This window comes from Podarcis gaigeae, assembly GCF_964106915.1.
Source record: "Podarcis gaigeae genome assembly, chromosome: W".
Lineage (NCBI taxonomy): Eukaryota > Metazoa > Chordata > Lepidosauria > Squamata > Lacertidae > Podarcis > Podarcis gaigeae.
Window position 1 is genome coordinate 8,692,009 of NC_139695.1, and position 288,358 is coordinate 8,980,366.

Consider the following 288,358-nt stretch of genomic DNA (forward strand, 5'->3'; position numbering starts at 1 on the left):
CCATAATCGAAACTGACATCAAGTCTTATGTCATCTGGAAGAGAATGAAGGAGAAGAGAGATGAATTTCTGCCACATTTACTGATTCACCAAATTGACCTGCCCCCCATTCCACCCTATTTACAAGGAGGCTTCCAGGGCTGGGGTTCTATTTATGGATCCTGTCCTTCCAAGCCTGCAGTTTGGCCATCTTTGTGCTGTGGCAGGATTTCACAGCCACATGACCCAGGAGGTCTGCATCAAGCAAGGATGCTGCAGCTACTGAGTGGGCTCTCCTTAGTCTGGAAAGTGCGACTGAGGGAATCGGCTGACTCAGGGGGCGTGACCAGCCCTATTTATCGCTGGCGCGGCCAGGGATCTCCCTCTTTTGCCGGACTTGGTTTTTCACCTGGGGGGGGGGGGGTTGCAAGTTGATGTGCATCAGCAGGACTCCCCTAATAATAATAATAATAATAATAATAATAATAATAATAATAATAATAATAATAATAATTTATTTGTACCCCGCCCATCTGGCTGGGTTTCCCAGCCACTCTGGGCGGCTTCCATAGAAACCAAAAATACACTAAAATATCACAGATTAAAAACTTCCCTGAACAGGGCTGCCTTAAGATGTCTTCTGAATGTCAGGTAGTTATTTATCGCTTTGACATCTGATGGGAGGGCGTTCCACAGGGCAGGCGCCACTACCGAGAAGGCCCTCTGCCTGGTACCCTGTAGCGTTGCTTCTCGCAATGAGGGAACCGCCAGAAGGCCCTCGGCGCTGGACCTCAGCGTTCGGGCAGAACAATGGGGGTGGAGACGCTCCTTCAGGTATACTGGGCCGAGGCCGTTTAGGGCTTTAAAGGTCAACACCAGCACTTTGAATTGTGCTTGGAAACGTACTGGGAGCCAATGTAGGTCTTTCAAGACCGGTGTTATGTGGTCTTGGCAGCCGCCCCCAGTCACCAGTCTAGCTGCCGCATTCTGGATTAGTTGTAGTTTCCGAGTCACCTTCAAAGGTAGCCCCACGTAGAGCGCATTGCAGTAGTCCAAGCGGGAGATAACCAGAGCATGCACCACTCTGGCGAGACAGTCCGCGGGCAGGTAGGGTCTCAGCCTGCGTACCAGGTGGAGTTGGTAGACAGCTGCCCTGGATACAGAATTGACCTGCGCCTCCATGGACAGCTGTGAGTCCAAAATGACTCCCCTACTGGTGGTTAACCCTTCCCGGACTTCAAGCAGACGGGCTGAAGCCGGATAGTCGGTTAGGACCAATGCCTAAGCCAATACCACCCATCACCTGTAACCAATAAAGTTGTGGCCATATTTAGCCCATTAACCTGAAATAATTGTGTCATGTGTCTTTATTTCCACTTGGGGGGGGGGCGGGAACACGCCACACAATAGGGCTCTTTTTGTTTTTTTATGCACCCACAGACCCCAAACGGCTCTCCACAGGAACACAGTGGTGCATCTCATGTATGTTGGGGGGGGGGGGTGGATTCCAACACTCCCCCCACCCCCATCCCCAGCAAAGCAAAGATAAAAGAAGCATTTCCAGCATTTAAAAGAGCCCTCAGCATAATGCTTTTAGGACAGCAGCCCTGCCTGGAGAGTGAAGGGGGCTGCTAGGAAGGTCGTCAAAGCATCAAGGCATAGATGAGCGAAAGAATGCAATGAAAACTCTCTTAGAGTCAGAGTGACTGACAGGAAGACTGACAGAATGCCTGTCTATTGCAGTTGATGGCTGAAGAGTTGAGAAACGGAGAAGGGGTAGGGGGGGGTGTATAGTGGCTAGAATTCTGGACTAGGAGGATCTGGGAGATCTGAGTGCAAATCCCCACTCAGTCATGAAGTGCACTGTTTGATGTTGGGTCCAGTCACTCTCATCCTAGCCTGCCTAACAGGTTTGTTGTGAGGGGGAAAACGGGGGGAAAGGCAAGCCATAAATGCCACCTTGAACTGCTTGGATGAAAAGTGGGCTATGAATGTAATAAAAAGCATCCCAAAATAATGATCATGGAAGGTACCCTGGGGATCATCTAGTCCAACCCCCTGCAATGCAGGAATATGCAGCTGTACCTTATGGGAATCGGGCCTGCAACCTTGGTGCTATTGTGAGGAGAACCTGAGCTTACAGGGTTAAACAGCTCAGAGTGTACGCACTGCCTATTGTTGGGAGGAGGGAGACCCTGCGTCATATCCGAGTGTCTCCAGCCTTTGTTCTTTCTCTCTACTTTCGCTTTTGAGGAGAGAGGACGTGTTTTCACGATGCTGTTTGCTGTGATAGATAATGGATAGTCTGCTGTAAATAAACTGATTTTAGCTGCTAAGATCCTGAGTGGCATCCCCGCAGCCACCAAAAATTAAGCCTCAATCCATGGCTGCTGCTGCTGCGGTAAGTGGTGTTTGGAAATTGCCGGGTAAGCAAGCTACAATTACTTCCTTCTTCCAGCCTATTGCCCCCCCTCACCGCACGCATTCCCAGGTGGATTCTGCCGTGCCGGTTCCGCAAGGCCCGGCATGACTCGAAGGGGTGACCAGGAGATCACTTACTTTCTTATCCTGGAATGTAGCTGGCATTAAACCTAAGCTGATGGACTCATCCTTCGTCGCCTACATAAAAGGCAGTCGTATTCTTTTACTGCAAGAGACCTGGGCTTGTGAGGGCTTCTCCTTATCAGGGTATAAGGGCTTCTACCTGAATGCACAACAGAATTCACTATCACCTGGTAGACCACAAGGTGGACTGGCTACCTTAGTTTCTTTGGCCTTAAATCTGCAGGTGGAACAAATCGACATCCAGTCGTCATCCATGCTGGGTGTAAAGCTACAAACAGCGGAGGAAGTGTTCGTGGTGATTAATGTTTATTTGCACCCAACCTACAAGAAAAACCTGGTGGACCAAAGCTGGAGGGGAATTCAACTGACTCTTGAAACTCTCCTAGAGAAATATCCTGAAGCCTCCTTCCTAGTTGCAGGAGATTTCAATGGCCAATTGTCTCACTCTGATAAATCATTATTTGCTAAATATAATAAATATCCCCCACTACCCATTTTAACCTCAGACCTTTTACCCAGGAATTTTAAAGACAGTGTTGCTACATACGCAGGTTTTAAATGTAGACAAACTTTGATGGCTCTTAATTTTCACCTTTTAAACGGAGCTCTCAGTTCTGATTACCCTGCCGAATTTACTTTCTGGTCAGGCTCCCGAGCCTCTACCATAGATTTTATTTGGACATCAGTAGACCTAATTCCCAAAATTTCTAACTTTAGGGTGGTAACGAGGCTGGAAAGTGACCATTTTCCATTAGAACTCTCTCTGACCCTGGATGGAGAATTGGCTACCTATTCCTGTGTGCCTATTACAAATAACCAGCTTCAGATGAGGCCTACTGCCCTAAAATGGACCGACAATTTGGCTCAACGGATAAATGAACTCCTTCAGTCTGACCAACTGCAAGAGACAAGGGACTCCCTTGTCCAGGCAGTTGAGCCACTGCCAATGTATGACAAATTAGTAGAACTGCTAAAACCATCGTTGACTAAGGCCTCGGTAATGAATAGTAACCATTTCTCTCATAAAAAGTGGTTTGACGAGGAATGTAGACACTTCAAGAACAAACTATATAATGAATTCTTGGCATATAGGGCATCAAATGACCCCGCACCTAGCAGTCACCTTATGAACCTCAAGAGAAGGTATAAAGCACTATTAAAGGAAAAGAAGCTTGCGGCAGAAAGAAATGATTGGAACAACCTTCTAAAAGCTGCAGAAAATAGAAATCCCTCCTCCTTTTGGCACCAAATTTCTCAATACCTGGGTAGACCGTGGTCAAGGATAGAACCCCAAATTTCAGCTGACACCTGGGAAAGCTACTTCTCCAATTTATATGCAGCTCACGCTGCCAGCGGCGGAAGGATAGAATTGGCCCCCTTGCCTGAGTGGGATCCTGTTACCTGCTCTGAAGTGGAAACACTTATAGGCCAATTTGAGGCGGGCAAGGCACCCGGAGACGATCTTATCTCCATAGATGTTATTAAAGCCAATAAGGATTGGTGGTGTCCACCCTTAGCAGCTCTTTTTACTTATATAAACAAAACAGCACAATTTCCTCCAAGCTGGAACTCGGCACTGATTGTGTTAATCCACAAGAAAGGGCCGCGCACAGACCCGGCCAATTTTAGACCAATTAGCCTGCTAAATGTTATCGGGAAGATCTATTCAAGATTTCTACTTAACAAATTAACGACCTGGATGGAAAGCAACAACATCATCGCAGAGGAACAGGCGGGTTTCCGCCCTGGAAGATCAACAACAGACCAAATCTTAATTCTAAATCACTTGGCCACCAAGTATGCTGACAATGGCCTAAAAGCCCTCCACGTCGCCTTTATAGACTTTAAGCAGGCCTTTGATCTAATTCCCAGGAACCAGCTATGGGCAAAATTGGCAGCGACATCTATCGACCGCCGCCTTCTCCTGCTGATTATTAATTTGCATACTAATACCTTCCTGAGGATTAGGCTAGATAGCAAGGGGCTAGTCTCCAATCCGGTTGCCACCACTAGGGGGGTAAGACAGGGCTGTTTGCTTGCCCCTGCCCTGTTTAATTTCTATATTAATTCGCTAGTGGTGCATATGGCAAATACTGATTTCCATCCACCAAAACTGGCAGGACGAGCCTTGAATGTCCTGCTGTATGCAGACGATGCCGCCCTATTAGCTACGTCCCCCATCGGATTAAGGAGGATGCTTCGAGCTCTTCATGAATATGTGACCCAACATGAGCTCCAACTAAATTATGCCAAGACCAAAATAATGGTCTTTGCCGCTCGACCGAAACCTAATTTATGGTCAATTAATGGTATTCCTTTAGAGCAGGTCATTTGCTTCAAATACCTGGGTCAGGTTGTTAGATCAAATAGGTCCTTCTTGGCGCACAGAGAATACATAGCCTCGAACGCATCGAAAGCAGCCTTGGTGATTAGAACCCTGTACTCTAAGAAACAGGCACAAACTGTCAAAGTTGCCTTGCGACTCTTTAAAATGAAAGTCCTCCCTCTTCTACTGGTGGGCATTGCCTTGGGCTCACGTAGGGACTTTGAAAAATTGGAATCTATCCAAACCCAATTCCTCAGGGCCATACTCAGGATCCCCCCCTCCGTGGCAGATGCGATCATGAGACTGGAAACCGGTTGCCAAGCCTTTAGGTATGTGGCCCTGAAAGCGAAGTTATGGCTTTGGCTTAAGCTTTGTTTCAGACCGGTAGGTTTGGCCCCCTTGATTCTGAGGAATAACTTTAAATCTCCATGGGAAGGGGAGATAGTGGAGGAAGTGCAGAAGTGCGGGTTGTCCTCCCTTTATATAGAGTCCATGACGTATAGCCACGCAAAGGCGGTGATCGCCCAAAGATTAAGGGATATTGCGAGACAGGAGGACATAGCCTGTGTGAAACCTGGGCTGTTTCTGGGGGAGCAGATGTACCGAGCTGCTCCAGCTCGCTACCTGGCGGATATCCACTACGTGGAATACCGCAGACTATTTACCGCGGCTAGGCTGAATGTTCTTGACTCGGCGGTTCTGAAGGGAAGATATGGAGGAGTCCCATATGACCAGAGATTATGCCATTGTGTGTTGGGTGAGGTAGAATCCACAGAGCACATTTTACTGAGCTGTCCCTTCTACAACGATTTAAGACAGTATCTTATAACCCCATACTTACCCCAGCTTAGTCCCCGACAAAGAGGAAAGCAGACAGCATATATGCTAAATAAGTCTTCTAGGAAAACAACTTTGTCAGTGGCTAAATTCCTTTTCCTGGCACTCAAGCATCGGAAACGTACAATTGAATGCCTTGATGTGGGTTATCTGTGAGAGGTTTAGTGCTGTGGCCCTACCTTATTCATGAACCCCTATGATGTTTTAGTTCATAATTCTGTATTGTGTTTTATTTCTGTGTTTTATTTCTGACTATCGGTCGAATAAAGGAAATTGATTGATTGATTGAAGATCCTGAGTGGACTTTGTTTGGGCACACTGAAGAAAGCTCTGAAGAAGCTTTTGCAGCTTTCTCTTTCTGCTGCGTAAACTCTGCGTGTTTGCTCAGAGCCTTTGGAATGTGGGCTGCGCAGCCAAAGCGGGCTGGACGCCAGGATTTATCTGAGCAATAAATCATTTCTCAAGAGGTTATGGACAGTTACTGCAATTAGAGGAAGCTGCTTTGATGTCCGTTGGAGAGCCTGTTTGGAATGCTGTGTGCTTAAAAGGCTGAAAAAGCTGAGAGGCTGCTGTTTTTGGTGCTGGAAGAAAAAGACCTGCTTTGAGGCTTTGCCTGGGAGAAAAGCAGAGAGGCTGGCTGCAAGCTGTGTGCTGCAAAGGGACGCCGGGAGCTTATCCTCGGAGCCGGTTTGGTACGTGTGAGTACTCCAAAGCCCCAAGAGGGGACCGGGGGAGGAGATGGCAGAACTCCAGGAGAGTTTCAACGTCCCCTTTGAAAGATTAAATCAGCAAAATTGGGAGGACTGGTCCAGGAGAGCACGGGCGTGGCTCACAGGGAAAGGCTTGTGGGGCTGTGTTGAACGTGAACCTACCCCAGCAGCTGCTGGTGCTGATGAGGCAGCCAGAGTGCAGGCAGCTACAGCACAGAGAAGGGACCAGAGGACTTATGGGCTTTTAATCCTTGCTCTGGATTCATCCCAGCTCCATACTACCAGGAGCCTTTTTGAGTTGAAGCTTCAGCCGGGGGGGGGGGGTCAATGCAGGAGCATATAACCCAGATGCTGGCAGCGTTCAACAGGCTCCGGCAGCTACAGGTCCCTCTCTCTGAGGAGCTCAAAGTGTACATTCTTTTGAGCTCATTGGACAGGAGCTATGAGACGTTGTGTTTGACCTTGGAAGCGATGCCGGCCGACCAATTAAATCTTGATTACGTGGCGGGCCGCCTCTGCGACGAAGAATCCCGCAGACAGAGAGCCGGGGGGAAAGCTCCAGGCCCAGGCTGTGCTCCCAGGAGTGGGGGTGCAGGGAATGCAGGAAGAGCCGGAGGGGAGACTGTGAGAGCTTTTGCTTCCAGTCACTGTTATCGCTGTGGCTCCCCCTCCCATCTGGTGAGAGACTGTCCAGTCGAGGCACAGGAACAGCCGAAGGCCATCTCCCGTAGCAACCAGATAAAGAGCTCTTCTTCAAAGCGTGGGAAAGGCAAGCCGAAGGCAGCTGGCAGAGACACTGAATGTAAACATTTGGCAGCCTCACTGGCTGCAGTCAAGAGTTGTCAACAGGATGCTGTGCTGGCTTTTGTAATAGACAGTGGAGCTTCGCATAATTTGGTTCCATCGGCAGAATTCCTGGAGAACTGCACCTCTGTAACTTCTGGGAAGACTGTGTGTTTAGCTGATGGGACTAAACACCCACTCACACAGACTGGCTCACTGTTTTGTTCTTTCTTACAGGATTCAATCCAGGCTTTTGTTGTTCCAGGACTGTCCTGCGCGTTGCTGTCTGTCAGCGCCCTTCTTGCTGAGAACTACAGAGTGTGTTTTGAGAACAATAAGTGTTCTATTTCTAAGAATGGACAGCACCTAGTCGGTGTTGAATGTAAAGACAGGTTGTTTGTGATAAATGCTTCTTTTGCAGGTACAGGTGACACGGAGGTAGCTCAAGCACAGTGTGCCAACGTCCCAGTTCATGATGCGTGTGCTCACTTATGGCATCGACGCATGGCTCACGTGTCCTGGGGGTCAGTGAAGAAGATCCCAGAGTGTACGCAAGGGTGCAAAATGAAACCTTGTGCTAAGTTTCTAGATTGCAGAGCGTGCAAGTCTGCAAAGGTAAAAACGTGCACATACCCAAGGTCTGAGAGGGTGAGCACTAGGGCTTTTCAATTAATTCATGCAGATTTGTCAGGTCCGATGTCTGTGACCAGTATGGGCGGAGCCAAATATGCGCTGGTTCTGATTGATGACCATACTCGGAACTCTTGGACCTTCACGATCCGACACAAAAGTGAGGCTGCACCGCTAATCAAAGACTGGATTGCGGCTGTGGAACTGCAGTTTTCCACACGGGTGCAAAGCTTTCAGAGCGATCGCGGTGGGGAGTTTACCGGGTCTGCACTGCAAAGGTTCTTCCGCAAAAAGGGGATTCAACACAGATTGTCCTCTCCGCACTCTCCCCAACAGAATGGGATTGCGGAAAGACGGAACAGGACTCTAGGGGAGATGTCCGCAACTCTTTTGTTTGATGCCGGACTCCCACAGTGTTTTTGGGGGGAGGCTTGGTGAACGGCCAACTTTATTCTGAACAGGTCGTTCAATTCAGTAGTAGGTGACACACCGTACTTCTTGCTGCATGGAAAGAAGCCGAAAGTGCACTACTTCCGCGTTTTTGGCTGTGAGGCTTGAGTCCTCATACCAAAGGCCAAACACAAGAAAGGTGAACCCAAGTCCCAAAAGATGATTTTCTGTGGGTATGAGCCAGGGACTAAGGGGTGGAGGTTTGCTTATCCGTCAGGTAATCAGTCCAGGATTCTGCTCAGCAACAGTGCTGAATTCTGTGAGCAGAGTGGTTGGGCTAGGATACATGGGAACCCTGACATCCTGTCAGAGAGTCTGTTTGACTCTGCCGATGAAGGTGAGGAAGAGGTTGAACCTGCAACTGAGGCTCAGAGTTCAGACCCAGTGCAGGCAGAGGGGAGAACTTCTCCCAAGGCTGTGAAGATTGAGCAACACAGTGCTCCATCTTCCCCCACAGGTTCGGCTGAGAAGTCCAGAAGGCGCACTAAGTCAGAGGGGGAGCTCTCTGATGCCAAGGACGTTCTGGCTGGCCCCAGTGGGTCAGAGGGGGTTCCTGAAGTGGTGCTGCGCCGTTCAGCTCGGACGACCAAGGGGAAACCTCCTGAAAGGTTTGCCGTCACTAGCGTGTGGGTCGGAATGGCACAGTGTGAACCCGAGAGTTTTGAAGATGTTCAGAAACTGCCTCAGGAAGAAGCCAGGAAATGGCATGAGGCGATGCAGAAGGAGATGAACTCAATGGAGTCTCTAGGTGTGTTCTCCCTCACGAAGTTGCCGATGGGCGAAAAAGCCGTGGGTAGCCGCTGGGTTTACCGTCTTAAGCCTACAGCGACAGGAGAACCGCAGTATAAGGCCAGATTAGTGGCGAGAGGATTCACGCAGCGCAGGGGGTTGCATTATACGGAAACTTATGCTCCCACCTGTAGGAGTGAATCTCTACGTTTGCTCTTGGCCATTGCTGCACAAAGAGGGTTGCTGGTGCATCATTTTGATGTGGACGTTGCTTACTTGAACTCAGACCTCCAAGAGGATTTGTACATGCTTCCTCCTCCAGGGTTTGAGAGCAATGAGCGAGGTACTGTGTGGAAACTTCACAAGTCAATTTACAGCCTGAAGCAGTCAGCCAGGAATTGGAACTTGTGCCTGAATGAGGCTTTGGAGAAGCTAAGTTTCAGGAAGAGTCTTGCTGACAGTTGCCTGTTCCTTAGAGGATCAGGAGACTCACAGGAACTGGTGTTATTTTTTGTTGATGACATCATCCATATTGGAAAGGCAGACAAACAGGTGCAGAAGTTTGCCAAAGAGCTTGGGAAGCGGTTTCAGCTCAAGAACCTGGGTGCAGTAAAGATCTACCTAGGCGTGCAGATAGCGAGAACTGAGGATGGTAGCTTCTTGCTCAGTCAGAAAGGCAAGATTGAACAGTTGCTTGAGAAGTTCAGAATGTCCGATTGTGCAGGAGTTCGGACACCTATGGAGACGAACTTTGTGAAAGATAGCCAGCAAGCAGAAAGTGCCGAGTTTGAGAATGCTGAGCTTTTTCAATCAGCTCTAGCTAGTCTGTTGTATCTGTCCCAATGGAGCAGACCAGACATTGCCTTTGCTACCAATCTGCTAAGTAGGAAAGCGTTAAAGCCCAGTGTGAGTGCTTGGCACGGTATCAAGCGGGTACTGCGCTACCTGCAGCATACCAAAGACTTCTGTCTTAAGCTGCCAGCTGAAGGTGAGGCGAAGCTCACATGCTATGCAGACAGTGACTGGGCGAATTCGCAGGACCGCAAGTCTGTGACTGGATTGGTGGTAAAGTTTGGGAAGTCACTAGTTGGGTGGAAGTCCCGGAAGCAAAGTCTCATTGCGCTGTCTTCTACTGAGGCTGAATTCAGGGCACTGTCTGATTTGTGCCGGGAACTAGAGTTCTACAGATGCTTGGTGCAAGAGATCTATGGGGATTGTAGCTTGCCCATCACGGTTTGGGAAGACAATCAACCTTGTTTGAAATTGGTTGAATCTGTGCAATTTAAGGCCAGAACCAAGCATCTGGACATACGTTTTCAAAATGTGTGTCAGTGTGTTCAGTCAGGTTTGATTCAGCTGAAGTATTTGTGAAGAGAATCAGAACTTACAGGGTTAAACAGTTCTGAGTGACGTCTCACATTCTGAGGCGTGGATATATTCACAGAGGGGAGTGTTTCTCTGTGTGTTTTTTCCTTTCGCTTTTGTGGCGAGGCAGCAAGATGTGCGCTCTCTCGCCGGGCTGATTTAAGATGTTTTTCTACACGATTAAAGACTATTGGAGTTAAGCAAGAACGCTTGCGTGCAGTCTGATTTATTACACACACATAGCAACAGTTTCTACCGCTGTGACGACTCTGCTACAGGAAGCTGACGGAGAGCTATCCACGGGAGTCCAGTGGGGCACAGGGAAGCCTGCCGGACCCCATCCAACAGCCACAGGTTATGGGAGGTCAGCCAAGCTTTGAAACTGTTGCCAAGTCGTGCAGGTGTGTGTGAAAGCCAGCTGAGAGGAGGCTGAAGCCAGTTGGAGTCCTGCCTAACGTTTTGAGGCAGAGGAGCTCGCTGGGAGGATCTCAGGACCGGGTGGCAGGAGGAGCTGCTGTTACGTGAGTAGGCTCAGCCCCGGGGGAGAAATGGCTCAGCCCCAAGAATATGGCTTTGGGCTTAAGCTGCCATGTCAGAAACTGAGTAGCCAAAGTTGGCTGGAGTGGAGTTTTCAAGCAGAGCTTTTCCTAGTCGGGGAGCAGCTGTGGGACATAGTCCAGCCACCACAGAAGGCAACTGGGAAAGCAGATGCTGAAAGGGCTGCAGAGCAAAGTGAAGTTGAGCAGCGTGTGCTTGCTTTTTTGGCAGAGAATGTGAATGCTCATCTAAGGCCAGTTGTCCTGGATGCTAAAAGGCCAGAGGCTGCTTGGCTAGCACTCCGTGAGGCTTGTGAAGCTGGGGTGGGAAGCAAAGGCCAAGATGTGGCTGCATCCGAAGGGGAGAGGCAAGATGGCGCTGGCCACATTCTTGAGAGCCGACACACAGCTGGGAGGAGCTGGGAGCCCCCACGGGGGGACGAAGGGACTGTTGCTTTTGCTGAGCCTGGCAACTGTATGGATGCTGCAACGTGTCTGTGTGAGGAGCCAGGAGAAAGGCCAAGAGTTGGGGGCCCTTTACCCACCAGAGGGGGTGCAGGAAAACGTCCTGGGAACCCTGGGAGTAGTGGGCGGGCAGTGAGCGGTGAAAGCTCAGAGACGCCTCATTTTCCAAAGGCTACGAAGAGTTGTTTACGTCGTGAGTCGGAGCCTGGGAAGCTGAAAAGAGTTAAAGGCTCCAAGGTCAGCCACCTGCAACAAAGACAGATAAGGGCTTCAGAGTTGTGTGGGAACGCTGAGACAATTCCGGTCTCCAAGGCAACTGAAAGAGTTGCATCTACGGAAGCTGTGAAGGTCGTGGGCAGGTCTTCCTACCGGGGGAAGTCTGTTGCCGTGACAACCAGAGATGACATCTGCAGAGGCCCCAAGGACGGGGGCAGCGCTGGGTCATAGACTCTGGAGCGAGTCATCACCTGATGCCAGCGACACCTGGTGTCGAAATGTGGAACCGCAGAGCTGTTTCAGCTGGGAAAACAGTTGTTTTTGCTGATGGGTCACAGAGGCCTTTGTCTAACGTGGCAAATGTTTTTGTTTCTTTCTTGCAGGCGGAGCTGGAGGTTTACGTTGTGCCTGAGATGAAACACTGTCTTTTATCTGTATCTTGTCTCTTAAAGGAGGGGTACAAGGTTTGCTTTGAAAATGATGTCTGTTCTATTTCTAGGGGTGGGACACAACTCGTCAGTGTTGCATGTCAGAACAATCTCTTCGTTTTGGAGACACCTCTGGAGGGTGAGGGAGCACAGGCGAAGTGTGCAAACGTTCCCACTCATGATTCATGTGCTCACTTGTGGCACAAAAGAATGTCACATGGCTCTTGGGAAGATATCCAAAGGTTGCCCCAGTACACAGTAGGGTGCAGGATAAAACCATGTGACCAATCCCTAGATTGTAGGGCATGCAGAAAGGCAAAGGTAAAAGGGTGCAGTTATCCCAGGTTGGAGAGGGTAACCACAAAACCTTTTGAGCTTGTGCACACAGACCTTTTTGGGCCCATGCCAAAGCCGAGTCTGGGCGGGGCCAGGTTTGTGCTGACACTGACAGATGATTTTAGCCAGAATGGCTGGTGCTTCTCGCTGAGAACGAAAGGCGAAGCAGCGCAACTGATCAAAGATTGGGTTGTGACAGTGGAACTACGGTTCTCCACCAAAGTGCAGGGGTTCAAGAGTGACCGCGGTGCAGAATTTACTGGGTCTGCTCTGCAGAGTTTCTTCCGTCAGAAGGGGATACGTCACAAGGTGACGGGTGCTACTTCTCCTCAGGAGAGGGGCGTGGCGGAGCTTAGGAGTAAAGCTCTGGCTCAAGCAACAGAGGTTCTACTGTGTGACTCCGGTTTGCCTCAGAGTTTTTGGAGCGAGGCCTGGAGGACGGCCAATTTCACGATGAACAGGTCCTACAATTCAGTGGTAGGTGACACCCCATATTTCATGCTCCACGGAATGAAGCTGAAGCTGCATTTCTTCCGTGTGTTTGGTTCACAGCCCTGGGTGCCTGTGCCAAAGGCTCAACGAAAGCAAGGTGGCCCGAGGTTCCAGAAAATGATCTTCTGTGGATATGAACCTGCGGCAAAGGGGTGGAGGTTTGCATATCCAGAAGGTGATCAGACCAAGCTTCTGATCAGTAAACATGCTGAGTTCTGTGAGCAGAATGGTTGGTCAAGGAATCCATGCGAATCCTGACGTTCTCTCAGAATGTCTGTCTGATTCTGAGGAGGAGGGAGAGCTAGAGGCTGAACCTGTTGCTGAGGACCAAGTCTCTGAACAGGGTCAAGAACAGGGTTGGGCATCTCCACAGGTTGTTAAAAGAGAGCCCAAGAGTGAGCCTTCGTCTCCTGTTAGCAAAGTACAGAAGGCGCGAAGACGCACTAGGTCAGAGGGGGAGTCTTCTGATGTTGAGGACACACTTGCTGGCCCCAGTGGGTCAGAAGGAGCACCTGGGTTTGTGCTCAGACGGTCCACTCGCACCACGAAGGGAGTTCCACCTGAGAGGTTTCAGGTCACCAGTGCGTGGATTGGTTTCGCACAGTGCGAACCTGGGAGTTTTGAGAAGGTTCAACGGTTGCCTGAGACAAATCCAGAAAGGGACGAGAGGCAATGGAAAGGGTGTTGAACTCTCAGAGGTCTGTAGATCTGTGTTCACAGTTTCCCTCAGGATGCGAGACGAGAGGGGTGTGAAGAGAATCAGAACTTACAGGGTTAAGCAGTTCTGAGTGACGTCTCACATTCTGAGGCGTGGCTATATTCACAGAGGGGAGTGTTTCTCTGTGTGTTTTTTCCTTTCGCTTTTGCGGCGAGGCAGCAAGATGTGCGCTCTCTCGCCGGGCTGATTTAAGATGTTTTTCTACACGATTAAAGACTATTGGAGTTAAGCAAGAACGCTTGCGTGCAGTCTGATTTATTACACACACATAGCAACAGTTTCTACCGCTGTGACGACTCTGCTACAGGAAGCTGACGGAGAGCTATCCACGGGAGTCCAGTGGGGCACAGGGAAGCCTGCCGGACCCCATCCAACAGCCACAGTATTGTGCCAGTCACAGTAACCTGGCCGATGGACTCACCAAACCTTTAAGCTTCCAGTGTCATGGGGAGTTTTGTGGTGGTTTGGAGTTGGGGGTAAGTTCTGTACTTACTTTCCCCACAGTAGTGCAGCGCGAGAGGGGTGTGAGGAGAACCTGAGCTTACAGGGTTAAACAGCTCAGAGTGTACGCACTGCCTATTGTTGGGAGGAGGGAGACCCTGCGTCATTTCCGAGTGTCTCCAGCCTTTGTTCTTTCTCTCTACTGTCGCTTTTGAGGAGAGAGGACGTGTTTTCACGATGCTGTTTGCTGTGATAGATAATGGATAGTCTGCTGTAAATAAACTGATTTTAGCTGCTAAGATCCTGAGTGGACTTTGTTTGGGCACACTGAAGAAAGCTCTGAAGAAGCTTTTGCAGCTTTCTCTTTCTGCTGCGTAAACTCTGCGTGTTTGCTCAGAGCCTTTGGAATGTGGGCTGTGCAGCCAAAGCGGTCTGGACGCCAGGATTTATCTGAGCAATAAATCATTTCTTAAGCGCTATCTGCAGCTCCCTCTAACCAGCTGAGCTGCAATAAGATTTGAGGGAGAATGGGAAGGCGGGGAAAGGGAGGGGGTGGGAAGAGAAGTTAAGCTGTTCAGGAAGGGGTTAAATTCCATGGGGATGCTGGCCGTGTGGGGGACCCCAAGCCCTCGCCCCAGAAGATTAAAAAAAAGAAGCAGAAGAAATCCTACTTACAGATTCACGATGCTGGCCATCTCTTCAGGTGAAATCCCCTCCTGTTTAAACTCAACTGCTTTAAAATGCTCACACAACACTAACTCTGAACCTTGCCTCTAACCCTATTGCTACTCCTCTCTGTCTAAAATATACAGGAAAATATGTGCACAAAATATACAGATGAAAATGAAATGATAAAGTGAAAGCATTTGTTGAAATACAGTAGAGAACTCACGCCTTCCGAGGTGAGGGAGGCCTTGCTTTGCATGCAGGAGATCCCAGGTTCAGTCCAGGATCTCCACCAGACAGGGATGGGCTTTCCTCCAAATATTACAAAGTAATGAAAGACTATTTAATTCAACCATTAATGGAGGTTTGCAATGAAATTATGGAGGGGAAAAGAGCGCCGGAGTCGTGGAAAGATGCTTAAAGGTAAAGGTAAAGGTACCCCTGCCCGTACGGGCCAGTCTTGACAGACAGATGGGTTGTGCGCCCATCTCACTCAAGAGGCCAGGGGCCAGCGCTGTCCGGAGACACTTCCGGGTCACGTGGCCAGCGTGACATCGCTGCTCTGGCGAGCCAGAGCCGCACACGGAAACGCCGTTTACCTTCCCGCTGGTAAGCGGTCCCTATTTATCTACTTGCACCTGGGGGTGCTTTCGAACTGCTAGGTTGGCAGGCGCTGGGACCGAGCAGCGGGAGCGCACCCCGCCGCAGGGATTCGAACCGCCGACCTTTCGATCGGCAAGTCCTAGGCACTGAGGCTTTAACCCACAGCGCCACCTGCGTCCCGGAAAGATGCTTACATCACGCTTATACCGAAAAATGAATTAGAAAAGACACAACTTAAGAACTACCGCCCCATATCCCTACTTAACGTGGATTACAAAATTTTTGCGGATATTTTAGCTAAAAGATTGAAAAAAGTTTTAGCAGGAATTATACATAAAGACCAAGCAGGCTTTCTCCCAGGCAGATATATGTTAAATAACACGAGGAACTTAATTGACATTTTGGAAAAATTACAAGTTAATATCAATACAAAAGCTGTTTTGATATTTATTGATGCAGAGAAAGCCTTTGATAATATTTCTTGGAGTTTTATGAAGAAAAATTTGCAAGGGATGGGGGTGGGAGAAAGGTTTGGAAACGGTATAGGGGCGATTTACTCGGAACAAAAGGCAAAATTAATAGTGAATAATGCAGTCACAGAAGAAGTTAAGATAGAGAAAGGGACACGACAAGGCTGCCCAATTTCCCCTTTGCTTTTTATCTCAGTCCTGGAGGTCTTGCTGAATATGATTAGAAGGGACCAACAGATTCAGGGTATACAGGTTGGAGCCAAACATTACAAACTGAAAGCCTATGCAGATGACCTGGTTCTGACATTACAGGAGCCAATCCCCAGTACTAAAAGAGCTTTGGAAATAATACAGGAATTTGGTCAGGTGGCAGGGTTTAAATTGAATAAATCAAAAACTATGGTTTTAGAGAAGAATTTAACACCAATTGAGAAGGAAAGGTTTCAGGGAGAAACAGGCCTAACAGTGGTGAAAAAAGTAAAATACCTAGGGGTGAATATGACTTCGAAGAATGTTAATTTATTTAAAGACAACTATGAAAAGTGCTGGTCTGAAGTGAAAAAAGATCTTGAAATTTGGACAAATTTAAAGCTTTCCTTATTGGGTAGAATTGCAGTCATCAAAATGAATGTATTGCCAAGATTGTTGTTTTTGTTTCAAACGTTACAGATTATTGACAAGATGGACTGTTTCAAGAAGTGGCAAAAAGAAATTTCTAGATTTGTCTGGCAGGGCAAAAAGCCCAGAATAAAATATAAAATTCTCACTGATGCAAAGGATAGAGGGGGGTTTGCCCTGCCGGACTTTAAACTATATTATGAGGCAGCAGCTTTTTGCTGGCTAAAGGAATGGCTACTTCTTGAGAATACAGACATTCTTGATTTGGAAGGATATGACAATGTTTTTGGATGGCATGCATGTTTGTGGTACGGTAAGGACAAAGCACATAAGGCGTTTAAAAATCATATTGTCAGGAAAGCACTGTTCAATGTCTGGGTCAGATATAAAGATTTCTTGGAGAATAAAACCCCAAGGTGGCTTTCACCTATGGAGGCTAAGGCCTTGAAAAAATCCAATATGGGATCGAACTGGCCAAAGTATTGGGAAATTCTGGAACAGGAGGGGGACAAACTGAAACTGCAGAGCTATGAGGAACTTAAAGATAAGGTGCATGACTGGTTACATTATTTTCAAGTAAGAGAGGCCTATAATTCGGACAGGAAAAATGGTTTCCAGGTGGAAAAATTGAAGTTGGAAACAGAATTGTTAGAACCCAGTGCTAAGGTATTGTCGAGAATGTATAATTTGCTGTTGAAATGGAATACTGAGGATGAAACGGTTAAATCTGCTATGATAAAATGGGCACAAGATATTGGTCATAACATTATGTTTGCTGACTGGGAACGGTTGTGGACCACCGGTATGAAATTTACGGCATGTAATGCCTTAAGAGAGAATATTATGAAAATGATTTACAGGTGGTACATGACCCCAGTCAAGCTAGCAAAAATATATCATTTGCCCAATAATAAATGTTGGAAATGTAAAGAAACAGAAGGAACATTCTTTCACCTTTGGTGGGCCTGCCCAAGGATTAAGGCATTCTGGGAAATGATCTATAATGAACTGAAAAAAGTATTTAAGTATACTTTCCTAAAGAAACCAGAGGCCTTTCTCCTGGGCATGGTCGGCCAATTGGTGCCAAAGAAGGATAGAACTTTCTTTATGTACGCCACAGCAGCAGCAAGAATACTCATCGCAAAGCACTGGAAGACACAAGATCTACCCACCTTGGAAGAATGGCAGATGCAAGTAATAGACTATATGGAACTGGCAGAAATGACTGGCAGAATCCGAGATCAAGGAGAAGAACAGGTGGAAGAGGATTGGAAGAAGTTTAAAGTTTATCTACAAAAATATTGTAAAATGTATGAATGCTAAGGGCATTGTAAATGAAATGAAGGGGTTCTGGTGATTAAGATAAATAAGAATATAAAGGGAAGGACAAAGGTTGAACTTGAATATTAAATGATTTTGCTGAATTAATTTATAAAGTGGAATACAAGAAAGGAAGGCGGGTGGAAGTAAGGAAAATAAGATTTGAAAGGGTATTGATTTGAAAGAGAGTGGGGTTTTTTTGCTAAATTTTCTCTTTTATGTTTTTTCTTTTTTTCTATTTCTCTGTGTGTATTTTTGATGTTTGTTGTTTGTTTGTTTTTGTGATTTTAGTTAGTCTTTTATTGGTTGTTAACTTTTGTAAAATTTAATAAAATATGTTTTTTTTTTTTTTTTAAAAAAAAGGATCTCCACCAGACAGGGCTGGGACTGTCCCCTGTTTGAAAACCCTGCAGCGCTGCTGCCAGTCAGTGTAGGCAGTGCTAGGCTAGATTGACTCTGTCAAGTGCAACTTCCTATGAATGCTCCTCTTATACGATTTCTCAAAACACAAGCAAGCTACCTTATCAACGAGTTGTGAGAGTTCATTCATGACTTTTAACAAACAGCAGAAACCATTTTATTATTTCTATGTGAGTACAGAAATCCTGAATATGAAAGGAAGGAAAGTTCCTGCCTCTGAAATAAAGGCAGCTGCTCTGCTAGGTGAGCTGTCCCGATGCCAACTGAAACAGACTCTCCAAAGATTCAAAGGTGAAAAGGGAATTTTGAGCATCTGGGCCGTCTTCTGCGTTAACGTGAAGTGCAGGAAGTGATTGCCTTGAGCAGGGGTAGGCAACCGAAGGCCCGGGGGCTGGATGTGGCCCAATCGTCCGGGAATCAATGTGTTTTTCCATGAGCAGAATGTGTCTTTTCATTTAAAATGCATCTCTGGGTTCTTGGTGGGGCATAGGAATTCGTTCATTTTCTCTCTCCAAAATATAGTCCGGCCCCCCACATGCTGTGAGGGACGGTGGACCAGCCCACGGCTGAAAAAGGTTGCTGACCCCTGGCCTTGAGCCTCCTCAGGACTGGCGCAGGGGCCGTGCATTTCAGGGTGCCAACCAAGGCCCGTGCCCCAGTATTGATAGCTGATTCTACTGAGTCCATCAGTATATTGTTGTGAAGTGACCTGGCATTTTTAATGAAGTGCAATATAGGCTTGTCTTACATCTTTAACAACAACAACACAGTAAATTGCACAGAAGAATTCCATGTTACCTGTGGGAGCGGCTGGGTAGACCTCTTTGCAGCTGCATGATCCATGCATTTGATCTATAAGCAACTGTTAAATCTTCATAATTGGCTCTGGCTTCGTGTAGGAGATTGAACACATTCTTCTATTTCTCAGCCCTGTATTCCACACCCACCCCCCTCCTCCTATACTCGGACGGTGCCGACTACTCATCTCTACAGAGTGAAATGTTTATGAGTCCTGCAGATCTAGTCTCAGACGTCAAAGCTCTACCCCAAAGACGGGGGAGCCTGTGACCTTCTAGAGCATACATTTCTTTGGACTGCTATATGCTGAAGTGGACAAATGTTTTGTCTGAAACCCTTGAGAGCTTCTGTGGGCCGCCCTAGAGAACACTGGGCTAGAGGGATCATGGGGATGACTTGTTCCACAGCAGCAGATGGCATGCAGAAATTTAAACTGTAACATTTGGAAAAGCTTGAAGTGAATATAAACACTAAAGCAGTTTTGATATTTGTGGACGCGGAGAAAGCCTTCGACAATATTTCTTGGAGTTTTATGAGGAAGAATCTCCGGGGGATGGGGGTAGGCCAAGGGTTTGAAAACGATAGGTGCAATATACTCTGAACAAAAAGCAAAGCTAATTGTAAACAATGTGGTTACGGAAGAATTTAAGATAGAAAAAGGGACATGTCAGGGGTGCCCAATCTCTCCATTACTTTTTATATCAGTCCTGGAGGTTTTGTTGAACATGATTAGAAGGGATCAGCTGGTTAAAGGGGTACAGGTCGGAGCTAAACAGTACAAATTGAGAGCATTTGCAGATGATCTGGTACTTACATTACAAGAGCCTGAATCTAGTACTAAAAGGGTCTTAGAATTAATTCAAGAGTTTGGTCAAGTAGCAGGATTTAAACTGAACAAGTTAAAAACTAAGGTATTGGAGAAAAACTTAACAGCTATTGAAAAATAGAGGTTTCAGAATGAGACAGGATTAACTGTGATTAAGAATGTGAAATATTTGGGGATTAATATGACAGCTAAAAATGTGAATTTATTTAAAGATAATTATGAGAAATCTTGGACAGAAGTGAAAAAAGTTTTAGAAATCTGGTCAAATTTGAAGCTTTCCTTGTCTGGTCGAATTGCGGTTATAAAGATGAATGTATTCCTAGAATGTTGTTTTTGTTCCAAACACTGCAAATTGTGGACAAGATGGCCTATTTCAAGAAGTGGCAGAAAGATATTTCGAAATTTGTCTGGCAGGGCAAGAAACCCAGAATTAAATTCAAGATTTTAACTGACGCAAAGGAAAGGGGGGGATTTGCCCTGCCAGACCTTAAACTATACTATGAATTGGCAGCTTTCTGCTGGTTGAAAGACTGGCTGCTTCTTGAGAACACAGACATTTTGGATTAAGAAGGTTTTAATAATACTTTCGGGTGGCATGCATATTTGTGGTATGACAAGGTTAAAGCACACAAAGCCTTTTAAAATCATATTGTCAGGAAAGCATTGTATAATGTCTGGATTAGATACAAATGGCCGAAATATTGGGAAATTTTGGAACAAGAAGGGGACAAACTGAAATTGCAGAGTTTTGAGAAATTAAAAGATAAAGTGCGAGATTGGCTTCATTATTATCAAATAATGGAGGTTTATAAGATGGACAGGAAAATTGGCTTCCAGGTGGAAAAATCAAAATTGGAAACAGAATTGTTAGACTCCAATACAAAAAAATTGTCAAAAGTGTATAACTTGCTGTTGAAGTGGAATACGCAGGATGAAACGGTGAAATCAGCCATGATTAAGTGGGTACAAGACATTGGTCATAACATTATGTTTGCTGACTGGGAAAAGTTGTGGACCACCGGGATGAAATTTACGGCATGTAATGCCCTAAGAGAGAATATTATGAAAATGATTTATAGGTGGTACATGACCCCAGTCAAGCTTGCACAAATTTACCACTTGCCTGATAATAAATATTGGAAATGTAAAGGAAATGAAGGTACCTTCTTCCACCTTTGGTGGACGTGCCCAAAGATTAAGGCGTTCTGGGAAATTATATATAATGAACTGAAAAAGTTACAGATAGGTAGCCGTGTTGGTCTGCCATAGTCAAAACAAAAAAAAAATTCCTTCCAGTAGCACCTTAAAGACCAACTAAGTCAGTTCTTGGTATGAGCTTTCGTGTGCATGCACACGAAAGCTCATACCAAGAACTGACTTAGTTGGTCTTTAAGGTGCTACTGGAAGGAACTGAAAAAGGTATTTAAATATACCTTTCTGAAGAAACCAGAGGCCTTTCTCTTGGGTATTGTCGGCCAATTGGTGCCAAAGAAGGATAGAACATTTTTTATGTATGCTACAACAGCAGCAAGAATACTCATTGCAAAGTATTGGAAGACACAAGATCTACCCACCTTTTAAGAATGGCAGATGAAGGTGATAGACTACATGGGACTGGCAGAAATGACTGGCAGAATCCGAGACCAGGGGAGAGAGACAGCGGAAGAAGATTGGAAGAAATTTAAGGACGATCTTAAGAAACATTGTAAAATTTATGAATGTTAGAATGACGTTGGTTTAAAAATTATGTGGCTTCCAGCTGTAATGGATAAGTAAAAAGAAAAGAAAGGCCAAAAATTAAATGAAAATTAAGGGAAAGGATTTGCTGAAATAATAAAATAGAAATTGGAATACAGAGAGGGGAGGTACGAGGAAGTCGGGAAAGTAAGTTATAAGAAAAAAAGGGATTGAAACTATACTTGTTGTGGTATGTGTTTTGTTTGTATTTTTTATTTTTGTCTGTTTTTTATTATTGTTTTGTTTTGTTTTATATAATTTTTGAAAAATTTAATAAAAATCTTTAAAAAGAAAAAGAAGATTGATGAGAGGTATGTGCTCATGCTCCGGGCAGCCTGCCAGCTCCTAATTAATGGCTTTAAGGCTGGACTTTGAGCTTTTAAAGCCGTTTGCCGTGCCACAGGCTCACAGACTTGGAAGGCTTGAAAACCGAAAGTACTTTTAGAAGTGCTTTTGGATGCAGCTGCTGTACACAGACGCAGCCTGCTAGAAAGCAGCTTGATTAAAGGAGCAGAGATGGCTAATGCAAGGCTAGCTGACGCTTTTGGGATTCCTAAGCTCAATAAGAAGAATTATGCGGAGTAGGTACTCTACGCAGAGGCTCTTCTGTGAAAAGAAGGTCTGTTTACAGTTATTACAGACAACCCCCCAGCTCCAATAACAGATGAATGGGCAACTAAGGATTCCAAAGCAAGGGGAACTCTTACATTGATAGTATCCCCAGAAGAGCTCTGTCTGTTGCGTGAAAAGACCTCAGCCAGAGAAATATGGGACACTTTGAGAGATGCTCATTTGAGGACAGAAGCTGGTGCTTCTTTGTTCTACTATGCCAAGCTGCATGATACATCTGATGGAGCTGCATGATACACATCTGATGGAGATGCAGAATCTGAGACATGAGCTGCAACAGAGAGGACTCAGCTTTTCAGAGGCTGTGTATTCCTTCATGATACTACATTCTTTGGGTTCAAGTTGGGAGTCCGTTGCCACTCAGATTGCTGTTCAGCCAACTGCTCAGCTCATAGTAGCCCATGTTACTGCCGTGATTCTGAATGAAGCAGACCGCCGAGGTGCTAGCTGCATGGGTAAGGGGGAGTCTTCACATACGTCATCCCAGAATGCAGTGGAACCACCAGATTACGCCAAAGCTTTGAAGGCAGTGAAATGCTACTCGTGTGGACGTCTAGGCCATATGAAGAGGGAATGCAGATTTCCCAGGACCGAGACAGAGCAGTGCAGCGAAAGCTCATCGCGTGGAAAAGGCAAAGGTCCGGTGTCCAGGACAACGCAGCACAAGGCAATGGTCTCACGCTTCACTCCAAAGGTTGCAAAGGTCCAGAAGACGTCTAGACCTTTCTTCGTGATTGATTCAGGAGCCACGAGACATTTATGCAACGACAAGCGACTGTTCTTGTCTTTTACACGGCAGGAAGGTGCGATTCACCAGGCGGATGACCACACGATCTCCAGTCAAGGCTACGGAACTGTTGTTCTTCACAGTTTGGACTTGTCGATACACAATGTGCTCTACGTTCCAGATGCTGCACACAATCTACTCAGCGTTGCGCAGCTGAATGAACGGGACATTGACGTTTCCTTCAAGAACAAGAAGTGCACCATCACAAAGAAAAACGATTATGTTTTGCATGCTGAATATGTTGATCGTTTGTTTGTTTTGTATTTTGATGATGATGTGCAGGATGAAACTTTTTGAGGCAGTATCTAAAATGCCTGCCTTGGTTGAAGGTATGACTATTAAACCCTTCAGGTACCACATGAAGTGCAAGGCATGCACAGCAGACAAGGTGAAAATGGCTGCAAAAGGTAAGGTGTCTAGTAGGCAAGCTACAGAACCATACCAGGTTGTTCATGCTGATTTAGTTGGTCCACTATCGCCCTCTTTGGGTGGAAACAGGTACTTCATGGTTCTCATTGATGCATTTTCCAGGTATATTTATGTGTACAATCTCGAGCAGAAATCAGAGGCTTTTCCAAGGTTCAAGGAATTCTGTGCTTGGTTGGAAAATGTGCATGGTAAGAAGATAAAGACCTTTTTCACTGGCCGCAGGGGGGAATTCACTTCTCAGCAGTTTGAAGCTTTTCTGACTGAGAAAGGAATTCATCACGATTTGTCTAGTCCTCGCTCGCCATGGCAGAATGGACTTTGCGAGAGGGCAAATCAGACATTGCTTCAGGGTATGAAAACCTTGCTGCATGATGCCAATCTTCCAGAGAGTTATTGGGCGGAATCTTTGGCCTGTTTTGTTTACAGTTATAATCACAGGTTATCTTCAGCGATTGGTTGTACCTCCAATGAGAAGATGTTTGGCAAGAAGCCATACATCAAACACATGAGAATTTTTGATTCTGACATGTGGGTTCACACACCACAAAGCTCCAAGTTAGGCAAGCGTGGATTGCATGGTATCTTTCTAGGCTATCAGAAAGGTTCTTACAGAATAATGATGACTGAATCTAAGACAATTAGGCTCACAAGAAGTGTTGAGTACAATGCCAAGTGGGGGGAGAATGTGGGAATTTTCCAATGCTATCCTGATGACAGTGATGAGACTGAGGATGGGCAACAGCAAAAGCAGCAGCAACAGCCACAGCTGCGGCGACTACCCACACCCACTGATGAAGGGCCTGATTCTGAGTCTGAGACTGAATCGGGTGATTCAGAGGATTTCAAGAGTGCGAAAGCCTCTATGCAACCCTCTGAAAGCTCTGATCAAGAATTGGAGGAACCTTTGTTCACAATAGGTCACTTTTCTCCTAAGAAAGAAGAGGAGAGTGTTGAAGACTTAAGACTAATTCGCAGGTCACAAAGAGCCACAAAAGGCAGACCTCCAAAGAGATTTGCTGATGAATTTGCTAAGACGGCAGTAGCAGCTGTTAAAAGCTCCAAGAAGGTATTTGAACCTTCAAGTTTCCAAGAAATCCAGGATTTGGATTCAAAGGATGCTGAGCCATGGTTAAATGCCATGAAGGCTGAGCTTGATTCCTTAGAGAGGAACAAAACATGGGAGCTAGTTCCAGTAGTTCCAGGAATGAAACTGCTTGGAAGCAAATGGGTCTTCAAAGCGAAGACAGATCAAAATGGCAAGATAGTCAGACACAAACCCAGATTGGTAGCCAGAGGTTTTCCACAGGTACCAGGTGAAGACTATCACAAGACCTACTCACCCACCGTGAGGTATGAGAGTACAGTGGTGCCCCGCAAGACGAATGCATCACAAAACGAAAAACGCGCAAGACAAAAGGGTTTTTCGGTTTTTGCGTCGCTTCGCAATACGAATTTCCCTATGGGCTTGCTTCGCAAGATGAAAACGTCTTGCGAGTTTGTTCGCTTTTTTCCTAAAGCCGCTTGAAGAGGCGCAGTTGCGACGGACCGTGCTTCACAAGACGAAAAACATAGCAAGACGAAAAGACTCGAGGAATGAATTAATTTCGTCTTGCGAGGCACCACTGTATTAGGCTTATGCTCAAGCTTGCTGCATAAGAGAATCTTCACGTTAGTCACCACGATGTGAATACAGCATTTTTGTACGGATCTCTAGGTGAATCTCTTCATATGCTTCCACCTGATGGCGTACAGGTAAAACAGGGATTTGTTTGTGCTCTGAAGAAATCTCTTTATGGTCTCAAACAAAGTGCACGGTGTTGGCAAACAAAACTCACTGAAGTATTGTTTTCTCTAGATTTTCAGCAAGGGAAAGCTGATCCATGTGTATTTGTCAAAGAGGAAGGGCAAAAGAAGCTGTATTGCTTGTTTTATGTTGATGATAGTCTTTTCTTTTGGAAAGATGTCACAATGTACAATAACGCCCTAGCTCAACTGAAAGAGCACTTTGACATGAAAGATCTTGGTGCGGTAAACAACTACCTATCTCTGGAAATAGAGAGAGATCAAGATGGTAACATTCTAGTACACCAGTCACGGAAAATTGCTGATGTGTTAAGCAAACTAAACCTGATGGATGCTAACCCTGTAGACACACCGATGACAACAGGTTATCAGGTAGATGACACTGAAGAAGCATTTTCTGACACTACACTGTACAGACGTGTGCTAGGCAAACTAAACTTCATTGCCAGATGTTCAAGACCTGACATTGCTGTTAGCTGTAATTTGCTAAGCAGACAAGTCAACAATCCTACTGTTAAGGATTGGAAAGCTCTGAAACGCATAGCACGCTATTTGAAAGGCACTATGCATTACAGACTAAGATTTAACAATCAGAAGTCTGGTGGTCTTGAGATATTTGCAGATGCAAGTTTTGGAAGTGACACTACAGACAGGAAAAGTACGTCTGGAGTTTGCTACATGTACAATCAGGGTCTATTTGAGTGGTCATGCAAGAAGCAAACAACAGTTAGCTTAAGTACTTGTGAAGTTGAACTGAATGCACTGTCTTATTCACTTAAAGATTGTGAATGGTTGTTACAATTGTGCAAAGACATGAAAATTCCTTACTGCGAGATCAAGAAGGCCCAAAAGACATTGAGAGACTATTTTGAAACCAATTTGAGAACTATGGTGGAAAAAAGAGTAATCTGGGACACAAGTAAAGCGGTCATGAGAGGGTTTCTAATTCAACAGAATGCTATAAAAAAGAGGACTCAAAATGAGAAAAAGGATAAAATTTTGGAAAAAATAATAGAAGGGGAGAGGAAATTAAGGTTGAAACCCAATTCAAAGGAGAGTCTGAGAGAAATCAAACTTTATCAAGTACAATATATGAAACTGATAAATCAAGAAGTAGAATGGAAAATAAAGCAGATGAGGCAAAAGACATTTGAATCGGCTAATAAATGTGGGAAGCTGTTAGCTTGGCAGTTGAAAAAAAGACAAAAGTTAAACACTATTACAAACCTCGAGATAGAAGGGAAAAACATTCAGAATCCCGTGGAGATTAGAAGGTGCTTCCAAAGATACTTTAAACAATTGTACACACAAGGGCCTCAGAAAGAGACTGATATAGACCAACTTTTGAGACTTAATGGACTACAAAAAATATCTCAAGAAAAAAGGACAATGTTGAATTACGCAATTACAGAACAGGAGATTGAAGGTGCCATTCAGAATATGCAGCGGGGCAAATCTCCAGGGCCAGACGGGTTAACCTCCAAGTATTACAAAGTTTTGAAAGATTGCTTAATTCAACCATTAAAGGAGGTTTGCAACGAAATTATGGAAGGAAAGAGGGCGCCGGAGTCGTGGAAAGAAGCTTTTATTACGCTTATACCTAAACTAGAGTCAGAAAAGACACAACTCAAGAACTACCGTTCCATCTCCCTGTTAAATGTGGATTATAAAATTTTTGCTGACATTTTAGCTAATAGACTAAAAAAAGTATTAGTAGAAGAGATTCACAAGGATCAGGCAGGCTTTCTCCCAGGTAGACACTTGTCTGATAATACAAGGAACATAACTGATATTTTGGAGATGTTACAAGTGAATATTAACACAAAAGCTGTTTTAATTTTTATTGATGCCTTTGACAATATTTCTTGGAATTTCATGAAGAAAAACCTTAAGGGAATGGGGGTGGGACAAGGGTTTGAAAATGGTATAAGTGCAATTTATTCAGAACAAAAAGCTAAACTGATTGTTAATAATGTGGTGACTGAAGAATTTAAGATAGAAAAAGGAACACGACAAGGTTGCCCTATCTCTCCATTGTTATTTATTTCAGTCCTGGAGGTGCTGTTGAATATGACTAGAAGGGACAGTCAGATTAAAGGAATTCAGGTCGGAGCCAAACAATACAAACTGAAAGCTTTTGCAGATGACCTAGTTTTGACATTACAGGAGCCAGAATCTAGTACGAAAAGGGTATTAGAACTGATTCAAGAATTTGGTCATGTGGCAGGTTTTAAACTGAACAAGTCAAAAACTAAAGTTCTAGAGAAAAACTTAACACAGATTGAAAAAGAAAGGTTCAGAATGAGATTGGTTTGACCTTAGTTAAGAAAGTGAAATATTTGGGGATCAATATGACAGCTAAAAATTCGAATTTGTTTAAAGAAAATTATGAGAAATGTTGGTCAGAAGTTAAAAAAGATTTAGAAATATGGTCTAAATTGAAGCTTTCCTTGTTGGGGCGAATTGCAGTTATAAAAATGAATGTATTGCCAAAAATGTTATTTTTGTTCCAAACCTTACAGATTGTGGACAGGATGGATTGTTTCAAGAAGTGGCAGAAGGATATTTCTAGATTTGTTTGGCAGGGCAAAAAGCCCAGAATAAAATTTAAAATATTAACAGATGCGAAAGAAAGAGGGGGGTTTGCCCTGCTGGACTTTAAACTCTACTACGAATCAGCAGCATTTTGCTGGTTGAGAGATTGGCTGCTTCTTGAGAACACTGATATTTTGGACTTAGGTTTTAACAATGCTTTTGGTTGGCATGCATATTTGTGGTATGACAAGGTTAAAGCGCACCAAGCTTTTAAATACCATATTGTCAGGAAAGCATTATTTAATGTCTGGATAAGGTACAAAGATTTATTGGAAAACAAGACCCCAAGGTGGTTGTCACCCATGGAAGCAAAGGCTCTGAAAAGACTCAATATGGAGGCCAAATGGCCGAAATATTGGGAGATATTAGAATTAGAAGGAGATAAACTGAAATTGCAGAGTTTTGAGAAATTAAAGGACAAAGTGTGAGATTGGCTTCATTATTATCAAGTAAGAGAGGCCTATAATTTGGACAAAAAGTTGGGTTTCCAGGTGGAAAAATCAAAATTGGAAACAGAACTGTTAGAACCTAAAACTAAGATCCTTTCAAGAATGTATAACTTGCTGTTGAAATGGAACACTCAGGATGAAACAGTCAAATCAGCCATGATTAAATGGGCACAGGACATAGGTCATAACATTTTGTTTGCTGACTGGGAAAAGTTATGGACCACCGGTATAAAATTCACGGCATGTAATGCCCTAAGAGAGAATATTATGAAAATGATTTATAGGTGGTACATGACCCCAGTCAAGCTTGCTAAAATTTATCACCTGCCTGATAATAAATGTTGGAAATGCAAAGAGTCTGAGGGTACATTCTTTCACCTATGGTGGACGTGCCCAAAGATTAAGGCTTTCTGGGAAATGATATATAATGAACGAAAAAGGTATTTAAATATACCTTCCTTAAGAAACCAGAGGCCTTTCTCTTGGGCATAGTCGGACAATTGGTGTTAAAGAAAGATAGAACGTTTTTTATGTACGCGACAACAGCAGCAAGAATACTCATCGCAAAGTATTGGAAGACACAAGATTTGCCCACCTTGGAAGAATGGCAGATGCAAGTGATGGACTATATGGAGTTGGCAGAAATGACTGGCAGAATCTGAGACCTGGGAGAAGAATCAGTGGAAGAGGACTGGAAGAAGTTTAAAGACTATCTGCAGAAACACTGCAAAGTTTATGAATGTTAAAATAATGTTGGATTTGGAAATAATAAGGCATTAGTTACATAGCTTAAAAAGTATGCAAAATGTAATAGAAAAGGAGGAAAGATTAAAGTGATATTATGTCGAAAGTAAATAATATTATAAAGGTAATTAAGTACGAGGAGAAAAGATTGGTGACATAATAGAATGAACTTAATAATTAGAAATGAGATCTGAAAGAGGGTAAGGATTTGCTGTATCTGATTGGGTAAAGAGGAACACAAAAAAGGGAGGCATGAGGAAGTCAAGAAAGGAAGTTAATTAAGTATGATCGAAAAAGTTGGAGGTTTTATGATTTTGTACTTGGTTGGGTGGAATTTTTCTTTACTGTATTTTATATTGTTGTGTTTTGATCTGTTCTATGTGTTACTTTTGATTATGCTTTATTTCTTTTTACATTTTCTTTATTTCTGTGGTGGTTATGTACTTTTATTTTTTGTAAAAACCTAATAAATATATTTTTTTTTTAAAAAAAGAAAATTCCTGTCAAATGTCCAATCCAGGTTTACCAGGACAACAAAGCATGTTTGGCTTTGCTGAATTCTGAAGGTTGTAAGCAAAGCACGAAGCATTTGCAATTGAAACTGCAACATGCTAGGGAATGTGTTCAGAAGGGACTCGTAACGCTGTCCTATATGCCAGGTAATGAAATTCCTGCTGATGTATTGTCCAAGATTGTATCAAGGGATCAACACTGTACCTATGTGCAGAAGTTGGGTTTGTACTGATATTGTACGAACACGCTGCCCAGTGATGTTCACAGAAAGGGGGAGGATGTTGGTTTCTATTTCTCTCACTGAGCAGCAACTGCAGTCACAAGACATTGTTTTGCATTCCACAGTCAGAGTTACTGTTGGATTCCCACGGGAATGGGAGACTGGATGTGACGTACACTGGTTTCCTGTTTTTCACTGTTCTCTCAGTGTTCTTTGTTTCCGAGAGGAGTTGCTTCTCTGCTCTCGCAGAGACAAGATGCACGTTTGTATTCTCTCAGCATAGAAGTGTAAATAAAGTTAAGAATGTGGCACATACTGCTTATCCTTCTGCTGTGTATGATGACGCTCTGCTTGGGCTCAAGATAAGACGAGCCTGTATCAGCTTCAGCTTCAGATGGGCCGAAGCTGGTCAAAATCTCACACTTTCCCTCTACCTTTTATTCCTATGAAAGTTTCACAGTGTCGCTGCTTGGGATTCTGGATAATCTATGGTGTTTTTCTTTTCAGTTTTTTAAATTAATTTTCCAAAAAATATTTAAGACAAACAAACAAACAAACAAACAAACATACATCCTAATTGTAATTAAACCAATCTTGATAACATTGTTAAGTGACTTCCTCAAATTCCCCTGGTTGAATTTCCTTGTATTTCATTTTAACAGTTTTCCAAAATCAATCTTCTCAAAAAAAAATTAAAAAAATTAACTTGATCACTTCACATCTTTCATTCTTTCTAATCTAGCTTGAAACATCTTAATTCCTATCCTTACATATTTAAATCCTAAGCCTATCTCATATTTGCAAGCTTTTCCAATTAGGTTAATCTTTGAATTTTGTCCATTCTTCCTGGTACTCCTCCTCCTTCTGTTCGCGGACTCTTCCCGTCAGGTGGGCTAGCCCCGGGACTCTGGAGAATCTATGTGACTAGATGCTTGTAATGTATGCCAGGCAATCTGGCACAAGTGGGTTGGGTTGCCATCCGCCGGGATTTGGCCATTGGAAACAAGTGTCCATGCGGGAAACGCTTGAATGTCCAGGAAAATCCAAAGGTATAGCAATTCTACACATGGGGAGTAGGGACGCAAGCGCAAATCAGAATAAAGCAAAGGCTGGGAAAGTTCAAACAGAAACACACACACACTATTCCTCAAGATTTGTGTTTAAGACACAGGATCATAGAATTGTGGAGTTGGAAGGGACACCGAGGACCATCTAGTTCCCTTATTCCCAATCAGGGGTCCGTGGCCCCATCCCTTGCCTCCCTCCAACTAATTTTCTCTCAATTTGGCATGGCAATAGCATACATTTTATGGGCGGTCTTGTTGTTTTTAGTATACCTAAAATCCTTTGCTTATTACCCCACATTTTGAACCCGCAGCCCTGAGATTAAGAGTGTCACGCTCTACCAACTGAGCCACCCCACTGTAATTATCCCACACCTCCCCTCTTGACGAAGCTGCCTGCAAAGCTGATCTGCGGAGGAAATGTCCTTCTGCAGGCATGGTTTCAATCCAAACAGCAAATACTAGTGGTCAACTCCAAAAGTGCGGTCAACAAACCCTGCTTGCCAAAGAACAATTGAACGCACCCTTGAAGCTCCTTTGCAGCCATGTCTTTACCTTGACACCACGTATGATGCTACATGTGGGGCCTGCGGGCCTGTCAAGATTCCCCACCTCTGCTCTATCTAGCCAGGCTGATGTTTTCAAATGGGGGTTAAAGCTGTGAAGCTGTTTGGATGCATGACTGGACTTGACTGTGGGCATTTCATTGTGCTGTGTCCCAGAGCCTTAAGGATGGGGTGGCCTAGGAACCTAAGCCACCAGGTATATAAAAGTGAGGTCCACTCCAGCCAAGAGCGAAAGAAAACCACCAAGCAGCCCTGCTCCCCAACAATGTCCCCCAAAGAGGATACGGATCGTCTGGGGAATGCTGGTGTCCAGGCACTCAATTCTCTCCTGCAGCTCGTCCTGCGTGCCCGGGGTCTGGAAGAGGTCCTCCTGAAGCAGAGTATCACCCATGCATTCGGAAGGGATGAGGTACATCCTGGATAGCATGCAGAACAATCCAGCCCTGGGGTGCATAATGTGAGGTCGAGGAATGCCACAATGGAGAGAAGCCCATCACCAAGAGAGCTGGCACAAGGGCTGAGAATTGTATCCCGCCTGCTTTCCACAGTAGCATTCCTACTACCCTTCTCCTGATTTGGGGCAATGGGAGAGTGAAATCATTCCCCGCTTCTTCCAGTGGCGAGTCTCAGAGAGCCGCTTTCCTAGGGATAGACAGACAATGGTTGTGAACACTTGGGTTCTTCTGAGCCACTCTAAGGAAGACCGCATGCTGGATGTCCCACCCGCTGCGCTCCACCAAGGTGCCACTATACTCACAGCAGGAGTTTGTAAGAGCGAGTCGGTAGCTAAGATATAAATCAATTGGGACGTTTGGAACCTGCACACCCCCAAACTGGTACTGGATTCCAGCCCACACCCATCCTTTCAATGGTACCGTCCCCCTCAGCTCACCTGGTGGCAGGCATTCTTGAAGAGGTGGTCCACCAAAAGCCAGATCTCCTTGGCCGCTCAGTGGAGTCATCACCATCCTGGGGTACGATATCCAGAAACTGCTTCTCCTGGAGGTCCAATGACAAGCGGGACTGGCATGAGAGCCTGACAGAATGTGTGCCAGTATGCATTCTTTCCTTGCTCGAGCTGGGTGGACAACTAGGGCTGGGCGATAGCTGGCTTTCAACACGGTGATATATCACTAGCGAAACATTGCAATACACCAATATATCACGATGTCTGAAATAAGATGGAGCTATGTAGAGGCATTGGCTGGCTTCACGGTTTCCCCCCACATGGTGTTTTTTGCATAGTACACACACACATCATGATTCGCAATATATTGCCAGGTCAGAAATTATGAAACCAGTCTCACTATCTAGACTTCAAGCTGATTTGAAAATATATCTATATTGACATATCGCCCGGCCCTAGCCACAGCAAGCATCTCAAGGGGGAAAACAAAAAACAAATTGCTCCCACCCAAAATCCAAGCTCCCCCTCCCCCTATTAATATGCAGCTAGTAATCCTCCCACTCTGGATGTGCAGTTCACCCAAAAGCTTACTGAATATGCAGCTGTGGACATGAGGGTTGGCTAACATTTTATTTAAATTGCTGGAACCTGCCCTGGGACCTTAGGGTGAAGGGCAGGAAATAAGTAAGAAAAAGAGCAACAGAACATGGATGGGCCTTCATAGGTTGATGGGCTGCAGCCCCAGCCAGCATGATGAGATGATGGGGTCACATGTTCACCACCCCTTGTCTAGAACACGTTGCAGAGGCAGTGGTAGAAACTGAACAACAGCTGGAGCCCCAGCCCACGACTTTGTCTGGGCAATGCAGCACACAGCAGCTGGTGAACCATGCCTCCGGCCTCCTTCCCATCTTCCTCTCCAGAAATGTTCAGGGTGGTTAGTTCTATCTCAAGCTACCACATTCAAGAGAAAGAGAAAGAGAGGAGGGGGGAGCAAGAGAGCTTTAGGAGCACAGCAATGGCAAGCAGCCCATCACTAAAAGGAGTTGGCAAGGATGGAGAATTTGATCCCCTCATCCCCAGGGCAGCTGTTGATTAGGACCCAGTTCATCCCCCCTCCCCTCCCCTCCCCTCCCCCGCCTCCAATACTCCCCGCCCCTGGAGAGAGAGAGAGAGAGAGAGAGAGAGAGAGAGAGAGAGAGAGAGAATTTGATCCCCTCATCCCCAGGGCAGCTGTTGATTAGGACCCAGTTCATCCCCCCTCCCCTCCCCTCCCCCGCCTCCAATACTCCCCGCCCCTGGAGAGAGAGAGAGAGAGAGAGAGAGAGAGAGAGAGAGAGAGAGAGAGAGAGAGAGTGTATTGGTGTGGGGAATGACACATGCTGTATCAGAGTCTTAGTGCAAGAGTAGCTGGTGCATGCTAAAGAACACAGGAGCCTTGCTGGGTTAGATCAGCATTTTGTTCCCACAATGGCCAACCACATGCCCTTGGGAGTCCATAGGGACACGGGGACAAGAGCACTCTGTCCATCATGTTCCACAGAAACTGGTAATCAAAAGCATGTGGTTTGTGATAATAGTGGCAAGAAATAGCCCTGACCGGTAGCCACTGACCAACATATCCTCCATGATTCTAAATGTCTACAGCTGTCCAAATTGCCAGTCATCACTGTCTCCTTGTGGCTAGGATAATACACCCAAGTCGATCTGATTCCGAGAGGAGTGACATTTCCCTGAGCCACCCCAAAGCAGCCACTACCGCTTCCCAAATGCCAGTGCTCAGGTGGTAAGAGTAAGCCAGAGTGGCATAGCCTGTGCAGCAGTTGCTGAGCACAGAGACAAGGAGAAAACTGGCTCTTGGGGCCAGAGGGGGCTGGTGCCTGCATCATGAAACTGGGCTTTCTGCCTCCCGTGCTGCCAATCGCAAGCGGACCCAGTGTCAAGCAGCGCAAAATCAGTGACAAGCAGTGATGGCAAATTCTGGTTTCGTCTCCGTTCTCCTCTGCCGAGTTCTACAAGGGCCACGTTGAGACTAGGGAAGAGAAAAACGCAGAGAGCTAGAGCCACCACCTGGACTGGATTTGAGTCAGAAGGCAGGCAGGTGCGGGTTGCCTGAGAGGAAAGTCCGGTTGGTGGGGTAGTGCCTGGTTTGCCCTAAGGGACCAGCTGCCACTGCATGGAGCAGCTGCTGATCGTTGACAAGGGCAACTCCATTTACGTGCCTTCGAGGCACATGCACACTGCCGCAAAGCTGGAAGGGGCACTTGAAGGGGCAAAAATGTCCCCCCCCCCCAAGAGCACAAAAGCGGCAAAGTGGCATGGAAACAGCATCTCGACTCCCTCCCAGGAGCTTTGGCACCGACCTTTCAGGCCTGTGGAGAGTTGGAGCAAGGAGTTTTGCAGGGAGGCTGCTGGTTTTCAAAAGGCCTTTCAAAAGGGCTTCCGGAAGTTTAGAGGGTGTTTGCAGGCTTTTCCAATGCTGTCCCCAATATACGCAATTTCATTTAAACGCACGGTATCTCGGAACGCAACCCCCGTGTAAACCTGATTTGAGCCCGCTACAAGAACATCTAGAGGATAGCAAACCAACTGTTACCTTTTCTAGGAAGCTGTCTTCTCCCTGAGATCAGAGGAGGAAGGCAAGAGCAAAAGACAACCAAGGGTGTTAATGGCACAGGCCCTGAGAAGAGAAAGAAACAGCCCGTTGGCTGAACAGTATCTGGGCAGATGGCAGGGAAATGCACACGGTTCAGTGGCCCTGCGAAAGGGCAGGTGGGAGGACCAGAACCTGGGATGACTCAGTCAAGGCAAACAAAGGGCATGAACAGCACACAGGAAGCGGATGCACAGCTACAGAAGCTGAATGCAGCGGAGGACCCCCAGCCCCCACATTGCTGAGTGGAAGAGCAGCTGTTTTTCAAGCAGGCAAGCAGAGTGGGAAGGGTAGACATCCAGCCAGGTAAATCAACCCCTTTCCCTACCAGGTCAATAAGTCTGGTGACGGGAACTTCGCCAAGCGGCTGCCTCATCCAGCACAAGGCTTCCAAGGAGGTCCCGAAGCAGCTTGGTAGGTAGCTCCCACTGATGGTGAGGAAATAGTCCTTGCCAGGGTCAAGGTGAAGGACAAAGATAGCCTCAATCTTCTCTTCCTTGCTGACGTACACATCCAGGGAAATGTCCACCGTCTCACCTAAAACGGGAGGAGGTCAGGTAGATACACTCTTTGGCACAGCCAAGTTGGCTTGTCTGTAAATTAAAAGTGAAGACAGTGAAGAACTGAACAGAAGGACACAATGCAAGCCTGCTGGATCAGGCCAATGGCCCATCTAGTACAGCATCCTGTTCTCACAGGTGTATGGGGGAAACCTTAACTTCAAGAATTAGGAGAAGAAGCGACTCAGTTCCCGCCCCACTTTCCTCTCTAGTCCTCCAAAGCAGCAGCTGCACAGAAGATGGTGACAGGATACTGGGGGGTGAGAGAAAGTGATCCTAACAAAAGAATATAAAAAGGGAAAGGATTTGTGCGCCCCCAATGTAACTTTCTTTTTTAGTTTACATTTCATTGAGTTTTTAAAAGTTTGGCTAGTTCTATATGATCCCCAAGATATTTTTGTGCCTCCACAACATAAAAATACACATTTTTTTAAAAAAGTAATTTTTGGACGGACTGCTCTCACTGGTTCCCTGTGATGCCAAAAGGTGTTTGGGGACCCTCCAGCATTGCTTGGCTTCAATTCATTTGTGTGTGTGTCTTTGTTTAAAGCTGGTCACACACACTTTTACACTTTGGGCTCAGCTGCTTTGACGTGTGGCCCTTGGAGGCTTGAGCATGGGGCAATGCAGCCCACAAATGTTAAGCCTCCCCTGCTCTACCAAACTCCCAAGGTTTGAGGGAGGAGGGTTGGGAAGAGGAGGAGAAAAGGAAGGCCTTCCCTAGATGAGCCTTGGGGTCCCTTTCCAACTCTACAGTTCTCTGATTCCAGAGAGAGACGCGCTGGGCTCCAAGTATCCCTCGCAGGGCTCAGCGCGAAGCCATGGCTTCCAATACTGGCTGTCACTGAGCTTGGGGATAAAGGAGAAGTGGAGGGTGACCTGCCCATTGTTTGTGATCTGGAACTTCTCCTTCTGCAGCTGCCGGAACTTCACATTCTCAAATGGAAACTGCAGAGCAAAACGGGGGGGGGGGGGGGGAGGAAAGAGAGTGTTTGCCTTCAGCAGAGGCAAGGAAACGTGCTCCAGGGGGAAGTTTGTCCTTGGCCCTGGCCTCTCATTTAGGGGACTGCACATGCAACAGGTCCACGTGGGGCTCTCCAGATATTGCTGCACTTGCCACTGGCCATGTTGGCTGGGGATTATGGGAGTTGTAGTCCAGCATCTGGAGGGCACCACGCTGGCTACCCCTGGAGTCTTTGCCTGCGAGGAAGAGGAAGAGGCTGCCGCTCAGTGGAAGGGCATCTGCCTTGCATGCAAAGGTCCCAGGTTCTATCCCCAGCCTCTCCAGGTAGGGCTGGGAGAGATCACCCGGAAATCCTGGGGAACTGCTCAAGACTGAGCTAGATGGGCCAAACCCTCTTTAAGGGGTTGGACAGGATCCTATTCGTCTTTACCTCCCTCCAGGGAGGGAAGGAATTCGTTCTCCATCCTGTCCATCAACTGAACAATATCCTCAAACACTTTCCGGTACCGTCGGTCATCCACAACATTCACCTATTGGGGGGGGGGCAGAGCACAGTTGTTGGAGCTATGGACTGAAAGGGGGGGTATGAGTTAAGAGCAGAAAGGCCTGATGCACCCCCTGTTCCCAGCCCTGAAAGAGGCAAGTACTTTAACTCTGAGAGCTTCCCCAGGGATGGCAGCGGCTGTGACTTCCAGAGCCAATGGGCTGAAGCCAAATGCTCCAAGCCAAGTACCACAGAAGCTCCATTGGATGAATGGAGCCAACGGTTAAGGTATACAGTTCAGCCCATGTGGTCTGCCATGCCTGCAGGAGCAGCGTGTACTCAGAACAGTGGAGAATGGAAGCCTAGGGATTTAACAGAGCCAAAACCTGCCCACTCCTTGCACCGGAAGTCATTGGCCAAGGAGGAGCTCTGTGGAAAGGGGCCTGGTTGTTGGTCAGGGCCTGCCCAGATTCAAGGAGGTGCCACATAGCAGGCAACTAAAAACCCTGAATAGACGACAGCCCTGGCCAGGGCAGATGTTACCCCTGTGAGGAAGAGGGAGCTGACGGGCTTGTGGTCGCTCCTTTTCAATTCCATGTGGCTTCGGTAGCTGAGCTGATTCACGCTGCCTCCTCTCCAGAGGATTGGCTCACACCATGCTGGCACATGGCACTTCCCACTGCAAGGAGACAGTTGGACTGGCTGAGGCAACACACAAGGCTCACACAGTCAAACTTTGGCTCCACACACGGCCTGTGATCTTGACCACGGTCAAGAGCTGGAGATGATGGGGCTTGGGAGTCCAACTTCTGAAGGGGCGGACCTTGCAGGTGTGCAGGCATTTTGCCTCATGGAGAGAGTTGTCAGGAAATCAAAAGCTGCCTTCTTTCTGACCTCCCCCAGTTTGGATTCCTACATTGCAGGGGGTTGGACTAGATGACCCTCGTGATCCCTTCCAACCCCACAATTCATTAATTAAGTCTCCTCTGGCTGGCAGCAGCTCTCTGTGGCCCAATCCTTTTTCAGGTGGAGGTGCCTTTCAACTTGAGACTCTGCATACAAAGCATATGGCACACCACCAAATGATGATCCTTCCCCAAAGCAAGGGGCCCCGTTATTCTTGTTCAGACACTATTTTTTCAGTGATCCAAAAGACCCTTTCTGGCACCTGAAATGCTGCCCAAAGGAGCCTGCCGTTTTCCGGCTTCGTCACTACCTGTTCCGCCTGTCCTTTTGATTTCCCCATTACCACAGCAAGAGCAATGAAACTAGCAGGCCTAGGTGGCTTCTGACAGTTGTCAAGAACCACAAGAATATGCCACATCCTGGATGGTGAGGCTCAATGGCTACTAGCCATAATGGCCAGAGAACATACTCCACCAAGAGAAGCAGTATGGCTTGGAGGAGGGGAGCGTGCTGTTGCACTCAGGTCCTGTTTGTGGGCTCCCCGAGAGGCATCTCATTGGCCAATGTGAGAACAGGATGCTGGGCCAGATGGACCAATGGCCTGATCCAGCAGGGCTGCTCTCATGCTCTTATGCCCTGGCAGACTCATCTTGAGAGAGCACCAAGTCTCATTCCCAGACTTCCTTGACACAAACAGGATTCTCTGCTTAAACACGCCATGAAACAGGATGCTGATTATCAGGACAAATGTGGGGGAAAGGCTGCTTGTGGAAAAGGAGCCAAAACATTTCCAGAGACTTTGAGCAGGGATGGCTTGAGGAAGACAACATATCACAGCCTTGCATTTCACAACTCGCCTAGCAGCCTTTGGCAACCCGGAATTCCATGCAAGCAAAGTGAGCAGGTGAAGGAGAGCTGGATCTCTCTCTTCCTCCATGGCTTGGTGTCCATTCTGGCTGCAGAGGAAAGGAAGTCCATCCAGCCCTCAACTCTAGCCCTCCTCCACCAGCTTGCTTAGCAGAAAGCCATGTTTAAAATATATTTTTTACTAGCCTGCTCAGGAGGATGGAAAGGCAGGACAGTGTGGTGTAGTGGTTAAGAGCGGTAGTCTTGTAATCTGGGGAACCAGGTTCAAGTCTCCGCTCCTCCACATGCAGCTGCTGGGTGACCTTGGGCCAGTCACACTTCTCTGAAGTCTCTCAGCCCCACTCACAGAGTGTTTGTTGTGGGGGAGGAAGGGAAAGGAGAATGTTAGCCGCTTTGAGACTCCTGAAGGGGAGTGAAAGGCGGGATATCAAATCCAAACTCTTCTTCTTCTACTACTACTAGCATCTCAGCAGACTAGGAAAAACAAACAAGCCTTGCAGAAGAATGTTTGAGAGGACTTACTTACAAAGGCTCAACTATCAAGCAGGCGCTTACCTGGAGTCCCAGCGATCTGTTTTAGAGTCAAATTTGTACCTCGAGATGAACTTGATCTCTCCCTCTGTGAAATCAGCAAAAGCTGTCTTTTGGGTACGCTGAATGTTTAGCTAAAGCCAAAAAGAAATCGCTTATCAGCAGAGAAGCAAAAGACCCCCTGTTGCCTGACAATGGAGTCTATTAACAGCCACTGTTGTGCTGGAAGACCAAGGTGAAGTACTAGTAGGTTAAAGGTAAAGGTAAAGGGACCCCTGGTTGGACAGTGTTCTCGAAGCTACAAACATGAGTCTGACCAAACTGCGGGAGGCAGTGGAAGACAGGAGTGCCTGGCGTGCTCTGGTCCATGGGGTCACGAAGAGGCGGACACGACTAAACGACTAAACAACAACAACAACAAAGGGACCCCTGACCATTAGGTCCAGTTGTGACCGACTCTGGGGTTGCGGCGCTCATCTCGCTTTATTGGCCAAGGGAGCTGGCGTACAGCTTCTGGGTCATGTGGCCAGCATGACTAAGCCGCTTCTGGTGAACCAGAGCAGCACACAGAAACGGCGTTTACCTTCCCGCCAGAAGGTACCTATTTATCTACTTGCACTTAGACGTGCTTTCGAACTGCTAGGTTGGCAGGAGCAGGGACCGAGCAAGGGAAGCTCACCCCGTCGCTTCTGAGTAGTGGCACCTGCCCTGTGGGACACCCTCCCGTCAGATGTCAAGGAGATAAGTAATTATACAGCCTTTAGGGAAGTTTTTAATGTTTTATGATGGTTTTGCATATGTTGGAAGTCTGAGGCTGCCCCCCCTTGCCTTCCTTGCAGCATCCTTCTCAAAGGGCTAAGGCATGACTACGCTCACAGAGTTTAAATCCACCAAAGGTGCAGCAATCAGGCCTCTGTTTCAACACAAAATACCAATGATCCTTATGCCAAGTGGGAGAAAGGTCGTCAACATGATGAACACACAAACCTTGGAGAGAAAAATGTAAAACAAAAAGCATCAGCAATTTAATTGGACTTAATGGAAGTCTCTGCTGATAAGAACATGTGAGCAACACAGATTTTCCAGACAGATGCAAAACCTAGAGCAGGAAACCTTAGACCTTTAGATATTGCTGGACAGCAGCTATGCTGGGGCTGATGGGAGTCCAACAACATCTGGAGCGTGTGCTGAGCTAGGAAAGCCCTCTAACTGGGAAACTGCAGAGCAGTCCTACTCATTCCAAGGCAACCCTCCAGCTTAATTGGGACTTGCTTCTAATTCAGGTTGCACAAACCTGCAACCTTAAAAAGCATTTGTAGAAGTCGCAGTCATCCTATGTTATAGCTACACTTTGCTCCTAACTGCCTGAAAGTGGTTTCTCTAGCCTAGGCTGGGGTATCCCAGACAAAGGAAATAAACAGGGCAATATCCTAAACCACCACATATAACACAAAGATGCCTCTCACCTGGTCGTAGGTCAGAAGTCTCTGAAGTTCATTTTTAGTGATCAGATGACAATGCTGGAAAAAAGCAAAGCAACCACAGCTACAGGCTAGCTCACGGGGTCGGGGGGCGGGGGGCAGCCTGCTGCCACTTCCTGCAATATGTAGTAAGACTGATAACTAGGATTGGGCAGTATGATCATATTAGGCTAGTGCTCTGTGAACTAGACTGGCTCTTGAACTGCTTCCAGGCCCAATTCAGAGCATCCCATTTGGCCTTTCAAGTGTTTCAAGGTTTGGGGAAAGGGTACCAGAAGAAGGCCCACTCATGTTTGCACTGCCTCTCCACTGACTAGAATCCCTTTCCCAGGGAACTCCTGCTCTTTCAAGCATGGCAGGGCCTTTTCAGTCATGGCACCCGACCTTTCAGAATAATCTCCCAAAGAGGTTCACCTGGCCCCTGCTTTGATGTCCTTTCAGCAAAGACTTTTAGAATTTCCCCTGGTTCTTGAATTCATGGGCAGGGCGCTTGTGGCCCTCCAAACCCTGCTGTAGTACACAGGAACATAGGAAGCGACCTTATATTGAGGCAGACCATTGACCCATCAAGCTCAGGACGGACTACATGGACTGGCAGCAGCTTTCAGGCAGAGATCATGCCCAGCCTGATCTGCACACACTGATGACTGAGCCGGGAACCCTCTCCATGCAAAATGGCTGCTCTGCTTTCAACATTTGGAGAACACTATGCTGCCTGCCATAAAGAAGGCTGATCACTGAAGAATTGATGCTTTTGAATTCTGGTGCTGGAGGAGACTCTTGAGAATCCCAAGGACTGCAAGAAGATCAAACCTCTCCATTCTGAAGGAAATCAGCCCTGAGTGCTCACTGGAAGGACAGATCGTGAAGCTGAGGCTCCAATACTTTGGCCACCTCATGAGAAGAGAAGACTCCCTGGAAAAGACTCTGATGTTGGGAAAGATTGAGGGCACAAGGAGAAGGGGACGACAGAGGACAAGATGGTTGGACCGTGTTCTCGGAGCTACCAGCATGAGTTTGACCAAACTGCAGGAGGCAGTGGAAGACAGGAGTGCCTGGCGTGCTCTGGTCTATGGGGTCACGAAGAGGCGAACACGACTAAACAACTAAACAACAACAAATGCTGCCTACCTTGAGCTACACACAGGCAGGAAAGTTACAGAAACATGACTCAATTTGTTTCTCCAGATAGCGGAGACCAACAAGTGACATCAGCCAAGGCTCTCTCCCTCCAAGCCCTCGAAACGCACTCGTGTTTCATGATTGTCAGCTGCGGCAGACCCTGGTCAGGGGGCAGGAAGCTCATCTGGGCACAGATATCCTTGTAATCCTGGTTTCGGCGCTCAAAGTCTTCTACGTGGGCAGCAAGGTGGGAATTAACTATGCAGAAGCTGGTATTGTTGCAGACAAGCCTCACGGCCACACACCCCTTGTTACCCTGCAGGGGCGGAGCAAAGATGGCTGTTAGTGAGCAAGCAGGAAAGAGGGGGGAACTGGTTGGCAGAGATTAGAAAAACAGATAGACAGACAGAAAGATCAACGTAGGGAATTCCGCTGTCAGGGTCCACTCCCCATCTTCCCCATGATGCCTGTGCCCACTGTCTCCCTCATCACTTCCTTGATGCGGCTGAGCTGGTCCTTCCTGACAAAGATGAGCACCAGCTGCACCTAGAAGATGCAAGGTACTGGGATGTCTACCAGCTCTGTTCATTGCTTGCTGTCCTGGGCCGGCTGGAAGCAGATAGGAGTGGCAGGTGGCACCAACTGGGGATCCCCCAAGGGAAGAAGGCTCAGAGCCAGGGAACTGGTGGGGGGTCGTCAGAGGGAGAAGAGGGAGCAGACTGTGAGCAAGAGGAGGTGTTGGAAACTGAAGAGGCAGGAGGGCAGGAAGATTCTGTGGCAAACAGCAGCCCAGAATCCGAGGCAGAAGTGGAGGCTGGAGGCGGGGGTCAAGAGGCAGAGATCAGGCAGGCTGCTGAAGACGCCAGGGGGTCTCCCCATCCTGCTGCAATCAGCTCCCCTCCCTGCTGGTCTCCCAAAACACAGAGAAATTAAGAGGAGGGAGCAAAGACAGGCAAGGTGTCAGAGTCTCAGGTTGTTTGGGAAGGACCAGGGGAGGAGGAGACTTCAGAGAGTGGTGGGAGGGTAGCAACCTTCAGCCTTCACAACTACCTCACTGGGGCAAGACCTGTTGGGAAAGGTTTCTGTGATCACGAGGCCTGCACGGTTTGGGTTTCTTTGAATAAAGAATGTTGGCTTCTTTTGAATAAAACACCACATACACCAGGTGTTTTTTCTTGCTGACCTCCTCCTCCTCCTCCTCCTCACTCCAGCTCCTGACAGCTGTCTGGCTGCTGAAGAAATGGGTGGGGTTGGACTTACTTTCTTGTACTTGGATTTGGAACACAAAGCCTTTTCCACAGCTGTCAGCCACTCTTGCTCCTTTGTCGAGTCCAAGTAGAAGAAAGCCTCTGTGCTCAGGTCCAGCTCCTGGAACCGAATGCCCAAGTGCCAAAGAGAAGGATGTGGAACTGCAGGAATAGGACTCCAATCGGAACAGACGTGCTGGTTAAATATGCAAAGACAACAGGAGTGTGCAAGGGCAGGCAAGATCAGGACCAAGAACAAACAAGTAATACCAGCCACTTCTTCCTCAGCTTAGCTATTCGGGGCCCCAAAGGAGCTTTGCTAATGAAAGAAAAAAAGCTTTTTCCTTGTATTTTTTAAGATGTGTCAGCCAGCCTGATATCTAAGCACTATCCCAGTAGCCACAGGCAACCAGAAATTATTTGAAGGCAAGTGAGTTGGTTGATCTCTCCATTCTTCCTTCACCTGGCAACCTGGTTTCCAGGCTGGCTTTTCGGGAGCAGAAAACCACCTCTCAGATCTGCTGTGCCAAGCTTGTTTGCTAGAAGATTACCCCGTAACACCCTTGTCCTCTTTGCAAACCTCCTAAAAGGCTAGCCTTCTGTGTTTCTTGCACCCCGGCAGAACTGTCCAGATTGCGCCCCCTAGCCACGGACAAGTTAGCACTTCTTTCCTCCGCTTGTCCAACCCCCCCTCCACCCATTCAATTCACCCTGGAAGTACAAATATCGAAAAGTAAAATGTTAGAGGTTCCCCCCACCCCATAGCAATATAATTGGATTCAGCTAGCTGGTCAGTCTACTTTCGGTTTCACTCCTGGCTCCTTGTTAAATTAATACTGCATCAGAAACCTCCCAAGCAGATATCCAAAGTTCTTTGGCATTTCTCCAGTTGTTAATAAGATGTCTCTTCTAGTCCAGGGGAGTCTTTTGATCTTCTTCCAGGAAACCAAGAGTCAAAAACCTTGATTTTCCCTTTTTTTCTTTTTAACAGTCATTTCCACACAGTTAGTCATTATTAGTTATTAAAACCTTATTATATGGTGTGTGTTTCAGCCAGTCATCCGGCTGCTGCAACTATTCCCTGGGTGCCACCACACTTTCCTGTCTGTGTGTTTGGAAGGGAATGGGAGCTATGCTCCCCTCGGAGACACGCCACTCCTTCTTCCTTAGCTGTGCTGCTCAACAGTTGAGGCAACCTTCACAGTTCTGGGATGCCGAGGAAGCGAACCAATAGTCACGTTCATCTGTACTGGCTCAGTATGCCCTATTCTGACAGATGCTGCCTTTCATCTGCTAGGCAGATATGAGGGCAAACCATATGAGTCACGTGTTTGCCCATGTGGCTCATCGGAAGTGGAAACAAGTCTGCATGTATTGCTGCACTGTAGTTACTACGAGGATCTACGCCTGACCTTTATTGCCCCAGTTCTACAAAAGCTTAAAAATGAACCAGAACTCCAACGTATGGGAGCCTTGGTATAAGATAAGGTTCCTGAAATTACGATCAATGTTGCCAAATTCTGTGTAGCCGCTATTAGGCGTAGGAAACAAGAGCTTTCCAATGTCAATATGCAGGGGAAGGCAAATACTTAATTTTATTTATGCTGTCTAATTTTAAATTGCTGTTATGGCCTAATCTGTATTGAAATTGTCCTTTGTTTTTTCCGGTGTTATGCTTCGCTGACTAGCTGTACGAGTTAATCTGGTCTGTGACCGTTTAATAAAATTTGATTTGATTCACACTCAACGCCCAAGAGCCTTTGCGCTCCAGAGATCTGGGGCTGAACCCGGGATCTGCACGCCAAGGCTGGAGTAAGAAAGAGCCCTTGCCAGGTGGCCACGTTGGGCACCTGCCTGGAGAGTGGAAGCCGGGGGTTGGAGGGACATCGTGCTGCTCCTGGCAACCCCCACCCAACCCGACGTCCTCCTCCGCCTGAATCCCGCTTCCCCCGGGACGCACTTCCCATCCTGGAGCGGCTGGGATGGGAGCGCTCCCCACCCTCCTTTCCAGACTCTCCTCGTTCTTCTTCTTCTTCATGCCTCGGGTGTTTTCCTGAGTGTATCTTCAGAACAACCCTCTGTGAGGGAGGCTAAGATGGCCCAAGGACTGGCCCAAAGTAGCTCAGCCAAGTTCCCAAGGCCAGCATTTAAGACCACATACCCTTTCCCCTCAGCCGGGATGAGTCATGCTAGCAGCCTGTGGCCTTGATGGGCTTTGTGGCAGCCCAGCCCAGGGCAGCCCAGCCCAGCTTTGTGGCAGCCCAGCCCAGCTGCTATAGTCCACCTCTGAACTGAGGAAGCGCAACTGGAGAGACAGAGCCCAGCACTTTTCTCACAGGACAGAAGCGCACAACTTCCCCCTCCCACTTGCCGCCCGCCCCAGTCTTTCTCCGGCGGCTCAGTTTAGTGCGCCAAGCGGCTCATCCCAGGTGGGAATTCGGGTGGCGCTGCTTGCAGAAGGAGAAGCGGCTGGCACTAGCGGAAACTCCCATTGTTCTTCTCAGGTAGGACTTCCGGGATCCAGACGAACGTTTTACCAAAAAGTATGGCTTGACTACTGATTTCCCATTTAAAGGAAGGCAAAACGACCCAAGTTTGGCAGACAGGTGAAAAAAACCACAAATTACATTTAAGGTTCTGTGAGATGCAAAGGAAAGCTTGCGTTTTAAACTTGCATTTGACAGCTTGTTGCTTGGTGCGGTTAACGGAATGGGGATATTGAGAAAGAAGAGACTTGGAACCAGAAGGTTAGGATGTAAGGTTAGGTTACCAGATTTTTTTCAAAGCATCTGGGGACACTGTTTTTTTTTTTTTTTCAAAAGAGAAACAAATGTTATTTTTAAAAAATCATATTTTTTTAAAAAAATGAAAAGTAATACCTTCTCTTCTGGGTCTCCTCTGTTGCGTGGCCTTCCTCTGGGCCCCAGCCTGATCTCTTGGAGTGCTATCTGCCCTGGAGTAGGCTCGGGTCGGGCCTGGGCTGGCCACGTGCCCTTGCCCTCCTGGTGCTCTCCTACCTTTCTTCCTCAGTGGCCGCAAGGTCGGGGCTCCCCTCTTTTTTCTCCTTCCTCTTTACTGGCCCTGGAGCGCAGCTGGGCAGTCGGCCACGTGGCCGGGCGCTCTCGCTCCCGCCTCGATTTGGGTCCTGGGGGGGTGTGTGTCAGCGGTTCCCCCAGTTGACGCGCCGGGCATCCCTGGTTCCCCCTCGGCAGTGGCAGCGCAGGGGGCAGTCTCAGCAGCCCGGAGCCAGCCTTGTAGTGCACTTGGCTCTGGCTGGCTTCAGGAGCTGCTCATGGCCGTGGCACCCGCCATTTTGCCTCACCGGAAGTCCCCATATGATGTGTCTTGGGCCGTTGAACCAATCACGCAACATTCCTTCCCTACTAATAAATCTACAACACTTAAAATATAAATCTTGGGGCCTTATATGAAATCCGGGGACGGATTTTGTTGGGGACAGATTTGTAAATCCGGGGACTGTCCCCGGGAGACGGGGACATCTGGTAATCATTCCGTAATAGGGCTTCTCCTGCCTTTGCCAGTATGTCAGCCTTCTCCACCTCCTTAAAGAAGATGTTCAGAAGCACTTGTACGTCTGGCCATATGGGATTGTGAGTGGAGAAGGTGGCGCAGTCTGGATGAGTCCCTCTGTCTTGCTCTTTGGTCACTGTGACCAAGCAACATTTTGGGCTGACCAGGATCTATGGGGAAGGGGATCCACCCAGACGTTGTGGAGGGAACGGGAAGAGAAGCTTGGTCAAGAGACTGGCTCATGTCAGAAGGAGGCCTGACTGCATCCTTGGCGAAGCCCAGGGCAGGGCAGGAAGGCAGCATTGCCCAGCGGGAAGGCATTCGGAGGCAAATCTTCAGCAAGGAGCAGAAAATCCCCTCCCCTTCCCTCAAGAAGACTGAAGAATCTCTAGTCGGCATTCAGGTGAGTTCAGCATCCCAGGTCTCTGGGGTGTTCCTGTCCATTACAAAGCTGACTCGAGGCTCCGTCAAGTGAGCCCCTACACTCCTTGCGTACATGGAAGGGGCACAGAAAGGATGGGAGGCAGCCTTTCCCTGGAGTCGTCTTACCTGCAGCAGTTCACTCGCTGGGTGCTGACCCTTTTCCTCCATCACCTGGATGATCCTCTCAAGAGAGGAGAGTTTCCTGCAGAGTCTGGCCAGCTGCTCATCCCTTCTCCCTGCAATCTCCTTCTCCACCTCCTCCACATGATTCAGCAGACACTTTTCTTCTTCTTCTTCCAGGAACTGGCACAGTTGTCTCAACTTCTCCACAGTCTTCAGCCTCTCCGGTTCTGAGGAGGTCTGAGTGAGGAAGATGGTCAGCCTTCAAAACATCAGCAAGAGAATTAGGATTTGAATTAAACTGCTTCCACCCTCTCAGCTCACAAGTCCTCAGGCTTCTCCTTGACTGCTTTTCACATAATAAACAATGGGAAATAAATTCCATTCAGCTGCATTCAAAGGTGAACTTACCTAATTCGCAATTCTTGGAAAAATATGGAGACCAAAACAGCAATCTTTTGAAATTCACACCTCTGAATTTCTCAAGGTTGACGCAGCCAGGTAATGTTCACAAAAAATGTATTTATGAGGGTAAAGCACGTATCAACATCTTTATACGAGAAGGTAGCCACCCTAGCATTTGATTCATTTTCAGAATAATAAATAAATAACAAACCGAGGCTTTCTGGGAAATGATATTGTAATGGCATAAGGGGTTGCTTGTGCGTAAGCGCTAAAACGCTCCCAGTTTTGTGGTTAGTTTTAAACTCTCTCTAGCCGGACAGCCATGAGTGCGTGGCTGCCTTAATCACTGGCAGAATCCGTCAGTGGGCGTTTCCTAAATTTCTTCCAACATAAAAGTTATTTGACAGAGAGTCTCCTCCTTGATTCTCTGCGCGACAGCTTTCTGCGCAGCGTGGGCGTCCCAAGGGGAGGCCCCGAGCTCTCACCACTGGTCTCGCTTGAAGCGTCTCTGTGCCTCACCTCCAACACTGTCTCCTCCTCCCCTCCTTCTTCAGCGGAAACTCTCCCTCTCCCCCTGCTGGTTCCCTCCTCAGCATCCGAGGTTCTCCTAGCATCCGAGAGCCTCTCCACCACCCTGTGCTCCGATGGCAGTTCCCTGACATCCACCTCCCCTCCAGGACCCCCCTCACCCCCTGTCCTCCCGTTTTCTTTGGGCGGTGAGGCTGGGAACCCCCGGAAAGAATCTCCCCCATCTTCTGATGACTCGAAAACTGCTCTCCGCCTACTACTATCCCGTCTTCCTGAAAAATCTTCCCAATCTGATTCCCCCTCTTCAGATTCTTCTTCCTCTTCCTGCCCAGAGTCCGGAAATCCCTCAAACTCCTCTTCATCGTCTGTGGTGCCAAATTGCTCCTCCCAGAACCTAGCTAAGGGTTTGGGCCTCCTTGGGAACCTATGGTGAAACTCCCCCAAGAGAAACTCATCCTTGATGGTTTCCGCTGGTACCCATGCATTTTCTGACTCCGGTTCCCCTTCCCACGCCACTAGGTACTCCACCTGTTTACCCTTCCACCTTGAATTGAGTATTTCTGCTACATGACTGCTGCGCTCCCTCTCTTCTACTGGTGGTGCCACGGGAACCTCTCCCTCCAGTCCCTGGAATTCCCGCCCTTCCCTGTATGGTGATAGTAAGGATCTATGAAATACTGGATGTAGTTTCATGTTGTCTGGCAGGTTGAGCCTAAAGGCCACCGGATTCACCTGTTGTGTAACCTCGAAGGGGCCCAGTCGTCTCGGTCTCAATTTCTTGCAACCTCCCTTGAACGGTAACCCTTGTGTTGACAACCACACCCAGTCCCCAACCCTTATGGTCTCTCCTTCCCTCCTGCTCCTATCTGCCTGCCTTTTGTACGCTTCCTTGGCCCTCTCTAAATTCAACTTCAGCTGTTGGTGTATTGCTTCCATTTCTTCTACAAAACGTTCTGCCGCCGGTACACTCCATCTTTCCTCCCCTCCCCCTGAAAAGGCCCTAGGGTGACAACCATAATTGGCCATAAATGGACTCATGCCCGTGGACACATGCTCGGCGTTATTGTAGGCAAATTCGGCCAGGGCTAATTTCTCCACCCAGTCACTCTCCCTCTCATTGACATAACACCTCAAGTATTGTTGCAAAATACTGTTTGCCCTTTCCGCTTGCCCGTTGGTTTCTGGGTGTCTGGCCGTCGAGAAATTGACCTCCACGTGCAGTAGGCTCATGAGCTTCCTCCAGAACCTGGACGTGAATTGTTTTCCTCTGTCAGAGACCACCCTCAAGGGGGCGCCATGCAACCTAAAAATGTGTTCTACAAACAGCCTGGCGGTTTCCTCCGCCGTCACCGCATGTGAGCAAGCTATAAAATGACACATCTTAGTTAACAAGTCGACTACCACCATGACCGCCGTTTCCCCCCTAGATTTGGGCAAATCTGTCATAAAATCTATAGACACTGCCTCCCATGGCCTTTCTGGTGTGGGTAATGGTTCCAGCAACCCCGCTGGTGCTGCCCTCTCCCCTTTGGCTCGCTGGCAGCGGTCGCACCCCCTGACATATTCCCGTACATCTTCCCTCACCTTTGGCCACCAGAACTGCCTGGTGACTAGCAACATGGTTTTGTGTTGACCAAAATGTCCTGCCGTGGGGCTGTCGTGTAATTGTTTGAGTACTCTACTCCTCAATTGCCCCTCTGGTATATACAACGCCCCCCTGTAGTACAGCGCCCCATTTTTTTCCTCAACCCCCCCCCCCCTGGGTTTTCCCCTGTTCCCCAGAGCTCTCTGAGTTTGTTTTGGGCGTACTCATCGCCCTCGGTCCCCTCTGCCAGTTCTCGTTGCCCAACCAATACTGCCCCACACACCCAGTGGTCCTTGGGTATCACATGTCTTTCTTCCGGCGCTCCCTCTCCCTCCATATATTCTGGCTTCCGGGAGAGAGCGTCCGCCCTTACGTTTTCTTCCCCCGGTACGTAGCGAATTTCAAAATGGAACTTGGAAAACTCCTGTGCCCATCGCACTTGTCTCTGGTTGAGTACCCTTGCCGTCCTCCAGTATTCCAGGTTCTTATGGTCTGTGCACACCTGGATCTTGTGTTGTGCCCCTATTAGTAGATGTCTCCAGCGTCGAAATGCTTCATAAATGGCCAGCAGTTCCCTGTCGTACACTGTGTAGTTCCGTTCCGACTTGTTCAACTTCCTGGAGAAGAAAGTACACGGTCTCCAGTCGGACGGATCTCTTCCCGGCTGGAGCAGTACTGCCCCTACCGCTCGGTCTGATGCACCCTCATTGGTTTCTGCAGATCCACGTGCAAGAGCTGTTCTTCCGAAGCGAACGCCTTCTTTAGTTGGTCAAAAGATTGCTGCGCCTCTTCCGTCCATACGAACTTCTTCTTGCTACTGAGGCAATCTGTGATGGGTGCAGTTAAGTGGGCAAAGTTTTTGATGAACTTCCGATAGAAATTTCCAAACCCCAGGAATCTCTGCACGTCCTTCCTGGTCTTAGGTGTCTTCCATTCCAGTACCGCTTGTACCTTGCCGGGATCCATGGATAATCCCTTGTCGGACAACCGGTACCCCAGGAATTCCACCTCTCTTGTATGGAACTGGCACTTCTCCAGTTTGACCCATAGCTGGTTCGCCTGTAACCTGCTTAGCACTTCCCGGACATCTCTGACATGCTGCTCCTCGTCCTCTGAGTAGATCAACACGTCATCTAAGAAGGCTACACAGTTCTTGTACAGCAAGGGTCCTAGAACGTGATGCATGAAAGATTGAAAGCATGCTGAACCCCCTTGTAATCCAAAAGGCATAACGAGGTACTCGAAGGCCCTCAGGGGGGTAAACATGGTGGTTTTCCATTCATCCCCCTCCCTCATTCTGATCAGGTTGTACGCCCCCCTTAGGTCCAGCTTGGTAAAAATCTTTCCCTTCCTAACCCTGGTCAAAATGTCGTCAACCCTGGGCATGGGGAAGGCTACTGGTTCTGACACCGAATTGACGGCCCGAAAGTCCACTACAAGCCTGGGCTTATTAGTGTCTTTTTTGTCTACAAAAAACACTGGACTGCCCCCCACCGCTCTCGACTCCCTTATGAAACCTCTCTTTAGGTTCTTGTCTATAAATTCCCTTAACTCCTGCATCTCCCTGTCCGACATGGCGTACAGTTTGCCCACTGGCAGCTGAGCTCCCGGGAGTAGGTTGATTTGACAGTCAAAGGGCCTATGAGGGGGTAGTCTATCTGCTTCCTTTTCACTGAAGACGTCACACAGGTTGGCGTATTGTGGTGGTATTTCTCCTTTTCCCCCCACCGCCAGTCCTGCCAAACTGGCCATTGCCATCCCCGGGTCCCCCCCCCCCCATGGCAGTGTTCCAAGCAGTGAGCTGACCCGAAAGAGACCGTCCGCTGGTGCCATCCCACTAACGGATCATGTAGCGCCAGCCAGCTCATTCCCAATATGATGGGTGGTCCCGCCAGGGTGGCTACGTGAAAGGCAATGACTTCCGTGTGCCTGGCCACCCTCATTCTCATGGGGACAGTCTGTTGGGTTACTTCTCCCCCCAGAAGTTCCCTCCCATCAATCGTGGTGACTTGCAAAGGACTACTTAGGGGCAGAGTCTGTATCTGATGCTCTGACGCGAATTCCTTACTCATGAAATTGCAAGAGCTGCCTGAGTCTAACAGCGCTTTTATCGTGAGTGGATGTCCGTTGGGTAGCTCTAGCACCACCCCTATGGCGATGGCTGCTCGGGGGGGTTCAGGCTTGGGCACGTTCACTGGTCCTTGGCCTGGCTGCTGTGCCCTGTCGTCGGCAGCCAGGCGTTGGCTTTTACCTGCTCCTTAACCCCCTCCTCCTCACTCCCAACAGCCCCCACCATTCCTTGCCATGCCTTTCTTTGAGGGCAGACCCTGGCAAAATGTCCTGGCTGTTGGCAGAGGAAACACTTTTTGGCGGCTTTCCCCTCCTTCTTCCGCCCTTTGTTTGAATTTGAAGCCCCACGCGCGCGCGCGCGCGCGCCTCCAATTTCCATTGGCTCCACTGGCTGGGAAGACTGTTCTGGCATCTCAGGAATGCGGAAATCATTCCAACGCTCTCCTCTGCCTTCCCGCTTCTCTAGAGCCCTTGCTTCCTGTCGCGCACCAATCGCAAGTGCAGCCTTGGTCAGCTGATCCATCGACTGCGGGCGGGGCGCGCGGGAAAGTTCATCTTTCACTGCAGGGGCTAGGCCTTCTTCGAATAACATCTGTATTGGGTCCGAAGCCAGATCCCAACCCAGTCTGTGTATGATCATAGCAAATCGCGCCCAGTACTCTCGGACTGATTGATTCCCCTGTTTGCACGCCATCAACTGCCTGCGTACAATGCCCTGCTCAATCTGGCTGGAAAACATCAAGTCCATAGCTAAAAAAAATTTCCTCAATTCTTTCAAGGCGTCATTATCCTTCCAGGTGTCCGATCACAAAGGCTACTCTCGCCCCCTCGTCGGCAAAGTCATCATACTGCAGGTCCAGAGCATACTGCATCTCTGTCTTAAAGGCTTGGTAGTCCTTTGGATCCCCCCCCCCCCGAATTTATGCACCAGTCCCGGTACCTTCCTTGCAATGGGGGTGGGTTTCCCCTGTGCATCCTGAGCTCGCCTTTCATCGAGTCGCGCTGTTAGCAGAGCCAGCTGGTGTTCCAAATCTCTGTTTCTCTCCTCCAGAGTTGGTCCGCCTCCGGCTCCCTCCGCTCCTCCGACTCCCGTCGGGTTGCTCATGATGCCCTTCCTTCGCACAAACAACGTCAAAGACTGACGGATTGCTGTAATGGCATAAGGGGTTGCTTGTGCGTAAGCGCTAAAACGCTCCCAGTTTTGTGGTTAGTTTTAAACTCTCTCTAGCCGGACAGCCATGAGTGCGTGGCTGCCTTAATCACTGGCAGAATCCGCCAACTGCGCTCCGATGGCAGTTCCCTGACAGATATATAATGAAATGAAAAAGGTATTTAAATATACCTTCCTGAAGAAACCAGAGGCCTTTCTCCTGGGCATGGTCGGCCAATTGGTGCCAAAGAAGGATAGAACATTCTTTATGTATGCTACAACAGCAGCAAGAATACTCATCGCAAAGTATTGGAAGACACAAGATCTACCCACCTTGGAAGAATGGCAGATGAAGGTGATAGACTATATGGGACTGGCAGAAATGACTGGCAGAATCCGAGACCAGGGAAGAGAGACGGCGGAAGAAGATTGGAAGAAATTTAAGGACTATCTTAGGAAACATTGCAAAATTAATGAATGTTAGAATGATGTTGGTTTAGAAATTAAGTGGTTTTCAGCTGTAATGATTAAGTAAAAAGAAAAGAAAGGTTAAAAATTAAATGAAAATTAAGGGAGGGGATTTGTTGAATTAATAATTAGAAATTGGAATACAGAAAGGGGAGGTATGAGGAGGTCGGGGAAGTAAGTTATAAGAAAATAAGGGATTGAAACTTTACTTGTTTTTAGATGGTTTTTAGTTTTGTATTTTGTTTTTTATATTTGTTATTTTCTGTGTTTGTGTTTTGTTTTTATTACTTTTTTTGTATAACTTTTGAAACTTCAATAAATATCTTTAAAAAAATAAAATAAAATAACAAACCGATATGGAAAAAGGAGAAATGGGGAGAAGTTGAAATGGGCAGATTTCCCCCTCCCTCCTCAGTCCGGACTTGCTTCTTGAAGTGCTTGTTCCCTCACTAGTAACAAGAGGGACACTTCCAAGGAGGTCTTTGCTTTCCTTGTCCAGGTCTGCTTGATAGGCCAGAATTTCCCCTCTCTCTTTCCTCCGAATCTCCAGGCGGCGACAAAGAGAGGAGATGAATATTATACTGGCTTCTTGGGTCCAGTGGCCTTGCTATAATAGGAAAGTAATTGACTGGAGGAAAGAAAAGTACAGAGGTTTTCAAACTTTTGGGGTCCACGGCTCCCTGGTCCAACTCCCTTCTTTCTGTGGCACCCCTGTGGGGCTCAGGAGACCAGTTAGGTCCCCCCTTGCTTGCCCCCCCTCCCCCTTTCTCCAACAGCCTCTCTTGCAGAGTGCTCTCTCAGCCTCCTCTCCTCTCCCCTCTCCTTAGGAGTCCTCCTCTTGATCTCTGAGCTGCCCCCGCTGCCCCCCCAGGGGCCTGGGACTTGCCTGTCCATTCCCAACAGCGAGGGCCCCTCGCCAGTTTGCTTGCTTACTCTGAGGCAGCCTCAGCTCCTGGCAGCCCACACCCCCTGGCCAGCCCCAGAGGCACCATTCTCTGGGGGAGAACAGCTGGACAAGCCTTGGGGAGGCAGAGATGGCATCCGAGGAGGGAGGGAAGGAAAGAGGGACAGAGGCCAGTGTCTCCCGCGGCACCCCTGACCATCATTCAAGGCACCCCAGCTGCCACAGCACACTGCTTGAAACCCACTGCAGAACTGGGATTGGAAAGTTTTTTAGTCCAACTAACTTGTCTGGAGAAGAGGAAAGGCAGCCATGCTTGCTCCTTTGTCTTCTCCGAGGAGACTTCCAGCCTGACCTCTCATCTTGAGGCCCCAGGGAGAAGTGGGAAGAGGAGGAGGAGGAGGAAGCATCCCCAGAAGAAGTGTTCTCCCCACCAGTAGGTGCTTCCACCCCCCACTCCTAAATCTGCTTCCAACAGATACTTTGGGGGGGGGGGCATCCTGCACCATCTGGTCAATTCCTGGTGTTAGGAGAATTAGAAGGTCTACGATATAAACACATACATAAATACCGTAAGTAGTTGTCATCACAAAAGAATATCCAGGTAAACCCATGAACAGCCAGGTAAACCCATCAACAGGTTTCCTGCCAGACAGGAGTCTGTTGTAGGCCGCCCCTTCTGTGATGTATGTATGATGTATGGAGGGGTGGTCTTGGGCTCCAGGGTGGGCAATTTCAAATGTCTATATAAGGACTTGGTTCGGGGTCTCCTCCTCCCTCCTGCGTGGGGGGGGGGTGAGCACCCTGTTGCAACAGGTAATAAAGATCTGGTTTACTAGCTGCTTTGCTTCTCAATATTCTCTGGTTGGCCTCTGTTATTTTCTTCTACCGATAGAGAAGCTACCAAAGGACTTTATATGGGCTCTGAGGTACCCCAGAAGGGAAAAGGAGCCGCTTTTTCCTTATAACACTGGCCACCAGTCCCCACCCCCTTGCAGCTGACCCCTTGCTGCTATCTGCTTCGCAGGGTATTGAGGAGGCATCCTGCTAGCCAAAGGAGACATGTGCAATTCACATTTGTAATGTTCTAAATATGTACAAAGCAACCTTGCTGGGGGATGTGGATGAGGTTAACCCTTTCTCTCCCTGCCATGGTCCCAACCCAAATCTTTGAAGCTGCTGTATTTCAAGGGAAGATCCCTTGGCCCCCCTGGCAGAGAGAAAGACTTTGACTCCCTCCTCCCAGCCATCCCAGCAGCCCTCAGGCTTCCCCTTGGCTGCTTCTAAGGTAATAAACAACCACCAATGAATACCATGCCTACTCTGGATCTGAGAATTAAGAAGATCACCTGCCAAGAAGAATACACAGCTATTTCTCCCCCTCAAGGTACCTTGTATTCCTCAACAGCCTCTCCCAGAGGAATCACCTTGTGGTGTTTGTGCTTCTTGGATCTGCCCCAAACCACACGGATGGGGGCTTCATCCTCCTTGCAAAAGAGTTTCAGGGGCTCCTGGTGCTTCTCACAGACTCCTCCTTTCCCTCTTGAAGACTGAGATTCTTGGCTACTTTGACAAAGGTAGCCAATTGCCGATTGCGGACGAGGCTCCTTCTCTGGACTCCAACTCGGCCTTGAGGACAGGAAGCCAGCCTCCTTTTTGCCCTGCTGCACTGGATCAGGCCGGACCGGCAGAAGTTGTGCCCACACGCTGGGATGGTCCCTGTGTCGTAAGAGAGTCAGGGTCAGAGAGGGGAATGAAGGAGAAGGACCCTACCAATATCAAATAGATCGTATTCTGCCTTCACACCCTACAAGAAGGTCAACGGTGCCTTGGGGAATGGATCCTTTTTCACTGTATCTTTCTCATTGACTTTAAGAATGGATCTGAATGTATTTTTCGACTCAAATGTATTTTTCCTCAACATGCTGTACTTTTCTAAATGTATCCAAATGTATCCGAATGGGTTTTTGTATTTCCCCCCAATCTCATCGCCTAGAGAATGTTCCCTAAATGTAACAATCACTTGTTCCAAATGTATTTGATTCAAATGTATTCGAGTGTATACTTTTATGGGGAAACGTAGCTAGGAAAATGTGGCAATATATATATATATATATATATATTGCTTATAGTGCCTTTGAACGGTCAACGTTCCACCCTCTATCCTTTCAGGAGCTGCCAAAAACACTCTCCACACCACACTGCCATCTACTGGGTCTACAAATAATACCATGAATACACACAAATACAAGCTCTAAAATAAATTAGTTTTATTTTCCCATAAGTATGCAAACATAGGACTATCACACCCAAATTGATAGCTATGCAGAACAGGATTTCCCCCCCCCCTCCCTCCATCGGATAGCTGCCTGTGCGGCTGTCTTTGAGGGGGGTGGAGGGAGGAACGGGCAGGATCAACATCCGATAGCTGCCTGCCTGCCTGCCTGCCTGCCTGCCTGAACATGCCGTGCCCCCGGGGGGCGCTGCGACCGGCACCCGTTGGGAAGAAACAAGACAGGAAAAGGAAGGAAATGGGAGAGGGATTTTTAAGGCCCCACTTTTCACATGGTGTCCTGTTGTGTGGTCGGAAACTACTCTTTATTGTTTGATTTGGGTTAATGTCAGAATAAAAGCGAGTTCCTTCAAAATAACACATTCCTTTTTATCTTACCAATTTCTCATATTGTACGAAGCGGAAGAAGAAACCATAGAGAGCATTCATATTTTCCTTCTGATCAATGAAGTCAAACGTTACAATTATCCATTTTAGAATGAGCACCTATAGGGAGAAGACAGATCTCAGTAAGCCAAAGCAAGACCAAGACAACAAACCCCTTCTGGAATATGCTCAGCGTGTACAACATCTAGCTGAATCATCACCAGGATAACTAAGTCAGACTGGGGGAAATATCATTCTTCAGAACCAAGACATCATTACCATGCTTTCCAAGTTACATGAAAGTCACTAGAACACTTGCGAGCACAGAGCCAAGACACAGCTGAAATAAGAGAATCCTCTGTTATTATGGAAATGAGAATCAGAGTCTTCAGTAGCCTAGTGCTTATCACTGTGCCTGCAAGACCTTGAAAGACACTGCTGAACATTCTGAACATCTTCACTCTTGATAATTTCTCACAAGCGCGAAGCAGCCCCGGTTCTTGTTAAGGGAGAAGGCAGGGCAATGCAGCTCCGTTGACATACTTTGCTGCCAAGGGGAAAGAGAAGCCAAAACATGTTTTCTTTACCAAGCTTGGCACTGAGTGTGATGTTCAGCAAGTTCTGAATTTCTTCTGGTGCCAAGCCTCTCTCTTGCACAATCTTTTCCACAGTCTCCAAAGGACTCTGCAAAGCTCCCTGCTTCCATGAGGCACTCAAATCAAATCAAATTTTATTAAACGGTCACAGACCAGATTACATGAGGCACTAACTTGAATTAGAAAAAAGTCAAAGTGTGATTCAAATCCATTCGAAAAACCGTCCTCATGCATGATGGCCTGTCCAATGGCTTGCTTTACCATCAATTGGCAAGGGAGCCCCACTGAGATGCCATGGCATCTGGAAAACTCTGGAATGCTGAACTTGCCTTTTGCTTTCTTGCTCCTTCGTTCAGTGGGTAGGTAGGTCTAGGTAGGGGCAAGTCTAAAGCTTCCTTGAAATTCCTCAGCCCCAGCCAGCATTGCCAATGGGCAGGATGATGAGAATTGTAGTTCAGCAACGTCTGGAGGGCCAGAGGTTACCCTCACCTGTTTTATCGGTTAGTGTGCTAAGATCTGGGCACAAGCCCAATTCAGCTGACGGTACTTAACAAGGGCTTGCTTTTCACAAAACATGAGAGCTAACACACTATTCTGCTCCAATATACAAAACAGCCCCTTCTCTAGAGAAAGCTCAAGAAAATACAAACTGGACCAAGGTTGATTTGTAACTGTTCCTGTCTGCCTGCTTGCCATCGTGCATATTTGTAAACCATTTCTGCCAAAATATATACATCTGCAATAGTGGTTTCTGGAAGCAGACCCTGCAAGAGTGCACACTCCATGAAGTCCATATGAAGAGTGTTACAGAATGGAGGGGGGGCATATGAACGAAGTCTTACTCCCGAGTAAGAGACGTAGAGCCCGAGGCGATGACCTCAAGGGAACGCTGCCACACTAGGACTCCCTGTTGCTATCAAAGGGTTAAAGGGTAGCAGAAACGCTCTAATCACTGAGCAGCTGGAGGTCATTAGGCTTCCAGGAACATGGTTTTGTATAAATAGTCTCCTGTGTGTTTGTTCTCCCCCCTTCTCCCCTTTTTGGGCGTGTTTGCTGAGATGTGTGGTTCTTCGCCAGGGTTGTTTTTTGTTTTGTAAATAAACCTTATCTTTGAGTTACAAACCGCATGCTCCAAGACTCCTCTTTGAAAAGATACTGCCTCTCCTGCCCTTCTTCAACTGCTGTGCGAAATACTCTGCTGTAGTGGGACTTGTGACGATGGAAGCGCACTGGGCATTTACATTAAACTAATTAAAGTTTAATGGGACACTCCCCCTGCCCCGTCACAACGTTGCACCAAGCACCACACAAAAGTCCAAAACCCCAAGAAGAAAGCGCCATTTCTGACCCCGTATCCCGATGCTATACACGATCAATGTATTTTATGAATGAACAATGTATTTGCATGAGGATGCGCTCTAGCCAATCAGATGGTGTTGAATGTAGCCCTTCAGCCAATCACAGCAATGCCATGACTCTGCAGAGGCAGCTGCAGAGGCACGCTCCACTGAGCCCTGACAAGGTGATGACAGCTCCCGCTGCGAGAACAACGGACTGAGTCAATCGAAACCGGTATGAAATTTATGGCATGTAATGCCTTAAAAGAAAATAATATGAAAATGATTTATAGATGGTACATGACCCCAGTCAAGCTTGCAAAAAATTTACCACTTGTCTGATAATAAATGCTGGAAATGTAAAGAGACTGAAGGTACATTCTTTCACCTCTGGTGGACATGCCCAAAGATTAAGGCTTTCTGGAAAATGATATATAATGAAATGAAAAAGGTATTTAAATATACCTTCCTGAAGAAACCAGAGGCCTTTCTCCTGGGTATGGTCGGCCAATTGGTGCCAAAGAAGGATAGAACATTCTTTATGTATGCTACAACAGCAGCAAGAATACTCATCGCAAAGTATTGGAAGACACAATATCTACCCACCTTGGAAGAATGGCAGATGAAGGTGATAGACTATATGGGACTGGCAGAAATGACTGGCAGAATCCGAGACCAGGGAAAAGAGTCGGCGGAAGAAGATTGGAGGAAATTTAAAGACTATTTACAGAAATATTGTAAAATTAATGAATGTTAGAATGATGTTGGATAGAAATTAAATGGTTACCAACTGTAATGTAAAGGTGGAATAATAATTCAAAATAAGCTATACTAAGTCGTAACAAGGATTTGTTGAATTAAGAAGTTGAATTGGAATACAAAAGGGGGAGGTGAGAGGAGGTCCGGGACATAAGGTGATGGAAATAAGAATTGGGAATTATATTTGTTTTGTTTTGTTTTAAATGTGTATTTTTGCTCTTTTGTTTGTTGTTTTTCCTTTCGTATTAAATTGGAAAATTTCAATAAATATCTATTAAAAAAAAAAGAGTCAATCGAAACCTCGTTACCCTGTTAATCCAATCAAAACTAGATGTTGTTTAGTCATTTAGTCGTGTCCGACTCTGCGTGACCCCCTGGACCAGAGCACGCCAGGCCCTACTGTCTTCCACTGCCTCCCGCAGTTTGGTCAAACTCATGCTGGTAGCTCCGAGAACACGGTCCAACCATCTCGTCCTCTGTCGTCCCCTTCTCCTTGCGCCCTCCATCTTTCCCAGCATCAAGGTCTTTTCCAGGGAGTCTTCTCTTCTCATGAGGTGGCCAAAGTATTGGAGTCTCAGCTTCAGGATCTGTCCTTCCAGTGAGCACTCAGGGCTGATTTCCTTAAGAATGGAGAGGTTTTGTGATGGCCTGGGAATCCGATTCAGAGGCTGAACCGGAGGAATCCCAGCCTGCACAGGAGTCTCCGCCTCCAGGGCCGGCTGAACTGGGGCAGGGCCTTGGACCCTTAGGTAGAAGCATGTTGAAATCTGCAGATGGCACAATGTTCAGCGGCAGTAAATCAGAAAGAGGGGCAGTCCTTAAACAGCTGAAGAGAAGGGGATAAGCCTCAACTGAGCACCCAAGTATTAACATCCTGACAGTAAGGACCTTACCCAACCCTAGTCACATGTAAACACCATTTTAAAGTATGGCTTGATGAGCTAAAAGATGAAGAGGAGTACCCATTCAGAAGCACATCATATTGGAAACAATGCAGTTCAGTACTAACACTCCGATATGCACCAGCTTTATTCCCAGTTCGTGATCCAGCAAGAGACAAACATATAAGAGCTGATTTACATGTCTTGTTCTTCTCTGCTGGATTGGGGCATAAGCACTGAACCCTATCTTTCTTCTTACCTTTATTCAAATGGGTCAAGGCTTCTTCAATGGAAAGTCGGTCATCTTCTGTCTCTTCTGGTTTGTTTACTACCAGTACCCAGCAAAGCTTGTTCTGGCACCTTAGAATTCTCGTGTCTCTTCATTTTTTTCTTATTCCAGGAAAGAAACACAAGACAAGGTCAGCTCCCCCCCCCCCTTTTGTTTTGCTAGTATTTTCCTGTCCTCCGATAATCAAGTTTGGTGCAGAAAAGGAATGGAGAGCTTTGTTGTTGTTGTTTAGTCGTGTCTGGCTCTGCGTGACCCCCTGGACCAGAGCACGCCAGGCACTCCTGTCTTCCACTGCCTCCCGCAGTTTGGTCAAACTCATGTTGGTAGCTTCGAGAACACTGTCCCACCATCTCGTCCTCTGTCGTCCCCTTCTCCTTGTGCCCTCCATCTTTCCCAGCATCAGGGTCTTTTATAATTCCTCATAGTAATCCCATCTGATCACTACATCTCTGGATATTTGCACTCCTACATAGGCTGAGCCTCTGACCTGGCTCAGGAACTAAGTCTTTGTCATTACAAAAGACTGGCCAGGCTCCCCAGGGTACCCAATCAAGTGAGCACTAACAGGTAACCTGCCAGACAGGAAGTAAACAACGCACTCAAATGTCTGTTGTAGACCACCCCTTCTGTGATGTAGGTACGATGTTTCTGGGGGTGGTCTTGGACTCCAGGGCGGGCAATTTAAAATGTCTCTATAAGGGCAGGCACATCTTTGTTGTGGGTCCTCCTCCTTCTCCTGCGTGTGGGGGGAGCACCCTGTTGCAACAGTTCAATAAAGATCAGGCTTACTAGCTGCTTTGCTTCTCAATCTTCTCTGCTTGGCCTCAGTTATCTTCTCCGACCGATGGAGAACCTACAAAGGACTCTAGAGGGGCTCTTGTGTTCCCCATAAGGGAATAAGGGCAGATTTTTGTTTATTACAATATGCAGCAGTGGGCTGCAAAAGACAGAGTTTGGCTTCGTTAGGTCCCCTACCATGAACTCCTTAGGTGGGCCACCCTGCGTCCGCCTCGGCATCGCGCCTCGCTATTCTGCAACTCAAGATAACACTGAACTGCTCTGCAGGGTTGTTGTAAGGATTGCAAGTCAAGGCATCCAAAGTGCCTTTGAACATTGAAAAGCCCCTAGTCAATGCTTTGAACTACTGTCGCTTTAAAAAGGAAACTCTGATTAGTAAGAGTTTGGGGAATTAAAAATTGGTTTGTCCTGGGGGCGCTGAAGCTGTGTTCTGGCTTGAAAAGCCAGTGAGACCACTGGGCCATCTAGTTCTGTATGGTCTGCCACAGCCAGCAGCTGCTCTCCAGGATTTCAGAGCTCTCTTTCCCATGAATGGGTTGAAACTGCCGCTTTTTGCATCATGTGCCTCTCCCAGTCGGCCACCCCGAGCCATTTCCTGTATAGCGTTCTACATCCCATGTAGTCCTGCTTCTTCCAGCTCAGTTCAGTTCATTCTGCAACTGTGCAAGTTAGGCCGCATCTGCTTTATGCGTTCAAAGCACCATCATGCCCCTTGACATGCTAACAGTTGCATCTTTGTATTCAATCCCTTCAGCACCTTGGACAGCAGTCTCTCAAGGCTCAGCCACAGGTTCCTGGTGCCCCATGCTTCCTAGGCCCAGGTCCGTGCTTTAAAGGCACTGTGCCCGAGTGTTTTGTTGTCCCAGGGCTTTCTAATTCTTTTTTTTAAATTTATTTATTCAAAGTTATAACAAAACATATTTTCCAAAAACATATCATCCTTGTTTCCCCCCCCCCATTTTTCCCCCTCCCCCCCACAAAACCCATCCTCCCCCCCCCCCACTTCCCTCAGTTCCAGTCTTTGGTTTCTCCAATAACGCTATTTTCTGCATGTTACAGAATTGTGTAGATCTTCAAACTGTTTAGCTAATTATTATCAGTAAAAAAATAATGTGAATGTTTATTCAAAACCTGCCAAGGAGTCCAGTTCGCTTTGTTGCGTCTTCAAATACTTTGTAAAAGGTTCCCATTCATCCTTAAAGTCACAGCTATCCTTGTCCTGTAACCTATATGTCAATTTTGCCAGTTCTGCATAATCCATCAATTTTTCTTGCCATGATTCTTTAGTTGGGGTTTCTTCAGTCTTCCATCCTTGTGCTACCAGAACTCTCGCGGCCGTTGTCGCATACATGAAAATGTTTTTCAACTTTTTTGGCAGATCATTCCCTACAATCCCCAACAAAAAAGCCTCAGGTTTTTTTAACAAATGTTAAATGGAACATTTTCTTCAATTCATTGTATATCATTTCCCAAATTTTTTAAATTACTTTACAATCCCACCACATATGATAAAATGTTCCCTCCTTTTCCTTACACTTCCAACATATATTTGAACTAGTTTTGTACATTTTCCCTAACTGCACTGGTGTTGTGTATCATCTGTACATCATCTTCATGTAATTCTCCTTCAATAGGGAACAATCTGTAAATTTTAAGTCAGTTTTCCATAATTTAACCCAATCTCCCATCATAATGTTGTGACCTACATCTTGTGCCCATTTAATCATAACTGATTGTACCTCTTCATCTTTCGTCTCCCATTCTAATAATATGCTATATGCGGCCTTCAGTAGTTTCACTTTCCCTTCAATCACTTCCGTTTGAAACCTAGATCTAGTATAACTAAATCCTTTCTTACTGTCTTCTTTATATGTTTCATGTAGTTGTCGATAATGCAACCAACTCTGAAAGTGGTCTTTGATCGGACTTCCGGGTTGGCGCCTCCAGCAATGGCGGAGCTCCTCCGATTGGGAGGAACTTGCTCCGTGAAAAGCAGGGTCTGACCGCCACGGCGAAGGCGGAGACCCATAGAAATCACAGGTGGGAGAAGCCTGTGAACTTGGGATTCGGCTGGCACCTCTTGCGCCTCCCCTACTCGTGGGGAAACCCTGTTTTGGGGATCCGGAGCGACGTGGGGTGAGTGGTGCGGTGCTTTGAATCGACTGCTTCTTTCACGGAGTGAAGCCGCATTGCTGCTGCCGGAGAGCGCTGACTTTTTCCTGTCGACAATTGGACTTTAAACAACTACCCGTGAGTAGATTGGAAAATTTGGATCCTCAAATATCTTAATTTGGCAACGTAGCAGGAAGGCTCTAAACAGGAAGTCCGCCTTCCGCTTTTGTAAATAGTCTGAAGCAAAGACGTTACAAACTAAAGTCTTTGAAAGTTTTTGACAAAGGATTAAAATTCCACTGGTTAAAAATATCAAACCCCCCTTGGAAGCAGGAGAAGAGGGGGGAAGTCATGGAGCTAGGGAGAACCTGCAGGAGAGGGTGAAAAGTAAACTACCACTGCTCTGAACCTGGGAACGGTCTGCCTGATGACGTTTGGGGAAGGTTCACTGACAGAACGGATTTGACAGTTACTTAAAATTCGAAAGATACTGTTTCCATTGATCTCTTCTGAGTTTATTAAAGGGAGGAAAAAATAACTGAAAATCGAAACTGTTTCTGTGCCTGAAAGAACTGATACAATTTGAAACTGCTTCCCTCTAGAGGGAGCATGTGAAACTGTTACAGGAGTGTAACAGGGTAAGCTCCAGCTGCAAGATAAAGTTTCTGAGAATCAGAGATTGACCTTGGACTATTCAAAATGCTGATAGGAGAAGTTATTGTGACCGTATTATTCAAAATAAACCATTCACTTGAACAGCTGCATAAAAAGGCAGATGACATGATCTTCAAAATTGACAGCCGGGAACAGAAAGTGACCAACTCGAATCAAAAAGCAAGCAACAATATAGAAATAACTCAGGACTTGGTACAGGAATATACCTTGGCAGGACAAATGGTGGAGGAAAAGGAGAAAGATGCCGTTGTGAAACTGAAAGTAGCTCAAGAAGGATCCCCAGTTCTACAGAGGCAAATCAAGGATTATAAATGGAGGCCTTGCATGATTGATTTTAGCAAAAACCAGATCTTGAGGATTGGACCCTGGCTTGGACTGAAGAACGAAAGTTGGAAAGACCCTTTTATCCAGGGACTAACTGACATCTGGGACATGGGTTTGGGCCTGGAGGAGCTTGAAGCTGTGGGGGCCTATGGACTTGGAGGAATCCTGAAATACGTCCTGAAATACCCTATGGACCTTAGTTTCAAGTATGGAAACTTGGCTGAGCTGTTCAGAATAAATAAAAGTTCTGTTTGGTTGGAGTTTCCCCGAGATTTGCTCCTGAGCATCAAAGAATATGAAGAAGATCCGCAGAAGGGACTTGGAAAAGAATTAGGAGCCTCAGACATAAGATCTCCAGGTTGATGGACTATATGGATCTGACGGAAAGGACTGGCAGAATCCGAAACCAGGGAGAGGAGAGGGTGGAGGAAGATTGGGAAGTTAAAGCTTATATTTAGAAATTTTGTAAAATTAATGACTGTCAGAAAAATCGTGGAATGTTATTATATGGATTTAGTAGAAATGTTAGAAGAAGTTAAGAATAGATAAGTAATTTAGTCTTAAAGGGAAATAAGGTTAAAAAATATGTTATTTACACTTCCGGTGGAGCGCGCGCCCGACGCAGGCGAGGGATTTTCCCGGGAGGGAAACCCTAGCTATTTCGGCCTTAAAGGGAGGTTTTTGGGGCAAAGAAAACCTCCGCTACAACCTCTGGTGGGTGTCCAGAGATCCAGGTTCCCGGCGGTGCCGACAAGCAGCCTGTCCGGCCGCCAGGTAGCCTCTGAAAAAGAGGTGAAGAGTGCGGCGGAACGGGATTGCTGGCTATCGGGAAGCCATTGCTGCGGCTGAATAGCGAAGCCGCGAGCCTGTGGGGAACAGCGCTCCGCTCTCAAAACTAAGAAATTCGGACTTGCAATATATAATTTGGTAAAATTTGGCTGGAAAACAAAAGGGAAGTCTCGAATTAATAAGGAAAAGATTACGAGTTCAGCGATCGTTTGGAGTCAACAAAGACACAGGACTGTATGCAGAGCAAGAAAGTGAAAGTGAGTTGCCGCTAGCGGCTATTGTTTCCGTTTCTCCCTAACTATTTGAAACTGTTTCAAACAAAGTTAAAGGATAAAAATAACTTATATACAAGAAGGAAAGAAGGGAAATCTTAGGGGGAACAGAGGAGGACGGTGAGATAAAGCGAAGTCCCTGTTTTTTTTTTCTGTGAGAACTGCTACGTGAAAGAAGAGCCACCGGCGCCATCTTATTGGATTATACAAGGGACTTCGGCAGAGAAAGAAGAATTATTTTAGTGTCTTTTGGGGGGGGGGGGTTGGATATATTTTTCACTTTGCCCTCTGTTTTTCTCTTTTTTGTTTTTTTATAAATATTTATTAAAGATTTTCTTAATACAATAAAAAAGAGAAACAAAGAACGTAACATATGGTTTTACAATCATCATACTTTCTTCACTTCTTTGGACTTCCTCGCATCTCTCGTTCCTGCGTTCCAAATTTTCTATCTTTACCCAGCAATTTATCACCTTGATTCAATTCTTGTATTATAATTTTCCAATATTATCCCTAATTTTAGATAATATAACCCCCAGCTTAGAAGCTTAATTTTAACATAATATTTATCCAAAATTTATCTTTTCTTATAATTTCATTTATCTTCATACTCCTTTTAACTAGCTTTTTGGTGCCATATTGTTAATAATCTTACATCTTTCTTAACATTCATACAATTTACAATATTTTTGTAAGTAATCTTTAAATTTCTTCCAGTCCTCCTCCACAGCCTCTTCTCCCAGGTCTCGGATTCTGCCAGTCATTTCTGCTAGCTCCATATAGTCTATCAGTTGCATCTGCCATTCTTCCAGTGTGGGCAAATCTTGGGTTTTCCAGTGCTTGGCTACAAGTATCCTTGCTGCTGTTGTTGCATACATAAAAAAAGTTCGGTCCTTCTTTAACACCCTCTGGCCGGCGATGCCCAAAAGAAAGGCCTCTGGTTTCTTAGGGAAGGTATACTTAAATACCTTTTTCAACTCGTTATATATCATTTCCCAGAAAGCCTTAACTCTAGGGCAGGTCCACCAGAGGTGAAAGAACGTTCCTTCAGTTTCTTTACATTTCCAACATTTATTATCAGACAAATGGTATATTTTTGCAAGCTTGACTGGGGTCATGTGCCACCTATATATCATTTTCATAATATTTTCTTTCAAGGCATTGCATGCCGTAAATTTCAAACCGGTGGTCCATAACCTTTCCCAGTCAGCAAACATGATATTGCATGATATTGTACCCAATATCCTGTGCCCATTTTATCAGAGCCGATTTAACCGTTTCATCTTGTGTATTCCATTTTAACAGCAAGTTGTACATTCTTGAAAGTACCTTAGTCTTAGGTTCTAACAGTTCTGTTTCCAATTTCGATTTTTCCACCTGGAATCCTATCTTTTTATCCATCTTGAACACCTCTTTAATCTGAGCGTAATTTAACCAATCTCACACTTTATCTTTTAGTTTCTCCAAACTCTGCAACCTCCAATTATCTCCATCTTTTTCTATTATTTCCCAATATTTCGGCCATTTGGCCTCCATATTGAGTCTTTTCCGGGCCTTAGCTTCCATTGGTGATAACCACCTTGGGGTCTTATTTTCCAATAGGTCTTCATATTTTGTCCAGACATTGAACACTGCTTTCCTGACAATATGGTTCTTGAAAGCCTTATGAAGTTTAACCTTGTCATACCACAAGTATGCATGCCATCCAAAAGCGTTGTTAAATTCTTCCAAATCTAAAACATCAGTGTTTTCAAGAAGCAGTCAATCTTTCAACCAGCAGAAAGCTGCTGATTCATAGTACAGCTTTAAGTCTGGCAGGGCAAAGCCCCCTCTTTCTTTAGCATCAGTTAATATCTTAAATTTGATTCTGGGCTTTTTGCCCTGCCAGACAAATTTAGAGATATCTCTTTGCCACCTCCCAAAACACTCCATTTTGTCCACAATCTGTAAAGTCTGAAACAAAAACAGCATCTTTGGCAATACATTCATCTTTAGAACAGCAATTCGTCCTGACAAGGAAAGTTTCAATCTTGACCAAACTTCTAAATCCCTTTTAATTTCAGACCAGCACTTTTCATAGTTATCCTTAAATAAACTCATATTCTTCGCTGTTATGTTTACCCCTAGGTATCTTACTTTTTTAACCACATTTAACTCTGTCTCTTTCTGAAACCTTTCTGATTCTAAAGGTGTCAAATTCTTTTCCAAAACCTTGGTTTTCTGCTTGTTAAGTTTAAATCCCGCCACCCGACCAAACTCATGAATCAATTGTAATACCCTTTTTGTACTGTTTTTCTCTTTTTTGGACTCAGAGAATTGGAAAAAGTAAATTTAAAAAGAGAGGACTGTGTGATAATTCTTGCATAAACTTTACGTGAAGATTTGTTCCCCTAGTGGATGGACTGAAATAATACAAGTTGTTTTTCAGAATTTTCTATTGTTGGTGGTATAATCTAGGACTTGAGGAATTTTGCTTCCTGTGACCTCCTCTCCTGGACATATTTCGGTTTCCCTATTTCCAAAGGGTTCTGGGTTGGACCTTTTTTTTATTACTAATTTGGGATTTTGTTTGGATCCCCTGCATCTCTTGGATTACAATTGAGACCTTAAATTGGATTACAATTGGATTACAATTGGATTACAACTGAATTACCTCTCTGGTCTGTTGTGGATTAGCCCGAGTGGGGGCAAGAAGATAAATAACGATAAAAAGTTAGGATTCCAGGTGGAAAAATCGAAGTTAGAAACGGAATTGTTAGAGCCTAAGACCAAGGTACTTTCAAGAATGTATAACTTGCTGTTAAAATGGAACACACAAGATGAAAGGGTTAAATCGGCTATGATAAAGTGGGCACAGGACATTGGGTACAATATTATGTTTGAGGACTGGGAAAGGTTGTGGGCTAGTGGGCTGAACTTTACTGCATGTAATGCTTTGAAAGAAAATGTAATGAAAATGATATATAGATGGTATATGACCCCAGTGAAACTTGCAAAAATATACCACTTGTCTGATAACAAATGTTGGAAATGTAAGGGAAATGAAGGAACGTTCTTTCACCTTTGGTGGACTTGTCCTAGAGTGAAGGCTTTCTGGGAAATGATATATAATGAGCTGAAAAAGGTATTTAAGTATACCTTTCCTAAGAAACCAGAGGCCTTCCTTTTGGGTATTGTTGGCCAAGGGGTGCTAAAGAAGGATCAAACATTTTTTATGTATGCAACAACAGCAGCAAGGATACTTGTAGCCAAGCACTGGAAAACCCAAGATTTACCCACACTGGAAGAATGGCAGATGCAACTGATAGACTATATGGAACTGGCCGAGATGACTGGCAGAATCCGAGATCTGGGAGAGGAGATGGTAGAAGAAGATTGAAAAAAATTCAAGATCTACCTGCAAAAATATTGTAAATTGTATGAATGTTAAGAAGGATGCTTGATTATAAACAATTTGGCGCCATTAAAACAGATGAAGTGAATTATGAAGATAAGTTAAATTTAAGAAAAAACAATCTTTTTTAGATAATTATTAGGCTAAGTTTAATTTGTTAAAGAGTGAAATAAATGTATCTAAAATTCGAGATATAACATTGGAAAAATAGGCAGTTAGGATGGAGACAAGGTGATAAATTGCTGGTTTAATTTTTCATAATTTGGAACGCAGGAGCGGGAGATGTGAGGAAGTCCAAAGGAGATAAGAAAATATGTTATGACATGTAACACCTTTGTTTGTTTATTTATATTGTAACTAAAAAAACCTTAATAAATATTTTATATATATAAAAAAGAAGATAAATAACTTATAGATAATTGGATTTTTATAATTTTCTGCCATGGAAGCGTCTCCGGTTATAAAGCTGGTTCTTACATCAACCTTACAATACTGCCCCAAAAATCTTGGATTAATAGTTTGGGACTACATTTGGGTGTTCATCTTGTATTTTGTTAATCAATAATCGGTTTGTTCAGATATTATATGTTATTCTGATACCTAAGAAAATGTCACATTTACAGAAAAAAGGGGCAGGGGGGGACACCTACAGAAAGGAGAGCTTCAAAGCAGGAAACAGAGTTTAGAATGGAAATTTTGAAAATGTTTGCAGAAATAAAACAAAGTGAGAAAAATTTGGAGGCAAAATTAGAACAAGTTGATAACAAAATTGGAAAAATGGATAAAAAAACTGATGAGACAGTTAGCGAACTGAAAGGACAGATCAAAGGTTATCAAAAAGAGTGGATGAGGGGTTAAAAAGAACAAAGCAGGAAATGAAGGAGATGAAACGCGAGGAGGAAAAGATGAAGAGTGAGATGGTAGATTTAAACAAAGCACAAGAAGAAATAAAAGACTCTATTGCTATGAATGAACTGAGACAGAGGGAAGTAAATTTGAGACTGAGACAAGTTCCGGAAACACAAAATGAAAATATAAGAGAGAAGTTAATAAAGGAAATTACACAGTGGTTGGAGCTAGAAGAGGAAGAAGTCGCAAAAACAGTACAAAACACATTCAGAATGAAAATAAGGACAAGTAAAACAAAGAAATTTCCAGGAGACTGTTTGATCACATTTAAAGATAGAGAGATGAGAAATTTGATTCTACAAAGAAATAGAGAGAAAAGACTATATATAGATGGGAATTACATAATCATTTTTAAAGATATACCATTAAGGCTGCTGAAACGAAGAGAAGCCTACAAACCACTGGTGCAAACTCTTAAGAAAAATAAGATTGATTTCAGATGGGAATTCCCGGAAGGAGTCTCGTTTTTCTACAAAGGTGTGAAAAGAAGACTGACAAGCCCTGAGGAAATAGGGAAATTTACGAGAAGATACAAAGAATTACAAGCGGGAGAGGAAGAGAGCAAGGGAGCAGAGGGAGGAGCGTCAGAATCAGGAGAAGAAGAGGAACAAAATGGAAAAAAATCAGAAGAAGAAGAAGAGGAAGAGGAAGAGGAAGAAGAGGTAGACAGATTGTAAAGTAATAAACTAAATTTATTTAATTTGGAAGAAGAATGGCGTTAAAATTATGGAATTGGAACATTAATGGGATGAATGATAAGAAGAAGCGAAATAAAATTGAACAATTTTTGAAAAAGAAGAAATTAGACATCATATGCTTACAAGAAACCCATGTGGCAAAGAGACACAGGAAAATTCTGATTAATAAAAGATTAGGGAACGAATTTATATCTTCGGATAAAGAGAAAAAAAGGGGTGTTGTTTTATACATCAAAAATAAAATTGAATCCCACCAACTTTTCAAAGATGAAGAAGGGAGAATTATAGCTGTTCAAATCAATTGGCAAAGTGAAAAATTGATAATTGTCGGGATCTACGCACCAAATGGAAATAAGACTGATTTTTACAGATTATTGGAGGAAAAATTATTTGAATACATGGATCAAAAAATTATAATAATGGGAGACATGAATGGAGTTGTTTCACTGGAAATGGATAGGTTAAGAGAAGTAAAAAACAAAGAAGGGAAATTGCCTAAGACATTTTTCACGATGACGAAGAATTGTAATCTGATAGACATTTGGAGACTCAGGCACCCATTGGAGAAGCAATTCACACACTATTCAGAACCGAATCAGTCAATGTCAAGAATAGATCAAATATGGGTATCGAATGCACTGACCCCAAGAATCCAACAAATTGAAATACAAGCGAAAGTGATTTCAGATCATAACCCTATAGAACTGGAATTAAAAGGATTTGAGGAAAGAACTTTCAGATGGAGACTGAATGACAATCTGTGGGACGATCAGAAGATAGTTGAAAAATCACAAAAGAAATTATCTGAATATTTCATGGACAACGTTAACAAAGGTACGAAAATGAACATTGTTTGGGACGCAAGCAAAGCAGTAATGAGAGGCTTTCTTATCCAGCAAAACTCACTGAAGAAAAATAATAAGGAAAAAAAGACAAAAGAGATTTTAAGACAGATTATGGACAATGAACAAAAACTGATTAAAAAACCTAACAATCTGAAAATAAAGCAGGAAATTAAGATTCTCCAAACTCAGTTTGCAATGATAATAAACAAAGAAGTGGAGTGGAACATCAAAAGACTAAGACAAAAAAACTTTGAGTTTGCAAATAAATCAGGAAAATGGCTTGCGTGGCAACTTAAAAAGAGAAAGGAGCAGAGTACAATTAACAAAATCGTGGAATGTTATTATATGGATTTAGTAGAAATGTTAGAAGAAGTTAAGAATAGATAAGTAATTTAGTCTTAAAGGGAAATAAGGTTAAAAAATATGTTATTTACAAGATGATAAAAAACAGAGAAAGATGGAAAGGATTTGCTGAAACAATTAGAAGAACTGGAATACAAAAAGGGAGGTGTGAGGAAGTCGAAGAAACAAGGAAATGAAGGATAGAATATGGAAAAGGAGAGATGTATTTTAAACTGTTTTTTGTTTTGATTTACTTATGTGTTTAGTTTAATGGGATTGGGTTGGGGTTTACATTATTTGTATACTGTATTGTATTGTGGTGTTTTTTCACTTTTTTGTTTTCTTTCTTTTTTGTCTCTATCTTTTCTTTTTTCTTCTTTTTCTGTAACCTTTAAAAGCAATAAATATTATTTTTTAAAAAATGAAAGTGGTCTTTGATCTCATCATAATCTCTTAATTTCCATTTCCCCTCATGTTCCTTTAATAAATCAACATATGTGAGCCATTTTCCTTTCTTTCCAAGTGGTTTGAGCAGTAATGCTTCATGTGGTGAAAGCCACCACGGAGTCTTTTGTTCCAATAAGTCTTTATATCTCTCCCATACTCTCATTAATGATTTCCTAATTATGTGGTTGTAAAAGCTTCTATGAATCTTCCCTTTCCCATACCATAAATATGCGTGCCAGCCAAATCTGTTGTCATGTCCTTCTAGTTCTAATGCCTCTTGCTTGTCCAATCTCATCCAGTCCCTGATCCATACCAAACAAGCAGATTCGTAATACAATTTAAGGTCTGGGAGGGCAAACCCGCCTCTATCTTTTACATCTGTAAGTATTTTATGTTTTATCCTTGGCCTTTTGCCCCCCAGATAAATCTTAAAATCTCTTTCTGCCATTTTTTAAAGCATTCTTCTTTCAGGATGACTGGTATAGATTGAAAAAGAAATAACATTTTTGGCAACACATTCATTTTAATCGCTGATATTTTTCCTAACATTGAGAGATTCATTCTGCTCCATTTTTCTAAATTTATTTTTACCTCAAGCCAGATTTTTTCATAGTTATTTTTAAATAGGTTTATATTTCTTGATGTTAACCAAATCCCTAAATATTTAACCTTTTTATGGGCTTCAATCTCAATGTTTTGTTCTAATTCGGTTCTTTCTTCTTCCTTCATGTTTTAAACTAATAATTTAGTTCTGTTCCTATTTAGCTTAAATCCTGCCACTTCCCCAAAATTCTGAATTTTTTCTATTACTTTAGGGAGTGAAGTTTTAGGTTCTTCCACTGTTATCACTAGGTCATCTGCATACGCTTTTAACTTGAATTCACTTTTCCCAGTTTTTACACCTGTAATCTCTATTTGCTCTTATGTTTTTGGCAAGTACTTCCAAGACCAGAATAAACAATAATGGTGATAATGGGCATCCTTGTCTTGTTCCTTTTTGGATCTTACAGTCATCTGTTATCACCTGATTTATAATTAGTTTAGCTTTTTGTTCTGAGTAGATTGCTGCTATTGCTTTTAAAAACTTACGACCACTTCCGATTTGTTCTAACAGCTTTGTCATGAACTTCCAAGATACATTATCAAAGGCTTTTTCAGCATCTATAAACATCATTGCCACTTTCTTTTCATTTTTAGCCTCCAAATATTCTATTATATTCAGAATATTCCTTATATTCTCCTTCATTTGTCTTCCTGGTAGGAACCCGACTTGATCTTGATGTATATATTCATTTAATATTTTTTTTAGTCTGTTAGCTAAGATATTTGCAAACAATTTGTAGTTATTATTTAACAAGGAAATAGGCCTATAGTTTTAAATTTGCAGCACATCTGCATCTTGTTTTGGAATTACTGTTATATAGGCCTGTTTCCATAATTCTGGGATTTCGCCTGTGTTCAGTATTTCATTCATGACATCTTTCAATCGGTTCACTAATTGTTCATTTAATATCTTGTAATATTTTGCTGTAAAGCCATCTGGGCCTGGGGACTTGCCATTTTTAGAGCTTTTTATTGCGTCAAGTATTTCTTGCATTGTTATCTGGGAATTAAGGGTGTACCTTTGTTCTTCTTTTAAATATGGCATATTGCTATTTCTGATGTACTCTTCTATCTTAACTGTTTTTTCTTTCCCTTGTCTATACAACTCAGAAAAATATTTAACAAACCCTTCTCGTATTTCCTTCAGCTTGTCTGTAATTCTGCCATTTATGTTAATTTTATTTATGGAGTTCCTTTGTTCACTTTTATTCAGCTGCCAGGCTAACAACTCCCCCGGCTTATTTGCATGCTCAAAATATTTTTGTTTTATTCTTTTTATTTTCCAGCTGATTTCCTCGTTTATAATCATTGAGTATTGGGTTTGTAATGTTTTGATTGCCTGTATTACTGCCTCTTTATTTGCTTTCTTTGGCAACTGTTTCTCCTTTTTCCTAATTTCCTCTAATATTTCTATTTTCTTTTTCTCTCTCAATTTCCTTTTAAATGAATTTTGTTGTATAAAGAGTCCTCTCATTACAGCCTTGCTTGCATCCCAGACCGTCTGTAACTTTGTTAGCCCTTGACTGTTTATTTCAAAATAATCCATCAAGGACCTTTTTGCTTTTTCCACACATTTGTGATCGTCTAATAAATCATCATTTAGTCTCCATCTAAAAGAGATTTGGTTTTCTTTTTGTAATTCCATAGTCAGGGAGTTATGGTCTGAAAAGGTTCTGGGATTGATTTCAATTCTTTTGACTCTTGTTTCCAATTCTTTGGAGATCCATATAGAGTCTATTCTCGAAATGCTGTCATGTACAAGGCTGTAAAAAGTATACTCTCTATCAAACATATGTCTCACTCTCCAGATATCTATCAGCTTTAGATTTTGAGTCATGTCAGCTGCTCTCCAGGATTTCAGAGCTCTGTTTCCCATGAATGGGTTGAAACTGCCGCTTTTTACATCATGTGGCTCTCCCAGTGGGCCACCCCGAGCCATTTCCTGTATAGCGTTCTACATCCCATGTAGTCCTGCTTCTTCCAGCTCAATTCAGTTCATTCTGCAACTGTGCAAGTTAGGCCGCATCTGCTTTATGCATTCAAAGCACCATCATGCCCCTTGACATGCTAACAGTTGCATCTTTGTATTCAATCCCTTCAGCACCTTGGACAGCAGTCTCTCAAGGCTCAGCCACAGGTTCCTGGTGCCCCATGCTTCCTAGGCCCAGGTCCGTGCTTTAAAGGCACTGTGTCCGAGTGTTTTGTTGTCCCAGGGCTTTCTAATTTTCAGCATCCCTTTCCAGGGCAGCTTTATTTATTTCATGTCTGAAAGGAGTCCTCTGTGCGTGGCAAAGGCTTGTTGCTGGGACAATAGGAGGCTGCCTTATACTGAGTCCCACTATGGCTCTATCTAGCTCAGTCTTGTCCACAATGGATGGCAAAAACTCTCCAGGGTTTCAGACAGAGGACATTCTAGCTGGAGATACAACAGATTGAACCGGAAAGCTTCTGCATGTAAGCAGCTGCTTTACCACTAAGCTATGGCCCTTCTCCCATTGCTTCTGCCCTGAATGAACTGCAAGCCTGTCCTACAGTCCTCCCAAAACTCTCTTTTGTGGCTACACTCTGCAGGAGGTCATTGGTTGCAGAAGTTGAGCTGTCTGCAAAAGTGACTGAATCCGTGAGAAGGCTGATCTGTAATGAAATGCTGACTTTCAGGCATCTCTTGAAGACCTTTTCTATGCCAACAGGTCTGTGCTATCATTTAAACATTTCCTGAGCACCCAGACATTTGAATTCTTTGGACTGATTTTAATGTCCACCCTCCACCTGCTTTTGTACATTGCCGTATTTTATGACATGCCCTAGCTTCTGAGAAGCCTTTCGCTCAAACCAGTTAGACATGACATGAATTAGTCGTTTTATCCACCCGGCATGTATGAAACAGACCCTGATGAATCAAATGACAAGGCATAATTAATCCCCCAGCTGAACTGAACAGGGAGCAGCAGCTGGGGTAGAACATGCAAACAAGAAATTATTAATTCAAGGTACAGAAGCCCCAGAACACCCCAGCCACATGGAGTTAAGAATAGCAATTCCAGATTAAAGGGCTTGCATCTGAGACATTTGTTCCTTCCTTTTTTCCAAGACAGGTGATGCTCCTACGAATACATGGGAAATTTTGAAAGGACCGTGGGCATTTCCCCTCCGCAGCTGAAGATCCAGAGCTATCTGAAGAGGGGGAAATACCAGGTCTTGCTCAGCTGGAGATGTCTTATTTCCCTTGAAGATATAAACTGATTAGAATTTTAGGCTGCCGGGGGTGGGGCAAAATCTGAGGATGGGAAAAATGATATCACTGGCAGTCACATGGGAGGCTGCTGAAAATGCACATGGAGAAACAATGGGTCCTTGTACTGAGGGGACTGTTTGACCTGTAGGAGGAAGCCAGTTGTTGAAAGGGAACATGGATCTGAGAAGGAGCTTCGAGGGAGATTTCAACATCCAGCTGGAGCCATCAATGGCAGTTCGTCACTAGTTTGGAGTTGGGGACTCTTTTTCAGTCTTAATGGCCATATTCTCCTCTGGGAAACCTTCCAGGGGCCGTGTGCCTGTGGTTGAAGGGGCCACAGGTGAAAGTGGGTGGAGTGATGAATGTAAACTTTGTTTTCCTAAGGGAGGCTGGTTTCTACACACATTCAACTCTCCACTCTCTGTCCTTCATGACTCAAGGGTGCAAGGGGAGGGGTAGTACCTCTGGTGGGGGGCACGTTGTGCTCCTTCTGGGGTAGTTTGTCCACCTTTGGTCACTACAGCTCTCACCTGCGGCTCTTAGAAACTGTCAGCCTGAAGCAGCAGCCACACCCCAGGAATGGCTTCAACTGGCGGGCTAACCAGGTGAGGGGAGTTGATGGGTCTCAAACCCTCAGTGAGTTAGGGGCTTCCCCTGCATGCAAAGCTAGTGTTGGGTACTGGCTAGAGGAGGAGGAATGGCAGGAGGCTACAGCCAGGGAACCCCCCAGGGAAGCATCAAAGTGGGAAAGCCCCAAGCCAGGAGACTGCTGGTGGGATGCAGGAGACAGGTCAGAAGAAGAAGAAGAAGAAGGGGGAGCAGATGGCTTGGAGGCTAAACAAGCAACAGGTTTAAGGGAGACTGAGGCAGCTGAGGAGGAGGAGGAGGAGAAGGAGGTGGAGGCTGAGGCTGAGGCTGAGGCTGCAACAGCTCCCCTGCCATGTCCACTGTTCCCTTCTCCCCTCCTTCTCTGTCCCCAGGAACAAGGGAGGCATTACATGGAGCAGAACAAACAGTACATGTGAAAAGGATCTAGGAGTCTTGGTTGACCACAAACTTGACATGAGCCAACAGTGTGACGCGGCAGCTAAAAAAGCCAATGCAATTCTGGGCTGCATCAATAGGAGTATAGCATCTAGATCAAGGGAAGTAATAGTGCCACTGTATTCTGCTCTGGTCAGACCTCACCTGGAGTACTGTGTCCAGTTCTGGGCACCACAGTTCAAGAAGGTCACTGACAAACTAGAACGTGTCCAGAGGAGGGCAACCAAAATGGTCAAAGGCCTGGAAACGATGCCTTATGAGGAACGTCTAAGGGAGCTGGGCATGTTTAGCCTGGAGAAGAGGAGGTTAAGGGGTGATATGATAGCCATGTTCAAATATATAAAAGGATGTCACATAGAGGAGGGAGAAAGGTTGTTCTCTGCTGCTCCAGAGAAGCGGACACGGAGCAATGGATCCAAACTACAAGAAAGAAGATTCCACCTAAACATTAGGAAGAACTTCCTGACAGTAAGAGCTGTTCGACAGTGGAATTTGCTGCCAAGGAGTGTGGTGGAGTCTCCTTCTTTGGAGGTCTTTAAGCAGAGGCTTGACAACCATATGTCAGGAGTGCTCTGATGGTGTTTCCTGCTTGGCAGGGGGTTGGACTCGATGGCCCTTGTGGTCTCTTCCAACTCTATGATTCTATGGCACAGAGAGCCCCTCCACGACTGTTGGGAAGTCAGCCAACTGAGGAGGAGCCTTAGGATAGGGATGCCATATTTCTAAAAGTAGAAACCAAGACACCCCGAAAGCTGTGGAGCTATTTTTAGGAAGACCCCCACATTGTTGAGCTTCTTAAAGGAAGACCCAGAAGCTGTTGATGTCTGATAGCCCTGTGGAGAGAATCAGAACTTACAGGGTTAAAAAGTTGTGAGTGACGTCTCACATTCCTGAGGCGTGGCCAGTTTACACAGAGGGGAGTGCTTTCTCTGTGTCTTTGTTCCTTTAGCTTTCGCGGTGAGGAAGCAAGATGAGTGCTCTCTCACCGGGTGTAACTTCTGTCTGATTTATGTTTGTTTTTCTACACCATTAAAGAGAAGAGTTAAGCCAGAACGATCGTCTGGAGCTTGTTTTTTTCCACACACGCATCGCATCAGTCTTCTACGCTGCATTTACTCTGCTACAGGGAGTCCACGGAGAGCTGTTCCCTGGAGGTCCAGTGTGGAGCAGAGTGCCAGGGAAGCGTCTGGACTCCATCCAAAAGCCACAAGCCCTACCTTAGGAGGAGGCTAAGATCCTTCGTTCTGGCAACTGGGGCTAGTCCTGCCTGTGGAGTTTCTCTGTCGGGTTTTGTCTCCCTGAAGAAAGAGTCCACCTTACTGCTCATCTCTGAGTTTTGATGCTGAACTTCAGCTGAATCAGCCCTGACAGCCAGGCTCTGGACAATTGAGCAGATGAGACCACTAGGGGGTCCAACAGTCAAGAAGGTGGTTTCTGCCCGTGCTGTAGAGGGAAGTGACGAGCAGTGGGGCTCATCCACCTGGGAAGGTAGCTCATTTAAGAGAAGGAAGTCCCTGATCCTAAACCTGATTGATCCATTTAGCCCAGTATTGCCCACTTCTGGCCTGAGTGGCAGAAGCTCTCCAAGGTCTTGGGCAGAGAGAGGCTCCTACCTACATTGAGCTTCTAACTGCAGGTGCTAGGGACTGCACCTGGGACCTTCTGCATGCAATGCAGGTGCTGACACACTGAGGCTATGGCGCCTCCACAAAACCTTCAGGTATGGGCAGGAGGCACTACTCGGCATCATTATATCCCACCCTTCCTCCCAAAGGAGTCCAGGGCAGCAAAGACACAACAGTTAAACAACCAACACATCCATAAACAGTTCCTACACAGAAGCAGACTAAGAAAAATCTCTCCTTAGAAGGCTTCTTGAAAGAGGAAGAGGAAGTAGGCATTGAAAAGATAGCAGAGAAGGGACCCTCGATATGATGGTACCTGCAGGAAGCCGTCATCTGCAGAGCAGAGCCATCCATTGGGTATATAAGGGGTGATATGATTTTTCAGGTGCCTTAGCCTCAACCAATACCTCGAAATATCAATCAACCTCCTCAGTCTCCTATATGCTTCTGATGAAATAAGCTATGCCTGCATAAGTTTTTGTTATGTTGTCCTAAAATACCACTACTCTTTTGTCTCTTCCTTCTGAAGGATCCCGGTGAACAAGCAAAAAGCCCTTGAAAACACACACACACAAGAGGACAAGACAAGACAAGACAGGGCTGTGCACCACAAACCATCCCAAAATAAGCCTCCATTCCCCATCAATCAATATTGGGCTAAAAGCTATAGAACACAAAGCTAAATGCACCTAAAAACTGGTTTTGAAATAGCCTTGGTCTTGCCTAGTCCCTCAGCCTTGTGAGTTTAGGAGCTAGTCTGCAAGGGTGAAAATCTAATGGAGGATTCCATTGTTGAATTAACCAAGCAAGGGTCATACTGTAGTTGCCACCTATGTACCTTGTGGTTGCTCTGTGCCAGAGGGCAAATGAGGGTGGGCCTCCTCCCTCGCCTGGCTGGGAATGAGAAAGGAAAAGGTCAGAGTTGTGTGAGAGAGCTGGGCTGGAAGTTGGCGGAAGTCACAGAGAGAGAGCCATGCCTGATTTCTTCTTGATTCGAAGGCTTTAACTGGAAGAAGCAAGACCTTCTGGGGCGTTAATGCTGTGAGCCTCTCCATCTTCGGCTCAGGTTGTATATGTGTGTGAATAAACCATATATCATAAAGACACCACAGTCTCCGCTGAGCCTCATTCCAAGGAAACTTGCTCTAACAACCTCACTAATGCAGTCCCTTCAGTCCTTTATTCTAGGTCCCCTTTCCATGCCGTACCATACAAGGCTTTGCCAGTATTTTCAGGGTCATCTTCCACCACTATTTAGGGTTGCCATATGACTGGGGAAACCCGGACATTTCCTCTTTTGGGGGACCAACATGCCTATCTGGGCGATTTTTTTTACATTTTAAAGGAAATGTCCAGGTTGAGGGGGAGTTGTTGGGGTCTCGGGCTCAGGTGGCTCAGGAGTGGGCTGCTCTGCCCGTCATGGCCCCTGCCAGCCTGAGTTGGGGAAAGGGGCATGGCAGTGGCGACCCCACCCACCTCTTTTCCCAGCTCGGGCTGGCAGTGCCTCAGGCTGTCCTCTTTTTTTGCTCTTGTACCTTCGTTTTCAAACAGCTTAGTTCTTGAACGTTTTGGCTCCCGGAACTGATTCCATTCAACTTCCAAGGTACGACTGTAATCAAAATAAAAACAACCACCCAGCAACCCACAACTGGATGGCCCCATTGGGTTCTGGAATTATGGAGGGATGAAAAACTTACCACATTCCACTTTCTCTACACCAGGCGTGTACCCCTGACCGTGTCCTCCCTTACTCATTTCCCCCTAAACTAGAAAGCCCCAAATGTTTTAGTTTCTCATCTGGGAGTTGCTCCAGCCCCTTGATAATTTTGGTTGCCCTCTGCTGAACATTCCTGCCCCCCCCCCCAAGCTCTGCCTTCAATGCAAACGTGGCAGACAATGCCTTCCCTGCAGTTGTACTGCCAAAAAAGTTCAGTTTTACTTTTAAGGACAGGAAATTCTCCCGCAGGCCATCTGTGCTAAAGAGAGGGTGCAGATATAAATCTCCTTCTTTTGGACCACCCAATTTGCATAAAAAGAAGACAAGATTAAAAGTGTTGAGTTTTCCCCACCCCATGGAAAAGGAGCAAATGAAAAATCTTCTCCTGAGCTGTGGCTGCTACTTGCTGAGCATGAGAGATGAAAAGGGCCTGTATGGATTTGGCAAAGTCAGCATTCAGAGTTCGAGAATCACACTTGGCTCATGACCAAGGGTGTCCAAAAATAGCAAAAGCCAAACTTTTGGCTCAGAGTTGAAATGCTGACGTTTCTCTTCTCTATGGCCTGCTGGTCAGCGGGTGCCTTGACCAAGACCTGGTTGTCTAACTTTAGACCTTTTGCCTACACCTGCTGTTCTGGGCTATGAAACAAGAGCAGCAATTCAGCCCTTGGCTCACTGCAAATCATGTGTGCAAACACAGAACCTGGCTTGGGGCTGCTTTGCCTCTGACTTACTTTGCAACATCCTCTCCCTCCAGAGGAATCTTGCTTTGAACAAAAGTAACCCACAGTGGAACGGGACACGGGTGGCGCTGTGGGTAAAACCTCAGCGCCTAGGACTTGCCGATCGCATGGTCGGCGGTTTGAATCCCCGCGGCGGGGTGAGCTCCCGTCTTTCGGTCCCAGCTCCTGCCCACCTAGCAGTTCGAAAGCACCCTTAAGTGCAAGTAGATAAATAGGTACCGCTTTATAGCAGGAAGGTAAATGGCGTTCCGTGTGCTGCTCTGGTGCCGGCTCGCCAGAGCAGCTTCGTCACGCTGGCCATGTGACCCGGAAGTGTCTGCGGACAGCGCTGGCTCCCGGCCTCTAGAGTGAGATGAGCGCAGAACCCTAGAGTCTGTCAAGACAGGCCCGTACGGGCAGGGGTACATTTACCTTTACCTTTTTTACCCACAGTGGAGGATCAACTTCACTTTATAAGCCCTGCCCCCCCCCACTCCACCCCACATATGGGGAAAATAATACTGTTATAGCTGACCTCTCCTGAGGATCCCTTGCTGTTATTCTGTGAGGTCCAAAGCTTTTCGTGACTCCACCAAGCCCCAAACAATGTGGTCCTTAAAAAAATATATGCCTGCACCCGCTTTTACACTTCAGTGGCACTTACTTTGACATGTTGACCATGAATCAGTGTGGCCCTCAGCCTGAAATGGGATTAGCTATTGCTGGTCTGCCCCTTAACTCAGAAGTTGCTGGATCCACATTTCAAAGCCTGCCTTAAGACAGTAAAGCATATTTTTCTACAGCTGAGGTGGGGAATCTGTGTCCCTCCAGATTTTGTTGGTCTCCAATGCCCATCACCATCATGACCAATGGTCTGGGGTTATAGGATCTGGAGTTCATGCCTTGACAGGGAAGCCGATCAGTGGGCTGTCAGCACGTTAAGGTAAAGACTTTTGAAGTAACTCTGTGAAAGATACAGTGTCTCTGGACTGTTTTGTATATGAAATAACCCTAAAGGCAATTGAAACTGTGGCTTTTTAGGGGATATGGGGGACTTTTAAAGACTATATTTGTTTCAAAAAAATTGCAAAGTGAAGTTGGAAGCTTCTCCCCCTAGAGGAGACTTTGTTGCAACAACAACAACTAAGCGACTAGCAGCTAAGCCACTGGAAATTTCCTTTTCAAAACAAATCCACAGGCGTGAGACTGACCTTGGCTTTGCATGAGAGTGTTATGGCAAATGGTAAAGGGAAAATAGAGCTGGTGCAGGAAAAAACCACTAGGTCTGGCAGACAATACAAGATTGACATTCCACACCAGTGAAGGGCTACAACATCCGGAGGCACAGGAGCAGCTGCTGCCTCGCAAATGAAATCAAAAGCTATGTTATCTGAAGACGCTTTGGCACAGGCACTTGGCAAAATTAATGAATCTTTGGAAAATTTAACGAAACAGGTAGCAGAGACAAATAAACAAGTTGCAGAAACTAATAAACAAGTAGCTGAGGCCTCAGCAAAAATTGATTTGAATACTACAAGCATTAACAAATTGGGAAAGAAGGTGAATTCTAATACACAGTCCATCGAAAAACTTCTAGAGGAATCGGCCACAACTCGAAAGATTGCAGAGGAGGCAAAGGAAATTGCAATTGCTACCCAGGAGAAGATACCACCGGTCTATAAGAAATTAGAGGACCATGATTTGACACTGTCTATGATTGAACTACAAGGAAAAGAGAGAAATTTAAGAATCAGAGCAGTACCTGAAAGTGAGAAGGATAATTTGGCGGACTTCCTTACAAAGGAATTTCTGGATTTCTGGCAACAGGGCCTGGAGAAGGAAGAATTCAAGATAGTGAGTGCATTTAGACTCGGTAGAAGACAAAGAAAGAATAAGGCAAGAGACTGTTTGATAACTTTAAGATCAAAAGAAGAAAGAGATAAAATTTTGAATTTGCACTACCAAAAAACTTTGGAAATTGAAGATTCATATGTGGAGATCTTTAAGGATATACCGAAGCATATTTTGGATGTAAGAACCTACTATAGAGATCTGGTTGTTCTACTGAGAAGAAACAACATTCTCTTCAGGTGGGAATTCCCCCAAGGCCTATCCTTTAAATACAAAGGAAGGAAAATAAGAATAAGGACAGTGAGCGATAAAGACAAGTTTCTGAGAGACCACGAAGAGGATCTTCAGAAAGAAGCGGAATCTGGAGAGGAGCCAATCCCACCAGGAAAAGGAATACTAGACATAGCAAACTTATCATTTGGACTGAAACCACCGACAGAAGAAGAAGTAGGAGGGGAAAGTAAGTAACTCCATCATGGCTCTGCAACTTCTAAGCTGGAATTGTAATGGTTTGAACTTGCCCCGGAAGAGAAAAAGTGTTTTTCACATACTGAAAAAAGAACAATTGGACTTGATCTGTTTACAAGAAACACATGTGATGAGGTTACATAGAAAAATACTTATTAATAAAAGATTGGGACAAGAATTTATTTCATCTGATAAAGTTAAAAAAAGAGGAGTGGTGATATATGCAAAGGAAAAATTGTTACCGAAATTATTTTTTAAAGATGAACAAGGAAGATTTTTGGCAATTGAAATCCAAGTTCAAGGAGAGAAATTTTTGATCGTAGGAATTTATGCACCGAATGAGGGGAAATCTGAATTCTTTAAGAAGTTGCACAAGACTTTATTGGACTATTTGGACTATAACTTAATTCTGATGGGATATATGAATGGAGTAGTATCTACAAATATGGACAAAGCACAAAGACAGGTAGTTACTAAAGATGGAAGACTACCAAAAACTTTCTTTAAAATGACTGACAATATGGACTTGATTGATATCTGGAGAACAAAGAATCCCCTGGGGAGAGAGGGAACCTTTTTCTCTGAAGCCAAAATGACATGGACTAGAATTGACCAAATATGGGTTACTAGAGGAATGGCACCAAAGATAAAGAAAGTGGAAATCTGCCCAAAAACTTGCTCTGACCATAATGCAGTAAGGATGGAGATGAAGCAAACAACAACTGGTTCCTTCAGATGGAGGATGAATGACACCTTATTTAGAGATGAAGAAGTGTATAAAAAGGCCCAAAAAGCTTTGAGAGATTATTTTGAAATAAACATGAAGACCAATGTTGAAAAAAGAGTAATCTGGGACGCAAGTAAAGCTGTTATGCGAGGATTCCTGATACAACAAAATGCAATAAAGAAGAGAAGCCAAAATGAGAAAAAAGATAAGATTTTGGAGAAGATAAAAGAAGGGGAAAGGAAATTAAGATCAAAACCAAAGTCCCAAAAGATTTTGAGAGAAATTAAGTTATATCAAACACAATATATGGAACTGATGAACCAAGAAATAGAATGGAAAATTAAACAAATGAGACAAAAGACATTTGAATCAGCAGATAAATGTGGTAAACTATTGGCTTGGCAAATGAGGAAAAGACAAAAATTAAATACGGTTACAAATCTAGAAGTGGAAGGAAAGAACATCTATAACCCAACTGAGATCAGAAATTGCTTCCAGAGATACTTCAAACAATTATATTCACAAGGGCCGCAGAAAGAAATGGACATAGACCGATTTCTTGAGACAAATGGATTACAAAAAATTTCCCATGAAAGCAAAATAGTGTTGAATCATAAAATAACTGAATAGGAAATAGAAGGAGCCATTCAAAACATGCAATTGGGCAAGTCTCCGGGACCAGATGGGCTGACTTCCAGATACTATAAAGCTTTGAAGGAGTGGTTATTACAACCTTTGAAGGAAGTCTGCAATGAAATTTTGGAGGGGAAAAGAGCACCAGAATCGTGGAAAGAGGCTTTTATTACACTTATACCGAAGACAGAGACTGAAAAGACTCAACTTAAGAACTACCGCCCTATTTCGTTACTAAATGTGGATTACAAAATCTTTGCTGACATTTTGGCTAAGAGATTGAAAAAAGTGTTGATGGAGGAGATTCATAGAGACCAAGCGGGCTTTCTCCCGGGAAGACATTTGTCAGATAACGTGAGGAACATAATTGACATTTTTGAAAAGCTAGAAGTGAATATAAATACTAAAGCAGTTTTGATATTTGTAGACGCGGAGAAAGCCTTTGACAATATTTCTTGGAGCTTTATGAGGAAGAATCTTCAGGGGATGGGGGTAGGCCAAGGGTTTGAAAATGGTATAGGTGCAATATATTCTGAGCAAAAAGCTAAACTAATTGTAAACAATGTGGTTACGGAAGAATTTAAGATAGAAAAAGGGACACGTCAGGGGTGCCCAATCTCCCCACTACTTTTTATATCAGTCCTGGAGGTCTTGCTGAACATGATCAGAAGAGACCAGTTGGTTAAAGGTATACAAGTCGGAGCCAAACAGTACAAATTGAGAGCATTTGCAGATGATCTTATACTTACATTACAAGTGCCAGAATCTAGTACTAAAAGGGTTTTAGAATTAATTCAAGAGTTTGGTCAAGTAGCAGGATTTAAACTGAATAAGTTAAAAACTAAGGTATTAGAGAAAAATTTAACAGCTATCGAAAAAGAGAGGTTTCAGAATGAGACAGGTCTAACTGTGTTCAAGAAAGTGAAATATTTGGGGATTAACATGACAGCTAAAAATGTTAATTTATTTAAAGATAATTATGAGAAATGTTGGACAGAAGTGAAAAAAGTTTTAGAAATCTGGTCAAATTTGAAGCTTTCCTTGTCTGGTCAAATTGCAGCTATAAAGATGGATGTATTGCCTAGAATGTTGTTTTTGTTTCAAACATTGCAAATTGTGGACAAGATGGACTGTTTCAAGAAATGGCAGAAAGACATTTCTAAATTTGTCTGGCAGGGCAAGAAACCCAGAATAAAATTTAAGACTTTAACTGATGCAAAGGAAAGGGGGGGGGGGGGATTTGCCCTGCCAGATTTTAAACTATACTATGAATCAGCAGCTTTCTGCTGGTTGAAAGACTGGCTGCTTCTTGAGAATACAGACATTTTGGATTTAGAAGGTTTTAACAATATTTTTGGGTGGCATGCATATTTGTGGTATGACAAGGTTAAAGCTCATAAAGCTTTTAAAAATCATATTGTCAGGAAAGCATTGTATAATGTTTGGATTAAATATAAAGACTTGCTGGAAAATAAAACTCCAAGGTGGTTGTCACCAATGGAGGCAAAGGCTGTGAAAAGACTCAATATGGAGTCCAAATGGCCGAAATATTGGGAAATTCTGGAACAAGAAGGGGATAAACTGAAATTGCAGAGTTTTGAGAAATTAAAAGATAAAGTGCGAGACTGGCTTCATTATTATTAAATAATGGAAGCTTACAAGTTGGACAGGAAAATTGGCTTCCAGGTGGAAAAATCAAAATTGGAAACAGAATTGTTAGAACCCAAAATTAAGAATTTGTCAAAAATGTATAACTTGCTGTTGAAATGGAATACGCAGGATGAAACGGTTAAATCAGCCATGATCAAGTGGACACAAGATATTGGTCATAACATTATGTTTGCTGACTGGGAACAGTTGTGGACCACCGGTATGAAATGTACGGCATGTAATGCCCTAAGAGAGAATATTATGAAAATGATACATGACCCCAGTCAAGCTTGCAAAAATTTACCACTTGCCTGATAATAAATGTTGGAAATGTAAAGAAAATGAAGGTACATTCTTTCACCTTTGGTGGACGTGCCCAAGGATTAAGGTTTTCTGGGAAATGATATATAATGAAATGAAAAAGGTATTTAAATATACCTTCCTGAAGAAACCAGAGGCCTTTCTCCTGGGCATGGTCGGCCAATTGGTGCCAAAGAAGGATAGAACATTCTTTATGTATGCTACAACAGCAGCAAGAATACTCATCGCAAAGTATTGGAAGACACAAGATCTACCCACCTTGGAAGAATGGCAGATGAAGGTGATAGACTATATGGGACTGGCAGAAATGACTGGCAGAATCCGAGACCAGGGAAGAGAGACGGCGGAAGAAGATTGGAAGAAATTTAAGGACTATCTTAGGAAACATTGCAAAATTAATGAATGTTAGAATGATGTTGGTTTAGAAATTAAGTGGTTTTCAGCTGTAATGATTAAGTAAAAAGAAAAGAAAGGTTAAAAATTAAATGAAAATTAAGGGAGGGGATTTGTTGAATTAATAATTAGAAATTGGAATACAGAAAGGGGAGGTATGAGGAGTTCGGGGAAGTAAGTTATAAGAAAATAAGGGAACGAAACTTTACTTGTTTTTAAATAGTTTTTAGTTTTGTATTTTGTTTTGTATATTTGTTATTTTCTGTGTTTGTGTTTTGTTTTTTATTACTTTTTTTTGTATAACTTTTAAAAACTTCAATAAATATCTTAAATATATATATATATAGGATCTGGAGTCCAGAAACACCTGGAGGGCCTGAGCTTGAAATTAGGAGTGTCAGTTTTTCACTCTGGGCCTGTGACATTCTGAACAAAGGGACAGTCTCTGCAAGAGCGCTCCAATGCTGAAATGAAAAATACGGCATGTCAAACAATAGCTTGGGATCACACATCCGCTCTGGAAGTCCTAAGGCCAGATGTGTGTGAGCTGTTTGGGCTTACTCACTGATCAGAGAAAGGAGTTCCGGGCACATCATTTTTTTTAAAAAGCATTCCCTTCTTTTCCTTTTTTAATTTATGCAAGTGGGTTCTGAAACAAAACATTGCAACTTGGCGAGTACTTATGCCCAAGGCCAGCCTAAGACATTTTGCTGCCTGAGGGAAAGGACAAAATGCACTGAGGTCAGCTGGGTTGTTAAAAAAGTAGCGGGCAAGGCACGTGACAGCTCTCTTCTCCCACAGAATACTTTGCTGATAAATCTCATGGTAGTAATGTGCCTAGATAATTAACATTTTCTGTACAAGTATGAAATTGGTATTGTTTAAACAGTTGAACAAAAATACATATTTCCTAATAACATCAACTCTGAGTTGGACCTATTTATAGTATATCCTGAGATTTTACCAAGACATCTATATTTTGCATTATTCTCCAGACATGCCTGGAGTTGTTCAGTGACCATCCGTTCAATCATCTTGCCCAGGAATGGTAAGTTTGAGACTGGACAATAATTGGACATAATGGCCAGGTCCAAATATGTCTTTTTAATAAGCAGTTGAACAATAACTTCTTCAGGTGGTAGGTTTCACTCGTTCAAGTCTGTCCACATCCTCAGAGGCAACAGGTTGTAATGGATCACATCCAACTTGACTAGACCCAGTGGCATAGTGGGCTGCGGGGCACAGGGGCAGTTGCCCCAGGCACAAAATTGTTCGAGGTGCACAATTGCAGCACCTGGTGCTGCCTCAATACAGCTGCACGCTTCCATCACTGGGGTCCGATGACAACGGCTTGTCCATGCGATCAGGTAAGTGACCTCTCCAGACAATGGGGTGGCTCTTCTTTTCTTATCTTTGGGGCTGTGATCCCCTGGGTGATGTGGATGCCATTAGGCAGTCGGATGCGCATGCATACTCCGTCTGTTTCCCTCCCTCATACCCCCTCCTCCACGTGGCCCCGGGAACTGGCAAGCCATCCTATGTCTCTGACTAGGCAGAGCTCTGGCACCCTTCTACCTTGGTGGAGTCTACCTCTTTTTATCTGCAGAAAAATTCATGACAGGAGTCATTACAGGAGATCTTGGACTCTGTATCAGACCCTGATGGCAAAGGTGGTTCTGTTAGACTAGGAACCACCTGAAAGAGTCTCCTGGTACTGTTTTCACCAACAGATCCAGCAACAATGGTCCTCCTCACCGTCGCTATCGCCACTTGGTAGGCTCGGCGTTGAGCTCTAACCCGTGTTTGGTCTCACCACCAGCACTTTAGCTGCCTCAGGAATTGTTTCATCACCCTCAGCCCCAGGGGTAGAACCACAGGGTCATCCAAGTGCCATGCCATTGGAGAGGGTGCTTTTTAAGGTTTGTGGAGCAGCACCCTCTTGTTCCCCACCACCAAATGTGCTTTCCATGTGTTTGGCCACCGACTGTCGGGTCTCCCCAGATGAATTTGCTATTAGAAGGAGGCATGTGAAGCCATAATCCTGGAAAGAGATTCTGGAGAGAAGCACTCAACCCAATTTTAGCCTTTGATTCTGTGAGAGGCACCCAGTGCTTGGTCTTACTAGCTGCAGCTCATCTTTAACTATGTTTACAGCAGAGGAGCAAGTCCTGGAGGGCTGGCTTCCTATTCTGCCTCTATGGGTGAGTTGGCATTGATGAGGAAAATTCCGGGGTGTGAGGCTACTCAACAGCCCAGCTCGTCGGGCAGAGCCCACAGGTACTTGTGGTCAGAAATGAAGGAGATTCCAGCCACAAATTGGAGCAAAACAGCGGTCAGTAGACCAAGATCTTTTTTTGTTGCGCAACAGGTTCCCACAGGAGTAAGAACCCCGAACATGGGGTGACATTGACTTTTAAAACTTCCCACAGTCACCCAGAATACATTGCATACAGACCCAATCGCCTTCTCAATCCAGCCTGCGGATGGTCCAGGAATCAGCGTGTTTTAACATGAGTAGAATGTATCCTCTTACTCAAAATGCATCTCTGGGTTATTTGTGGGGCATAGGAATCTGGGCTGGGACAAACTTCCTTTACATGTGACTAAAGGTGGGTGTGGCCTCACCTGTGCAGGTAAGGACAAAAGCACAGGGCAGGGCAGCCATCTCTCTCTCTCTTTCACCACATCGAAGAAGCAACATCTGCTTAGCCAAAGATGCCCTCTTGGCCTCCAGCCAAGAGAGGACAAAGGGACTGTCTTCTTATGGAATAGTTTTCAAGTGTATGTTACTTTTCTAAGCTAAGTCTGCCTTCTGGGATCCGGTTGTGAACAGAATGTGAGTAAACTCTTTTTATACTTTTATAGAAGACTGTGTCGTGTCTTATCTTTTATGAGGGAAAAGGGGGGAAATACCAGAACAGTTATTATAGAGGCTTTAGCGAGCCTGAGCAAACGCATCCGCTGACAATTTTAGAAGAGGGGAATGTTACTCTGCTAAATTGTGGAACTTGTTAAGACAAGTTGGATAAGGATATAATCAGACAATATATCCTCTCCTGCATCCTGAACATTCCCACAGGTCTGAGGGACGGTGGACAGGCCATAGGCAAACGTGTCCAGACTTCTCACTCAGTACAAGCTTAACACAGGCAAACATGTCCAGGCACCTCTTAAGTAAAGCTAAAGGTAAAGGGAGCCCTGACCATTAGGTCCAGTCGTGACCGACTCGGGGTTGCAGCACTCATCTCGCTTTATTGGCCGAGGGAGCCGGCGTGCAGCTTCCGGGTCATTTTTTTTTAAAAAATATAATATTTATTAAAGTTTCCAATAAGAACATATAAACACAAACAACCATAGAAACATACACAAACAAAAAACAAAAAACAAGTATAATTTCAAACCTTATTTTCTTAAACCTAATTTCCCCAACCTCCTCATACCTCCCCCTTCTGTATTCTAATTTCATTATCAAATCAGCAAATCCATTCCCTTATTTCCCATATTTTTTGATAATTCTGTTCTTTTTCCTTAATCAACACCCCTGCAAACCACATAATTTTTAAATCCATGTCATTCTAACCTTCACTAATTTTATAGTGCTTATTAAGATAAGGGCTCTTTATAATATTTGGAAGTCAGTCCATCAGGCCCCGGAGATTTGCCCAGTTGCATATTTTGGATGGCACCTTCTATTTCTTGTTCAGTTATTTTCTGATTCAAAAGTATTTTATCTTCACATGAAATTTCCTTCAATCCATTTTTCTCCAAAAATTGTTCTATATCAGAGTCTTTTTGTGGCCCCTGTGCATATAATTGCTTAAAGTATCTCTGGAAGCAGCTTCTAATCTCAGTTGGATTATAAATGTTCTTTCCATCCACTTCTAAATTTGTCACAGTATTTAATTTTTGTCTCTTCTTCAATTGCCAAGCCAAAAATTTACCACATTTATCTGCTGATTCAAAAGTCTTCTGTCTCATTTGTTTGATTTTCCATTCTATTTCTTGATTCATCAATTCCATATACTGAATTTGATATAATTTAATTTCTCTCAAAATCTCCTGAGACTTTGGTTTTGCTCTTAATTTCTTTTCTCCTTCTTTTATATTTTCCAAGATCTTATCTTTTTTCGCATTTTGGCTTCTCTCTCTTATTGCGTTTTGTTGTATCAAGAAGCCTCTCATAACGGCTTTGCTTGCATCCCAGACCACTCTTTTTTCAACATTAGACCTCATATTAATCTCAAAATAGTCTCTCAATGTTTTTTGGGCCTTTTTGCAGAATTCTTTATCTTTGAATAAGGTGTCATTCATCCTCCATCTGAAAGTACCAGCTGTTGTTTGATTCATCTCCATCTTCACGGCATTATGGTCGGAGCATGTTTTTGGGCAGATTTCCACTTTTTTAATCTTTGGTGCCAGTCCTCTAGTAACCCATATTTGGTCAATTCTAGTCGAGGTCATTTTGGCTTCAGAAAAAAAGGTTCCCTCTCTCTCAAGAGGGTTTTTTGTTCTCCAAATGTCAACCAAGTCCATATTGTCAGTCATTTCAAAAAAGGTTTTTGGTAGTCTTCCATCTTTAGAAATCACTTGTCTTTGTGCTTTGTCCATATTTGTAGAAACTACTCCATTCATATCTCCCATCAGGATTACATTAAGGTCCAAATAGTCCAACAAAGTCTCATGCAACTTCTTAAAGAATTCAGATTTACCTTCATTCGGTGCATAAATTCCTACAATCAAAAGTTTCTGTCCTTGAACTTGAATTTCGATTGCCAGATATCTTCCTTGTTCATCTTTAAATATCAGTTTCGGCATCAGTCTATCCTTTGCATATATAACAACTCCTCTTTTTTTCACTCTGTCAGATGAGATAAATTCTTGTCCTAATTTTTTGTTAATAAGTAATTTTCTATGTGCTCTCATCACATGTGTCTCTTGTAAACAAATCAAGTCCAATTGTTGTTTCTTTAATATATGAAAAACGTTCTTCCTCTTCCAAGGTATGTTCAAACCATTGCAGTTCCAGCTCAAAAGTCGCAAAGCCATGATGGAGTTATTTACTTACTCCTCCTACTGCTCCCAGTCGTTGTTCCTCTTCTGTCGGTGGTTGCAATCCAAACGATAAATTTGCTATGTCCAGTATTCCTTTTCCTGGTGATGTTGGTTCCTCTCCAGCCTCAACTTCCTTCAACAGATCCTCTTCGTGGTCTCTCAAAAAATTGTCTTTATCACTCAGTGTCTTTATTCTTATTTTCTTTCCTCTGTATTTGAAAGATAAGCCTTGGGGGAATTCCCACCTGAAGAAAATTCTACTTTTTTTCAATAGCAGAACCAGATCTCTGTATTCACCTCTTGCATCCAAGATAGGCTTAGGTATATCTTTAAAGATCTCCACAAAAGAATTTTCAATTTCCAGTGTTTTTTGATAGTGCAAGTTTAAAATTTTATCTCTTTCTTCCTTTGATCTCAAAGTAATCAAACAGTCTCTTACCTTGTTCTTTTTTTGTCTTATTCCAAGTCTAAATGCACTCACAATCTTAACTTCCTCCTCCTTCAGGCCCTCTTGCCAAAATTCAAGAAACTCTTTTGTCAGAAAGTCCACCAAGTTATCCTGTTCACTTTCTGGTACGAATCTCAATCTTAAATTCCGTTCTTTCCTTTGAAGGTCTATCATAGCAAAGGACAAATCATGGTCCGCCAGTTTCTTAACCACCGGTGGTATTTTCTCCTGCGTTTCAGTTGCAATTTCCTTTGCCTCCTCTGCAATCTTTCGAGTGGTAGCTGATTCTTGTAAAAGTTTCCCAATATTCTGAGCATTAGCATTAACTTGTGCTCCCAATTCTTTTATACTTGAAGTGTTCAAGTCAGGTTTTGCTGAAATCTCAGCTACATTTTTATTTGTTTCTGCAACTTGTTTACTTGTGTCGATCCCTTGCCTCGTAAGAAGTTCCAAAGATTCATTTATTTTTCCCAGTGCCTTTGTCAATGCGTCTTCTGATGACATAGTTTTTGGTTTTGTTTGCAAGGCCGCAGCTGCTCCTGTCACTGAGGCCCTTCTTTGTTGTGGAATATCAGTCTTGTATTGTCTGCCAGATCTGAGGCTTTTCTCCTGAACCAGCTCTATCTTTCCTTTACCATCTGCCATGCCACTCTCATGCCCAGCCAAGGTTAGTCTCAAGCCTAAAAGTTTGTTTTCAGTAGGAAGTTTCCAGTGGCTGAGCTTCTAGTAGCTTAGTTGTTTCAGAAAGTAACAAAGTCTCCTCTAGAGGGGGGAATTCCAACTTAGTTTCACAGTTTTTTAAAGCAGATATATTCTTTCAGAGTCCCCCCCCCCCCCACTCTTCATAAGGAAAAAGAGGCTCCAGTTCCAGCTCTTTCCTAAATAGTTACAAATATGTAGCAATCTGGAAGGTAGTTCCCAAATACTGTATCTTTCAGCAGAGTTCACAAAGTTATTTTCAGGCTTACTATATTAGCAGTTCACAAGTCTTCCCTTTCAAGGCAGTCCGCCCCCAGGATGCAAAAACAGTGGATATATTTTCCTTCTCTCCTTTCATGCAGGAATTTAATTCAATTAAAAGTTCTCCCCCACCGCTCCTGCCCGCTAGATGGGGGGGTTACGTCTTGCTTTTAACAGTGGATTTGCTCTTATTCAAGTGCGATCTCCAAAGGTTACAGTTTAGCCGTCTCTTTGCTTAGTTATGTCTACAGCACGGAAAGGCAGACTTCCTTTTTATGCCTTTCCCGTGATGGTATTCAAATCTTTTAAATTTTAAGTCCAATTTAAGCTTTTAATCCTACTCACGAGTAGTTGCTCTCAAATCCAATTTGCCGGAAGAAATCAGTGCTCTCCGATAATGGCGATGCGGCTTCACTCCACGGACTGGGTTGCAGCTCTCAGTACCGCGCTCCCCCCACAACCGTTCCAGAGCCTTTAAAAAGGCTCCTTCGCAGTTCGGAGAGAACCCAAAGGTACCCGCCGAGCCTCCTTGTTCACAGGCTTCACTGCCTGTGATTTCTGAGGGTCCCCGCTTCGCCGTAGCGGCAGGACCCGAACCCGTGAAGTAGACTTCCCTTGGAGCTTCGGGGGAAGTCCGCCATTGATCGCTGGCGCCGACCGGATGTCCTTCTGGGTCATGTGGCCAGCAGGACTAAGCCGCTTCTGGCGAACCAGAGCTGTGCACGGAAACGCCATTTACCTTCCCGCCGGAGCGGCACCTATTAATCTACTTGCACTTGGACGTACTTTCGAACTGCTAGGTTGGCAGGAGCAGGGACCGAGCAACGGGAGCTCAGCCCGTCGCGGGGATTCGAATTGCCGACCTTCTGATCGGCAACCCTAGGCTCTGTGGTTTAGACCGCAGCGCCACCCGCGTCCCTCCTGCACATGCATACCCTGGGGCAAGTCTGGGGAGGGGCTCTTGGTTTCTTTGGCCAAGTAACTGCTCAGTAATTGTCACCTTTGGGCACTTCCCTGGGTGTACACGTGTCCTCACGCTTGAGGGATTATGGCGGGAGAAAGAGGGGGAAAGAGTCCTTTCCTTAAGGGCAAGAATGGCGTTGGAATGGAGGAAATTGATGCAGGGGGTGGATTTTCTGAAGTGAGGGGCTTTTCCTAAGCCGGCAGTCCATAAGGGAAGTGGCTTGACAGATTTCTTGCAACAAAGGATCACTTGTCGCAATAGAAACCAGTTAATGGGCTTTTGATGGACTGAGTCCATTGTTCTCTCAGCCGGCGGCCACTCAGGAACTCAGTCAAGCTGGCGAAGCTCCGCTGTTCTGCAGAACAGAAACAGGCAGCAGTACAAGAAAGATTCTGTCCACTAGAGGCCGCTATCATCTATTGGCTAGCTGTCCAAATCCGATGCTTTTGATTGGGCTATACGCAGCAGTATGTAAATACAGAGTTCATGCCCAAGTCCCCGTTCATATTGATAAGGTTTCATACCAGAAAGAGGGAAGCAGGGTCTTTTCTTCATAAAAAAAGATGTGGTGCTTGGTGCGACAGGGGAAGGAAAGGGCTTTCTCGAGCTCATTGTCTCGCACCCTAGGTATGTGGAGGGGTTTCTGGGGAAGGCGAGATCCCTAGCGAATTCCCCCTTCGGAAATTCCGTATAGCATATTCTTAAAAAAGAAAAAAAAGGAAAAAGGGGGGGGAGAGAAAAGACTGAAAGGGAAGAAAGGTTTCCTGTGTTCCCCTCCACTCTTCCAAAACAATTCCGAGCTGCGGTGCAGAGCTCTTTCCTCCCTTGTGACCTCCCCACCCTTCTCCTCCTCCCTTCCACATAACTGGCTGTGTCACCTTGCCTGCCAATCATACCTCCCTTTGAACTGAAGCAGATTTCCATCCCCGTTTGTGCCAGTTCTGGAGTCTAAAAGCCGAGGACCTAAATCAGCCCAAGGAAAATGACACCCTTCCTACCCACGCAAAAATGCAACTTTCATTGGTCTGTTTGCTACTGGACGTGGTTGCCAAGCTTGGCAAAAGGGGTTTGTTTTTTTCTTTTGGTTTAATGAGCGAAGCAATAGCTCATTTGCTTGCTAGTGTGGAGTCTGCAATTCTTGGTGTTCCAGGGCTTTTTGCAAGTTGGAGTTGCCTCCAGTCCACCCCGGATGTAAGAACAGTCCTTCTGGATTAGACCAATGGATGATCTAGTCCAGCACCTTGTTCCCCATAGTCGCCCAGCAGAGGCTCACAACAAGCCCATAAGCAGGACCTGAGTGCAGTGGCCCTCTCCCACTCATATTCCCAAGCAGGGCCGGACCTCTGATGAGCCAGAGTGAGGCAGCTGCCTCAGGCGGCGATGCTGAGGTGAGGGGATTGAGCTGGGAGTGCCCTGTGGCCTGGCCTGTACCCCTACGTCAGCTGACTGCTCTCAAGTGCAGGGAAAGCTCCTGTCCTTTCCAAAGTACTTGGAAGAAGATTCAACAGTCAATCCAATTGGCTTCGGTACAGGGAAGATTTTGGGGTGTTTTACTCTTTTGGATGTTTCAATTTGCTGGCAGCGCCCAGAATGGCTGGGGCAACCCAGTCCGATGGATAGCAGAGAAATCTCAAGGTTGAATTTGTCTGATTTCCTTTCAGAGCCATTCGAGTTGGTACTTTTCAGCACCTAGGGGTGTAGTGGCATCTGGACCATGAACCTCTCAGCTGGTGACTTGTGGGAGTCAGTCTGCAGCTCACCACACCTCAGCCAGTGGGATGTATCACCAGAGATTACAGAACCCCAGCCGAGTCTTCAGAGATGTCCTGCTCTCAGCAGAACAGCTTCTTCCAGAGCAGTGGCAGAGTAGGGTGGGGGCAGTCCGCACTGGGTGTCATCCTGCGGGGGGGGGGGGGACATTCACTGGTGCCTTCGGAAGCTGGGGGTCGTGGGTGGGCGCTCCCGGCTGGAGGAGGCAGGCAGGGGAGAGGACGGGAAGGAGGCAGGTGAGCAAAGAACGGAGGGGGGCAGGAAGGGGAGAGGAAGGAAGCGGGATCGGTGGGTGCGCCTTTCATTCTGCCTGGAAGACCAGCGCCTACAGCTGGACTACCAAGTGGATTGAAAGGGTCACTTTGGGGGCAGCGCTGCAAATGCAGAAGGGATCTTGGCCGGTTTCTAAAAAGGGAAAGTGAGTTTCCCTCTGACAAACGCTTTCTGCCTCCCCTTTGCAAAGCTCCACATGTTTCCGCCCCACCTTGTCCTCAGCCAACCCCCCACTTAGAAGCCACTCTTGGGTTATTGACTTCTGTGTGCTTGTGTATCTGTGTCTCCCGTGTGGGGTTCCTCTCTGCGTAAAGTCTTCAAGCTGTGCCTGTGTGCGCCTGACAAATCGGCCCCATTGCCTTTCCCTCGTCAAAATTTATCTTTTCCCCCATTTATCTTTCCCCCCAAATTTATCTTTCTCTCGAGCATCAGACAGCAAAGAGAAAAAGAACAAAGGACAAGGCGACCCAGGCATGGCTACCAGCTGCCCACAAAGGCGCACTGAACTGGGCTCCAGACTGTGGTGGGACTCCCCTAAACCACAGCCAACATGGCCAGCGCTCATCAGGGATGATGGGACTTGAAACCCAACATCATTGGGAGGGCCATGTGAAGACAGGATTCTCAAAAATACCTCTGGCTTGCGGCTCCTGGAGTGTTGCTGGCAACGCCTGGAGTTTCTCTTCAAGCTCCTGGAGCTTCAAACGGAATACTTCAGCTTCCTTAAATACTGTTTCAGCTCCATGCCACACCCCAGCCAAAATCGCTTCTATCACTGAGAAAAAGAAGGGAGGATCTGTGCATGTCATTTTGGTCAAGTTGCACCAAAGTGGGACATGTTCATCTGAGCCCCACAGGCTGGTTTTTTTTAATTGTTTGACTGGGGTTGTTTGTTGGTTTCTCTTTAATTTGGAGCAAGGCCTTTTTATGTGCCCTTTCAATCCCCAAGAGCCAGCACTGTAAATCAGTTTTAAGGGAGTCTTACAACCACAGCTGCCGCCACCCCCCAACATCTTCAGCAGTTACACATACAGGCTTTTAAAACTTATTTAATATCTTTTTAAAGAAGTTAACCTTGTAATTCCTAAATCATTTTAAACAATTTGAAATACTTTCTAAAATTTTGCTTTTTAACATTTATGTACCGTAAATGATGTAATAAAGGAACCCAAATGGCCAGATATTTCCCTGTTTCAGTTTTATCCCATAATGTATCAATTTTGCTACATGCCAACGATGCGGTGTTGTTAGCACAAACACAAATGGGTATGAGGCGATTACTAAAGAACTTTGGGAGACTGTGTCGTAACAAAGATTCGAATACAAATTATTCCAAGACAAAAGCCATAGTATTGGGGGCACAGCCCAGGAAGCAGAAATGGCTCCTAAATGGACAAGCCATTGAACAAGTCAGGCATTTCAACTACAGTGGTACCTCTGGTTGCGAACGGGATCCGTTCCGGAGCCCCGTTCGCATCATGAGCAGAACGCAACCTGCGTCTGCACGTGTGTGGGTTGCGATTTGCCGCTTCTGCGCATGCGTGTGACGTCATTCTGAGCGTCTGCACATGCGCGAGCAGCGAAACCTGGAAGTAACCCACTCCGTTACTTCCGGGTCGCCGCGGGACGCAATTCTCAAAAATACCTCTTGCTTGCGGCTCCTGGAGTATTGCAGGCAATGGCTGGAGGTTTTCTACAAGCTCCTGGACCTTCATACCCAATGATTGATCATCCTTAAGTTCATCCTTAAGTTGGGAATGAGCAGACAGTGCTATTGCTGAGAAGGAGCTCCACCCCAGGGTGCTAAAGAGCTCTTTCCCTAGCCTGCAGGTGCCAGAAGGCCAAGCGCTGGTGTTGCAGTGGTGGTACTTCAGAGGCGTATGAGAAAAGGCTGCTCTGGATTCTGGGTATATAAATGGACTTGCCTGAAGCTGTGGATTGTGCTCTGCATTAGCAGAGAGGCTCTACCTAGTTGCAAATGAAGCACATTTCAGTCATTATAGAAACCGGTGTTTCCATGCATGCTTGTTCAGGAACTCTGTGAACTAGACAGCCGCTGTTTTAAACTGGCCCTTTTTCTGGCAGGTTAAACGATTAAAGTTGACTTGATTAACTTCATCCGCCAACTACCCTTCTAAGCAACCAGAGCAATTACAAATAAAAGGCTCTCCAACCGTGCGCTATCCCTATCTGCAAGCAAACTCTCCCACAAAGTGGGGAGGGCAGGGGATCCCCTCTGCTGTGCTTTGCCTCCACGCCCCAAAGACAAGCCGTCCAGCTGGAGAAAAGGGGGGAGGGGTGTACGCCACAGGAAGGGCCAAGAACGCTGTTTTTTGCTCAGCAATGAGGCGTTAAAGCAGACATACCTTCCTCTGGGTCTCTCCTCTCTCGGGTCGGGCTCTCCCTCTCCTCAGCGGCGGCGGCTGCAGCAAGGTCGGGGCACCCCCCCAGCCAGTGGATTGGCTGGCTAGAATGTCCCCGGATTTAATTAATGTCCCTGGATGTAGTCGGGACCTCCGATGCTGCTTGCTGCCATGGCGTCAGCCATGTTGCAGCGCAGGAAGTCCCCAGGCGTAAATCCGGGGACATTCCGGGGACACATTTCTGCCGGGGACAGATTGCTGAATCCGGGGACTCTCCTTGGCAACCGGGGACGCCTGGTAAGCCTCCTTCTGGCCTTATCTGAGCAGCAAGTGCAGCTTGTCCTGGATCACCATGGATCCCTTCAGTTGCCATCAAGCTCCCAGGTGTGGATCTCTTGTCCTGACCTGAATACAAAAGAAGTGATTTTACATCTCCATTCCAACACGAAACCCAGAGCCTGGCTTCATGCTCCCCCTCATCTGGAATATGGTCACTTCCAGCTCCCTCCCAGCCCAAGGGTCTCCTTGTAGAGGACTGCTTGTATGACAGAGAGGTTTTCTGTGGAGTGCTGCCTCCTTCTGCTGGTGCAAGCTGTTTCTCCAGCAGAAAAATGCTTCCTGGTAGATTGGAAGTGGCCACCCCTCTTTCCCGAACCCATTCCATATGCACCCCGACCCCAACTATCAGGATTTGCCATCTGGCCTGACTCTACAGTGCTGCTGATACACAAGATAGGCAATAGCCTGCCACTCACTAACCTAACTGCAGCCTTGCAGGAAAAGAATATAAGAGCAGCCAGAGATTTTGTAGTCCAGCCTATTCACATAAGCAGACCAGTCCCCTGCAGCGCACACCCTCCTACTCAAAACCAAGTCAGCTCACCGCCATAAACTGGGCCTCTTTCTCCTGCTTCACTTCTGAGATATTTCAGGGCAGGCTGGATTAAAGTCGGCTCACATTCCTGGCAAGGCTCTTTTCGTCCACGGAGTTTGTTCTACCAGACACATGAGCCAAATAGCCAAGGAGACAGTTTTTTAGCTGCCTGTCATTCATACACTTTATACTGAAAGGATTTCAGGGGCAGATGCTCTTTTTTCTGCATGGAGGGTGGGGGTTTCCAAAGGGGCACTATTCAGACCTGCATTCATGGCTTATGAGTTGTAGCCGTGTGACAACTGCACATCATGCTGATGTGTTGAAGGGCTGATGTTGCACTTCCAGGTAGAAGAGCTCGTTGGCATTATTTTAGGCTCTGTGTCAATTGACTTTGTGACATGATGGGGGGGGGGTTCTTATTTTTAGAGTATTTACCTGCAACCTATTATGTGGGAATCTCAAGGTACTTTACAACTAGGTCCGGAAATAGCCAAACATTGAAATGCAGCAGAATAAACAGGCCTACAGTAAAACAAAACCCTTCAAAGCCCATATTGGCTGGCAGCAGCATCCCCCCAAGTCCATGATGGATAAACACTTTCCCCACATGGAGCAGCATTGCACCCATGTTGGCAAATGCCTCCTTTCTAGAAGGGGGAGCAGAGGCTGCCCCCACCCACTGCTCTCTTCTCCCAGGCATCTGAAGAGACAAACGTCTCCCCTTCTCTACCTGTGTACCACAAGCCTGAATTGCAAGACAGTTCCCACTTTGGGGCAACAGGGAACAAACATGCAGAGGACGAGTTCTGAGGCTCCCCCAACAAAGCCATTTCCCTGGGCCCACCTGCCAGCCTGCTGCTGGCTGGCTGCCCACCCACAGGAAAACGGCACGATTCTCCCCACCAACAGGACATAACAAGAAGATGGGGACTATAGCATAGGACTTCCTAACTTGTGAGTTCTGATGAGCCGCTGCTGCTTCCCCAGTTTAAAGGATAGTGGCTCAGGTGAGCCATTAAGCTAGAAGGAGGAAAAGGACCGACCCCGGGATGGGCTGTCTGCCTTCCTTTTGCCTTCCACCTCACAATATCCCCAGCCTGGTGCACTCCAGGTGTTCTGGGGCTCCATCTCTCACCAGGCCCAGGCGGTATGGCCAGGGGTCATGGATGGGGGCAGTTGTCCAAAGCAGCTGGAGAGACTCAAGGAGAGCATTACAGCCTCAAAGCCCTTTCCCTACCTCTCAATCTGGACTTACCTGGCCTTGCCCCTGGCCGCCTTTAGCCAGATCAGTTGTGCTCAGAGCTGGGACAGACCCCTCTGGAGACTTAGAGGTAGAGGAAACAGCCTGGGTCCCCTGGAGAGCACTCTCAAAGGAGATGCCCTCAAAGCTGATCATACTGTTACGGCAAAATCTGGGTGCGAGGCTGCTCTGCCACCCAGCTCATCAGACTAAGTCCGTGGGTCCCTGCGGAGGAAAATGAGCTCAGCCGTAGACAGGAGCAAACTGCAGAAGATCCAAGTTTATTGCGCAACAGGTTCAAGGCGAGATTGAACAGTGAGAAAGGGGTGACATGAGTTTTTGAAACTCCCCCCATGTCCCAGAATACAGTGCAAAACACGTCATGAATACATTAAAGAGAGGTTTGGTTACACAGATTACATCATGAATATATTAAAGGGAGGTTGGGTTACACAGATTAACATATGGAGGAGGGAGGGGGAATATGCAGAGTCGGAGATATGCGCAGATAAACACTTCCTGAGTATTGGGGATGAGAAGACAATGGTCCAGTCTGCCACCTGACATTGCCTGGAGGAAAGGCTGATCAGAGCGATTTGACAGGATTAGGGTCTTGACACCTTGCTTGAGGGATTATAGATTTTAGTCCCTTTTGACATTGACAATTGGGAATAAATGGATATATTGTAGCGAAGAAGAAGGTAAAGAAGACATGCCCCCCCCTTTCCGTATCAGTCCCCCATTCGGAGATAGATTTGCATTAAAGTTCTGTAAGAACTTGCAAATCTTTTCTCCGCACCCTAGATCTCGGTGAAGGTAGGGGTGCCCTGTGAGTGGGAATAGGCCCAATGGAAAAGGAGGTGGGTTGAGCAGGGCAGCAAAGGAGGGAGCAACACGGACCAATACAATGTATGTGTATGTTATATAGATAGGCACTAAATAATAACTTTGTATCTACCGTACTAGATGTGTGGGTTTGTGCAAACCTGAAGGGGACTTGCAAGCCATGCCTCTTAAGGTCATTTGCAAGTATAGTAGTGCAGATAGCTGGATATAGGATATCGCATAAAGGAACACCTGTTGTATTTTGTTCAGTAGTGGTCTATGCTTTACATTTAGCAGGAAGGTCCACTATTGACTGGAAAAAAAATGCAGTTTGCTTTGCCCCCCGCCATTTTGTGTTCTCAGGTGTCAAGATAGCTCTTCTGTGGTCTCACACCGGCCTGGTGTAACAGTAGTAGCAATCCCTGGTGAATCCACTTAGGGCTTTCATATTAACCATGTTGCCTGGCACTCACCACAGCTGGCACAGGTTTGGGCACGTCAGGAGAGAAATGTCCTTGCCTGGCCATTCTATGGGATTTTATTATTATAGGCTCTGGTCTTGCAGTCATGGGAAGTTGCTCACTTGCACTTTAAGGACCAAAAAGCTACTTGCAGCCTGGATACACTTGCCCAATTCAAACTGAGTCCAATTTGAATTTATCTTGCCCCATGGTTCTCAACTTTTCAAACCAATCTGTTAAAGCAAAACCATTCTTAAGGGGCACTTCTCCAAATAAGTCAATTTAACTCTATAAGGGATTATTCCGGCTAAACCAAAGCATATACACCGTCCTGAAGCTTCTCCTTGGTAAAGTGAGTTTTAGCACGTTTTTAAAATGGGTAGGGAAGTTGGCAGAGTGCCAGGTGAAACAACTAAATGTGGTCATAAATTTATCTAATTCTAAACATTGGACTACATAATAGCCTGATCTGTAAAAAAAACATAAAATGTATGAGAATCCTCCACTGGGGTGTAAGGAATAAGACATTAAACATAAAAACAATTACACACAAAAATAGCCACAAAATAGCCCCCCCCCCCCCATTTGTGGAAATAACACACTGTCAGACACATTTCAACATTCCTACATAATAACACATAATACAAAACAAACTAATTAAGTATCAGTTGCATATCTTGAGACAATTGTGATATTTTTACGCATGTATCTTGAGGTTCCAAGTGAGGAAATGTCCTTGCAATTCAACTCCTCCCCCCTTTGTCAGCCCCACTTCCCCGGCAGTCTATATCCTTTGAAAGAGATAGCTGTGGGCACTTTGAAAACTTTGGTGTCTGTTGTTTCTGCAGGTGGTGGCGAAGCTTTTTCATCATAGGTCTGTAGTAACACATCTGTAGAAGTGACATCCTGTAAGGGGGCAGGGTTTTTTTAGGGACTTAAAAGACAGTTAGAAAAGGAAGGGGCAAAAGCCCCCCCCCCCAATCTCCTTGAGTTATCTTAGCACGTTCAGCATTTTACTCATTTTAATATTATCACATTTTCATATAATTACTGTTATTATCTGCTAAGTTTGTTTGCTTTCCTTCACTTAGTTTTTGGGTTTTTATTCCCCCCCCCTATTATTAAATAAAAAAATGACTCCACATGTATAGAAAGAGAACTGTAAAAAATACAACAAAGGTTAAAAAATAAAAGGAAGCAAAAAAAATAGATTACCAGTCAGATGAAAACAGACTTGACACAAAGACATCAGATTTAGAAAAGAATTATTATTAAATAATACAAAGATATTATGAAAACCACACAGATTACTACTGGACTGAAAAATGGGAAAACAATGGAAAATGGCTTAAAATGACTTTCAATATGTGATGGACATGTCCCCAAAGTAAAACACACACACACAATGACCTATGGGGAACGAAAAATAAATAAATGCTAAGACACACAATTTTAAGAAATCTGAAGTAACAATGAAAATAAAAGAGTGTTTCTTGATGTGACAACATCGGCTAGAATGTTAATAGCAAAACACTGGGAAATGACTTAATACCAAGAAAAAATGAATGGCAATTTAAAGTTGTGCAAGTACCTTGAACTAGCCAAAATTACAGAATTAATAAGAAATGCTCAGGCAAAAGGTAAACATATACCATTCCACAAACAATGTTTGGTTGTGCTTCGATTAACTTCATAGACATCATGGAAAAACGGATTAAATAAATGAAAACAGATTATTTGTAACTTAAAAAGTGTCAAAGCCACAAAGAGATGGAAGTCACTAATATAGCAGGGATTCAGACTTGTTTCACAGAACAGAAAGAAAGTTGCTGTGGGAGGAAAAAAGGGACAAACACTTTGTTATCGGGGTTCACATATCCTGTTAAAAGGGAAAATTACCGGTATTTCATGTGAGAAGCCTGTCAGGAAATGCTGTTCCTAAAATGCACACAAACAAACTCTGTGATTTAAATCCCATTGAGGGGGGGGGGGGATGCTTTGATATTTACCCGTGAAAAGAATTTGGCATGTTAAGATTTGGAACCTGGAAAGCTCTTGACTTTTGATGGGCTAGTTTTTTGTTTTTTTTTTTGTTTAACCCTTTTGTCTTACGTAGCCCCTGGAGCAAAAGACACATTAAGGGTGATTCCCCTCAATGGTTCCAAGTTTTACATAAGAAAATTTGGACAATTTTCTCCCTGCAGCCCAAGCTCTCAAAACCTCCTCTCTCCACCCTACAGTCCCCCCTCCTTCCTCTCTCTCTCTCTCTCTCTCTCTCTCTCTCTCTTTGACTGATCTAGCCTCTGTGTATGTGCAGAGTTCATGTCTCAGCAAACCTTTTATACTATTGAAAATGTTGCATCCTTTGGCTAAATTACCATTTGAATAAGGGAAGGGAAGGGTATGGAGTAGATTTTAAAAATAGGGTTAGATTTTTTAAACAAAAAAGAAAAAACTCCGTAATTCAAGCATTTACCAAAGCTAGAAGTTTTCTAAGGGATCATGTTTCCTGTAGCCCAAGCAAGGGAGTGCTTCCTTTATTTACAGGAAAGGGCTATCATTATAGGTCATATTATTGGTCATTTTATCTGGTCATTCGCAGAACTGAGGCATCTAATCATAAGCCTGCATTTTTATCAGAGCTTATATATTTCGATCAGGGCCTGTATCTTAAAATGAGCTTAAAGATTTTCAAATGTTTCATGCCAGGCAGAAGACTAAAAAACCTTGGCAAGATGTTTTTCCTCCTAAGACAAGGGGGCCCCCTGATTTATAGCAGAAAACAATTCTCAAAGTCGTAAAAAGGGAATTACAGGCTGAGAGCCAAGGTTACACTGACCCTACAAATTAAGGGTTGGTAAATAGTAAAATGAGCCATATCTTCTTCCTAAGGTTAAAAAGGCCAAGAGCAGTGAAAAAGGCAACTGGCTTGGCTGGAGAAGAAGAAGCTTCTTTCTATTTTTATTTTGAGGCTGGAAACTGTTCCTTCCTTTTCACTTTGAGAAGGTTTTAATTCTTTTAAAAGGCTACCTATGATAATGTATGAAATATATTAGCTTAAATGTAATTATGCAAAGGATTTAAGAAATGCTAGATTCTTATTTCATAGAGTCATATTGCAATAGGAGACCAGAGGGGCAAATGAGCCCAGCCTCCTGCCAGACAGGAGACGCCATCGAGCACTCCTGATATATGGTTGTCAGGCCTTTTTGTTTAGACACCTTCAAATGAAGGAGATCTTTCAATGTTGATGTGAACTCAAGATCCTTGAAGATAAAAATTTAAGATTAACCATCTGTTTTGGAAGGCAATAGGGCAAGGAGGGCAAGAGGTGAGCTGGTAATTAAGATTCCTTGTTGAGACACATGTAAGATATATTACTACTTATTTGTCATTTATAGATATAAGAATATATAGCTCTTTGTGTTCCATAAAAGGACAGAAGGAAATGGGTGTATCTTTTGTGATTGGTTCTAGCAAACAGCCAATAGGAATTTCAACCAGGCTGATTGGACAGAGGCAGCCAAAGGAGGAGCAAGGGGGCTGGATTAAGGAAATATAAGTGCTGGCCAGAATGGCAGGAGGCCAGGCCAGAGCTTGGTAACCATACCACTGTGCCTCTCATTTATTTGTCTGACAAATAAATTATTATTTTAATTTCTCTATTGCTGCGTTGAATATTTCATTCCAGCTAAGCGTTAACCACAAGCAGGGTGCTACAGAACAATGCCACGCCCTTATATGTGGGAAAAAATGGCCAGAGAGTCAGAATTCATAGGATTTTTAACATTCTCAGTCATTTCAACCTTACCATTTGCAGACAAAAATTTAACTGCCCCTTTATTTACAGGATTGGTCAAGGCCCATATGTATTTGTATGCGCTTAAACTTTGAATTGACTTTGAAGTCTGATTTTTAAATAGTAGACAAAATGATAAACACTGTAATCACTCAAATGCTTGGTATTACCAGTTGTGCTTCAAAACATCACAGCTTCACCTCTCACCTTTTAAACTAAAGAGCAAAGCTAGGCTGAATTTCAACTCCATCACCACACCAGAATTTAAGAATTACCCTGCAATGTTTGTGGACACATGTCCTTCCACACAGCCACAAATTGGGAGAGTTGAAAGGGACGCTGGGGTCATCTAGTCAAACCCTCCAAAATATAGGGTTCACAGCAAGATTTCACAGCAAAATTTGTACTACCAAAGAGACACAGACATACTTATGTACACAGGCACTACTGGGGAAGAGAGCACAATCAATGCTTCTATCATGTACTAAGGAAGAGGAAAATAAAAGTACCCAACTTTATACAGAACCCTTTTAGCAGATCTTGAGATTAGTTTGAGTTTACTTCCTTAGACGTGCAAGTTCCTTAGAGTGCAAGTTCCTAGACAAATGATCTTTAAAGAAAGATTGAAGTGAACATTTTTCCTAAGATAGGGAGAGGATCTCTTATAAAGCATAGTTAAAACAGCCATAGATTTGATTTAAAGGGAATACAAAAGTGACAATTTTTCCTGAATTTGCAGAGGAATAGTAAGCCTAATCTGAATTTGCAGAGGAATAGTAAGCCTAATCTGAATTTGCAGAGGAATAGTAAGCCTAATCTATGCCCCCCCCCCTTTTGCAGTTTCCTTTAAAGGAAGCTTACTCGGGAGTAAATTTACCTGGCACAGAAGAAGGGGGGGGGGGAACCCCTGAAAGAGACAGAATGAAACGGGGGGGGGGCATTTTCTAAGAAAAGAGGCCTGATATCAGGAGCCTTACAATAACTCTTCTGTCCAACCAAATCAAAGTTAAAACTGGACTCAGATATTTTTCTTAGAAGGAAGACCATACTTTCATAGGCATGTGCTTCATGAAATAAATACACTGCATTTTAGCTTGAGAGAGCAGTTGTGCTCAACTACGCTTTTGCAGCAGAAACATCTAATTCATATTAGAAACATTCACATTCCAGAAACATTAGAAACATTCACATTCCAAAATAGACTGTAGACTCACGATCTGAAAAGTTGCGGCAAAGCAAGAGGTGGGGTAAACATTTGCACCCTTCATTCTCATTTTGCCTTATTTAGGACTGATAAGGTCCAGCATGGCTTCCTTAAATTTAAAATTTTGAAGCAAGCTTGCAGTTTGAACTATGCGCGCTTAAGGGCAGTCTGTCAGAGACAGAAGGAACAGACAACACACATAACAGACAACATGTAAACATATATATTCTCATCCTTTAGTTGGTTATTGCAAGGAGTGGGGCCGCTTCCTTTAGCTTCATTAAGTGGAATTAGTAGGAAGGTCCCACATGGTTTTAAGAGCCTCCTTGCGTCTTCAAACACCACCAGTTAACCAAACTGGCAGGGCTCACAATGCTTAGTTGACTGGGTACCCCTTTATATATGCATGCGTTGTTGTTGTTGCTTTTTGTTGTTGTTTTCTTTTGGGGGGGATAGAGAAGGGAGAAAGAGAGGGGTTGATTAGGATTTGGGTAACTTGTACAGGGGGCTATTTAGGGTTTTTCCTTTTCCTTGTTGCTTGGCGACTTCCTAACAATTTAACGAGCTTCACCCACTCGGTTCCTTTTCTTCCTATTCCTGTCTTATTTCTTAGTTATATGTTTTTAACGAGCTCTACCCACTCGGTTCCTTTCTCTATTCTTTCCTATTTCCTATTTAATAACCTGGGGTCCTTTTCCACTCTGCCGATCCCGCCCAATTCCTCATGGGCTATCCCTCCTGGCAACCTCCTACCTATCGTCACAATCTCAGGAAAAGGGGCCCTACTGAACGCCCACGCCGTGCGGTGCCAGATCGGGTGATCCCTGGATAGAATTTCGAACTGAAAATCCCCCTTGCTTTTGGAAGCGGGCTCACGCACGATACACGTGTTACGTGGCACCGACCAGTGCGGCTGGGATTGATACAGAAAGCCAGACCCCTTCCTGCCCCCTAGCAAGGACGCTCGGGAAGTTCGGAAAAAGAACTCCAACCCCTTGCTTTCAACTGGGATACCCGTTGCGGAGAGTCGGCTATCTTTCAAGTCGGGTCTCTCCGTCTTACTTTCGGGCTCCCAATTGGTGCGGCTGGCTGAAGAATTATAGAGAAAGAGACAGAGCTCAGAACCCCCCTTTCGGGTCGAGCGGTGGTCCACGATCTCTCTCACTAACCAGACCAAGAGAAAGGCGAGAAGGAACGATAGAGAGGAGGGCAGAGAATTCAGTTGCCAGGAGATTTCCACCCCCTTCCCACCAGTGCACTGGATTTTTCATTTTTCTTATACTCACGCGTCTTCTATGATGATCCCAGGATGAATAAGCCGGCTGGATCCCTCTTTGCTCCCCGGCTGAACTCCTGGGGCTTTCGATTACCGCCCGGAAGATGGCCGGGGGTCCAAAGGATCTTCCCAGGCAAAATGGCCTGGTGCCGGCTGAAGATTTCAGGGCCCCCGGTCAGCAACACAGGAGAACCGCAAAGCCCCACGTTGGGCGCCATCTGTTACGGCAAAATCTGGGTGCGAGGCTGCTCTGCCACCCAGCTCATCGGACTAAGTCCGTGGGTCCCTGCGGAGGAAAATGAGCTCAGCCGTAGACAGGAGCAAACTGCAGAAGATCCAAGTTTATTGCGCAACAGGTTCAAGGCGAGATTGAACAGTGAGAAAGGGGTGACATGAGTTTTTGAAACTCCCCCCATGTCCCAGAATACAGTGCAAAACACGTCATGAATACATTAAAGAGAGGTTTGGTTACACAGATTACATCATGAATATATTAAAGGGAGGTTGGGTTACACAGATTAACATATGGAGGAGGGAGGGGGGAATATGCAGAGTCGGAGATATGCGCAGATAAACACTTCCTGAGTATTGGGGATGAGAAGACAATGGTCCAGTCTGCCACCTGACATTGCCTGGAGGCTGATCAGAGCGATTTGACAGGATTAGGGTCTTGACACCTTGCTTGAGGGATTATAGATTTTAGTCCCTTTTGACATTGACAATTGGGAATAAATGGATATATTGTAGCGAAGAAGAAGGTAAAGAAGAATTTTTTTTTGTTTTGACTATGGCAGACCAACACGGCTACCTATCTGTAACTACCTCAAAGGGTTGTTGTGAGGATAAAATGGGGGGGGGGGAGAACTCTGCACACCAACTGGACCTCCTTGCAGGAAATGGGGGCTATAAATGTAATTGTGTTATTTGTACCCCACCCACCTCACTGGGTTTCCCCAGCCTCTCTGGGGGGCTTCCAACACATATTAAAACAACAAACATTCAAAGCCTCTCTATAAAGGGCTGCCTTCCAGAGGTTTGATAGTTGCTCATCTCCTTGTCACCTGTAGGGAGGGCGTTCCACAGAGAGGCTGCCACCACCGAGAAGGCCCTCCCTCTGCCTGGTTCCCTGCAACCTCGCTTCTCATGGGGAGGGACCCACCAGAAGACCCTCGGAGGAGGACCTCCAGGCTAAAGGATGGGGGTGGAGATGCTCCTTCAGGTATACTGAATATTCTCTCTTAAGGCATTACATGCCGTAAATTTCATACCTGTGGTCCACAACTGTTCCCAGTCAGCAAACATTATGTTATGTCCAACATCTCACTTTCTTTTATTTTCTCCAAAATTTTATCTTTCTTCTCATTTTGACTTCTCTTCTTTATTGCATTATGTTGCATCAAAAACCCTCTCATAACAGCTTTGCTTGCGTCCCAGATTACTCTTTTTTCTACATTGGTGTTCATATTTATTTCAAAATAGTCTCTCAAAGTTTTTTGGGCCTTTTTATACACTTCTTCATCTCTAAATAAGGTGTCATTCATCCTCCATCTGAAGGAGCCAGTTGATATTTGTTTCATCTCCATCCTTACAGCGTTATGGTCGGAGCAAGTTTTTGGGCAGATATCCACTTTCTTTATCTTTGGTGCCATACCTCTAGTTACCCATATTTGGTCAATTCTAGTCCATGTCATCTTGGCTTCAGAAAAGAAGGTTCCCTCTCTTCCCAAGGGGTTCTTTGTTCTCCATATGTCCACTAAATCCATATTGTCTATTATTATTTTAATTTCTCTATTGCTGCGTTGAATATTTCATTCCAGCTAAGCGTTAACCACAAGCAGGGTGCTACACTTCTGCAAGCAGCGTCACCCGAATTCCCACCTGGGATGAGCTGCTTGGCGCACTAAACTGAGCCGCCGGAGAAAGACTGGGGCGGGCGGCGAGTGGGAGGGGGAAGTCGTGCGCTTCTGTCCCGTCAGAAAAGTGCTGGTCCTCCCCGGAGGCAGCCTGCTTGCAGACAAGGAGGCTGGGCTGCCTCAAAGCCCATCAAGGCCACAGGCTGCTAGCATGACTCATCCCGGCTTTCTCATCTGAGGGGAAAGGGTGTGTGGTCTTAAATGCTGGCCTTGGCAACTTGGCTGAGCTACTTTGGGCCAGTCCTTGGGCCAGCTTAGCCTCCCTCACACAGGGTTGTTCTGAAGATACACTCAGGAAAACACCCAAGGCATGAAGAAGAAGAAGAACGAGGAGAATCTGGAAAGGAGGGTGGGGAGCGCTCCCACCCCAGCCGCTCCAGGATGGGAAGTGGGATTCAGGCGGAGGAGGACGTCGGGTTGGGTGGGGGTTGCCAGGAGCAGCGCGATGTCCCTCCAACCCCCGGCTTCCACTCTCCAGGCAGGCGCCCAACGTGGCCAGCTGGCAAGGGCTCTTTCTTACTCCAGCCTTGGCGTGCAGATCCCAGGTTCAGCCCCAGATCTCTGGAGCGGAAAGGCTCTTGGGCGTGACTATGAAAGGCAGCATCTGTCAGAATAGGTCATACTGAGCCAGTACAGATGAACGTGACTATTGGTTCGCTTCCTCTGCTATCTGCCTTTTTGGGCACCTCAGAGGTGGCAGAGAGAGGCAGGGGAGAGACTCCGGCCTCTACAGAAGGCTGCACCCCTTTCCTGCATGTCCCCACCCCAACTCTTAGGACCAGAAGCAAGAGACAGCTTTGCTGAGCGCGTGCCCCTTCCCAGGGAGATGCAACTCTGCACTACTGTTCCCTGAATTGCTCGCGAAGCAGCCATACTCCAGGCTCTTATTGTCACAGCCCTGCAGGATCAGACCAAGGCCCATCTAGTCCAGCTCTCAGCAGCCCAGCAGATGTCCAAGGGAAGCCCCAAGCAGACTCCAAATGCAGCCCCTCTCTCCCCACTGGGGACACCCGCAACTGGTATGCAGAGGTAGACTGCCTCTGCGGCTGGAGGTGCAACATGGTCTAACCCTCCATGAATTTGACGAATCCTTTCTTAAAGCCATCCCCGTCAGTGCCTCTGGAAGGAGGAAATTTCAGTGTCACTAGGCACTCTGTGGCCTGAATCTGCCATCATTCTGATTTCTTAAAGAGATCCAGGTTCTGATATTATGAGGGAGAAAACATCGCTCTGCACCTTTCCCACATCATGCATACTTCTATGATGTCCCCACTTTCCCCCCTGTCGCAAAGCCCCAAAGCCTCCTACATTGTAAGGCTTCCTTACAGGGGAATCATCAGAACCATCTGTGCTGCAGAGCTTCTGGCTGAAAGGCGACTCATGGAGATTTGCAATGACTGCTGCAATGCACCCCTAATGATTCAGATTGTATTACAGTTATTAAAACCTTATTATATCAACAAATGCAATATTTTTAGTCTCACTTGCTTTCCTGGTGTCCCTCAGCTTAAAGACAAACTGCTCTGGAGTTAGAAAAATCCATCACACTCAAAAAGCCCAGCTGGAGGGACCTGGAAGTGTGCGGGGAAGAGCAATTTTGTAGTGGGTTTGTTGCACAGGAGCACCAAGTTCACCAATTGGCTGATTCAGATTGAATCCCATGCAAAAAGAGTGCAATGGTGTGTGTTTCAGCCAGCCATCCGGCTGCTGCAACTATTCCCTGGGTGCCACCACACTGTCCTGTCTGTGTTTTTGGAAGGGAGTGGGAGCTATGCTCCCCCCGGAGACACGCCACTCCTTCTTCCTTAGCTGTGTTGCTCAACAGTTGAGGCAACCTTCACAGTTCTGGGATGCCGATGCCAAAGACCTGTAAGTGTGCTGTCAATATATTTACAGTGCAGGGGTTCCTCCGGAGGAGACGGCCACTTGTTTGTTTTGCGTTCATGTCTTGCTTTTCCAAAACTTAACACAATGGTTAGACTCTACTAAGGGAATGGTCAGAGTGCTTTAATCCATTCTCAATGGAAAAGCTGAAGTTCTGGGCTGGACCTGAATCCCTCCCACAAAATACTGACAGTCTGGAAACACCATGGGTGCAAACATGTTTTACTGGGGAAAGGATCTTTGCCTCTTCCTCCTTCCTAACCTGCAAATCACAAAGTCCAGGCTCCCTTCATGGTACTCACAGCCACACCGCTTCTAAGATTATACAAATTTAATATATCAACAACAAATAAACACAATAAGGCTATAATGATACAATCTGAATCATTAGGGGTGCATTGCAGCAGTCATTGCAAATCTCCATGAGTCGCCTTTCAGCCAGAGGTTCTGCAGCACAGGTGGTTCTGATGATTCCCCTGATGACTTCCCCCTCCCACTTGCCGCCCGCCCCAGTCTTTCTCTGGCAGCTCAGTTTAGTGCGCCAAGCGGCTCATCCCAGGTGGGAATTTGGGTGGCGCTGCTTGCAGAAGGAGAAACGGCTGGCGCTAGCAGACACTCCCATTGTTCTTCTCAGGTAGGACTTCCGGGATCCAGACGAACGTTTTACCAAAAAGTATGGCTTGACTACTGATTTCCCATTTAAAGGAAGGCAAAACGACCCAAGTTTGGCAGACAGGTGAAAAAAAACACAAATTACATTTAAAGTTCTGCGAGATGCAAAGGAAAGCTTGCGTTTTAAACTTGCAATTGACAGCTTGTTGCTTGGTGCGGTTAACGGAATGGGGATATTGAGAAAGAAGAGACGTGGAATTAGAAGGTTAGGATTTAAGGTAAGGTTACCATATTTTTTTCAAAGAATCCGGGGACACTTTTTCAAAAGAGAAAAAAATGTTATTTTAAAAAAATATTTTTTTATATATAAAAAGAGAAGTAATACCTTCTCTTCTGGGTCTCCTCTGTCGTGTGGCCTTCCTCTGGGCCCCAGCCTGATCTCTTGGAGTGCTATCTGCCCTGGAGTAGGCTAGGGTCGGGCCTGGGCTCGGCCCCATGTCCTTGCCCTCCTGGTGCTCTCCTACCTCTCTTCCTCAGCGGCCGCAAGGTCGGGGCTCCCCTCTTTATCTCCTTCCTCTTTCTCTCTCTTCCTTCTCCTTCTCCTTTCCTCCGTCTCCCTGGGTTGGCTCCGGGGTTTTTACTGGCCCTGGAGCGCAGCTGGGCAGTCGGCCACGTGGCTGGGCCCTCTCGCTCCCGCCTCGATTTGGGTCCTGGGGGGGTGTGTGTCAGCGGTTCCCCCAGTTGACGCGCCGGGCATCCCTGGTTCCCCCTCGGCAGTGGCAGCACAGGGGGCAGTCTCAGCAGCCCGGAGCCAGCCTTGTAGTGCACTTGGCTCTGGCTGGCTTCAGGAGCTGCTCATGGCCGTGGCACCCGCCATTTTGCCTCGCCGGAAGTCCCCATATGATGTGTCTTGGGCCGTTGAACCAATCATGCAACATTCCTTCCCTACTAATAAATCTACAACACTTAAAATATAAATCTGGGGGCCTTATATGAAACCCGGGGACATTCCGGGGACGGATTTTGTTGGGGACAGATTTGTAAATCCGGGGACTGTCCCCGGGAGACGGGGACATCTGGTAATCATTCCGTAATAGGGCTTCTCCTGCCTTTGCCAGTATGTCAGCCTTCTCCGCCTCCTTAAAGAGGGCGTTCAGAAGCACTTGTACGTCTGGCCATATGGGATTGTGAGTGGAGGTGGCGCAGTCTGGATGAGTCCCTCTGTCTTGCTCTTTGGTCGCTGTGACCAAGCAACATTTTGGGCCGATCAGGATCTATGGGGAAGGGGATCCATCCAGAAGTTGTGGAGGGAACGGGAAGAGAAGCTTGGTCAAGAGACTGGCTCATGTAAGAAGGAGGCCTGACTGTATCCTTGGCGAAGCCCAGGGCAGGGCAGGAAGGCAGCCTTGCCCAGCGGGAAGGCATTCGGAGGCAAATCATCAGCAAGGAGCAGAAAATCCCCTCCCCTTCCCTCAAGAAGACTGAAGAATCTCTAGTCGGCCTTCAGGTGAGTTCAGCATCCCAGGTCTCTGGGGTGTTCCTGTCCATTACAAAGCTGACTCGAGGCTCCGTCAACTGAGCCCCTACACTCCTTGCGTACATGAAAGGGGCACAGAAAGGATGGGAGGCAGCCTTTTCCTGGAGCTGTCTTACCTGCAGCAGTTCACTCGCTGGCTGCTGACCCTTTTCCTCCATCACCTGGATGATCCTCTCAAGAGAGGAGAGTTTCCTGCAGAGTCTGGCCAGCTACTCATCCCTTCTCCCTGCAATCTCCTTCACCACCTCTTCCACATGATTCAGCAGACACTTTTCTTCTTCTTCCAGGAACTGGCACAGTTGTCTCAACTTCTCCACAGTCTTCAGCCTCTCCGGTTCTGAGGAGGTCTGAGTGAGGAAGATGGTCAGCCTTCAAAACATCAGCAAGAGAATTAGGATTTGAAGTGAACTGCTTCCACCCTCTCAGCTCACAAGTCCTCAGGCTTCTCCTTGACTGCTTTTCACATAATAAACAACAATGGGAAATAAACTCCATTCAGCTGCATTCAAAGGCGAACTTACCTAATTCGTAATTGTCAGGACTGCCTCTAGGTCCCAGCTCACAGAGGACCAACGCCCGGTTGATGTAATGTACAAAAGTCTTTATTGAAGTTTAGTTTCCATTTCAAACCCCAGAGCGCGCAGCCCTACGTCTAGACTCTAGATCGGCGAAGTCCCCTCTGAGTCACTATCCCTTCCGCACCAGTTCAAGATCCTAGCCCGGCTCCACCTCCTGCGCTGTTCCTTCCTCCTCTGGGTCCTTCTGCCCCCTGGGGTTTCCTCCTTCCTGGACTCTTCTGATGCTGACCCCCCTGAGTCTTGCCCTTCCTTCCGGCGGGCTTTAGGACCTGGCTCCCTATCCGGGATCCCTGCTGTGCCGCTCGCCTGTACATTTGAACTTGGCGTGCGCGCCCAGCCGGTAACCTTCCTCCTGACCGTTCCCCTGCTCTCCGATGTGGGCGTGGTGAAACCTGACTCATCTCCTCTCGCTGGTGGTGAGAACACTGGTCCTGATTCCTGGGACTCCCCCTCCCTACTGCGCTCTGGTGGGGAAGCTGGTCCTGATTTCCAACTGCTGCTCAGGGAGTCCCCGCTGGCCCCTTCCTCCTGGGGTTTTCCCCCTGGAGCCCCCCTTGCCCTGGCCATCGGCGCTCCCTTCTGTGAATCTTCCGATTCGCTAGAGAGGCTCGTGGAATGACTCTGGCCACTGTCATTGCCTCCACCCCACTCGGATTCCTCCTCCTCACTCTCCATTTGCTCCCCCTCCTGTGTCTCTGCTCCTGAACCCCTGACAGTAATTCTTGGAAAAATATGGAGACCAAAACAGCAATCTTTTGAAATTCACACCTCTGAATTTCTCAAGGTTGACCCAGCCAGGTAATGTTCACAAAAAATGTATTTGTGAGGGTAAAGCACGTATCAAAATCTTTATACGAGAAGGTAGCCACCCTAGCATTTGATTTATTTTCAGAATAATAAATAAATAACAAACCGATATGGAAAAAGGAGAAATGGGGAGAAGTTGAAATGGGCAGATTTCCCCCTCCCTCCTCAGTCCGGACTTGCTTCTTGAAGTGCTTGTTCCCTCACTAGTAACAAGAGGGACACTTCCAAGGAGGTCTTTGCTTTCCTTGTCCAGGTCTGCTTGATAGGCCAGAATTTCCCCTCTCTCTTTCCTCCGAATCTCCATGCGGCGACAAAGAGAGGAGATGAATATTATACTGGCTTCTTGGGTCCAGTGGCCTTGCTATAATAGGAAAGTAATTGACTGGAGGAAAGAAAAGTACAGAGGTTTTCAAACTTTTGGGGTCCACGGCTCCCTGGTCCAACTCCCTTCTTTCTGTGGCACCCCTGTGGGGCTCAGGAGACCAGTTAGGTCCCCCCTTGCTTGCCCCCCCTCCCCCTTTCTCCAACAGCCTCTCTTGCAGAGTGCTCTCTCAGCCTCCTCTCCTCTCCCCTCTCCTTAGGAGTCCTCCTCTTGATCTCTGAGCTGCCCCCGCTGCCCCCCCAGGGGCCTGGGACTTGCCTGTCCATTCCCAACAGCGAGGGCCCCTCGCCAGTTTGCTTGCTTACTCTGAGGCAGCCTCAGCTCCTGGCAGCCCACACCCCCTGGCCAGCCCCAGAGGCACCATTCTCTGGGGGAGAACAGCTGGACAAGCCTTGGGGAGGCAGAGATGGCATCCGAGGAGGGAGGGAAGGAAAGAGGGACAGAGGCCAGTGTCTCCCGCGGCACCCCGACCATCATTCAAGGCACCCCAGCTGCCACAGCACACTGCTTGAAAACCACTGCAGAACTGGGATTGGAAAGTTTTTTAGTCCAACTAACTGGTCTGGAGAAGAGGAAAGGCAGCCATGCTTGCTCCTTTGTCTTCTCCGAAGAGACTTCCAGCCTGACTTCTCATCTTGAGGCCCCAGGGAGAAGTGGGAAGAGGAGGAGGAGGAGGAAGCATCCCCAGAAGAAGTGTTCTCCCCACCAGTAGGTGCTTCCACCCCCCACTCCTAAATCTGCTTCCAACAGATACTTTGGGGGGGGGGGCATCCTGCACCATCTGGTCAATTCCTGGTGTTAGGAGAATTAGAAGGTCTACGATATAAACACATACATAAATACCGTAAGTAGTTGTCATCACAAAAGAATATCCAGGTAAACCCATGAACAGCCAGGTAAACCCATCAACAGGTTTCCTGCCAGACAGGAGTCTGTTGTAGGCTGCCCCTTCTGTGATGTATGTATGATGTATGGAGGGGTGGTCTTGGGCTCCAGGGTGGGCAATTTCAAATGTCTATATAAGAACTTGGTTCGGGGTCTCCTCCTCCCTCCTGCGTGGGGGGGGGGGTGAGCACCCTGTTGCAACAGGTAATAAAGATCTGGTTTACTAGCTGCTTTGCTTCTCAATATTCTCTGGTTGGCCTCTGTTATTTTCTTCTACCGATAGAGAAGCTACCAAAGGACTTTATATGGGCTCTGAGGTACCCCAGAAGGGAAAAGGAGCCGCTTTTTCCTTATAACACTGGCCACCAGTCCCCACCCCCTTGCAGCTGACCCCTTGCTGCTATCTGCTTCGCAGGGTATTGAGGAGGCATCCTGCTAGCCAAAGGAGACATGTGCAATTCACATTTGTAATGTTCTAAATATGTACAAAGCAACCTTGCTGGGGGATGTGGATGAGGTTAACCCTTTCTCTCCCTGCCATGGTCCCAACCCAAATCTTTGAAGCTGCTGTATTTCAAGGGAAGATCCCTTGGCCCCCCTGGCAGAGAGAAAGACTTTGACTCCCTCCTCCCAGCCATCCCAGCAGCCCTCAGGCTTCCCCTTGGCTGCTTCTAAGGTAATAAACAACCACCAATGAATACCATGCCTACTCTGGATCTGAGAATTAAGAAGATCACCTGCCAAGAAGAATACACAGCTATTTCTCCCCCTCAAGGTACCTTGTATTCCTCAACAGCCTCTCCCAGAGGAATCACCTTGTGGTGTTTGTGCTTCTTGGATCTGCCCCAAACCACACGGATGGGGGCTTCATCCTCCTTGCAAAAGAGTTTCAGGGGCTCCTGGTGCTTCTCACAGACTCCTCCTTTCCCTCTTGAAGACTGAGATTCTTGGCTACTTTGACAAAGGTAGCCAATTGCCGATTGCGGACGAGGCTCCTTCTCTGGACTCCAACTCGGCCTTGAGGACAGGAAGCCAGCCTCCTTTTTGCCCCGCTGCACTGGATCAGGCCGGACCGGCAGAAGTTGTGCCCACACGCTGGGATGGTCCCTGTGTCGTAAGAGAGTCAGGGTCAGAGAGGGGAATGAAGGAGAAGGACCCTACCAATATCAAATAGATCGTATTCTGCCTTCACACCCTACAAGGTCAGCGGTGCCTTGGGGAATGGATCCTTTTTTGCTGTATCAAATTGTATCCTTTTCGCTGTATCTCATTGACTTTAATAATGGATCTGAATGTATTTTTCCTCAAAATGCTGTACTTTTCTAAATTGTAATGGTTCTAGGGGTTGCTCGTGCGTAAACCGGTGCAACACCTGGCTGGGTTGCCTGAGTGAACCTTTTCTGTCCGGACAGCCACTCACCCCTGGCTGTCTCAATCGCTGGCAGAATCCGTCAGTGGGTGTTTCTTGAACTTCTTCCAGCAAAGAAGCTCTTTGACGCCTAGTCTCCTCCTATTCTCCCTGCACGGAAGCCTTCTGCTCAAGGAGGGCGTAGGCAGCGGAGGACCCTTACTCTCCCCGCTGGTTCCCGGCAAGGAGTCATGGGACCGCCTCGCCGATTCCCCCATCTGCCCCCCTTCTCCACTGGTGCTACGCTGATTCTCTTCCCCAGAAGCTGGGCTGCCTCTCCCCATCCCGGGACGCTCTCTGGGACCCCTCCGGAGCCCACTCTCTCCCTCCGGCCCTGATGGCAGTTCCCTGACATCCACCTCCTCCCCAGGACCCCCCCCCCGCCCCGGCACGATTTTCCGATACCACCTCCTCTCTCTCCTTGGCCGACGATGCGGGGAACCCCCTGAAGGAGCTGTCATCATCTCCTGAGAATTCAAAACCAGCCTCCAATCCGCTCGGATCTCTTCCCGCTGTTTGAACCTCCCAATCTGATTCCTCTCCCTCGGACACCTCCCCTCCCTCCTCTTCGGAGGCAGGAAAACCCACAAAGTCCCCTTCGTCGTCTGTGGGTCCAAATTCCTCCTCCCAGAATCTAGCTAGTGGTTTTGGCTTATTTGGGAACAAACTGTGGAATTCTTCCACCAGATACCCGTCACTGATTGATTCAGCGGGGACCCACGTGTTTTCTGACCTAGGTTCTCTGTGATGGCCTGGGATTCCGATTCAGAGGATGAACCAGAGGAATCCCAGCCTGCACAGGAGTCCCCGCCTCCAGGGCCGGCTGAACTGGGGCAAGGCCTAGATGCTGAAGAGCCTGCACCTGTGGCAGAGCACCAGGAGCTGGCCCCAGGTGAAACCCTTCTGGCCCCAGAGGTGCTTGAGGACTCAGTGGCGTCAGGTGAGCCTCCTCCTGGGCCCAGTAACCCTTCGGCCTCTCCTGATCTGCAGAGGCTTAGGGCAGAGAGGCGAAGGGAACTGGTTGCTCCCAGGAGGAGTGCTCGCCTTAAGGCCAGAGGAGGCGGGGCTCCTGCGTTAAGTTGTGTCACTGCGTTTCGCAGGGTTGCTATTTGTTCTTCGGTAGTCATCTTGTCCTGCCTTCGTGAGCTCGCGAAGCACCAATTTTCGCCCCTCTCTGCGTCCACTCACGTTACGAGGTTTTATTTTTTTTAAGAGATGGAGCTTACTGTCAGAGTTGCCTCCAGGTCCCAGCTCACAGAGGACCAACGCTAATCAGTAATAACGTATAAAAGTCTTTATTGAAGATTAGTTTCCATTTCCAAACCGCAGCGTGCAACTCTACGTCTTAGAACCTAGACCGGCGAAGCTCCATCTGAGTCTCCGCCTCCTAGACACCAGTTTAAGACTCTAGTCTTACTCCACCTCTTCCGTTGTTCTTTCCTCCTCTGGGTCCTTCTGCCCCCTGGGGTTTCCTCCTTTCTGGACTCTTCTGACGCTGACCCCCCTGAGTCTTGCCCCTCCTTCCGGCGGGCTTTAGGACCTGGCTCCCTATCCGGGCTACCTGCTGTGCCGCTCGCCTGTACATTTGAACTTGGCGCGCGCGCCCAGCCGGTAACTTTCCTCTTGACCATTTCCCCGCTCTCCGATGGAGGCGTGGTCAATCCTGACTCATCTCCTCTCGCTGGTGGTGAAAACACTGGTCCCGATGCCTGGGACTCCTCCCCCCCACTGCGCTCTGGTGGGGAAGCTGGTCCTGATTTCCAACTGCTGCTCTGGGAGTCCCCGCTGGCCCCTTCCTTCTGGGGTTTCCCCCTTGGCACCCCCCTTGCCCTGGCCATCGGTGCTCCCTTCTTTGAATCTTCCGATTCGCTGGAGAGGCTCATGGAATCCCTCTGATCACTGTCACCGTCTACGCTCCCCTCGGTTTCCTCCCCCTCGCTCTCCATTTCCTCCCTCTCCTGTGCCTCTGCTCCTGAGCCCCTGACAGCATCCTGGACTCCTGATACCGCAGGGGAAAGCTGCAGTATCTCATTGACTGGAAGGGGTACGGACCGGAGGACCGTTCCTGGGAACCAGCGGCCAACGTCCACGCACCTGCCTGCCTCCGAGAGTTCCATGCGGCAAGCCGGGTCCGGACCCTCGGTTGAGGGGGGGGCCTGGGAGGGGGGATGGTGTGATGGCCTGGGATTCTGATTCAGAGGATGAACCAGAGGAATCCCAGCCTGCACAGGAGTCCCCGCCTCCAGGGCCGGCTGAACTGGGGCAAGGCCTAGATGCTGAAGAGCCTGCACCTGTGGCAGAGCACCAGGAGCTGGCCCCAGGTGAAACCCTTCTGGCCCCAGAGGTGCTTGAGGACTCAGTGGCGTCAGGTGAGCCTCCTCCTGGGCCCAGTAACCCTTCGGCCTCTCCTGATCTGCAGAGGCTTAGGGCAGAGAGGCGAAGGGAACTGGTTGCTCCCAGGAGGAGTGCTCGCCTTAAGGCCAGAGGAGGCGGGGCTCCTGGGGGCCGGGACCGCCCCCGGCCTTAGAAGAGGATAAAAGCCTAGTCAGCCCGGTCCCAGGTTGCGGGAGCAACGTCGTTGTTGGCGGCTTCGGACCTTCCTGTGTTCCTGACCCCTGCTTGGCCTCCTGTTCCTGACCATCCGGTACTCCTGTTCCCTGCCCGGCCTCCTGTTCCTGACCATCCGGTGCTCCTGTTCCCTGCTCGGCCTCCTGTTCCTGATCATCCGGTGTTCCTGTTCCCTGCTCGGTCTCCTGTTCCAGTGTTCCTGTTCCCCGCCCGGTTCTCCGCCTCGGACCTCGCCCCTCTTCGTGTGGACTCTGCTTACGCCCACAGTACCTTACCCCCGGGACCAGCACAGTTTGCTCCCGCCACACCCGCACAACCAGAGACTTGACTCACACCGTGCAGCAGCTCAGCGACGCGGTTACGGCACTTCAGCAGCGCTTGGAAGCCCTACCGGCTCCTGGGGCCGACGCCCCGGCTCCTGGCAAGTACCCAGTGGCTTTGCCTGAGAAATTTGATGGGGCCCCGGCCAGCTTTCCCATGTTCCTTGCCCAGGCCAAGCTGTATATTCAGGGGCGAGCCCGGAACTTTCCTGACGACTGCACCAAGGTGCACTTTTTGATTAGTTTGTTAAAGGACCAGGCGGCCAAGTGGGTGTTGCCGCTACTCAGGCAAGACTCCCCCTTGCTGGCAGACTATACGGGGTTTTGCAATCTTTTGGAGGCCGCGTTTGGCAACCCCCAGAAAGGGAGTCAAGCCAACCGGGCGATTCGGCGGTTGAAACAGGGCAAGTCCACGGTGGCCGCATATACCACGGAGTTTCGGCTGTTGGCACAGGACTTGACCTGGAATGACTCGGCACTGCGGGACCAGTATCTCGAAGGGCTTTCGGACGAGATACTGGACCAGCTGGCCACAATGGAACGCCCCACCACGCTAGACACTCTCATTCAACGGAGTCTACAAATAGATGACCGGCTGGAGGATCGTCATCAGGCCCGGGGTCGCCGACACTTCCAGTTCTCGGCACCAGTTCCTTCCGGCAGCCCCACGGTCACAACTGATTTAACGGAGGAGCCTATGCAGCTCGGGGCAGTGCGGCCATGCCTTTCCCCCGCAGAGAAGGCGCGGCATCAGGAGGGAAATCTATGTCTCTACTGTGGCGGAAGTGGACACTACGCTCGGTCCTGCCCTGAGAAACGCCAGCTGCAGGGAAACCGCCAACCCCAGTAGCTGATGGCCCTAGCTACCGGGGGTCCCAAACAGCGCAGAATGGGCCCGCACCAATGGACTTGCAACATCTTATGGTTTCGGTACGTTTATACTCTCCAGGTGGGCCCTGGATCCTCACCCATGCTTTGGTAGATTCAGGAGCAACCCGCTCCTATATGGACGCTGCTTTTGCTGCCCATCATCAGGTGCCACTTCGGAACAAGCCAGAACCGGTCCAGGTGGAAGCAATTGACGGACGGCTTCTGCGTTCAGGTGCCGTTACTCAGGAGACCCAGCCCCTGGTCCTGTGTCTCCAGCAGCACCGGGAGTTGCGAACTTTGGACATTGCCTCTATGCCCCGGTTCCCCCTAGTGCTCGGGATGGACTGGCTGGAAGCTCACAACGTTCAGATTGACTGGGTCAAACGGACTGTGCACTTCCCAGACCCATGTTCCCATGCTCAATCCGAGACGCTGGCGGCCGCGCCCACGGAGGAGGCAGCACCCACGCTCCCAGCCGTGTACCAGGACTACCAGGACGTGTTCGAGGAACGGGGGGCAGACCAGCTGCCGCCGCATCGGCCTTTTGACTGCGGCATAGACCTCCAACCCGGAGCGCCTTTACCAGTGAGTCGCTTATATTCTCTAACAGAGCCAGAGCGCGAGGCTTTGCAGGACTTCTTGCGCAAGAACCTGGAGCGTGGGTTCATTAGGCCTTCCACCTCGCCTACCGCGGCACCAGTGCTCTTTGTTAAGAAGAAATGTGGGGAACTCCGCCCTTGCCATGATTACCGAGCCTTGAACAAAATTACCATCCCAGACCGGTACCCCTTGCCCCTTATCTCGGAGTTGCTGGAGCGAGTGCAAGGGGCACAGGTGTTCACCAAGCTGGACCTCCGGGGGGCCTACAACTTGATTCGGATCCGAGCCGGGGATGAGTGGAAGACAGCGTTTGGGACCCGGTACGGGCAGTTCGAATACTTGGTTATGCCTTTCGGTTTGTGCAACGCGCCTGCTGTGTTCCAATGCTACATCAACCACGTGTTCCAGGACTTGTTAGACAAGTACGTGGTGGTGTACTTGGATGACATACTGGTTTACTCCCGTGACCCGGCTCGCCATGAGGGACATGTCCGGACCGTGCTGCAGCGCTTGCGTGAGCACCGTTTGTACGCAAAGCTCAGCAAGTGCGAGTTCCATCAGCGGTCTGTGGACTTCCTTGGTCACCGACTCTCTCCAGATGGGGTGCAGATGGACCCTGGGAAGGTGGCAGCGGTTCGAGAATGGGCGGCACCCCGGAACCGCAAGGACCTACAGCGTTTCCTGGGGTTCGCCAACTACTACCGGACCTTCATTGCAGATTACGCTCATCGCACCACCCCGTTGACCCGGCTACTGCGCCCAAAGACGCCGTTTTCCTGGGACAAGGAGGCAGAGGAGGCGTTTCAGGGGTTGAAGGCCTGTTTCCAGAGGGCGCCAATCTTACAACACCCTGACCCCTCTCGACATTTTGTGGTGGAGACCGACGCCTCCAGTACGGCTCTCGGTGCCGTCCTGTCTCAACAGAATGGACCTGAAGCGCCACTCTTACCCTGTGCCTTCTATTCCCGCCAGCTCCTACCAGCGGAGCATAACTATACTGTGTGGGAGCGGGAACTACTGGCCATCAAGGTGGCCTTTGAGGTCTGGCGCCACCATCTTGAGGGGGCACGACATCCGGTGGAGGTGAGAACCGACCACCGGAACCTGGAGTACCTCCAGACCACCCGCAAGCTGAACCAAAGACAGATCCGGTGGCCGTTGTTCTTTTCCCGGTTCCAGTTCCGGATCCGCTATATCCCTAGCTCTCAGAACCAGAAAGCGGATGCCCTGTCCCGGAAACCTGAAGACAACGCAGACACGGTACAGCAAGCAGTACCCACCACGATCCTACCTCCAGCTGCATTCCTGGCCACCCAGGAGGCTGAGCCACTGCAGGCTCGGGTGCGGGAACAGCAGCGGGTCGACGCTTGGGCCCAGGAACGACTCTGGGAGCTGGCTGAAGGGTCCAGCCCTCAGTATCCGGGGCTGGTCCTGCATCAGGGCCTTCTGCTGCACCACGGTCGTCTGTATATCCCGCCAGGGCCACTGCGGCTGGAGGTTCTCCGGATGGCTCATGATGCCCCAGCAGCGGGGCATTTTGGACGGTATCGGACCACCCATCTGGTAAGTCGTGAGTTTTGGTGGCCCCGCCTGAAGGCTGACGTGGCTCGCTACGTTGCTGGTTGTGAGGTCTGCCGGCGCGCCAAGGGCCCTACCGGGCGACCCCCCGGCCTACTTCAGCCATTGCCAGTTCCACCACGCCCTTGGCACACGGTTTCGTTGGACTTTGTAGTGGACTTACCCCCGTCTCGTGGCTGTACCTGCCTTCTAGTTTTCTCCGACCATTTCACCAAGATGGTGCACTGCGCCCCCTGCCCATCTGTACCCACAGCCAAGGAAACCGCCCAGCTGTACCTTCAGCATGTCTTCCGCCTGCATGGCCTACCTGAGCGCGTGGTGTCCGACCGGGGCGTTCAGTTCACGTCCCGGTTCTGGCGAGCATTACACCAGACTCTCGGGACAGAGGTCTGCCTCTCGTCAGCCTACCACCCACAGACCGATGGCCAGACGGAACGGGCGAACGCGGTGCTGGAGCAGTACCTCCGGTGTTACTGCAGCTACCAGCAGGATGACTGGGTCGACCACCTGGCATTGGCGGAGTTCGCCTTCAACAACGCGGTGAATGCGTCCACCCAGCAGACCCCGTTCCAGGCCAGTTACGGTTATCATCCATGGCTGTTTCCAGATGTGCTGCCGGCTTCCGCGGTCCCGACAGTGACGGAGTGGCTTCAAGAGCTCCGGTCCCAGCAACAGCTTTTGGTGGAGCAACTGCACCAGGCCAAGGAAGCGTACAAAGCCCAGGCCGACCACCACCGCCAGGTGGGGCCAGAACTTCGCGTCGGTGACCTGGTTTGGCTCTCCACTCGCCACCTCCACCCCTCTCGACCTTCGCGGAAGTTGGACGCCCGCTTCACCGGCCCGTTCCCTATCGTGGACCAAGTCTCTCCTGTGGCATTCCGTCTCTGGTTACCCGCAACCCTGAAGGTTCACCCGGTCTTCCACAGGTCCCTTCTGAGTCCGGTGGCCCCACCCGACGAGTTCCACCCGAACCGTCCCCGACAGCAGCCAGTGTTGGTTCAGGGAGAGCCTGAGTACGAGGTGGAACGCATCTGTCAGAGTTGCCTCCAGGTCCCAGCTCACAGAGGACCAACGCTAATCAGTAATAACGTATAAAAGTCTTTATTGAAGATTAGTTTCCATTTCCAAACCGCAGCGTGCAACTCTACGTCTTAGAACCTAGACCGGCGAAGCTCCATCTGAGTCTCCGCCTCCTAGACACCAGTTTAAGACTCTAGCCTTACTCCACCTCTTCCGTTGTTCTTTCCTCCTCTGGGTCCTTCTGCCCCCTGGGGTTTCCTCCTTTCTGGACTCTTCTGACGCTGACCCCCCTGAGTCTTGCCCCTCCTTCCGGCGGGCTTTAGGACCTGGCTCCCTATCCGGGCTACCTGCTGTGCCGCTCGCCTGTACATTTGAACTTGGCGCGCGCACCCAGCCGGTAACTTTCCTCTTGACCGTTTCCCCACTCTCCGATGGAGGCGTGCTCAATCCTGACTCATCTCCTCTCGCTGGTGGTGAAAACACTGGTCCTGATGCCTGGGACTCCTCCCCCCCACTGCGCTCTGGTGGGGAAGCTGGTCCTGATTTCCAACTGCTGCTCTGGGAGTCCCCGCTGGCCCCTTCCTTCTGGGGTTTCCCCCTTGGCACCCCCCTTGCCCTGGCCATCGGCGCTCCCTTCTTTGAATCTTCCGATTCGCTGGAGAGGCTCATGGAATCCCTCTGATCACTGTCACCGCCTACGCTCCCCTCGGATTCCTCCCCCTCGCTCTCCATTTCCTCCCTCTCCTGTGCCTCTGCTCCTGAGCCCCTGACAGCATCCTGGACTCCCGATACCGCAGGGGAAAGCTGCAGTATCTCATTGACTGGAAGGGGTACGGACCGGAGGACCGTTCCTGGGAACCAGCGGCCAACGTCCACGCACCTGCCTGCCTCCGAGAGTTCCATGCGGCAAGCCGGGTCCGGACCCTCGGTTGAGGGGGGGGCCTGGGAGGGGGGATGGTGTGATGGCCTGGGATTCCGATTCAGAGGATGAACCAGAGGAATCCCAGCCTGCACAGGAGTCCCCGCCTCCAGGGCCGGCTGAACTGGGGCAAGGCCTAGATGCTGAAGAGCCTGCACCTGTGGCAGAGCACCAGGAGCTGGCCCCAGGTGAAACCCTTCTGGCCCCAGAGGTGCTTGAGGACTCAGTGGCGTCAGGTGAGCCTCCTCCTGGGCCCAGTAACCCTTCGGCCTCTCCTGATCTGCAGAGGCTTAGGGCAGAGAGGCGAAGGGAACTGGTTGCTCCCAGGAGGAGTGCTCGCCTTAAGGCCAGAGGAGGCGGGGCTCCTGGGGGCCGGGACCGCCCCCGGCCTTAGAAGAGGATAAAAGCCTAGTCAGCCCGGTCCCAGGTTGCGGGAGCAACGTCGTTGTTGGCGGCTTCGGACCTTCCTGTGTTCCTGACCCCTGCTCGGCCTCCTGTTCCTGACCATCCGGTACTCCTGTTCCCTGCCCGGCCTCCTGTTCCTGACCATCCGGTGCTCCTGTTCCCTGCTCGGCCTCCTGTTCCTGATCATCTGGTGTTCCTGTTCCCTGCTCGGTCTCCTGTTCCAGTGTTCCTGTTCCCCGCCCGGTTCTCCGCCTCGGACCTCGCCCCTCTTCATGTGGACTCTGCTTACGCCCACGGTACCTTACCCCCGGGACCAGCACATTCTCCCTCCCAGGCTACCAAGTACTCTACCCGGCGACCTCGCCACCTTGAATCGAGTATTTCCGTGGCCTGGTTACAGTGTTCCCTCTCCTCTACCTGCGGGTGAGTGGTAACCCCTCCCTCCCGCCCCGGAAATTCCTGCCCCTCCCTGTAAGGTGAAAGTAGGGACCTATGGAACACCGGATGTATCTTCATGCTGTCAGGCAACTTGAGTTTAAATGCCACTGGGTTTACCTGCTGTATTACCTCAAAAGGTCCCAGCCGCCTCGGCTGCAACTTCTTGCACCCTCCCTTTAGGGGTAACCCTTGTGATGACAACCACACCCAGTCTCCCACCCGTATGGCCTCCCCCTCCCGACGGTGCCTGTCTGCCTGCCTCTTGTAAACTTCCTTGGCCCGCTCCAAGTTCAACCTGAGTTGCTGGTGCAAGGCCTCCATTTCCTCCACAAATTGCTCAGCCGCGGGTACACTCCATCCTTCCTCCCCCCTCCCCGGGAAGGCCCTGGGGTGACACCCGTAATTGGCCATGAAAGGGCTCATTCCCGTGGACACGTGTTCAGCATTATTGTATGCAAATTCAGCCAAAGCTAATTTCTCTACCCAGTCGTTCTGTCTCTCGCTGACATAGCAGCGTAGGTATTGCTGGAGTATACCGTTCGCTCTTTCTGCTTGTCCGTTGGTCTCTGGGTGTCTCGCCGTCGAGAAGCCCATCTCGACCTGCAACAAGCTCATGAGCTTCCTCCAGAACCGGGAGGTAAATTGTTTCCCGCGATTTGAGATAACCCTCAAGGGAGTCCCATGTAGTTTAAAAATGTGATCCACAAACAGCCTGGCTGTCTCCTCTGCCGTTGCTGCATGTGAGCAAGCAATGAAATGGCACATTTTCGTCAGTAGATCGACTACTACCATGACCGCTGTCTTCCCCCTAGACTTGGGCAGATCTATCATAAAATCAATGGACACCACCTCCCAGGGCTTTCCCGGTGTAGGTAGAGGTTCCAGTAACCCTGCGGGGGCCGCCCTCTCCCCCTTAGCCCTCTGGCATCGGTCGCACCCTCGTACATATTCTCGTACGTCTTCCCTCACCTTTGGCCATCAGAACTGTCTGGTGACAAGTAGCATGGTCTTGTGCTGTCCAAAGTGCCCAGCTGTTGGGTTGTCGTGGAGTTGTCTAAGTACCTTCCCCCTCAAAGTCTCCCCTGGTACATACAGCACTCCCTTATAGTACAGTAGCCCTTCCTTTTCCTCAAACCCTCCCTTGTCTTCCTTTCCGTCCCTGAGTTCCCTGATCTTGGCCCGAGCAAACTCATCATCTCTGGTGAGCCCTGCCAGTTCTCGTTTCCCAACCAACGTTCCCACCCACCCACCCACCGGTCCTCGGGGAACACGTGCCTGGTCTTTGGTGGCCCCTCCCCTTCCATGTACTCCGGTTTCCTGAGGGGGGAGCATCTGCCCTTACGTTTTCCTCTTCCGGCACGTATCAAATCTCGAAGAACTTGGCAAACTCCTGGGACCATCTGATCTGTCTCTGGTTGAGCACTTGTGCGGTCCGCCAGTATTCCAAGTTCTTGTGGTCCATTCGGACCTGGATTTTGTGCCGCGCCCCTATCAACAGATGTCTCCATTGCCGAAATGCCACATAGATCGCAAACAATTCTCAGTCATACACCGTGTAGTTTTGCTCCGACTTGCTCAGCTTCCTAGAGAAAAAGGCACACGGCCTCCAGTTCTGCTTGGCCCCGGGCTGCAAAAGTACCGCCCCAACTGCGCGGTCGGACGCGTCCGTCTCCAGTCTCATGGGCTTCTCCGGATCCACGTGCAGGAGTTGCTCCTCCGAGGCGAACGCCTTCTTCAGCTTTTCAAAGGATTGCTGCGCATCCTCTGTCCATGCGAACTTCTTTTTGCTACTAAGACAATCCGTTATGGGTGCTGTCAAGTGAGCAAAGTTCTTTTTGAACTTCCTGTCGAAGTTGCTGAAGCCTAGGAACCTCTGCACATCCTTTCTGTTTTGGGGGGCTTTCCATTCCAGCACTGCCTTCACCTTGCCCAGATTCATGGCTAGTCCTTTGTCGGACAACCTGTACCCCAGGAACTCGACCTCCCTGGCGTGGAATTGGCATTTTTCCAGCTTGACCCACAACTGATGCTTCTTCAATCTCTGTAGCACCTCCCTGACGTCTCTGACGTGTTGCGTTTCATTGTCCGAATAGATCAAGACGTCATCCAAAAAGGCTATGCAATTCTTGTACAGCAGGGGCCCCAACACATGGTGCATGAAGGCTTGAAAGCAGGCGGACCCCGATTGTAATCCAAATGGCATGACTAAGTACTCAAAAGCCCCCAGGGGGATGAACATGGTCGTTTTCCATTCGTCCCCTTCCCTTATCCTAATCAGATTGTATGCTCCCCTGAGGTCCAGCTTGGTAAAAATCTTCCCCCGCCTCACACATGTCAAAATATCGTCGATTCTGGGCATTGGGAAAGTCACGGGTTCTGACACCAGGTTTACGGCCCTGTAATCCACAACTAATCTGGGCTGATTAGTCTCTTTTTTGTCCACAAAGAACACAGGACTGTCCCCCACCGCCTTGGATTCCCTTCTGAAACCCCTCTTCAGGTTCTTGTCAATAAACTGCTGCAACTCCTGCATCTCCCGGTCGGACATGGCATACAGCTTACCCACCAGTAACTGAGCCCCTGGAAGCAGGTTGATTTGGCAGTCAAATGGTCGGTGGGTGGGCAGTCTGTCTGCCTCCCTCTCGCTGAAGACCTCCTTCAAAACAGCATATTGCGGTGGCACCTCCCTTTTTTGCCCAGCCACCTTGGCCACAGTCATCCTTGGTTCCTTCCCTACCAGACAGTGTTCTAAGCAGTAAGCTGACCCAAAGGTGACCGACTGCTGATGCCATGCCACTACTGGATCATGCAGTGACAGCCAGCTCATTCCCAATATTATTGGGGGTCCTGCCAGCGTGGCCACATGAAAGGCTATGGTTTCCGTGTGCCTGGAGACACTCATTCGCATTGGCGGTGTCTGGTGTGTCACTTCCCCTCCCAGGAGTTCCCTGCCATCGATGGTGTTCACCTGCAAGGGAAAATCTAGTGGCAACAGGTGGAGCTGATGCTCCAGAGCGAAGTCTCTGCTGAAGAAATTACACAAGCTGCCAGAATCTAGCAGCCCCTCCACTTTGACGGGGTGCCCATTTGGGAGTTCTAGCACCACCTCTATGGCTATAGCTGCCCTGGGTGGGTCAGGCTGGGGCACTTCTATTGGTTGCTGGCCTGGCTGCTGCCCCCGCTGGTTGGCAGCCAGGCTTTGTCGTTTCCCTGCACCGGCCCCTCCTCCCCCTTCTCGTCATGGCCTGTAGTCCCCATCATGCCTTGCCAGGCTTTCCGTTGAGGGCAGACCCTTGCAAAATGTCCTGGCTGCTGACAGAGGAAACACTTCTTGGTAGTTTCCCACTCCTTCCCCTCCCTTTTCCGACCTTCACCAGCGTTTGAAACTTTGCAGGACAATGCAGCTCCGTTGACATACTTTGCTGCCAAGGGGAAAGAGAAGCCAAAACATGTTTTCTTTTCCAAGCTTGGCACTGAGTGCGATGTTCAGCAAGTTCTGAATTTCTTCTGGTGCCAAGCCTCTCTCTTGCACAATCTTTTCCACAGTCTCCAAAGGACTCTGCAAAGCTCCCTGCTTCTGTGAGGCACTATCTTGAATTAGAAAAAACTCCAAGTGTGATTCAAATCCATTCGAAAAACTGTCCTCATGCATGATGACCTGTCCAATGCCTTGCTTTACCATCAATTGGCAAGGGAGCCCCATTGAGATGCCATGGCATTTGGAAAACTCTGGAATGCTGAACTTGCCTTTTGCTTTCTTGCTCCTTCGTTCAGTGGGTAGGTAGGTGTAGGTAGGGGCAAGTCGAAAGCTTCCTTGAAATTCCTCAGCCCCAGCCAGCATTGCCAATGGGCAGGATGATGAGAATTGTAGTTCAGCAACGTCTGGAGGGCCAGAGGTTACCCTCACCTGTTTTATCGGTTAGTGTGCTAAGATCTGGGCACAAGCCCAATTCAGCTGACGGTACTTAACAAGGGCTTGCTTTACACAAAACATGAGAGCTAATACACTATTCTGCTCTAATATACAAAACAGCCGCTTCTCTAGAGAAAGCTCAAGAAAATACAAACTTCGGGGTTTGTAGATGGTTGTAAAGGTTTCCATTTCACTATTTGGGAACAGCTTCCAGGCTAGGCAGGACCAAGGTTGATTTGTAACTGTTCCTGTCTGCCTGCTTGCCATCGTGCATATTTGTAAGCCATTTCTGCCAAAATATATACATCTGCAATAGTGGTTTCTGGAAGCAGACCCTGCAAGAGTGCACACTCCATGAAGTCCATATGAAGAGTGTTACAGAATGGAGGGGGGGCATATGAACGAAGTCTTACTCCCGAGTAAGAGACGTAGAGCCCGAGGCGATGACCTCAAGGGAACGCTGCCACACTAGGACTCCGCCCGCCCCGTCACAACGTTGCACCAAGCACCGCACAAAAGTCCAAAACCCAGAGAAGAAAGCGTCATTTCTGACCCCGTATCCCGATGCTATACACAATCGATGTATTTTATGAATGAATAATGTATTTGCATGAGGATGCGCTCTAGTCAATCAGATGGCGTTGAATGTAGCCCTTCAGCCAATCGCAGCAATGCCATGGCTCTGCAGAGGCAGCTCAGCTCCAGCTGTTTTGCACGCTCCACTGAGCGCTGACAAGGTGATGACAGCTCCCACTGCGAGAACAACGGACTGAGTCAATCGAAACCTCGTTACCCTGTTAACCCAATCAAAACTAGATGTTGTTTAGTCATTTAGTCGTGTCCGACTCTGCTTGACCCCCTGGACCAGAACACGCCAGGCCCTCCTGTCTTCCACTGCCTCCCGCACTTTGCTCAAACTCATGCTAGTAGCTTCGAGAACACTGTCCCACCATCTCATCCTCTGCCGTCCCCTTCTCCTAGTGCCCCCCATCTTTCCCAACATCAGGGTCTTTTCCAGGGAGTCTTCTCTTCTCCTGAGGTGGCCAAAGTCTTGGAGCCTCAGCTTCAGGATCTGTCCTTCCAGTGAGCACTCAGGGCTGATTTCCTTCAGAATGGATAGGTTTGATCTTCTTGCAGTCCATGGGACTCTCAAGAGTCTCCTCCAGCAGCAGAATTCAAAAGCATCAATTCTTCGGTGAATGTGAGCGGTATTGGCTTAGGCATTGATTGGACCTGACTATATCTGACTCCTGCCCATTGTGCAGGAAGTCCCAGTAGGGGGAGCCCTGTCGATGCGAACCAACTCAAGCTCCCCCTGGTGCTCCCGTCGGGGTCGTGTCAAGGCCTTAGTCCCCCAGCCGGGCTTCAGACTAGATCAACACCCCCGGATTCCTTTAACGGAATACCCTTAAGCATGGAGGGGCAGGTGATGGCCACACCTCCCCTCCCCCACACAAGGTCAAACAATGCCTAACCACACCCCTAACAAAGTTGTGATGATTGCTACGAGGTAGGCGAAAACCAAGTGTCCAGTGCCAATTTGCCAAGTCGTAAAATTCCTACCAGGCCCCTCGGACAACCAAGGCGACCAACCAAAGTCCATAGCAAGGCCATTGCCTAACCTGCAAAATAGGGAGGGAGGGCGGTTGATTGAGGAAGCGAGCCAAAGAGGAAGTTCTCTGGGGGTTGGCTGGCCGGGTTCTGACGTGGCCAGGATCCCATAGGCAACAGGGGACAGAGTCCCCCGCCCCTGGTGGGGAGTGGGTGGCCACGTGGTCCACTGCAACTCCTCCCCACTGGGAAGTGGAGCGGATTTCCCAAGACATATCCTGTATTTGCATGTTACCCCAACACATTCCTCCTATGTTAATCATGTATAACCTTCCCCTTTTCTGATGGAGTGGTGATGTTTAGCGAACTGTCTGCTGGGATAAGATAGGAACTTTTAAAAGTCCTTGTCACCCCGTTCTCCGGGTTCAATTCGTCTCTGAACCTGTTGCGCGATAAACTTTGGTCTCCGCTATTTGCTCTGGTTGGTGGCGGGACTTCTTCTTTGTTCCGCAGGGACCCACGGGCTCTGAGCAGCCTCCCACCTGGATTTTTCCGTAACAACAGAAACTCAACTAACCCTCTTGAGAGAAGAAAGGTGGCTTTTGCTCCCGCTGCAATGTTGTAATCTAAATAAGCACATCTTCCTACAATTTTCTATCAGATTATTTAGATTTGGTAAAGAATTCTTATTGCTATTCTTATTGTATTGATTATTACAATTGATTTATGTAGTTCTGATGGTTTAGCTGCCTTGAGCATGAAAATAGAAAGGCAGGATACAAACCTAATCTAATAAAGAGCCCCTCCTCCTCCTCGTCCTGAGCCTGGGGCAGGACCGTAGCCTGAGAGAGAGAGAGGGTTGCACAGTTCCCTGATTATTTTGGAGGAATTCCACACCACACATTTAAAGCTCTTACACCACTTGAAAGAGTCCAGGCTTTCCCTCAAGAATCCTGGGAACTGTAGTTTGCCAAGGGTGCTGAGAGATGTTAGATCTGTAGCAAACAGAGGTTCCCAGGATGTGTTGGGTGAATCTGTGACTCTTAGTGCAATGCTTCTTGAAATGTGTGGTTGTGACCATTGTCCTCATAACAGCACTGGGGTTCGGATTGCAGTGTGTGTGTGTGTGTGTGTGTGTGTGTGTGTGTGTGTTGCAGAATGGTTTAATTAGCTCATTCTCCTCCTAGCACATCGTCTTCATTCAACTCTGGCTGTTGAATGAATGCTTTCTTATAATCATTCTTATGTTTAAGTGGGCTTTGGCCTCCTTCCAGACAGCAGCTTGAAAGGGAAGCAGAGGAAAGCTCAAATGATGACAGAAGGCAGGGGCATCCCACAACCAAGAGTTTTGGTTTGGATGTGACACTTTGAGAATTCCCCAAGCCATCCCGAAGCCCCAATTTCACTCGGCCCCATTTCACTCTGGTCCATCTGAGTATCTCCTTTCCACCTATGCCTCCCCTCCCCCCCCCAAATATTCACAATTAAGAAATCAGAAAACAACCCCCACCTCTCTTTCGACAGAACTAGATGGAATGATCAGGCATAGCAACTCCTGCAGAGAGGATAAAACTAAAATGTTTCAAAGGGACACATTTATCAAACAAGATATCTGCCCATAGCTCAGTCAGTAGAGTGTGAGACTCTGCATCTCAGGGTCGTGGGTTGGAGCCCCACGTTGGGCAAAATATTCCTGCATTGCAGGGGGTGGACTAGATGACTCTTGTGGTCCCTTCCAACTCTACAATTCCATGATATCCTGTGAGGAGTCGTCTGAAGTGAAGGCAGAAGACAGGAGTTGATCATCATGTGAGCTGCGCACAGGTGGGCTGAAGCGAGCTGCTGACCAGTCCTGTGGAGCCTCCTTTTATTGAGACAAATATGCAAGCTAGGCAGATACATTTTGGGCTGTGACCTTTACACACCTTTGGTCCCGAGATCGTGGGGTGGTACAAAGTTATTTTGGCACCTGTTTCCACCGCATCATTTTCCCCTTGCACAGTGTATGACGAAGGAGACAAAAGGTCTCAGGGACAAAGGTTACAGATGGGACACCGCAGACTGCTGAGACCGCAAAAGGTCAGACAGAGGGAACGATGTTCCAGACAGCCATGACTTTGTCTGTGAGGGGGAGTATGCTACGCACCCCAGGGTCACGCGTGCAGGCAGACTGTGGCTGCCTGCTGGTGGGGAGTGTGCTCCCTCCGGACCCCACTGCCCACTCCGCAATTATCCCTACAGTAGTCAACTGAGTTTTACTCAGAAGAGATGCGTCAAAATGAACACAGCTATGTAATTTGTGCCCATCAATTTAAATAGGTCTGCTGTGGAAAGGACTGATGTTGACTACAACCCTGATGTTTTCTGATTATTTTATAGAGCATTTCCCTCAATACCAAAAAATGGAGGCAGAGACAATTTACTGAATTTCAAAACCACCGAAGCTTTATTGAATGAACGAATCAATTTATTAGTCACAAACCAGAATATGGACTTATACAGAGATAGAGAACATGTAGAAGAAGAAGAAGAGTTTGGATTTGATATCCCACTTTATCACTACCCTAAGGAGTCTCAAAGCGGCTAACATTCTCTTTTCCCTCCCCCCCCCCAACAAACACTCTGTGAGGTGAGTGGGGCTGAGAGACTTCAGAGAAGTGTGACTGGCCCAAGGTCACCCAGCAGCTGCATGTGGAGGAGCGGAGACGCAAACCCGGTTCCCCAGATACCGAGACTACCACTCTTAACCACTACACCACACTTGCTCTCATATATATGTAGGTTAAAATCAAAATCTATAAGCTAGAACACAGTAAAGAATACAGATGTGAAACTATTAAAATGTGTAGTTTAAGACCTTAACCGCTAATTTAAAATATGCATGTCAATGCTTTATTATAATTAAGGCAGGTAAAATAATTATTACTCTTAATAGTATTCATTGCTATGAGGCTTCTTGAAGCAATTCAGAATACAATCAACATTAGCAGAACACTTTCCTTAACAAGGACAACTTAAAAAGCAACAATTTAAAAGCAATAAAAAAGTAATATTGAATAGAAAAGAATTCTAAAACAACAGCAATGATCACAATTAGCAACAACACACAATGAAACAGCAAGCAAAACTTGCCACTCCATCATCGCTGAGCCTTGAAACTTGTGTCTTCTCCCCATAATCGAAACTGACATCAATTCTTATGTCATCTGGAAGAGAATGAAGGAGAAAAGAGATGAATTTCTGCCACATTTACTGATTCACCAAATTGACCTGCCCCCCATTCCACCCCATTTACAAGGAGGCTTCCAGGGCTGGGGTTCTATTTATGGATCCTGTCTTTGGTGGCAACGACTCCTTCCAAGCCTGCAGTTTGGTCATCTTTGTGCTGTGGCAGGATTTCACAGCCACATGACCCAGGAGGTCTGCATCAAGCAAGGATGCTGCAGCTACTGAGTGGGCTCTCCTTAGTCTGGAAAGTGTGTCCCATGTCCCCAGGCTGTGGGTGTTACCTTCTTTGGGGCAGAAGTGAGCCAGCTCCAGAGGGACGAGAGCATGCTGTAGGGAAAAGAAAAGACTGTACTGGATCAGATGACTGATCTGACCCTAACCCCCCCCCCCCAATAATGGGTGCAAGAGAACATGGAAGCAGACCCAAGCCAGGGAAGACTTGCTTCCATCATGGGATGAGTGAGTTCTATTGCCTGGCCCCAAGGTGGAAGTGTAAGATCAAGGAAGAGGGCAGGAAAGGTCTCCAGCCTGGTCCGGCATCCCAGGGACACACATTGTGTTGTGCGCCTGATACCAGACTGTGATTCCTCCTGTGGGAATCCTTTCACAAGCCACTCTGGGAGCCTCTTGGAGCTGTGAAGGTGCCAAAGGTGAGAGACTTACCTTCAGGCAACTTGAGCCTTCTTGCACAGGACATCAGCCAGCTAATGCCACTGACTGCCAGTTGCCTCTCCGCTGCAATCGCACTTGTTGTGTAACCTCTTAGTTCCTGTGGGAGGAAAGGGGACCTCAGAATCAGGAGGCTGGTCTGGGGAAAACAGGCAGACCACTGTGAAGCCCTTTACACGCTCAGAGAGAGATCTGTTTCTGTTCTAAAATGGCAATGTCCTCCAGCCCCAAATTGTAGCTCTGCATCCAAGGCCCTCCTTTGGCTGTCTGGGCAAGTGGGCCTTTGCTGGCTGGTCCATGTGGCCAGCTTGCCTTACAAGAGGGGAAGGGCCCAAGAGGTGCACTGCTAGGTGGCGGCTTCTCCATGAAAGCTTTCTAGGTCCAACAGCCACTGAGGCCATCAAGATACTTACATTCATCAGCAAGTTCAGGGTCTTAGTGCTTGGGGCCTCCCAGAGGAGGCCTCCCAGCATCAGAGTATAATGTTCCTCTAACTCCTGCAGGCAATGGCAATGAGCGAGAGGATGCGCCAAGCAGGGGAAAGAGAGATCAGATGTTGAGCAATGCTTAAAGCGTGTGAAGAAGAAACAACAACTACAGAAGTCAAATTTCAAGGCTAACAACTTACCTGCTTGTCGGGCTCAGTTTTGACCTCAATGACCGCCGCAAAGGCTGCATGCACAATCAGGCTGTGGAGCTTCAGTGGTAATTTGGGCTTCATGAGGCTGGAGAGAAGGAGGTAAACCGTTTTAGACTCTGTCTCCTTGGAGTCTTCCTCATATTGGGGGGGCGGGCAGGGGGAGCATCAAATACATGTCATTCTCTTGAAGTTCTAGTGAATGCATGTGTTAGCTTAAATCACTTTTGACAATCAAGCAGCGTATAGATTTTTCAGGGTAAAAATGAATAAAGGTAAAATTAAAATAAACACACGAGGGCACTGTTTATGCGGCAGTCTACCTGGCACTTGGTTGCAAGCCTCTAGGTCTTTGTTAATCCCACCCCTAAAAGCTGAGCCATTTCGCAGTCATCTCTAGACAACATAGCTTCTATTTTCTCTCTCACATCTCCACTCATCCTGTAAATAGTTGCTGCATGAATAAAGCTTTTTGAACGCAAGAAACCCAAGAAATTGTAAGCAATTCTTCCAATCGAATTCACTGCAGTGGCAAGGTCTGGTAACACCTTTCCACATTCTGCTCCCCCCCCCCCCCCCCGCCAGCTCCTCGTCAAGCTCAAAAAACCCAGTATACCTCAGTTGGTAAAGGGCTTCCAGTGCCATAGCAAGGACCAATTCAGGGTGCGTAAAGCACGCAATCCGTCCCATGAGATCCTGATAGAGAACAGAGGGCGGAGGGGGGAAACGTCAGTTCCCTACGGACATCAGGTGGATTCCTCCAACCCCAAACTCAGTGCAGGAATTGGCAATGTAATGCCAAATGCCTGCACAACCCTTCTCTTGGCCAGACCCTGCCAGGCCTTCCTTCTGCCCAGCACCCCCCCCCCCAATCCCATCCCCAGCTCTCCTGCCCACCTCACCCCTGGATACCTCATGCAACCTCTCACTCACCGCAATTGCCTTGACGGCCATCTTCTTGGAGTACCTCAACCTGTCCTTTTCTCTCGCACGGGCCTCCGAGCAAGTGGCCAGCACGCAGGAGAGGAACATCTCATACTTCTCCAGTTGCTGAAATGGCAAGAGTCAGGCTGTCAGTTCATGGCAGGACGGCTTCTCTGCATCTGAGACCGCCAAAATGGGGGTATAAGCAGCATTGGTGGATGGGGGGGGGGGGGTTTGAGGGATTTCGTATGTACTGTGCTGTTTTCTCAAATACTAACCACAGGCGATGCCCAGACCCTGCCAGTCTCTGAACCATCTGCAACAAGAGAAGCAGGAAAGGACATGGGGGCAGGTTAGTTCATTTCTACTTATTTTCCACAGTTGAGGATTAGAGCATTAAGGCCACCCCTCCTTACGCTCCAAAATGAAAAGGAAGCATTTGCTCACGTGGGTCCCCAGCAACCCTGGACTTCTGGGGGACTTTGCGGGTCCCCTTCTTCTTGCGGGCTGCCATGTCCCTCAGTCGCCTGAACCTAGAAGAGAAGGAGAGGGGAAGCCCTTGTTGTTGTTGTTGTTATTGTTGTTGCTATACCGCCCTATACCCACAGGTCTCAGTTACAACCAGTGCTTTTTTGGGTGAATCTTTGCACTTTTGTTCATTTACTGTACTGCATTTATTTCCCCCGATTTGAACTATAAAATGGTGATTTTCTTGAGTCAAAATGAGAGTACCCAAACATTTTTTTAAATAGAAAAAAGCACTGATTACAACATAAAAATCGCAATATAAAAACACAAAATGCATAGTAAAGGTGAAAAACAACCCAGTAAAGCCCCCTCCCCAACAAGTGATGCTGACACAAAACCCCACACATACAGGGGAAACTCGGGAAATTAGAATATCGTGGAAAAGTTCATTTATTTCAGTAATTCAACTTAAAAAAGGTGAAACTAATATATGAGATAGACTCATGACATGCAAAGAGAGATATGTCAAGCCTTTATTTGTTATAATTGTGACGATTATGGGGTACAGCTGATAAAAACCCCAAATTAACAATCCCATAAAATTAGAATATTGTGAAAAGGTGCAGTAGCTATTCAATCCATAACACCTGCAATGGGTTCAGTAGGAAGCACAATCATGGGGAAGGCTGCTGACCTGACAGTTGTGCAGAAAGCCAGCATTGAGACCCTGCATAAGGAGGGAAAGCCTCAAAGGGTAATTGCAGAAGAAGTTGGATGTTCCCAAAGTGCTGTATCAAAGCACATTAATGGAAAGTTATGCGGAAGGGGAAAGTGTGGAAGAAAAAGCTGCGCAAGCAGCAGGGATGACCACAGCCTGGACAGGATTGTCAGGAAAAGACCATTCAAACGTGTTGGGGACTTTCACAAGGAGTGGACTGAGGCTGGAGTTAGTGCATCAAGAGCCACCACACACAGAAGGATCCTGGAGCTGGGCTTCAAATGTCATATTCCTCTTGTCAAGCCGCTCCTGAACAAGAAACAACGTCAGAAGCATCTTGCCTGGGCCAAAGGGAAAAATAGAACTGGTCTGTTGCTCAGTGGTCCCAAGTCCTCTTTTCTGATGAGAGCAACTTTTGCATCTCATTTGGAAACCAAGGACCCAGAGTCTGGAGGAAGAATGGGGAGGCACACAATGTCAGATGCTGGAAGTTCAGTGTGAAGTGTTGATTTGGGGAGCCATGCCATCAGCTGCTGTTGGTCCACTGTGCTTCATTAAGTCCAGGGTCAATGCAGCAGTCTACCAGGAGATTTTGGAGCACTTCATGCTTCCTTCTGCAGACAAGCTTTATGGGGATGCTGATTTCATTTGCCAGCAGGACTTGGCACCTGCCCACACTGCCAAAAGTACCAAAACCTGGTTCAATGCCCATGGGATTACTGTGCTTGATTGGCCAGAAGACTTGCCTGACCTGAACCCCATAGAGAATCTATGGGGCATTGCCAAGAGAAAGATGAGACACATGAGACCGAGCAATGCAGAAGAACTGAAGGCTGCTGTTGAAGCATCCTGGTCTTCCATAACATCTCAGCAGTGCCACAGGCTGATAGCATCCATGCCACGCCACATTGAGGCAGTAATTGATGCAAAAAGGGCCCAAAACAAGTAGTGAGTACATATGCATGCTTCTACTTCACAGAGGTCAAATATTGCTCTATTTGCAATCCTTGTTTTGCTGATTTCATTTCATATTCTAATTTTCTGAGATTGTTAATTTGGGGTTTTCATCAGCTGTATGCCATAATATCACAATCATAACAAATAAAGGCTTGACATATCTCGCTTTGCATGCCATGAGTCTATCTCATATATTAGTTTCACCTTATAAGTTGATTACTTGAATAAATGAACTTTTCCACGATATTCTAATTTCCCGAGTTTCCCCTGTACACTAAGTAGAAGGGAAGCATTGCCACCCAACCCCACCCTCCCCCTCTTTCCCCCTCTGTTCTTCCTAACCCAACACTGCATGAAACACTAATGTCTCACAACAAATGAAACTGATCTGTAAAAAACACAACTACTGATACGAAAGGGGGGGGCATGCCTTTCTTCACCCTTCCGCCAGTCACCAGAGGGTCTGAGGTGATGACCTCAAGGGTACCCAGCCCCACGCGGACCCCTCAGCCCCCACACCGTTGCACAAGCACCGCACTCTACCCCAAGCCCCATAAATAAAGTGCCTTTTCCCCTTTCCTACACCGATCCGCTATTACGGGCGAAATAAGCCCAAATTCTTATGTCTTCCCTCCCGCTCTATCTTTACTGTGGGTTGACCGTATGAAGCTGTATTCCCTATCCTTTCAATGGGTGCGTTCTACCCAATCAGAACCATGCATTCATCTTGCAGAGCTAGCTCAGCGAGCTCCTGCACGCCTCATTTAACCTCTTGACAAGCTGCTGATGGCTCCCCGCTGGGAGAACAATGGAACCGAAACTTGTGAACTCATAAAAGTGTCAAATCTTGCTACAATGTATCCATTTTGTTTCCGACCTCAATTATCAATATAAAATGGACTAAAATCTTTAAAAATTCGTATAAAATCAACCACAATTCCGATTTTCTTGCTTTTGGTGCCAATCAGCTCAGTCTCTCCAGGACTCCATGACACCTCCCCTGCCCTCCATGATCCCTCAAGCGAAGTGTCACGTACTCAGGAAGACCCTAATCCTGTCAAATCGCTCTGCCAAGCCTTTCCTCCGGGCAATGCCAGGTGGCAGACTATGCATACATGGACCATTGTCTTCTCATCACCGGTACTCAGGATGTGCTTATCTGTGCATATCTCCAGCTCTGCATATTCCCCCCTCCCTCCTCCATATGTTAATCCGGTGTAACCCAACCTCTTCCTAATGTATTCATGATGTAATCTGTGTAACCCAACCTCTTCTTAATGTATTCATGATGTAACTGTGATGTATTTTGCACTGTATTCTGGGACATGGAAGGAAGTTTTAAAAGTTCATGTCACCCCTTTCCCGGGGTTCAATCTTGCCTTGAACCTGTTGCGCAATAAACTTGGATCTTCTGCAGCTTGCTCCTGTCTCCGGCTGAGCTCATTTTCCTCCGCAGGGACCCGCAGACTTAGTCCGACGAGCTGGGTGGCAGAGCAGACTTGCACCCAGATTTTACGGTAACATTTGGCGCCCGAACAGGGACGTGCGGTTCTCCTGTGTTGCTGACCAGGGGCCCTGAAATCTTCAGCCGGCTCCGGGCCATTTTGCCTGGGAAGATCCTTTTGGACCTCCGGCCATCTTCTGGGCGGTAATCGAACGCCCCAGGAGTTCAGCCGGGGAGCAAAGAGGGATCCAGCCGGCTTATTCATCGATCCCGGGATCACAGTTGAAGACGCGTGAGTATAATGAAAAAGGGAAATCCAGTGCACTGGTGGGAAGGGGGTGGTAATCTCCTGGCAACTGAATTCTCTGCCCTCCTCTCTATCGCTCCTTCTTACCTTTCTCTTGGTCCGCTTAGTGAGAGAGACCATGGACCGCTGCTCAACCCGAAAGGGGGGTTCTGAGCTCTATCTCTTTCTCTTAAAATCCCCAGCCAGCCGCACCAACTGGGAGCCCGAAAGTAAGACGGAGAGAACCAGCTTGAAAGACAGCCGACTCACCACAACGGGCATCCCATTTGATAGCAAGGGGTTGGAGCTCTCTTTCCGAACTTCCCTAGTGCCTGGCAAGGGGGCAGGAAGGGGTCTGGCTTTCTATCATTAATCCCAGCCACACCGGTCGGTGCAACGTAAGTGAGCCCACTTCCGAAAGCAAGGGGGATTTTCGGTTCAAAACTCTATCCAGGGATCACCCGATCTGGCACCGCACGGCGCGGGCGTTCAGTAGGGCCCCTTTTCCTGAGATTGTGACGATAGGTAGGAGGTTGCCAGGAGGGATAGCCCAGGCGGAATTGGGTGGGATTTGGCAGAGTGGAAAGGAACTCCAGGTTTTGGAATAGGAAGTAAGGAAAGGAACAAAAGGAAACCAGATAGTTAGAGCTCACTAAAATCACTAGGAAGTTGCCAAGCAACAAGAAATAGGAAAACCCTAAATAAACCCCTGTACAAGTTACCCAAATCCTCATCGACCCCTCTCTTTCTCCCCTCTCTACCCAGACACGCGTGAATCATAACATGGGTAGCCAGGTTTCCAAGCATGAGCGGGCTCCCTCTGGGAGGAAGGCTTCTAGAAAGCCTTCCCAGTCCCAGAGAGACCCCGACTCCCCTCTTGAATTTGTTATCACCTATTGGAAGTCGATTCCTGGCCATAAGTTGCTGTCAAAACAAAAACTAGAGGACCTCTGCAGAGAGACCTGGCCCGCCAGTACCGCCTCCGCGAAACCAGAGCAACATTGGCCAACAGGTGGCTATTTCAATGAAGACTGCCTGAAAATACCTGATGGAGGAGAAGCCCCATCGGTTAGAATATTTAGCCGCCTTCGAGGCAGTCAAAGGACTGCTCCAAGCTCCGAGAGGAGCCCCATCCTTCCAGCTGCCCATATTAAATCCCGGAAGGCAGCCTCTGCCCCCCCCCCCCTACGAGGGACACCCCGCAGACGACTCTATGGAACAAGCCCTGATCCCTTTCTACTATAGAGAGCCCACGCCACCCACCCCTAACAACAATTTGGATAGCGGCGAGGAAATGGGGGAGAAGGAGCACGGGGGGGGGGGCACGAACCAAAGACTCACACGATTGCAAGCCAAAGCAAAGAAGAGCGCCACCCCAGAGGACCCTAGTCCTGCAGAAAAACCCATAGAAACCCCGGGGACTTCTAGCCAAACGAGTCCTACAGCAGTCCAGATGCCCCTAAGGGCCTTGCCAATTCCACCCCTTCAACCCAACGGACCCCCCCGGATGGTATACACGCACCAACCCTTTTATACGGCTGACCTAGTAACCTGGTCAAATTAAATGCCTTCCCTGAGGGACGATCCGGATAAGTGCCACCGTCAAGTCAGCGCTATTTTCTCCACTCACAAGCCCACTTGGCCAGACATCCATGTCCTTTTGAACGCCCTCTTTAACGAAGCCGCGAAGGCGGACATTCTGGCCAAGGCTGGAGAGGCGATAGAACTCCCGGACTACCAGGCAGGACAACCCCAAGGGGTAGCGGCTCTCACAGCTCAATGCCTACGTATTGAACCAACCTGGGACTACAATACCACCAACGGGATCTGGTGCTTAGATTTATTTAAGAAGGCAATATTAGACGGCATAAAGGCTGCTGGACAGCGTACCGTCAACTGGACGAAGGTCCAAACAGTATTGCAAGGACCAGATGAGCACCCATCGGATTATTACACCAGGCTGGTATCAGCTATTAAGACATGGGGGGGGGGGGGAATAGACCCGGAAAACTCCCAGCATGAAGTTATCATAAAGGGCTTCTTTAAGGACCAAGCCAGCCCAGACATCAGAAAAGCCCGAAACCTCCAAATTGGATATGACAGGGAAAGTATTAGCGAGATCTTGTCTATAGCCAAATCGGTTTACAATTCCCGGGATGAGAGGAAGCGAAAGGAAACCAAGCCTGAAATTGAACAGATCTTAGCCCTGAGCATGGAACCTAACCCCAGCCGGGGCAGAGGCTTTGGTCGAGAAAGAGGGGTCCGGGGAGGAGGACCCCTCAACCCCTACAGGCAGTGGGGACCCACCACCGGAGGATGTTTCCACTGCCAAGAAGAGGGACATATAAAAAGGTTCTGTCCCTATCTTAACACAGCAGCCTACGGGGGGCAAGAATTTAAACCTCTATATGACAAAACCAACTATTCCCCTTTCCCATCATGTCCCAACATGACCCAGGGATATGGAAACCAGCCACCTACAACCTATGCTCCACAAGTACCCTCTGCGCCCTACAGCTCGCAAGTGCCCCCAAATTAACTACCCAAGAACCAACGACCTCAACCAGGTCCAAGGACTCAAATGCCCGCCATAAATCCACCCACTCACCCTTGGACTAACGCCACCACTCCTCCCCTACACCCGCCAAATCAACCACCCCCCGACAATCAGGAGACATATTGACAACTAAAAGGGGATCCCGACCCAACCCAGGCCATTTGTCCCGTCCTGACATTATCACCAGAAGACCCTGTTTGCACTATCGAGATCGATGGCCATCCCTACCAATGCTTATTAGACACAGGAGCCACATACTCCACCTTAACCGACAGCCACCTGGAACCAGGGTCGGAAACCAGAAAGGTCATGGGACTGGATGGGACACCCTGCACTTGCCCGCTCTCACAACCGGCTAAAGTCACTCTCGGACCCCTACTGGTGGAACATACTTTCCTCCTGACCAGCAGTCCCGTAAACCTCCTTGGCAGAGATCTACTCTGTAAATTAAATGCTACAATAAAATGTTCCGGGGATGGCATCTACTTATATATGCCTGAAGACTCTGTGCCCGCATTCCAGGGCATGATACAAGAAGCAAAATTAGACCGCCAATTTCCCGAACTCCCCCCTGAACTAGAGAGTGAACTACCTCCTTTATTATGGGGCACAGAATCAACCTCCGTAGGACTCTTAATACCAGCCATTCCAGTAATGGACTCTCCTGTATGTGAGTGTCTGAGGGCCCTGCTCCTTCCTGCCACTCACCATCTGGCCTGGGGCAGGGCCTGAAGCCTCATAAGGACTGCTGGACTCTGCTGCCCAGGAGGACTTTCCTGTGTGAGTGCCTGAGGGCCCTGCTCCTTCCTGCCACTCACCATCTGGCCTGGGGCGGGGCCTGAAGCCTCATAAGGACTGCTGTGCTCTGCTGCCCAGGAGGACTCTCCTGTGTGTGAGTGTCTGAGGGCCCTGCTCCTTCTTGCCACTCACCATCTGGCCTGGGGCGGGGCCTGAAGCCTCATAAGGACTGCTGGACTCTGCTGCCCAGGAGGACTCTCCTGTATGTGAGTGTCTGAGGGCCCTGCTCCTTCCTGCCACTCACCATCTGGCCTGGGGCGGGGCCTGAAGCCTCATAAGGACTGCTGGACTCTGCTGCCCAGGAGGACTCTCCTGCCTGTGAGTGTATGGGGCCCTGCTCCTTCCTGCCACTTACCACCTGGCCCAGGGCTGGGCCTGACGGGCCTCACTAGGGCAGTTGCTGTTACTGCTGGAGGGGTGCAGAGTGCTTTTAAAATGTTTTAAAATTTTTATTTTGAATTTTTTGTATGGGGGGGTGGCGTGGGGTGGATGTTTATTGGGTCTGGGAATTTGTCTGATTTTATGTTTTTGTAATTTTTGTAATTTTTATTGTTTTTTGTTTGTACTGTTTTATTTGTGTGTGTTTTTTTTTAAAAGGGGTTATTTTGTTCTTAAGGGGAGGGGTCAGGGCTGCCGGGGAATGGGCCCCAGCCCACAAAATGGCTGGGATATGTTTCACAGGGGGGAATGCACTGGGACAACCAATCTCAGTGATCACGGGTAGGAGGAGGAGTTACGCTAAGACCAGACCATGTCATTACAGAGGAGGCAGGTTTAGTCATTGTCTGAGGACTATCCCTGCCTCCGGGTCTGGTCCTGACCGGATGGATACTAGAATCAGCAAGGGATACCCACATGACCTGAAAGTGTTGCTGTGCAACGCCAGGTCAATGATTCATAAGACCACTGCCATCCATGACTTGATTATGGATGGAGGACTTGACCTGGCATGTGTAACAGAGACTTGGTTGGATGAAGCAGATGGGCCTGTCCTTGCCGCTGCTTGTCCACCAGGTTTCTCTTACGCACAGCAACCCAGGTCATGTGGGCGGGGAGGGGGGGGTTGCAGTGATTTTTAGGAAGTCATTAGTTTGCACCAGGCGTCCTATTGGGAAGACCCAGTTTTCTGAGTGCATGTTCTGGAAGTTGGGCAATAGGGGCAGTACAGGATTCCTTTTGGTGTACCGACCTCCCCGCTGCACCAAGGATTCCCTGTCTGAGCTGCTTCAGGTCGTGGCGGATGTTCTCCTGGAGACACCTAGCTTGGTTGTCCTAGGGGATTTTAACATCCATGCCGACACGACCTTACAAGGGGCCGCTCGGGACTTCGTGGAAAGCATGGCCTCCATGGGGCTGTCCCTGAATAAGTCTGGCCCAACCCATAGCCGCGGACATGCCTTGGACCTGGTGTTTACCTCTACGGATGTTGGTGATCTGACACTAAGTAAAAGTGAAATGAAAGAAGTGCCATGGTCAGACCACTTCCTGGTGCAACTGGACTTCTCTGTGACCCATCCCCTCTGCAGGGAGGTGGGACCGATTCGGATGGTCCGCCCCCGCCACTTAATGGATCCAAATGGTTTCCAGAGAGTGGTAGGGGATGCTTTATCCCATGTTGATGGCCTTTCAGCCGATTCCCTGGTGGCCCGCTGGAATGTGGAGTTAACCAGGGCTATTGACTGTTTGGCTCCGAAGCGCCCTCTCCGATTGCATGGAACCCGGAGAGCCCCGTGGTTTTCCACGGATCTGAGGGCAATGAAACAATCGTTGAGACAGCTAGAGCACCGGTGGCGGATAACTCATTCCGAATCTGACCGGACACAGGTTAGAGCTCAACGTCGAGCCTACCAAGTGGCGATAGTGACGGCGAAGAAGACTTTCTTCACCGCCTCTATTGCATCTGCAGAAAACAGCAGCAGGAGACTCTTTCAGGTGGTTCACAATTTAGCGGAACCACCTGTAACATCGGGGCCCAGTACGGGCCACATGTTCTCCTGCAATGATTTTGCAAATTTTTTTGCAGATAAAATCGCTCAGATTCGGGAAGAAGTAGACGCCACTGTGGGAGCAGGGCCGGGGCGGGAGAGTGCTAGAGTCCTGTCTGGTCAAGTTGTGTGGGATCAATTCCAATCTGTTACCTCCGAGGATGTGGACAGGCTGCTTGGACGAGTGAAGCCAACCACCTGTCTCCTGGATCCTTGCCCATCCTGGCTTATAAAAGCTAGCTGGGAAGGACTGGGCGATGGGCTTCGTGGGGTGGTGAATGCTTCCCTCCATGAGGGAGCCTTCCCAGACCCGCTGAAAGAGGCGGTTATTAAACCGCTTCTTAAAAAACCATCTTTAGATGCGGCCACGATGGCCAATTATCGCCCAGTCTCAAACCTTCCATTCTTGGGCAAGGTGATTGAGCGAGTGGTTGCTGAACAACTCCAGGCACGCCTGGAAGAAGCGGACCATTTGGATCCCTTCCAGTCGGGATTCAGGCCTCATCATGGGACTGAAACTGCCTTGGTCGCACTGGTTGATGATCTCCGGCGGGCTAGGGACAAAGGTGAGAGCTGTTTCCTAGTTCTGCTGGATCTCTCAGCGGCGTTTGATACCATCGACCATGACATCCTTCTGGACCGTCTTGAGGGGCTGGGAGCTGGGGGCACTGTCATACAGTGGTTCCGCTCCTTCCTCCTGGGCCGTGTTCAGAAAGTGGGGGGGGGGATGAGTGTTCAGACCCCTGGGCTCTCACTTGTGGGGTGCCCCAGGGTTCTGTCCTCTCCCCCATGCTTTTCAACATTTACATGCAGCCGCTGGGAGAGATCATCAGGAGGTTTGGGCTGGGTGTTCATCAGTATGCAGATGATACCCAGCTCTACCTCTCTTTTAAATCAGAACCAGTGAAGGCGGTGAAGGTCCTGTGTGAGTGTCTGGAAGCGGTTGGAGGATGGATGGCGGCTAACAGATTGAGGTTGAATCCTGACAAGACAGAAGTACTGTTTTTGGGGGACAGGAGGCGGGCAGGTGTGGAGGATTCCCTGGTCCTGAATGGGGTAACTGTGCCCCTGAAGGACCAGGTGCGCAGCCTGGGAGTCATTTTGGACTCACAGCTGTCCATGGAGGCACAGGTCAAATCTGTATCCAGGGCAGCTGTTTACCAGCTCCATCTGGTACGTAGGCTGAGACCCTATCTGCCTGCAGACTGTCTCACCAGAGTGGTACATGCTCTGGTTATCTCCCGCTTGGACTACTGCAATGCGCTCTACGTGGGGCTACCTTTGAAGGTGACCCGGAAACTACAACTAATCCAGAATGCGGCAGCTAGACTGGTGACTGGGAGCGGCCGCCGAGACCATAAAACACCGGCCTTGAAAGACCTACATTGGCTCCCAGTATGTTTCCGAGCACAATTCAAAGTGTTGGTGCTGACCTTTAAAGCCCTAAACGGCCTCGGTCCAGTATACCTGAAGGAGCGTCTCCTCCCCCATCGTTCTACCCGGACACTGAGGTCCAGCTCCGAGGGCCTTCTGGCAGTTCCCTCACTGCGAGAGGCCAAGTTACAGGGAACCAGGCAGAGGGCCTTCTCGGTAGTGGCGCCCGCCCTGTGGAATGCCCTCCCATCAGATGTCAAAGCGATAAACAACTACCTGACATTCAGAAGACATCTGAAGGCAGCCCTGTTCAGGGAAGTTTTTAATATGTGACATTTTAGTGTATTTTTCATCTCTGTTGGAAGCCACCCAGAGTGGCTGGGGAAACCCAGCCAGATGGGCGGGGTACAAATAATAAATTATTATTATTATTATTATTATTATTATAGAACCAAACTGCCCTTCCCTTGCACCAAACAGTACCCTCTACCCAAGGAAGCCATTGAGGGACTAACGCCTATGATAGAGGACTTCCTCGAAAAGGGGATCCTGGTCCCCTGTGCGTCACCCTGTAACACCCCAGTGCTCCCCGTAAAGAAACCTTCAGCAGAGGGAGCCCCAGTCCGGTATCGTTTCGTCCAAGATCTGAGACTGGTAAACCAATTCGTAATACCCCGCCACCCAGTTGTGGGCAACCAAAACACTCTTCTAAACGCCATTCCGGCAGGGACAATGTGGTACACCGCTGCGGACTTATGCTCTGCCTTTTTCAGTATACCTTTAGACCCCGCCAGCCAGTTCCTTTTTGCGTTCACCTGGGGACCCAGCCAATTAACTTGGACCAGGCTGTCCCAGGGTTACGTGGAATCACCCGCAATCTTTTCTGCAATATTACATCAAGATTTACAGGATATACACCTACCTGCTGGCTCCGCCCTCTTGCTCTACGTAGATGATTTGCTTTTATCTTCTACCAGTGAGGAGGCATGCAAATTAGACACCAAACACCTCCTTTCAGAACTAGCACGCAAGGGACACAAGGTGTCCCCAAAAAAGCTGCAATACTGTAAACAGGAAGTAAAGTACCTCAGGCACATCCTAGGAGTGGGTACCTGAAGCCTAGCAACCGATAGAATCAAAGCTGTCACCAAAATTCCCCTCCCCAAGACAAAGCGGCAATTGTGCGGCTTCCCTTGGAATGGCCGGCTTCTGCCGGGCTTGGATTGCTGGTTATAGTGAAATAACGAAACCTTTATCTGCTATGACCCGCCAAGACCACCCAGATACACTGGTTTGGGAGGAGGAAGCCTATAAATCTTTTGAACGCTTAAAACGAGAATTAAGATCTGCCCCCGCCTTGGGCCTGCCAGACTACCGGATTCCCTTCAATCTGTTCATTCACGAACAAATGGGGGTAGCCTCAGGGGTCCTAACTCAACCCTTCCAAGATCAAGAAAGGCCAGTAGCCTATTACAGCTTACAGCTAGACAACACCGCAAAGGGAGCAGTGAGTTGCCTGAGAGCTATTGCCGCCACTGCGATCCTCCTTGAAAAGGCTCAGGAAACAGTGTTGGGACATGAAATCACCATCCATGTTCCCCATTCCGTCTCCATCCTTCTAACCCTGAGAGGCTGTCACCACTTCTCAAACTCCCGCCTAAACCGATACGAAGCCCTCCTGCTAACTCCATCTAACGTCACCATTAAACGAGTCAACTCCCTCAACCGGGCTACCTTGTTACCCCTCCCTGATGATGGCACCGCACACCATGACTGCACCACAATAGTCTGCCAAGCCGAGAAGCCCCGAGAGGATCTAGATCACCTTCTGAAAGGGTTATAGGGGTTGCTCGTGCGTAAGTTGCCGCCACTCCTGGCTAGGTTGCCTGGTTAAACCTTTTCTGTCTGGACAGCCCTTCACTTCGTGGCTGTTTCAGTCGCTAGCAGAATCCGTCAGTGGGCATTTCTTGAACTTCTTCCAGCAAAGAAGTTCTTTGACGCCAAGTCTCCACCTACTCTCCCTGCGTGGAAGTCTTCTGCGCAGGGTGGGTGTGGGCAGCGGAGGACCCGTGCTCTCCCCGCTGGTCTCCGGCGAGGAGTCCTGGAGCCCCCTCGCCGGTTCCCCCATCTGCCCCCCTTTATCCCTGGTGTTTCGCTGATTTCCTTCCCCAGCCGATGAGCTGCCTCTCTCCCTGCTGGGCCCTTCTCCAGCATCGCTTGGGAGCCTTGCCTCCGCCTCTGGCTCCAATGGCAGTTCCCTGACATCCCCCTCCCCCCCAGGACCCCCTCCACCCCCGGACCGACCTCTTGATCCAACTTCGTCCCTTTCCTTGGCCGACGATGCGGGGAATCCCCAGAAGGAGCTGTCGCCATCCTCTGAGGATTCAAAACCTGCTTCCCACCCGCTCCGATCTCTTCCCACGGGGTGGCCCTCCCAGTCTGATTCTTCTCCCTCTGACGCCTCTCCTCCCTCCTCTTTGGAGGCAGGAAAACCCACAAAATCCTCTTCATCGTCTGTGGTTCCAAATTGCTCCTCCCAGAATCTCGTTAGTGGTTTTGGTTTATCTGGGAACAGGCTGTGGAACTCCTCCACAAGATACCCGTCATTGATTACCTCTGCGGGAACCCACGTGTTTTCTGACCTGGGTTCTCCCTCCCAAGCTACCAAGTACTCCACCTGACGCCCTCGACACCTTGAATCGAGTATTTCTGTGGCTTGGTTGTGGTGTTCCCTCTCCTTTACCTGTGGGTGTGTGGTGACTTCTCCCTCCTGCCCTGGGAATTCCCGCCCCTCCCTGTACGGTGAGAGTAGGGACCTATGGAACACCGGGTGTATCTTCATGCTGTCAGGCAACTTGAGCTTGAATGCCACTGGGTTCACCTGCTGTGTTACCTCAGAAGGTCCCAGCTGCCTTGGCTGCAACTTCTTGCACCCTCCCTTAAAGGGTAACCCTTGGGTTGACAACCACACCCGGTCTCCCACCCGTATGGTCTCCCCTTCCGGACGGTGCTTGTCTGCCTGCCTCTTGTAAATTTCCTTGGCCCGTTCCAAGTTCAACTTAAGTTGCTGGTGTAAGGCCTCCATTTCTTCCACAAACTGCTCTGCTGCAGGTACGCTCCAAACTTCCTCGCCCCTCCCCGGGAAGGCCCTGGGGTGACACCCATAATTGGCCATGAATGGGCTCATTCCCGTGGACACATGTTCAGCGTTATTGTACGCAAATTCAGCCAGCGCTAGTTTCTCTACCCAATCGTTCTGTCTCTCGCTGACGTAGCAGCGTAGGTATTGCTGGAGTATACTGTTCGCTCTTTCTGCTTGCCCGTTGGTTTCCGGGTGTCTCGCCGTCGAGAAGCCCACCTCGACCTGCAGCAAGCTCATGAGCTTCCTCCAGAACCGGGAAGTAAATTGTTTCCCGCGATCTGAGATGACCCTCAAGGGAGCTCCATGCAGCCTGAAGATGTGATCCACAAACAACCTGGCTGTTTCCTCTGCCGTCACCGCATGTGAGCAAGCTATGAAATGGCACATTTTTGTCAGTAGATCGACTACTACCATGACTGCTGTCTTTCCCCTTGACTTGGGCAACTCTGTCATAAAATCGATGGACACCACCTCCCAGGGTCTTCCCGGTGTGGGTAAGGGTTCCAGTAACCCTACGGGGGCAGCCCTCTCCCCCTTTGCCCTCTGGCAGCGGTCGCACCCCCGTACATATTCCCGTACATCTTCCCTTACCCTTGGCCACCAGAACTGCCTGGTGACAAGCAACATGGTTTTGTGTTGACCAAAGTGCCCCACTGTTGGGTTGTCGTGGAGTTGTTTTAGTACCCTTCCCCTCAAGGTCTCCCCCGGTACGTACAGCGCCCCCTTATAGTACAGTAGCCCTTCCTTTTCCCTTCCGTCCCGGAGTTCCCTGATTTTAGTTTGAGCAAATTCATCGTTTCTAGTAAGCCCGGCCAGTTCTCGTTTCCCAACCAACACTCCCCCACACACCCATCGGTTCTCGGGGAACATGTGTCTGACTTCCGGCGGTCCCTCTCCTTCCATGTACTCCGGCTTCCGGGAGAGAGCATCTGCTCTTATGTTTTCCTCTCCCGGCACGTACCGGATCTCGAAGGAAAACTTGGAGAACTCCTGTGCCCATCGAATCTGTCTCTGGTTGAGTACTCGCGCAGTCCTCCAGCATTCCAAGTTCTTGTGATCCGTACACACCTGGATCTTGTGCTGCACCCCTATTAGCAGATGTCTCCATCGTCGAAATGCTGCATAAATTGCAAGCAGTTCGCGGTCATACACCGTGTAGTTTTGCTCCGACTTGCTCAGCTTCCTCGAGAAAAAGGCGCACGTCCTCCAGCTCTGCTGGGCCCCTGGCTGCAACAGTACCGCTCCGATGGCTCGGTCTGACGTGTCGGTCTCCAGCCTCATGGGCTTCTGCAGATCCACGTGCAGGAGCTGCTCTTCCGAAGCGAACGCCTTCTTCAGTCTTTCAAAGGATTGCTGGGCCCTTTCTGTCCAGACGAACTTCTTTTTGCTACTGAGACAATCTGTGATGGGCGCTGTCAAGTGGGTGACGTTCTTGATGAACTTCCTGTAGAAGTTGCTGAACCCTAGGAACCTCTGCACGTCCTTCCAGGTTTTGGGGGTCTTCCATTCCAGCACCGCCTGCACCTTGCTCGGGTCCATAGCTAGGCCCTTGTCTGACAACTTGTACCCCAGAAACTCAACCTCTCTTGTGTGAAATTGGCATTTTTCCAGCTTGACCCACAACTGGTGCTTCTGCAGTCTCTTTAGCACTTCCCTGACGTCTTTGACATGTTGCTTCTCATTGTCAGAATAGATTAAGACGTCGTCCAAAAAGGCTACGCAGTTCTTGTACAGCAAGGACCCCAACACGGGGTGCATGAATGCTTGAAAGCAGGCGGAGCCCGACTGTAATCCAAATGGCATAACTAAGTACTCAAAGGCCCCCAGGGGGGTGAACATGGTGGTTTTCCATTCGTCTCCCTCCCTCATCCTAATCAAATTGTACGCTCCCCGGAGGTCCAGCTTAGTAAAGATTTTCCCTTGCCTCACCCGTGTTAAAATGTCGTCAATCCTGGGCATTGGGAAGGTCACGGGTTCTGATACAAGGTTCAAGGCCCTGAAACCTACGACTAATCTACACTAATTAGTATCCTTTTTGTCCACAAAGAACACTGGACTGCCCCCCACCGCCTTTGATTCTCTTATGAAACCTCTTTTCAGGTTCTTGTCAATAAATTCCCGCAACTCCTGCATTTCCCGGTCAAACATGGCATACAGCTTACCCACCGGCAGCTGAGCCCCTGGGAGTAAGTTGATTTGGCAGTCAAAGGGCCTATGGGGGGGTAGTCTATCTGCCTCCTTCTCGCTGAAGACCTCCTGCAGGTCAGCATATTGTGGTGGCACCTCCCCTTTTGGCTCCACAGCCATCCCAGCCACCCTGGCCACTGTCATCCTTGGGTCCCCCCCCCTTAGACAGTGTTCCAAGCAGTAAGCTGACCCAAAGGTGACCGACCGCTGATGCCATGCCACTACTGGATCATGTAGTGTCAGCCAGCTCATCCCTAATATTATTGGGGGTCCTGCCAGTGTGGCTACGTGAAAGGCAATGGTCTCCGTGTGCCTGGAAACCCTCATTCTCATTGGTGGGGTCTGGTGCGTCACTTCCCCTCCCAGAAGTTCCCTGCCATCGATGGTGGTCACTTGCAAGGGAAAATCCAGGGGCAGCAGGTGGAGTTGGTGCTCTAGAGCGAAGTCCTTGCTGAAGAAATTGCAGGAGCTGCCTGAATCCAGCAGCCCCTCCACCTTGACTGGGTGCCCATTCGGGAGTTCTGTGGCTATTGGATGGAGTCCAGACGCTTCCCTGGCGCTCTGCTGCCCACTGGACCCCCAGGGATAGCTCTCCGTGGACTCCCTGTAGCAGAGTTTCCGCAGAGTAGAAACTGTTGCTGTGCGTGTGTGTAATAAATCAAACACACTCAAGCGTTCTTGCTTATCTCTTTCCAGTCTTTAATCGTGTAAATTACCGGGCGAGAGAGCACACATCTTGCTGCCTCACCGCAAAAGCGAAAGGAAAAAAGACACACAGAAAACACTCCTTTCTGGGAACACAGCCACGCCTCAGAATGTGAGACGTCACTCAGAACTGCTTAACCCTGTAAGTTCTGATTCTCTTCACACCACTTCTATGGCTATAGCTGCCCTGGGAGGGTCTGGCTGGGGCACTTCTATTGGTTGCTGGCTTGGCTGCTGCCCCCTTTCCCCCTCCTCCTCACAGCCAGCAGCTCCCACCATCCCTTGCCAGGCCTTTCTTTGAGGGCAGACCCTGGCAAAATGTCCTGGCTGTTGGCAGAGGAAGCACTTCTTGGTTGTTTTCAAATGCTTTCCCTCCCTCTTGTGACCTTCACTGGAGTTTGAAACCTCACGCTCTCTCGCGCGCCATCTATTTCCATTGGCTCAGCCGGCTGGGAAGGCTGCCTCGGTATTTCAGGAATGCGATAGTCATGGCAACGTTCCCCTCTCCCTTCGCCCTTCTCCTGAGTCCGTGCTTCCTGTTGTGCTGGTCCCGGGGGGAAGGTACCGTTACCGTAGACAGAGTTCACAAGATGAGAGGCGAGGTCCGAAACAGGGACCCGGGCGGGGAACAGGAATGCTGGAAGGTCAGAAGCAGGAGGCCGGGCAGGGAACAGGAACACTGGAAGGTCTGAAGCTGGGAGCCGGGCGGGAACAGGAATGCTGGAAGGTCAGAAGCAGGAGGCCGGGCAGGGAACAGGAACACTGGAAGGTCTGAAGCCAACAACGACGTTGCTCCCGCAACCTGGGACCGGGCTGACTGATCTTTATCTTCTTCTAAGGCCAGGGGCGGTCCCGGCCCCCAGGAGCCCCGCCTCCCCTGGCCTTAAGGCGAGCACTCCTCCTGGGAGCAACCAGTTCCCTTCGCCTCTCTGCCCTAAGCCTCTGCAGTTCAGGAGAGGCCGAAGGGTTACTGGGCCCAGGAGGAGGCTCACCTGTAGACACTGAGTCCTCAAGCACCTCTGGGGCCAGAATGGTTTCACCTGGTGCCTGCTCCTGAGGATCTGACACAGGTGCAGGCTCCTCAGAATCTAGGCCTTGCCCCAGTTCAGCCGGCCCTGGAGGCGGGGACTCCTGTGCAGGCTGGGATTCCTCTGGTTCAGCCTCTGAATCGGAATCCCAGGCCATCACACCTGTCTTACTCCAATTGCAAGCACAGCCTTGGTCAGCTGATCCATCGACTGCGGGCGGGGCGCGTGGGAATGCTCATCCTTCACAGTTGGGGACAACCCCTCCTCAAACAACATTTGAATGGGTTCAGAGTCCAGATCCCACCCTAGCCGGTGGATCAACATCGCAAAGTGCGACCAGTAGTCTCTAACTGATTGGCTCCCCTGCTTGCACCCCATCAATTCCCGTCGAGTCACATTTTGCTCCACTTCACTGGAATACATTGCATCCATCGCCTGATAGAATTTCCTAAGGTCTTTCAAGGCAGCATTTTGCGTCGCCATTAGGGGCCTGATCCATTCCCGGGCACCATCCTGAAGATGCCAGACAATATAGGCGACCCTCTCCCCCTCATCAGCAAAGTCATTATGCTGCAATTCCAAAGCGTACTCTATTTCCGTTCGGGCCCTGCTACAGGACATTATTCCCCAATATGGGGTGCCCCGCCGGTTGGACAGTGACAGGGGAACCCATTTCACTGCCAATGTAGTACAACAGGTGACCAGAGCCCTCCAAATAAAGTGGGATCTCCATACGCCATACCATCCACAATCCTCTGGCCAAGTAGAACGTTTGAACCAAGAGATAAAAATACAACTGGGAAAAGTTTGCAGGCTCACTGGACTGAGATGGGTAAATGCACTCCCACTGGTCCTCCATAACATATGGAGTGCCCCAACTGGACCTTTGAAACTGTCCCCGTTTGAACTCCTATTCGGGAGACCCCCTCCTGTTTATAACACCTTATTCCCCCTCTCAAAACCCGAGGTGGGGGAAGCAGAACTTACTAACTATATTATTCAGCTTCAGAAACAGCTGCAGCGCCTCCACCAGTACGCGGCTATCGAGGGACAGAACCTGCCCATTAACGTCCAAGCCCACTCGTTCCATCCAGGTGACTGGGTCCTGGTCAAGGTCTATCAGAAGCTAACCCTCCAGCCTGCCTGGGAAGGTCCCTACCAAGTATTTCTGACCTCACCAACTGCTTTAATTACGCTTCAAATTACGCTTTATATGGGTTTGACAGCTCGTTTGACAGCTCGTTTCACAGCTCGTTTGACAGCTCCATAGACCGCTCTAATCCTCGCTTCCTAACAGCTCGTTTGACAGTTCGTTTGATAGCTCGTTTGACAACTCGTTTGACAGCTCCATAGACTGCCTTCCTCCCCCGCTTCCCTGACAGTGTGTTTGACAGCTAGTTTGACAGTTCGTTTGACAGCTCCATTGACTTCTATGCTCACCACTCCGTTTCCACATTTGACAGCTCGCCTCTTCTTCCCTTCCTTCAGCCTCTCACGACCGCCGACCATGAACCTGATCCCCACCTTTCTTATCCTCACCACCCTGACTGAGATCTCCGCTTTTCCGCCGGACCATTGTACAGGACTACAAACAGACTACCACTTCTTGGATTACCACAGGGTCGAGACCGGCGGAAAGTCCAACCCCCACCGAATGGGGGACTTTGACTTCTGCCTTCCAGAGTCCCGAACCCTGCTGCGCCACTCGCTAGTACCCCGACTCACTGATAACGAATACTGGGAACTTTTTATTCGAGACAAGAACCTGCAACGCATTGGGTCAGCTGCCCTCACCCTTGATCACCCCTACTACCGGCTGAAGTGCTATAATGGGACCTACCTTCTTTATGGCAACGGGGAAGTCTCAAGGAGCCCGAATTGGACCGAGATCGAGGTAGGAGGGGCCACGAATGTGTACACGGACTCAAACCACCCCTCTGAGAACTTGATCTTCGGGTTCCAGTGCCTCCTCATGACCCCGGAACCCCGAAAGCCTCAACTCCAAGGACTCTGCCTGAGGCGGTTCTGCTGCCTGTGGAGCCTTGGGGTCACCCACGATTCCGTTGGAGGAGAACAACAACATCTCTTACTATCACTCAACATAGCAATATAGAGCTTCCAGGAACAGAGGCACTCTACCTCTGAAGCCCACAGCTAGAGGAGAAGCAGCAGGAGTGGGCTACTGCTTGTGAGTTTGGACTAGATGGGCTTTTCCTCTGATCCAGCAAAGCCACTTCTGCCTACAAAGGAGGTGGAGTTGCGGGCGACTGAGGGAATCCCCGGCCGCGTCAGCCCCTGGACAGCCAATCGGCTGGCTCAGGGGGCATGACCAGCCCTATTTATCGCTGGCGCGGATGGTTTTTCGCCTACCTCGTAGCAAATCGTCACAACTTTCTGGGTATTGGCGGTTAGGCATTGGTATTGGTATTGTTCTGTAGATGTAAGAGGGGAGGAAGCGCCATCACCTGCCCCACATTTTGAAGGGTAGTCCAATAAAGGATTCCGGGAAGCGTGGCCCTGTCCGAAGACTATGGAGGTGAGGGCCTAAGGCACGCCCCTGAGCGGTGACCCCCGGGGGGGGGGTTCCTAGTTGATGTGCATCAGCAGGACTCCCCCTACTGGTGGTTAAACCTTCCCGGACCTCAAGCTGACGGGCTGAAGCCGGATAGTCAGTTAGGACCAATGCCTAAGCCAATACCACTCATCACCTGTAACCAATAAAGTTGTGGCCATATTTAGCCCATTAACCTTAAATAATTGTGTCATGTGTCTTTATTTCCACTGGGGGGGGGGGGGGGACTCGCCACGCAATAGGGCTCTTTTTCTTTTTTTATGCACCCACAGACCCCAAATGGCTCTCCACAGGAACACAGTGGTGCATCTCATGTTGAGGCATCTAATCATAAGCCTGCATTTTTATCAAAGCTTATATTTTTGATCAGGGCCTGTATCTTAAAAAGAGCTTAAAGATTTTCAAATGTTTATGCCAGGCAGAAGACCAGTTGCCTAAGAACCTTGGCAATGTTTATCCTCCTGGACAAGGGGGCCCCCTGATTTATAGCAGAAAACAATTCTCAAAGTCGTAAAAAGGGAATTACAGGCTGAGAGCCAAGGTTACACTGACCCTACATATTACAGAATATAAAAAAGGCTGAGAAAACAAAATTAAGAGTTGGTAAATAGTAAAATAAAACCATGTGCCTCCCATTAAACTTGAGCCATATTTTCCTAAGGTTAAAAGGTCAAGAGCAATGGAAAAGCAACTGGCTTGGCTGGAGAAGATAGGTTTCTTCCTATCTTATTTTGAGGCTGGAAACTGTTCCTTCCTTTTTTTACTTTGAGAAGGTTTATTCTTTTAAAAGGTTATTTATGTTATGTATTAAATATATTGGCTTAAATGTAATTATGCAAAGGATTTAAGAAATGATAGATTCTTATTTCATATAGTTGGAAGAGATCACAGGGGCCATCAGCCACCAGCCCAGCCCCCCTGCCAAGCAGGAAACATCATTAGATCACACATATGGTTGTCAGGCCTTTGTTTAAAGACCTCCAAAAGAAGGAGATCTTTCAATGATGATGTGAACTCAAGATCCTTGACATCTGTTTAAGATAAAAATTTAAGATTAACCATCTGTTTTGGAAGGCAATAGGGCAAGGAGGGCAAGAGGTGAGCTGGTAATTAAGGTTCCTTGTTGAGACAAGTGTAAGATATATTACTTCTTATTTGTCATTTATAGATAGAAGAATATATAGCTTTTTGTTTCCCATAAAAGGGAAGGGAAATGGGTGTATCTTTTGTGATTGGTTCCAGCAAACAGCCAATAGGAATTTCAACCAGGCTGATTGGACAGAGGCAGCCACAGGAGGAGCAAGGGGGCTGGATTAAGGAAATATAAGTGCTGGCCAGAATGGCAGGAGGCCAGGCCAGAGCTTGGTAACCATATACCACTGTGCCTCTCATTTATTTGTCTGACAAATAAATTACTATTTTAATTTCTCTATTGCTGCGTTGAATATTTCATTCCAGCTAAGCGTTAACCACAAGCAGGGTGCTACAATGTATGTGGGGGGGGGGGGGATTCCAACACTCCCCCCAGCCCCAGCAAAGCAAAGATAAGGGAAGCATAAATGCCACCTTGAACTGCTTGGATGAAAAGTGGGCTATGAATGTAATAAAAAGCATCCCCAAATAATGATCATGGAAGGTACCCTGGGGATCATCTAGTCCAACCCCCTGCAATGCAGGAATATGCAGCTGTACCTTATGGGAATCGGGCCTGCAACCGTGGTGCTATCTGCAGCTCCCTCTAACCAGCTGAGCTGCAATGAGATTTGAGGGAGAATGGGAAGGCGGGTGGGAAGAGAAGTTAAGCTGTTCAGGAAGGGGTTAAATTCCATGGGGATGCTGGCCGTGTGGGGGACCCCAAGCCCTTGCCCCAGAAGATTAAAAAAAAGAAGCAGAAGAAATCCTACTTACAGATTCACGATGCTGGCCATCTCTTCAGGTGAAATTCCCTCCTGTTTAAACTCAACTGCTTTAAAATGCTCACACAACATTGACTCTGAACCTTGCCCTAACCCTATTGCTACTCCTCTCTGTCTAAAATATACAGGAAAATATGTGCACAAAATATACAGATGAAAATGAAATGATAAAGTGAAAGCATTTGTTGAAATACAGTAGAGAACTCACGCCTCCCGAGGTGAGGGAGGCCTTGCTTTGCATGCAGGAGATCCCAGGTTCAGTCCAGGATCTCCACCAGACAGGGCTGGGACTGTCCCCTGTTTGAAAACCCTGCAGCGCTGCTGCCAGTCAGTGTAGGCAGTGCTAGGCTAGATTGACTCTGTCAAGTGCAACTTCCTATGAATGCTCCTCTTATACGATTTCTCAAAACACAAGCAAGCTACCTTATCAAAGAGTTGTGAGAGTTCATTCATGACTTTTAACAAACAGCAGAAACCATTTTATTATTTCTATGTGAGTACAGAAATCCAGAATATGAAAGGAAGGAAAGTTCCTGCCTCTGCAATAAAGGCAGCTGCACTGCTAGGTGAGCTGTCCTGATGCCAACTGAAACAGACCCTCCAAAGATTCAAAGGTGAAAAGGGAATTTTGAGCATCTGAGCACAACTGGGCCGTCTTCTGCATTAACGTGAAGTGCAGGAAGTGATTGCCTTGAGCAGGGGTAGGCAACCGAAGGCCCGGGGGCCGGATGCGGCCCAATTGTCTTCTCAGTCCGGCCCACGGACAGTCCGGGAATCAATGTGTTTTTCCATGAGTAGAATGTGTCCTTTCATTTAAAATGCATCTCTGGGTTCTTGGTGGGGCATAGGAATTCGTTCATTTTCTCTCTCCAAAATATAGTCCGGCCCCCCACATGCTGTGAGGGACGGTGGACCAGCCCACGGCTGAAAAAGGTTGCTGACCCCTGGCCTTGAGCCTCCTCAGGACTGGCGCTGGGGCCGTGCATTTCCGGGTGCCAGCCAAGGCCCCTGCCCCAGTACTGATTGCTGATTCTACTGAGTCCATCAGTATATTGTTGTGAAGTGACCTGGCATTTTTAATGAAGTGCAATATAGGCTTGTCTCACATCTTTAACAACAACAACAACACAGTAAATTGCACAGAAGAATTCCATGTTGCCTGTGGGAGCGGCTGGGTAGACCTCTTTGCAGCTGCATGATCCATGCATTTGATCTATAAGCAACTGTTAAATCTTCATAATTGGCTCTGGCTTCGTGTAGGAGATTGAACACATTCTTCTATTTCTCAGCCCTGTATTCCACACCCACCCCCCTCCTCCTATACTTGGACGGTGCCGACTACTCATCTCTACAGAGTGAAATGTTTATGAGTCCTGCAGATCTAGTCTCAGACATCAAACCTCTACCCCAAAGACGGGGGAGCCTGTGACCTTCTACAGCATACATTTCTTTGGACTACATTTCTTTTGAGCTTTTGTGGGCCGCCCTAGAGAACACTGGGCTAGAGGGATCATGGGGATGACTTGTTCCACAACAGCAGATGGCATGCAGAAATTTAAACTGTAGCAAAGGGAGGTAAACTGTCTAGCTAGCTAGCTAGCTATGTCTTGCTGAAAGTGCATGCACTCCTCTTAGCCAAAGCCCCAAGAATTGCAAGCGTGGAGCCACACAAACACGCCTGATCTCGACACTGTCTTGGGGGAAACTCCCGATGCTGGAAAATTCATGTGCTCAATTTCTGCACATTGAGACAGGAGCCAAAGAAAGCACACGCAGAGTAGGGGGGGCTCATAAAAAAGGTTTCTTTGGGAGGGGGTGGGTTGAGGTTTGCTCCCATGTGAAAGCTAAAGAGCAGGCTTTCACAGAGAAAGGAGCAGAGTAAGGCGGAACCTACTGGGACCCGTGCTTTCCAGGCACGCTGACGGGAGGGATGAGTCCAGCATTGCATTGTTTTGGTCGTATTTCCAGTGACAACTATTTATGACAGAGGTTTACAGAAAATTGATCTAAACCCTCTGCTTGTAAGAGGCTATGGGCATTTGAAGAAGCCCATCATAATCTTTACATGAAATGTATCTTTAGAACACAGGTGGTGTCATGTCCCCATTTGTTGCCTTAGTTTCTCCATCAATGCACCACCCACAATTTGCCATCATATTGGCATCAGGTGTTTTCCAGGCCAGTGAATGTCAGCAACCCCTTCTTCTAAAGCTGCTTCCCCAGTTTCATCCAAAATAGAAAGAAATGCCATTTGGTGGCCCAGTGAGAAGCTTTGGGAAGTAATGAAATACATTTCTGAAAGTTATTTATGGATGCACAAGGTCACCACATCTTTGCTTAAGGTGATGGAAAGGAACATTTCCCCAGGCGGCACACCGCTGTCCCCGAATCTCGTCCACTGCTTGGTCATTTCAACAGATTGTGTGTCTTAGTAAGATTTTGTACATTTCAGAAAGCTTTCCCTTGCCTACAAATGCAGTGCATGATTTTTCAAAAACTTATTAATGCCCCGTGCTTTTACTTCTGGTGTGGTAAAAAACTGCAGAATCTGGCTATCATTTAAAGCAGTGTAAGATGCTGGTTTACGTTTCCCCTCACATTTGGTGACTAGGTAGGGATATGCAGTTTTGTGTTTTGAAGAGTTCCTAAGGAGTCCTGCTGCTTCCGAGTTTTATTTTGGGGGTTGTTGTTGCTTTTGTTTACAAAAAGGTAATCCAGTTGTAACCTTTTTCTAGGTACAATTCTGTACATTCTGGTACTACCTGTTCACTCATGGTCCCTCCAAATCCCTTTGTTTCTTTTAGCAATGTGTCCTTGTGTATCTGCTACCTTTGCTTACAGAATTTCTCCTGAGGGGCGCTTTGAACATGTCCCGTAATACATGTGGATAAAAGGAATCGCCTTTGTTAATTTCAAAAGCCATTTTATTTCTTCCATGATTTTCCTCTGTTGTTAATTTATTTTGTAAAAGCAAGTGGGGTTTAGTCACCAGAGAGGTGGATTCTGTGGTTTTGCTCAATAGGTCATGGTCATTTCAAGAGCCATAGGGCCTGAGACTCCTCTCTAATTTACGTGTAAGATTAGGAGTCCAAGAATGTGGAATCAGTACTGCAGAAGGTCAGTTCTGACATACTTCCCCCCTAAATAGTGGGTGAAGTCCTTTTGGAAAGGACTCAAAGGTTTCAAAGTGTCAAGTTTTGCTGTACTGAAGGACTGTCCATATCTAATCTATTAGAACATTGAACCCTCCTTCCCACTCCAGGAATTTTGCTATCCAAAGTGGGTTAGAATTTGGATAATAAAAGTTTCCAGTCAAGTAGATTTATATATTTTAGTGAAGGTAAGCAACTTAAAATGACCACAGACCCAGTAAAACTCATTACAAAGAGAAGAGAAACAACATTTAAAAGCAGATACAAATAATGAGGCATTATTCTTTTCTCAAGAAGCCAGCAAAATTTCATCTTTCCTGTTTTATTTTAAGCATGCTTTTTATTCAAGTTTTTAACAAACAACAAGGTGGTAAGCTGCTGACTATAGGCAGACCATCCTTTCTCAAGGGCCATTCCAGATGTGTACAATGGATGGCTCCAAAGTAAGCTGCACCCTGTGAGTCCAAAGGGCAACTGGTGCCATTGTCCCTGTTAGCATTTTGTAAGAAAGGGCACCAAGATTTCATCAAGCTGTCTGCCTTGATGAGACTTGCAGTGAGGATCCCTTTGATAAGCCATCGGCAATGCATAAAGGAGGGCAGGTGGCTTGGTGAGCAGGGAAAGTCTTTCAAAGATTTGGACCAGCGTTGTGCCTTTGCTTCGGGCAAAGGGTGATGGTGGATGGATCATAGCTACCTAACTCAGCACTGTCTGTACTGATTGGCAGTGGCTCTACAAGGTTCCAGGCAGGTGATGTTTTCAGTTTCACCTGGAGAGGCTGGAGACTGTTCTGGGACCTGCATCACCAGCGAGCTCTGGTCCTCCCTTAAGGAGTTAGGCGACTCAATGGTCTGACTCTGTGGAAGGCACCATGCCATTCCCCTTTAAATTAGCCATGTATACAGAAAACACGAGAACTGGAATTTTGCTCTTGAGTTGATTTTTGGATCGCCTGCATGCCAAGCACATACTTCTCCCACTGGGCCAGCACCCTTCCTCAGTGACTGAGCTCTCATTGCACACAGCCATCCAGTAAGCAAAAAAATGGTATTGTTAGAAGGGCAGAGTGGGGAGCAAGAAATTCAGGGGCCGGTTTTAGACCCACAGTGCTTGGGTTTATTCTGTTGCCTGCTTAACATTGTGCCTCCTTTCCCCCTACCTTTTATTCCTATGAAAGTTTCACAGTGTCGCTGCTTGGGATTCTGGATAATCTATGGTGTGTTTTTTCCATTTTTTTTTATTAATTTCCAATTTTTTTATTAATTTCCCCCAAAAAAATTAAGACAAACAAAGAAACATACATCCTAATTGTAATTAAACCAATCTTGATAACATTGTTAAATCAATCTTCTCAAAAAATAATAATAATAACTTGATCACTTCACATCTTTCATTCTTTCTAATCTAGCTTGAAACATCTTAATTCCTATCCTTACATATTTAAATCCTAAGCCTATCTCATATTTGCAAGCTTTTCCAATTAGGTTATCTTGACATATTTAGCTAAATAATCTTTGAATTTTGTCCATTCTTCCTGGTACTCCTCCTCCTTCTGGTCGCGGACTCTTCCCGTCAGGTGGGCTAGCCCCGGGACTCTGGAGAATCTATGTGACTAGATGCTTGTAATGTATGCCAGGCAATCTGGCACAAGTGGGTTGGGTTGCCATCCGCCGGGATTTGGCCATTGGAAACAAGTGTCCATGCGGGAAACGCTTGAATGTCCAGGAAAATCCAAAGGTATAGCAATTCTACACGTGGGGAGTAGGGACGCAAGCGCAAATCAGAATAAAGCAAAGGCTAGGAAAGTTCAAACAGAAACACACACACACTATTCCTCAAGATTTGTGTTTAAGACACAGGATCATAGAATTGTGGAGTTGGAAGGGACACCGAGGACCATCTAGTTCCCTTATTCCCAATCAGGGGTCCGTGGCCCCATCCCTTGCCTCCCTCCAACTAATTTTCTCTCATTTTGGCATGGCAATAGCATACATTTTATGGGCGGTCTTGTTGTTTTTAGTATACCTAAAATCCTTTGTTTATTACCCCACATTTTGAACCCGCAGCCCTAAGATTAAGAGTGTCACGCTCTACCCACTGAGCCACCCCACTGTAATTCCTTCTACCCTTCTCATGATTTGGGCCAATGGGAGAGTGAAATCATTCCCCGCTTCTTCTAGTGGCGAGTCTCTTTTTTAAAAAAAATAATAATTTTTTATTAATTTTCCACACAAATAAAAACAAAACAGTCAACACACACAAACAAACACAACATATAAACATATATAATTTCAAATCTTTTTCTTTCATAACCTTACTTCTCGGACTTCCCCCTCCCTCCCCTTCTCTGCTTCCCTATTTTAAATGTATCTTCAACAACCCTTCAGATCGGTTAATTAATCACTTATTGTCTTTTTAAATTTCTTCTGATAATTAATCTATCAGTCAATTACAGCTGTAATCCCATATTTTCCTTTACCCTGACATTTTAACATTCATCAATATTACAACAGTTCTTAAGATATACTTTAAACTTCTTCCAATCTTCTTCCACCGTCTCTTTCTCTTGGTCACGAATTCTGCCAGTCATCTCTGCCAGTCCCATATAGTCAATCACCTTCGCCTGCCATTCTTCCAGCGTGGGCAGTTCTTGTGTCTTCCAATACTTTGCTAGGAGAATCCTTGCTGCTGTGGTGGCATACATAAAGAACGTCCTATCCCTCCTTGGCACCAATTGGCCGACCATGCCCAGGAGAAATGCCTCTGGTTTCTTATGGAAAGTACATTTAAGTACCTTTTTAATTTCATTATAAATCATTTCCCAGAAGGCCTTAATCCTCGGGCAAGTCCACGAAAGGTGATAGAAGGTACCTTCAGTCTCATTGCATTTCCAACATTTATTATTGGGCAAATGATAGATTTTTGCAAGCTTGACTGGGGTCATGTACCACCTATAAATCATTTTCATAATATTTTCTCTTAAGGCATTACATGCCGTAAATTTTATCCTGGTGGTCCATAACTGTTCCCAGTCAGCGAACATAATGTCATGACCCATGTCTTGTGCCCACCTTATCATAGTTGATTTGACTGTCTCATCTAGTGTATTCCACTTCAACAGCAGGTTATACATTCTTGATAGGTTCTTAGTATTGGGTTCTAACAGTTCTGTTTCTAGTTTTGATCTCTCCACCTGGAAGCCAATTTTCCTGTCTTGTTTAAATACCTCCATTATTTGATAATAATGAAGCCAGTCTCGTACCTTAGACTTTATTTTCTCAAAACTCTGTAATTTAATTTTTCCACTCTCTTGCTCTAGGATTTCGCAATATTTTGGCCATTTAGAATCCATATTAGGTTTTTTCACCTCCTTAGCCTCCATTGGTGATAACCACCTAGGAGTTTTATTTTCCAGCAAGTCTTTATATTGAATCCAAACATTGTATAGTGCTTTCCTGACAATATGGTTTTTAAAACCTTTATGAACTTTTACCTTGTCATACCATATATATGCATGCCAACCAAATCTGTTATCAAATCCTTCCAAATCCAGAATGTCTGTGTTCTCAAGAAGTAGCCAATCTTTCAACCAGCAGAAAGCTGCCGATTCATAATACAGTTTTAAGTCCGGCAGGGCAAACCCCCCTCTGTCTTTAGCATCAGTTAATATCTTAAATTTTATTCTGGGCTTTTTGCCCTGCCAGACAAATTTAGATATGTCTTTCTGCCACTTCTTGAAACAGTCCAATCTGTCCACAATCTGTAATGTCTGAAACAAAAATAACGTTCTAGGCAATACATTCATCTTAATTACAGCAATTCGGCCTAACAAGGAAAGCTTCAAGTTTGACCATATTTCTAGATCTTTCTTTACCTCTGTCCAACATTTGTCATAGTTATCTTTAAATAAGTTCACATTTTTAGATGTCATATTGTCAGGACTGCCGCTAGGTCCCAGCTCACAGAGGACCAACGCCCAGTGGATATTATATACAAAAGTCTTTATTGAAGTTTAGTTTCCATTTCCAAGCTCTGGGCGCGCAGGCCCACGTCTTAACGCTAGACCGGCTAAGTCCCCTCTGACTCACTGCTCCACCCACACCAGTTTAAGATTCTAGCCCGGCTCCACCTCTTGCGCTGCTCTTTCCTGCGTTGGGTCCTTCTGCCCTCTGGGGTTCCCTCCTTCCTGGACTCCTCTGACGCGGAGCCTCCTGAGTCTTGCCCCTCCCTCCGGCGGGCTTTAGGACCTGGCTCCCTTCCCGGGCTCCCCGCTGTGCCGCGCTCCTGTACATTTGAACTTGGCGCGCGCGCCCAGCCGGTGACTTTCCTTCTGACCGTTTCCCCGCTTCCTGATGTGGGTGTTGCCAAACCTGACTCCTCTCCTCCCTCTGGTGGTGAGGACACTGGTCCCGACTCCTGGGACTCCCCCTCCCCACTGCGCTCTGGTGGAGACGCTGGCCCTGATCTCCAGCTGCTGTTCAGAGACTCCCCGCTGGCCCCTCCCTCTTGAGGTTTCTCCCTTGGAATCTCCCTTGCTCTGGCCACCGGCGCTCCCTTCTGTGAGTCCTCCGATTCGCTAGAGAGGCTTGTGGAATAACTCTGGCCACTGTCACTGCCTGCGCCCCCCTCGTACTCCTCCTCCTCACTCTCCATTTGCTCCCCCTCCTGTGTCTCTCCTTCTGAACCCCTGACATCCATCCCCCCCTCGAAGCCCCCCCTTCCCCCCTCCCCCTCTTCCGGTGCGGGTTCCGGGTGCTCCATTGTTGTAGGGGTGAGTCCAGGATACAGCTCGTCCCCTGAGGCTTGCAACCATCGAGATAAGTCCGGGAAGTCCCCCATGGGCTCGTCGACGACGACCTCCTCCGCTTCCATCTCCTGCGCGGTGTGCTCGAAATCTGCGCTCGACCCCAAATCACCCAAGAGCCCTCCTCCCCCTGTTGTGTGATGGGGGTCCACCTCCCAGGGCCCCTTCGGCATGTCTCTGGGCCAGCCCACTTCGGGTTGGTCCTCCCACCAATAAGATCCCCCCGTGCCAAAACCTGAAAGTGATCCCTCCGGAGAGCTGCCTCCCGGAGCCGAGTCCTCAGCTGACGAGAAACCCCGGAAAGTGCTGGCCGAGAGTGTGGGTGTGAACAAACAATCCTCGAAAAAGCCCGCCGGCATAGGCTTGTGCGGGAAAAGTGTGTGGAATTCTTCCTTGAGCAACTGCTCTTCCACTGCGTAATCCGGCACCCACCTGTTGGCGCTGGCCGGGGTGTCCTCCGTGGCGAGAAGATATTCAATCCCGTCCTCCCCCCACCTTGAGTCTAAAATCTCAGTGGCTTCATTAAGTGGCTCCCCTTTCGGCGACCCCCCTTTCTTGGGCGCTTCTCTGAGCGGGTCTGGCGCCTTCCCCGGTGCTTGAAACCTGTGGGGCTCTCTGTAGGGCGTGAGCACTGATCTATGAAAGACCGGGTGCATTCTGGAACCCTCCGGGAGTGTCAACCGGAAGGCCACTGGGTTGATCTGCGCCTCTACTTGGTAAGGCCCTAGCTGCTTGTGCCCTAGTTTCTTCTTGGCTAACAATCTGGCTGGAACTGCTTGTGCTGCCAACCAGACCCAGTCTCCCACCTGGATGTCCTCCCCAACCCTCCTGTGTCGATCTGCCTGCACTTTGTAAGCCTGTTTTGCCAACTCTAACTGCCTCCTGAGCTGCTCGTGGATCTCCTGCAACTCCGCTGCCACTTCCTCTGCTCCCTGTGGCTCCCCCTCCCGCACTGTGTCCAGACCCGGGAAGGTTCTGGGATGCCTCCCGTAGTTGGCAAAAAATGGGGTCACCCCCGTGGACCCGTGCTTCGTGTTGTTGTAGGCAAACTCGGCCAACGGTAGATAGTCCACCCAGGTCGATGGCTGCTGGTTCGCGTAGCATCTCAGGTACTGCTGCATGATGGCGTTGACCCTTTCCGCCTGCCCGTTAGTTTGCGGGTGTCTCGCCGACGCCAGGCTGACCTTGACGTTCAGGAATCCCATCAGCTTTTGCCAGAAGTTGGAGATGAACTGGCGCCCCCGGTCGGACAAAATAGACCGTGGTAGGCCGTGCACCTTGAACACGTGGTCTATGAACATCTTAGCGGTCTGCTCGGCCGTGGCCACCTTAGCGCACGGAATGAAGTGGGCCATCTTGGTGAACAGGTCCACTACCACGAGCACTGCCGTCTTGCCCCTTGAGCTGGGTAGATCTGTGACAAAGTCCAGGGCTACCCTCTCCCACGGTACGAACGGTGTCTGTAGCGGTTCCAACAGGCCCGCCGGCGGCTGGTGCACAGGCTTAGCCCTTTGGCAGGTGTCGCACCTATTGACATAGTCCGCGACATCCCCCCGCATCTTAGGCCACCAAAAGTCTCTGGCTACTAAGTCCACCGTCTTCTCCTTGCCGAAGTGCCCCGCGCTGGGCGCGTCGTGCAGCTGTTGCAGGACCTTCGCGCGGAGGCTGTCTCCTGGTACGTAGAGGACTCCCTTGCGTAGGAGCAGGCCGTCTCGCACTTGGAATTCGTCGCCCCTCGCCTTGCCACTGCACACCTCCTCCATCTTGGCTCGGGCGAACGAGTCCGTTTGCAGCGCGCGGCGCACCGCGTCCAGGTCCACCGTGGCTGATGCGCATGCCCACGCCTGTGGTGTGAAAATGTGCTTGGCCGCCGCCGGTGCCTCTGCCTCCAGATACTGCGGTTTTCTGGACAGCGCGTCCGCCAAGACGTTGCTGTTTCCTGGGATGTACTCAATTCTGAAGTCGAAATCTGCAAAGAACTCCGCCCAGCGGATGTGTCGCTGGTTCAGGAACCTCGCCGTGCGCCAGTACTCCAAGTTCTTATGGTCTGTGCGGACCTGCACCGTGTGCTTGGCTCCGACGAGGAAGTGCCGCCACGCCTTGAAGGCTGCATGTATGGCCAGCAACTCCCTGTCCCAAATGGTGTAGTTCTGCTCCGCTTTGCTGAGTTTTCTGGAGTAGAAAGCGCACGGCCTCCAGTCCCCCTGGTGGTCTTGCTGCAACAGAACGGCTCCCACGGCCCTGTCTGAGGCGTCCGTCTCCACTCTCATGGGCCTGCTGGGATTTACGTGCAGTAGGTTCTCTTCGGAAGCGAAGAGCTGCTTGAGCTTCTGAAAGGACTGCTCTGCCTGCTCCGTCCAGATGAACCTCTTCTTCTTGGAACTGAGGGTGTCGGTGATGGCCGCTGTCTGCATGGCGAAACCCTTGATGAACTTGCGATAAAAGTTGGCAAAACCGACAAACCTCTGTACTTCCTTCCTATTGCGTGGGCTCTTCCAATCCAGTACTGCACGTACCTTGGCACCGTCCATAGCCAGTCCCTTGTCGGACAGTTTGTAGCCCAAGAAATCCACCTCCGTCTTGTCGAACTGGCACTTCTCCAGCTTGGCGTACAGCCTGTGCTCCCGCAGCCTCTGCAGAACTTCCCTAACATCTCTCTTGTGAGCCTCCGGCGATTCCGAGAAGATTAGGATGTCATCCAGGAAGCAGACGCACTTCTTGTAGAGGAGACCCGCCAAGACATGATGCATGAAGGCTTGAAAGCAGTGGGAACCATTTTTTAATCCAAAAGGCATAACTCTGTATTCATAAGTGCCCAGCGGCGTAAACATGGTTGTTTTCCACTCGTCGCCTTCCCGTACGCGAATGAGATTGTACGCTCCGCGCAGATCCAACTTGGTAAAGATGCGACCCTTCCTCACCGTCGCCAGCAGGTCATCGATCTTGGGCATAGGGAATGCTGAGGGCTTGGTCTTGAGGTTCAAGAAGCGGAAATCAACGACCAGCCTCTTTTGGGGCGTGTCCCGCTTCTTTACAAAGAACACGGGACTGCCTCCTGCCGCCTTGGACTCCCGGATGAATCCCCGCTTCAGGTTGTGATCTATGAACTCCCTGAGCTCTTGCAATTCATCCTCAGACATGGAGTACAGTTTCCCCGTCGGGAGCGTCGCCCCGGGCAGGAGGTCGATCTTGCAGTCGTAGGGTCTGTGGGGTGGCAGCTTATCCGCCTCTTTCTCGCAGAAGACCTCCAAAAACTCCTTGTATTTGTTAGGCACCGCTTGCAACATGCCCAAGTTCAGCTGTGGTCCATCCTCGTGCCCCTCATCTTCCAAGTCCGCCAGGATGCAGTGTTCTGCGCAGTAAGAGGAGCCGAAGGTCAGTTGCCGCTGGTACCAAGCTAATGCCGGGCTGTGCCTATCCAGCCAACTCATTCCCAACACTATGGGCGTGTCTGACAGGCGGGTGACGTTGAAGCTGATGACCTCACGGTGGTTTCCAATGCGCATCACCATTGGCGGCGTCTGCTGTAGCACTTGCCCTCCCAGTAGCTCCCTGCCGTCCACTGTGACGACTTTCAGAGGTACCGCCGCTGGCAGAAGGGCTATGCCATGTTGCTGGAGGAACTGCATGTCTATAAAATCTGCATTGCTCCCCGAGTCGACGGTGATGGGAATTTCCACAAGTAGCCCATTGGGGAGCTGAAGGGATGCGGTGAGCTGCACTACTGGTTTGGGTGGGAGGGGGTCGGTGGGCTGTAAGATCCCTGGGGATTGCTTCACTGACTTGTCTGGCTGGTCCCCAGAGACGCCATCTCCAGCCAGACAGTGGAGTTTTCCTGCTGCGACTCCCTCTGCTGAATTGCGTCTGTTACTGTCGCTGCGGCTGCAGTATGCTTGTGAAACCGCTGGGGACACTCTTTTGCCATATGCTGAGCACTGTCGCAGATGTAGCACTTCCTGGTTCCTCTAGGAGGCTTCATCTTGACTGCTCCCGGAGTTAGGGCTCCGACTGTGGAGTGAGCCTTAGCACCACCTATCTCCATCGGCTCCTCTCCCCCTCCCAGCGGAGGCATGGATCGAGCGCGCGCCGCCTCCTTGGGGAAGGGAGGCAGTCCTCTCGCTGGCGTGCGTCCCAAATGCCCTTCCTCCCTGTCCCAAGGGCGTCCTTCCAACCGAACCCCAATGGAGAGTGCCCGTTCCACCACTTCCTTGGTGGTTTGGGGTCTTCCCCCCCTTGCGATCTCATCTTTCACAGCTCCGCTCAACCCCTCCCAGAACAGGTCTCTGACGGCAGGCGATTCTTTCTCCCAGGCTAGTACATTCACCAATCCGAAAAAACGTGAATGATATTGCCTCACAGTGGCTTTACCTTGTCTTAGTCCGTGAATCTCCCTCCTAGCGATATCCACATCAATCTCAGATAAAAAACACGCATCCATCACTTTAATGAAGGCAGCCGCATTTTGGAGGGCTGGATCCTTGTCTCTCCATAGATTGCGCAGCCACGATTTTGCCTCCCCCCGCAAATGCGAAATAATAAATCCCACTTTCTCTCCCTCATTTTTAAAGTCTTTGTCAAGCAGCTGCAATGTATAAATCACATCTGCTCTGAAGTTAGGATACTCCTGCAGGTCCCCATTGAAGTGAGATACCAGGCTCCCTCCTCTGTTTCCCAGCCCAATCCCTTCTGGTCTGGTGGCTGGTAGCCTCTGTGTACTTAGCACTTCTAACCTGGTTCGCAGATCCTGGCAGGCAGCAGCTGCTTCCTGTTCTTTCTTTCTGGAAGCCGCAATTTCTGCAGTCAACTGCGTCACTGCGTTTTGCAAACTCGCTATCCTCTCTTCGGTAGTCATTTCCCTGTTTTTCGTGAGCTCGCGAAGCACCAATCTTCACCCCTCGCTGCTTTCCCGCACTCCACGAGGTTGCAAAATTGGTGAAAATGGAGAGGGGACTTACTGTCAGGACTGCCGCTAGGTCCCAGCTCACAGAGGACCAACGCCCAGTGGATATTATATACAAAAGTCTTTATTGAAGTTTAGTTTCCATTTCCAAGCTCTGGGCGCGCAGGCCCACGTCTTAACGCTAGACCGGCTAAGTCCCCTCTGACTCACTGCTCCACCCACACCAGTTTAAGATTCTAGCCCGGCTCCACCTCTTGCGCTGCTCTTTCCTGCGTTGGGTCCTTCTGCCCTCTGGGGTTCCCTCCTTCCTGGACTCCTCTGACGCGGAGCCTCCTGAGTCTTGCCCCTCCCTCCGGCGGGCTTTAGGACCTGGCTCCCTTCCCGGGCTCCCCGCTGTGCCGCGCTCCTGTACATTTGAACTTGGCGCGCGCGCCCAGCCGGTGACTTTCCTTCTGACCGTTTCCCCGCTTCCTGATGTGGGTGTTGCCAAACCTGACTCCTCTCCTCCCTCTGGTGGTGAGGACACTGGTCCCGACTCCTGGGACTCCCCCTCCCCACTGCGCTCTGGTGGAGACGCTGGCCCTGATCTCCAGCTGCTGTTCAGAGACTCCCCGCTGGCCCCTCCCTCTTGAGGTTTCTCCCTTGGAATCTCCCTTGCTCTGGCCACCGGCGCTCCCTTCTGTGAGTCCTCCGATTCGCTAGAGAGGCTTGTGGAATAACTCTGGCCACTGTCACTGCCTGCGCCCCCCTCGTACTCCTCCTCCTCACTCTCCATTTGCTCCCCCTCCTGTGTCTCTCCTTCTGAACCCCTGACACATATTAATCCCCAAATATTTAACTTTCTTTGCCACCATTAATCCAGTTTCATTTTGAAACCTCTCTCTTTCAATATTTGTTAAGTTTTTCTCCAAGACTTTAGTTTTTTGCTTATTCAACTTAAATCCTGCTACCTGACCAAAATCTTGAATTATTTCTAAAACTCTTTTCGTACTAGTATCTGGCTGTTGTAGGGTCAATACTAAGTCATCTGCAAAAGCCCTCAGGTTATATTGTTTGGCTCCGACCTGAATTCCTTCAACCAACTGGTCTCTCCTGATCATGTTTAACAAAACCTCCAAGACAGATATAAAAAGCAATGGGGATATTGGGCACCCCTGTTGTGTCCCTTTTTCTATAAGAAGTTCTTCAGTAACCACATTATTTACAATTAACTTTGCTTTTTGTTCAGAGTATATTGCACCTATAGTGGAGAGTCTCAGAGAGCCGCTTTGCTAGGGAGAGACAGACAATGGTTGTGAACACTTGGGTTCTTCTGAGCCGCTCTAAGGTGTCAGCATCGCCCTTGAGCCAGTGTACCAACTGGACTCATGCACTACAGCCCCGACTGGGCTAGGCGAGCTGGGTAGCACTGCCAGAGACCTCCTTTCCCACAGGAACAGGTCACAGTGCTGTGGACTCACAGCTTGGAGCTGAGAGCACCGGATTCACTGTCTCAATAATACAGCCATTGCGCAGCAGCGTTTTGCAGAGTCTTGCAGAGTATAAACCACTCGGAGAGCAGCTCTGTAAAATATCCTCCTTTATTCTATAACTACAGCTATAATACAAAACTATATACAGAGCTAAATATTCTGAGCATAAATCAATGCTATACTCTGAGTGCCTGCAGCTGCTCTTAGCAGCAATCTTATCTATAAACACGATCTCTTGCACTCTCTCTCCGACACACTGACTGACTCTCTCACACACACAGATTCACTCACTTGACTAATTAAGTAGAGAGCAGTACATTGCTCCTCCTCTCTGTGGAGTCAGCAGAGACCTCAGGAGATGGTCAGGAGATTCTTGGGTATGGGAGGGGTGAAATCTCCTCTTTGCTAGGGAGAGACAGACAATGGTTGTGAACACTTGGGTTCTTCTGAGCCGCTCTAAGGAAGACCGTATGCTGGATGTCCCACCTGCTGCCACTCCACCAAGGTGCCACTATACTCACAGCAGGAGCTTGTAAGAGCGAGTCGGTAGCTAAGATATAAATCAATTGTGACGTTTGGAACCTGCACACCCCCAAACTGGTACTGGATTCCAGCCCACACCCATCCTTTCAATGGTACCGTCCCCCTCAGCTCACCTGGTGGCAGGCATTCTTGAAGAGGTGGTCCACCAAAAGCCAGATCTCCTTGGCCGCTCAGTGGAGTCATCACCATCCTGGGGTACGATATCCAGAAACTGCTTCTCCTGGAGGTCCAATGACAAGCGGGACTGGCATGAGAGCCTGACAGAATGTGTGCCTGTATGCATTCTTTCCTTGCTCCAGCTGGGTGGACAAGTCTTGCCCTCTGAGGCCACAACTAGGGCTGGGCGATAGCTGGCTTTCAACACGGTGATATATCACTAGCTAAACATTGCAATAGGGACGCAGGTTCGAAAGGTCGGCGGTTCGAATCCCTGCGGCGGGGTGCGCTCCCGCTGCTCAGTCCCAGCGCCTGCCAACCTAGCAGTTCGAAAGCACCTCCGGGTGCAAGTAGATAAATAGGGACCGCTTACCAGCGGGAAGGTAAACGGCGTTTCCGTGTGTGGCTCTGGCTCGCCAGAGCAGCGATGTCACGCTGGCCACGTGACCCGGAAGTGTCTCCGGACAGCGCTGGCCCCTGGCCTCTTGAGTGAGATGGGCGCACAACCCCAGAGTCTGTCAAGACTGGCCCGTACGGGCAGGGGTACCTTTACCTTTACCTTTAAACATTGCAATACACCAATATATCACGATGTCTGAAATAAGATGGAGCTATGTAGAGGCATTGTCTGGCTTCACAGTTTCCCGCCACATGGTGTTTTTCGCATAGTACACACACACATCATGATTCGCAATATATTGCCAGGTCAGAAATTATGAAACCAGTCTCACTATCTAGACTTCAAGCTGATTTGAAAATATATCTATATTGACATATCGCCCGGCCCTAGCCACAGCAAGCATCTCAAGGGGGAAAACAAAAAACAAATTGCTCCCACCCAAAATCCAAGCTCCCCCTCCCCCTATTAATATGCAGCTAGTAATCCTCCCACTCCGGATGTGCAGTTCACCCAAAAGCTTACTGAATATGCAGCTGTGGACATGAGGGTTGGCTAACATTTTATTTAAATTGCTGGAACCTGCCCTGGGACCTTAGGGTGAAGGGCAGGAAATAAGAAAAAGAGCAACAGAACATGGATGGGCCTTCATAGGTTGATGGGCTGCAGCCCCAGCCAGCATGATGAGATGATGGGGTCACATGTTCACCACCCCTTGTCTAGAACACGTTGCAGAGGCAGTGGTAGAAACTGAACAACAGCTGGAGCCCCAGCCCACGACTTTGTCTGGGCAATGCAGCACACAGCAGCTGGTGAACCATGCCTCCGGCCTCCTTCCCATCTTCCTCTCCAGAAATGTTCAGGGTGGTTAGTTCTATCTCAAGCTACCACATTCAAGAGAAAGAGAAAGAGAGGAGGGGGGAGCAAGAGAGCTTTAGGAGCACAGCAATGGCAAGCAGCCCATCACTAAAAGGAGTTGGCAAGGATGGAGAATTTGATCCCCTCATCCCCAGGGCAGCTGTTGATTAGGACCCAGTTCATCCCCCCTCCCCTCCCCTCCCCTCCCCCGCCAATACTCCCCACCCCTGGAGAGAGAGAGAGAGAGAGAGAGAGAGAGAGAGAGAGAGAGAGAATTTGATCCCCTCATCCCCAGGGCAGCTGTTGATTAGGACCCAGTTCATCCCCCCTCCCCTCCCCCCCCCACCACCAATACTTCCCGCCCCTGGAGAGAGAGAGAGAGAGAGAGAGAGAGAGAGAGAGAGAGAGAGAGAGAGTATTGGTGTGGGGAATGACACATGCTGTATCAGAGTCTTAGTGCAAGAGTAGCTGATGCATGCTAAAGAACACAGGAGCCTTGCTAGGTTAGAGCAGCATTTTGTTCCCACAATGGCCAACCACATGCCCTTGGGAGTCCATAGGGACACGGGGACAAGAGTACTCTGTCCATCATGTTCCCCAGAAACTGGTAATCAAAAGCATGTGGTTTGTGATAATAGTGGCAAGAAATAGCCCTGACCGGTAGCCACTGACCAACATATCCTCCATGATTCTAAATGTCTACAGCTGTCCAAATTGACAGTCACCACGGTCTCCTTGTGGCTATGATAATACACCCAGGTATATCTGATTTTGAGAGGAGTGACATTTCCCTGAGCCACCCCAAAGCAGCCACTACCGCTTCCCAAATGCCAGTGCTCAGGTGGTAAGAGTAAGCCAGAGTGGCATAGCCTGTGCAGCAGTTGCTGAGCACAGAGACAAGGAGAAAACTGGCTCTTGGGGCCAGAGGGGGCTGGTTCCTGCATCATGAGACTGGGCTTTCTGCCTCCCGTGCTGCCAATCGCAAGCGGACCCAGAGTCAAGCAGCGCAAAATCAGTGACAAGCAGTGATGGCAAATTCTGGTTTCGTCTCCGTTCTCCTCTGCCGAGTTCTACAAGGGCCACGTTGAGACTAGGGAAGAGAAAAACGCAGAGAGCTAGAGCCACCACCTGGACTGGATTTGAGTCAGAAGGCAGGCAGGTGCGGGTTGCCTGAGAGGAAAGTCCGGTTGGTGGGGTAGTGCCTGGTTTGCCCTAAGGGACCAGCTGCCACTGCATGGAGCAGCTGCTGATCGTTGACAAGGGCAACTCCATTTACGTGCCTTCGAGGCACATGCACACTGCCGCAAAGCTGGAAGGGGCACTTGAAGGGGCAAAAATGTCCCCCCCCCCCAAGAGCACAAAAGCGGCAAAGTGGCATGGAAACAGCATCTCGACTCCCTCCCAGGAGCTTTGGCACCGACCTTTCAGGCCTGTGGAGAGTTGGAGCAAGGAGTTTTGCAGGGAGGCTGCTGGTTTTCAAAAGGCCTTTCAAAAGGGCTTCCGGAAGTTTAGAGGGTGTTTGCAGGCTTTTCCAATGCTGTCCCCAATATACGCAATTTCATTTAAACGCACGGTACCTCGGAACGCAACGCCCGTGTAAACCTGATTTGAGCCCGCTACAAGAACATCTAGAGGATAGCAAACCAACTGTTACCTTTTCTAGGAAGCTGTCTTCTCCCTGAGATCAGAGGAGGAAGGCAAGAGCAAAAGACAACCAAGGGTGTTAATGGCACAGGCCCTGAGAAGAGAAAGAAACAGCCCGTTGGCTGAACAGTATCTGGGCAGATGGCAGGGAAATGCACACGGTTCAGTGGCCCTGCGAAAGGGCAGGTGGGAGGACCAGAACCTGGGATGACTCAGTCAAGGCAAACAAAGGGCATGAACAGCACACAGGAAGCGGATGCACAGCTACAGAAGCTGAATGCAGCGGAGGACCCCCAGCCCCCACATTGCTGAGTGGAAGAGCAGCTGTTTTTCAAGCAGGCAAGCAGAGTGGGAAGGGTAGACATCCAGCCAGGTAAATCAACCCCTTTCCCTACCAGGTCAATAAGTCTGGTGACGGGAACTTCGCCAAGCGGCTGCCTCATCCAGCACAAGGCTTCCAAGGAGGTCCCGAAGCAGCTTGGTAGGTAGCTCCCACTGATGGTGAGGAAATAGTCCTTGCCAGGGTCAAGGTGAAGGACAAAGATAGCCTCAATCTTCTCTTCCTTGCTGACGTACACATCCAGGGAAATGTCCACCGTCTCACCTAAAACGGGAGGAGGTCAGGTAGATACACTCTTTGGCACAGCCAAGTTGGCTTGTCTGTAAATTAAAAGTGAAGACAGTGAAGAACTGAACAGAAGGACACAATGCAAGCCTGCTGGATCAGGCCAATGGCCCATCTAGTACAGCATCCTGTTCTCACAGGTGTATGGGGGAAACCTTAACTTCAAGAATTAGGAGAAGAAGCGACTCAGTTCCCGCCGCACTTTCCTCTCTAGTCCTCCAAAGCAGCAGCTGCACAGAAGATGGTGACAGGATACTGGGGGGTGAGAGAAAGTGATCCTAACAAAAGAATATAAAAAGGGAAAGGATTTGTGCGCCCCCAATGTAACTTTCTTTTTTAGTTTACATTTCATTGAGTTTTTAAAAGTTTGGCTAGTTCTATATGTTCCCCAAGATATTTTTGTGCCTACACAACATAAAAATACGCATTTTTTTAAAAAAGTAATTTTTGGACGGACTGCTCTCACTGGTTCCCTGCGATGCCAAAAGGTGTTTGGGGACCCTCCAACATTGCTTGGCTTCAATTCATTTGTGTGTGTGTGTTTGTTTAAAGCTGGTCACACACACTTTTACAATGCAGCCCACAAATGTTAAGCCTCCCCTGCTCTACCAAACTCCCAAGGTTTGAGGGAGGAGGGTTGGGAAGAGGAGGAGAAAAGGAAGGCCTTCCCTAGATGAGCCTTGGGGTCCCTATCCAACTCTACAGTTCTCTGATTCCAGAGAGAGACGCGCTGGGCTCCAAGTATCCCTCGCAGGGCTCAGTGCGAAGCCATGGCTTCCAATACTGGCTGTCACTGAGCTTGGGGATAAAGGAGAAGTGGAGGGTGACCTGCCCGTTGTTTGTGATCTGGAACTTCTCCTTCTGCAGCTGCCGGAACTTCACATTCTCAAACGGAAACTGCAGAGCAAAAGGGGGCGGGGGAGGAAAGAGAGTGCTTGCCTTCAGCAGAGGCAAGGAAACGTGCTCCAGGGGGAAGTTTGTCCTTGGCCCCGGCCTCTCATTTAGGGGACTGCACATGCAGCAGGTCCATGTGGGGCTCTCCAGATATTGCTGCACTTGCCACTGGCCATGTTGGCTGGGGATGATGGGAGTTGTAGTCCAGCATCTGGAGGGCACCACGCTGGCTACCCCTGGAGTCTTTGCCTGCGAGGAAGAGGCTGCCACTCAGTGGAAGGGCATCTGCCTTGCATGCAAAGGTCCCAGGTTCTATCCCCAGCATCTCCAGGTAGGGCTGGGAGAGATCCCCCGGAAATCCTGGGGAACCGCTCAAGACTGAGCTAGATGGGCCAAGGGCTTCTTCCCCCCCTGGTCTTTTTGCAGCAAACCCTCTTTAAGGTGTTGGAGAGGATCCTTTTTTTAAAAAAATATAATAATTTTTATTCAATTTTTTCCTATTTAAAATTTATACAGTTCATACATCTTTTTTATATCCCTTCTCTTTTTTGACTTCCCTCAACCTGGCTGATACTCCTTCCCTTCTTGATTTCTTACACATTTCTAAAACCTTACTTCTATTATTTTTATAAATTAAATCTTATTTTACTCATATTCTAACATTTCTTTTTACAGAGCTTCATTGAAACTTACAAGCGTTATTTGATTATCACTTAATTTATGCATATACTCTGTAAACTTTTCCTAGTCTTCTATAAATCTCTGATCTCGTCGATTTCGGATCCTTCCCGTCAGTCTATCAAGTTCTGCAAAGTCCGTCATCTTCAATCTCCATTCTTCTAATGTAGGTAGCTCCTCTTGCTTCCATTTCTGAGCCATCAGTATTCTTGCTGCAGTCACTGCATAAAAAAATAACTTCTTTTCTTTCTTATTTATCTCATTCCCTGTAATACCAAGTAAAAACGCTTCTGGTTTCTTAACAAAAGTGTACTTAAACATTTTCTTCAATTCGTTATATATCATTTCCCAAAAGCTTTTTACTTTCTTACACTTCCACCACATATGATAGAATGTACCCTCTTTTTCTTTACATTTCCAACATTTGTTACATCCTTTATACATCCTTGCTAACTTCACTGGTGTTACATACCATCGATACATCATTTTCATCACATTTTCTTTTATTGTTGTACATGCAGTGAATCTTAAACCTTCTTTCCATAATTTCTCCCAATCCTCCATTTGTATATTATAGCCAAAATCTTTGGCCCAGTCAATCATAACCGATTTTACCTCTTCATCCTTTGTATACCATTCTAATAATATCTTATACATTTTAGCCAAAACTTTAATATCACTGTTTATTATTTCTTTCTGAAATTTCGACTCAAAACCTCTTAGTTTTAGATCTTTTTTAAACATTTCATTGATTTGAAAATAATGCAGCCAATCATTAACATGTTCCTTAACTTCTTCAAACGATTTCAACCTCCATTTACCTTCTGTTTTTATTATTAAATTCTGGTATGTTGCCCACCCCCCTTTCATATTGATTTTTTTCACACTCAGCGCCTCTAGTGGTGACAACCAATACGGAGTTTTTACTTCCAACAAGTTTTTATACTTTTCCCAAACCTCTATCAAAGACCTTCTTATGGTGTGGTTTTCGAAACCTTTATGTACTCGCTTTTTGTCATACCATAAATAAGCATGCCACCCAAATCTATTATCAAAACCTTCTAGATCTAGCAAATCAGTGTTTTCTAATTTCATCCATTCCTTCAACCAGCAGAGGCAAGATGCTTCATAATATAATTTCAGGTCCGGCAGGTCGAAGCCTCCTCTTTCTTTTATATCAGTCAGTAGCTTAAATTTTATTCTCGGCTTCTTACCCTGCCATATAAACCTTGAAATTTCTCTTTGCCGCCATCGCCGAATGGCGGACTCCCTCCGAGCTCCGGAGGGAGCCTGCTCGGCAGGGGCTGGGTCCTACCGCGCCGGCGACGCGGGGACCCTCAAAAAACATGGGCGCTGAAACCCATGGACATGGTGACTCGGCTGGCACCTTTTGCGCTCCCCCCCGGCCCGCGAAGGAGCCTTTTTAAAGGCTGCGGAACGGGTGACGGGGGGGGGGGGTGCTTTGAGTCCTCCGCTTCCCCTGCCGAGCGAAGCCGCATGCCATTCGACGGAGAGCGCTGACTTCTTCTATTGAAAATCTGGACCTAAAAGAATAACCCGTGAGTAATTGGAACCTGGACTAAAAAGGGGGATAAATTTTTAAAAAATTCGGAGCGAGCGGGGGAGGCGCAAAAAGGAAGTCAGCCCCCCCCCCCCCCGTTGTAGAGGAGTTAAAGCAAAGGATTTGACATCTAAGATCGAGTGCAACCCTATTCTTACAAAGATATTAATTTCGCGACGGAAAACTATAAGACTGAGCTGGAGGAGAAAAGTGGAATTGATTTAAAAGTAACCCCCCCCCCCCGGAACCCTGGGAGCGTTTTGTGAGAGCGCCGGGAGAAGACAAAGAGAGGTTTTGACAGCTGTCAAAGAGCTGTCAAAGCAGAAGAACAAAATGAGAACTTTGTTACAAGGACTTTGCCGGTTACATTTGTTATAAATTGGATACAAATTGTTTAAAACAAGGAATAACAAGCTATTTGGACTGATTGGGGTGATCTGGAAGGGAACTGAGTTATTGCAACCCACCTAGAGGAGCCGAGGGATATTACAAGTTGTTGACATGGAATTTGAATAGAACTTTCTATCTCCTGGGAAACTGCAGAAATGGAACACTATTTTGACTACAGAGGCTGACATACTAAAGAAGACAATAGACTTATCTATTGAAAAATGGAAGGGACTTGGCATTATGTTTCGTTCCTGAATAACAGAGCCTCTGCAGCTGAATTTGAAGCTTTTGGAATTAGAACATTTGTGCAGGAAAACAGGAAAGGAAAGGGAAAAAAAAGAAAAGAAAAGGAGAGAGATCAACAAGAACAACAAGAATAACAAGAATAACAAGAATTGGATAAAGTTGAAAGAGGGAACATTTGGGACATCCAGACCTGAAAGGTTTAAAGAAATAAAATTGGAGTTTTTACTCCTAATGTATAAAAATCTGGATGGAAAAAATGGGCCTTTTTGAGACAGACTCCTTCCAAGATTGGACATTCGAAATTAAAGATGACTGGTAAAGGACTATGGCTTAAATAAATTGTGGGAGCTCCAGGAAGACATCAGATGTTGATAAATTTTGGGAACGCAACCGGGAAAAGGGGGAGGGAAATTTGGAATCCAAAGGGTGTTAAACTACATTTTATTTCATTATATTTTAATCTGTAATGTATGTTAAAGGGGGGAATGCGTGGAAGGGAACAGGTCGATTTTAGGAGATGGGAAAATATTTTTAAATTGGGTCAATGACAATAAGTTCAAAATTTGGGATAAGAAATTGCTGAATTTATAAGTAAGAATTGGAATACAAGAGGGGGAGGGGAGGGGAAGTCCTGGAAAGATGTTATGGAAAACAAGATTTTAAATTTGGATGTTTTGTTTTTTATTTGGTTGTAATTGGAAACTTTTAATAAATATTATTTTTTTTTAAAAAAAAGAAATTTCTCTTTGCCAATTTTTAAAGATAGCTGCCCCCCTGATTACTGGAACGCTTTGAAATAAAAATAACATCTTTGGTAGCACGTTCATTTTTATTATTGCAATTCTTCCCAAAATGAGAATTTCATTCTTTCCCACACCTCTAAGTCTTTTTAATCTTACTCCAGGTTGGTATGTAGTTATTCTGATACAAATCAATACTTCTGGGGGTTAACCAAACTCCTAAATATTTAACTTTCTTTACCACTTCTATTTCTAAATGTTGCTGCACTTTATCGATAGTTTCTCGATCCATATTTTTACTAAACATTTTTGTCTTTTTCTTATTCAAAATAAATCCCGCCAATTGGCCAAACTGTTCTATTTCATTCAAAACGTCTGTTACAGTATTTGTCGAATTTTCCAAAATTAGTACCAAGTCATCGGCAAAGGCCTTAACCTTATATTGTTTACTTCCTACCGTTATCCCTTTTATCTGTTCATTGCCTCTTATTGCTCTTAAAAGGACTTCCAGTACCGTGATAAATAACAGTGGTGAAAGCGGACATCCTTGCCTAGTACCTTTGGTTATTTTTATGTTTTCTATTACCACATTGTTAACTATTAATTTTGCTCTTTGGTCTCTGTATATTGCTCCAATACCATTCATAATTCCTTGTCCAATATCCATCATTTCAAAGTTTTTTAACATAAATTCCCAAGAAATATTATCAAAGGCCTTTTCCGCCTCCACAAATTTCAACATAGCTTGCCTATCATTCCTGGCATTCAAATATTCCAAAACGTTAATTACATTCCTAATATTATCTTTCATTTGTCTGCCAGGAAGAAAACCTGCTTGATCTTCATGTATCAAACCCTTCAACACTTTTTTCATCCTATTTGCTAATATATTGGCAAACAGTTTATAATCATTATTTAGAAGCGAAATCGGCCTATAATTCTTAACTTGAGATAAATCTGAGTCTTGCTTGGGTATTAAGGTAATATATGCTTCTTTCCAAGTTTCTGGTATCTCTCTTTTTATTAATATATCATTCATTACTTCTCTCAGTGGTACAACTAGGATGTCCTTCATTTCTTTGTAAAATCTTGCACTGAATCCATCCGGTCCTGGAGTCTTTCCACTTTTTAATTCTTTAATTGCATTTCTTATTTCTTCTATTTCTATTCTCTCATTTAATTTACTTTTCTCTTTCGTCGGAATTTTCTGCACCCCTTTCTCTTTCAAGTATTTTTCTATTTTCTTTAGATTATCTTTCTCCTTCTTCTTGTATAGTTGTCTATAAAAGTCCACAAATCCTTTCCTTATTCCTTTCGGGTCATCAATCTCTTTATCTTCAACCACAATCTTATGTACCTGTGATGGGATAATGAGCTGCTTGTGCGTAAAAGCTGAATCCCTCAGAGCTTTGCATAGGTCTCAAAGCTCTGCCTTTACGGGAGCCCTCAAAGCATGACTCCCTCAATCGCTGGCAGAATCCGTCAGTGGACGCTTCCGGAATTTACGCCAACATATGAGTTCCTTAATGGAAACTCTACGTCTGGATTCTCTGCGTGACAGTTTCCTGCGCGGAGTGGGCGTCCCCAGCGGAGGTCCTGAGCCCTCCCCGCTGTTCTCACTGGAAGCATCTTGGAGCCATCCCTCCGCCTGAGTTTCTGCAGGAACTCTCCCTCTCCCCCTGCTGGTTCCTTCCTCAGCATCTGAGGGTCTCTTAGCCTCCTTGAGCCCTTCCACCACCTGACTCTCCGATGGCAGTTCCCTGACATCCACCTCCCCTCCAGGACCCCCCTCACCCCCCGTTTCCCCCTCCTCTCTGGGTGGTGAGGTTGGGAACCCCCGGAAAGAATCCTCCTCATCTTCGGATGACTCGAAAACCGCTTTCCATCTACTACTGTCCCTTCTGCCCGAATACTCTTCCACATCTGATTCTTCTTCCTCTTCCTGTCCTGATTCTGGGAACCCCTCGAACTCCTCTTCCTCGTCAGTGGTTCCGAAGTGTTTCTCCCAGAACCTAGCCAAAGGCTGAGGCTTCCTTGGGAACTGGCGATGAAACGTTTCTACTAATACCTCATCGTTGACCGTTTCTGCTGGTACCCAGGTATTTTCAGACTCCGGTTCCCCTTCCCATTCTACTAAGTACTCCACCTGTTTACCCTTCCACCGAGAGTCGAGTATTTCTGCTACATGACTGCTGCGTTCCCTCTCTTCCACTTGCGGTACCGCGGGAACCTCCCCCTCACGGCCCACAAACTCCCGACCCTCTCGGTATGGTGACAGTAATGATCTATGGAATACTGGGTGCAGTTTCATGTTGTTTGGCAACTTGAGTTTGAAGGCCACCGGATTTACCTGTTGTATGACCTCAAAGGGTCCCAGTCGTTTGGGTCTCAATTTCTTACACCCACCCTGTTAGAGGACATTCGGCACAGAAACATGTGTGTATACCTTTAAGAAGTTTCTGGGATTAATTGGCTGCAGGTGACCGTTGCTATAAAGGGAAAAAGCTGAGTTTTGTTGCTTGCCTGCAGGAATAACATCCACCAGAGCTTGTGTTTATTTGTTTAGTAATAAAGTCTTCGTTTTTCCGTTTGGTTTTTTTTTTTACACCTATGTCTCCTGGAGTCACTCTGTCCTCTGCCACCGGCTGGAATCCCCCTCCAATAGGTTATGGGCCCAGTCCCCAGTCCTGAGTGGGGAGACAGAGCGTGAAAAGAACCCAGAGACTGGAAGCAACTCAGCGTTTCTCAAGCAGCTGGCTGTGTGAAGGCATCGGCAGGGAGTGTCTGTTTGAGACCAGGAGCCGAACATTTCTTCAAGCCACGTGTGAGTAAGAACTGAGTGGAAAGCCGAAGGCTGGGTGGTGCCATGGCTGGACTTGGAGCTGGAGCTCAAGGGGGAGCTTCCTATTTTCCAGTAGAGAAACTGGGAGAGTCCAATTATATGTCATGGAGTTTACAGATGCAGGCGTTTTTAAAGAAAGAACAATGTTGGACTGCTATTGTTAACCCTCCTGTAAAAGAGGAGGATGAAGAAGTAGATGAAGCAGACCAAAGGCTGGAGGACAAAGCCTATGCCAATTTAATTTTGAGTTTAGAGAAGTCTCAGTTATCTCATGTGCGAGACCTTGAAACAGCAAGTGAGATTTGGCAAGCACTGAGAGCAATACATATTAGAGACACTGCTGGCAGCAAAATTACTCTAATGAGAGCTCTGTACCGAGCCAGACTAAGTGAGGGTGAATGTGTTTCAACACATCTTCAAAGAATGCGTAATTTATTTTCACAGTTAAATGAACTTGGGGAACATTTTTCTGAACAGAGAAAAGTTTATATTGTGCTGTCTTCACTTCCTGAGTCATGGGACAATTTAGTGATGACTCTGGAAGCAATCCCAGAAAGCCAATTAACAATGCATTTCTTAACTGGCCGTTTGCTTGATGAGGAGGAAAGACGCCATGAGAGGAAGGCCACAACCCCTCACCATAACTCCAGAAATGGGAGGCAGTCCAGTAAAAGATATGCAACTGATGAGGAGCGGCATCCTAAAGAGGTTGTAGACCACAGAGAGGAAGCAGCGTTCACAGTTAGAAGATGCTATCGTTGTGGGTCAACCAAGCATTTAGTACGACAGTGCACTGTGTCTGTGGGAGAAAATACAAGACAAGGGCGGCCTGCGTTTGCTGGGAAGCGAGGAGACAGGAAGAATCGAATCCAGTATGTTTCTGCAGCAGTTCGAGGCACCAGTCACAACGTTGGACAAGACTGGATTTTAGACTCAACAGCGACAAACATTTTTGTCAAGTCTGCACAAACCCTTGTAGAAAAGCAGCCTTGTAAATCTGTAAATGTAGTACTAGCTGATGGAACAGTGCATGAGTCAGCTGGAAAGGGTAGTGTGAATATCAACTGTTTAAGTACCAGGTTTACCAATGTTTTATGTGTACCAAGCTTAGAAAATAATTTGCTTTCAGTTACAAGTCTTGTTAAGCAGGGATTTAAAGTAACCTTTTCTGGTTCAGGCTGTAGAATAGAGAAAGCTGGGAAAGTGGTTACAGCGTCGCTACAAAATGGTTTGTTTGTTTTGAAAGACCAGCTAGTAAGTGAGTCTGGGGCATGTGTTAAAGCCTGTAATAGAGCCTTGCATGATGAGTGCCAGCATTTGTGGCATTGTCGTTTGGGGCATGCCAATTTCCGCAGTATTGCAAAAATGCCAGAATTAAGCAAGGGAATTAAAATGAAAAAATGTTCAGTTTTTCTAGACTGCAATACCTGCAAGGAATCTAAAAGTAAGCGAGGGTCTTACCCTGAAAGTACCAGAATTAGCAAGAGGCCATTTGCTTTAGTACATTCAGACCTTTGTGGGCCATTTGCAGAGTCTGAAGGAGGAGCAAAGTTTCTTTTGGTTCTTGTGGATGATTATAGCCGGTATACTTGGGTATATTTGTTAAAACACAAAAGTGAAACTGGTCAACTGATTAAGAATTGGATCAACTATATAGAAAGGCAGTTTCCTTACAAAGTTACCCAGTTACAAAGTGACCGTGGAGGCGAGTTCATGTCTGAAGCCCTCCAAGTTTGGTTGAAAAAGCGTGGTATTTGTCACCGTAAATCGTGTCCTTTTTCACCTGAAGAAAATTCAGTTGCAGAACGCAAGATAAGATCTTTACAAACAATGTTAGATTCAATGCTATGTGATTCTGGCCTATCCAGGAAGTATTGGGGAGAAGGAATTCTGTGTGCTAACTACATACAGAACAGATTGTTTCATTCTACCATAAACAACACCCCTCATTTTTTGCTTTATGGGAAAAAAACCTTTTTGGACCATGTTAAAACTTTTGGTTGCTGGGCCTGGGTTCACATCCCAAAAGGACAGAGAAGGAAAGGAGAGCCCAAGGCAAAGAAACTTAGGTTTGTTGGCTATCAAACTTGGTCAAAGGGGTATCGTTTTGCACTAGGGCGTGGCAGAGTTGTAATATCAAGACATGCAGAGTTTTGTGAGCAAGATGGTTGGGTTCGTTTACATGGAAATTCAGAAGTTATGTTATCTTCTGATAATACAGATAAATTTGTGAAATCTGAGGAAGAAAAGCCACAAATTAAAGAAAGTTCTGAAAGTGACAGTGATGAGGATTCAGGGGATGAGGATCCCAGTACACAATCTCCTAAAGCTGAACCAATTTCTCCTGAGCAGGATGAATCAGAAGGGGAAGATAGTTCAGAGGGGGAGAGTGTCCAAGTTAGAAGGTCACAAAGAAGTAATAAGGGGGTACCTCCAGAAAGGTTTACTATACAAGAAGCTAAAACTGTTGATGTGAAAAAGGAACCTCGTGATTATGAGGAAGTTTTAAAGTTACCACACCAGGAAATAGTAAGGTGGAAAAATGCAATGAAAGCAGAAATGAAATCTTTAGCAGAACACGATGTCTTTACCATTGAGCCATTGCCAGAAGGAAAAAAGGCAGTGGGCTGTAGATGGGTGTATAAAATAAAACACTTGGCAGGTGGTGATGTTAAGTACAAAGCCAGACTGGTAGCACAAGGCTTTACTCAAAGAAAAGGTGAAAGCTTTGATGAAACCTTTTCTCCTACTGCAAGGAGTGAAAGTGTAAGCTTATTGCTAGCTCTTGCAGCACAACGTGGGTTTAAGGTAAACCATTTTGATATTGAAACAGCTTATCTTAACGCAAATCTGCAAGAAGAATTTTTTATGAATCAAGCGCCAGGTTTTGAGGCAGCAGAACAGAATTCTGTATATAGGCTGAACAAAGCAATTTATGGGCTCAAACAGTCAGCTAGAAATTGGAACGAATGTCTTGATAATGCTTTAAAAAATCTTGGTTTTAAAAGAAGCTTAGCTGATAACTGCTTGTACACTAAAGGAAAGGGTGATAAACAAGAATTGTGTTTGTGTTATGTTGATGATTTGCTTTACTCTACAAAAGGTGACAAGCAAGTGAAAAAATTTGCAGAACAACTAAGAAAGGAATTTAAAGTAAGAGATTTGGGGCCCGTAAAAAATTATCTCGGTTTAGAAATTCAAAGAACAAACGATGGAAGTTTTTTGTTGAGTCAAAAAGACAAAATAGTGGAGTTACTTGAAAGAAACAATATGCAAAACTGCAAGGGAATAAAAACCCCAATGGAAATAGTTTTTTTCAAAAATGAAGGAGAATGCACAAAACCTGTAAATCCTGAAATGTACCATTCAATAATTGGAAGTTTATTATACATTTCATTGTGGAGCAGACCAGATTTGAGTTATGCAATTGGAATACTAAGCAGACTAGTAAACTATCCTACAGAAAACGCCTGGAAAGGTTTAAAACGTATTTTCCGGTATCTAAAGCAAACACTTGATTATTGTTTAAAATTACCATCTTCAGGGTCCACAAAATTGCAGTGTTACGTGGACAGCGATTGGGCCAACCTGCCTGATAAAAAATCAATTTCTGGAATGGTATTTCAATTTGGAGATTCTTTAGTAGGATGGAAATCCAAAAAAACAAACTATAGTGGCCACATCATCAACTGAGGCCGAATACTGTGCATTGTCAGAATTATGTAATGAAGTAAAATTTTATGTTCAGATCCTCAAGAATATAGACGTACAGTGTAATTATCCTATTCAAGTTATGGAAGATAATCAAGCCGTAATAACCTTGTCTGGATCTGACCTGTTTAGAAACAAATCAAAGCATTTAGAAATTAAATACCAAAATGTAGCTGAAAATGTAAAACAGAACCAGATAATGCTGAAGTATTGTGAAAGTACACAAAATGTGGCGGATGTATTTACAAAAGCGTTAACCTTTGAAAAACATACACGACTGGTAACAAAGTTGGGTGTTGCAGTGTGTGATATGTAAATATGTTCTGTTCTGCTTAAAATAATATTGTTTCTGTTTGAACGAGAGGGGGTGTTAGAGGACATTCGGCACAGAAACGTGTGTATACCTTTAAGAAGTTTCTGGGATTAATTGGCTGCAGGTGACCGTTGCTATAAAGGGAAAAAGCTGAGTTTTGTTGCTTGCCTGCAGGAATAACATCCACCAGAGCTTGTGTTTATTTGTTTAGTAATAAAGTCTTCGTTTTTCCGTTTGGGTTTTTTTTTTTTATACCTATGTCTCCTGGAGTCACTCTGTCCTCTGCCACTGGCTGGAATCCCCCTCCAATATGCCCTTGAATGGCAACCCTTGTGTCGACAACCACACCCGGTCCCCCACCCTTATGGTCTCTCCTTCCCTTCTGCTCCTGTCTGCCTGTTTCTTGTATTCTTCCTTGGCCCTATCCAAATTCATTTGGAGCTGACGATGTATTGCTTCCATTTCTTCTACAAAGTGTTCCGCTGCCGGTACGCTCCATCTTCCCCCTCCTTCCCCTGGAAATGCCCTAGGATGGCACCCATAATTAGCCAAAAAGGGACTCATTCCCGTGGACACATTGTCCGCGTTATTGTAGGCAAACTCGGCCAGAGCCAATTTCTCTACCCAGTCATTCTCTCTGTCATTCACATAACACCTCAGGTATTGTTGTAGAATACTGTTTGCTCTTTCCGCCTGCCCATTAGTTTCTGGATGTCTGGCGGTCGAGAAATTTACCTCTACGTGCAGTAAGCTCATGAGCTTCCTCCAGAACCTGGAAGTAAATTGTTTTCCTCGGTCTGAGACCACCCTCAAGGGGGCGCCATGCAACTTTAAAATGTGTTTTACAAACAACCTGGCGGTTTCTTCTGCCGTGACCGCATGCGAGCAGGCTATAAAATGGCACATCTTAGTTAATAGGTCTACCACCACCATGACAGCTGTTTTCCCTTTGGATTTTGGCAGATCCGTCATAAAATCTATGGATACCGCCTCCCATGGCCGTTCTGGTGTGGGTAAGGGTTCCAGTAACCCCGCCGGTGCCAGCCTCTCCCCTTTTGCCCGCTGGCATCGGTCGCACCCCCTTACATACTCACGTACATCTTCCCTCACCTTTGGCCACCAGAACTGCCTGGTAACCAACCACATGGTTTTGTGTTGCCCAAAGTGCCCCCCGGTGGGGCTGTCGTGCAATTGTTTGAGCACTCTACCCCTCAGTTCCCCTTCTGGTATGTACAGTGCCCCCTTGTAATACAACGCCCCGTTCCTTTCCTCAAAACCCCCTGTGTTCTCTCCAGCTCCCCTGAGCCCTCTGAGCTTATCTTGGGCGTATTCGTCGTTTTCGGTTCCCTCTACCAGTTCTCTTTGCCCCACCAATGCTGCCCCACACACCCAGTGGTCCTCGGGGATGATATGCCTGTCCTCGGGCGCTCCCTCCCCCTCTAAATACTCTGGTTTTCGAGAGAGAGCGTCCGCCCTGACGTTCTCCGGGCCCGGTACGTAACAAATTTCAAAATGGAATTTGGATAACTCCTGTGCCCATCTCACTTGTCTCTGGTTCAGTACTCGGGCCGTTCTCCAATATTCAAGATTTTTGTGGTCCGTGCACACTTGGACCTTGTGTTGTGCTCCAATCAGCAGGTGTCGCCACCGCCGAAAAGCTTCATGAATGGCGAGCAGTTCCCGGTCGTACACGGTGTAGTTCCTCTCGGATTTGTTCAATTTCCGCGAGAAGAAGGCACACGGTCTCCAGTCTGACGCATCTTTTCCCGGCTGGAGAAGCACCGCCCCTACCGCTCGATCAGATGCGTCCGTTTCTACCCTCATCGGCTTCTGAAGATCCACGTGCAAAAGCTGTTCTTCCGACTCGAACGCTTTCTTTAGCCTTTCAAACGCTTGCTGTGCCTCTTCCGTCCAGGCGAATTTCTTCTTACTACTGAGACAATCAGTGATGGGAGCCGTTAAGTGGGCAAAGTTTTTGATGAACTTCCGATAGAAGTTTCCAAACCCCAGGAACCTCTGCACGTCTTTCCTGGTTCTGGGTGCCTTCCATTCCAGTACCGCTTGGACCTTGCTGGGATCCATGGCCAATCCCTTGTCAGACAACCGGTACCCCAGGAATTCCACCTCCCTGGTATGAAACTGACACTTCTCCAGTTTCACCCACAGCTGGTTTTCTCGCAGTCTGCTCAGTACCTCTCTTACATCTCGCACATGCTGCTCCTCATTCTCTGAGTACACCAATACGTCATCTAAGAATGACACACAGTTCTTGTAAAGCAAAGCTCCCAGGACGTGATTCATGAAGGATTGGAAGCAGGCTGAGCCCCCCTGTAGGCCGAAAGGCATAACGAGATACTCAAAGGCCCCCAAGGGGGTGAACATGGTAGTTTTCCATTCATCTCTGTCAGGGGTTCAGAAGGAGAGACACAGGAGGGGGAGCAAATGGAGAGTGAGGAGGAGGAGTACGAGGGGGGCGCAGGCAGTGACAGTGGCCAGAGTTATTCCACAAGCCTCTCTAGCGAATCGGAGGACTCACAGAAGGGAGCGCCGGTGGCCAGAGCAAGGGAGATTCCAAGGGAGAAACCTCAAGAGGGAGGGGCCAGCGGGGAGTCTCTGAACAGCAGCTGGAGATCAGGGCCAGCGTCTCCACCAGAGCGCAGTGGGGAGGGGGAGTCCCAGGAGTCGGGACCAGTGTCCTCACCACCAGAGGGAGGAGAGGAGTCAGGTTTGGCAACACCCACATCAGGAAGCGGGGAAACGGTCAGAAGGAAAGTCACCGGCTGGGCGCGCGCGCCAAGTTCAAATGTACAGGAGCGCGGCACAGCGGGGAGCCCGGGAAGGGAGCCAGGTCCTAAAGCCCGTCGGAGGGAGGGGCAAGACTCAGGAGGCTCCGCGTCAGAGGAGTCCAGGAAGGAGGGAACCCCAGAGGGCAGAAGGACCCAACGCAGGAAAGAGCAGCGCAAGAGGTGGAGCCGGGCTAGAATCTTAAACTGGTGTGGGTGGAGCAGTGAGTCAGAGGGGACTTAGCCGGTCTAGCGTTAAGACGTGGGCCTGCGCGCCCAGAGCTTGGAAATGGAAACTAAACTTCAATAAAGACTTTTGTATATAATATCCACTGGGCGTTGGTCCTCTGTGAGCTGGGACCTAGCGGCAGTCCTGACAATCTCCTTTTCTCATCCGTATCAGGTTATATGCCCCCCTCAGGTCCAGCTTGGTAAAAATCTTTCCCTTCCTCACCCGGGTCAAAATGTCATCAATTCTGGGCATGGGGAAAGCCACTGGTTCTGACACTGCATTTACGGCCCTGAAATCCACTACCAGCCTAGGTTTATCTGTGTTTTTTTTGTCCACAAAGAAAACTGGGCTACCCCCCACCGCTCGTGACTCCCTGATGAAACCTCGTTTCAGGTTTTTGTCAATGAACTCCCTTAACTCCTGCATCTCCCTGTCAGACATGGCGTACAGTTTGCCTACTGGCAGCTGGGCTCCTGGGAGTAGGTTAATTTGACAGTCAAAGGGTCTGTGCGGGGGCAGTCTATCTGCTTCTCTCTCGCTGAAGACGTTGCCCAGGTCAGCGTATTGTTGTGGTATTTCTCCCTTTTTTTCCACCTCCATCCCTGCCAGAGTGGCCATGGCTTCCCCCTGAGTTTCCCTTCCCTTGCAGTGTTCTAGGCAATGAGCTGACCCAAAAGAGACTATCCGCTGGTGCCATCCCACTAGCGGGTCATGCAGCACCAGCCAGCTCATTCCCAATATGATGGGCGCTCCTCCCAGTGTGGTCACATGAAACGCAATCACTTCCGTGTGCCTGGCCACCTTCATTATCATGGGAACAGTCTGTTGGTTCACTTCTCCTCCCAGCAGTTCCCTCCCATCAATCGTTGTCACCTGCAAAGGGTTACTTAAAGGGAGCGTCTGTATCTGGTGTTCAGCTGCAAACTCCTTACTCATGAAATTACAGGAGCTTTTATCTTTAGCGGATGTCCATTGGGTAGCTCTAGCAACACCTCTATGACTAGAGCTGCTCTTGGGGGTTCAGGCTTGGGCACGTTCACTGATCCTGGGCCTGGCTGCTGTGCCCTGATGCTGGCAGCCAGGCGTTGGCTTTTACCTGCTCCTTACCCCCCTCCTCCTCACTCCCAACAGCTCCCGCCATCCCTTGCCATCCCTTCCTTTGAGGGCAGACTCTGGCAAAATGTCCAGGCTGTTGGCAGAGGAAGCATTTTTTGGAGCCTTTCCCCTCCTTCTTCCGCCCTTTGTTAACATTTGAAGTTCCTCGCGCGCTTGCTCCTCCAATCTCCATCGGTTCCACTGGCGGGGAAGGTTGCGCCGGCATCTCAGGAATGCGGAACTCATTCCAACGCTCTCCTCTCCCTTCCCGCTTCTCCAGCGCCCTTGCTTCTTGGCGCGCTCCAATCGCGAGCACGGATTTGGTCAGCTGATCTATGGACTCCGGACGGGGTGCGCGGGAAAGTTCGTCTTTTACCGCTGGGGATAGCCCTTCTTCAAACAGCATTTGTATCGGGTCCGCAGACAGGTCCCACCCCAATTTATGTATCAGCATGGTAAACTGTGTCCAATACTCTCGAACGGACTGATTCCCCTGTTTACACGCCATCAACTGTCTGTGCACCACCCCCTGTTCAATCTCGCTGGAAAACATCAAGTCCATCGCGAGGAAAAACTTTCTCAAGTCCTTTAAAGCGTCATTATTCGCTGCCATCAGGGGGCCTCACCCAGTCTCTAGCCCCCCCTTCGAGATGCCCAATCACAAAAGCCACTCTCAATTCCTCATCGGCAAAGTCATCAAACTGCAGATTGAGGGCATACTGCATCTCTGTCTTAAAGGCTTGGTAATTTCTTGGGTCACCCCCAAACTTTTGCACCAACCCTGGTACCTTCCTTCCGATGGGGGTGGTTTTCCCCTTTGCATCCTGAGCCCGCCTCTCCTCAAGCCACGCCGTTTGCAGTGCTAGCTGGTGTTCCAACGCTCTGTATCTTTCCTCCAGACTTGGACCCGCTCCAGCTCCACCTGCCCCTCCGGCTTCGGTTGGGTTACTCATGATGCCTCTCCTTTGCACAAGCGGCTTTCAGGGACTGACGGATTGCTGTGATGGGATAATGAGCTGCTTGTGCGTAAAAGCTGAATCCCTCAGAGCTTTGCATAGGTCTCAAAGCTCTGCCTTTACGGGAGCCCTCAGAGCATGACTCCCTCAATCGCTAGCAGAATCCGTCAGTGGACGCTTCCGGAATTTACGCCAACATAAGAGTTCCTTAACGGAAACTCTACGTCTGGATTCTCTGCGTGACAGTTTCCTGCGCGGAGTGGGCGTCCCCAGCGGAGGTCCTGAGCCCTCCCCGCTGTTCTCACTGGAAGCATCTTGGAGCCATCCCTCCGCCTGAGTTTCTGCAGGAACTCTCCCTCTCCCCCTGCTGGTTCCTTCCACAGCATCTGAGGGTCTCTTAGCCTCCTTGAGCCCTTCCACCACCTGACTCTCCGATGGCAGTTCCCTGACAGTACCATACTTTGTTCTTTCCTTTTTTTAATCTGCCACGCTAGTAGTTTCCCAGATTTATTTGCATTTTCAAAATTCTTTTGTCTCATCCTTTTGATGTTCCATTCCACTTCCTTGTTTATTATCATAGAGAATTGCGCTTGTAATGTTCTTATGTTAAGTTTAAATTTTTTATCATTAGGTCTATCAATAAGTTTCTTCTCATTTTCCATAATTTGTTTTAAAATTTCTTTTTTCCCTTTCTCTCTATATTTGTTTTTAATTGCATTCTGTTGTATAAAAAATCCTCTCATGACTGCTTTGCCAGCGTCCCAAACTATACTTGTTTTTGTTCCTTGATTCATATTGTTTATAAAATAATCCCTCATATGTTTTTGCGCATTCTCTACTATTTTTTGATCATCAAAAAGATTTTCGTTTATTCTCCATCGGAAAGATTTTTCTTCAAATCCTTTTAAGGTACATTTTATTGGATTATGGTCCGAAAGCACCTTAGGTTGTATTTCGATCTTTAAGATTCTTGTTGTAAGGTCATTTGTTATCCATATTTGATCGATTCTTGACATTGATTGATTTGCTTCTGATTGATAGGTAAACTGTTTTTCCAATGGGTGTTTCAATCTCCAGATATCAACTAAATTGCAATTCTCTACCATCGAAAAAAAAGTCTTTGGTAACTTCCCTTCTTTTGATTTTCCTGATGCTCTTAATCTATCCATCTCCATTGAGACCACTGCGTTCATATCACCCATTATTATAATTTTTTGATCAATATATTCAAATAATTTTTCTTCTAAGTCTCTGAAAAAATCCATTTTATTTTCATTAGGTGCATACACTCCGACGATTATTATTTTTTCACCTTGCCATTTGACTTGTACTGCCACAATTCTACCTTCTTCATCTTTAAAAATCTGGTGGGCTTCTATTTTATTTTTAATATATAGAACCACTCCTCTTTTTTTAATTTTGTCCGATGAAATAAATGTTACCAAAAAGGAGCAATGCAGCAGCGAGCAGCAGCTGCAGATGGCTGGAAACAGGATGTTGATGTTTGTGACTGTTACCGTAGGAACAAAGGGGCAGTCCATTCACTGTACTGAGCACCGGATGTTAGCTCAGTGTGTCATCTGACCTGTACTGGAAGTACATGGGAGGAGTTATATTCTCTCTGCTGTTGATGTAAAAGAGAGTGCAGACATGTTTCTCTGTACTGCTGCAAAAGACAGAAATAAAAGCATGTAAATACATTTCTCTCTGTCTCTTTCCCCTCCCTGGGGATAGCAGGGAGGAAAGGGGAGGAGTGGTGTGTTCTTCTCACGTTTGAGGAGGATCGCCAAGAAGAGACCTCGCCTGTTTCCTGCCGGGAGTCGCAGACGGGGGAGGTCAACAAGGAAATCAGCCGGTGCCTAAAGAATGGCACATTCCTCTGACAAGGCTTGATTCCAACAATAAATTCATTCCCTAATTTTTTATTTACCAAAATTTTTCTATGTCTCCTCATCACATGAGTCTCTTGCAAACAGATAATGTCCAGATTTTGTTTTTTCAAATATTGTTGAATTTTGTTCTGTTTTTCCCCCCTCGTTTATCCCATTAACATTCCAGGTCCATAATTTCAGCGCCATAATATCTTCTGTTTAGTTTTTAATAATAGTCTTTAATTTATTTTCCCCTCTTCTTCCTCTTCCTCTACCTTCTCCTCATCCGAATCTTGCGAGTCTTCTCGTTCAGCTCCTGCCCCCATTGGTGCAGTTTCTTCACTTCCCAATTCTTTGTACCTTCTCAAAAATTTGTCCAGTTCATCCGGTCTTGTTATTCTGTGTCTTTTCCCTTTGTATGCAAATGAAAGTCCTTCTGGGAACTCCCATCTAAATTGAATATTGTTTTTCCTGAGAGCTTGCACTAACTGTTGGTATTGATTGCGTTTTTTTAACAAGCAAAGTGGGACATCTTTAAAAATGATTATGTTATTCCCCCCAATATTCAATCTTCTCTCCCTGTTTTTTTGCAAAATTAAATTTCTCATTTCTCTATCTTTAAATATTACCAAACAATCTCCTGGGAATTTCTTCGCTTTATTTGTCCTTACTTTGATTCTAAAGGCATTATGTACCGTCTGAGAGAGATCCCCCAGAAATCCTGGGGAACCGCTCAAGACTGAGCTAGATGGGCCAAGGGCTTCTTTCCCCCCGGTCTTTTTGCAGCAAACCCTCTTTAAGGGGTTGGAGAGGATCCTATTCGTCTTTACCTCCCTCCAGGGAGGGAAGGAATTCATTCTCCATCCTGTCCATCAACTGAACAATATCCTCAAACACTTTCCGGTACCGTCGGTCATCCACAACCTTCACCTATGGGGAGGGGGCAGAGCACATTTGTTGGAGCTATGGACTAAAAAGGGGGGCATGAGTTAAGAGCAGAAATGCCTGATGCACACCCCTGTTCCCAGCCCTGAAAGAGGCAAGTACTGTAACTCTGAGAGCTTCCCCAGGGATGGCAGCGGCTGTGACTTCCAGAGCCAATGGGCTGAAGCCAAATGCTCCAAGCCAAGTACCACAGAAGCTCCATTGCATGAATGGAGCCAACGGTGAAGGTATACAGTTCAGCCCATGTGGCCTGCCATGCCTGCAGGAGCAGCGTGTACTCAGAACAGTGGAGAATGGAAGCCTAGGGATTTAACAGAGCCAAAACCTGCCCACTCCTTGCACTGGAAGTCACTGGGCAAGGAGGAGCTCTGTGGAAAGGGGCCTGGTTGTTGGTCAGGGCCTGCCCAGATTCAAGGAGGTGCCACATAGCAGGCAACTAAAAACCCTGAATAGACGATAGCCCTGGCCAGGGCAGATGTTACCCCTGTGAGGAAGAGGGAGCTGACGGGCTTGTGGTCGCTCCTTTTCAATTCCATGTGGCTTCGGTAGCTGAGCTGATTCACGCTGCCTCCTCTCCAGAGGATTGGCTCACACCATGCTGGCACATGGCACTTCCCACTGCAAGGAGACAGTTGGACTGGCTGAGGCAACACACAAGGCTCACACAGTCAAACTTTGGCTCCACACACGGCCTGTGATCTTGACCACGGTCAAGAGCTGGAGATGATGGGGCTTGGGAGTCCCAAGAGGCAGGTGTGCAGGCATTTTGCCTCATGGAGAGAGTTGTCAGGAAATCAAAAGCTGCCTTCTACCAGGGCAGAATGAATTTCTGACCTCCCCCAGTTTGGATTCCTACATTGCAGGGGGTTGGACTAGATGACCCTCGTGATCCCTTCCAACCCCACAATTAATTAATTAAGTCTCCTCTGGCTGGCAGCAGCTCTCTGTGGCCCACTCCTTTTTCAGGTGGAGGTGCCTTTCAACTTGAGACTCTGCATACAAAGCATATGGCACACCACCAAATGATGATCCTTCCCCAAAGCAAGGGGCCCCGTTATTCTTGTTCAGACACTATTTTTTCAGTGATCCAAAAGACCCTTTCTGGCACCTGAAATGCTGCCCAAAGGAGCCTGCCGTTTTCCGGCTTCGTCACTACCTGTTCCACCTGTCCTTTTAATTTCCCCATTACCACAGCAAGAGCAATGGTAATGGTGATGGTAATGGCAATGGTAATGGTTGTTGTTGTTGTTTAGTCGTTTAGTTGTGTCCGACTCTTCGTGACCCCATGGACCAGAGCACGCCAGGCACTTCTGTCTTCCACTGCCTCCTGCAGTTTGGTCAGAGTCATGTTTGTAGCTTCGAAGACACTATCCAACCATCTCGTCCTCTGTCGTCCCCTTCTCCTTGTGCCCTCCATCTTTCCCAACATCAGGGTCTTTTCCAGGGAAAAGACCATGGTAATGGTAATCCACAAGAATATGCCAAATCATGGATGGTGAGGCTCAATGGCTACTAGCCATAATGGCCACAGAACATATTCCACCAAGACAAGCAGTATGGCTTGGAGGAGGGGAGCGTGCTGTTGCACCCAGGTCCTGTTTGTGGGCTCCCCGAGAGGCATCTCATTGGCCAATGTGAGAACAGGATGCTGGGCCAGATGGACCAATGGCCTGATCCAGCAGGGCTGCTCTCATGCTCTTATGCCCTGGCAGACTCATCTTGAGAGAGCACCAAGTCTAATTCCCAGACTTCCTTGACACAAAGAGGATTCTCATTCAGCCTGCTGCACCTTTCAAGGAACTGCAACACCGCTTATACACGCCATGAAACAGAGGATGCTGGTTATCAGGACAAATGTGGGGGAAAGGAGCCAAAACATTTCCAGAGCAGGGATGGCTTGAGGAAGGCAACATATCACAGCCTTGCATTTCACAACTCGCCTAGCAGCCTTTGGCAACCCGGAATTCCATGCAAGCAAAGTGAGCAGGTGAAGGAGAGCTGGATCTCTCTCTTCCTCCATGGCTTGGTGTCCATTCTGGCTGCAGAGGAAAGGAAGTCCATCCAGCCCTCAACTCTAGCCCTCCTCCACCAGCTTGCTTAGCAGAAAGCCATGTTTAAAATATATTTTTTACTAGCCTGCTCAGGAGGATGGAAAGGCAGGACAGTGTGGTGTAGTGGTTAAGAGCGGTAGTCTTGTAATCTGGGGAACCAGGTTCAAGTCTCCGCTCCTCCACATGCAGCTGCTGGGTGACCTTGGGCCAGTCACACTTCTCTGAAGTCTCTCAGCCCCACTCACAGAGTGTTTGTTGTGGGGGAGGAAGGGAAAGGAGAATGTTAGCCGCTTTGAGACTCCTGAAGGGGAGTGAAAGGCGGGATATCAAATCCAAACTCTTCTTCTTCTACTACTACTAGCATCTCAGCAGACTAGGAAAAACAAACAAGCCTTGCAGAAGAATGTTTGAGAGGACTTACTTACAAAGGCTCAACTATCAAGCAGGCGCTTACCTGGAGTCCCAGCGATCTGTTTTAGAGTCAAATTTGTACCTCGAGATGAACTTGATCTCTCCCTCTGTGAAATCAGCAAAAGCTGTCTTTTGGGTACGCTGAATGTTTAGCTAAAGCCAAAAAGAAATCGCTTATCAGCAGAGAAGCAAAAGACCCCCTGTTGCCTGACAATGGAGTCTATTAACAGCCACTGTTGTGCTGGAAGACCAAGGTGAAGTACTAGTAGGTTAAAGGTAAAGGTAAAGGGACCCCTGGTTGGACAGTGTTCTCGAAGCTACAAACATGAGTCTGACCAAACTGCGGGAGGCAGTGGAAGACAGGAGTGCCTGGCGTGCTCTGGTCCATGGGGTCACGAAGAGGCGGACACGACTAAACGACTAAACAACAACAACAACAAAGGGACCCCTGACCATTAGGTCCAGTTGTGACCGACTCTGGGGTTGCGGCGCTCATCTCGCTTTATTGGCCAAGGGAGCTGGCGTACAGCTTCTGGGTCATGTGGCCAGCATGACTAAGCCGCTTCTGGTGAACCAGAGCAGCACACAGAAACGGCGTTTACCTTCCCGCCGGAGCGGTACCTATTTATCTACATGCACTTAGACGTGCTTTCGAACTGCTAGGTTGACAGGAGCAGGGACCGAGCAAGGGAAGCTCACCCCGTCGCGGGGACCCTTGAAGAACTTCCAGAATCCGGATTCTAGGTATGACATGTCATACTTTTATTGATGGTGCGGAGAGAAGGATTGCGCGGTTTCCCTACCTTCGCAATCTTATCTCCGAAGGGGGGAACTGTCGCCGGAAATCACCCCCCCTTTTTGTTTACACGTGTACCACACAAGCACCACACATACACATACATCTCCCCTCCCTGACCCTAGAGATGTCCCTTTAGAGGGCCATCTCTTAAAAGCCTTCCGTAAATAAGGAAGCGCTAGACTGACAGCTTTTCGCCATAGCGCTCTGCGTCGCCCCATTTTTATTGTGAGTAGACCGGGCGCCTGAACTCTAGGTCAAACGGCGGCCGCCTCAGCCAATCACCATTATCGAACAGCGCCCCTTGTGGCGGCCACGCTGGTACTGCAAGCTGCAAGCGTCTGTTCCTTCACCTTTTGACAGCTCTCAATACAATGTTTCCGAGTTCAATTGACCGTGACTGATTTAATCAAAATGTAGCGAATTGCTTCCGAAAAGAGAAAGTACTTTGAACTTCAAGGACCATATTCTTTATAAATTCACCAAAAATCAGCCGTACATCGGATCTTCATCGGACCACTTTTATTCAACTACATATTACAAGGACTATCAAAGGGGGGCAACCATAATCCTTTTACCGAGCGGTCACGTACTCTGCAGCGGACGTGACAACCTTGATGACCATCTTGATGGGCTCAGACAGAAGGCTATCAGGGACACAATAACTTGGACTCTATACACCTCCCTGAAGCTATTGCAGTAGTACATTGCAAGGCACTTACGAAAGGGAGGGACCCAGTCTCCACAGGAAACCGACGTGCCGACCACGCAGCACAGGAAGCAGCCCTTCAGCCCCTCTCTGCTGACAATGAGTTCCAGGGACCACAAATTTTATCAGATGTAAATTTCACTGAGATGTACAAAACTGCGACCCCAGAAGAGATCAAAAGATGGGAAGAACAAGGGGCCCACTCAGAAAATGGCATTTGGTATTTCCCGGATAAAAGACTCATAATGCCCAGGCTATGGGTACCCAAACATTTGAGGGTTCTGCACCAATGCACCCACTGGGGAAGAGAAAAACTTATCGACACAATTCAGCATTGCTGGTATGCCCCAGGTCTAGCCCTTGCCGCCAAGGCTGCCGTAAAGAATTGCCGCACTTGTCAGAGTTTTAATCCAAAACATACCGCCAGGTGCCCACCGGGGGCCAGACCATGGGCTTTCGTCCCATTCGAAAGCCTACAAATAGACTTTATAGACCTACCCCCTTGCCAAGGCTACAAGCATGCATTGGTCATCATTGACCAATTGACTGGGTGGGTAGAATGTTTTCCTACTCGCAGAGCAACTGCACACATTGTTGCAAAGATTCTAATACAAGAAATCATACCCCGCTTTGGAGTCCCCAGACACATAGACAGCGACAGAGGCTCACATTTCACATCAGAAATAATCCGACAAGTCGCCAGCGCCCTAGGGATTAAATGGAAGTTACATACCCCATACCATCCTCCTTCCTCTGGACAAGTGGAAAGAATGAACCAGCAGCTTAAATCACAACTAGGAAAACTTTGTAAGGACTCCGGCATCAAATGGGTCAATGCCCTTCCACTAGTCTTGCATAATCTAAGAGCATGCCCCCGCAGAAACCTAAAACTATCTCCTTATGAGTTGCTATTCAGAAGACCCTCCCCAGTATATAACACCCAATTTCCAACATCAGAGTTAGAGGTGGGCGAGGCGGAATTAACTAAATACGTAATACAACTCCAGAAGCAACTCATTCTTCTCCACAAATACGCCGCCTCAGGCCAAAACATTCCCTTAGATGAGAACATCCACCCATACCAACCAGGGGATTGGATACTGGCAAAAACCTACCATAAGGTACCCTTACAGCCCACGTGGGAGGGCCCCTACCAAATACTTTTAACCACTCCAACTTCTGTTAAGGTAGCAGAAAAGACAGCCTGGTTGCATCACACTCGCTGCAAGCCCGCTTCGCCACCCGAACTCGAACCCGCATCAGACGGCTCCTCCTGCTACGTCCCACGCCAACCAGCAGACGACGACACTGATATAGAAGAAGACCAACAGACCGGACCAGATCGGGGCACGAATCGAGCCCAACAGACCGGACCAGATCGGGGCACGAATCGAGCCCAACAGACCGGACCAGATCGGGGCACGAATCGAGCCCAACAGACCGGACCAGATCGGGGCACGAATCGGGCCCAACAGACCGGACCTGACACTTCAGCCCATTGGACCTCCGAAATAATCACAGCAGCCGACCAGAACGACCAACCCCCAATTCGCCTCAAACTCCGTAAAACACACGCCCGCATTTGACAGCTCCGTTTGACAGCTCCGTTTGACAGCTCCGTCTGACAGCTCAGCGTTTGACAGCTTTGCAGTTTGACAGCTCAGTTTGACAACTCCGTTTGACAGCTCAGCATTTGACAGCTCAGCTTGACAGCTCCGTTTGACAGCTACGTCTGACAGCTCAGCGTTTGACAGCTCAGTTTGACAGCTTCGCAGCCTGACAACACCCGCTATTCGCAATGGCAAATACCATACCCACTCTGCTCGTCCTTTCCATTACAGCAAGTTTATAATTTTCAGTCGTTGCCCCTTGCAATTTTTCAATTGCCTGAGTATGATGAGAAACTTGCTCAGATAATTTACTAATAGAGGATGTAGCTTGGTCAATTTTTGATGATTGATTGTCCACTTTTTGGTTTAAAATTGCCAGTTGTTCCAAGATTTGTTTCAGGACTATTTCAGATCCTCCAGTTGCCATATCTTCTGCAGCAGGCTCTTCAATTTCCACCTCCTGTGCTGTCAGCACAGTTGGGACGGATGATCTTCGTTGATGAGATAGGGTTGTTTGAACAAGTTGCCCTGGTTTCTTTTCTTTTTCTTTAGCTTTAGCTGCTCTTGTTCTCCCTGTGCCGCTCATTCCACACCTGCCTCTGTTCAAGGTCAAATTTTCTTTTGTTTCATAAGTTAGACAAGTCCAGAGTGTAAACAATTTAACCACAGAGAATCACAATAAAGTACAGTTCCCAGGCCTCTATGTCTCCACAATCCTCTAGGTGGGGGTATTTCAAAGTTTCAAGGAAGGAGAGAACTCTTGTCCGCCATTGAAGTTCTTATATTCCCTATGTTAAGTCTTTGGTAGTTCCAGAGCACAAAAGGAAGTTTCCCCAGGCTTTCTTTTTCTTGAAGAAAGGCCACAAGGTGTCAAGAAAGGTCCCAGCAACAATGTTTAAACGTTAGTGTCTCAGTCTATGTATCAGTTTAAGCTCCAATAACAGTATCAGCAGTTTGACAGTTCTCTTTTGCACACTGACAGCCCGATAGCTGGGTTGTCCCTTTTAACTCCACATAGCTCAAAATTAGGAAGAAGGTCCCAAAAATAAAATCCACAAATTTTGTGAAGATTTCCTGCTTGTCTTTTCACGACAAAGTCTGTCAAATACACCCTCGTTTTACTTTTACAGTCCCTTTTAAGCGCTTCAGCGCTCTTCTGAGCAGTTGCTTTAATCTGGTTAGCAGGATCGGGAGACGGACTTCCTGTTACTCGCCTCCCGTTTTCAGCCGAATTTCAACCAAATTCCCAAGTTTTTCCGATGTTTAACTCCCCTTACTCACGGGTATGTAGCAGCCAATTTTGATGTTTTCAAGAAGAAAGGTCGGCGCTCATCAGCAGCAGCAGCGCGGCTTTGCGTCCACGAAAAGAGCGATGAACTCACAGCGCCGCTCCCCCTTTCACGTTCCGGAGCCCCTTACGGAGCTCCTTCTTCGTTTCCGGGGGGGCTTTGGGCGCCCGCCGAGTCCCACGGCCGCAGGCTCACTCTGCCTGCGGTTCTTCTTAATGGGTCTCCGCTTTGCCGTAGCGGACGACCCTTTTTCACGGAGCCCCTCTTCACTGAGTAAAGAGGACCGCCATTGCTGTTTTGCGCCGCCTCCGGAAGTCTGTTTATTAACACTTTTCTATGGAGCCTAGTCACATGTGTTTCTTGTAAGCAAATAATGTCCAATTGTTCCTTTTTTAATATATGAAAAATTTTCCTCCTTTTTTCCGGTATATTACAGCCATTTATATTCCAACTCAACAGTTGCAGAGACATCCTGAATAAATCTGGTTATTTTTCTGGGGGTGGTACCTTGTTCACTGGGTCTTCAGAATCCAAGGGTGCCGGTGCCTCTGGTGCTCCAGGCCCCGAGGGTAATCCGAGTCCTTTTTGAAGGTCCTCTCCGTACACGTTCAGAAATAATCCATACAAACTGTTAACCACCACCAGAATACACCCCCGACACTATGAGCAACTGCAAAACCATCCTTTTGCATCCTACGTTGGCTCCCAGGACGTTTCTGAGCACAATTCTCAGTGTTGGTGCCAACCTTTAAAGCCCTAAATGGCCTCAGCCCTGAAAGAGTGTCTCCATCCCCATTGTTCAGCCCAGGCATCAGGGTCCAGCACCGAGGGCCTTCTGGCCTTTTCCTCACTGTGAGAAGCGAAGTTACAGGGAACCAGGCAGAGGGCCTTCTGAGTAGTGGCACCTGCCCTGTGGGACACCCTCCCGTCAGATGTCAAGGAGATAAGTAACTATGCAGCCTTTAGGGAAGTTTTGAATGTTTTATGATGGTTTTGCATATGTTGGAAGTCTGAGGCTGCCCCCCCCCTTGCCTTCCCTGCAGCTTCCTTCTCAAAGGGCTAAGGCATGACTACGCTCACAGAGTTTAAATCCACCAAAGGTGCAGCAATCAGGCCTCTGTTTCAACACAAAATACCAATGATCCTTATGCCAAGTGGGAGAAAGGTCGTCAACATGATGAACACACAAACCTTGGAGAGAAAAATGTAAAACAAAAAGCATCAGCAATTTAATTGGACTTAATGGAAGTCTCTGCTGATAAGAACATGTGAGCAACGCAGATTTTCCATATCGATGCAAAACCTAGAGCAGGAAACCTTAGACCTTTAGATATTGCTGGACAGCAGCTATGCTGGAGCTGATGGGAGTCCAACAACATCTGGAGCGTGTGCTGAGCTAGGAAAGCCCTCTAACTGGGAAACTGCAGAGCAGTCCTACTCATTCCAAGGCAACCCTCCAGCTTAATTGGGACTTGCTTCTAATTCAGGTTGCACAAACCTGCAACCTTAAAAAGCATTTGTAGAAGTCGCAGTCATCCTATGTTATAGCTACACTTTGCTCCTAACTGCCTGAAAGTGGTTTCTCTAGCCTAGGCTGGGGTATCCCAGACAAAGGAAATAAACAGGGCAATATCCTAAACCACCACATATAACACAAAGATGTCTCTCACCTGGTCGTAGGTCAGAAGTCTCTGAAGCTCATTTTTAGTGATCAGATGACAATGCTGGAAAAAAGCAAAGCAACCACAGCTACAGGTTAGCTCACGGGGTCGGGGGTCGGGGGGCAGCCTGCTGCCACTTCCTGCAATATGTAGTAAGACTGATAACTAGGATTGGGCAGTATGATCATATTAGGCTAGTGCTCTGTGAACTAGACTGGCTCTTGAACTGCTTCCAGGCCCAATTCAGAGCATCCCATTTGGCCTTTCAAGTGTTTCAAGGTTTGGGGAAAGGGTACCAGAAGAAGGCCCACTTATGTTTGCACTGCCTCTCCACTGACTAGAATCCCTTTCCCAGGGAACTCCTGCTCTTTCAAGCATGGCAGGGCCTTTTCAGTCATGGCACCCGACCTTTCAGAATAATCTCCCAAAGAGGTTCACCTGGCCCCTGCTTTGATGTCCTTTCAGCAAAGACTTTTAGAATTTCCCCTGGTTTGTTAATTCATGGGCAGGGCGCTTGTGGCCCTCCAAACCCTGCTGTAGTACACAGGAACATAGGAAGCGACCTTATATTGAGGCAGACCATTGACCCATCAAGCTCAGGACGGACTACATGGACTGGCAGCAGCTTTCAGGCAGAGATCATCCCCAGCCCGATCTGCACACACTGGTGACTGAGCCTGGGACCTTCTCCATGCAAAATGGCTGCTCTGCTTTCGTGTTACTGCCCTTAACAAACTGCAACTCCCACCCCGATCACTGGAGAAGTTGCCCACATTTGCTATAATCTCATCTAATAGATCTCTGCCACTCGGTTTATGTTGCTCTCTTTAGATCCGCTGCTATTAAGGTACTGTTTAAATGCTTTAAATTATCTTGAGGTGCATTTCTGATTATTATTTTAAATTAGCCACTCTGGGGAAGAAATCCCCACAATAAACAGAAATTAATGAATGAAGCCCAGCACTCGCTTCCACAGATGTTTAGTATCTGCCTGCCCTGAATGAAGCAGGAGCCTACAGTGCTGGGCACTTCTGGCTGCTCTAGTAGAAACCTTAGTGGTGCAGCTGCAGCAGCAGGGATCGCCGACACTGCACCCTCCTGGTGTTGCTGAAGTGGAACTCTCATGAGCCCGTCAGCAAGGCCAATTCTTAGCAATTATGGAAATTTTGGTCAATCAACATTTGCAGAGCACAATGCTGCCTGCCATAAAGAAGGCTGATCACCGAAGAATTGATGCTTTTGAATTCTGGTGCCGGAGGAGACTCTTGAGAGTCCCAAGGACTGCAAGAACATCAAACCTCTCCATTCTGAAGGAAATCAGCCCTGAGTGCTCACAGGAAGGACAGATCCTGAAGCTGAGGCTCCAAGACTTTGGCCACCTCATGAGAAGAGAAGACTCCCTGGAAAAGACTCTGATGTTGGGAAAGATGGAGGGCACAAGGAGAAGGGGATGACAGAGGACAAGATGGTTGGATAGTGTTCTCAAAGCTACCAGCATAAGTTTGACCAAACTGCGGGAGGCAGTGGAAGACAGGAGGGCCTGGCGTGCTCTGGTCCAGGGGGTCACGAAGAGGCGAACACGACTAAACGACTAAACAACAACAAATGCTGCCTACCCTGAGCTACACACAGGCAGGAAAGTTACAGAAATATGACTCAGTTTGCTTCTCCAGATAGCGGAGACCAACAAGTGACATCAGCCAAGGCTCTCTCCCTCCAAGCCCTCGAAACGCACTCGTTTTCATGATTGTCAGCTGCGGCAGACCCTGGTCAGGGGGCAGGAAGCTCATCTGGGCACAGATATCCTTGTAATCCTGGTTTCGGCGCTCAAAGTCTTCCACGTGGGCAGCAAGGTGGGAATTGACAACGCAGAAGCTGGTATTGTTGCAGACAAGCCTCACGGTCACACACCCCTTGTTACCCTGAAGCACGTGAACGTAAGCAGGTACTTGCTTGGTGTTAACTAAGGATCAGGCAGACTCAGCAATGGAGAATAAGAAGGTGAAGTTTATTGCCAGGCAATAAGGACCCAGTTTGGAATCTCTTCCAGAAGGAACTGGGACCCCGATTGACAGAAATCCAGAGGTCTTTATACCTGAGCAGAGACAACCATGAGACAGTCACGATATTGTCAGCAAAAATTAAACAATTAGCAAGTTTCTTGCCATGCTACCAGCTCCTGGTCAAGCACTGGTCAAGCACGGAGTTCTAGTTCTGCTTTCCGATGCTCGCAGTGACGCTCTGTCTAACCTCTCCCCTAGTTATGACAGGACAGGGAGTTTGGAGATTTTGCGGTTTTGCTCTTCCTGTTCTGTGGATTAATTTAGCCTGTATCTGAGGGGATTTTGTACCAGAATCTCTGATTCACATCTTCCCCTTGTCCAGGGTACACAGATGTTTGTAGGGGAAAGGACGGCTCCTAAATTTGCTGTTTCAAGCAGTATGCAGTTAGCTAAGGCACAGCCTCCCTTTGATTCAAAATGGATTATAAAATACTTTAAGCCCTGATTATGTGTGAGCATATATGAATATATTGATTACTGATAACTGATTATATGGATAGCATAGGGGTAGCCCTTCTTCCTTGCCTCAACCCTGCAGGGGCGGAGCAAAGATGGCTGTTAGTGAGCAAGCAGGAAAGAGGGGTGAACTGGTTGGCAGAGATTAGAAAAACAGATAGACAGACAGAAAGATCGACGTAGGGAATTCCACTGTCAGGGTCCACTCCCCATCTTCCCCATGATGCCTGTGCCCACTGTCTCCCTCATCACTTCCTTGATGCGGCTGAGCTGGTCCTTCCTGACAAAGATGAGCACCAGCTGCACCTAGAAGATGCAAGGTACTGGGATGTCTACCAGCTCTGTTCATTGCTTGCTGTCCTGGGCCGGCTGGATGCAGATAGGAGTGGCAGGTGGCACCAACTGGGGATCCCCCAAGGGAAGAAGGCTCAGAGCCAGGGAACTGTGGGATGTAAACACAGGAGCAGTCAATGACAACATTCCTAGAGTGTACATGTTAGAACATGGGGAGGGATGTCAGTCCAGCAAGCAGGTAAACTTCCTGGGGACAGACTTCCTCCGCATGTGACCAGAGGTGTGTGTGGCCTCACCTGTGCAGGTAAATGATAAAAGCACAGGGCAGGCAGCCATCTCTCTCTCTCTTGCCTCTCTCATCTTCATCTTTCGAAGAAGCAGGATGCCCTCTTGGCTCTCAGCCAAGAGAGGAGGAAAGGACTATCTTCCTATAAGATAGATTCTGAATGTATGTTACCTTTTTAAGCGTGTCTGCCTTCTGGGATCATATTGTGAACAGAACGTGAGTAAACTCTTTTATACTTTTATAAAGACTGTGTTGTGTCTTGTATTTTAAGAGGGAACAAAAGGGGAAATTACCAGAGTAATTATTATAGAGGTTCTAGCGAACCTGTGCAAGCATTACTGTTGCGAACTAAAAGGGGAATGTCTATAAACTCTGTTGATATTTTGGGAACTTGTTAGCACAAGTTGAATTAGGATATAATCCCACAATATATCCTCTCCTGCACCCCAGAACATCCCCACAAAGGGTTATGGGCCCAGTATTGCATATTTCTGCGTATTTTTGAAGGATTGCGTCGGATTGTGATTTTGAGTTGAGTAGTATTTTTCTGAGTTAACTTCCTGGTAAGCACATGGTCCTTTGTTCCATTGTGCAGTGGGGATTAAGCAACCCCCCCTTCCCTCAGAGTTCACAGTGACCCAAGGCAGTGAAGAACTGTTTTGTATTTTGAGATTTTTGAGATTTTGATTTTAAAATTTTGAGAAATTTTGAAATTTTGAAGAATTTTCAAATTTTGGATTTTAAGATGGCTAGAGCAGCTTTTGATAGTGATGCAAAGCTAGGAATGCCTGTGCTGAATGAACAGAATTTCATACACTGGAAGCAGCACTTGATAGCATGTTTAGATTATAAACACATTTTGGAAGCTTTAAAGCCTCAGCCTACAGGGACAACTGAGGGAGATTTAGCCAAGATAAGTGCTTGGAAACGCATGAAAAGCGAAGCTAGACACATAATTTTGAGTGGACTTCGTGATGAGCAGCTATCATTAATAAATAGTACAGATGATGCATCTCAAATCTTAAGAGATATTGAGCGCGTGTATGGATAATCTAGCATAAACTGCTTCAGAAACTTGATGTGTAAATTAACCAGAGTGAGGATGAATTCAAAAGAGGAATTCACAGAGCACATCAACAAGTTTACTGAGATTATTCAAAGAATTGATCTGACTCCCAAAGCTTTTGATGAAGATACAAAGATAGCATTTTTGTTATCATCACTTGGACCACGCTTTAGTGCATTTGTAAGTTTGATGGACCATAGACAAGGTCTGACTTTTAAAGACTTGATTGGTTATTTAAAAGAAGAATGTAGAGGTAGAGCTGAATCTCCAGTGAGAAATGCTAAAAGGAAGGACAGCAGTTATGCATCTAGGCAATTTACAAAGTCGAAAGAGATGCCTAAGAAAGTGATTTGTTTCAATTGTAACAAAGAAGGACACATTGCAAAGAATTGCAGGGCTCCTAAAGCAAAGAAACCTAACCGCTTTCAGCCAAAAGGGGAAAAGAAGGGGAAATGTGAATGCACATGGTTACTGCAAGAAAGGAACTTAGCTGTCCAGAATCGTGAAAATAAACGTAATAAATGGATTTTAGATTCAGGTGCCAGTTCTCATTTTTCATGTAAAAAGGACTATTTTAATGAGATAAATGAGATAAATGATGAAGAAGGATTTGAAATTGAGATTGCAGATGGCAACATTGTTAAAGCAAAAGGTGCAGGTTCCATGAGTCTGAAATGCAATATAAACAATGAATGCATTGAGAACACAATCTCTAGAGTTTTGTACGTACCAGAGCTGAGCTGCAATTTAATCAGCGTGTCCACTTTGGACAAGAAAGGTTTCCAGATCACATTTGGAAATGGAGAATGCAAGGTGACTAAAAATGGCAAAGTGGTTGCTCAAGCAAAGCTAATAAATGGTGTATATGAGCTTGATCTTTCAGAGAACCAGTCTGCAAAAGTGGCACATTCCAGCCAGAAGAATTTAGCAGATCTGGACCTATGGCACAGAAGGCTTGGACATAGAGACACCAACGTCATTCTGGATCTACAGAAAAGAGAACTTGTAAGAGGTTTGCAGGTAAAGCAGAGCAACAAAGCTCCAGCAAAGTGCATAAGCTGTATTACTGAGAAGGCTGTAAAACCTTCATTTCCACGTTGTGCAGAACAAAGAAGCAACAAAGTGCTTGACATAGTGCACACTGACATATGTGGACCTATGAATGTTCCCTCATTGGGAAAGAATAGATATATTTTAATATTTCTGGATGACTTTTCAAGATTTTGTGTTGTATATTTCCTCAAAGAGAAGAGTGAGACAGTGGACAAGCTCCAGGAGTACATTGCCATGGTCAAGAACAAATTCCAGAGAGCTCCAGCTGTGCTAATGAGCGACAATGGAGGTGAGTACTGCTCAAATGAAATGCAGGCTCTCCAGGCCAAGGAAGGAATTGCACACGTAACCACAATTCCTTACACACCACAGCAGAATGCCATAGCTGAGAGAAAGTTTAGGTCCATTATGGATATGACAAGGTGCATGCTAAAGGATGCATGTTTGCCACAGAAGCTGTGGGCCGAAGGAGTGTACACGTCGGTCTATTTGCAGAATAGACTGCCAACTAAAGGAGCAGAGCGCACACCATTTGAACTTTGGCATGGGAAAGCTCCCAACCTGTCACACATACATGTGTTTGGAAGTCCGTGTTACTTCCACGTGCCCAAGGAACACAGACACAAGCTTGACTCCAGGGCAAAAGCAGGTATCCTTGTGGGATACGCCTCTGGAGGCAAAGGATACAGAATTATGGACTTACAAACTGGTAAGACAAATGCACACCATGCGGTTTATGTTGATGAATATGGAAAAGTAGACACTAAGAACACTGTTGTGGACTCTTCCGATGAGTCAGAAAGTACTCAAGAGTTTGTATATTTCCCTTTTGAGACCCCACAAAGTAATAATCTGCCTTCGAGTGTTACAGCGCCCCCTACAGGCGATGCACCAGAAGACGCAGAGGACTGACGGAAGTCCAGCCGTCATTAAATGGTGCTTAGCATAGAAAAAAGACACAGAGAGCCAGCAATATTCTCAGGATGGGATGAGCAGCTCCTTCGACCACTCTCCTCCGTTTTTATTCTCCTTTTTTCCCATCTCGCATGGCCGTCTGCCAATGTCTCACGTTACCTCATCCGGTCATGGCTTTTACTACACCCATCACCATATAAGGTAATCACTGCCCAGAGGAAACACAACTCCATATAAGGTCAATGCATTCTATACATTGTAAGGCACAGAGTGCTGGTCAGCCGAGGTCAGGGGGCACCCTGCAGTATTACAAGCCTCTTCCATGGCTTTATGACTCCCACAGAGGACCAGAACCCTGGCGGCACCAGAGACGAAGAGGAGGACTCAGATGGGGACATGCCTGCGTTGGAGGAGGATGAGGAAGCTGATGCGGTCGCAGAACCAGAGGTCAGGCACTCGTCCAGAACCAACAGAGGTGTCCCACCATTACGGCTGTCCTACTTTGCAGGGTCGGCGTTTCCACAGGAACCTTCCACTTGGGAAGAGATACAGGAGATGCCAGCTGCTGAAGCCAGTCTCTGGAGGAAGGCCGTGCAGGAGGAGATGGATGCACTGCATCAGAACAAGACCTGGACACTCACTGAGATGCCTCCCGGTAAGAAGGCCATTGGCAGTAAATGGGTTTTCAAGGTTAAGAAGGGGTCAGAAGGAGAAGTGCAGCGCTACAAAGCTAGACTTGTAGCACAGGGATTTTCACAGCGTTTTGGTGAAGACTATGATGAAGTTTTTGCACCAACGGTGAGGTACAGCAGCGTAAGAATGCTTTTAAGCATTGCAGCCTCCAAGAAAATGAGGGTGAAACACATAGACATTGCTACCGCTTTTCTACATGGGCAGATTTCTGAGGAACTTTATATGAAACAGCCCAAAGGTTTTGTGAAACCACATGAGGCACATTTAGTGTGCAAACTCCAGAAAGGACTTTATGGACTTAAACAGGCTGCTAGAGCCTGGAACCAGAAGTTGCATAAAATGCTGACGCAACTTGGGTACAAGCAAGGCGATGCTGGCAAGTGCTTGTACAGTAAGTCAAATAATGGACAATTCTCATATATCCTAGCATTTGTTGATGACCTGATTATTGCCACAGCAAGTGAGAAAGACTATACACAGATAGTAAAACACCTTAGCAAAGAGGTGGAGGTCAAGGAGCTAGGAGATGTCCAGTACTACCTCGGGATCCAGGTGGAAAGAGAAGAGGACGGCTCATTTCTTCTCAGCCAAAGACAGAAGATCCATGAGCTAACTGAGCACATGCAGATGCAAGACGCACATCCAATTGCTACACCGATGGCTACTGACTTCCTGAAGAATCAGCAGGATTTGAAGCAGTTGCCAGACAACAATGACTACAGAAGAAGAATACGTTGCAGCAACAGAAGCCTGCAGAGAGATCGCCTGGCTTGATCAACTCATAAAGGACTTTGGGTTGGTGAGAAAAGGGCCTGTCAGTGTGATGGCCTGGGATTCCGATTCAGAGGATGAACCAGAGGAATCCCAGCCTGCACAGGAGTCCCCGCCTCCAGGGCCGGCTGAACTGGGGCAAGGCCTAGATTCTGAGGAACCTGCACCTGTGTCAGATCCGAGCACGATTCAAAGTGTTGGTGCTGACCTTTAAAGCCCTAAACGGCCTCGGTCCTGTATACCTGAAGGAGCGTCTCCACCCCCATTGTTCAGCCCGGACACTGAGATCCAGCGCCGAGGGCCTTCTGGCGGTTCCCTCATTGCGAGAAGTGAGGCTACAGGGAACCAGACAGAGGGCCTTCTCGGTAGTGGCGCCCGCCCTGTGGAACGCCCTCCCATCAGATGTCAAAGAGATAAAGAATTACCTGACATTCAGAAGACATCTTAAGGCAGCCCTGTTCAGGGAAGTTTTTAATATGTAATGCTGTACTGTTTTTAACACTGATTGGGAGCCGCCCAGAGTGGCTGGGGAAACTCAGCCAGATGGGCGGGGTATAAATAATAAATTATTATTATTATTATTATTACCAGGTGAAACCATTCTGGCCCCAGAGGTGCTTGAGGACTCAGTGTCTACAGGTGAGCCTCCCCCGGGGCCCAGTAACCCTTCGGCCTCTCCTGAACTGCAGAGGCTTAGGGCAGAGAGGTGAAGGGAACTGGTTTCTCCCAGGAGGAGTGCTCGCCTTAAGGCCAGGAGAGGCGGGGCTCCTGGGGCTGGGACCGCCCCTGGCCTTAGAGAAGATAAAGGTCAGTCAGCCCGGTCCCAGGTTGCGGGAGCAACGTCGTTGTGGAGTACCTGCTCTTACCCGGACCTAGACCTGAACTTCCAGTGTTCCTGTTCCTCGCCCGGCTTCCTGCTTCTGACCTTCCAGCGTTCCTGTTCCCCGCCCGGCTTTCTGCTTCTGATCTTCGAGTGCTCCTGACCCCGCCCGGCTCCCTGTTTCGGACCTCGCCTCTCATCTTGTGAACTTCTACCAGGCTACTGCCTCAGGACTGAACTTTGGCTACGGTAACAGTACCTTCCCCCCCGGGACCAGCACAGTCAGCTTGCTGGAGGACAATCAAAGTTGCCTGAAGCTGATGCAGAGTGAGAAGTTCCTAGCCAGAACAAAACACATTGGGGTTAAATACAACTACATATGCGAGATGATCCAGGATGGACTTGTGGAACTATCCTACTGCAGCACCCAAGAGATGACTGCTGACATCCTGACGAAACCCCTAGCTAGAGAGGGTTTGCAGAATCTACGTGTCAAGCTGGGACTCTGGGTGGTTGAATAAAGTTGTTTATGTTTTGTATATGTTGTATTGCCTGAGAAGGGGTAGGTGGGGTGTAAACACAGGAGCAGTCAATGACAACATTCCTAGAGTGTACATGTTAGAACATGGGGAGGGATGTCTGTCCAGCAAGCAGGTAAACTTCCTGGGACGGACTTCCTCCGCATGTGACCAGAGGTGGGTGTGGCCTCACCTGTGCAGGTAATGGTAAAAGCACAGGGCAGGCAGCCACTCTCACTCTCTCTGCCATCTTCCTTCGATGAGGAAACATCCAAGGATGCCCTCTTGGCTCTCAGCCAAGAGAGGATGGGACTATCATACTACAAGATAGATTCTGAGTGTATTTTACCTTTTTAAGCTGTCTTCCTTCTTGGATCATATTGTGAACAGAACGTGAGTAAACTCTTTTATACTTTTATAAAGACTGTGTTGTGTCTTGTATTTTAAGAGGGAACAAAAGGGGAAATTACCAGAGTAATTATTATAGAGGTTCTAGCGAACCTGTGCAAGAGTTACTGTTGCGAACTAAAAGGGGAATGTCTATAAACTCTGCTGATATTTTGGGAACTTGTTAGCACAAGTTGGATTAGGATATAATCTCACAATATATCCTCTCCTGCACCCCAGAACATTCCCACAGGGACAACGACGCTGAGCCGTCAGAGGGAGAAGAGGGAGCAGACTGTGAGCAAGAGGAGGTGTTGGAAACTGAAGAGGCAGGAGGGCAGGAAGATTCTGTGGCAAACAGCAGCCCAGAATCCGAGGTAAAAGTGGAGGCTGGAGGTGGGGGTCAAGAGGCAGAGATCAGGCAGGCTGCTGAAGAAGCCAGGGGGTCTCCCCATCCTGCTGCGATCAGCTCCCCTCCCTGCTGGTCTCCCAAAACACAGAGAAATTAAGAGGAGGGAGCAAAGACAGGCAAGGTGTCAGAGTCTCAGGTTGCTTGGGAAGGACCAGGGGAGGAGGAGACTTCAGAGAGTGGTGGGAGGGTAGCAACCTTCAGCCTTCACAACTACCTCACTGGGGCAAGACCTGTTGGGAAAGGTTTCTGTGATCACGAGGCCTGCACGGTTTGGGTTTCTTTGAATAAAGAATTTTGGCTTCTTTTGAATAAAACACCACATACACCAGGTGTTTTTTCTTGCTGACCTCCTCCTCCTCCTCCTCCTCACTCCAGCTCCTGACAGCTGTCTGGCTGCTGAAGAAATGGGTGGGGTTGGACTTACTTTCTTGTACTTGGATTTGGAACGCAAAGCCTTTTCCACAGCTGTCAGCCACTCTTGCTCCTTTGTCGAGTCCAAGTAGAAGAAAGCCTCTGTGCTCAGGTCCAGCTCCTGGAACCGAATGCCCAAGTGCCAAAGAGAAGGATGTGGAACTGCAGGAATAGGACTCCAATCGGAACAGACGTGCTGGTTAAATATGCAAAGACAACAGGAGTGTGCAAGGGCAGGCAAGATCAGGACCAAGAACAAACAAGTAATACCAGCCACTTCTTCCTCAGCTTAGCTATTTGGGGCCCCAAAGGAGCTTTGCTAATGAAAGAAAAAAAGCTTTTTCCTTGTATTTTTTAAGATGTGTCAGCCAGCCTGATATCTAAGCACTATCCCAGTAGCCACAGGCAACCAGAAATTCTTTGAAGGCAAGTGAGTTGGTTGATCTCTCCATTCTTCCTTCACCTGGCAACCTGGTTTCCAGGCTGGCTTTCCGGGAGCAGAAAACCACCTCTCAGATCTGCTGTGCCAAGCTTGTTTGCTAGAAGATTACCCCGTAACACCCTTGTCCTCTTTGCAAACCTCCTAAAAGGCTAGCCTTCTGTGTTTCCATGCTGGCCATGAAGGAATGGGCATTCCCCACTCTGAAAACAGCACAGAAATACAGCCTGTCTAGTAAAGGGGTAAAAAGAGCAAGCTAAACAGCCTCTGTAAAACAGTAAGATCTGAAGCTGCTAACCACATACTGATAAACATATCATAAAAGGAGACATGAAAAACAAATGGCCACTGGGTACTACTAACAGTGGGACACGGGTGGCGCTGTGGGTTAAACCACAGAGCCTAGGACTTGCAGATCAGAAGGTCGGCGGTTCAAATCCCCGTGACGGGGTGAGCTCCCGTTGCTCAGTCCCTGCTCCTGCCAACCTAGTAGTTTGAAAGCAAGTGCAAGTAGATCAATAGGTGCTGCTCTGGCGGGAAGGTAAACGGCGTTTCCGTGTGCTGCTCTGATTCGCCAGAAGCGGCTTAGTCATGCTGGTCACATGACCCGGAAGCTGCACGCCGGCTCCCTCAGCCAATAAAGCGATATGAGCGCCGCAACCCCAGAGTCGGCCATGACTGGACCTAATGGTCAGGGGTCCCTTTACCTTTACCTTACTACTAACAGTACAAGGAAATAACCAAAGCAAAAACTCAAAAACTTTGTTTGAAGTAGTAAGCTTAGCATTATAAGGATGACCCACACCAAGTGTTGGGGGGTGTCACACCTCCCTGTCCTCCAGCACAGCTTTTAGGAGGAGTTCCAAAGGTTTTGCTTCCGTTTGGGATTAACTGCATCTTGTCACAATGTCTGAAGCTGCACAGGGTTAAACAGCTCAGAGTGTACGCCCTGCCTACAAATTGAGAGGGGGGAGATTATGCGTCGGGTATGCATCATATCCGAGAGTCTCCAGCCTTTGTTCTTTCTCTCTACTTTCGCTTTTGAGGAGAGAGGACGTGTTTTTCACGATGCTGTTCGCTGTGATAGACAATGGATAGTCTGCTGTAAATAAAAACTGCTTCTAGCTGCTAAGATCCTGAGTGGACTTTATTTAAGCACACTGAAGAACGCACTGGAGCTTGCAGCTTTCTCTGACCGCTGCTTAAACTCTGCGTTTGCTCAGACCCTTTGGAATGTGGCCTTTGAAGTCCAGAGGCCTAGCAGAACTGCACAGCTGAAGTGGGCTGGACGCCAAGGCTTATCTGAGCAATAAACATTCTTCAGAGTGAACAGGACAGACTTTGCCTGGCACCCAACAATAAAGCTGTCATGTAGATGTCGCTTTCTCCAGCCCCAACTCTGATACAGGTTCCACTGGTCTTTGCACTTTTGCATGATCTGAGCTGAAATTCTGGGTGTTGACATATTCCTTCTCTCTCTTGGCGAGGACGTGCTGGATGAGTCCCTCTCTCTGTCCGGACTGCGGATGTGTGGAAGGCACAAAGAGCTGGCGCATAGTGTGGGTCATTGGGGTTGCTTCTTGCTCATGCTCTCCTTGTCACGGATACGCCTCAGGGAGATGAGAACAGAACTCAAGTAATCCTTCAAAGCAAGGAGGCGGGAGGGCACAGTACACCTCTAAGGCAACTTACAGCCTGCTTGGTGGCAGCGGTGGGGGTGGAGGCTCCCCATTTGCTGATTCTGCAGGTTTCTTTCCTTCTCCATGACGTTATCATTGAATCCCAGAATTCCCGAGGGAGGAAAAGACTTCTGAGGTTAGAGAGGCTTCAGAACTGTTTGGGGACGTTTCGGGAAAGGAACTTAGAAAATACTTAACTGCAGGAAAATGTTCCTGCCTCCCCACAGCACCACATTTGCCAGACAATTGCCTCTCAGCTTATGCATGTTTAGGAAGGATTGTGGAGGCAAGAGGTCCTCCCCTCAAGGCCTTTTCCTCTAAAGGAGGTAGACTGGTCTTCTCCAATCCTCTGGCCACTGCTGAGTTTTCCAAACTTGCTGGCATATTGCGTGTAGCACCTTAACAGCATCATCTTTAACAAAATTTAATAGTTCAGCTGGAATATCATCACTTCCACTGGCCTTGTTATTAGCCGTGCTTTCTAAGGCCCATTTGACTTTGCTCTCCAGGATGTCAGGCTCAAGGTCAGCAACCACACTACCTGGGGTGTATGAGACATCCATATCTTCCTGGTATAATTCCTCTGTGTATACTTGCCACCTCTTCTTGACGTCTTCAGCTTCTGTAAGGTTCTTTCCACCTTTGTCCTTTATTATGGTACTCTTTGTATGAAATGTTCCTTTCATAGCTCCAGTTTTCTTGAACAGATCTCTGGTTCTTCCCATTCTGTTGCTTTCCTCTATTTCTTTTCATTGCTTGTTTAAGAAGGCCCTCTTGTCTCTCCTTGCTATTTTTTGGAAATCTGCATTCAATTTCCTGTATCTTTCACTATCTCTCTCGCATTTTGCTTGCCTTCTCCAAGTCCACCTTTCCTTTTGAAGTAAAATGTCATTGAAATGGGGGCGAAATGCCCTGCATGAAGTCTTGGGTTTGCAATTTGGGGAGAGGGAAGACTGTCTGCGGCGCTGGGGAGCGGGCAGGCTGGCGAGGCCCCCTAGATCTAGAGGCCCTAGGCTTCTGCCTACTTAGCCTATACATAAATCCGGCCCTGCCTATATCACAGTGAGCACAGGCCCATCGATCACATGCAAGGCATTCTGCATGTTGGGAAGGAGCCTCCTGTTCTGGGCCAGGTGGAAGAGTGACACCAGCAGAAGACTGGGTGGTGGGGTCGAAGCTGATCCCGGGGAGCACGTGAGGAGTCAAGGCTTCCCGCATGAAGGCCTCGCTTCCCCTAGAAGTCCCTGCCTCCTGGTCTGTGTTTGCTTTCTTCTTCAGGTACAGCGCCAGCATGTTCTGGATGGTGCACCTGCTTTCGGGGGAGAGCTTGTAGAACTGGTCCACACTAGAAGAATAGCCATGAGACAGGTGAGACTGTCTCCCCAAAGTCAGGGGAACATAAGCGCATTTGAAGAGCCTTGCTGGGTCAGGCCAAGGCCCATTCAGTCCGACATCCTGTTGGCATGTAGTTGGTCCACCACAATTGCAATATTATTGCATCCTTCAGGAATGGTGTGTCCAGCTCCATCTGAGTCATCATCCAGGCACGCTGTGGAGCTGCATGGATGAGAGATGGGCATCTTCGGCCAGTCAGGGGTGAAGAGCTGGCAAGATCCCTTTACTGAGCAGAAAAGCAAACTCTTTGGCCTCTGAGATCTCTCCCAACTCTCAGCAGCCCTCACTGTGAGCCATACTAGAGGAATTTTGTCCTGCTTTTGCTGAGCTACAACACAGGAGCGCACCCCCAGGGGGCCATGATGTGGTAACCCTGACGAAGCATTGCAGAGCAACTGAGAAAGCAGAATGATGTTTGCGTGGACAGTCCATTAGAAAGCTGCACTATTATTGCATCGATCGCACATTGCAGAATACGGCCCCCCTCCAGGCAAAAACATCTGTCTGGAGGCACAGTAGCTTTCATTTCAGAGGTTGTGGTTTTACAGCTTCCTATCTGTCTGTCTCTCTGTCTGTCTGTCTGTCCATTCATTCATTCATTCAAAATTATTTATTTCATAAAACTTATACACTACCAGATGGTAAGAAACATCAAAGCCGTTTACAGAAAGATAAAACAATAAAATCAGGAAAACCTACAGTACATTAAACGCTGAAAAAGTGAATACCAGAATAGATCAGAACTCACTCCCAAGGTAAGGGGAAGAGACATGGCTAAGATGGCAGGACAGCTTACTCTATGGTGTTAACCCCTTCATGCACTAATTAGACTGAAGCATGTTGGTTATATGAGACTGGTTATCCCGCACAACATGCTCTCATGCAACCCATGCCCTCCAACTGATAACCCATTTCCTGGACAATATCAACATTGTGTTTTGTGCCTGTAAACTGCACAGTGAATATTTTTATTAGAAAAGAAAACAGCCTGGTGTTTCAGCTTCTCAGAGTTGTTTTATTCAGTGCACTGTTGGAATTCTGCCTGGGTCAGAGGAATGTGCCACAGCGTAGGCACCGGCAGATATTCCTTGTCGACCTCCCCGCTGCTACTCCCGGCAGATAAGCAGGCGAGGTCTCGGCGATTCTTCCCAGATGTGAGAAGAACACACCGTTTCTTCTCTCTCCCCTTTGGTATCCCCAGGGAGGGGAAAGAAGCAGACAGAAATCTATTTACATTCTTTATTTCTGTCTCTTACATCAGTACAGAGAAACATGTCTGCACTCAACAGCAGTAAGAATCAAACTCCACCCATGTACTTCCAGTACGGGTCACATGACACACACACTGAGCTAAAATCCGGTGCTCAGTACAGAATGGACTGCCCCTTTGTTCCCATGGCAACAGTCACAAACATCCTGTTTGGCTTTGCAGCCACCTGCAGCTGACTGAGCTGCTAGAGCCTTTGCTTGCTGCTGCATTGCTGCTTTATGGTAACACTTGTCACACCCAAATCCTCCAAAGGAATCTGCCAAAGTGCTTTTCCAGGCAAAAGGGGGCAGAGGGAAAGAAAACAAGAACCTCAAATTCACTAGACCAGGGATGGGGAATTGTGTGGCCCTCTAGATGTTGTTGGATTACATCACCCCTGACCGTCGGCCATGCTGGCTGAGGCAGAAGGCCATTGGATCTGGCAATATCTGGGAGCCCACAAGATTCCCAGCCTCCGCCCTACACAAACAACCAGGCACTCAGCTGTGAGGCATGCCTCTTACCGGAGGGAGGGTCACTCCAGAGGCAGCTGTGGCATGAGGGTGCTGGATCATGCCTTTGTGGGCACATTTGAGGATTAAAGAGGACCTCCTAGGAAGCGTGCTTGGAGATCTTCCTTACCAGGTGGCTCTCTGGCAAAAACACAACAGTACTAACGGTCATATGGAACCACACCTCAAAGCTGGATCAGACTTCCCAGATCCTGTAGCCTACATCAGGAGGAAGACTGGGGCAGAGGGGCCTAGAGTGGGAGTCAGAGCTGCTTTTTTTTTTCAAAATTTTTATTAGGTTTTTTTAATAAGAGAGATACAAAAATTAAAAACAGCATTGTTTGTGTCTTTACAAAATTTCATAACATCTTTGGACTTCCTCGCGTCATCCGCTCGCACTTACATTGTTCATAAAATTTTTCAAGCAAATTACCATCTTATTTGTAATCTTATAACCAATCATTACAATATAGTCTAATAATACTCATCTAATTTTGTGATGGCCAATTGTTTATAATCAAGCATCCTTCTTAGCATTCCATCAAATTACAATAATTTTGTAAATAAATCTTAAATTTCTTCCAGTCTTCTTCAATCCTTTCTTCTCCCAGGTCTCGAATTCTGCCAGTCATTTCCGCCAGCTGCATATAGTCCATCAGCTGCATCTGCCATTCTTCCAGCGTGGGTAGATCTTGAGTTTTCCAGTTCTTTGCGATGAGTATCCTTGCTGCCGTTGTTGCATACATAAAGAAAGTTCTGTCCTTCTTTGACACCTTCTGGCCGACAATACCCAGAAGGAAGGCCTCTGGTTTCTTAGTGAAAGTATACTTAAATACCTTTTTCAGTTCATTATATATCATTTCCCAGAAGGCCTTCACTTTAGGGCAAGTCCACCAGAGGTGAAAGAATGTTCCTTCATTTTCTTTACATTTCCAACATTTATTGTCAGACGAGTGGTATATTTTGGCAAGCTTAACTGGGGTCACGTACCATCTGTATATCATTTTCATTATATTTTCTTTCAAAGCATTACATGCAGTAAAGTTTAGCCCAGTGGTCCACAACCTTTCCCATTCCTCAAACATAATGTTATGCCCAATGTCCTGTGCCCACTTTATCATAGCCGATTTAACCATTTCGTCTTGTGTGTTCCATTTCAACAGCAAGTTATACATTCTTGAAAGTACCTTAGTCTTAGGTTCTAACAGTTCAGTTTCCAACTTCGATTTCTCCACCTGGAACCCTAGCTTTTTGTCATTTTTAAAAACTTCTTTAATCTGAGCGTAATGTAACCAGTCTCGCACTTTATCCTTCATTTTTTCCATACTCTGCAATTTCCAGTTATTTCCATCTTTTTCTAATATTTCCCAATATTTTGGCCAATTGGCTTCCATATTGGGTCTTTTTCGGTCCTTAGCTTCCAGAGGTGAAAGCCACCTTGGGGTTTTATTTTCCAATAAGTCTTTATATTTTGTCCAGACATTAAACACTGCTTTTCTGACAATATGGTTCTTAAAGGCCTTATTGATCTTAACTTTGTCATACCATAAGTATGCATGCCAACCAAAATTATTATTAAACCCTTCCAGATCCAACACATCAGTGTCTTCGAGAAGTAGCCAGTCTTTTAGCCAGCAGAAAGCTGCGGCTTCATAATACAACCTTAAGTCTGGCAGGGCAAAGCCCCCTCTTTCCTTTGCGTCAGTCAGTATCTTAAACTTAATTCTGGGCTTTTTGCCCTGCCAGACAAATTTAGAAATATCTCTCTGCCACTTCCGGAAGCATTCCGTCTTGTCTATAATCTGTAGTGTTTGAAACAAAAACAACATTTTTGGCAATACATTCATCTTAATAGCAGCAATTCGGCCTAACAAAGAAAGCTTCAATTTTGTCCAACTGTCCAAGTCTCTCTTAATTTCAGACCAGCATTTTTCATAATTTTCCTTAAATAGACTCAGATTTTTTGCTGTTATGTTCACCCCTAGGTACTTTACCTTTTTCACCAATGATAATTCTGTTTCTCTCTGAAACTGTTCTGATTCAATATCTGTCAAATTTTTCCCCAACACCTTAGTTTTCTGTTTGTTTAACTTAAATCCCGCCACCCGACCAAAATTGTCAATCAATTGTAAAACTCTTTTCGTACTAGATTCCGGCTCCTGCAGTGTCAAAACTAGGTCATCTGCGAAAGCTTTAAGTTTATATTGTTTCGCTCCGACCTGGATCCCTTGCACCAACCGGTCCCCTCTGATCAAGTTTAAGAGCACCTCCAGGACTGAGATAAATAACAAAGGGGAAATCGGGCAGCCTTGTCGTGTTCCTTTTTCAATTTTGAACTCTTCTGTTACCACATTATTAACAATCAATTTTGCTTTTTGTTCTGAATATATTGCGTCAATCCCATTTTCAAAACCCCTCCCCACTCCCATTTCTTTTAAATTTCCCTTCATAAATTTCCAAGAGATGTTGTCAAAGGCCTTCTCCGCATCTATAAAAATTAGCACTGCTTTAGTGTTTATGTCAGTTTGCAAAAGTTCCAGGACATCAATAATGTTCCTTGTGTTAGCAAACATGTGTCTGCCTGGGAGAAAGCCTGCCTGGTCTTTATGAATTACTTGACTTAAAACTCTTTTAAGTCTGTTTGCCAAAACATCAGCAAATATTTTGTAATCCACATTTAAAAGGGAGATGGGGCGGTAGTTCTTGAGCTGTGTCTTTTCAGTTTCTGATTTTGGTATCAATGTGATGAATGCTTCTTTCCACGATTCTGGCGCCTTCTTTCCCTCCATAATTTCATTGCTGACCTCCAGCAGTGGTTGGATCAAATAATCACTTAATGTCTTATAGTGTAGCACCCTGCTTGTGGTTAACGCTTAGCTGGAATGAAATATTCAACGCAGCAATAGAGAAATTAAAATAATAATTTATTTGTCAGACAAATAAATGAGAGGCTCAGTGGTATATGGTTACCAAGCTCTGGCCTGGCCTCTTGCCATCCTGGCCAGCACTTATATTCCCTTAATCCAGCCCCCTTTGCTCCTCCTGTGGCTGCCTCTGTCCAATCAGCCTGGTTGAAATTCCTATTGGCTGTTTGGTAGAACCAATCACAAAAGATACACCCACAAAAGATACACCCACTTCCTTGCCCTTATAAGGGAGACAAAGAGCTATATATAAATGACAAATAAGTAATAATATATCTTACATGGAATCTTAATTACCAGCTCACCTCTTGCCCTCCTTGCCCTCCTTGCCCTATTGCCTTCTAAAACAAATGTTTAATCTTACATTTTTATGTTCAACAGATGTCAAGGATCTTGAGTTTCACATCAATATTGAAAGATTTCCTTCATTTGAAAGTTTCTAAACAAATGCCTGACAACCATATATATCAAGAGTGCTTGGATGGCGTCTTCTGTCTAGCAGGGGGGCTAGGCTGGTGGCTGACTTAATTTCAGGATAAATACAACTCTTACAACCATATGAAATAAGAATCTAGCATTCCTTAAATCCTTTGCATAATTACATTTAAGCCAATATATTTAAGCTAATATATTTCATTCACTTATCATAGGTAGCCTTTTAAAAGAATAAAGCCTTTGTAAAGTAAAAAGGAACTCAGTAAAAAACAGCTTTTAAAAAGAAGCCTCTTCAGTTTACACCTCCCCCCTTTCCCCCTCCTTTCCCAGCCAGCTAGATGCTTCTCCCATTAGCTCTTCCCAACAGCTTTAGAAAATTTCCCAAAAATGCTCTCTTTTCTTCTAGCCAAGCCAGTTGCCTTTTTCACTGCTCTTGGCCTTTCAACCTTGGAAAGAAGATCTGGCTCATTTTACTGAGAGGCACATTGGTATTATTTTACTATTTACCCTTGCCTTTAATTGTGTTTTCTCAGCCTTGGGGCAGCATATGTAATTCTCCCTTTTTATGACTTTGAGAATTGTTTTTCTACTATAAATCAATGGGGCCCCCTTGTCTTAGGAGAAAAACCTCTTGCCAAGGTTCTTTCTGCCTGGCATGAAACATTTGAAAATCCTTTTTTAAGCTCATTTTTAAATACAAGCCTTGATAAAATATAGAAGCTCTGATAAAAAATGCAGGCTTATGATTAGATGCCTCATTCCCCCCTTTCAAGCTCAAGGACCTTCATCCCAAGTGTCCTTGATAGCTTGACCTTCATCATATTCCTGAGGTAAAGCTCTGTATAGGGCCATGATATGAGGTAGAGTTTCATTTGAAACCATCTTGCTAATTGTATTTCTAAAACATGAAATGATACATGGCATCATACATAAAACCATTACCACTACTGTCAAGAAAAACAAGCAAGACAATAGTATCCCTTTGAGTCCTGTGACATTAGGTAACCAATTGGTGAGCCATCCCATATCCCATCCTTCCCATGTTTGTACTGGGACATGTGCTATATTCTCCATCTTTGTGGCCAACACACGGATTGCCTCACCATTATCTGAAATGTTAAAGCAACAGGCATTCCCTGTCAAGTTCAAGACTCCACATAGGCCTCCCTGCCTGGCAAGTACATAATCCATTCCCATTTTCAGCTGCAAAATGGCGGCTCTACTTTCATCCAACTGTTGTGCAATAAGTCTCAAACTCTGGGCCGTTGCATTGGTTAAAAGTTCCACTACTGCTTGCAATCGAATTATTCTGTTAAGATTATAAATAGGATCCCGTGCCCCTTGTATGAGCTCACCAGGATTCCAGGAGGCAGGATCATAATAGGCTATAATGCGCTCTGGCGGCCAATCATCAGTACCGCTCCAACTTTGGGTACTTCCTCCTGCTATATGAGAAATATCAGCATTCCTTCGTGTTCGCCTGGCCGAACTAGTGGGCATAATCCACATTGGTGGTAATACCCAACCCAAGAAACAAGTCCCACTCCATTTGGAAGGGAGCTTTTTGTATGCCCATTCTCCACATATCCACCACAACCATCGGGTCTGAGGTTTTTGGTACGTGGAGTACAGAAGGCGAAATACCAAAAGAGGTAGAGAGTTCACAGTGCAGTATGTTAGATTGCCTTTTTCTGTCACAGTTATGTTCCACACCACTTTCCATGCGTGAATAAAAGGAGGTGCACAGGGCAAGGTATTCCGAGTTCGATAGGTAGTACCGTGTGCCCAGGTATGACTATTCTTAATATAATCCCAAGTATAGTGACAATGAGAAGAGCCTATCATGGGAGAATCAGCTGCATCTGATGATTTATGTACACAGAATTCCCCTTGTACAGGTATAACTCGTAATGGTTTAGTTGAGTTCCATCCGGGGAAATTCTGTATTTCTGTTTGGTGTGGCATTTCGCTTACCATACCAATGGCATCTAATGGTATCGGTAATAAGGGCATACCTCCCTCTGAATCATCTGGCCCAAGAGAGCAAACAAGGCAATTGGTCCTATTTGCAACATTGGCTACCATCTCAGCTAAGCCTACCCACATATTGTGGTCATGGCTGAATCCATATTTAGCCAATTTGGTCAGATTCAAGGACCCTTCCCCTTCCCAAGGGATCAGGATTAATAATAAAATCATGTTGATGTCTAGCATATGCATTCCTTCCACAAAAGATTACCTTATTGTGATAGCAAATAATTATTAGCCCCAATATAATTCCCCCAGTGACAGAAATGGGGTACCACCAAGACCAAAACATATATCCCGAGGATCCCCAATGAGTAATATCTCTGATAATTGTTCCACAAGGGGGCAGTCAATCAATTGTATTAGAGAATCTTTCCGTTCACAGTCGCTGGTTCAGACGCTCCTCAAGCTTCAGGCGTGCGCAGGTCAGCCAGCTTCCAGGTTGTGGCTGCAGCAGGCCGGTCGTCAAATGTTGCCCGTGACCTAGCCCGTTCCCGGTAGGGCTAGATACAGGGGTTTTTGGAGAGAGTTAGTTTTAAAGGATTAGAGGGGTCACCTTTGCACGTCCAACTGCCTTCGGACTTCTTCAAACGAGAGTGATGAATCCAGGGGGTCACCTCAGCTACCTTCACCGCTGTTGGAGTAGAGAGCAAGACGGTGTAAGGTCCACGCCATTTAGGTGCAAGTGGATCGCGTTTCCACTCTTTCACCCATACGCTATCGCCAGCCTGGAACTGATGAATCGGCTCGGCAATGCTGCACGGCGTGCGTTCGAGGGCCCACCTGTTAAGAGAAACAAAAACACGGGAGAGAGATTGCACTTGTCCCTGTGTCACATGATCTCCTATTTGTTTAAGGTCAGCTGGAATATCCTGAACAAAGGAGGGCGGTCTCCCATACAGGAGCTCAAAAGGTGACAACTTAAGTCTTTTTGTGGGTGCACACCGAACACGAAACAGTGTTATGGGTAACACATCTACCCATCCCAATCCCGTTTCCTGGGTTAATTTTGCCAATTGGGTTTTCAGAGTCCGATTCATTCTTTCAGTTTTCCCTGAACTCTGAGGCCTATATGCTGCATGCAGTCTCCATTTTACTTGTAGGACTCGACATACATCTTGTACTACTTGATCAATGAACGCTGGCCCATTATCACTTCCAATGCATCTAGGTAATCCAAACCTTGGGATCAATTCAGTGAGGAGTCTCTTAGTTACCTCTCGTGCCTTTTCAGTTCGGGTGGGAAAAGCTTCAACCCATCCGGTAAGAGTATCTACAAACACAAGGAGATACTTGAATCCCTTAGAAGGGACCAGCTCTGTGAAGTCCACAATTAGACTTTCCATGGGGACATATCCCACATGTTGAATTCCAGGAGGTTGTACTGGTCCCTGCCTGGGATTGTTTTTAGCACAAAGAACACATTTCTGTGAAATGCAAGTTGCTAATTGTGATAGATTAATAATATACAACTTCCGACTGAGACTCTCTCTGGTTGCAGTACCGCCAAGGTGAGTAGATTCATGATAATTTCTTACAATTGTGCCTGCTAGATGATGAGGTACATAAATCCTATTGTCCGGCAGGATCATCCAACCGTCCTTCATAACCGCTCCTTCCTGTTCAGCCCACTTCCTCTCTTCTGGGGTATAGTGAGGTTTAACTTCTTCTGGAACTACCTCTGGTATGAGGGCTGCTATAAATCCTCCCACAGGCTTTTGGGCTGCCTCTCGGGCTGCTTTGTCAGCAGCATGATTTCCTCTGGTTATTGGATCCCTTCCTCGTCCATGACCTTTGCAGTGCATTACAGCAATCTGTTCTGGAGCCCATACTGCTTCTAACAGGATTTCTACTTCAGGTCCATATTTCAAGGCCTTCCCGTGGGCTCCTGGAAGCCTAACTTTATGGAGTCCGGTCGTTCCTAGTCTTGAGTAAAATCCTCTTCTGCCAGTCCAATGAAATTGTCTCTATTCTGTCCTTGTCCTGGTCTCTGATATCTTCCATTTCGGATCATTCCCCGTCCCCGTCCCTGGTTTCTTGGGCCGGAGCCTGGGCCTGGGCCTGGGCGTACTTCTTCCAACCTCAGGGGTTCAGGACACTCCCGCTTCCAATGACCCTCCTTCTTGCAATTTGCACATTGATTCCTTCCCAGTGGTGGATTCCTTCCTCGCCCTCTCCCTCCATTTAAGGGGCGGTGGTCTTGCTTCACTGCTGTGGCTAGCATTACCATCTTTTCCTTCTGCCACTTCTTCTTCTCTTGTTTCTCAGCCTCATCCCTATTCCGATAAACTCGGCGTGCAATGGCCATAATTTGGCTCATCAGCATCCCTTCCCATCCTTCTGATTTCTGAATTTTCTTACGAATATCAGAAGCGCACTGGGCCACAAATGTAGCAGTAATCATTCTGCTGTTTTCAGGGGCTTCAGGGTCAAAAGGAGTCCATATACGATAGGCTTCTTGCAGCCTCTCTAAAAAGTCTCCTGGACTCTCATTTGGTTTCTGTTCTACTTCTGAGACTTTAGACATATTAGTGGGCTTCTGGCATGCCCTGCGGATACCTTGCACAAGCGTCTGGCGGTAGGTGGTAAGTCTGGCCAGGTGAATTCCATTGTTTGGATCCCAATTAGGATCTTCCAAGGGAAAGTTATCTTGGAGATGACGGTCAATATTAAAAATATTTCCCACTCTGGCCTGCTCACGCAAATATATCTGTGCCTTTTCAATTATGTCTCTCCTTTCCTCAGTGGTGAAAAGAGTATTTAGGAGCTGGCGACAATCTGTCCAAGTAGGGCTATGAGTATTTACTATTGAAGTCACCAAGTCCATCATAGCCTGAGGTTTTTCTGCAAAAGATGGGGTGTGTGTTTTCCAATTCATCAAATCTGTAGTTGTGAATGGAATATATTGCAGGGTCGAAGTTCGAGGTGGCCGTGGTCCGGGTTGCCCGTTAACCAGCGCAGGCTCCTCAAGTGCATCAAATACTCTTCTAAGAGGGGCTACTACGTGATCTTTCTCTTCGCTTTGCTCTAGGGGCCTCAAATCATAGGGGATGGTATTTGTCCCAAGGCGTTCTTTTAGCAGCTTTATACGCCTGGCTGTATTGCTTGCTGACCGATTAAGGTCTCCCTGTAACTTCTGTAATAATTCTCTAGGACTTGGATGTACAGGGGTTTGGGGTGGGCAATCAGTTGTTCCACTAAAGGAGACTGTAGATGCAGGTCTATTAGGAGTCACAGGTGGAATAACCACTTCTGCTTGGGCTTTATTATAGGACTCCAATGCCTCCTGAAGATATTTATCATAATCTATCAAGGAATCAAGCTCTGTGACTCCACTCCCATTATTCATTCCACTTTCTTGCCTTGGGGTTACAACTGGCGGAGTGTTTGAATTAAGCTCCCTTCGATGTGGAGCATAGGGTGGAGGTGGAAGCACCTCTTCCTCTGGTCCCTCAAAAATGGGTTTGAGTTTATTTGGCAAGATTCCTTTCCTAGCTTCAGCTTTTACAGCCAATAATTTGCATCGTTTGACTTTGCATTCCCTTATCCATGGAGGATTTTTATTTAATGTGCTCAGCCAGGAATCTATATATGGAAATTGTTCTGGGCACCCTCCAGTTTCTTTGGCGATGTTAGACCAAAGTTTGCTTACTAAATTTATATCAAAAGTTCCCTGAGATGGCCATTCAGTATTTTGTTTCGGCCATTCTAGTTCACATAACGTTCTCAAGCGCTCTGGCGTCATTTTGACTCCATATGCCCCTGAGAAGGCTTTCTTAAAATTATTTAACATACACTCAAGAGGTGTATTTTCCCCCTTTGAACCCCCAACTCCCATTGTATGGCCCTGTGAAGTATCCACTCAGTCACTCCACACTCAGGTCAGCTACAGATTGCTCTGTACTTTCTCACACATACAATGCGCTAGATACTTTACCACACTCTACCTCCCAATTTTCCCTTTTCCTCCACCAGACCAACATCTGATGTACCCAACCACCTAGCGTACTCAGTTTCCCCTTACTGAGACGCAGAAGTTTGATCAAGACTTCTCTTCCTCCCAATTAATTGGAGGGCCAAAAATCCCTTTGTGCACTTACCCTTGGTTGGTTCCCTGTTTCCCCCGGTCCGTCGCCGCCAGTGAGCAGGGTATCAGACAGACGAGTCTTCTGCGTTCCCCCTGGAAAAATTTACCAGTGCGCGCTGGGTAAGCAGTGGTCCTCTCTCTTGTACCCTGCCCAGTAGGGCGAAGGGGCTGCGTTCCAGCAGACCACTTATCCGAGTCACAGAGGCACCATAAAATGTAGCACCCTGCTTGTGGTTAACGCTTAGCTGGAATGAAATATTCAACGCAGCAATAGAGAAATTAAAATAATAATTTATTTGTCAGACAAATAAATGAGAGGCTCAGTGGTATATGGTTACCAAGCTCTGGCCTGGCCTCTTGCCATCCTGGCCAGCACTTATATTCCCTTAATCCAGCCCCCTTTGCTCCTCCTGTGGCTGCCTCTGTCCAATCAGCCTGGTTGAAATTCCTATTGGCTGTTTGGTAGAACCAATCACAAAAGATACACCCACAAAAGATACACCCACTTCCTTGCCCTTATAAGGGAGACAAAGAGCTATATATAAATGACAAATAAGTAATAATATATCTTACATGGAATCTTAATTACCAGCTCACCTCTTGCCCTCCTTGCCCTCCTTGCCCTATTGCCTTCTAAAACAAATGTTTAATCTTACATTTTTATGTTCAACAGATGTCAAGGATCTTGAGTTTCACATCAATATTGAAAGATTTCCTTCATTTGAAAGTTTCTAAACAAATGCCTGACAACCATATATATCAAGAGTGCTTGGATGGCGTCTTCTGTCTAGCAGGGGGGCTAGGCTGGTGGCTGACTTAATTTCAGGATAAATACAACTCTTACAACCATATGAAATAAGAATCTAGCATTCCTTAAATCCTTTGCATAATTACATTTAAGCCAATATATTTAAGCTAATATATTTCATTCACTTATCATAGGTAGCCTTTTAAAGGAATAAAGCCTTTGTAAAGTAAAAAGGAACTCAGTAAAAAACAGCTTTTAAAAAGAAGCCTCTTCAGTTTACACCTCCCCCCTTTCCCCCTCCTTTCCCAGCCAGCTAGATGCTTCTCCCATTAGCTCTTCCCAACAGCTTTAGAAAATTTCCCAAAAATGCTCTCTTTTCTTCTAGCCAAGCCAGTTGCCTTTTTCACTGCTCTTGGCCTTTCAACCTTGGAAAGAAGATCTGGCTCATTTTACTGAGAGGCACATTGGTATTATTTTACTATTTACCCTTGCCTTTAATTGTGTTTTCTCAGCCTTGGGGCAGCATATGTAATTCTCCCTTTTTATGACTTTGAGAATTGTTTTTCTACTATAAATCAATGGGGCCCCCTTGTCTTAGGAGAAAAACCTCTTGCCAAGGTTCTTTCTGCCTGGCATGAAACATTTGAAAATCCTTTTTTAAGCTCATTTTTAAATACAAGCCTTGATAAAATATAGAAGCTCTGATAAAAAATGCAGGCTTATGATTAGATGCCTCAATAGTACTTGGAGGTCAAGCCGTCTGGCCCTGGAGATTTGCCCAATTTCAAGTTCTGAATGGCATGTTCAATCTCTTGTCGTGTTATTTTGCTGTTCAGGAGTAGTCTATTTTCTTGTGACAATTTTTTCAATCCGTTTTTCCTCAAAAATTGTTCAATCTCAACTTCATTCTGCGGCCCTTGAGTATATAATTTTTTAAAATATTTTTGAAAACACTTTCTAATCTCCACGGGGTTCTGTATACTTCTTCCTTCAATTTCCAAATTTGTTACTATGTTCAATTTTTGTCTCTTCTTCAACTGCCAGGCCAGCAGTTTCCCACATTTATTTGCCGATTCAAACGTTTTTTGTTTCATTGATTTAATCTTCCATTCTATTTCCTGGTTTATCAGTTTTGAATATTGTGCCTGATGAAGTTTAATTTCTCTCAAAATCGGCTGTGACTTCGGATTGGCTCTTAGCTTCTTCTCTAGTTCTTTAATTTTCTCCAGAATCTTGTCTTTCTTTTCATTTTGTGTCCTTTTCCTTATGGCATTCTGTTGTATCAAGAACCCTCTCATCACAGCTTTGCTTGCGTCCCAAATTGTTCTTTTTTCCACCGCGGTGTTCAGGTTTATTTCAAAATAGTCCTTTATAACTTTTTGGGCCTTCTTAATGATCTCCTGATTTCTAAACAAATTGTCATTCATCTTCCATCTAAAGGAGCCGGTTGGTAATAATATCATGTCCATTTTCAAAGCATTATGGTCGGAGCAGGTTTTTGGGCAGATTTCCACTTTCCTGACCTTAGGTGCCAGACCTCTAGTAATCCAAATTTGGTCGATTCTTGTCCAAGTCAGTTGAGCCTCAGAGAAAAATGTTCCTTCTTTTCCTAGGGGGTTCTTGATTCTCCATATGTCAATCCAGCCCATATTTTCTGTCATTTCAAAAAAGGTCTTTGGTAGTCTGCCATCTTTGGTAACTTTTTGACTTTGCGACTTATCCATGTTAGTTGATACAATCCCATTCATATCTCCCATCATTATGATGTTGTCATAGTCCAGATATTCCAGCATGCTTTCATGCAACTTCTTATAAAATTCCGATTTCCCATCATTTGGTGCATAGATTCCTAATATCAAAATTTTTTCTCCTTGATACTGTATTTCAATTGCCAAAATTCTGCCATGTTCATCTTTAAATAAGAATTTAGGTGAAAGGCTCTCTTTTGCATATATCACCACTCCTCTCTTCTTCACTATGTCTGAAGATATAAATTCTTGGCCAAGTCTCTTATTTATCAGCACTTTTCTGTGGAGCCTAGTCACGTGGGTTTCTTGCAGGCAAATAATGTCCAATTGTTCCTTTTTTAATATGTGAAAAATTTTCCTCCTTTTCTCCGGAATGTTGCAGCCATTTATATTCCAACTCAGAAGTTGCAGAGACATCCTGGATAGATCTGGTTATTTTTCTGGGGGTGGTACCTTTTTCGCTGAATCTTCAGGATCCAAGGGTGCAGGTACCTCTGGTGTTTCGGGCTCCGATGGTAATCCAAGTTTTTTATGAAGGTCCTCTCCGTATTGGTTCAGAAATTTGTCTCTGTCTTCCAATGTTCTAATTTTGATCTTCCTCCCTCTGAAAGTAAAAGATAGTCCTTGTGGAAAATCCCACCTAAAGATGATGGCGTTGCTCCTCAAAAGTCTTGCTAATTCCAAATATTCCGATCTCAAATCCAAAAGCTGTTTGGGAACGTCCTTGTATAACTCAATCCTCTTATCTAAAATGTCCAGTGACTTTCCGTAGTGTAGGCCCAAAATCTTGTCCCTCTCCTCCTTTGATCTCAGTGATATCAGACAGTCTCTGGGCTTGTCTTTTTTTGTCAGTCTTCCAAGTCTGAAAGCTGATGTAATCTTAAAGTCCGTCTCTTCTAGGTTCCAGTGCTTGGAAAATATTTTGGTCAGAAACTCAGCCAGGTTGTCCTCTTCCACTTCGGGTATCGATCTAATCCTTAAGTTGGTCTCCCTACTTCTCAGTTCAATCATCGAGAGATAGGTCTGGTGTTCACCAACTTGTTTGTTGAGTGGCCTCACCTCTTTTTCTAACTTTCCCAGCCTTTGGCTGGTGTCTTCAACCAATTTTCTGTTCTCCCCTGTAGCTCCCTTCAATTCTGCAATTGTTTCCACGTTCTGTGCCACTTGTCCAGCTAATTTATTTAAACATTCGGTGTTTTGGTCTATTTTAAAAGTTTGCTCATCAGCTTTTTTATCCAAGGATTCCACTTTCTTATCCAAAGATTCCAATTTTTCATATATTTTTTCTAAAATGGAGGCAGCTGTTCCTGAGGCCATATCTTCCAATTGTAGTTCCTCTGTTTCTCCTTCCCCTGCACGTGGCAGAGAAGCTGCTGCTTCCTCAGAGAGCACAGTGGGTACCGAAGATCTGCGTTGCTGCAAGGCTGAGGCTAAAGTTGTTTGTCTAGTTCGCGGTCTTTGTTCTTTTTCCTTTTCTTTTGGCTCCTTTTTCTTTGCGCCACTCATTCCAAATTTATCTAAGGCTCAAGGTCAAGCTGAGTTGTTCCCATGAGAAAAAGACAGCCCAGATGGTAACATTCAACCAGGAGACCGGGAAACAGAAAGTATAAGGATGTCACTGCTGTAAAGTCCAAAACCTCTAGGGGGAGCTTAAAAAGTCTTTCAGAAGGGAATCAATAAATACAGTTCACAGAGAAAACAAAACCCATGTCCAAAAGCCTTCAAATGCTAAATCTTCAGCAGAGTTGGTTTTACAAAAACACAATGTTTCAAGCAGTGCTTGCTGGTACCTCATAAGATGTCAAAGTAGCAAAGTCCAAGCCCCTCAGATTTTTTCCAAATTTTGTTTCAAAGTATTTATGTCTGCAGGCTGACTGCTACTGTTGCCAGGCAGTTCCAGCACCTGGGTTTCCTTTTTTAAAATGTAGATTCCTCAGAGAAAGATCCTACAGTCCAAATCTTAGCATAAATCCAATGCTTAAAATCCTTTTCTGCATTAAAGTGATGCACTGAATGCTCAAATCCAAATTGTAAAAGAGTTCATTCACTGCCTCCACTCCTCCTGCTCTTTGCTTTGAAGTTTAGTGTGAGCGGAAGACGGACTTCCTTTTTTTACGTCCTCCGCTTTCAGCCAAATTCAGGAGCTTTGATCTTTAAGCTTAATTAAAAGTCCTTATTACTCACGGGTTGCTGCTTTCCAAGGTGCCAATTCAAGGAAGAAAGGTCAGCGCTCACCGGCAACGGCTTTGCGGCTTCACTCCGCCGATTGCGGAACGACCCTCAGCGCCGCAGCCTCCTCCACGATCCAGAGCCCCTTACGGGGTTGCTTCTGCGTTTTGGGGGCTGCTTCTGGCGCCCGCCGGGTCCCAAGACCGCAGGCTTCTGCCGCCTGCGGTTTTCCGATGTGGGTCTCCGCTTCGCCGTAGCGGACGACCCGTTTTCGCGCAGAGCTCCCTTCCCGGTTAGGAAAGGGCAGCCATTACCCTTCGCGCCGCCTCCGGAAGTCCGGAGTCAGAGCTGCTTTTAGGGCTGCATGTCTGAAGCATGGGCAGAACTTTTGGGTGTGAGGTTGCATGGGGCTGTCTCTTTGTGTTTTGGTGATGCCAAGCCACCAGCCAGCCACAGGCAGGCCACCAACTGGCTTCAGGGGCAAGCTCCTTTGCAAAGCCAGTCTGACTTCACCAAATGCAATAGCAGAGTGACCATTCAGCCCGTGTTCTGCTTCGCTGTGAAATGGTGTGTGTTCCTCAACCCAGAGAACCTCTCGTTCAACGTCAAGCTGGTCTAAGGAAGAAAAGCATAAGAGTTAGTCTTGAATCCCCAAACACATGTGCTGGGAGATGCCTGCACACCGCACATGTAAAGCACATCTCCTCCCACCCACACCCAAAAAGTCCTGGGAACAATGGTTTGTTAAGGGTGCTGGGAATCATAGCACTGTGAAAGGAAAAGTAAGGTCCTTAGGATTCTTTGGAGGGGGTGGAATGTTGAATACACAGCAGCCACATGGACGGACGGACACACCCACACACCCACACACCCACACCCCAGCATAGCTTTAACTTTTGGCACAAAAAGTCTTCAGCCAGATGTCATGCAACCCTTTGGCAGGGGCAACTTGTCATTTTATTGGTTTTCCATAACAAACAATTAAAAAGGCGGCCAATCTTGCAAAGGAGTGTTGCCATTTAAACTGCTGGTGTGACGTAGGAACCCGAACAAAGAAAAGGAACCAATTGCCCTTGTCTGCATCCGATTGCCCTTGTTCTCCACCTCCCTCTATCCTAATCAGCCGCAAACAAGAGTTCAGATTTGAAAGCCTTGTTATCACCTCATTCCCTTCAATTAGCCAGCTGCTCTGGCAGATGACATCAGTTCCTTCCTGCTCCCAATATTCCTGCTCCTAACCTGGTTAGCCATACCCCGGAAGTTGAATCTCAGGGGAATGCCTTTGGGCTGGGAAGGGCTCATCTTTTCTGGGCCTCTTCTCCCCCTCAGGAAGGGGTGCTTGGCTCCTGGCCTGTGAAATGCGCTCAAAATGTAAAGATGCCTTCTTTCCACAGAGCCAAGGAAGAAGGGTGGAATTTGAAATACCTCCAAACCTTCCCACGTCAGAGATGCAGGAGTTGCGTCACCTCCAACTTCCTCAGGGATGAAGCAGCTACGAAAAACGAAACATCCCACCTGGGCACGGTTTCTGAGAGAGCAACAGCAGAAGACCCAGACTCTGGCAAGATGAGCATTTGCCCAGTGGATTCTGGCCGCTCCATGAGGGCAGACAGGGGATGGCTGCGGTGGCCACCAGCCCCTTCCCACTCCATCTTAGATACAGAACACATTGGCTCTGCCACTCCTTGGCTCTGGCGCCACCTACTGTTGGCCTCCTTGCCTTCCACCCTCCCAGTCCCATTGAGCACCATTCACCCCTGGCATTGGTCCAGAGGCACAGAGCAGTAGTTAGGTGATCTTGCGCCCCGGCAAAACCGTCCAGATTGCTCCCCCTAGCCACGGACAAGCTAGCTCTTCTTTCCTCCACTCCTCCAAACCCCCCCCCCACCTATTCAATTCACCCTGGAACTACAAGTATCGAAAAGTACAATGTTAGAGGTTTCCCCCCACCCCATAGCAATATAATTGGATTCAGCTAGCTGGTCAGTCTACTTTTGGTTTCACTCCTGGCTCCTGGCAGATAGCAGAGGAAGTGAACCAATAGTCACGTTCATCTGTACTGGCTCAGTATGACCTATTCTGACAGATGCTGCCTTTCATCGTCACACTCAATGCCCAAGAGCCTTTCCGCTCCAGAGATCTGGGGCTGAACCCGGGATCTGCACGCCAAGGCTGGAGTAAGAAAGAGCCCTTGCCAGCTGGCCACGTTGGGCGCTTGCCTGGAGAGTGGAAGCCGGGGGTTGGAGGGACATCGTGCTGCTCCTGGCAACCCCCACCCAACCCGACGTCCTCCTCCGCCTGAATCCCGCTTCCCCCGGGACGCACTTCCCATCTGGAGCGGCTGGGGTGGGAGCGTTCCCCACCCTCCTTTCCAGACTCTCCTCGTTCTTCTTCTTCATGCCTCAGGTGTTTTCCTGAGTGTATCTTCAGAACAACCCTCTGTGAGGGAGGCTAACCTGGCCCAAGGACTGGCCCAAGGTAGCTCAGCCAAGTTGCCAAGGCCAGCATTTAAGACCACGCACCCTTTCCCCTCAGATGAGAAAGCCGGGATGAGTCATGCTAGCAGCCTGTGGCCTTGATGGGCTTTGAGGCAGCCCAGCCCCCTTCTCTGCAAGCAGGCTGCCTCCGAGGAGGACCAGCACTTTTCTGACGGGACAGAAGTGCACGACTTCCCCCTCCCACTTGCCGCCCGCCCCAGTCTTTCTCTGGTGGCTAAGTTTAGCGGCTCATCCCAGGTGGGAATTCGGGTGACGCTGCTTGCAGAAGGAGAAGTGGCTGGCATCCTTTCCCCTCAGATGAGACTGCGCATCCTTTCCCCTCAGATGAGAAAGCTGGGATGAGTCATGCTAGCAGCCTGTGGCCTTGATGGGCTTTGAGGCAGCCCAGCCCAGCTGCTATAGTCCACCTCTGAACCGAGGAAGCGCAACTGGAGAGACAGAGCCCAGCACTTTTCTGACGGGACAGAAGCGCACGACTTCCCCCTCCCACTTGCCGCCCGCCCCAGTCTTTCTCCGGCGGCTCAGTTTAGTGCGCCAAGCGGCTCATCCCAGGTGGGAATTTGGGTGGTGCTGCTTGCAGAAGGAGAAGCGGCTGGCGCTAGCGGAAACTCCCATTGTTCTTCTCAGGTAGGACTTCCGGGATCCAGACGAACGTTTTACCAAAAAGTATGGCTTGACTACTGATTTCCCATTTAAAGGAAGGCAAAACGACCCAAGTTTGGCAGACAGGTGAAAAAAACCACAAATTACATTTAAAGTTCTGCGAGATGCAAAGGAAAGCTTGCATTTGACAGCTTGTTGCTTGGTGCGGTTAACGGAATGGGGATATTGAGAAAGAAGAGACTTGGAATCAGAAGGTTAGGATTTAAGGTAAGGTTACCAGATTTTTTTCAAAGAATCTGGCGACACTTTTTTTTTTCAAAAAAAAGAGAGAAGTAATACCTTCTCTTCTGGGCCTCCTCTGTCGCGTGGCCTTCCTCTGGTCCCCAGCCTGATCTCTTGGAGTGCTATCTGCCATGGAGTAAGCTCGGGTCGGGCCTGGGCTCGGCCCCGTGTCCTTGCCCTCCTGGTGCTCTCCTACCTCTCTTCCTCAGGAGCTGCTCATGGCCGTGGCACCCGCCATTTTGCCTCGCCGGAAGTCCCCATATGATTTGTCTTGGGCCGTTGAACCAATCATGCAACATTCCTTCCCTACTAATAAATCTACAACACTTAAAATATAAATCTGGGGGCCTTATATGAAATCTGGGGACGGATTTTGTTGGGGACAGATTTGTAAATCCGGGGACTGTCCCCGGGAGACGGGGACATCTGGCAATCATTCCGTAATAGGGCCAGTATGTCAGCCTTCTCCGCCTCCTTAAAGAGGGCGTTCAGAAGCGCTTGTACGTCTGGCCATATGGGATTGTGAGTGGAGAAGGTGGCGCAGTCTGGATGAGTCCCTCTGTCTTGCTCTTTGGTCACTGTGACCAAGCAACATTTTGGGCCGATCAGGATCTATGGGGAAGGGGATCCACCCAGAGGTTGTGGAGGGAATGGGAAGAGGAGCTTGGTCAAGAGACTGGCTCATGTCAGAAGGAGGCCTGAATGCATCCTTGGCGAAGCCCAGGGCAGGGCAGGAAGGCAGCATTGCCCAGCGGGAAGGCATTCGGAGGCAAATCATCAGCAAGGAGCAGAAAATCCCCTCCCCTTCCCTCAAGAAGACTGAAGAATCTCTAGTCGGCCTTCAGGTGAGTTCAGCATCCCAGGTCTCTGGGGTGTTCCTGTCCATTACAAAGCTGACTCGAGGCTCCGTCAACTGAGCCCCTACACTCCTTGCGTACATGAAAGGGGCACAGAAAGGATGGGAGGCAGCCTTTTCCTGGAGCCGTCTTACCTGCAGCAGTTCACTCGCTGGCTGCTGACCCTTTTCCTCCATCACCTGGATGATCCTCTCAAGAGAGGAGAGTTTCCTGCAGAGTCTGGCCAGCTGTTCATCCCTTCTCCCTGCAATCTCCTTCACCACCTCTTCCACATGATTCAGCAGACGCTTTTCTTCTTTTTCTTCTTCCAGGAACTGGCACAGTTGTCTCAACTTCTCCACAGTCTTCAGCCTCTCCGGTTCTGAGGAGGTCTGAGTGAGGAAGATGGTCAGCCTTCAAAACATCAGCAAGAGAATTAGGATTTGAATTAAACTGCTTCCACCCTCTCAGCTCACAAGTCCTCAGGCTTCTCCTTGACTGCTTTTCACATAATAAACAATGGGAAATAAATTCCATTCAGCTGCATTCAAAGGTGAACTTACCTAATTCGCAATTCTTGGAAAAATATGGAGACCAAAACAGCAATCTTTTGAAATTCACACCTCTGAATTTCTCAAGGTTGACCCAGCCAGGTAATGTTCACAAAAAATGTATTTATGAGGGTAAAGCACGTATCAAAATATTTATACGAGAAGGTAGCCACCCTAGCATTTGATTCATTTTCAGAATAATAAATAAATAACAAACCGATATGGAAAAAGGAGAAATGGGGAGATGTTGAAATGGGCAGATTTCCCCATCCCTCCTCAGTCCGGACTTGCTTCTTGAAGTGCTTGTTCCCTCACTAGTAAGAAGAGGGACACTTCCAATAGTGACACTTCCACTACACATTTGTAGTGTGCTAAATATGTACAAAGCAACCTTGCTGGGGGATGTGGATGAGGTTAACCCTTTCTCTCCCTGCCATGGTCCCAACCCAAATCTTTGAAGCTGCTGTATTTCAAGGGAAGATCCCTTGGCCCCCCTGGCAGAGAGAAAGACTTTGACTCCCTCCTCCCAGCCATCCCAGCAGCCCTCAGGCTTCCCCTTGGCTGCTTCTAAGGTAATAAACAACCACCAATGAATACCATGTCTACTCTGGAAGTGAGAATTAAGAAGATCACCTGCCAAGAAGAATACACAGCTATTTCTCCCCCTCAAGGTACCTTGTATTCCTCGACAGCCTCTTCCAGAGGAATCACCTCGTGGTGTAGGTGCTTCTTGGATCTGCCCCAAACCATCCTCCTTGCAAAAGAGTTTCAGGGGCTCCTGGTGCTTCTCACAGACTCCTCCTTTCCCTCTGGAAAAGCCAAAGCAAGGCCAAGACAACAAACCCCTTCTGGAATATGGTCAGCGTGTACAACATCTAGCTGAATCATCACCAGGATAACTAAGTCAGACTGGGGAAAATATCATTCTTCAGAACCAAGACATCATTACCATGCTTTCCAAGTTACCAGAAAGTCACTAGAACACTTGCGAGCACAGAGCCAAGACACAGCTGAAATAAGAGCAAAAGACGGAGTCTGGCCTCATTAGGTTCCCCTACCATGAACTCCTTAGGTGGGCCACCCTGCGTCCGCCTCGGCATCGTGCCTCGCTATTCTGCAAGTCGAGATAACACTGAACTGCTCTGCAGGGTTGTTGTAAGGATTGCAAGTCAAGGCATCCGAAGTGCCTTTGAACATTGAAAAGCCCCTAGTCAATGCTTTGAACTGCTGTCGCTTTAAAAAGGAAACTCTGATTAGTAAGAGTTTGGGGAATTAAAAATTGGTTTGTCCTGGGGGCGCTGAAGCTGTGTTCTGGCTTGAAAAGCCAGTGAGACCACTGGGCCATCTAGTTCTGTATGGTCTGCCACAGCCAGCAGCTGCTCTCCAGGATTTCAGAGCTCTCTTTCCCATGAATGGGTTGAAACTGCCGCTTTTTGCATCATGTGCCTCTCCCAGTGGGCCACCCCGAGCCATTTCCTGTATAGCATTCTACATCCCATGTAGTCCTGCTTCTTCCAGCTCAGTTCAGTTCATTCTGCCGCATCTGCTTTATGCATTCAAAGCACCATCATGCCCCTTGACATGCTAACAGTTGCATCTTTGTATTCAATCCCTTCAGCACCTTGGACAGCAGTCTCTCAAGGCTCAGCCACAGGTATCTGGTGCCCCATGCTTCCTAAGCCCAGGTCCGTGCTTTAAAGGCACTCTGTCTTTTTTTAAAAAAAATAGTATTTATTGAGGTTTTGAAAGATTACAAAAATAAAGGGAAAAAAGAACAAAAAAACAGAAATAAAAACAATTAAAAAAAAGACAAATCTATCCTTCCATAACTTATCTTTCATTTGCTTGTTTCCTTGACCTCCTCACACCTCCCTTTTTTGTGTTCTAGTTCAATTAGCTATTTTCAGCAAATCCTTTCCATCTTTGTTTTTATCCTAATAATTTATCTTAATATAATGTGCCCAGGTCCGTGCTTTAAAGGCACTGTGTCCGAGTGTTTTGTTGTCCCAGGGCTTTCTAATTTTCAGCATCCCTTTCCAGGGCAGCTTTATTTATTTCATGTCTGAAAGGAGTCCTCTGTGCGTGGCAAAGGCTTCTTGCTGGGACAATAGGAGGCTGCCTTATACTGAGTCCCACTATGGCTCTATCTAGCTCAGTCTTGTCCACAATGGATGGCAAAAGCTCTCCAGGGTTTCAGACAGAGGACATTCTAGCTGGAGATACAACAGATTGAACCGGAGAGCTTCTGCATGTAAGCAGCTGCTTTACCACTAAGCTATGGCCCTTCTCCCATTGCTTCTGCCCTGAATGAACTGCAAGCCTGTCCTCCAGTCCTCCCAAAACTCTCTTTGGTGGCTACACTCTGCAGGAGGTCATTGGTTGCAGAAGTTGAGCTGTCTGCACAAGTGACTGAATCCATGAGAAGGCTGATCTGTAATGAAATGCTGACTTTCAGGCATCTCTTGAAGACCTTTTCTATGCCAACAGCTCTGTGCTATCATTTAAACATTTCCTGAGCACCCAGACATTTGAATTCTTTGGACTGATTTTAATGTCCACCCTCCACCGGCTTTTGTACATTGCCGTATTTTATGACATGCCCTAGCTTCTGAGAAGCCTTTCACTCAAACCAGATAGACATGACATGAATTAGTCATTTTATCCACCCGGCATGTATGGAACAGACCCTGACGAATCAAATGACAAGGCATAATTAATCCCCCAGCTGAACTGAACAAGGAGCAGCAGCTGGGGTAGAACATGCAAACAAGAAATTATTAGTTCAAGGTACAGAGGCCCCAGAACACCCCAGCCACATGGAGTTAAGAATAGCAATTCCAGATTAAAGGGCTTGCATCTGAGACATTTGTTCCTTCCTTTTTGCCAAGACAGGTGATGTTCCTGTCAGTGTTTGTAAAAAGCAAAAAAGGAGGAAAAGGTTCTGACCTCCCTTTGTCTCCTCAGCCTGGTCCTCGGACCCTTGTCGGCACAAAAGAGTCCACGAGAATATCCTTGCAGAGTTTTATTCTTAAAAGTCTTTGTGCAAAACACGACTGAATAACTATACAGACCAGCACTAACCAACCAACCCACCCAAACACCAGCCTCAGCAAACTAACATTTCTCACTCTATATATACAACTTGGTGCAGGCCGCTGAGTCATGCTGACCCAGCTTTATTCGCATTAAAGAAACAGCGGCCATTTTAGCCGTGACACCCCTTCTGTTTCTTAAATGCGAAAAACCCCAACAGAAACAATACATACATACAATACATTATATACATAAACTATATACATAAACCGAGTTTTGTCATCAATTCATTATGACATGTTGCTGGCAAAGGCTTGGTAAACAAATCAGCAATATTATCTTGTGACTGACAATACTCCAGTTTGATTACCCCATTCTGTACACAATCTCTAACATTCGCCTGACGGATAGCAATATGTTTGGATGCGGATTTCATTATTTCTGAGCCCGCTAATGCAATGCATGATTGGCTATCTTCATACACTTGGATAGGCAAATCTACTTTACAATCTAGATCTTTTAGTATCTGTATAAACCACATGATTTCATTGCATGCTAGCTCCAGGCTCCCATATTCTGCCTCACAGGATGAAGTTGCAACAAATCCTTGTTTCTTTGACCTCCATCCTATTAGGGAATTGGCAAACATCATAACCATTCCACTTGTAGATTTTCTGGTAGCTACACAGCTTCCCCAGTCTGCATCAACAAATACTTCTAGTTTTTCATCTTGTGTACTAGATATCTTTAAACATACATTTAATGTCCCCTTTAGATATCTGATAAGCCTTTTCAAAGCACACCAATTGGCAGTACTGGGTTTAGATACACGTTGGCTCAGAACATTTGTAGCACATGCAATGTCTGGCCTTGACCACTGGCTTAAATACAACAGTGATCCTATTTTTGAGTGATACAACTCAGGCTGATCAAATTAATCATCACACACTGTCTTTGGGAAATCTGGTGTCATGGGAGTCTGAACTGGCTTGCAGTTTTCCATGCCAAACTGCTCTATCAAATGAAGAATTTTCTCTTTCTGGCTCAATAGGAAGCTTCCATCTGCTTCCTGCCTTACTTCTACTCCCAAGTAATTGCTTACAGGCCCTAAGGCTTTAAGCTTAAGCCTCTTTTCCAGTTGGCTTGTGAGCTTCTGGATCTCATCTGTGGAACTCCCTGCTACAAGCAAATCATCAACAAAGACTAAGAGCATTAGATATTTGTTGCCTGTCCCCTTGGTGTACAGGCATGGATCAGACACACTCCTTTTAAAACCAAGTTTTACAAGGGCTTCATTTAAACACTGGTTCCAACACCTTCCACTTTGTTTGAGACCATAAACAGCTTTTTTCAAATTCCAGACTGCACCATTCTCCTCTTCAAACCCAGGAGGTTGTCTCATTAACACTTCATGCTCTAAATTTGCATGCAAATATGCAGCATCAACATCAAAATGGTGCACTGCTAGTTGTCTTGCAGCAGCAATGGAAAGCATTAAACGAAAAGTTTCACTCTTTACAGTGGGAGAAAACACTTCATCATAACTCTCCCCTTTAATCTGAGTGAACCCCCTGGCTACTAATCTGGCTCGAAAACATGGTTCCCCAGATGCAAGGGTTTTCCTTTTATAAACCCACTTGCATGACACCACTCTGCCACCAGGTGGCGGCATTATGACCTCAAACACTTTGTTACGTTTAAAAGAGTCCATTTCTTCTTTCAGGGCTTGTTCCCACAAAGCACGTTCTCCAGGGGGTAAGTCTAAGACTTCATTGTAACTTTGTGGTTCCACACAACTCACATTGCATACTCTCACTCCTCCTAGGGTCAAACGCTGAGGAGGTACACCCTTGTTTGAACGCTGGGAACGCCTAGTCACAACTACTACTTCTTCCCCCCTTATCTCTGGCTCTTTTTCCTCTTCCTCTAGAGAAGTATTATCTATTGCCACATCTTTTGGGGAAATCTGTGCCTCCTCCTCATCCTGCTCCTGCGTTGCCAATGGCTGAGAAGAAGCCTCTTCTCTTCTTTTTTTTTAAATTTCTTTTTATTAAGGAAGAAGCCTCTTCTCTTACTTGCAGGGGCAGTAGGCAATCTGGGTTGGCATGGATCGCAGTCCATCTGTCCTGGTCAGCGAAGTCTGCACTTTGTGACAGAACCACTCGTCCTGGGCGTAAATTGAAACGCCACCCTTTGCCATAGGACTGATATCCCACAAACTGCAGTTTCTGCGCTCTAGCTCCCCCTTTCTGGCGCTGAGCTTTGGGGATATTTACATGTGCCCAAGAACCCCAGTTATGGAGCATTGTCCACTCTGGTTCTTTCCCAAACAACACACGATAAGGAATATCTTTTATAGAGCTAGACCAGGTTCTATTAATCAAAAAGTTCACTGAGAGAAAAGCCTCGCCCCACAGCCTATGGTTGTGGCCCAATCCTGCATCCACTAGCAGGCAGTCCTTTACTGACTGTATTACAGCCCCACGTCTTTCACACAGACCATTTTCAGCAGGGCTATAAGGGTTAGTCAAATGATGGGTGATCCCCTTACGTCGCAACCATGCCCCAAATTGTTTGTTCAGAAATTCTCCGCCTCTATCTGTTTGCAACTGCACAACAGGCCGAGCAAAGAGCTTTTCAGCTTGGGCAACCCATTCTCTGAATGTGGGGAAACACTCAGATTTCTGCTTTAACAAAAACAGCCAACTAAAACGTGATTTATCATCTATTACCAGAAAAGCATATCTGGCGCCCCCTTCAGTCTTCTGTGGGAAAGGGCCTATCACGTCACAATGGACAAGTTCTAAAACCTCTTTAGATACTCTGTCACTTTTAGAAGCCACAGGCTTCCTCTTAGATTTGGCCATTTTACATACATTGCAATCTAGGAAACAGTTACAGCTATTTACTTTTAGGTTCTTGCACACCTTTTGCATTTCTGAAAGCACACGGAAATTGGCGTGACCCAGTTTTCTGTGCAGTTCATGTATACACCCCTTATGAACTGGCAAATTATCCTGAACCACCTGGGCTGCTTTAACAGGCTTGTCCTGCATTACATATAACCCATTTTCCAACTTTGCATGGCCACATACCTGAGTTCCATTCTTTATCAGGCAACCATCCTGTGTGAAGTCAACACTATACCCTGCATTAATCAAACAGCTTACAGACAGTAAACAATACTCCAAACTGCTGACAAACAGAGTCTCTGGTAGAGTAGTGTTCAAGCACTTAAGGAAACATGTTTCCTGGCCATCAATCTTGCTTCTACGACCATCAGCAAGATAGATTGAGTCTTTTCCATCAGCTGGCTTCCCCAGGGTCTTAAAGTCCTCCCGACGGTTGCAGATAATCCTGCTGCTCCCAGAGTCCAGCAACCATATTCCTCGAGGTATCTTTCTCTCCTCTCGAGAAAATGCAGAAACAAACTGAGCAGAATGTGTGTTCTTCTTCCCTGAAGAGAACCCCTTCTGCTTATGTTTCTGCGTCGATTGCTGTCTCTGCTCCATGTCGTCTCCTGGAAGTCTTGCCCTGCATTGATGTTGGAGATGCCCGGGTTGGTTGCATCTATAGCACCTCCTCACCGCCATGGCCAAGTCCAAACCTTGGCGTTGCTCCATTGGCAGATTCTGCTGCTGGCCCCCTCAGCTGTAACTCCTCCGCTCTTGGAGTTCAGCCTGTCTATCTGACCTTCTTTCTGCTTCTTCGGTCAATCTGCCAACCACATACTCAAGGGTCAGATCTTGGGGACGCATACTCTCCATGCTGTTAATCACAGGCACCAGCTTTCAGGCAAACTTGAAAGGATAATGTAGGTTTGGTCAGTCTCATCATAACACTTACCTCTCTGCTGTAGTTGAAGAAACAGAGATTTCAGCATTTGAAGATGAGTTGCCAAACTCTCACCTTCCTTCATAACAGTCCTGAACAGCCTTCTGGTCAGAGAAATTATAGTTCCAGCAGTTTCTCTGACATGCATTGCCCTTAATAAATTCCAGCACTCCAACGCTGTGCTGGCATTTGCTACATGCAATAACAGAGTTGCTCAAACACAGCATAATTTGGGCACGAGCCCTTTCATCCAGCCGTTTTTTCTCAGCAGAGTCAGTTCTCAAAACCTCAGTTTCAACACAGTCCCATAGTCCATCTCTCCTTAACAATTGCTGCATTTTAATTGACCAACTCTGCCACTTGCTTTCTGAGAGAAGTTCAAAAGGGATGCCTCCCCCAATATTTACAACTTGGGAAGACTGGAAATCTGCCATCTCTGCTGGTCCTTCTGTGGGGCCTCCAGCTATCTCTCCTGACTCTCTTTGTAGAGTCCGACTGGACAGTCCTGGCTGGCACTCACCGGCTTCTAGCAGCTGTCTCTGTTGACCCTCAGGTCCCGCCTGGCTCTGCAACTGGTGTAGCCGCTCTGTGAGTCGCCTACTGTGGTCCTCTAGTAGTTCAAACTGTTCCTGTAGCCGATGCTGAGTGCTTTCCTAATCCTCAGATCCTAGCCACTCCAGCGTCCCTGCAGACAGTTACAGCTTGCCACCAACTGCTCCAACGCACAGCCGCTGGCTCCATACACCACCAGGACTCCCTGCTGAGATGCTGTCAGTCGTTTTGCACTCTGCACATGCTCAGAAACACTGGGCCCATAACCTGTCAGTGTTTGTAAAAAGCAAAAAAAGGAGGAAAGGGTTCTGACCTCCCTTTTTCTCCTCAGCCTGGTCCTCGGACCCTTGTCGGCACAAAAGAGTCCACGAGAATATCCTTGCAGAGTTTTATTCTTAAAAGTCTTTGTGCAAAACACGACTGAATAACTATACACACCAGCCTCAGCAAACTAACATTTCTCACTCTATATATACAACTTGGTGTAGGCCGCTGAGTCATGCTGACCCAGCTTTATTCGCATTAAAGAAACAGCAGCCATTTTAGCCGTGACAGTTCCTACGAATACATTGGAAATTTTGAAAGGAGCGTGGGCATTTCCCCTCCGCAGCTGAAGATCCAGAGCTATCTGAAGAGGGGAAAATACCAGGTCTTGCTCAGCTGGAGCTGTCTTATTTCCTTTGAAGATATAAGCTAATGAGAATTTTAGGCTGCCGGGGGTGGGGCAAAATCTGAGGATGGGAAAAATGATATCACTGGCAGTCACATGGGAGGCTGCTGAAAATGCACATGGAGAAACAATGGGTCCTTGAACTGAGGGGACTGTCTGACCTGCAGGAGGAAGCAAGTTGTTGAAAGGGAACATGGATCTGAGAAGGAGCTTAGAGGGAGATTTCAACATCCAGCTGGAGCCATCAATGGCAGTTCATCACTAGTTTGGAGTTGGGGACTCTTTTTCAGTCTTAAGGGCCATATTCTCCTCTGGGAAACCTTCCAGGGGCCGTGTGCCTGTGGTGGAAGGGGCCACAGGTGAAAATGGGTGGAGTGATGAATGTAAACTTTGGTTTCCTAAGGGAGGCTGGTTTCTACACACATTCAACTATCCACTCTCTGTCCTTCACGACTCAAGGGTGCAAGGGGAGGGGTAGTATCTCGGGGAGGGACACATTGTGCTCCTTCTGGGGTAGTTTGTCCACCTTTGGTCACTACAGCTCTCATCTGCGGCTCTTAGAAACTGTCAGCCTGCAGCAGCAGCCACACCCCAGGAATGGCTTCAACTGGCAGGCTAACCAGGTGAGGGGAGCTGATGGGTCTCAAACCCTCAGTGAGTTAGGGGCTTCCCCTGCATGCAAAGCTAGTGTCGGGTACTGGCTAGAGGAGGAGGAATGTCAGGAGGCTACAGCCAGGGAACCCCCCAGGGAAGCATCAAAGTGGGAAGGCTCCAAGCCAGGAGACTGCTGGTGGGATGCAGGAGACAGGTCAGAAGAAGAAGAAGAAGGGGGAGCAGATGGGTTGAAGGCTAAACAGGCAACAGGTTTAAGGGAGACTGAGGCAGCTGAGGAGGAGGCGGAGGCGGCTGAGGCTGCAACAGATCCCCAGGCACCTGACATGTCCACTGTTCCCTTCTCCCCTCCTCCTCTGTCCCCAGGAACAAGGGAGGCATTACATGGAGCAGAACAAAAGGCACAGAGAGCCCCTCCACGACTGTTGGGAAGTCAGCCGACTGAGGAGGAGCCTTAGGATAGCGATGCCATATTTCTAAAAGTAGAAACCAAGACACCCCGAAAGCTGTGGAGCTATTTTTAGGAAGACCCCCACATTGTTGAGCTTCTTAAAGGAAGACCCAGAAGCTGTTGATGTCTGATAGCCCTACCTTAGGAGGAGGCTAAGATCCTCCGTTCTGGCAACTGGGGCTAGTCCTGCCTGTGGAGTTTCTCTGTCGGGTTTTGTCTCTCTGAAGAAAGAGTCCACCTTACTGCTCATCTCTGAGTTTTGATGCTGAACTGCAGCTGAATCAGCCCTGACAGCCAGGCTCTGGACAATTGAGCAGATGAGACCACTAGGGGGTCCAACAGTCAAGAAGGTGGTTTCTGCCCGTGCAGTAGAGGGAAGTGACGAGCAGTGGGGCTCATCCACCTGGGAAGGTAGCTCATTTAAGAGAAGGAAGTCCCTGATCCTAAACCCGATTGATCCATTTAGCCCAGTATTGCCCACTTCTGGCCTGAGTGGCAGAAGCTCTCCAAGGTCTTGGGCAGAGAGAGGCTCCTACCTACATTGAGCTTCTAACTGCAGGTGCTAGGGACTGCACCTGGGACCTTCTGCATGCAATGCAGGTGCTGACACACTGAGGCTATGGCGCCTCCACAAAGCCTTCAGGTATGGGCAGGAGGCACTACTCGGCATCATTATATCCCACCCTTCCTCCCAAAGGAGTCCAGGGCAGCAAACACACAACAGTTAAACAAACAAAACATCCAAAACCAGATCCTACACAGAAGCAAACTAAGAAAAATCTCTCCTTAGAAGGCTTCTTGAAAGAGAAAGAGGAAGTAGGCATTGAAAAGATAGCAGAGAAGGGACCCCCGATTAGATGGTACCTGCAGGAAAATGTCACTACTCCTCTTTTGTATCTTCCTTCTGAAGGATCCCGGTGAACAAGCAAAAAGCCCTTGGAAAAACACACACACACACACAAGGACAAGACAAGACAGGGCTGTGCACCACAAACCATCCCAAAATAAGCCTCCATTCTGTGGGATGTAAAACACAGGAGCAGTCAATGACAACATTCCTAGAGTGTACATGTTAGAACATGGGGAGGGATTTCTGTCCAGCAAGCAGGTAAACTTCCTGGGACGGACTTCCTCTGCATGTGACCAGAGGTGGGTGTGGCCTCACCTATGCAGGTAAATGATAAAAGCACAGGGCAGGCAGCCATCTCTCTCTCTTGCCTCTCTCATCTTCATCTTTCAAAGAAGCAGGATGCCCTCTTGGCTCTCAGCCAAGAGAGGAGGAAAGGACTATCTTCCTATAAGAAAGATTCTGAATGTATGTTACCTTTTTAAGCGTGTCTGCCTTCTGGGATCATATTGTGAATAGAACGTGAGTAAACTCTTTTATACTTTTATAAAGACTGCGTCGTGTATTGTATTTTAAGAGGGATCAAAAGGGGGAAATTACCAGACTTCCGGGTTGGCGCCATCGCCGAATGGCGGACTCCCTCCGAGCTCCGGAGGGAGCCTGCTCGGCAGGGGCTGGGTTCTACTGCGCCGGCGATGCGGGGACCCTCAAAAACCATGGGCGCTGAAACCCATGGGCATGGTGACTCGGCGGGCACCGTTTCCGCCCCCCCGACCCGCGAAGGAGCCTTTTTAAAGGCTGCGGAGCGGGTGCCGGGGGGCGGTGTGGTGCTATGAGTCCTCCGCTTCCCCTACCGAGCAAAGCCGCATGCCATTCGGCGGAGAGCACTGACTTCTTCTATTGAAAATTTGGATCAAAAAGAACAACCCGTGAGTAATTGGAAACTGGACTTAAAAAGGAAAAAAACATTTTTTTTAATTCGGAGCGAGCGGGGGAGGTGCAAAAAGGAAGTCAGTCTCCCCCCGGTTGTAGAGGATCTAAAGCAAAGGATTTGACAACTAAGATCGAGTGCTACCATATTTTGATAAAGTTATTAACTTCACGATGGAAAACTATAAGATTGGGCTGGAGGAGAAAAGTAGAATGAGAGCGCCGGGAGAGGAGCAAAAGAGGCTTTGACAGCTGTCAAAGGAGCTGTCAAAGCTGAAGAATAAAAAGAGAACTTTGTTACGAGGACTTTGCCGGTTATATTCATTACAAATTGGATATTAACTGTTTAAAATAAGGAATAACAAGTTACTTTGACTGTTGGGTGTGATCTGGAAGGAAACTGAGTTACTATAATCCCTCTAGAGGGGCTGTGGGACACTACAAGTATTGCTGGTATGGAATTTGAATAGGACTCTTTATCTCCTGGGAAACTGCAGAAATGGAATACTATTTTGTCTACAGAGGTCTCTACACTAAAGGAGACAATAGATTTATCTATTGAAGAATGGAAGGGACTTGACGTAAAGTTTGGTTCCTGAATAACAAAGCCTCTGTAGAGGATTTAGAAGCTTTTGGAATTAGAACATTTTTGCAGGGGAGCAGGAAATGAAACTAGAGGAAACTGAGGAGAGAGAATAACAAGAACAACATGAACAACAAGAATTGGACAAAGCTGGAAGTGGGAACATTTGGGACATCCAGATTTGAAAGGCCTAAAGAAACGAGATTGGAGTTTTTGCTCTTAAATATAGAGATCTGGATGGAAAAAATGGACCTTTTTGAGATAGAGTTCTTCCAAGATTGGACGTTCGAAATTAAAGATGACCAAAAAGGCGGCAAAGACTTTTAAAAAGACGGCAAAGTGGACTTGTGAAGAATTTTGGCCTAGACGTGGGATCTCCAGGATGACAGCAGGCATTGATGGACACTGGGGAACGCAACCGGGAAAGGGGGGGGGGGGGAATTTGGAATCCAAAGGGTGTTAAACTATACTTTATTCTTTTTTCTTTCCTTTTTTATTTTTTTTAATCTGTTCTGCATATTAAAGAGGGGAACTCGTGAAAGGGAGCGGGGTCGATTTTAGGGGATGGAAAAACACTGTTAACATTGGGTTAATCATAATAAGTTTAAAATTTGGGGTAAGAACTTGCTGAATCTATTTGAAGGAATTGGAATACAAAAGGGGGTGGGGCGGGGAAGTCCTGAAAAGATATTAATGAAAATAAGGTTATAAAATGGATGTTTTATTTTTATTTTTTATTTTTTCTGTTATATTTGAAAATGTTCAATAAATATTATTTTTAAAAAAAAACAAAAGGGGGAAATTACCAGAGTAATTATTATAGAGGTTCTAGCGAACCTATGCAGATGTTACCGTTGCGAACTTAAAAGGGGGAATGTTATAAACTCTGCTGATATTTTGGGAACTTTTTAGCACAAGTTGGATTAGGATATAATCTCACAATATATCCTCTCCTGCACCCCAGAACATTCCCACACATTCCCCACCAATCAATATTGGGCTAAAAGCTATAGGACACAAAGCTACATGCACCTAAAAACTGGTTTTGAAATAGCCTTGGTCTTGCCTAGTCCCTCAGCCTTGTGAGCATTCCACTTTCTCTACACCAGGCGTGTACCGCTGACCGTGTCCTCCCTTACTCATTTCCCCCCTAAACTAGAAAGCCCCAAATGTTTTAGCTTCTCATCTGGGAGTTGCTCCAGCCCCTTGATAATTTTGGTTGCCCTCTGCTGAACATTCCTGCCCCCCCCCCCAGCTCTGCCTTCAATGCAAACGTGGCAGACAATGCCTTCCCTGCAGTTGCACTGCCAAAAAAGTTCAGTTTTACTTTTAAGGACAGGAAATTCTCCTGCAGGCCATCTGTGCTAAAGAAAGGGTGCAGATATAAGTCTCCTTCTTTTGGACCACCCAATTTGCATAAAAAGAAGACAAGATTAAAAGTGTTGAGTTTTCCCCACCCCATGGAAAAGGAGCAAATGAAAAATCTTCTCCTGAGCTGTGGCTGCTACTTGCTGAGCATGAGAGATGAAAAGGGCCTGTATGGATTTGGCAAAGTCAGCATTCAGAGTTCGAGAATCACACTTGGCTCATGACCAAGGGTGTCCAAAAATAGCAAAAGCCAAACTTTTGGCTCAGAGTTGAAATGCTGACGTTCCTCTTCTCTATGGCCTGCTGGTCAGCGGATGCCTTGACCAAGACCTGGTTGTCTAACTTTAGACCCTTCACCTACAGCTGCTGTTCTGGGCTATGAAACAACAGCAGCAATTCAGCCCTTGGCTCACTGCAAATCATGTGTGCAAACACAGAACCTGGCTTGGGGCTGCTTTGCCTCTGACTTACTTTGCAACATCCTCTCCCTCCTGAGGAATCTTGCTTTGAACAAAAGTAACCCACAGTGGAGGATCAACTTCACTTTACTTGACTAGACCCAGTGGCGTAGTGGGCTGCGGGGCACAGGGGCAGTTGCCCCAGGCACAAAATTGTTAGAGGTGCACAATTTCAGCACCTGGTGCTGCCTCAATACAGCTGCACGCTTCCATCACTGGGGTCCGATGACAACGGCTTGTCCATGCGATCAGGTAAGTGACCTCTCCAGACAATGGGGTGGCTCTTCTTTTCTTATCTCTGGGGCTGTGATCCCCTGGGTGATGTGGATGCCATTAGGCAGTCGAATGCGCATGCATATTCCGTCTGTTTCCCTCCGTCATACCTCCTCCTCCACATGGCCCTGGGAACTGGCAAGCCATCCTATGTCTCTGACTAGGCAGAGCTCTGGCACCCTCCTACCTTGGTGGAGTCTACCTCTTTTTATCTGCAGAAAAACTCATGACAGGAGTCATTACAGGAGATCTTGGACTCTGTATCAGACCCTGATGGCAAAGGTGGTTCTGTTAGACTATGAACCACCTGAAAGAGTCTCCTGGTACTGTTTTCACCAACAGATCCAGCAACAATGGTCCTCCTCACCGTCGCTATCGCCACTTGGTAGGCTTGGCGTTGAGCTCTAACCCGTGTTTGGTCTCATTTGAAGTGGGTTTTTCACCACCAGCACTTTAGCTGTCTCAGGAATTGTTTCATCACCCTCAGCCCCAGGGGTAGAACCACAGGGTCATCCAAGTGCCATGCCATTGGAGAGGGTGCTTTTTAAGGTTTGTGGAGCAGCACCCTCTTGTTCCCCACCACCAAATGTGCTTTCCATGTGTTTGGCCGCCGTCTGTCGGGTCTCCCCAGATGAATTTGCTATTAGAAGGAGGCATGTGAAGCCATAATCCTGGAAAGAGATTCTGGAGAGAAGCACTCGACCCAATTTTAGCCTTTGATTCTGTGAGAGGCGCCCAGTGCTTGGTCTTACTAGCTGCAGCTCAACTTTAACTATGTTTACAGCAGAGGAGGAAGTCCTGGAGGGCTGGCTTCCTATTCTGCCTCTATGGGTGAGTTGGCATTGATGAGGAAAATTCCGGGCTGTGAGGCTACTATATTTTTTCAAAATATAGTCCGGCCCACCACATGCTCTTGTGGGATGTGAAACACAAAAGCAGTCAAGTGCAACATTCCTAGAGAGCACATGTTTACACATGGAGAAGAATGTTTGTCCGGCCAGCAGGTAAACTTCCTGTTTCCTTCTGGGCTGGGACAAACTTCCTCTACATGTGACTAAAGGTGGGTGTGGCCTCACCTGTGCAGGTAAGGACAAAAGCACAGGGCAGGGCAGCCACCTCTCTCTTTCACCACATGCATCGAAGAAGCAACATCTGCTTAGCCAAAGATGCCCTCTTGGCCTCCAGCCAAGAGAGGACAAAGGGACTGTCTTCTTATGGAATAGTTTTCAAGTGTATGTTACTTTTCTAAGCTAAGTCTGCCTTCTGGGATCCGATTGTGAACAGAATGTGAGCAAACTCTTTTTATACTTTTATAGAAGACTGTGTCATGTCTTATCTTTTATTAGGGAATAAGGGGAAAATACCAGAACAGTTATTATAGAGGCTTTAGCGAGCCTGAGCATACGCATCCGCTGCCAATTTTAGAAGAGGGGAATGTTACTCTGCTAAATTGTGGAACTTGTTAAGACAAGTTGGATAAGGATATAATCAGACAATATATCCTCTCCTGCATCCTGAACATTCCCACAGGTCTGCGGGACGGTGGACAGGCCATAGGCAAACATGTCCAAACTTCTCACTCAGTACAAGCTTAACACAGGCAAACATGTCCAGGCACCTCTTAAGTAAAGCTAAAGGTAAAGGGAGTCCTGACCATTAGGTCCAGTCATGACCAACTCGGGGTTGCAGCGCTCATCTCGCTTTATTGGCCGAGGGAGCCGACGTGCAGCTTCCGGGTCATGTGGCCAGCATGACTAAGCCGCTTCTGGCAAACCAGAGCTGTCCACGGAAACGCCATTTACCTTCCCGCCGGAGCGGCACTTATTGATCTACTTGCACATGTAGCAGTTCGAAAGCATGTTTTTTGGACATGCTTTCGAACTGCTAGGTTGGCAGGAGCAGGGACCGAGCAACGGGAGCTCAGCCCGTCGCGGGGATTCAAACTGCCGACCTTCTGATCCTCAAGCCCTAGGCTCTATGGTTTAGACCACAGCGCCACCCGCGTCCCTCCTGCACATCCATACCCTGGGGCAAGTCTGGGGAGGGGCTCTTGGTTTCTTTGGCCAAGTAACTGCTCAGTAATTGTCACCTTTGGGCACTTCCCTGGGTGTACACGTGTCCTCACGCTTGAGGGATTATGGCGGGAGATAGAGGGGGAAAGAGTCCTTTCCTTAAGTGCAAGAATGGCGTTGGAATGGAGGAAATTGATGCAGGCGGTGGATTTTCTGAAGTGAGGGGCTTTTCCTAAGCCGGCAGTCCATAAGGGAAGTGGCTTGACAGATTTCTTGCAACAAAGGATCACTTTTTGCAATAGAAACCAGTTAATGGGCTTTTGATGGACTGAGTCCATTGTTCTCTCAGCAGGCGGCCACTCAGGAGCTCAGTCAAGCTGGCGAAGCTCCGCTGCTCCGCAGAACGGAAACAGGCAGCGGTACAAGACAGATTCGCTGAGCGCTATTGGCTAGCTGTCCAAATCCGATGCTTTTGATTGGGCTATACGCAGCAGTATGTAAATACAGAGTTCATGCCCAAGTCCCCGTTCATATTGATACGGTTTCATACCAGAAAGAGGGAAGCAGGGTCTTTTATTCATAAAAAAAGTTGTGGTGCTTGGTGCGACAGGGGAAGGAAAGGGCTTTCTTGAGCTCATTGTCTCGCGCCCTAGGTATGTGGAGGGGTTTCTGGGGAAGGCGAGATCCCTAGCGAATTCCCCCCTCAGAAATTCCGTATAGCATATTGCTAAAAAAGGGGGGAAAGGAAAAAGGAGGGGGGGGAGAGAAAAGACTGAAAGGGAAGAAAGGTTTCCTCGGTTCCCCTCCACTCTTCCAAAACAATTCCGAGCTGAGGTGCAGAGCTCTTTCCTCCCTTGTGACATCCCCACCCTCCTCCTCCTCCCTTCCACATAACTGGCTGTGTCACCTTGCCTGCCAATCATACCTCCCTTTGAACTGAAGCAGATTTCCATCCCTGTTTGTGCCAGTTCTGGAGTCTAAAAGCCGAGGACCTAAATCAGCCAAAGGAAAATGACACCCTTCCTACCCACGCAAAAATGCAACTTTCATTGGTCTGTTTGCTACTGGACGTGGAATTGTTTTTTTCTTTTGGTTTAAGAAGCGAAGCAATAGCTCATTTGCTTGCTAGTGTGGGAGTCTGCAATTCTTGGTGTTCCAGGGCTTTTTGCAAGTTGGAGTTGCCTCCAGTCCACCCCGGATGTAAGAACAGTCCTTCTGGATTAGACCAATGGATGATCTAGTCCAGCACCTTGTTACCCATAGTTGCCAGCAGAGGCTCACAACAAGCCCATAAGCAGGACCTGAGTGCAATGGCCCTCTCCCACTCATATTCCCAAGCAGGGCCGGACCTCTAATGAGCCAGAGTGAGGCAGCTGCCTCAGGCGGCCGATGCTGAGGTGAGGGGATTGAGCTGGGAGTGCCCTGTGGCCTGGCCTGTACCCCTACGTTAGCTCACTGCTCTCAAGTCCAGGGAAAGCTCCTGTCCTTTCCAAAGTACTTAGAAGAAGATTCAACAGTCAATCCAATTGGCTTCGGTACAGGAAAGATTTTGGGGTGTTTTACTGCATAGAAATCTCAACGTTGAATTTGTCTGATTTCCTTTCAGAGCCATTCAAGTTGGTACTTTTCAGCACCTAGGGGTGTAGTGGCATCTGGACCATGGACCTCTCAGCTGGTGACTTGTGGGAGTCAGTCTGCAGCTCATCACACCTCAGCCAGTGGGATGTATCACCAGAGATTACAGAACCCCAGCCGAGTCTTCAAGCTGTGCCTGTGTGCGCCTGACAAATTGGCCCCATTGCCTTTCCCTCGTCAAAATTTATCTTTCCCCCCACCTCCAGTCTCCGTTGTTGTGTGTCCTGGCTGAGAGGAAAAACAGAAGACGGGGGGCCATCGGTCAGGGATAGTCTACTTGAGATTCCTGCATTGCCCCAGGGGGTTGGCTTGATGACCCTCAGGGGTCCCTTCCAGCTCCACTCTTCTCTGGTGCAGGCTTGTGCAGAGTTTTAGGTACAAGTTGGGTGCAAGGGGTGCAGCCCATCTTATGCACCGCCGGCTCGGGAAGAAGTCCCACTGATCATGATGAGACTCGCAGGAGAGTAGATTGCTGCTGTGCAGGCCTGCTGTTGAAATCAATGTTTTCCTTATCAGAGCATGGTGATATCAAAGGGTTAAAAGGTAGCAGAAACGCTCTAATCACTGAGCAGCTGGAGGTCATTAGGCTTCCAGGAACATGAGTTTGTATAAATAGTCTCCTGTGTGTTTGCTCCTCCCTTCTCCCCTTTTGGGCGTGTTTGCTGATATGTGTGGTTCTTCGCCGGGTTTTTTTGTTTTTGTAAATAAACCTTATCTTTGAGTTCCAAACCGCATGCTCCAAGACTCCTCTTTGAAAAGATACTGCCTCTCCTGCCCTTCTTAAACTGCTGCGCGAAATGCTCTGCTGTAGTGGGACTTGTGACGATGGAAGCTCACTGGGCATTTACATTAAACTAATTAAAGTTTAATGGGACAGGTTATGGATGTTTGTACGTCAAGAAGGAGATAAGGAGTGCAGTTCAGAGTGATTTATGAAAGGACTGGAGCGAAGACAGAAGCGGTTGCCGACAACGAAAGCCTTCAAAGCAGCTTGAGTCCTGCAACGTGCCTAGAAAAAGTTTTAAACAGGCACTGCGCAGTTTGTACTCGCTGGAAGACGTCTTATTCCTCAAGGAGCCACCTCAGCAGCTGGGAGACGGTCTACAGGTGTGTGAGTATCGTTCCTAAGCCCCAGGGAGGATGGCAGAGTCCCAGGAAAGTTTTTCTGTCCCGTTTATGCGACTCAATGGGAAAAATTGGCAAGATTGGAAGGCTAGAGTAAGGGTTTGGTTGCAAGCAAAAGAGTTGTTGAGTTGCACTGAAGCACCGCCTTTACAGGCAGCTGCAGATGCGTCTGCAGAAGACAAAGCAGCAGCAGCAGCTTCACAGAAACGCGACAGGAAAGCCCAAGGTCTACTAGTTTTGGCAGTGGGACCAGAGCAAATGCCTTATGTTTCTGAGTTAAAGAACACGCATGAGGTCTGGACGGTTCTGCAGCGGTTAAATTCCAGAAACACTGCGGGGGCCAAGATCCATGCTACAAGATGTTTGTTTGATTTACGTCTCCAACCGGGAGCGTGTGTGAAAGAACATATTGCCAAAATGGTGTCTGCCTTTAATCAACTAAGACAGCTGGGCATTCCTTTCTCTATGGAGCAGCAGTCATACATATTGTTGTCTTCTCTTGATAAAAGCTATGAGACTCTAGCTTTAACTTTGGAAGCTATGCCTTCAGCTGAATTAACCCTTGAATACATTTCTTCTCGGCTTGCAGATGAACAGGATAAAAGGCAAAGAGAAAGAGGTTTGTCTTTAAAGGGGAGTTATGCTGTGCCTAAGAGTGTTGATGCTGAGTTTGAGAACACAGTAAATGCTTTTGCAGCTAGACACTGTTTTCGCTGTGGTTCCCCTTCCCATCTAATCAGGAATTGCACACGTGAACCTGGTCAAGACAGCACCAAGGCCGTTACCCCTAGTTACCAGACAAGGAGTTCCAGGGGACGTCGAAGAAGAGGAGGAGGTCGTGGCTACTCCCACAGCACACAGCACATGGCTTCAGCAATGGCGTTGATGCAAGGGCATGGCCAAGGCAGCAATCTACGCTGGTTGATCGACAGTGGTGCATCTCACCACCTGGTGGCGCCATCTAGTGTCCGTTTGCGGAATTGCAGACATTTGCAAACCCTTAAAGTTGTGACAATGGCAGATTCAACTAAACGTTCCTTAGAGACCGTAGGCACAGTGTTCTTGAATTGTTTGCAAACAGAAATTGGTGCCTACGTGCTAAAGGGATTGAAGGGGTGTATTTTGTCTGTGTCAGAACTTGATAGAGTTGGGTTTAAAACTGTGTTTGAAAATGGGGTTTGCACTATTTCAAAGAATAACGTATCTCTTTTGCAGGTGGAATGCAGAGATGGGTTATATTATTTTGAGACAAGTCCAGATGAAGTTGAGCAGGTTCATGCTGGTTGTGTGAACACGCCTACCCATAATTCTTGTGTTCATTTATGGCACCGCCGTCTGGGACATATTAATTTTCAGTATGTTAAAAGGCAACCTGAATTATCAGAAGGGTGCAAAATGAACAAATGTACTAAGTATTTGGATTGTACTGCATGCAAAAGGGCGAAGGTTCATAGATGCAGCTATCCCAGTTCAGATAGGAAATCTGACAAAGTATTCCAGCTTGTGCATATGGACCTATGTGGCCCAATGCCTGTTGCTAGCATGGGAGGTTCGAGGTATGCACTGTGTCTCTCGGATGACAAAACGAAGGTTACATGGTTTTTTTCCTCTCAAAACAAAAGCAGATACTGCAGAAACAGTTAAAAATTGGGTTCATGCAGTAGAACTTGAATTCGGTACTAAAGTACTTGCTTTTCAGACAGACAGAGGGTCAGAATTTACCGGGTCTGTGTTGCAGAATTTCTTTAAGAAAAAGGGAATTAAGCATCGTCTGTCTACACCTTATTCCCCCCAAGAAGGAGGCGTGGCCGAACGTAAAAACAGGGTTCTGCAAGAGTTGGCAAACTCTATGTTGTTTGATGCTAAACTCCCTCAAAGTTACTGGGCGGAAGCCTGGCAGGCGGCTACTCATATTCTGAATCGAGTATATAATTCTGTAATTGGCACTACCCCTTATTTTGCTTTATATGGGAAGAAGCCCAAAATTAATTACTTTCGGGTGTTTGGATGTCAAGCCTATGTACTTATCCCAAAAGCGTTAAGGAAAAAGGGAAGTCCAAGGGCTAGGAAACTCATCTTTTGTGGGTACGAACCACATGCCAAATCTTGGAGATTCGTGGACCCAAATGGGGATACTACAAGAGTGGTCCTCAGTAGGAGCGCTGAATTTTGTGAGCAATCCGGATGGACTCATTTACATGCTAACCCTGACATTTTGAGAGATGATTTAGGCATTCATGCTAAGAATGAAAGGCCAGAGGGTGGTGAGACAGAAGGGGATGGTGCACATGGATCAGATGCAGATTCTGACCAGGCACAAGGTTCTTCTCCTAAGGTAGAAAAGCCAGAATCTAGGAGTGTTCCAACATCGCCAGTCAGTAGGCCTAGCAGACAGCAAAAGCGAAGCAGGTCGCCTGCAACACCAAGCCCAAGGGAGGTATCTAAACGGAGGTCTTTATCCCTAGAGGCACATCCAGATATCAAGTCTGAGACAGATTCTGACAGCCAACGGTCAGAGGGGGCACAAGAGGAACAATTGCGCAGGTCAAACCGTGCGACAAAGGGCAAGCCACCAGAGCGGTTTAAGGTGACAAGTGTATACGTAAATATGGCACAGTGTGAGCCAGATAGCTATATGGATGTACAACAGCTTCCAAGCTCAGAAGCCGTAAAGTGGCAGGAAGCAATGGAAAAAGAGATGGCTTCAATGAAGTCTCTCGGTGTGTTTACAAGTACAGAGCTTCCGAAAGGGCAACAAGCTGTAGGTTGTCGATGGGTATATCGTTTAAAGCCCACAACTACTGAAGAGTTGCAATATAAAGCCCGACTAGTTGCAAAAGGGTTTTCGCAGCGCAAAGGTGTTCACTATTCTCAAATCTATGCCCCTACTTCAAGATCGGAGTCACTAAGAATGCTTTTAGCCTCTTCAGCTAAGAAGGGAAATAAGCTGTTTCATTTTGATGTCAATGTGGCTTATTTAAATGCAGACTTACAGGAGGAAGTCTATATGACACCACCACCGGGTTTTGAAGGAGACAAGCCAAACCAGGTCTGGCGCCTACACAAATCCATTTATGGGTTGAAACAGTCCGCCCGTAATTGGAATTCCTGCTTAAACGATGCTCTAGAGAGCATGGGGTTCAGAAAGAGCACAGCAGATGCGTGTCTTTATCTAAAAGGCTCGGGATGTGAACAAGAAGCAGTCTTGATATTTGTTGACGATTTATTATACAGTGGAAAGGATGATAAACGTGCACAACAATTTGCCACAAAGCTTGGAGAAAGGTTTCAGATAAAATCACTAGGCAATGTATCTGTTTATCTAGGAATTAAAATTCAGCAAGATGAAAATGGGAACTATTGGCTCAGCCAAGAAGCTAAGATCCAGCAGTTGCTGGAAAGGTTTAAAATGGACAACTGTGCTGGTGTTAAAACCCCAATGGAGTTAAGTTACACAAAGGATGCTCAAGCCGAGCAACAGGCAGAGTTCAGTAATCCTGGGGTTTACCAGTCAGCGATAGGCAGTCTACTCCACATTGCACAGTGGACTCGGCCCGATATAACATATGCTGTCAACATGCTGTGTAGACAAGCTGAAAAACCATCAATGCATGCTTGGCAAGGAGTAAAAAGAGTTTTAAGGTATCTCCAAACTACCAAAAGGTTTCGCTTAAAACTATCAGCAGAGGGCAGCACACAACTTGAATGTTGGGCCGACAGTAGTTGGGCAGATGCTGGACCAGATAGAAAATCAGTGTCAGGAATGGCGATAAAATTTGGAAATGCACTAATTGGTTGGAGATCAAGAAAGCAGTCACTTATAGCTTTAAGTTCAACTGAATCTGAGTTTAATGCATTATCAGATGTATGTAGAGAACTGGAATTTTATAAGCAACTGGTATAAGAATTGTTTGGAGAATGTTCCCTACCTATCAGAGTGTGGGAAGACAATCAACCTTGTATTAAACTAACTAAATCAGATCAATTCAAGGCACACACAAAACACTTGGATATCCGTTATCAAAATGTATGCCAAAGTGTAAAACAAGGTTTAATTGAACTAAAGTATTGCCCAAGCCAAGAAAATCTCGCAGACGGTTTTACGAAAGCTTTGAGTCCGCAATCTCATAAATGTTTCTGTTCAGGTTTAAATTTAGGTTGGTACAGCTCAGTGTTACGAGCGAGAGGGGGTGTTGCTATCAAAGGGTTAAAAGGTAGCAGAAACACTCTAATCACTGAGCAGCTGGAGGTCATTAGGCTTCCAGGAACATGAATTTGTATAAATAGTCTCCTGTTTGCTCCTCCCTTCTCCCCTTTTTGGCGTGTTTGCTGATATGTGTGGTTCTTCGCCGGGGTTTTTTTGTTTTTGTAAATTAACCTTATCTTTGAGTTCCAAACCGCATGCTCCAAGACTCCTCTTTGAAAAGATACTGCCTCTCCTGCCCTTCTTAAACTGCTGCGCGAAATGCTCTGCTGTAGTGGGACTTGTGACGATGGAAGCGCACTGGGCATTTACATTAAACTAATTAAAGTTTAATGGGACAATCCCCATGACTAAAACCTTCCCTTCCGTAGTTTCTGTCAGGAGTTCAGCCTACACTCGAGTAGCACCCTGGCAGAGACACGTGCCCGACTGGCATGTTCCCTCCCTCCTGGCTGATCGTTTGGGAGCTTCATAAGCTTTCTTCAGCCCGAACATCACAGCGACCGATGCCAACCAACACCGGCACACTTAGGGATCCGCAGAATTTGTGCATCATGCGTGACAGACCTCAGCAACTCAGCATTTTGGCTAATCGACTTTATTTACATATCAACACACACACGGAGCACTGCAACATGGCTCCCTCTCTCTCTAGCATCAGACAGCAAAGAGAAAAAGAACAAAAGACAATAGTCCCACTTCACGGAACACAGAAACACAAACATCCTGTCGCCGTCACTTCCCACTCTGTGGAGTCAAAACATAGACAACAATCCCGTGACTGCAATCATGGAGCTGGAATTCTAACAGTTTCAAGCGCTACCACAGGTTCCGCAGAATATCTGTACCGCATGGTTTAGTGTGGCAGCACCTGCCCTTTGGAACTCCCCGCCTCTTGCAACAAAGCATGTGCCTTTGCTAGACGCTTTTCAGGCACCTGCTAAAAGCATTCTTGTTTAGGCAAGCATACCTAGAAGCTTAGGAAGTTGAAGTAATTTTCATCTCTTTTAATATTTTAGCTTTTGTATGTTTTAAAGTAGGATTGTTGATTTTTCTTGATTTTACTGCTGTGGTGGTTTGTTTGTTTTTTGTTTTGGTAAACCACTTTGAAGGCATTTTAAAATAAATTTTATTAAATAAAGAAGCAATACATAGAACTAATAATAGAAATATATAGGAAAATATATATCTCCCCCCCCATTTTCTTTATTTTCCCTTCTCCTCCTGCTGCTGCTGCTGCTCCTCCTCCTCGTGTTCCTCACCTGAAGGAAAAGCCAAAGAACCACCATTAAAATTGGTGCCTGGTATGTGCAACCATATGCTGTATTTTTATTCTTTTTGGCAAGAAAATGGGCACAAAAGGAGGCAGCAAACCTTTGTGCCCTTCAGAGGCACATGCACAGTCTGCAACTGGCCTCTGGTCTCCTGCGCATGGGGTGGGGGGGGAGGCCACCCCTTCCACGCAGCGAAGGTGACCCTGGCATGGCTACCAGCTGCCCACAAAGGCGCACTGAACTGGGCTCCAGACTGTGGTGGGACTCCCCTAAGCCCCAGCCAACATCAGGGATGATGGGACTTGAAACCCGTTGGGAGGGAGGGCCATGTGAAGACAGGATTCTCAAAAATACCTCTGGCTTGCGGCTCCTGGAGTGTTGCTGGCAACGCCTGGAGTTTCTCTTCAAGCTCCTGGAGCTTCAAACGGAATACTTGAGCTTCCTTAAATACTGTTTCAGCTGCATGCCGCACCTCAGCCAAAATCGCTGCTTTAACTCAGAAAAAGAAGGGAGGATATGTGCATGTCATTTCGGTCAAGTTGCACCAAAGTGGGACTTGTTCATCTGAGCTCCACAGGCTGGTTTTTTTAATTGTTTGAATGGGGTTGTTTGTTGGTTTTTCTTTAATTTGGGGCAAGGCCTTTTTATGTGCCCTTTCAATCCCCAAGAGCCAGCACTGTAAATCAGTTTTAAGGGAGTCTTAGAAGCACAGCTGCCGCCACCCCCCAACATCATCAGCAGTTACACATAAAGGCTTTAAAAACTTATTTAATGTCTTTTTTTAAAAGTTAACCTTGTAATTCCTAAATCATTTTAAACACTTTGAAATACTTTCTAAAATTCTGATTTTTAACTTTTAAGTAAATGATGTAATAAAGGAACCCAAATGGCCAGATATTTCCCTGTTTCAGTTTTATCCCATAATGTATCCATTTTGCTACATGCCTGATGAATAGTTATCTTTCAGTACATTCCTTTCTCACCACCCTGACACCAGCCTGTAATGTTCAGTTCATATTAAGTTCAGTTTACAAGTCCTGACCTGCTCTTAACTATCTGTATACATTCTTTTCTTATCACCCTAGAATGTTAGGTGCACATTTAGTTCCTGACCTGTACCTATCTGTACGTTCTCTAAGTCTCACTATATCAATCATGATAGGAGGCCTTTATGCCTGTCTAATTCTGTGTTTCTTTTATCCCTTGATGATTAATGTCTTATATGCAATCCTTGTAATGCATTTGTGTTAACCAATCAGTGACAAGCACATATGTGGCAATGCTGTAATATTCAATAAAAGGGACTCCCCGACACATGTTCGAGAGATGCCTCCCAGATGACACTCGCTACCTGTCTGTCGTTATTTCAACCCAACATCTGGTGACCCCGACGTGATAGCCAGATCCCTTACGCAGCCAAGCCCCTGTACTTCACTCAACTGGAAAAGTCTCAGCGCACTACTTCATGAGTATGGGGGGAGAACTGACTAAACTTCAGAAGGAGCATGCTAAGGAATTGCTCCACCTCGTTAATCAGCGGGTGGCGAGTGCTCATATTTCTTTAAAAGAAATTGAACGATTGTTAAGTGAGATTGCTTGCCAATGTCCCTGGTACCCTGACGCAGGCTCCTTGGGGGTAGAGGCTTGGCAAAAGATCGGAAAAACCCTCTTCACAGAACCAAGGGCTCCGATTCATTGTCTGCTTACTTGGCAGAAATGTGCAGACGCCATCGCTAAATTAGGACCTTAGGCATCTCAGGCATCTCCGTCGGCCCCTGCCCTTCTAGCCGCTACAGACAATCCCCAACCTTACCCAAAATGTTTGCCTCCTTCACAACCCTGCCAATCCCTCCCTACGTCTCAGCCGCCTCAGCCCACATCCCCCCCCATCCCACCTTCGCCTGCCCCAGCCCCTGCGTGCTCTCCTACAGGAGCTGTGCGCGCCGCGCTTTCTTTAGCTAGGCAGAAAGGGCTCCTGTCCTTAGATGAAGAGTCTGAATGGGCTGGTGAAATGCCATCTGCTTTCCCTATCACAAATGCAAACCCAGGAACTGCTCAACAACAGGTGTTGTACGAGGCACTTCCTTATTCTGTGATGAGGGAACTAAGGAGAGCCATTACTGATTCTGGCCTAAAATCATCCTATGTGATAGGGATGCTGGAGGGGATAGCAAGTGGTTACACAATGCTACCCCAAGATTGGAAAGATTTGATGTGCATGCTTTTATCTCCGGCGCATTATGTAGTTTTTGAAAGTGAATTTAAGCATAATGCATCAGCCCTGGCTGATCCACAGCATTCAGCCAATCAACTTTATGGCGCTGGTCCGTATGATAATATACCAGCCCAGGCGACATTGACACCTTTGCATTTCAGTCGCACCGCGACCTGTGTACAACGTGCCTTTCAGAAAGTCCCTGTCTTGGGGCAACCGCTGAGCTCCTTTGTTAATATTAAGCAACAGCATTCAGAGCCCTACCATCAATTCATAGATAGACTGAAAGAATCAGTCACTAGGCAGGTTGATAACACTACAGCCCAAAATGAATTGATGAAAAAATTGGCTTTTGAAAATGCAAACACCGACTGCAAGAAGGCATTGCAGTCAGTTTTACATCGCCCCAAATATGACCTGGCCGATATGATTCAAACCTGTGCCGATGTAGGGAGCCAGAGCCATGCGATGTCTTTGCTTGCCAGTGCCATCCAAGCTAGCAATAAGCCAACAGGCAACTGCTTCAACTGCAAGCGCCCAGGTCATTTTGCTAAACAATGCAGAGCCCCTGGCGGATAATACCCCCATCTTTGTCATAAAAAAAGAAAAGTGGGAAATGGAGATTTGCTTCTGTGTCTCATTTCCTGCCTTAATATAAACTCCATGATAGTGCTCATTTTCAGCGTTTTGTTTTTGCCCCTCTCTGCTTCCGCTCCTAATAGCGGTGATTCCACACCAATAAATGTGTGGGAATCTTTTACAAAAACCCTCAATGTTTCTTCCTTTTGCCTAACTCAACAGGTATCAATAGGTGAAATCCTTGGCTTTTGCCTTATCCCTGTTTGCCATGACCCTTTTGATATGCAAAATGATACCTGGTTTTATTCATCCCTACCCCAAAATGATTCTCTTCGCACCTTTGTTTATTCCGGTTACCATCACTGGGGTAACCAACTGCGCCAACGCCCATCTCTGGCAATTGATTTGTTGACTCCATACGTGGCCTCCTCTAATGCCACTTGTGCCCGTATGGTCAATGGCACAAAAACCAACTGTGTGAAAATGGGCAAGGATAACAATTTTAATTGCTCTAATTATGTAAATATTTCATATATATATAAATATACAGAGCTGCCTGAAGGCTGGTTCTGGTCGTGTCCAGGCTACACATTCAATTATATTTCAGCCAATATTACTCATGGCACACCTTGCTGCTTAAGCCGCCTGTCTATCATATTACCTGAAAAGCATCATTTGTCCCGCTCTCGATATTGCCGCTCTGTGGAATTGACTAATGATTGTGATGATTCTGTTTCTCTCCCTAGCAGATCTGAATATATTTCTCTAGCTGTCTCTCTTTTAGGAGTCCCTGGATTGGCTGTACGGAATAGCAGGAATATTAAATCTTTAGCTTGCTCCGCAGCAAAAGCTCTGAACTTTACCTCACAAGCCCTTCACCTTTTGAATAAAGAGCAAAGTGAACTCCAACATGGACTCTTGCAAAATCATGCGGCAATTGATTATTTACTGATGCTTCATCATTATGGTTGTGAACAAGTCGATGACATGTGCTGTTTCAATATTTCTGACAATTCCAAAGCTATTCAAAAGCAAATTTCTCATTTGCAAAATCTCACACATCACATCAAACAGGATGTTGGACTTTCTGGCCTCTGGGATTTGTTTACCCAGTGGCTCACTGGCTGGTTGCCGAACCTGAATTGGCTTCATAATCTTTTTCAATATGCTATTGTCATAATGTGTATATTCATTTTGCTATGCTGCTTCATCCAATGCATTCCTGGTCTCATACGTCTCTGCTCTCAGCTTTTCTCTCCCCCTCAACCACCTAATAAAATTATTGCTGCCTACTCTGCGAAGTGGCAGCACCAGCTGTAAAAGATAGGGGAGACATGGGCGAACTTATTTCAGGCATGCGCTGGCATACCACGTATCCTGAAGTATTTTTGTCCAATCCACCCTGGCGAACTTATTTCGGCCATACGCTGGCATACCACATATTTTTGTCCCAGTTACCCCGTCCTATCTACCCTGAAAACACCTCGCACATAAGAAAAGAAAGGGGGAGATGATGAATAGTTATCTTTCAGTACATTCCTTTCTCACCACCCTGGCACCAGCCTGTAATGTTCAGTTCGTATTAAGTTCAGTTTACATGTCCTGACCTGCTCTTAACTATGTGTATACATTCTTTTCTTATCACCCTAGAATGTTAGGTGCACAATTAGTTCCTGACCTCTACCTATCTGTACGTTCTCTAAGTCTTGCTTTATCAATCATGATAGGAGGCTTTTATGCCTGTCTAATTCTGTGTTCCTTTTATCAATTGATGATTAATGTCTTATATGCAATCCTTGTAATGCATTTGTTTTCACCAATCAGCGACAAGCACATATGTGGCAATGCTGTAATATTCAACAAAAGGGACTCCCCGACACATGTTCGAGAGATGCCTCCCAGATGACACTCGCTACCTGTCTGTCGTTATTTCAACCCAACACATGCCAACGATACGGTGTTGTTAGCACAAACGCAAGTGGGTATGAGGCGATTACTAAAGAACTTTGGGAGACTGTGTCGTAACAAAGATTTGAATACAAATTATTCCAAGACAAAAGCCGTAGTATTGGGGGCACAGCCCAGGAAGCAGAAATGGCTCCTAAATGGACAAGCCATTGAACAAGTCAGGCATTTCAACTACAGTGGTACCTCTGGTTGCGAACGGGATCCGTTCCGGAGCCCCGTTCGCATCATAAGCAGAACGCAACCCGCGTCTGCACGTGTGTGGGTCGTGCTTTGCCGCTTCTGCGCATGCGCATGACGTCATTCTGAGCGTCTGCACATGCGCGAGCAGTGAGACCTGGAAGTAACCCATTCCGTTACTTCAGGGTCACCGCGGGACGCAACCTGAAAAGACGTAACCTGAACCGAGCAGAAGAAGAGGTATGACTGTATTTGAGGATTTGCTTCTCTGATAGGAGTACTGGGTCTCATCAGATGACAGCCTCGGCCTTGAAGGCATCAAGATCTGCACAAGCAATTCTTAGCTTTACCAGAACTGAAGGCGGCAATGGGATTGCCCTTGCTCTGAGAAGATATACAGTGGTACCTCGGAAGTCAAACGGAATCCATGCCAGAAGTCTGTTTGACTTCCAAAACATTCGGAAACCAAGGTGCGGCTTCCGATTGGCTGCAGGAGCTTCCTGCACTCAATCCGAAGCCGCGGAAGCCCCGTCGGACATTTGGGCTCCAAAGAACATTCACAAACCGGAACACTCACTTCCGGGTTTGTGGCGTTCGGGAGCCAAAACATTCGAGTCGCAAGGCGTTTGGGATCCAAGGTACGACTGTATTGGTAAGGCGCCCCCACAGGTAACATGGGGGGGGGGGGAGGAGAATTATAGGAGGGGATCGGGAGAGACAGGGAAGCCCGGAGGGAACGCCCCACCTAGCCCAGCTCCGACCCCAAGCCAATATCACCAGCGGCTGGAGCAAAAGAGCAGAGGAACCGCGCACCGGGGACCGGCTGGGGGCTAGAAGAACGCGGCGTGGACCCTCCCCTGCCAGTGCAGGGGGGGCACAGCAAAAACCATGCTTTATTTTATTTAGTTTATTTTCAGTCCATTTCTTATCCGTATTTTAAAGCCCTATGAACCCAGGTAGGCGGCCTGAACCATTGGAGCCCATTTCCTGGAACCGCCGCCTCAGCCCCGATCTAGGGACCCAACACCAAGCCCTGGGGGTCCCACAGGAGAATTAAAACTGCCCCTTTTTCTTGTTCCCTTCTCCCTCTCTCTCTCTCTCCCTCCCTCCTCCTTCTTCTTTAGTTATACACACAACCCTCACTTTTTTAATAATACATTATTACTTATTATTCATCCATTTCTATTCACTTCTTACTCATTTACTCATTTTCATTATTCTCTTTTTTTTTAAAAAAAGTTGTTTTAAATTTCTTATTAAAGAATTATATATATATATATATATCTACTATTCCATCCCAACTTCCCCCTTTTTCTATTTACTTATTTCAATGGTTTTTTTCCTTCTCTTTTCTGAACAAACAAACAAACAAACTATTTTCAGTAGGATTTTTTAGGTGTTCTTTTTCTTTCTTTCTTCTTTTTCTCTCTATCTCTTTTCTCTCTTCCTGATCTTTTCTTTTCCATCTTGTCTTTTGTCTCACACTATAACTTGAACCACCACAGCGACTTTTGATTTTTAAATAGAATTCCATTAGCCTTTACATTTTTAACTTTGGACTCTTATCTGCAAACTCCCAACCCTACCTCCCCACCTTAACACTGGGAGGGCCATGTCCCCAGAATTTGTGAAGACAGGATTCTCAAAAATACCTCTTGCGTGCGGCTCCTGGAGTATTGCTGGCAACAGCTGGAGTTTTTCTTCAAGCTCCTGGACCTTCATACGTAATGCTTGATCATCCTTAAGTATGGTTTCCGCCCCCGTCTTCGGGCTATTGGGCGCCTTCTTCAGTATTTCAACATCCTGGAGAGGACAGACACTTCCTGCTAGACATTTACTCCAGACATTTACAGAAGGCACAGAGGCACTGGTTGAAGAAGTTGGGAATGAGCAGACAGTGCTATTGCTAAGAAGGAGCTCCACCCCAGGGTGCTAAAGAGCTCTTTCCCTAGCCTGCAGGTGCCAGAAGGCCAAGCGCTGGTGTTGCAGTGGTGGTACTTCAGAGGAGTATGAGAAAAGGCTGCTCTGGATTCTGGGTATATAAATGGCCTTGCCTGAAGCTGTGGATTGTGCTCTGCATTAGCAGAGAGGCTCTACCTAGTTGCAAATGAAGCACATTTCAGTCATTATAGAAACCGGTGTTTCCATGCATGCTTGTTCAGGAACTCTGTGAACTAGACAGCCGCTGTTTTAAACTGGCCCTTTTTCTGGCAGGTTAAACGATTAAAGTTGACTTGATTAACTTCATCTGCCAACTACCCTTCTAAGCAACCAGAGCAATTACTAATAAAAGGATCTCCAACCGTACGCTATCCCTATCTGCAAGCAAGCTCTCCCACAAAGTGGGGGGGGGGACACGGGATCCCCTCTGCTGTGCTTTGCCTCCACGCCCCAAAGACAAGCCGTCCAGCTGGAGAAAAGGGGGGAGGGGTGTACGCCACAGGAACGGCCAAGAACGCTGTTTTTTGCTCAGCAATGAGGCGTTAAAGCAGACATACCTTCCTCTGGGTCTCTCCTCTCTCGGGTCGGGCTCTCCCTCTCCTCAGCGGCGGCGGCTGCAGCAAGGTCGGGGCACCCCCCCCCCAGCCAGCAGATTGGCTGGCTGGAACTGGCTGGAATGTCTCCGGATTTAATTAATGTGCCCGGATGTAGTCGGGACCTCCGATGCTGCTTGCTGCCATGGCGTCAGCCATGTTGCAGCGCAGGAAGTCCCCAGGCGTACATCCGGGGACAAATTTCTGCCGGGGATGGATTGCTGAATCCGGGGACTCTCCCTGGCAACCGGGGACGCCTGGTAAGCCTCCTTCTGGCCTTACCTGAGCAGCAAGTGCAGCTTGCCCTGGATCACCGTGGATCCCTTCAGCTGCCATCAAGCTGCCAGGTGTGGATCTGTTGTCCTGACCTGATTTTTAAATAGAATTCCATTAGCCTTTACATTTTGAACTTTTGACTCTTATCTGCAAACTCGCAGCCCCACCTCCCCACCTTAACACTGGGAGGGCCATGTCCCCGGAATTTGTGAAGACAGGATTCTGAAAAATACCTCTGGCTTGCAGATCCTGGAGTGTTGCTGGCAACGCCTGGAGCTTCTCTTCAAGCTCCTGGAGATTCACACCGAATGCTTGAGTTTCCTGAAATACTGTTTCAGCTGCATGCCACACCTCAGCCAAAAGAGCTGCTATCACTCAAAAAAAGTTTTAATTTTTTTTTATTTCTCATTAAAGAATTCTGTATATATATATATATATTTGCTTTCGTAGATTTTCACGGGTACAGGAATGCAGGTTTTGGTGTCCTCGGGTGTCTTCCCGTGTAAAAGTTGGGGTGTCTAGGCGACGTTTCGACGAGGTCTCACTCGTCATCTTCAGGCTGGTGCTTTCGGCTTCTTGTTACTGGAACAGAGCGGGATCTCAATGTTTGAGTTCCTATAAATACTGTAGAGGGGGTGTGGTGTCTAGCCTCCAATGTTCTGGGCAGAGAGGAAGTTCCCAGGCTAGTGTGCCTTTTCTTCTTTTGTTCCTTAATTACTTGAGAGATACCTTGAGTGATTTCTTGAGTGATATCCTGAGTACCACTTAGGTGGGTCATTAGGTGTGGATTAGTTGCTAAAGTCTTTGTGTCTTGACCTCTTGAACTTTGTGAAGAGTTTTCCTGAGAAGATGGCTGTATTGCACTTAGTTGTGCTTTGGCTTGGCTTCGTGTATAGGGGCGAGCTGTGGTTTTGTGGCTTGTGTCAGCCAGATCTGTGTAGGGATTGCAGGGGGGTGCAGCACCTCCGGATGCTGCACCCCCCTGCAATCCCTACACAGATCTGGCTGACACAAGCCACAAAACCACAGCTCGCCCCTATACACGAAGCCAAGCCAAAGCACAACTAAGTGCAATACAGCCATCTTCTCAGGAAAACTCTTCACAAAGTTCAAGAGGTCAAGACACAAAGACTTTAGCAACTAATCCACACCTAATGACCCACCTAAGTGGTACTCAGGATATCACTCAAGAAATCACTCAAGGTATCTCTCAAGTAATTAAGGAACAAAAGAAGAAAAGGCACACTAGCCTGGGAACTTCCTCTCTGCCCAGAACATTGGAGGCTAGACACCACACCCCCTCTACAGTATTTATAGGAACTCAAACATTGAGATCCCGCTCTGTTCCAGTAACAAGAAGCCGAAAGCACCAGCCTGAAGATGACGAGTGAGACCTCGTCGAAACGTCGCCTAGACACCCCAACTTTTACACGGGAAGACACCCGAGGACACCAAAACCTGCATATATATATATATATCTACTATTCCATCCCCACTCCCCCCTTTTCTATTTACTTATTACAATGTTTTTTTCCTTTTCCTTCCCTTTTCTAAACAAACAAACAAACTATTTTCAGTAGGATTTTTTGTGTTTTCTTTTTCTTTCTTCTTTTTCTCTCTATCTCTTTTCTCTCTTCCTTATCTTTTCTTTTCCATCTTGTCTTTTGTCTCACACTTCAACTTGAACCACCACAACGACTTTTGATTTTTAAATAGAATTCCATTAGCCTTTACATTTTTAACTTTTGACTCTTATCTGCAAACTCCCAACCCCACCTCCCCACCTTAACACTGGGAGGGCCATGTCCCCGGAATTTGTGAAGACAGTATTCTCAAAAATACCTCTTGCGTGCGGCTCCTGGAGTATTGCTGGCAACAGCTGGAGTTTTTCTTCAAGCTCCTGGACCTTCAGAGACAATGCTTGATCATCCTTAAGTACTGTTTCTGCCCCCGTCTTTGGGCTATTGGGCGCCTTCTTCAGTATTTCAACATCCTGGAGAGGACAGACACTTCCTGCTAGACATTTACTCCAGACATTTACAGAAGGCACAGAGGCACTGGTTGAAGAAGTTGGGAATGAGCAGACAGTGCTATTGCTGAGAAGGAGCTCCACCCCAGGGTGCTAAAGAGCTCTTTCCCTAGCCTGCAGGTGCCAGAAGGCCAAGCGCTGGTGTTGCAGTGGTGGTACTTCAGAGGAGTATGAGAAAGGCTGCTCTGGATTCTGGGTATATAAATGGCCTTGCCTGAAGCTGTGAATAGTGCTCTGCATTAGCAGAGAGGCTCTACTTAGTTGCAAATGAAGCACATTTCAGTCATTATAGAAACCGGTGTTTCCATGCATGCTTGTTCAGGAACTATGTGAACTAGACAGCTGCTGTTTTAAACTGGCCCTTTTTCTGGCAGGTTAAACAATTAAAGTTGACTTGATTAACTTCATCCGCCAACTACCCTTCTACGCAACCAGAGCAATTACAAATAAAAGGCTCTCCAACCGTGCGCTATCCCTATCTGCAAGCAAACTCTCCCACAAAGTGGGGGGGGGGGCAGGGGATCCTCTCTGCTGTGCTTTGCCTCAACGCCCCAAAGACAAGCCGTCCAGCTGGAGAAAAGGGGGGATGGGTGTACGCCACAGGAACGGCCAAGAACGCTGTTTTTTGCTCAGCAATGAGGCGTTAAAGCAGACATACCTTCTTCTGGGTGTGCTCTCTCGGGTCGGGCTCTCCCTGTCCTCAGCGGCGGCAGCTGCAGCAAGGTTGGGGCACGCCCCAACCAGTGGATTGGCTGGCTGGAACTGGCTGGAATGTCCCCGGATTTAATTAATGTCCCCGGATGTAGTTGGGACCTCCGATGCTGCTTGCTGCCATGGCGTCAGGCGTGTTGCAGCGCAGGAAGTCCCCAGGCGTAATTCCGGGGACATTAATTAAATCCGGGGACATTCCGGGGACAAATTTCTGCCAGGGACAGATTGCTGAATCCGGGGACGCCTGGTAAGCCTCCTTCTGGCCTTACCTGAGCAGCAAGTTCAGCTTGCCCTGGATCACCGTGGATCCCTTCAGTTGCCGTCAAGCTCCCAGGTGTGGATCTCTTTTCCTGACCTGAATACAAAAGAAGTGATTTTACATCTCCATTCCAACACAAAATGAAAGCCCAGAGCATGGCTTCATGCTCCGTCTCATCTGGAATATGGTCACTTCCAGCCCCCTCCCAGCCCAAGGGTCTCCTTGTAGAGGACTGCTTGCAGGAAAAGAATATAAGAGCAGCCAGAGATTTTGTAGTCCAGCCTATTCACATAAGCAGACCAGTCCTCTGCAGCGCCCACCCGCCTACTCAAAACCAAGTTAGCTCACCGCCATAAACTGGGCCTCTTTCTCCTGCTTCACTTCTGAGATATTTCAGGGCAGGCTGGATTAAAGTCGGCTCACATTCCTGGCAAGGCTGTTTTTGTCCACGGAGTTTGTTCTATGAGACACATGAGCCAAATAGCCGAGGAGACAGTTTTTTAGCTGCCTGTCATTCATACACTTTATACTGAAAGGATGTTAGTGTTACTATAAAGAAGCAATGTGGCAGCAAGAAGCAGCTCAGTCAGCTGCTTGTGGCTGCAAAGCCAAACAGGATGTTTGTGACTGTTGCCATGGAAACAAAGGGGCAGTCCATTCTCCTTATTGAGCACCGGATGTGAGCTCAGTGTGTGTCATATGACCTGTACAGGATGTACATGGGTGGAGTGAGATTCTCTCTGTTGTTCAAAGAGTGCAGACATCTTTATCTGTATGGCTGCGAAAGACAGAAATAAAGACATGTAAATATGTTTCTGTCTGAGTCTGATTCCCCTCCCTGGGGAGCAGGGAGGAGGAGAAGCAGTGGTGTGTTTTTCTCACAGCCTGGGAAAAATCGCCGGAACGGACCTCGTCTGTTCTCCTGCCGGGAGTCACAGGAGGGAGGTCAGAAAGGAATTCAGCCGGTGCCTGGAAGACTGGCACATCCCTCTGACCGAGGCAGAATTCCAACAATTGGTAGCAGACCTGCTGGTTTCTTCGATCCATGGGAGTCTGCAACAAAAAAGTAGCAGAGCTACTGTATTCATCGCTCCATGGAAGCCTGAAGTGAGAGGCTAATCCCTCTGCAGCCAGAAGCTGACCAGACGAAGCTGACAGCCAAGCCACGGACCCCAAAGCTATGAGATTTTCGGGCTTAAAAGTGTGAATGCAGATTGATTCATTCTCTGCTTCACGGGGAGCAGCGTTTGAGAAAACAGCTCCGAGAGAGAAGAGGCCTGCATTCCAGACATTCTTGTGGTTTCCTGTCCAAGGAAAGGAATGCACTGTTGCTAAGCAACGCCGGCCAGTTACTCGGGAGAGCTGGACAGTCAAACTATGCCTCAGAGAGGCAAAAACAAAGTTTGTTTTGACTTAGGCTCTCACGAACCCTTGGAAGAAACATTCCAACGCAGCCAGTGTCAGAGCAGCCAGGTGCACAAGAGTGTAAACAAACCAGCTTTTGGATTTTAGAGGCTTGTGTTTGAGAGTTAATGAAAGGACTCAAAATGGATGCAAAGAAGGGAAGTCTGCCTTCTCCAACCCTCCTGACCAACGGCAATTATGCATCTTGGTCTATTAAGATGAAGGCCCTGCTGCAGAATCAGAGACTGTTTGGGGTGATTGAGAACCCCATCCCTGCTGCACCAACGCGTGCTTGGGAGTCACAGGATGTGAAGGCCAGAACAGCTATAATTCTGTGTGTGTCAGACTCGCAGCTTATCCATATACAGAATTTAGAGCATGCGAAAGATGTTTGTGACACGCTGAGAAGGACACATCAGAGAGATGCAGGTTCTTCAACGTTGCTGTATTTTGAGAAGCTGACCAACCTGAGGCTTGCGCCTGATGGAGATATTCAAGCGCACCTGACGGAAATGAAATATCTGCGTCAACAGATGGTGGAACGTAATTTCCGTCTGCAGGAGGAAGTGTTTTGCTTCATGGTGATAAACAGCCTGAATCGGACTTACAAAACCGTTGCCAATCAGCTGGGGTCCCTCCCAGCGAATGAATTGACTTCGGAGAGGGTCTTTGCCGTCGTTCTGAATGAACAGGACAGACTTGCCGCCCTGGAGATCAAGGACAGGGGGAGACAAGAACGGAGTTCTGACACCCCCACTGCTGTTGCTACTGGAGAAAATGCTGTAGTGTTAAACGTTGTCCAATGTTACAATTGTGGACAAACTGGGCATCTTCAGCGGAACTGCAAAAAGCCACGTCAGAACAAAGGAGCCAAGGGAAGCTCCACAAAGTCTGAGGCGTCAGGCAAAAGTCATACCGTCTCAAAGGCAAAGACTGCAAAGGCCTTGATGTCGAAAGGAACCAAGCCAGAAGTGGAGAACGCTTTTGTCATAGACACGGGCGCGACGGTTCATATGTCCCCAAACAGACAGCTATTTTCGTCGTTTAAGAAGCAAAGCTTCGCTGTACAACAAGCCAACGGTCAAGAGCTGGAAGCCACCGGAATTGGGACTGTGTATCTTAAAAGTCTGAACTTGACTATAAACAATGTTTATTTGGTTCCAGAGTTGAAGTACAATCTGCTCAGCGTTTCGCAGATTGCCAAGAAGGGACTAAAACTGTCCTATGATGCTGAAAGCTGCGAGATCTACAAAGATGGAGAGTTGTATCTTTCTGCCAAAGAGAAAGATGGACTGTATTTGTTGACTTTTGATCAAAGTGATTACATGAATTGTAATTCTAACATGATCTCTTTTGCAGGTGTAGCTGAGAAGAACGCCAATCAGGTCACCTCGAGGGTCAACAGAGCATTTCAGCGGGTGTATGCTGATGTGATTGGTCCTCTAGCACCTTCTAGAGGCAATGCAAAATATTACCTAATATGTGTTGATTCTTTCACAGGTTTTGTCTGGATTTATCTTTTGGAGAGACCAAAAGACACCTTAGAAAGGTTTAAAGAGTTTTGTGACAAAGTTAAAAATATGCATGATGCTGACATAGATTGTCTTTGCACAGATGAGAAGCCAATTTTTCTTTTACAGGATTTCCAGAGGTTCCTGAAGAAGAAAGGGATAAGACACAAAATTGCTAGTTCCGAAGAAGCTTGGAAGAAATGTGTCTGTGTTAGGGTGAACAAAGAATTGCAAAAGGGAATGCATGCACAATTGCTAAGTTCACATCTGCCACATGAGTACTGGGCTGAGTCGCTAATGTCATTTACTTATACGTGGTTGAGAAAGTTTTCAAAAGAGTTGGGAAGTTCTCCTTTTGAGAAACTGTTCCATAGAAAACCTTCTGTTGCCCATTTCAAGGTTTTTGGGTCTCATGTGAGAACAGAAGCTCCAGGTGGAGTAAAGAATGCCAGAGGCATTTTTGTGGGTTATGAAAAGGGTCTCTACAGAGTAATTGTGCTGGTCCCGGGGGTAAGGTACCGTGGGCGTAAGCAGAGTCCACACGAAGAGGGGCGAGGTCCGAGGCGGAGAGCCGGGCGGGGAACAGGAACGCTGGAACAGGAGACCGAGCAGGGAACAGGAACACCGGATGACCAGGAACAGGAGGCCGAGCAGGGAACAGGAGCACCGGATGGTCAGGAACAGGAGGCCGGGCAGGGATCAGGAACACAGGAAGGTCCGAAGCCAACAACGACGTTGCTCCCGCAACCTGGGACCGGGCTGACTAGGCTTTTATCCTCTTCTAAGGCCGGGGGCGGTCCCGGCCCCCAGGAGCCCCGCCTCCTCTGGCCTTAAGGCGAGCACTCCTCCTGGGAGCAACCAGTTCCCTTCGCCTCTCTGCCCTAAGCCTCTGCAGATCAGGAGAGGCCGAAGGGTTACTGGGCCCAGGAGGAGGCTCACCTGACGCCACTGAGTCCTCAAGCACCTCTGGGGCCAGAAGGGTTTCACCTGGGGCCAGCTCCTGGTGCTCTGCCACAGGTGCAGGCTCTTCAGCATCTAGGCCTTGCCCCAGTTCAGCCGGCCCTGGAGGCGGGGACTCCTGTGCAGGCTGGGATTCCTCTGGTTCATCCTCTGAATCGGACTCCCAGGCCATCACAGTAATTTTGTCTGAATCTGGTCAGGTGATTCTCACAAAATTTCTAGAGAGTGCTCCTGAACAGGAGACAGTGATTGTTCACACATTTCCCACTGAAGATGATTCTGCTGCTGATGATGATGAGTTTGATCTTATTGAGTTCAGTAGTACTGATGATGACAGCGATAGCTCAAACAGCTCAGTTGTCACAGTCATTGAGAGGAAATCTCACATAATGACTAGACCCTCAGAAGAGGAGGATGAACCACTGATTAAGCTTAGTACTGGTTCTCCAGAGAGTTCAGAGGCTGAACCAGAAAGCAAGGGAGAGCAGCACCTCTTACGTAGGTCTGAGAGAGCAACGAAGGGTGTACCACCCAAGAGGTATTCAAAGGAGTTTGCTAACCTAGCTATTGCATGTGTTGCTGTTGTAAACGACCAAGGTCAAATTGAAGCTGTGTCTGAGTCAAAAACAAAGGCACAACAGAGAGTTGCTAACCAAGGTAATGCAGATGCACTCATTCCTTGGAAGTCACACAACCAGAGAGGTACATTGGTGAAACCAATGGCGGGTAGTTCCAAGGGTGGAACTGAAACAACATGGGAGTGTTATACATATAACAACTGTTTGTTTTCTTCTCTGGATGACACTTTGCTCGCTGCACGCATTGATTCTTTAGGGGGAGTATGTTACTATAAAGAAGCAATGTGGCAGCAAGAAGCAGCTCAGTCAGCTGCTTGTGGCTGCAAAGCCAAACAGGATGTTTGTGACTGTTGCCATGGAAACAAAGGGGCAGTCCATTCTCCTTATTGAGCACCGGATGTGAGCTCAGTGTGTGTCATATGACCTGTACAGGATGTACATGGGTGGAGTGAGATTCTCTCTGTTGTTCAAAGAGTGCAGACATCTTTATCTGTATGGCTGCGAAAGACAGCAATAAAGACATGTAAATATGTTTCTGTCTGAGTCTGATTCCCCTCCCTGGGGAGCAGGGAGGAGGAGAAGCAGTGGTGTGTTTTTCTCACAGCCTGGGAAAAATCGCCGGAACAGACCTCGTCTGTTCTCCTGCCGGGAGTCGCAGGAGGGAGGTCAGAAAGGAATTCAGCCGGTGCCTGGAAGACTGGCACATCCCTCTGACCGAGGCAGAATTCCAACAGTCAGGGGCAGATGCTCTTTTTCTGCATGGAGGGTGGGGGTTTCCAAAGGGGCACTATTCAGACCTGCATTCATGGCTTATAAGTCGTAGCCGTGTGACAACTGCACATCATGCTAATGTGTTTAAGGGCTGATGTTGCACTTCCAGGTAGAAGAGCTCGTTGGCATTATTTTAGGCTCTGTGTCAATTGACTTTGTGACATGATGGGGGGGAGGAGTTCTTATTTTTAGAGTATTTACCTGCTGCTGGCTGGCTGCCCACCCACAGGAAAACGGCATGATCCTCCCCACCAACAGAACATAACAAGAAGATGAAGACTATAACATAGGACTTCCTAACTTGTGAGTTCTGATGAGCCGCTGCTGCTTCCCCAGTTTAAAGGATGGCGGCTTAGGTGAGCCATTAAGCTCGAAGCTGCCTTTCGGAAATGTGGCACGCAGGAGGAAAAGGACCGACCCCGGGATGGGCTGTCTGCCTTCCTTTTGCCTTCCACCTCACGACATCCCAGCCTGGTGCACTCCAGGTGTTCTGGGGCTCCATCTCTCACCAGGCCCAGTATGGCCAGGGGTCAGGGATGGGGGCAGTTGTCCAAAGCAGCTGGAGAGACTCAAGGAGGGCATTACAGCCTCAAAGCCCTTTCCCTACCTCTCAATCTGGACTTACCTGGCCTTGCCCCTGGCCGCCTTTAGCCAGATCAGCTGTGCTCGGAGTTGGGACAGACCCCTCTGGAGACTTAGAGGCAGAGGAAACAGCCTGGGTCCCCACAAAGGTGATCACACTTTTCGTACTCCCAGACTGCAGGCTAGAGAACGTCGCTGCACGCTGGTGACCCATTCCCTGGGTGGTGCACTGGCAAGAAGAAACCTCATCCAGAGATGGGAGGGAAGCACTTTGGCCAGTGCCATGGTGCCTTTCTTCGGAAAGCTGCTCGGGGACCTGCAATGGAGCACTGCCCAAGGAGGAGGAAATGTGGGAGGCCTGCTGGGAAGGCTGCTGGGACCCCGACTCTTCCTGGCTAAGGGAAGCAGCTCTTCCAGTGGTATCTCTGGGAAAAGGGGGCATCGAAGTGAGCTGGCAATGAGAAGGCTCAGCCAGGTGGGAGCCGGAGGTCTCTTTGGTCGCATCCAGGGATTCGTTGGGCGAACTTTTCTTCTCCATTCTGTGAACACAAAGGCAAGTCTTCTGACCACTGTACCAGCTGGTTTCAAAGGCTATTTTTTATGAAAGCTTGAAAAACAAAGAAAACACAATATACAGAAATCAGTGTCAAATATCAAGCATTTTGAAAACATAAAAATGAAAAAAAAAAAACAGAAGACGAAAAGCTTTCTTCTTTGTTGCAAAGTAATTCCCAAGAATAAGCCCAGAGTAAGTAGGCCTTTTTACTCCTGGGCAAATCACCGGCAATTTCATGCCAAATGCAGCGGAGGGAAGGGGCACGGGAGCTGCTATGAAACAGATGATCCTCAAATCACAGCTGTTTGATGCAGGGATGGAATCATCCTTTTGCTTCAGTAAAAACCTTTTGGGAAATGATATACAATGAATTGAAGAAAATGTCCCATTTAACATTTGTTAAAAAACCTGAGGCATTTTTGTTGGGGATTGTAGGGAAAGATCTGCCAAAAAAGTTGAAAAACATCTTCATGTATGCGACAACAGCCAAGAGAGTTCTGGTTGCACAAGGATGGAAGACTGAAGAAACCCCAACTAAAGAATCATGGCAAGAAAAGTTGATGGACTATGCAGAAGTGGCAAAATTGACATATAAGCTACAGGACAAGGATAAGTATGACTTTAAGGACGAATGGGAACCTTTCACAAAGTCTCTGAAGACGCAACAAAGTGAATTGGACTCCTTGGCAGGTTTTGAATAAACATCCACAAATTTTTTTTACTGATAATAATCAGCTAGACTTCTGGTCAGCGCCAGCGATTAATGGCAGATTTCCCTCTGAGCTCCGGAGGGAGTCTGCTCTGCAGGTTCGGGTCCTTCCGCTACGGCGAAGCGGGGACCCCCAAAAACCACAGGCGGTGAAGCCTGTGAACGAGGAGACTCGGCGGGCACCTTTTGCACCCCCAAAAAACTGTGAAGGAGCCTTTTTAAAGGCTTCGGAACAGCAGCGGGTGAGCGGCGCGGTGCTGAGAGTTGTTTACCCAGTCCGTGGAGTGAAGCCGCATTGCCATTATCGGAGAGCGCTGATTTCTTCCTGAGAATTGGATTTAAAAGCAACTACCCGTGAGTAGGATTAAAGGATTAATTGGAGCTAAATTTTTAAGAATTTTGGCACCGACATGGGAAAGGTATAAAAAGGAAGTCTGCCTTTCCGTTCTGCAGATAGATTAAAGCAAAGAGACTGCTAAGCTGTAACTTTTGGAGAATCTTCTTTTGGAAAAGAGCAAATCCACCGTTAAAAAAGCAGCCCTCCACCCGTTTGCAGGAGCGGTGGGGAGGAAATTGTATTTTATATACCTGCATGAAAAGGAGAGAATAAAATACATCCACTGTCTTAAACCCTGGGGACGGACTGCCTTGACAGGGAAGCCGATTTGTGGGCTGTCAGCACGTTAAGGTAAAGACTTTGGAAGTGACTTTTGAACTAACTCTGTGAAAAGATACAGTGTCTCTGGATTGTCTCTGGACTGTTTTGTATTTAAAATAATCCTGAAGGTAATTGAAACTGTGGCTTTTTAGGAGATATGGGGGATTTTTAAAGAATACATTTGTTTCAAAAATTGTAAAGTGAAGCTAGAAACTTTTCCCCCTAGAGGAGACTTTGTTGCAACAATAACAACTAAGCCACTAGCAGCTGAGCCACTGGAAATTTGCTATTCAAAACAAATCTGCAGGCGTGAGCCTGACCTTGGCTTGGCATGAGAGTGTTATGGCAGATGGTAAAGGGAAAATAGAGCTGGTACAGGAAAAAAGCCTTAGGTCTGGCAGACAATACAAGACTGATATTTCACATCAAAGAAGGGCCTCAACATCCGGAGGCACAGGAGCAGCTGCTGCCTTGCAAACAAAATAAAAAATTATGTCATCTGAAGACGCATTGGCAAAGGCGCTTGGCAAAATTAATGAATCTTTGGAATATTTAACGAAACAGGGCAGAGACAAGTAAACAAGTTGCAGAAACTAACAAACAAGTAGCTGAGGTCTCAGCAAAAATTGATTTAAATACTACAAGCATAAATGAACTGGGAAAGAAGGTGAATTCTAATACACAGACTATCGAAAAACTTTTAGAGGAATCGGCCACAACTCGAAAGATTGCAGAGGAGGCAAAGGAAATTGCAACTGCTACCCAGGAGAAGATACCACCGGTCTTTAAGAAATTGGAGGACCATGATCTGACATTGTCCATGATTGTATTGCAAAGAAAAGAGAGAAATTTAAGAATCAGAGCAGTACCTGAAAGTGAGAAGGATAATTTGGTGGACTTTCTTACAAAAGAATTTTTGGATTTCTGACAACAGGGCCTGGAGAAGGAAGAATTCAAGATAGTGAGTGCATTTAGACTCGGCATAAGACAAAGAAAGAACAAGGCAAGAGATTGTTTGATAACTTTAAGATCAAAAGAAGAAAGAGATAAAATTCTGAATTTGCACTACCAAAAAACATTGGAAATTGAAGATTCTTATGTGGAGATCTTCAAGGATATACCGAAACACATTTTGGATGTAAGAACCTACTATAGAGATCTGGTTGTTTTATTGAGAAGAAACAGCATACTTTTTAGGTGGGAATTTCCCCAAGGCCTATCTATTAAATACAAAGGAAGGAAAATAAGAATAAGGACAGTGAGTGATAAAGACAAGTTTTTGAGAGACCACGAAGAGGATCTTCAGAAAGAAGCGGAATGTGGAGAGGAGCCAACTTCATCAGAAAAAGGAATACTGGACATAGCAAATTTATCATTTGGACTGAAACCACCGACAGAAGAAGAACAACTACTTGGAGCAGTAGGAGGGAAAAGTAAATAATTCCATCATGGCTCTGTAACTTCTAAGCTGGAATTGTAATGGTTTGAACATGCCCCGGAAGAGAAAAAGTGTTTTTCATATATTAAAGAAAGAACAATTGGACTTGATTTGTTTACAAGAGACACATGTGATGAGGTCACATAGGAAAATACTTATTAATAAAAGATTGGGACAAGAATTCATTTCATCTGACAAAGTTAAAAAAAGAGGAGTGGTGATATACGCAAAGGAAAGATTGTTGTCGAAATTAATTTTTAAAGACGAACAAGGAAGATTCTTGGTAATTGAAATTCAAGTTCAAGGAGAGAAATTTTTGATTGTAGGAATTTATGCACCAAATGAGGGGAAATCTGATTTTTTTAAAAAGTTGCATGAGATTTTGTTGGATTATTTGGACTATAAGTTAATTCTGATGGGAGATATGAATGGAGTAGTATCTACAAATATGGACAAAGCACAAAGACAGGTAGTTACTAAAGATGGAAGACTACCAAAAACTTTTTTTTGAAATGACTGACAATATGGACTTGATTGATATTTGGAGAACAAAAAATCCTCTTGAGAGAGGGGGAACCTTCTTTTCTGAAGCCAAAATGACATGGACTAGAATTGACCAAATATGGGTTACTAGAGGAATGGCTCCAAAGATAAAAAAGTGGAAATCTGCCCAAAAACTTGCTCCGACCATAATGCCGTAAGGATGGAGATGAAGCAAATAACAGCTGGCTCCTTCAGATGGAGGATGAATGACACCTTATTTAGAGATGAAGAAGTGTACAAAAAGGCCCAAAAAACTTTGAGAGACTATTTTGAAATAAACATGAAGACCAATGTTGAAAAAAGAGTAATCTGGGATGCAAGTAAAGCTGTTATGCGAGGATTCTTGATACAACAAAATGCAATAAAGAAGAGAATCCAAAATGAGAAGAAAGACAAGATTTTGGAGAGGATAAAAGAAGGGGAAAGGAAATTAAGATCAAAACCAAAGTCTCATGAGATTTTGAGAGAAATTAAGTTATATCAAACACAATACATGGAATTGATGAATCAAGAAATAGAATGGAAAATCAAACAAATGAGACAGAAGACTTTTGAATCAGCAGATAAATGCGGTAAATTATTGGCTTGGCAAATGAAGAAAAGACAAAAATTAAATACGGTTACAAATTTAGAAGTGGAAGGAAAGAACATTTACAATCCAATTGAGATCAGAAACTGCTTCCAGAGATATTTTAAACAACTATATTCACAAGGGCCGCAGAAAGAATTGGACATAGAACAATTTCTTGAGAAAAATGGATTAAAAAAAATCTCTCATGAAAGCAAAATAGTTTTGAATCAGAAAATAACTGAACAGGAAATAGAAGGTGCCATTCAAAATATGCAATCGGGCAAATCTCCGGGACCGGATGGGCTGACTTCCAGATACTATAAAGCTTTGAAGGAGTGGTTATTACAACCTTTGAAGGAAGTCTGCAATGAAATTTTGGAGGGGAAAAGAGCACCAGAATCGTGGAAAGAGGCTTACATTACACTTATACCGAAGACAGAGACTGAAAAAACTCAACTTAAGAACTACTGTGCTATTTCGTTATTAAATGTGGATTACAAAATCTTTGCTGACATTTTGGCTAAGAGACTGAAAAAAGTTTTGATGGAGGAGATTCATGGAGTCCAAGCGGGCTTTCTCCCAAGAAGACATTTGTCAGATAACGTAAGGAATATAATTGACATTTTGGAAAAGTTAGAAGTGAATATAAACACTAAAGCAGTTTTGATATTTGTGGACGCGGAGAAAGCCTTCGACAATATTTCTTGGAGTTTTATGAGGAAGAATCTCCAGGGGATGGGGGTAGGCCAAGGGTTTGAAAACGGTATAGGTGCAATATATTCTGAGCAAAAAGCTAAGCTAATTGTAAACAATGTGGTTACGGAAGAATTTAAGATAGAAAAAGGGACACGTCAGGGGTGCCCAATCTCCCCATTACTTTTTATATCAGTCCTGGAGGTTTTGCTGAACATGATTAGAAGGGATCAGCTGGTTAAAGGGGTACAGGTCGGAGCTAAACAGTACAAACTGAGAGCATTTGCAGATGATCTGGTACTTACATTACAAGAGCCAGAATCTAGTACTAAAAGGGTCTTAGAATTAATTCAAGAGTTTGGTCAAGTAGCAGGATTTAAATTGAACAAGTCAAAAACTAAGGTATTAGAGAAAAACTTAACAGCTATTGAAAAAGACAGGTTTCAGAATGAGACAGGTCTAACCGTGGTTAAGAAAGTGAAATATTTGGCGATCAATATGACAGCTAAAAATGTCGATTTATTTAAAGACAATTATGAGAAATGTTGGACAGAAGTGAAAAAAGACCTAGAAATCTGGTCAAATCTGAAGCTTTCCTTGTCTGGTCGAATTGCAGCTATAAAGATGAATGTACTGCCTAGAATGTTGTTTTTGTTTCAAACATTGCAAATTGTGGACAAGATGGACTGTTTCAAGAAGTGGCAGAAAGATATTTCTAAATTTGTCTGGCAGGGCAAGAAACCCAGAATAAAATTTAAGATTTTAACTGATGCAAAGGAAGGGGGGGATTTGCCCTGCCAGACTTTAAACTTTACTAAACTTTCTGCTGGTTGAAAGACTGGCTGCTTCTTGAGAACACAGACATTTTGGATTTAGAAGGTTTTAACAATATTTTTGGATGGCATGCATATTTGTGGTATGACAAGGTTAAAGCTCACAAAGCATTTAAAAATCATATTGTCAGGAAAGCATTGTATAATGTCTGGATTAAATATAAAGATTTGCTGGAAAACAAAACCCCAAGGTGGTTGTCGCCAATGGAGGCAAAGGCTGTGAAAAGGCTCAATATGGAGTCCAAATGGCCGAAATATTGGGAAATTTTGGAACAATAAGGGGACAAACTGAAATTGCAGAGTTTTGAGAAATTAAAAGATAAAGTGCGAGACTGGCTTCACTATTATCAAATAATGGAGGCTTACAAGTTGGACAGGAAAATTGGCTTCCAGGTGGAAAAATCAAAATTGGAAACAGAACTGTTAGAACCCAAAACTAAGAATTTGTCAAAAATGTATAACTTGCTGTTGAAATGGAATACGCAGGATGAAACGGTTAAATCAGCCATGATCAAGTGGGCACAAGATATTGGTCATAACATTATGTTTGCTGACTGGGAAAAGTTGTGGACCACCGGTATGAAATTTACGGCATGTAATGCCCTAAGAGAGAATATTATGAAAATGATTTATAGGTGGTACATGACCCCAGTCAAGCTTGCAAAAATTTACCACTTGCCTGTTAATAAATGTTGGAAATGTA

At 47.0% G+C, this 288,358-nt stretch overlaps 1 long non-coding RNA gene and 2 pseudogenes across 3 annotated transcripts; all 3 read right to left on the reverse strand.

The window, feature by feature from the left end:
- Window positions 1-30,997: 30,997 nt before the first annotated feature.
- On the reverse strand, window positions 30,998-219,260 carry LOC310835939 (inositol polyphosphate 5-phosphatase OCRL-like; annotated as a pseudogene). The gene is made up of 14 exons (XR_014568645.1): window positions 219,188-219,260; window positions 218,902-219,105; window positions 42,999-43,181; window positions 42,185-42,284; window positions 41,820-42,077; window positions 40,602-40,687; window positions 39,160-39,269; window positions 37,375-37,510; window positions 36,767-36,877; window positions 36,166-36,331; window positions 35,152-35,360; window positions 34,767-34,790; window positions 32,156-32,262; window positions 30,998-31,633 (listed from the first exon to the last, which is right to left on the reverse strand). The product of XR_014568645.1 is annotated as an inositol polyphosphate 5-phosphatase OCRL-like (transcript).
- Window positions 137,512-138,499, reverse strand: LOC310836016. The gene is made up of 3 exons (XR_014559835.1): window positions 138,449-138,499; window positions 138,132-138,211; window positions 137,512-137,603 (listed from the first exon to the last, which is right to left on the reverse strand). It is a non-coding gene; the product is annotated as an uncharacterized lncRNA (long non-coding RNA).
- Window positions 175,552-213,208, reverse strand: LOC310836040 (inositol polyphosphate 5-phosphatase OCRL-like; annotated as a pseudogene). The gene is made up of 13 exons: window positions 213,204-213,208; window positions 212,727-212,799; window positions 209,668-209,736; window positions 208,600-208,833; window positions 206,921-206,974; window positions 200,890-200,999; window positions 198,867-199,002; window positions 198,270-198,369; window positions 187,906-187,916; window positions 179,922-180,024; window positions 178,898-179,106; window positions 178,513-178,536; window positions 175,552-175,667 (listed from the first exon to the last, which is right to left on the reverse strand). The product of its transcript is annotated as an inositol polyphosphate 5-phosphatase OCRL-like (transcript).
- Window positions 219,261-288,358: the final 69,098 nt, after the last annotated feature.